The sequence below is a fragment of the Puma concolor genome, chromosome B1 (genome assembly GCF_028749965.1).
Source record: "Puma concolor isolate L17-30 chromosome B1, mPumCon1.1.hap2, whole genome shotgun sequence".
Taxonomy (NCBI): Eukaryota; Metazoa; Chordata; class Mammalia; order Carnivora; family Felidae; genus Puma; species Puma concolor.
This window is the reverse complement of record NC_141670.1, coordinates 193,377,399-193,665,756: the sequence shown is the minus strand read 5'-3', so window position 1 is coordinate 193,665,756 and position 288,358 is coordinate 193,377,399. Positions and strand designations below refer to the sequence as shown.

At 38.5% G+C, this 288,358-nt stretch overlaps 1 pseudogene; it reads right to left on the bottom strand.

The window, feature by feature from the left end:
* Positions 1–124,582: 124,582 nt before the first annotated feature.
* Positions 124,583–240,236, bottom strand: LOC112858654 (large ribosomal subunit protein uL4-like; annotated as a pseudogene).
* Positions 240,237–288,358: the final 48,122 nt, after the last annotated feature.

Here is a 288,358-nt window from a genome sequence, read left to right as displayed (position 1 = left end):
TTAACATGTTAATAATGAACCAACACCTATATTTTCAATATAATATATGGATTTCCATTTCTGATTTTTATAAAATATTTTCATAAAGACTACTGACTTTTTCTTAATTTTAGTTTTTTAAATTTACATCCAAATTAGTTAGCATATAGTGCAGGAATAGATTCCTTAATGCCCCTTGCCCATTTATCTCATCCCCCCTCCCACAACCCCTCCAGTAACCCTCTGTTTGTTCTCCATATTTAAGTCTCTTATGTTTTGTCCCCCTCCCTGTTTTTATATTATTTTTGTTTCCCTTCCCTTATGTTCATCTGTTTTGTCTCTTAAAGTCCTCATATCAGTGAAGTCTGATGGTATTTGTCCTTCTCTGACTAACTTCACTTAGCATAATACCCTCTAGTTCCATCCACGTAGTTGCAAATGGCAAGATTTCATTCTTTTTGATTGTCGAGTAATACTCCATTGTGTGTGTGTGTGTATATATATATACATATATATATATGTGTATATATATATATGTACATACATACATACACATACCACATCTTCTTTATCCATTCATCCATTGATGGACATTTGGGCTCTTTCCGTACTTTGGCTATTGTTGATAGTGCTGCTATAAACATGGGGGTGCATGTGCCCCTTCGAAACAGCACACATGTATCCATTGGATAAATACCTCGTAGTGCAATTGCTGGGTTGTAGGGTAGTTCTATTTTTAATTTTTTGAGGAACCTCCATACTGTTTTCCAGAGTGGCCACACCAGCTTGCATTCCCACCAACAACGCAAAAGAGACCCTCTTTCTTTGCATCCTTGCCAACATCTCTTATTGCCTGAGTTGTTAATGTTACCCATTCTGACACGTGTGAGGTGGTACCTCATTGTGGTTTTGATTTGTATTTCCCTGATGATGAGTGATGTTGAGCATTTTTTCATGTGTCGGTTGGCCATCTGGATGTCTTCTTTGGAGAAGTGTCTATTCATGTCTTTTGCCCATTTCTTCACTGGAGTATTTGTTTTTTGGGTGTTGAGTTTGATAAGTTCTTTATAGATTTTGGATACTAACCCTTTATTGGATATGTTGTTTGCAAATATCTTCTCACATTCTGTCGGTTGCTTTTAGTTTTGCTGATTGTTTCCGTCACTGTGTAGAAGCTTTTTATTTTGATGAGGTCCCAGTAGTTCATTTTTGCTTTTGTTTCCCTTGCCTCTGGAGACATGTTGAGTAAGAAGTTGTCTGGCCAAGGTCAAAGAGGTTTTTGCCTGCTTTCTCCTTGAGGATTTTGATGGTTTCCTGTCTTACATTTAGGTCTTTCATACATTTTGAGTTTATTTGTGTTTATGGTGTAAGAAAGTGGTCCAGGTTCATTCTTCTGCATGTTGCTGTCCAGTTTTCCCAGCACCACTTGCTGAAGAGACTGTCTTTATTCCATTGGGTATTCTTTCCTACTTTGTCAAAGATTAGTTGGCTATATGTTTGTGGGTCCATTTCTGGGTTCTCTATTCTGTTCCATTGATCTGAGTGTCTGTTCTTGTGTCGGTACCAGACTGTCTTGATGATTACAGCTTTGTAGTATAGCTTGAAGTCCAGGATTGTGATGCCTCCTGCTTTGGTTTTCTTTTTCAAGATTGCTTTGGCTATTCGGGGTCTTTTCTAGTTCCATACAAATGTTAGGATTATTTGTTCTAGTTCTGTGAAGAATGCTGGTGTTATTTTGATAGGGATTGCATTGAATATGTAGATTGTTTTGGGTAGTATCGACATTTTACCAATATTTGTTCTTCCTATCCAGGAGCATGGAATCTTTTTCCATGTTTTTGTGTCTTCAAGTTTTTTCATAAGCTTTCTATAGTTTTCAGTGTATAGATTTTTCACCTCTTTGGTTAGATTTATTCCTAGGTATTTTATGATTTTTGGTGCAATTGTAAATGGGATAGATTCCTTGATTTCTCTTTCTGTTGCTTCATTGTGGGTGAATATGAATGCAACCGATTTCTGTGCATTGATTTTATATCCTGTAACTTTGCTGAATTCATGAATCAGTTTTAGCGTTTTTTTGGTGGAATCTTTTGGGTTTTCCATATAGAGTATCATGTCATCTGCGAAGAGTGAAAGCTTGACCTCCTCCTGGCCTGTTTGGATGCCTTTTATTTCTTTGTGTTGTCTGATTGCAGAGGCTACCATTAAATATTTTAATGGATACACAATATTCAAGGTACAGATACATCATTATTTATTTAACTAAGCTACCATTGGGCATTTAGGTTGTTCCAGTTTTTCTAAGTTATAAATAATACTGGAATAAAAAATCTAATGCTCTCTCTCTCTCTCTACACACACACACACACACACACACACACACGCACACGTATATACACATGTATGTATGTATATATATACATAAGTCTTTGTATGTATATACAGAGGTCTTTGATTTGCTTCCCTAAAATAAATTCCTGTAAATAGAATTACTTGGTCAAAGGCCTTTCACATTTTAAGGTTTTTAAGGTTAATTACCAAGTGCCAGTATTTCTGCACTAATTTACCATACCACTAGGAATATACGTAGATTGCTATTGAATTTGTAAAAATGTTTTTGAGGTGTAATTTGCATATAATAAATCCATAGGTTTTAAGTGTTCAGTTCCTTAAGGTTTAACTATTGTGTACACCTAGGTAACTGGCACACACAAAAAATTATAGAATCTTTCCTTTACTCGGAAAGGTATATTTGACCCCTTCCCCTAATCTCTGCCCTACGGGAGCAGGTGTTGTTTTGATTTCTAATTTTGCCTATTGTTGGGTTTCATGTAGATAAAATCATACAGTAGGTATTCTTTTGTTTCTAGCTTCTTTGCTTTCATTTTTGAGATTCAATATCAAATATTGCAAGTATCAGTAGTGGTCAGTTGTATGAAGTTACTTCATTTAAAAAATTATTCTCCTGTTGATAAATATTTGTGTTATTTCCAGTTTGGGGCTCTGAATATGACTTTTTGTGGACATATGTTTTTCATTGACTTTCTCTTGGAAATACCTAAGAGGAGGATTGTTGAGTCATAGGGTAGAAGCTTTTTTTTCTTTTTTTTTTGAGAGAGAGAGAGAGAGAGAGAGAGCGCGCGAGCATGCACAAGCCATGGAGGGGGAAAGGGAGAGAATCTTAATCAGGCTCCGTGCTCAGTGCAGAGCTCAACGCAGGGCTCAGTCCCACAACTGTGAGATCATCACCTGAGCCGAAATCAAGAGTCAGACGCTGAACTGACTGAGCTGGCCAGGCACCCCAGGTAGAAGCATATTTAACTTTTGAAGAAACTGACATGTAACTCTCAAAAATGGCCATACAACCTTATGTTCCAATCAGCATTCATGAGAGTTCTGGATGCTTCTCATCTTGGCAAATATTTCGTATTGTCAGTTTTGTAGATATTAGCCATTCTAGTACTGTGGAAGTGTAAATTTGTATTTTCCTTTTCACTAATAATGTTGAGCTCCTTTGTATATATACATTTTTTAATGTTAATTTTTTATTTTGAGAGAGAGAGAAAGTGTGTGTACTCAGGGGAGGGGCAGAGAGAGGGAGGGAGAGAGACAATTCCAAACAGGCTCTGTACTGTCATCGGCTTGATCTCACAAAGCATGAGATTGTGAACAGAGCCAAAAACAAGAATCGGCTGCTTAACTGGCTGAGCCACCCAGGCACCTCACCTTTTGTAATGTCTAATGGCCATTCATGTATCTTCTGTAAATGATTTGTTCAAGTCTTTTGTCCATTTTTTTTAAAAATTGAGTTTTCTTTTTCTTACTGATTTGTAGGAAATCTTTATATATTTTGTACAAGGTCTTCATCAGATATGTGTGTTGTGGATTTTTTCTTCCACAGTGTGACTTTATAAGCAGAAATTTTCATTAGGATGAAGTACAATATATCAATATTTTCTTTTCTAGTTAGTTCTTTTTGTGTGTTCTAAGAAATTTTTGCCTACCACAAGGTTACAAAGATATTCTTCTATGTTTGCTTTTAGGAGCTTTATGTTTCTAGTTTTTCTAATACAGTTTATGATTCATCTTAAAATAACTCTGTTATTGGAGTGAGGCAGGTTCAAATTCATTTAGTTTCCATTTTTATATAGGTTTTCCAACACAGTGGTTAAAATAACAGTTTTAGTTTTTGCCAATACGATAGGAATAAATAGTATTTTATATTGTTTTATGTCCGGATGAAATCTTGACTGAATTTTTTCCTGAGTTTCCATGTTTCCTACAACTTTGAGTCAGAACTATTCAAATAGCCACCCCCAATGGGCTAACTTCTTGAATTCAGAAAAGAATCTCGTTATCTTTCTTTCTTGTTGAGAGCTGTGAAATTACCTTAGCAGGACTGATCTAGTGACATCCATGTCAATCAAGATTAGAAAATATCCAGGAGAATTATTGGCAACTATCAGTCTGTTTTAAATTAGTAAGGGTTTATATGACTCATGAAACATTAAGATGACCATATTTATATGACATTCCTGAGCTAGAAGAGGTTGAATTGTTCAACATAGGTTAACACATAGGAAAAGACTCATTATACCAAATACTTAGAATAGTATAATAACTGTTAGATCTGTAAAGCGCGAGCTGTGCCTCCCAGGGAAATAATTGATACCTGTTTTAAATATCTGTAATATAGAGAAGAACAGAGGGTACATTTCAAGGAAACAGCTTATGGTGACAAATTAAAACCAAGTTACTTTGGTGATTTTGCCCATAGATTTCTGTGACCTGCAAAAAAATAGGAGCCATCCACCTAATGTCAGAACCTGAGTTTCTCAGAAAAGGGTAAGTCTTATATCCACTGAATTTTTCGGGGATTATACCATACACAGATGGGCTAGAGCTTGAGGAGAGTAAAGTATTCACATTCATTTTGGAAGGTTAATGTCTGAGAAAAGTGACTAGCTAAGCAGCTATAGTAATTTCAATAGAGAGTACATTTACATTTTTCTAGTAATACTATTCATGTAATTATTTATGCCACATAAATCTTTTCCACACACTTTCAGATATGTGGCTTCCGTATGCTCTATAAAAGCTATAAAATGAGATCAGATATTCTTTTCTTCCATATTTTTCTATCAGTTAACTTCTTTCCATGACCTCTAGTACTGACATTGTGTTGTTTGGAGTTAGAACTCTCAATAATGTTTCTACCATTCTACCGCTCTTGTTTTCTGACAAAATGATAAGAATTGTTACTTAATTGTCTAAAAACATTTCTGACATATATTTTATTATAATTTGCATTTTGTAACTCACTACATCTTAATTTCTAATTTTCTGTTTGGTGACTAAAAAATTAGGCAAGGCTTCAATACAAAGGGAAGTAATTGACACAAGAAGAGCACTGTCATAATTTCCCCCAAGGAAATAACTATTTTGTTAACTCTTTAAAATTGCTGAACATGTTTTTTTCCTCAGGGATTTAGCATTTGTTTTTTTCAATACTTTCACGCTGTTCAAAACTATTTTATATATTGAATAGAGTTCTAGTAATATCTGTGACAGCAGTCCTGTCAAAACACTTAAAAAGTATGCTCACTCATTATGGAAAACTTGAAAGCCTTTGTCCCTTCAAAAATATATGTTTTGCTTTGGAAGCTAAGCAAAACAGCTTAAATTTTGGAACACTACTGGGAGCAGTCTTCAGAGAAACCATGTTAGTTTTCTAATTAGAGAATCCAGGCCGGTGTTACAGGAACCCATCTAGACAACATCACTTTATCTATGACAGTTGTAATAACACCTTCTAAAAGGTTTTTTGTCACGGTGAAGTTTTTATTTTTCAGCATTGCCCTAACCTTGCATAGGCAGCTTAAAGAATTGCAGTGGCCTTAAATGCAAGCCATTGAAGATCCAAATGCTCTGAGTTGATCCTTTCTGACAGAGGAGAAAGGCCAATAAGCCAACCCCAAATGGTGTAATCAGGAGCAGTGCATAATTAAAAGCCATCTGCATGTCTTGTGTGCCCCTCTCTGTATATGAAATAGGGCCAGCACTATGTGAGTACTTAAAAGCTCTTTTGAAAAATTTCAAATCCTTATTGAGACATTTATCCTACAGTGTGGACAATAAGACAAACCAAAGTATTCATGACCAACCCCCTCCTACTTATTTTCTCATGTGTGAGTGATTTATAACCAAGTTAACATAATGCCATACCACCACACTAGAAATGTTTATTGTAGGTTTAAAAATATTCTATAGTTCATGAAAAGAAGTTAAGTGGTAAGACTAAGAAAATAACGTTGTTGTGTGTCTGTATCAGGATTATAGCCCAGAATTCTTTCTGAATTCTAACGGAGGTTGTGCTCTACACCCACAAACAAATGCTAGTTACTAAGCCCTCAGATTCAGAAGTTTTATTTTTTTCTTTTTTAGGGTGAACTTGATTTCTAAGCAGATATTTAATATGTTTTCTTTGGTAGGAAGTAACTGGTAAAGGAGTCTATTCATTAGTTCTTATAGTAGGCTTGAGTCATAATGAAGTGATGCTCCATTTAACCCCATAGTGATAGCCTAGTTTAAGAGAACATATGTATTTAGCCAGTAAGTTTAGGACACTGGTTCATCCTACACAGATCATAAGTCCCATCCAAGAATGTATTATCTTGTGTTATTCCTGTGGTTTGGGATGTTATAGAGGGGAATTCTGGTCCTAATGCCCTCAGAAGTCACTTCTAACTCTTAGAGTCTATGATTTTATGAGTTTTAGTTTTAGAATGCAGTATTTCAATGGTCAGTGAAAGTATGTAGTGTTATTATATAAATTGATATAAGAACATTCAAAGATCTGGAATGTTAAAAAAATGTTTACATCTTAATTTAATTTGTTAAATTATTAAATTCATTAATTAATTAAAGTTTAATTTAAATGTTAAATTTAAATGTTTACATTTAAATTTTTAAAAAAGTAATGATTTTGTTTCCTGCATGTCATATCTGTAGAATTTATATCACTGTTCTATACAAGGATTCCCAGAATCCCTTGTTTTGAGATTTCAGGTCTAACTTCTCCATGATTCAATTTAATACTCCTTTCCAAAAGTAACTAGAATGTTCAGGTTGGGATATAATGCTTGATATTTCCAAATGCAACAATTCCTAATTCCTACAAGTCCATATATTAGCTAAGCATCTATCCAATCATTCCTTAGAGCCTCTCTGTTGATATGTCCCATAATCCCAGGGATTAATTGGTGTCTAACTTATCATTTCTGGTTGTTTTTGTTACTTACAAATGCAACCAGAACTCAGTCCTCCCAACTCTTGAGGTCAGAGGACTTGGTGACCCCAGAAGATCATTCCTTGTCTGTGTGGCTCTTGCTGTTGTTGCCGTAAAAACCTAAGACTTAACAGAGCCACCTGGTCTCAGAATGGTTTTATATGGCCAAGAGACTCAGTATTCAAAGTGTTCAGGCCTCTCTGGACCTCAGAATCTTTGTCCAGTTGGGTTTAGCTCTAAATAAAGGAAGAAGTCTTTCTGTCTTCTTATCTTTACACTATCTTTTCTGGCTCAGGATTAATCTTTTTGTGGGTGATTGGGAGGAAAGATGCATCCTTGGCAAGGAATTTCTCATCTCCCACCTTGGGAGTGTGGTCTGGCTTCAACAGACCTGACAAAACAATTAGTAACTAACCTGACATGAATATCAGGAACATGTGGTCATTTTTACTGTCAACTTCTTAAGCATGAGCAGTTAACGAAGGGACTTACTGAGTTGATATTTACTTGGAACTTATGGGGAAGGAAATGCAAATGTATTAAATTCTCTTTTTTCTCTTTATTCAAGATTATATTTCCTAATTTTTTTAGATCCCAATTCCCCTAGTTTTTATAATGCCCAATAGTAACTCCTGATTCTAGAACACTCTCAATTTAACATTGATTATCTTAAATTGTACTCAGTAGAGAACAAACATGGGTTTGGAGCTTATTCATCAATAGTTTTATGGTTCTGTTTACTGAAATGGTATGTGTATATATATATATATATATATATATATATATATATAGTATCACATTTCATTAATCTGATAAATATTTATTCATGTCTACAATGTGTCATCACAGATTTAGATTTACCATGAAGAATATGAGGCAAATCCAAGTAATGTTGTGGGAGAAAAGTGGTCACAAAATTAATCACAATCAAGAATTATAATCATAATTAATAATATGAAACAAATGGCTTATTAAAGACATTATTTTCAAAGAAGTATAATAAAATTCTATGGAAACATGAAAGAAATTCACAATTATTTCAAAGGCTATGAAAATTAGTATGATAAGAATTTGAACACTTATTGTTTACTCAAAAATTGCTTATTTTTAACACAATGCTTTCAAAAGAAGACAAAGTTAATTTCTCAGAGAATTTCTGCTCTTTGCTTTCTTCTTTGCTATGGTAAAATGTTGCTGCCTTGTCTTACTTTTTATTTTCACTGTGCTGTAGTATGAAAATAAACCTTTTATCAGAACTAAAAAATTTAGTTGCAGTCATTGAAATTGAGGAAGCAAAGTCTGTGGATTTATTGTTTAAGTGGTGTTGTGCATACTTGGAAGTTATGGTTTCAAGAATCTTGGTATTGAAATAAAATTTAATTGCTGATTTTGCTTACATCCATGACTACCAGCGTTGAGGAATTAACTTTTATTTCAAAAGTGAATGTTTGTTGCTTTTTAAATCACATTTTAAAATGTGCGTTAGAGATTTTATATGACTTGCCATTACCACCAGAAATGACTGAGAACTAATCTATTATTTTTTAGGTCACATGGTACTTTGTGCTAGACACCTGCCACGCATTCCTTCATCTGATTTTCAAACTCTAGGGGAAACTGCTCTCCATTCTTCTACTCATGCTTTCACATACCCAACAATTGTTTATGAAATGCTTACTATGTTGCTAAACATAATGATGGTAATAATAACACTAAGGTGTGCCTTCTGAGTAGAGAGAGAAGTCTGTGCCCATGATTTAAGTGATTGGAAAGGGAGGCTGGTTCTGGATCTAACATATCACTGGTGCTAAAATCCTTCTTGATCCTGACCCCCAAGGAACTGTTGAAAACAGCAGCAGTAGAGACAGTTATTGGGGATTTGGTTGGCATTTCCCAGGATGCCTGGGTTGAGTGTCTACACCAGATGGATAATCAGCATCAGGGAAGAGGTCCCTTTGCAGGGGCTGATGATATTTTTTGGTAGTGGTAAATGGGATAATTGCTGTGGACAGAGAGAGCCCACTTGTCACCAAGGGAATGCTTGGAATATGGACTGGGATTCACAGAGTGGGATTTGAAATGTACTAATTTGGATATTAAAAGGTTGACATCACTGTGTACCTTGGGGTAATAAGGTTGGACAAATGGTTTATATAAATATTAAGAAAGTGAAACTTTGAAAATTCATATAGGTGATAAGCAAAGACACTGAATTCAAACCCAGGTTTGTACCACCTCCTTGGGAAACTTTTAACCATTTGTACACACTTAACTGAAATGCTCTTCTTGGAATTTGCCTTTACTAGTAAATCAATAGAAAATCTATGTAAAGTGGAACATTTTTTGTAATAGCAAAATGCTTTGGTAAATACTGTGAAAGCCATTCAAAGTTGTACTCTGACTCTCTGTCCTTTGTTCAAATTGTACTATTCACATATTCAGAGACAGAGTGTCTCTATTACTTAATTATGATGAGTATAATAATTGTAAGTAGGTGGTTATATTATGCCAGAAGAGATAATTAAATGGGGAATTGCACTATTAGCTGGGCTTTTAGTACATGCATTATCCTTATGAAAGATGATATTATGATTCCACTATACATTGCTCAGATAAAAAATATTTACAGAGTCAACACTTCATATCAGAGGGCATTAGAAATACATTAGATATAGATGGCATCCCAAAGATATCATTAAAATACTTTGGAAATTGTACAAGCATAAATACAGGGCATTGACTTCCTTTTTGACCAGTTTTATTGTCAGTAGGATTGGCAATTGTTCATGCACCTACAATTTCAGCAGAAATAAATTAATCATTGAAGGGATATGACAGGAACATGGGGGCAGCTTAGTTGTAAATCTTTCCACTTTCCTTGGAAATCATATATAAGGAGAATAGAAAAAAAAGCCCTCAAATTAGATTCTTAACAAAGCTAGAAAACAAAGTATTCACAAGCTCTAAGTTACACGTAACTGTGGCCCAAGCAAAGGAAGTCAGCATTAACTTCATGAGAATGATGGGGCTGAAGATGGGGTAAAGAATGAGGGAACATGAAAAGGGCCCAGCAAACAGGTGGGAAGGCAGGACATATACCCCCTTGTAATCAATGGCAAGTAAAGGAGCCAAGGGAAATTGGAGTTAGGAGTAGAAGCTCTTCTGAACCAGGTCAGGACTAAGAGTCAAAGCAGGTGTGGGTTATATTCTAAACAGTCTGCCACTAGCAGTACCAGAGAGAGCTTTTGAACAAAGAAACCTAGAAAACTACCCACCGGCTCTCTTGCTAATAGCTGGTCTAGGAAAATCCAACTCATTTAAATATGAATGACAAAAGTGGATTGAAGACAGCATCCAGACAAAAATATTGTAAGAAAAATGTGCGTAAGAGCATCAAAATTCCCCTACATAGAGAATTCATAAGAAAATGTTGCATGAAGTAAATGAAAATTATAATCCATCATTTCAATCTGAATAAAAAAGCATTACTATAGCAATTTCAGCTTTGCATTAATACCATGGAAATATAAGACATCAGGAAAGAGCTGAGCAGTCAACAGAAGGTATCAGTAAGACTGCTGGAGGATTTGAAGCAGGAAGTGGTAGATTTCAGGAAAGAGAAGAAAAAGAAAAACAATAATTTAGCAGTGAAAACTAAATTACAAGGAGTACAACAGGGAACAGACATCTGAGGAAGCACAATAAAGGACATAAAGAAATGAGAAAAACAAGCAGATGAAACAAAGAGATGCAACGATGAATGAGGAAGAAGGAGATAGAATTAAGACAAAGGAAATTCAATTTTTGCATAGTTGGAGCTTTCAAAGGGAAAACCCCAAAACAATATAATCTAACAATTATATAAAAATACATTTTATGAATGCTGCCCTGGAAAAAAAAGGAAGAAAATTTGAAAGGCAATCCCAGACTGAGTGGCTTAAACAACAAACATTTATTTCTTACAGTTGTGGAGGCTGGGAAGTCCAAGTTAAGGTTGGTGGCAGATGTGGTGTCTGGGAGGGCTCTCTTCCTGGTTTACAGATGGCTGTCTTCTCATTGTATCCTTACATTGTGGAGAGCAGGGAGACCTCTCTGGGGTCTCTTTTATAAAGGCACTAATCCCATTCATGAGAGTTCTACTCTCTTGACCTAATTACTTCCCAAACACCACTTCCTTAAATTACTGTGCTGAAGCTTAAGAATCCCAACATATGAATTTTGCATGGACACAAACAGTAAATGTATAAAAGGATGTATCATGTTCCATGAAAAAATGACCCAGAGTGGCCAAAGCCAAGATGGCAGAGTGGGCTGTAAATATAAAGGAAAGAATTTAGTGGGCAGGCTGTTTAAAAGATTATGTCACTTAGAAGAAAATCGGGCAGTTATCAGATTTCTCTGAATTTCAGCACTGAATTTCAGATGAGAGTAGAGCAGCACCTACAAGTTACCCAGGGGAAAAAGACCAACTGAGATGGTCTTTCCCATATATAGTTTTGAATATGCAAAAGTTCAGGGTGTATTGTTCATACAGCTCTTCTTAAGATAATTTACTGTAGAACTTCAGTCTGCTAAGAGGTAAAATAAATAATGAACATTGAACACATTTAATTACGTTCTAGGACAAAACCATAGGTAAGGTAAGGGTGTCAGTGTGGCATGTTAATATTGTATGTTCTGACAATGTAAAAATGTAGTTACAGAAATGTTTGAGAAGAGGCCTGAGACTATTGTCTCTTAAAAGGCCCACTTGAAAGGTTGGTTGGTGGCTGGCATCTGGGAACTTGAATTTCACAAGGGTTCCCACCATTCAGAACTGATAAAGAGTAGCTAACTGTGTTTAAATTGTTCATGCAAACATGGTTTATGCTAAACTTCTGCCTTCCTTCTGAGAGGCGAGAATTTTGGTAGGTGCTGAACAGAGGGTGCCTGTATGACCAGCCCCCTGCGAAAATCTCGGGCACTGTCTTTAGTGAGCTTCTCTGCTAGACAGCATTTCACATGTGACATCACAACTTGTGGCTGGAGAAATTATGCACATCCTATGTGAATCCAGTGGGAGAGGATTTTTCTTGCAAGCTTGTGCCTGGTGTTCTCCAGTCATTGCTCCCTGTGCCTTTTCTCTTTGCTGATTTTGTTTGTATTCTTCACTATAATAAATCGTAGCTTCAGAACAACTATGTGCTGTGTCCTGTGAGTTTGCCTAGTGAATAATTGAACCTGGGTGTGGTATTGGGGACTCCCAACACTGACTAAAGGTAGCCTTTGGAACAAAATACAAACCTTCCAAAATATCAGAAGTATAAAAAGAAAATAGAAGAGGGAGCTTCTTCTATCCACCTTTCTACCTATAACATGACAGAACTGAAACCCAAATTGTTGTAAGTTAGTAATTGTAAATGAGCTTCACTTATCTATTAAAAGAAAAAAGATCTTCAGATGGGATCATTAAACAAAACCTAATTTTGTGCTGAGCCCAAAAGATACATTTAAAGTAGTTCAGAAACGTTAAAAATAAAAGTATGAACAAATTTATACAGACAAATGAAAAAAAAGCAAGTGAGGATTGCAGTCTAAAATCTATGACATCAAAATGTTTAGTCCCAGAGTCATTAAATGAGATAAAAATTCAATTAGCAATGAAAATAAAACAGTTCTATAATATTGAAAGATAAAATTCACAATGAAGATGCAGTTGTCATAATTATCTTTGTGGGAAATTACACAACAACTTCATGAAGTAGAAAATAGAAGCAATTAATAAAAAGTAGACAAAAAATAGTAGTAGTAGAAAGCTTTCATTCACCTCTCTAGAGTAAGATCAAGAGGACAAAAATAAGTATGTAGAGAACTTATACAATATAATCAGTAAAGTAGTTCTGGTGTGATATATATCAAACTCTGTACCCTGATAATAGAGAATATATTCTTTTTAAATGCTTTTGAAACTGTCATAAAATTGTGTATTTATTAGACAATAATTCCAAAATGAAGGGAAAAGTGAGACAACATTATTACAATGTAGTAAAACTATAAATTAATGGCAAAAGCACAAATGCAAAAGCTTTTCACCCTGGAAAAAATGTTTTTAAAGCTGTATTAAAAGATTTGAAGAAAAAGGAAAGATGAGCAGAAAATGTAGACTATTTTGACAAAGATTGGTGAAAATACTGCATTTGTGAGTCCTAGGTATAAACCATGCTTGAACAAAAATGTATAGCCTTATTATTTATAGCAGTAAAAAGAAACCATAAAAATATGATGCAAGAGATAGAAAAAGAGCAGCAAAGTAAACCAAAGGAAAGTCCAAGGAAAGAAAGGATTGATGAAGATGAAAGCAGAATGGAAGAAGTTAAAGATAAAATTAAAAAAATAAAATAAAAATTTGGTGATTTGAAAAAAAAGTTGATTAAATAGATAAGAGGAAGAAAGTACATATATGCAAGAGAAATAATAAGGAAAAACAAAGCAAAAGGAAACAAAACATTATAGAAAGTTATTTTGTGCAATATTTTGTACAATATTTTGTGCAAATATGAAAATAAATTTAAACTCTAATGAAATAGTTGGCTGAGAAAATATAATTTAGACACATGGCATATGTCACATATGACAAAACTGACCCAGAAGAGAAAGAAAATCCCAGCAGACCAACTTCCATAGGAAAAAAAGTAGAGAAATAGAGAAGTCCTGGCTTCCCATCCACTGCCTCTGATCCTTCTAAATGTTCTCTGACACTGGGGCTGGGGCTTGGCAAACTGTTCCACTGGTTCCTTGGCCCGCTGCCTTCTGCTGGTGGGAGCATTGAGAAAGTGGGACAGTAATCTAGACTGGGCTTTCTTCTAGTTTGTTGCTATTTCTGTTTGTCATCTAGCAGGGGTGGATAGTTCCATCTTCCTGCTTCTAATTGGATCTCCAGAATGGAATCTGCCAGTGGGATCTTCATTGTGCCCCTGAGGTCTGAGCCCAATGGGCTTTGTCCCTCCTCCCAGCCTCTCGGTTATTGTAACTCCAGAGCCCTCCCCTTTGTTGCTCCATCCGAAGAGTGGGTTATCTCTTCTGCAGTTATCTCCTGCTGTACCTCTGTTTCCTTTTAGCTCCTTCAGCTTTTGAAAACCTGTGCAATCCATTCCTTACATTAAATTCCATCTGTTGATGGACAGTGTGTTTGCTGCCTCCTGACTTAATCTCTCTATGCTTCAGTTTCCTTAGATGTAAAATGGAGTTGACAATGATGTAATAATGATAATAATGATAATACAAACACTTCATTAGGTTGTCGTGAAGGTTGAGTTTAATGTATGTAATAACAGGTCTGGTGAAGAGGAACCCCTATTTAAATCATTGCTGCTATCAAAAAGATTTACTCACCTCCCTCCACAAAAACAAAGCACTTGGCTTAGATGGATTTATTGGAAACTTTTATGAAAACTTTAAAGTGCAGGTACTTCCATTGTAACTTTATTCTAGAGCACAGAAGAAAGCTTCCAAATCAATTCTTGTGATACAAGTATAACACTGATAACAAAGAAAAGTTTAAGAAAAATTTTACAAAAAGGAATAAGATAAAACTATCTCACTACAGTGAAAGATGAAAAATCCTAAATAAGGCATTAGCAAAGAAATTTGGTAGTACATTAAAGAATGATACATAATAGATATTTGTATTTATTACAGAAGTAAGAAACGCTTAATAGGAAATCTAGTAACATAATTCATTGTATTAATAGCTTTAATTGGTGTAGTTTAATGTTGGAGGCCCCAGGGCTTCTCTCCTCTCTACCTGCATTCACTCCTGGGTGATCCCAAGTTCTCTTGATTTATATGCTATCCATCAGCTGTTTTTGTGTGGCTCTCAAGTTAAGAATGGTTTTTCATTTTTTAAAAGATTGTACAAAACCAACCACTCATACAAACAACTCAAAAAGACGAGATAGTGACTCACAAAGCCTAAAATGCTTACTTCTCAGATTTTTTTTCAAGAAAAGATTGTATTGCCCCTCAGATACAATATAATGGCGTTTGTTATGGTATGACTTTTAAAAACATTTTCGTTTAAGTACAATACACATCCAGAAAAGAGCACATGCCCTAAGTGTACTACTCCACGAATTTCATAAACTGATCATACCTGTTTAACCAGCACCCAGATCAAGAAACAGAATATTACTTGGTCCCTGGAAACCATCTTATAACGGAGTGGCTTGGCTTTTGTTCTTAAGAATGCATACCCTCATTTTCACTCCAGTGCAATCTTGAGAGTACAGTTTTTAAATTTGCCTCTCATATTCTTTATTACTTCTTCCACACTTATTAATTTCTAGCCCACCAGGAAGGAAAATATCTTAACTTTATCATTATCTTGTCCTATTTCTTTTTAGCAACTTGAAAATTTTAACAGAAGAGAGAATTGAAAACTCCATCAAGCCAACCAATGTGAAACGAACACAACAGCATCGTGTAGGACGCAGTACATTTTTTCCTCTCTAAATGGGCAGAACATAATGCTGAGAAATAGTACTTCACTTGAAATAGATTAGAGAGAATGATGCTTTGTGTCTTCAAGGTAGCATATACACAGTCTAATGCCAAAGTTGCTATGGAGACTGTTGAATGATAGAAAAAAACAGTTGCATAAAATTTGTATAATTCATTATTTCTGAGAGTTTTCAGCTCTAAGTTTACAATACATATAACTTCTTACCCAATGGCACATTTATCTATTAGGTAAACATCTTTTTTTTTTTTTTTTTGTCTGTGTGTGCTGAAATTATTCTTCTATTGATTGAATTGGTCTGAAAAGCCTGCCAGAAGTGTCAAAACTCTATTGTGAAGGCCTAAAATTATTAACTATATTTGTTTTTTTTTTTTGGATAAAGAAAAGTGTACCCACATACACACTTGCTTAAAGAATCAATAAAGTCTCACGAATAGTTTAATTATATAAAGGGATTGTACAGCCCTTTAGAAATTTAACAGTGATAAATGACCTCTAGGAGAACAAGAAGACTAATAATTTAGAAATCATTATGCTATTATAAATATTAAGGTTGGATTTCAGAGTGGATCTGAACCCAGTGTAGAAGAGATGGTGGGAATTGTAGGGCACAAATGCTTTCACTGTTCTTTATCAAAGAAAGAGAAACATGAATTCAGTAATTAAGCCATCATTCATTAAAGGTCTTCTTTGTTTTCAGCATTCTTTCAGGCACTGGGGATACACCAGAAAACAAGGCTGTGGGAGCAAAATTCCTGTTCTCATGAGGCTTATGTTCTAGCAATTGTAGACAGATGATAAAAACATTAGCTAGTGTGATAAGTGTTACAGTGAGAATCAGATACAGAGGCTATTTATTTTACCAGTGGATGGTCAAGGAACTTCTCATCAGGAGATTACATTTGATCTGAATCCTAAATGGAAAGAAGGAGACAGGTGGGGGAAGAATTGGGAAAACAACACTCAAGCAGAGGAAAAGCTGAGGCGAAGCCTCTCGAATATGGATGAGTTTATTTCTCTCTCCCAAGAAGAACCATAAGCTGCTTTTAGTACCTAGTGGCCACATCCAAGTGAAATTCAGAGATCACTGTGTTGTTTGACATTTGGAATTTGACATTAAAAGGAAAGAGAAGTTTGCCCTTTTTGTTGACTACCTCTTGCAGCCCTGGCCTTAATACTTCAAAGTGATCTTGTCTTGCTGTCAGACAGAAACAGAAGATTCAGTGTTCTAGCTCAGCAGGCTCTCTTTTCCTCACACATCATTTCCTTTTCCTTTCCTTTCCCTTCTCCTTCTTGCCTGCTTGTCTTCCCTTCATTATGTCCTCCCTTTCTCCCAACTCCTCCCTCTGCCTTCCTTCCTTCATTCCACAATCATCTGTGAAATGCCCAGGGTGTGTGTACGTGACAAAGGCACAATAAAAGAAGTTTCATGGGAACAGATTCATCAGTTGGAGTTCACCAAGAACAGGTGGTCCCCATCCAAGAAATTCAAACGCACAGCTTGCTTCAGCCTTGGCTGATTTTCTGAGGCAGAATTTGAAAGTTCCAGATTCCCAAATTTCAAAACACAATAACCTCTTCTGTTTGTTTCACTTATTATAGCAAATGTCTCTCATTTGTGATCAACATTTTTGGCATGTGCATTTTGAGGTGGGAGTGTGGGGGAAAGTGTTATGCCAACAGTCAGGGGGAAAGGAAACTTTGTCCTCTATGCATGAAAATAATGACTAATTCCTTTACATCAGGGTTGGCCTTTGGGATATTGATTTCGAAAATTTAACTCATTTGTGGGGCGGGGGAAAAGCAGACAGACATGCAAACGAAGCCATAAAAAAAGTACAAAGTAGACTATGTGCTTAGGATGAACATTAAGACCTATCATAGCATATAACATGTCTAGAGGGGAATATATTTTAGATCATTTTTATAAGTGGCTTGGGAAGAATTACTTTTTTATTTTACCTAATTTGGACTTCAGAATTTTACAATTGTTAATGGAGTCAAAATCATTTGGATATTATTACTTATTTCTGTATTATTATTATTATTATTATTATTATTTTAGAGAGAGAAAGCATAAGTGGGGGAGAGAGGCAGAGAAAAGAGAGAGAGAATCTTAAGCAGCCTCCATGCCCAGTGTGGAGCCCGGCATGGGGCTTGATCCCACAACCCTGGGAACATGACCTAAGCCAAAATCAGGAGTCAGATGCTCAGCTGACTAAGCAACCCGGGCACCTCTATTGTTTTAATTAAAACTATCTGAAGAGTTTAACTAGAAACTTTATGAAATAATTAGCAGGTTACTAGTGAATTCACACTAGCAAATGAGAACTATGTACAGCTTATTTCATATATATAAAACTTAACCATAATTACATTTTAGTTCATTATAAATGATAACTGGATATGAACTTCCTATCTCTTCTAAGAACTAGCACAACCCTTAGCCCTGCATTGTCAAAGGAAAGTACCTTGTGCTGGGCTATGATTCTTTCTTCCCTCCCTTTAGTCTCTGTTGACCCACATCCCGCACCTGTTGGTCATGGAAACACTACTTCATTGTATGTGGTGGGTAATGTTATGTGTCAGTTTGACTGGGCTAAGTGATGCTTAGATAGCTGGTAAAGCATTATTTCTGAGTGTGTCTCTGAGACTGTTTCCAAAAGAGATTATTAGCATTTGATACAGAAGACAGTAAAGAAGATTCACCCTCACGAAAATGGGTGGGTATTATCCAACCTGTTGGGGGCCTGAGTAGAACAGGAATGTAGAGGAAGGGTGAATTGTCTCTCTCTTCTTGAGCTGGGATGTCCATATTCTGCCCTCAGACAACAGAACTCCTGGTCCTTGGTCCTTGGGACTGCAGGATTTACACCAGGTTCTTTTCAGGCTTGGACTGAATTATACCACTGGCTCTCCCACTTCTCTAGCTTGCAGACAGCAGATTGTGTTAACCACGGGAGCCAGTTCCTGTAATAAATATATACACACACACACACCCTGTTGGTTCTGTTTCTCTGAAGAACCCTAAGACAGTGTATTAAGATCAATTTGGAGACTTCTCAATCTCGGCTTCCTCAATTGTTTGATGTTAAATTCTACTATGGTCTGAATGTGTGTGTCCCCCCCGCCCCCTGCCAAAATTTATATTTTGAAATTCTAATGTCCAAGGTGATTGTATTAGGAGGTAGGGCCTTTGGGAGGTGATTAGGTCTTGAGGGTAGAGCCCTCATGAATGGGATAAATGCCCTTATACAAGTGACCTCAGAGAGCTCTCTCACCTTTCTGCCATGTGAGGATATAATGAGAAGTCTACACACAAGGAAGAGGATAGTCACCAGTACCTGACCATGTTGGCTCCTTAATCTTGGACTGCCAGCCTCCATGACTGTGAGAAATAAATTTCTGTTGTTTGTAAGCCACCCCGTCTATGGCACTTTGTTATAGCAGCCTGAATGGACTAAGATACCTCTTTGTGGTCACTCCTTTCTAAATTTGTTTCCAACCTAACTCCTCCTGACTTGTATATCCAGCTGATATCTCTATTTAGATGTCTAGTAGTCTTGCAAGGTATCAAATCCAAAATGGAATTGTTAATTCTATCCCTTGCTTTCTATGTCTTAGGAGTCTGTTCTTCTACTTATATACAGTGAAAGCACTTGGAGGTCATTCTTGACTCCTCCCTTTTCTCATAACTCACATTCAGTCCCTTAGCACATCCTGGATGCTTGTTGTAGGTCTTAATACACTTTAAAGAAGCCCTTTTCATCTTTTCACTGCACGAGGTTACAGTGGGAAGATGGCCGTCTATGAACATGCCAGCGCCATGTCTTGGACTTCCTGGCTTCTAGAACTGTGAGAAATGAATCTTACTTATAAGGCACTCAGTATCTGGATATTTTGTTATAGCAGTCTGAATGGACTAAGATAATTTCTAATCACAGTTTTGTTGCTTTTCTTCAATGTTCTTTCAAAGCACTGGCTGCTCAGGGCTGCTGTTGTATGGCTATGGGTTCTCAGCAGCATCACTCTTCTCTCCACCAGCTCCCTCCAGACTTGAGCACTGGGGGAAGTTTAATCATTCCTGGCCTGTGTGCCTCTGTGTGTGTGTGTGTGTGTGTGTGTGTGTGTGTGTGTGTGTGTGTGTGAGAGAGAGAGAGAGAGAGAGAGAGAGAGAGAGAATGGATCAGAACCAATTAACAGTTTCTCTTTTGATGACTGTCTCTGGACCCTGTTGTCCTTTCTGATGCTACTACAAACACCTGTCTGACTCTCAGAACCTATAAGCTCTGACCTCTGCCTGCCTGCCTGCCTACCTACCTACCCACCTACCCACCTACCTACCTACCTCTGTTCTCCTGTTCCCCATGCTCTAGATACACTGGACTTTTCTTAGTTCCTACATCAACCACATTCTTTCCTGTCTCAGGACTGTCTTACATGCTGTTCCTTTTTCCTGAAAAACCTTTTTTTTTTTCTGTGATCAGCCCTTTTTCCTGTCAGAGTACCTTCTCCCTGCTTATGCTGGCTGATTCCTACTCATTCCTCAGATCTCTGTTAAAGGCCTCTACCCCAGACATGATGTCTCTTCACCCTGTAGTCCACAGTGGACTTGCTTACAGTATATTCTCTGCATTTGTTAGGATGATGTTAACTAATTTAACTGTCACATTTCAATGGTTTTACTCAAAGTTTCTTACTATATAGTTTCCTAGAGCTCATGTAGCAAAGTACCAAAAGTACTTAAAACAGTAAACATTTATTGTCTTAAATTTCTGGAGGCTAGAAATCTGAAGTCAAGGTGTCAGCTATTGTCTCTGATTGCTGTAAGGAAGAATCCTTCTTTGTGTTTTGCAACCTTCAGTATTTGCCAGTAATCCTTGGTGTTCCTTGACTTGTAGGTGCATCACTCCAGTTACATGGCCATTTTTTCCCCATGTATGTCTTCACATTGTCTTCTCTATGTCTGTCTCTGTGTCCAAATTTCTCATTTAAAAAACAAAACAAAACAATGTTTAGCAAGAGAGAAAGAAACCAGGGGAGAGGCAGAGAGAGAGAGGAGAGAGAATCCCAAGAGCCTCTGCCCTATCAGCTCAGAGCCCAATGCAGGGTTGATGCCATGAACTGCCAGATCATGACCTGAGCTGAAACTGAGAGTTGGACGCTCAACCAGTGAGCCACTCAGGTGCCCCCAAGTTTCTCCTTTTTTAGAAGGACACCAGTCATATTGGATTAGGGCTGAGTCTAAGACTTCATTTTAAGTTGATTACCTTTGTAAAGACTTATTTCCAAATGAGGCCACATTCTGAGGTACTGGGAGTTACCACTTCAGCATAATTCAACCCATAATACTTATATAATACAGGTGTTTTGGGCCAGGAAGCAGCCTTCCTACTCACAGTGATTTAGGAACTGGACCCCTCCCACTGTATGGCTTTGCTGTCCCTCAGACTTTGGTATCATTTGCATGCAGCTGGTGGTGAAAGAAGGAAGGGAGAGTGTGGAGAAGGCACAATACCTCATTCCCATGTTGGCCTAGAGGTGGCACACACCCCTCTTTTCACACACTAATGGGGAAGACTTGTTTGAAGGCCTCACCTAGATGCAAGGGGAGAATGGAAAATATAGTCTGCTGGCTATGGCTTCTTAAGCCATCTATGGTAAAGAGCTATTATTTCTATTTACAATCTATTACAGATCAATAATTTTATAAAATATAATTAAGATGTATTATATTTAAAAATGTATTAAAAACATACAAAACACAAGATATTTTTATTATTAAAATTTAGCAGATACAAAATTACCAAAATTTATAAGTTTCTAAGTTTTTATAATTTATAAGTTATATAAGTTTTAGATAAATGATAAGTTTTTAAATTCTCCATTTCTGTACTCAGTCTCATCGTGGCCACTAACATAGTTTGCAGATGGGCACCAGTTCATGGTCATAGTTTGAGTAGCACTGCCTGACACTGTGGAAGGGAGTTGGTTTAGACAGCTTGGGCTACTGTTACAAAAATGTCACAGACTGGGGGGTTTAAACAACAGACATTTATTTCTCATAGTTCTGGAGGCTAAGAGGTCCAAGATAAAGATGCTGGCAAGTTTGGCTTGGTGAGGGCCTTCTTCCTGGCATGCAGACAGCTACCTTCTCACTGTATCCTCATATGGAAGAGAAAGTGAGTTCTGGTCCTTGCCTCTTCTTATGAGGACGCTAATCCCGTCATGGCGGCTCTACTCTCATGACCTCATCTAAACCTAATTACTGCCCAAAGCCTCCACTTCCTAATACCATCACACTGGGGGTTAGGGCTTCAATATGATTTTTGGGGGGACACAGGAGCATAATATTTGTTGCATAGGTAACTGTCTCTGCCTCACTCTGATAGCCTTACCTTTGCCTTCACACTTTACCATTGTTTGCTTGCATTTGTCTTTCCTGCATGCCCCCTGGAGTCTAAGCTCTGTGAGGGCAGAGACCACATTTGTCTTGTTTATGGCTATGTCAGCACTCAGTTGAGTGCTTGGCATAAAGTTGGAGTTTAATAGTTGTCAAAATTCTATTTCTGGTCTGCACCTGGAATAATCTCTAAGAAAATATGTTTACCTAAAATTTGTGACATTAATTCATTTAGCAGATGCTCTGTTATTTTTTTCTGCCTTTTAAATATTTTCCTTTTGCCTTGTTTATCAAACACTTATGTTCTAAATCTGTATAGTGCAGAAAAGAATGATGTCCTTGGAACAGTGGACACAGTGAAGTGACAAGCAGGTGGTCAGGCTGAGAAGCTGGCTGGGTTAGGGCAAGAAGAGTGGCAATAGTTGTCAGAACTCTGACTGAACATAGGAAGAATAATTTTATAAGCAAGATAAGAATATTTTGCTTAAGAAGTACATGTTGAGAAATAAAGTGAAGGCCCAGCTAGTGGCCATAACCAATGAGAACTCTTGTAGGAAGACAGAGAAAGAAAAATTATAGGTAATAGATGCTGAAAACATGTAGCCATGGAGAACAGAATGTTGCTGAGTTCTGTAAAGGATAAATTTAGTGAGTATTCTAAATGCCAAATTCAGAAGTGGCCCCATTAGTCAAGCAAGAATCTAATAAAAGACTTGAGCAGAATTATTTGCAACATATTTCTCCAGTGGTTGGAAATATTATTGTTCTTTTGAAGGGAACTTGGGAGGACTTTTTCCTGATTTTGTATCTCAGACTCTTTAAGAGTCTGGCTGCCACATACAGAAAGGAATGTATGCTTAATGTGTATACGTTGTGTGAAAATGCTAACACTTATTGAGAGGTTACTTCTGTCAGGTACTGAACTATGTACTTTATATGTATTGTTCATTTTACTCCTACAACAGCTCTACAAGGTAGATTCTATTGTTTTCTCCATTCTATAGGCAAGAGAACTGAATTGGTAAAAAGTTGAGTGCTTTGCCAAAGTCTCAGAGCTTATAAGTGAGGAATATATACCCAGTTGTTAATAACTTGTTATTTTAATTCCAAATTCAGTCATCCAAAAATCCATCTTTTCCCCAAGGATAAATCACCATAAATCCCTTTTAGTTTCAGAAAAAATGACATTTTCTGTGAGCATATTTTTTTCTTACTGAAATTCTGTATTATGCTATGTGATGTTACGTTGTGTTATACCATATTATGGTATTAATTTGGGGTGACAAAGATTTTGTTAACTGATAACTGTATGAATATGGTATCATACCGAATCTTCAAAGCTAATATAATTCAGAGTCCGAGGAACAAGAGAATGTAGGGGGATTTAGATTAACATTACCCAGGATTTTTCAGGCAACCCACTGCTTTCATTTATTTCCCTCATGAGAAACTCTTGAGCTACAGAGAAAAATGTTAAACTCCAGTGACAATAAACTAGCAAAATGATATGTTAAAAGAATGTTTATTGACAGTGCCATTCTGATGGAACAACAGTTATTGCTGCAGGAAAGAAGAGAGATGGCAACTCTCAGTGACTCAGTTTCTTTCCAGCAGTTAAAATATGTTTTAAACCTGCGTGTTTCTGTTGTGTATTTTTTGTTTCCTGTTTAGCAGTCTCAGTGATTTAGTGTAGCATGGCCTTCCTTTCCTCTTCTAAAGTGACAATCAACTGAGGTTGTGTGTTCCATCCCTTCCTTTCCTCTGTATCCTCTGATTTGTGACAAATGCGTGACCCATTCGCTTGGCAGGCATCCTAGGAAGGGAGCCTGGAAGGTACCTTGCATGGCCTATTGTCTGGAATACAGTAAACCATGATACAATGCTGTATACTCTCAAAGTAGTAAGTATCACATGCTCTGGACTCACAGATGAGGTAATTAATTTTATTCACATGGATGAGGAGGGGGAAAAATTTACACTGGGTTTCTGAATGCACCATACTCACAGCTCTATGAAGGCAAAGCTTAAAGGTATTTGTTTACTACTGTATGGCCCAGAGCTTGTGACCATTACTGAAATATAACAAGCACTAAATAATATGTTTGTTGAATGAATGTATACAAGGATGAATGACTGAGAAACCATTGTGGCATAGTGGAAAAATGTAAGGACTGTGGACTTGAAAATTCTAGGTTTGTTTCCTCCCCGAGAGTACTCCTTACCACCTGTGTGGTCTTGATAGAATCATCTCACCTGAGTGTTAGCTTACTTCACTGTGAAAATGGAGAAAGTAAAGCAGATGCTTAAATACTGTTGTGAATGTCTAGTGAAGTAAAATGTGTCCAAATACAAAAAAATTTATGCCATTAGTACATTTTAGGTTTTTTTTATAATGAATTTATAAGGATTTATTTAATAGTATGCCTTTAAACATCCTCCATTTTTACAATGGCTCTTTCAAACTTGTGTTTGGATTAATTTCCAGTTACCATTATAAGAAATCTTGAAAGCAGAAACAAACTTAGTCTCTCTCCATTGTTATATAATAAATAGTGATATAAAAATATTAAAATATTAAAAATATATAATATTTCCTCTCATAAGGACAAGATAGGTTTCCTTTTTGGCTCTACATAGGCAATTTAAATACATCTAAAAATGTGTAGTTATTTTCTAAATACAAATCTTGATATTTTTTCCCTACATAAGTTTACTGTATTTATTTGAAAGCATATGTTCATTGAATATGGTATTATAATTTCTGAAACTAGACTTTCAGAGACCCAAAGAGCTGTCACAAGCTTTTCAGTAGTTTCCATGTTTCCACTAGGTTTTCCATGAACCTAGTGTTCATGAATTCTCTTTTTCTCTTTTATAAACCCTAAGACCAAGCATTGGGTTTTGTAGCACTATTAATAAAACACAATTTGACAAGGAAAGTTAAGGAAAAGGAGTTCCATTCCTTACTGTCATTCCTAAAACATATTAAGACATTTCGAACATTCAGTCCAATAGGCCCCCAAGATTTCCACTCTTTTTTGTGTTATCTCTTCCCCTTGAGTGTGAAGGAGACCTATGAAGGATATCATTCCCCTGATTAGGATACAAAGTTGACTTTGAGTTAATCAAAGAGAAATTTCCTGGATGGGCCTGACCTAACCAGGCGAACTTTTACAAGAAGTAGAAGTGGTGGCCTGGAAGAAAGCAAATTTACTCATGTTGTGAATGGACTATGAGACATGAGGCAAGGAACTGTGGGCAACCTCTAGACACTGAGAGTGATCCCCAACCACTGACAGTCAGCAAGAAAGTGAGGACTTTTTCAGCTCTACAACCAAGTTTGTGGTAGTTATTATGCATTAATAGAAAAACTAATAATACAGGGGTTTTCTTTGTACATTCATTAGAATTCCCTTTCCTTTTCTATGCTCTTCTCTCATCTCCATAGGCTCACTGAACTCATTCTTCAATTCTCTAAAAATTTCTTCCTATTAATCAGGTCCAGCCTGATTAGCTTTATTATGCTTTCTTCCCTTCCAACACCTATTCAGCATTTTATTAGGAAGACCAGCTTAGCTTTCCTTTCAGTGGGAAAAAAAAAAACCCTTTCCTCTCTAGAAGTGAGGAGGAGGGCTTGGCAGGCAATTTCAGGAAACTCTTGCACCTGAAGAGAGAGTGGGGGAGTCTGTGAATGTGCCTCTGTTACAGTTTTTGTGCCTACATGCACACACCTAATCAGACATACCCGTGCATGATGAGGCTTAATCATTTGCTTTAGACTCTTGAGAGAAAACAGAGCCTGTTGAGCCCACCAGGCTTTTCCTCCTACACTTAAGAATGGCTTTAGTAGGTAGAGAGAGAGTGAACATGGGGTTCTGCCTTTATTGGGATCAAGCGTGGAGGGCCTATGGTTTCATGGGTTCACTCCTTATTGGTAAATTTAAAACACAAGAGCAGGAATTAAAGCACAGGAAGGGAAACACAGGGTCACTTAAGTAGTTGGTTATCTAAGGCACCCAGGGCCTTCTAAAAGGGGAACTTCATGGGTGAGGTGGCCTGGTTCTTTATCTAGTTGTGTAGCTGGCAACTTATTTATTAGAGACGGGTGTCTTTGGAAGGGTGACTTGACAGTGAGAACTTAATGTCAGGCATTCACATTGCAGTCACAAAAGCTATTGTTGGGCATTTACACTGCAACTTGTCCTTGCATTGTTGTTTTTGTTGTCTGTTGCATCTACTGGATTATGTTTTCTGGAAGGTGAGGATTTGGCTTAATGTTTCTCTGAATTCCCACTACCTGGAATAGGGCCTAATATACAAAAGGCACCCAGTTGATGTTTGCTGAACAAATGAATGAAGGTAGTGTTTGATGGTTGTGGAAGTTGGAGGGGAATGGTGGGAAGGTAAACTAAACAGAGCTGAGAATTAGGGCTTGGAAAGAAACTTGAGATTATTTCCAAAGCTGTCTTGATTACAAAGTTGGTTAGTGACATTTCCAGAATATGAATATGTTGGCTGACTCAGTCTATGCTTTTACTGTACCAGTGTAGCTATAACTATATTTGAATCAGAAGATATTTAGGAAGGACCTCTCTAAGAGAGGTGGCAAATAGCAGGAGACAAAGCAGAACATAAGTGTGTATGTATGTATGAGCATGTGTGTGTGTACCTATGATGTTGTGATTGATCGATCAATTGATTGTTTTTATAGAGAGTGCATGTGTTTGCCCACACATGCTCACAGGCAAGGGAGGAGTAGAAGGAGAGGGAGAGAGAGAAAACCCTAAGCAGGCTCCACACTCAGCGTAGAGCCCAACATGAGGCTCGATTTCATGACCAACTGTGAGATTGTGACCTGGGCTAAAACCAAGAGTTGGATGCTCAACCGACTGAGCCACCCAGACGCCCCTGATGTTGTGATTTATAATAAAAATATGCATTTGGTTTTCCTCTTGTTTCCTGGCACAGAACTCCTAAAACCCTTGGAATTTCCTAAGTGATAAGAACAAGGGAGGTGTCTTTTTTCTTATTCCTAACAAACCCCTTTCAGATACACATGAGTTTATATTAATGAGGTGATTTTTGGTAAGCCCTTAAACATGGGGGCTTGTTGTGAGGGGAACCGACTGTATGATACTAGAGGGTTGGATCTATCAACCCCATCCCTTGACTTCTGGGAGGGGAATGGGGCTGGAGGTTGAATTAATCACCAATGGCCAATGACTTGATCATGACTACATAAAGAAGCCTCCACAAAAGTCCCTGAAGAATGGGGTTCAGAGAGCTTTTATGTGGGTGCTGGGAGGTTGGTGACCCTGGAGAGGGCATGGAAGCTCTGTGTCATGTCTCCCATATTTTACCCAATGCATCCTTTCCATCTGTCTGTTTCTAAATTGTATCCTTTTATAATAAATTGGTAATCTAGTAAGTAAGCTGTTTTCCTGAGTTCTGTGAGTTGCTCTAGCAAATTATTGAACCCGAGGAGGGGGGTCGTGAGAATCTCTAATTTATAGCCAATGGGTCATAAGCCCAGGTGACAACCTGGATTTACAACCGGTGTCTGAAGTAGGGTGGCATTCTTGTGGAAATGCACTTTTACCCTTGGGGTCTGACACTATTTTCAGGTTGTCATAATTGAAATGAATTGTATGACACCCAGCCGGTATTGGAGAATTGCTTGGGATGACCATCCACCTAAGACTGGTGTCAGGAGTATTGGGAATAGGGTATGGAAAAAAATGAATCATTCTCACTACCCATACAATGGGTTTTGGGCGGATACTTTAATGGCCCTAATTTTCTTCACTTGTCCATATACCCATGCCTATTGCCATGTGACTTCACAATTTATCCCAGTAAAGAAGCAGAGTATATTTCCATAGTCCTTATTTTGGGTTCAGGCACATGCTTTTGCCAGTGAAATAATGGATATGATGTGACCAAAAAACCTGCATGATTGAGCTTCCTCCATATTACCAGGAATGGGATGATAGACAAGTGGAGCAGAGACTAGTTGCTATGGGCGAGCCCAGTCTTGGATCTCCTGACCCCTTGACAACCTTCAGGTATATGAGTGAGGTCAGGTGGGAGCAGTAAAATGGCTCAGCTGAGCCCAGTGTGAATTATTATTGTACACTGCTGATAGAGGATTATTGCTAGAAGTAGGTAATATAGATAATGGGGAGTGATGTCAGTAATATTTTCTTGAAAAGGAGTTGTGGGAGTTTAGGATTGCATTTCAGTGGTAGAGCAAATGCCACATTTGCATGTTAGACTTGAGTAGTATCCTCATGACACACATTTTAGTTTTAGATGGCAATATTTTATTCTAAAAATGATCAAATTATTTTTATTTTAAAAAGACCAAGGAGTCTTAAAATGGCACATTACCTAAACTATGTTATGAAGACTAGGTAGGGGTAAATGGGAGATAAATAAGTTTCCAATTCTTAATTATTGCTGTATAGTTGAAAGCTTAGAGAAAAATGTACTTTCTTAAAAGATGGAGAACTCAGTGTTATTTTTAGTATTTGCCCAATATAGGGCATTTGCTTCCTGCCCACCCCCCAACTTGCGGTCTCTCTCTCTCTTTCAAAATAAATAAACATTAAAAAATTTTTTTTAAAGGAAGAAAGAGAGGCTGGACATTACGGTCAACTAGCAGGCTGTGTCACCAGGAGCTACTCTTAATGTCCTTAGAAGTACACACATGTTTATTGCATAAGTGTTTTTCTGTAATTAGTAAAGTTCCTCAGTGGATCTGAGGAGTAAACCTTATACAACTGCTACTTCCATCCTATGAGGAATGGGAAATGCCGTAGAGATCTTCCAGTGTGGGTTTTAAGATCTGGGGCTGGACCCATGAACTAGGCAGTGAACTGCCCTGCCTCCTTCAACTGAACCTGCCCAACTAACAAAATGAAAAAATGAAGGCATTGTCATACTTATAAAATATATAGGGCAAAATTAGGGAATGTGTATTTCTTCCTTCGAAAATACTGCTTTCATGAAAAAGTTAAAAAAATAAAAGTTTAAGTAAAGGTTTATCAAAGTGTAATAATATATATTCTTATCTCTAATCCCGTGCCATCAAATACTGAAGGATCCTTAAGGTGTTTTCTTCTTAAATAATTACGATGGTAAGGCCCCAAATGATTTTCTAGTTCATGCAGAAAGGCTTTTTTTTTTTTTTGAATTTGAAAGGGATGGAATCTTCCCACTTCATTCCATTTCATCTGTTTCTTTCCTTTTCCACTTAATTTCATGCTACAGTTTCTTCCTCCCTCCTTTTTCCTCCTCCCTCTTCCTTCCTTCTGGCCTTCCTTCCTTCCTTAATTTCTATTATAGCAATCAAAGTTCAGTCAGGAAGCAGAAAACATTCAGTTATTTATTATTAAAATAGATTTATTGAAGTAGAATTGATTTACAGTAAACTGTGCATATTTAATGTGTAAAATGTGATGTTTTGACATATGCAAAACCATCACTATAATCAAGATAATGAACATCTTCCTCACCTCCAACAGTTTCTTTGTGCACCATTATAATCCCTCTCTCTCCCTCCACCCATCCACCCAGTGCCTCATCCTCAGGCAACCGCTGATCTGCTTTTTGTCACTGTAGATCAGCTTGCATTTCCTAAAATTTTATGCAAATGGAATAGTTTAGTGTGAGTTTATTTTTATGTCTTCTTTCATACATCATAATCATTTCAAGAATCATGTATGTTGTAGCATGTATCAACAATTTCTTTCTATTGCTGAATACTATTTCATGTGTAGATATACCACTTGTCCACTTGTTGATGGATATTTGGGTTGTTTCCAGTTTGGGGCTACTGTAAATAAACCTTCTATGAGCCTTCATGTGTAGGTCTTTGGATGTGTGCTTTCATTTCTTTTGAGTAAATACCTAGGCTAGAATGACTGGATCATATGGCAGGCATACATTTAGATTTTTAAGAAACTGCCGTACTGGTTTCCAAAATGATTGTGCCATTTTACATTTCCAGCAGCTGTGTATGAGAGTTCTGGCTCCTTTACCTTCTCACCAGTGCTTGCCACTGTCAGGCTTCTTAAACTTATGCTTTTCTAACAGGTAAAGTATCTGCTTTTTTGGTACATTTTTTGAGTTGGATTTTTGTTTCCTTATTACTGGGCTTTTAGATTTTTTTATAATTCTAGATACACTTCCTTATCAGATACATGATTTGCAAATATTTTCTCTCATTTTTGTTGTTTGATCATTCTCTTAACAGGGTCTTTCAAAAAGCAGAAGTTTTAAGTTCTGATGGGCTCCAGTTCAAGAGTTTTTTTCTTTTATTGACTGTAATTCTGATATTGTATCTGGGAAATCTTTGTCTAATCAAAGGTTCCAAAGATTGTCTCCTGGAAGTTCTATACTTTTAGGTTTACATATAGGTCTGTGATCCATTTTGAATAAATTTTTACATATGGATATTTAATTGTTCTAGCACCATTTACTGAAAAGAATATACTATCTCAACTGAATTGAATTTATATCTGTGTTAAAATGAGTTTTCTATATATGTGTGGGTCTATTTCTTTATTGTTTCCATTGTTCTATCTTCATGTCAACCTCCACCCTCTTGATTACTGTTATAATATGTTATATTAGTTTATTACTAATATCCTATTACTTTATAATATGTTATGAAATCAAACAATGTTGGTTTTCCAACTTTGTGCTTCTTTTGCAAAGTTGTTTTGACTGTTTTGAGTCGTTTTCACTTTTACCTGAATTTTAGAATCAGCTTCTCAAGTTTCTACAAAAAAAAGCCTGTTTGGATTTTGATTGTGATTGCATTAATGTATAGATTAGTTTAGGGAGAATGAATACGTTAACGAAATAGAATCTTCTGTTTCATCTATATTTTTTCCTATTTCATTGATTTCTACTCTGATCTTTGCTGTTTTTTCTTTTCTTCAACTTACTTTGGATTTAATTTGTTCTTATTTTTTCTAATTTCTTAATATGCAAAGTTTGTTTGAAAACTTCCTTTTTTTAAAGATAGGCATTTAGTGCTATAAATATCTCCCTAATTACTGCTTTAGTGGCATCCCCTCTGAAACATTATGTTTTCAAGTTTCATTCAGTTCGGTTCAAACCACTTTCATTTTTTCTTTTTGAGGTCTTCTTTGATCCATGGGTTATTAGAAGTGTGTTATTTACATTTCAAATATTTAGGCATTTTCCAGAAATGTTTTTGTTCTTGAGTTTTAATGAAATTCCACCGTGGTCAGAGAACATATTTTGAAATTTTTTGAAAAAATTTTAATGACCCAAAATATGACATAACCTAGTAAGTGTTCTGTGTACATTTGAAAAAATATAAAGTTTATTCTGATGTCGTGTGGAGTGTTCTACAAATGTCACTTAATGTCAAGTTGGTTAAAAGCACTGCCCAAATCTCCCATGTCCTTGCTGATTTTCTGTTTAGTTGTTCTATCTACTATTGCTATGGACTGAATTTTGTTCCCCACAAATTCATATGTTGAAGCCCTAACCTTCTATGTGATGATATTTGGAGATAGGACCTTTGGAGGTAATTAGGTTTAGATAACATTATGAGAGTGGGCTTCTCATGGGATTGGTGTCCTCATAACAGACAACAGAGAGCTTTCTGTCTCTCTGTCTCTCTACCATGTGAGGACACAGCTAGGAGGTAGCCATCTGTAAACAGGAAGAGAGCTCTCACCAGAATCCAACCATGATGACGCTTGGATCTTGGACTTCCAGCCTCCAGAACTGCGAAAAAATAATTTCTATTGTTTAAGCCATCCAGTCTGTGGTATTTTGTTATGGCAGCCCGAGCTGACAGAGACAAAGAGAGGGATACTGAAATATCTGATCAAAGTTAATTTATTTCTTTCCACTTTCAGTTATATAAATTTTGCTTCCTATGTTTTGAGGTTCTATTACTGGGTGAATATAACTAAATGTAAAAGCTAAAACTTTAAAACATTTAGAACAAAGCATAGAAACAATTCTTTCTGACCTTGTGCAGGCAAAGTAATAATTACCTATGGCACAATAATCGTGGTCAGAGAAGAAAACAAAACTGATGATTTGGAATTTATCAAAATTAAGATCTGTTCTTTGAAAGACACTTATAGAAAAAGAAAGGGGAAGCCATGGACTGGGAAAAAAATATTCTAATACATAAATCTGATAAAGGGGAAACCATGGACTGGGGAAAAGATATTCCAATACACAAATCTGATAAATCTTGCATTCAAGATATATAAAGAATTCTTATAACTCAATAGTAGAGGACAAATTACCCACATAATAATGGGACTAAATATTTGAACAGGTACTTTACAAAAAAGATATATGACCGGCAATTAACATAACAAAAAGGTGCTACAAATCATTAGTCATTAGGAAGTACAAATTAAACCACCATGAAATACCCCTACACACCCAGCAGATAACTACAATTAAAAGACTGATCACACCAAGTGCTGGTGAGGATGTGGAGGAACCAGAATTTGCAAACATTGCTGATAGGCGTATAAAGTGGTACAACCCCTTTCAAAAATCGTTTGACAGTTTTTTTTTATGCTTCTTACTTACACCTCTGGTGAAACTCCTTTTATTTTTTTTATTTTAGAGAGAGAGAGAGAGAGAGAGCAAGCTGGGGAGAGAGGCAGAGGGGGAGAGAGAGAAACTCTTAAGCAGGCTCCATGCGTAGCATGGATCCCAACTTGGTGCTTGATCCCATGACCCTGGGATCACAACCTGAGCCAAAATCAAGAGTCGGATGCTCAACCAAACTCAACCAACTGACCACCCGGGTCCCCTTGACAGTTTTTAATAATGCTAAGCATTACAACTACTTTATGACTCACAAAGTCCACTATGAAGTGTTTACCCAAGAGAAATAAAAACATATGTTCATTCAATTACTTGAATATGAATGTCATAGCCATTTCATTCATAATATCCCCAAACTGGAAGCAACTATATATCCAGTAATAGGTAAATAGATATAAAAAGCATAGTGTATCTATACAAAAAATAGTTATCAACAATAAAAAGAAAAAATTACCGATTCTTGTTATCACATGGATGAATCTTGAAGATATTATGCTGAGCAAACAAAGCCAGACACAAAAAGGTATGCATTGCATGCTTTCAACTTAATGAAATTCTAGTAAAGGCAAAAGTCGAAAACAGATAATTTGTTCTCTGGGACCTTGTGTGTTGAGACGTATTGACTGCAGAGGAACACGAAGGTACTTTTTGGGATGATGAAAATTATTTGTATTTTTTTAAAATTTTTTTAATGTTTATTTATTTTTTGAGACAGAGAGACAGAGCATGAACAGGGGAGGGCCAGAGAGAGAGGGAGACACAGAATCCGAAGCAGGCTCCAGGCTCTGAGCTGTCAGCGCAGAGCCCGAAGCGGGGCTTGAACTCACGGACCGCGAGATCATGACCTGAGCCAAAGTCGGATGCTTAACCGACTGAGCCACCCAGATGCCCCAATTATTTGTATTTTAATTGGGATGATAATTACATTACATTAGTATATGCCAAAACTGTACAGTTAAAGTAGTAACTTTTTAAAATGTAAACCAAAGCTCAATAAAGTTGATAAGAAGAAAGAGCAGACTTTTAAAATTAATTTGAAATTCTGGCCTCAGTGTGGGAGCATCAGTTGCCTGGTACTTGTGTCACGGGGTCAGCAGGATGAGGCTGCTTCTCCCAGTGGGGGGAGGGTGGAAAACCACTGCTATTCTAGGAAGGCCTTGCCAGAGGTGAAGAAACATTGGCTATGGTGCTGTTCCCCCAGGAGTAAGGAATCAACAAGATGTCTGCAAAAGGATGCAAACAAAAATGAACAGTTGCTCTTTTCCTTCTCCAGCTTTGTTCTCTCCCTCTTGTAAACCCCAAAGCAGAAGTTTGGTTGTTCAGTTCCAGCCTCACACAGTAAGTGAGCAGAGTGGGTTTGGGGTTGAGAAACAATGGCTTAATAATTGGCACACTGGTCAGTGAAATAATTGCTGCGATCTTAAAAAATTGACTATATATAGAACCTGCTATATTTAAAACATGAGATTTTTGTTCTTCATTAGCTGCTACTCAATTAATAAATATTTCTGAATAAGTAGCAAAAACTACCTATCAGTATAACACAGGTTTACATCAGTTATAAGTTACTTCATCGAGTATAAATAAGGCCTCTCTTGCATTGAGGTTTATGATTTTCAGTGGATTGCTGAAAGGTATTGTAAAATTGATGTCAGTGAATATCATTATAAGTAGTGTTCTCAAGAGATACAGTTTATGTGTGATGCTCTATGGGAGAGAGAGACATCCATGTTATTTTCCAAGTTCATATCTTCTGTGAATGGCAGGCACATTTATAATACACTATAAGTGTATTAGACTTTGTAGTGTCTAATGTAATAAGTGTATTAGATGTTTAGTCTACAAATGCTGTATCAAGGTTTTACTGCGTCACACTTTCATCATCCAAAGACAATGGATGCTGTCCTAAAATTTGCAACTACCACAGAGATACTGAAATTTGTTCAAAACAAAACAAAACATAATTGTAGAGAACAAACTGATGGTTACCAGAGGGAAGGTGGTTGGAGGGATGGGTGAAATAGGTGATGGGGATTAAGGGGTGCCCTGTCATGATGAGCACTGGGTGATGTATGGAAGTGTTGAATTACTGTGTTTTATATCTGAGACTAATATAACACTGTATGTTAACAAACTGGAATAAAAAAAAAACTTAAAAAACAACCCAAACCTGGCATACCTGCTTACTTGCCAAGCAGTGTTGTAAACTTCCCATGATGGACAAGGGTAGGGAGGATAGCACTTGTCCTCAAAGAGCTTACAGTTTTGTAGGGAGGATAAAGCATGTGCATCAATAGCTGTAACAGAAATTAACATGAGATTTTGCTATACTAGGAGTATGAAAACAAAATGATGAGGGTAGTCAGAGGGAGGATGAATCAATTTCAGATGGAGTTTGGAGGGACTGCTTTTGGGAAGTGGTATTGGTGACCACTTAATCTTCTTTTAAGAGTCCTCTGAAAGGCCTCCTCTTTTTGGGAAGGGTTCCCTTATACCCAAAGCAAGTGGATGTTTCTTCCATTGTGTTTTCATAAAAGTCATACCTAACACTTACTGAACACTTCGTATGGGCCAGACAGGCACTAGCCTAAGCTCCAGTGTAGATATTATTGCTTTTAATCTGCACAGGAATCCTATGAAGTGGATATGATTATCCCCCAATGTACCACGGAGGAAGGGGAGGATAAATAACTTGTTTTTTGGATAGTAAAAGTGTCCCAGATTACAATCAAGGTGATCTGACTCTAGATCGTGTGCACTGACCTAGCGTATTGACCTGCTTTGTCAATAAAGCCTATCTATATCGTCATTAAAGAACTTCACTATGGTTATTATTTGTACATAGACCTGTCTCCTTTGATTTAATTTTGTAAGGTATTATTGAACTTTGTAGCTTTAGTCTCTGCTCAGGGTTTTAGGCTGAGTAGTTAGTTCCTCAGTAAATGCTTTCTGAGTGGATGAATGTGGTTGTTTCCATTGTGCTTAGCACTGTAGAAGGGAATACAAAGTAATTCCACCTAGGACACTCAAAAGATCAGGGGAGTGTATGTAGCACTCACTATTCAACCAGAACAACTGAAATTGTTAAATATTTAGAACAGAAGAAATGTAATTCAGAGAATTGGTTACACAGGTTTTGGAGGGGCTGAGAAATCAAAGAATGATATGGAAACCTTGAGATTAGCAATGTCAGGAAGCCATGACTGCCCCGAGGCAGAAGAGACACATGGAGGAGGTGGAGATTGAAGTCATGCCATACCTGTGCAGAGGAGACTGCACTGCTAGAGATGCAGTTTGAGGCAGAGAGGGAGGGAGGGTGAAGTCTACCCTACTTCTCTTTCTTTCAGTCTTCCAGTCTCTTTCCATTACTTTGCACTGGCATTCATGGGTGCCTGGAAACTCAGCCTACAAAAATCAGTATCCATGTGACACAGAACAGAGCAGGGGGTGGGGGGCGGGGGGTAGGTAGATCTGCGACCAAATTCAGGAGTGGCACAGAGTAGGGGTTTTGGCATCAGCAACATGTGGGTTGAAACTTGTAGCACACTGCAAAAATAGTCTATCAAGAGATGGAGACCCTCTCTACTCTGGACTTGAATCTGGGCTGGTTTGGGCCTGGGTTTGGCCAAGGGGAGAGTAGAAAATACAATGCAAGCAGAGAAACAAAAAGTATATACACATTGGTAATTGAGTGTCTCTCTCTGTGTGGAACCCTGAGGCTACCATGTAAAGGAGCCTGAGCTAACCTTCTGGATAATGGGAAGCCACATGGATAAGAACCCTGGTACCCGAGCCTGTCCCCAGCTGAGCCAGCAGCTGACTGCAGACACGTTAGTGAAGCCTAGCTGAGATCAATTGAGCTGAGCCCAGATCTCTGACCTGCAGATTTATCAGCTAAATAAATGGTGGTTGTTTTATTTTATTTTATTTTATTTTATTTTATTTTATTTTATTTTATTTTATTTTATTTTTTTAACTTGTTTTATTTTTTATTTTTTTAAATTTACATCCAAATTAGTTAGCATATAGTGCAACAATGATTTCAGGAGTAGATTCCTTAGTTCCTCTTACCCATTTAGCCCCTCCCCCCTCCCACAACCCCTCCTGTAACCCTCAGTTTGTTCTCCATGTTTGTGAGTCTCTTCTGCTTTGTTCCCCTCCCTGTTTTTATATTATTTTTGTTTCCCTTCCCTTATGTTCATCTGTTTTGTATCTTAGAGTCCTCATGTGAGTGAAGTCATATGATTTTTGTCTTTCTCTGACTGACTAATTTCACTTAGCATAATACCCTCCAGTTTCATCCACATAGTTGCAAATGGCAAGATTTCATTCTCTTTGATTGCCGAGTAATACTCCATTGTATATATAAACCACATCTTCTTTATCCATTCATCCATCGATGGACATTTGGGCTCTTTCCATACTTTGGCTATTGTTGATAGTGCTGCTGTAAACATTGAGGTGCATGTGTCCCTTTGAAACAGCACAATGGTGGTTGTTTTAAACCATCAAATTTTGGGGTAGTTTGTTATGCAGCAAAGCTGATAGTCCACCTCTGCTCCTTATTAGCTATGTGGCTTTGTACAAATCTTTTAATTTCTAAGATTCATTTTTTTTTCTTTGTGACATGGGGATGATGATAACACATCATACGACAGTTGAGAAGATTTACTGAAATAGTGCAGGTAAACAGAGCCACAGTGCTGGGCACAGGTGAGTGCTCAATAAGTTGTAGCTACTGTGGTGAGATTTTTAGGTCTTTTTTGCCTGTCTGCTTTGTCCAACTGTTGACTCTCACTATGTGGAAAAATGATGAGGAGGTTATTGATTAAAAGGGTGGATTGACACTAATGCTTTATTAAGAAGCTGCCTTAATTTTCCTGCTGGTATGAGGCAAATGAAGAAGGCAGATAATTTGTTAATTAGAATTTAAAAGGTACATAATTTTCTCTTTGGAATAAGTCTATATGTAACTCCGCAAAGCTGAATCTCTGAAATAGAGGGTATTCACAAAGGTGTGGCTCAAATAACAATTGTTACTCATGCAGAATGTACATTTGTATTAGAGACTTTGTGGATAAGATTATGTCAAAAAGTGTGGGATAATAAATTGCTGAAACTCATCAGTTCACATAAAATCGACGTGCACTGCCATATTCCAGATGCTTGATTGCGGTTCTTTAATATAACGAGTTGCCAATTTCTTTCTCTAGAGAAGGATTGACAGATTGTAATGCAATCTGTTGATGTTCTTTGATGGTGATTCTCAGTCAGTGCTACCATTGCTAAGGAGCTGCAAACCTAACCACGGAGACTTTGCCGGGGGAACTGTGTGTCAGTGTTGGGTGTTGTGGCCATTCCCATTGGTATCAGAAAATATAAAGTATCAGCCGAAGAGCAAGATTCGAGGAACTTCAAAAAAGAAGCAGAAACTGGCTAAGAATATTATACAGAGGCGCCAACAATTAAATTACAGTATGTGTTTTACAGAACCCGTGTCTTCACTGGAGACAAAGGAAAGCTGATAAAAATGAATTATAGGGAGATTAAAAGAGCGTAAAACCTCAAGTTTATTTAAGTTTGTATATTCAAATCTTTGGATGCAGATGAGGTTGGGGAGATGAGGTTTGGTGTGGCAGGGAGGTAGAAATGACTTTGAAGGCTTAAGAAAGATCACAAGGGAAGGATAAGCTTACAGGTCATAATGCTGTTGAGTTTTGGCTAGTTATATATAGTTACTTTCAGTTGATATTTAGGTCTCATTTTATTTACTCAAATTATAAAAATAGTACATATTCATGGGCAGTAGTGTGGTGCAGTGGTTAAGATCTGGGGTCTGCCTGCCATGCTCAAATCCTTCAGAGCTGTGGGATCTGAGAAAAGGGATTTCAACTCTCTCTGCCTTGTATGTATAACAGGGATAATGGTAGTACTTCATATGCTTGTTCTGAGGATAAAATGAGATAAAAGCATGGGAAGTGTTTAGAACGGTGCCTGGAAAATAGTAAGCACCCCACAAATATTAGCTATTGGAGAAAATTTGGGAGTGATGACAAAGATGATAAATAAGAGAAAATGTCACCTGTCCTTCAGAAAGCAATTACCATTATTATTTTGATGTATTTCCTTTTGGAATTCATGTCTTTTATTTACTTATTTAAAAATTTTTTTCCAATTAAATTTTTAATTTTAATTCTAGTATAGTTAATATAGAGAGTTACGTTAGTTTCAGGTGTACAATATACAATTCCATATATTATTCAGTGCTCATCATGGTAACTGTGCTTTTTAATCCCCGTCACCTATTTCATCCATCTGGCCCCACTTCCCCTCTGCTAACCATCAGTTTGTTCTCTATAGCTAAGAGTCTTTTTCTTGGTTTGTCTCTCTTTTTTCCCCATTGTTCTTTGTTTTGTTTCTTAAAGTCCACATGAGTGAAATCCTATGGTATTTGTCGTTCTCTGACTGACTTATTTTGCTTAGCATTACACTCTGTAGTTCTATCCATGTTGTTGCAAATGGCAATATTTCATTTTTTTATGGCTGAATAATACTCCATCGTGAATATATACTGCATCTTCTTCATCCATCCATCTATCAGTGGACACTTGAACTACTTCCATAGTTTGGCTATTGTAAATAATGCTGTAATAAACATAGGATGCATGTATCTCTTTGAATTAGTATTTTTGTATCTTTTGGGTAAATACCCAGAAGTGTGATTACTGGATCTTAGGGTAGTTCTATTTTTATGGAGTTTATGTCTTTTAAAAAGGACTCAGAGGAAGGGGATTTAAAAAAAAAACGATAATGGTGAATTCAGACAAACTCAGAGAAGACTGGTATCTCTATTACTTTAGGAAATTTCTTTAGGGAGAAATGGAAAATCAGTTAATAGAATTAAAACTATATGGGGTGCTTAGGTGGTTCAGTCAGGCATCCAACTTCAGTTCAGTTCATGATCTTGTGGTTTGTGGGTTCGAGCCCTGCTTCAAGTTCTGTGCTGACAGCTCGGAGCCTGGAGCCTGTTTCGAATTCTGTGTCTCCCTCTTTCTCTGCCCCTCCCTCACTCTGTCTTTCTCTCTCTCTCTCTCTCTCTCTCTCTCTCAAAGATAAATAAACATTAAATTTTTAAAAAAGAATGAAAACTATATATGGGGGGGACTAGAGGGAGAGGGTGCATGTGTGAGCAGGTAGGGTTTTAAAAGAAGAGTAAAAATTCAGAAGATGCATTCGGATTGAAGAATACTTTTTATAAGCTCATTGAAAAGCTGGTTTTGAACATCTAACATATTGCAAAATTTGGAGAGTTGATAATATCCAGCGTGGGTGAGAGTGTGCGGAAAGGATGTATCTGAACACTTTGAGAGTGCAAATTGGTATAGCCTTTTGGGATGCTGTTTGGCAAAGTCTGTTACATGTTGTAATGTACATATTCTTAGACCCAGTAATATCATGCTTGAAACTTCAAAATAGGGCATGCCTAAGAATGTTCATAGCAGCATTGTTAGCAATAGTAAAAGATTAGCATCAATTTAAATGTCTGTTACAAAGGGGGTGGTAATGATAAATAATGGTATTTCCATATTATGGAATGCTATACAGAAATTAGAAATAATGAGTTATGTCTATGTGTAACGACTTCATAAGAATACCATAACATATTAAGGGACAAATGCCAATTATAGGAAAATACACATATTATAATATTGATGTTAGAAATAAAAACAAAATTGTAAATTTCTGTCAGTAGACAGTGTGAAATTATGTAGAAAAAAATAACTGAAAAGATACACACCAACCTGATACTGCTTTCTTTCAAGTCAGGGAGGGGCAGAGGATGGCTTTTCAGGGAGGGCTTCACTTTGTCTATATTGTTTGAATTATTTATAAGGAGAAGGCAGTTATGTACTTATTGTATCATTATTAATAAATTGAAAAGATTAATAATTTACACAAGCTTTGGTGTCAATTTATAGGATTTAAAAGAGGGAGATGGCACTTTTGACTATTAGGACATGTTTTCAGGCAAGTGTCTAATTGTAAAAAGCATTGTAAAACGTATTTAGTACAATTCGGCAAGTTCATTTATCAATGGACAGAAAAACACTCAAATGCAAACTAGGTTTCTCAGTTCTGATTCAGACATTTTGTTCTCTCTTCATGAAGATTTTTTTTAGGGGTTCCTGGGTGGCTCAGTTAAGCATCTGACTCTTGGTTTTGGCTCAGGTTATAATCTCATGGTTCATTGAGTTCGAGCCCTACATCCGCCTCTGTCCTGGCAGTGAGAAGCCTGCTTAGGATTTCTCTCTCCCTCTCTCTCTGCCCCTTCCTGGCTTGTGTGTGTACTCTCGAAAGAAAGAAAGAAAGAAAGAAAGAAAGAGAGAGAGAGAGAGAGAGAAAGAAAGAAAGAAAGAAAGAAAGAAAGAAAGAAAGAAAGAAAAATGTTTTTTTAAAAAAATGTGTTTTAAAGGATCAGAATTCCTGGCTTTCTTGAATTTTTGCAGGGGGAGTATTTTCAAGACTTTAATAACAGTTATTTAGAGGGTGAGTTCTTCCTTGAGAAGTTAGTACTAGGGATATGAGTCCTTTTTAGTTGGGCTCTTGCCTTTCTCATTTGTTTTGTCAATTTCTTTCAAGAATTTCTAGGAATCCACTAGACCAGTGGTTCTTGTTTTTTCTTTCCCATCTTTATTGAGATATGATTGACATGTGACATTGTGTAAGTTTAAGTTGTATAACATATTGATTTGATACACTTATATATTGCAGGATGATTACTATCATAGTATTAACTAACACCTGTACACATGATTACCAGTTCTTTTTTGTGGTGAGGAATGTAAGATCAATTTTTAGCAAATTTTAGCTGTATAATATGGTATTATTAACTATAATCACTATGCTATACACTAGGTCCCCATCATTTATTCATCTTATATCTTATACCTTTTGACCCACATCTCCCTTTTCCTCTACCAAACAGCCCTTGATAACTGCCATTCTAGTCTCTATTTCTAGGAGTTTGGCTTTTTAAGATTCCACATATAATTGAGATCATACACTATTTGTTTTTCTCTCCCTGACTTACTTCACTTGGCATAATGCCCTCAACATTCTATGCATGTTATGGCAAATGACAGGATATCTTTCTATGGTTCATGGCTGAATAGTATTCCATCACACACACACACACACACACACACACACACACACACACACACACCATATCTTTATTCAGCCATCAATGAACACTTAGGTGGTTTCCATATCTTGGCTATTCAGAATAATGATGCAAAGAACATGGGAGGGCATGAGATCCTGTTTTTATTTCCTTTGGATATGTTCCCAGATATGAGATTACTGGATCATATGGGTAGTTCTGCCTTTAATTTTTTGAGGAAACTTAGACCAGTGGTTCTTCCTTGTTGATTTTTTGATTAGATGACCTGTCCATTGTTGTAAGTGGGGTGTTGAAGTCTCCTACTATTATGGTGTTACTGTCGATGAGTTTCTCTATGTTTGTGATTAATTGATTTATATATTTGGGTGCTTCCACATTTGGCACATAAATGTTTGAAATTGTTAGGTCTTCTTGGTGGATAGACCCCTTGATTATGATATAATGCCCTTCTGATCTCTTGATACAGTCTTTATTTTAAAGTCTAGATTGTCTGATACAAGTTTGGCTACTCTGGCTTTTTGTTGATCATTAGCATGATAGATGGTTCTCCATCCCCTTACTTTCAATCTGAAGGTGTCTTTAGGTCTAAAGTGGGTCTCTTGTAAACAGATGGATCTTGTTTTTTTATCCTTTCTGTTACCCTATGTATTTTGATTGGAGCATTGAGTCCATTGACATTTAGAGTGAGTACTGAAATATATGAATTTTTTGCCATTATGATGCTTGTAGAGTTGGAGTTTCTGGTGGTGTTCTCTGGTCCTTTCTAATCTTTTGTTGCTTTTGGTGTGTGTGTGTGTGTATATATATATATATATATATATATATATATATATATATATATATAGTTTTTTTTTTCATCTTTTCTCCTCTCAGAGAGTCCCCCTTAAAATTTCTTGCAGGGCTGGTTTAGTGGTCATAAACTCCTTTAATTTTTTTTTTGTCTGGGAAACTTTTCATCTCTCCTTCTATTTTGAATGATAGCCTTGCCAGATAAAGAATTCTTGGCTGCATATTTTTCTGATTCAGCACATTGAATATATCCTGCCACTCCTTTCTGGCCTGCCAAGTTTCTGTGGATAGGTCTGCTGCAAACCTGATCTGTCTTCCCTTGTAGGTTAGGGACTTTTTTTCCCTTGTTGTTTTCATGATTCTCTCCTTGCCTCAGTATTTTGTGAATTTGACTATGCTAGGCCTTGTTGATGGTTGGTTTTTGTTGAATCTAATGGGGGTCCTCTGTGCTTCCTGGATTTTGATGTCTGTGTCTTTCCCCAGGTTAGGAAAGTTTTCTGCTATGATTTGCTCACATATCCCTTCTACCCCTATTTCTTTCTCTTCTTCTTCTGGGACCCCTATGATTCTGATGTTGTTTCTTTTTAATGAGTCACTGATTTCTTTAATTCTTAAATCATGCTTTTTTGCCTTAATCTCCTTCTTTTTTTCTGCTTCATTATTCTCTATAAGTTTGTCCTCTGTATCGCTGATTCTCTGTTCTGCCTCATCCATTCTTGCTGCCATGGCATCCATCCATGATTGTAGCTCAGTTATAGCTTTTTTTATTTCATTCTATTTTTTACTTCTTTTATCTCTGCAGAAAGGGATTCTAATCTATTTTCGACTCCAGATATTATTCTTATTATCATGATTCTAAATTCTGTTTCAGACATCTTGCTTGTATCTGTGTTGGTTAAATCCCTGGCTGTCGTTTCTTCGTGCTTTTTCTTTTGGGGTGAATTCCTTCGTTTTGTCATTTTGAAGGGAGAAAATGAATTAATGAGGTAGAAAAATTAAAATTAAAAAATATTAAAATAAAAATACACACACACACACAAATCAAATAAATGATGCTATATCGTGTGTTTTGGTTTGGGTGTTGAAAGTGGTTTGACAGATTAGAGAAAAAAAAGGGGGGGAAAAAGGAAATTGTTTGAGAATTTGAAAAAATGAATACACTGAAGTAGACTAAAATGAGATGATGGGAGTAAAATAGAATTTGAAAAAATTTACATAAAAGCAAAGAATATAGTAGAAAAAAATTAAAGAAAAATATTTTTAATAAAAATTAAAAATAAAAATGAATTTTTTCTTTTTCTGTATTCAAGAAAAAGAAAAGAAATGAAAAAGAGAAAAAAGAGAAAAAAGAAGGAAATTGTTTGAAAATTTGAAAAAAATGAATACACTGTAATAGACTAAAATAAAATGATGGAAGAAAAATAGAATTTGAAAAAATTTACATAAAAGCAAAAAATATAGTAAAAAAATTAAAGAAAAATATTTTTAATAGAAATTGAAAGTAAAATGAAGTTTTTCTCTTTCTGCATTCAAGAAAAAGAAGAAATGAAAAAGAACAAAGAAAAAAAAAGAAATCATTTGAAAATTTGAAAAAGTGAATAAAATGAAGTAGACTAAAATAAAATGATGGGAGTAAAATAGAATTTGAAAAAATTTACACAAAAGTAAAAAATATAGTGAAATAATTAAAGAAAAATATTTTTTTTCAACGTTTATTTATTTTTTTGGGGACAGAGAGACAGAGCATGAACAGGGGAGGGGCAGAGAGAGAGGGAGACACAGAATCGGAAACAGGCTCCAGGCTCTGAGCCATCAGCCCAGAGCCTGATGCGGGGCTCGAACTCACGGACTGCGAGATCGTGACCTGGCTGAAGTCGGACGCTTAACCGACTGCGCCACCCAGGCGCCCCTAAAGAAAAATATATATATATATATATTTTTAATTTTTTTTTCAACGTTTATTTATTTTTGGGACAGAGAGAGACAGAGCATGAACGGGGGAGGGGCAGAGAGAGAGGGAGACACAGAATCGGAAACAGGCTCCAGGCTCTGAGCCATCAGCCCAGAGCCCGACGCGGGGCTCGAACTCACGGACCGCGAGATCGTGACCTGGCTGAAGTCGGACGCTTAACCGACTGCGCCACCCAGGCGCCCCAAGAAAAATATTTTTAATAAAAATTGAAATAAAAATGAATTTTTTTCTCTTTCTGCTGAATTCTGTGGTTCAGGTTGTGCAGATTATTGTGTTAATTCTCCAGTCTCTTTTCTAGGTGTGCAGGATGGTTTAGTGTTGGTCTGGCTCTATTTCATGGACACTTGACACACAAAAAGCTTCCATGCTGTTCCACCATCTTGGCTCCTCCAGACCAGTGGTTCTTAAAGTGTTGTGATCTGCTTCACTTGGACCTGTATGAGAAATGCAAATTCTCAGTCTCCTCCTCAGAGGTGACATAGATTCATGCTGAAATGTGAGAACCACTGTCTTATTTAGTAAACCATTTGAAAGCAGGAGCCATTACATATCTAGGACCTTGCTCAGGCCTTAGTATATGATAGGTGCTACATTTACTTAGTGAATGAGCAAGTTGGGAGTTGTGGATGCAGCGAGAGAGGTATTTGTAAGTTACAGAGGTCAATGTGATGAATAATCAGCCATAGGGTACTGATGAGCATCTACTATAATGGCAGATAAAAATCAAAGGAGTAAGATCTCTGTTTTCATGAAATGTACAATCTACCTGGAAGAGAAAAATTAATATATGTGAAATATTTAGAGGCCAGTAAAAGTGCTGATTTTTCTTGTTTCCGAATGTTAAGTTTAGAAAAATATGATTTCTTGATGAGCTGAATCTAAATCGTTCATTCTTTGGCCTATTTCGTGAATTATAGATTTTTAGAGTATTACATATTACTCTTAGGAAGCCAATAAAGGTTAAATGAAAGCAACACATTTTTAACACTAATTGGACCATGTCATTCTCCTGCTTCAAGCTTTCTGGAGCTATATACCTACTTTCATAGTGATTTTGAGCTTTAGAATGTAAAGATACAAACTGTCCTTCAATTATTCATTTTTTCATTTTTTTTCAAAAGCATATGTTGAGAATTTACCTTGTATGAGACAAATAGTAATTTTCCAAATGTGAATAATAGTCCTCAAAGTGCTGAATTAAAAAAAAATGTAAATGCTATGTAATAAAATTCTTCTTTGCCTCAAGTGGAATTGCTCACTCATATAATCAGCCCCATTATGTAGTGAAGATTTGGTGGGTAATTAATAGATTTAAATCATTAGGTCAAATGGGATAGCTGATGCTGCAGAGTTGGTTTCCTGGATCAAAGGATCTAGTTTTGCTATCCACAGAGATGAAATAAATGGAAAACTGCCAGATATCTCCTTCATTTTGTATTAGGTGGACAGGGCTAGAGATGGGCAAAAAAGCTGAGTTTTAAAAGGCAGGATGATTTTAAAGACTGAAATAACACTGGGGGAATGAATTCAGTGTCATGTGGGAGAGCAGTGATTAATCAGGGCCAGATGGAACTGGTGTGACAGACAAGGAGGACCAGCTCTCTGAGGTTCTGGGGTGGCTGAGGGGCCTGCTGGGAAGTGGCACGGAGGATAGTTGCCGAGTGGTTAGACTTTGGGAAATAGTTCTTCATAAGAAAAAGTGTTTAGTACGCTGCGGAAACATGCAGATCCAGTGTAAAATGGGGTGAGTAGATCAAAACGAATCTTCCTAATCTCAAATTTGGCACTTTTAATTGTCAGTTAGTGTTAGTGGCTGGGAAACCTGGCTTTGGATTTTAGTAGAGATGGCGAATCCCAGATTGTTTTTAGGCAGAGCGATGGGTCAGAAATCCCAGGATTCCAGGCTGTGATCTTTTTTAGTGCAGGGTTTATGTCCAGCTCACCTTTGTATCCTGGGGTCTACCCTGAACCCAGCTCATTGAGGGCCCCTTAGAGCTGTTGGATGCCTGTATCTCTTGGTTCCTCGTTGCTCTACAGATGAAGGACTCTCCTGAGTGAACTCTCCCAAAACTTGGAAAGAGCAGCAAGACAATCTGAGAATAGGCTCTTGTTTCTGCAGAGAGATTTTCATCCTGGAATCACATCTTTAAAATTTAATAACAAATGCCTGACCATTGAGGCAACAGGCTGTAAAGATCTGTGAGTTGTTTGTTTATTTATTTAACAAATATGGCTTCTTGTGAGGTACACACTGATTTATTTAATATCTATTAAAGTCATTAGAAACTATTTGTAAAAAATCTTAAGAAAAATTGGGAAAAAATCCTGACTAGATCGTATAAGTTCCACCCACCTCCCCCCTCTGACAAATACCAAGATGCTAACTTGGAATATGGGTTGGGGGGAAAAATCTGAAATACTGAGCATTATTTTGAATCATACAAGAAGACACTAAGATATCCAAGGAAAATGTCAAACAGAAGTTAGTCTCTCTGTCTCCGTCTCTGTCTCTGTCACACACACATACCATCTTTTAATGATAGGATGGGGGGAATCTGAACTAAGCTGCTCAGATGGGCTTGAGTCAGTTAAGTAGGACGTTTGCCTTTGCCTCTTGCAGCCCTTACTCCTCATTTGTCTCTCTGCCCTTCTATCCAACAGACAGACCACACTAATGAGGCCTGAGGCTGCAGAAAGGGCTTAAACTTCTTGTAACAGACTGTATTTCTTGTGCCATTTCCGTATAGGTCAGCTTAAAGACTGCCTGCTCCTTCTCTTGTCCTACTCTGTGTGTCCTTCTTTAAGACTCAGCTCATATGTCACCTCCTCTGGAAGCCTGCACTCTCCCAGGTAGGGTCCCCCTTCTGGGCACATTGTGTTGTAATGGCGTGTCTTCATGTTTATCTCCATGACATCTCTAGTGACAAGTAAGGATCTGACCTATAGAAAGTGTTCAATAAACAGAATGACTAAATTTCTCATACCTTGAAGTATCCACATTGTGAACCATGACTTTTCAAACTTGACTTTGAAAGGGACATTCCAAGGACATAATGAAAGATCCATGTAATGTTAAGATCTTGCCATTATTCCTGAGACATTTTTTGAGCCTAAAAACTCAGTGGAGGTCAGACTAAGTTTAAAGAGCTCCATGAAAAGTTTGAACAACTGCTCCAAATGAATAAAGTGATTCTACCATACTGTATACAGAGGAAAGTCACTACTGGCTGGTGCCCCATTATCTTGGATTATTTCAGTGGGTAAGCAGTTGAATGACTTAGATTTATACAGTCCTTTATAGTTTATGAGTCCTTTCTCTAGGTGATTTCACTTGATACTCCTAAAATGCTGGGAAGTAGGTATGGATTTTTATTTTCTTTTTAGAGTACAAAGTGAGGATCAGAGATGGTAAATGACTTCCCTAAGTCACATAGCCAGTCCAGTGCTTTCTTCATTCCACTCTGGTTCTGAAGAGATGCCATCTTGTTATTGGTCTGAGCAGAGTCACCAAATAACTCTGTGTTGGATAATAGGAACTAGCATTTGTCAAGTTGCCATTTTTGTGCCAGATGCTGGGTTAAGCACTGTGTGTTGATGCACTTAATGCTCATGAAATGCATTTCATAGGTATGGAAACCAAAGCATAGAAAAGTTAATTAACTCCACAATCACATAGCTGCTAAATAGCAGTTCTTGATTTAAAATTCAGGCAGTCTGACTTCAGAGAACATGCTCTTAACCACTCTAATACATTGCTCTTCAAGAATACAGGTTCTGAAATTAGATTACCAAGGCTGGAATACTGGCTGCTACTCTTGCTAACAGGGTAAACCCAGCCAAGAAATGTAATCTCTGAAAGCCTCAATTTTCTGATTTATAAAATGAGATTAAAAATAAAGCTAGGAATAAAAGAATGAAATATGCCACAGTGCCTGGCACATAGTAAATGTCCCACAAATGTTAGCTGTTATTTTGGCAATAGATAATTCTGTTATCCATCACTACATGACTGGATTGTAGGAAGTGATAGGAAGTCATTCCTGGAACTTTGAGAGTTTGATTAATGAAATCAGAATATAACAGATGAGAACAAAGCCATGTAATTCACTGTAAAGAAACAGTGACTCCCAGTCAACCAAAACCTGATCATAGCTTAATTGATAGGATGTCAATAAGCATGAGGATGGAAGAGCAAAGATCAGCATGGAAAGACAAAGAGAAAAGGTTTAGAGACGCAACATTTATGCATAGGCACCCAAAACTGTCCAGGGGAGAAGGTGACTTGACCTGGGTATGCTCCTAGCTATGTTCATGGGGTATATCAATTCAAGATTGAGGATGACCACATTAAACAGAAGTCTGACTCCCATGGATTAACCTGGGGGGTGACTTATTTTTCTCTTGGACTAAATCTGGTAGTGGATCATCTGGGCTGCTACCAGCAGACACCCTGTCTCCTTTCATGTTTCTGCTCTGCTATCCTTGGCTGTCATCCTCATGCCTGCCTCACAGTAATAAGATGGCTGCTCATCTTCTGTCCTCCTGTCTACATGCAGGTAAGAGATAGGCGGAAGGCATAAGAAAGAAGGAATGGCATCTATATTTGGAAAGGAAAAAATTTTCAAAACTTCAGGCAGACTTTGGCTTATAAGCCACTGACCAAAACTGTGCCATAAGGAGCTGTTAAAAAGGAAGAAAGCATGGGAAATAGATATCGAGTATGCAATTATGCAGCAGTTTTCTCCCATAGATCCACTCTCCAACCTTCCCCATCCCTTCTGCCCTGGAAGCTGACCTGTATGGCCTGCATCATAGAGTTGCTGGGGCTTTGGCTTCCAGTTTGGTGTGGCCAATGGGAGCCCAGGCAGGAGGCTAGAGGGAATGAAAAGGGGAAGTCAGGGTATGTTTCCTCAGCTTTCTTCTTTTTTTTTTTAAAAAAAATTTTTTTTCAACGTTTATTTATTTTTGGGACAGAGAGAGACAGAGCATGAACGGGGGAGGGGCAGAGAGAGAGGGAGACACAGAATCGGAAACAGGCTCCAGGCTCTGAGCCATCAGCCCAGAGCCCGACGCGGGGCTCGAACTCACAGAGCGCGAGATCGTGACCTGGCTGAAGTCGGACGCTTAACCGACTGCACCACCCAGGCGCCCCTCAGCTTTCTTCTTGAAGGATTACCTAGAAGTAGCTGTTCTCTTGATCAGAGATCACAGCTCGTCTAAGATGGTCCTCTATATAAACTTTTTTTATGGGTCCCAGTGGCCATTTCTTCCCCATCTCTTAGGCTTAGGGAGTTTTAACAGCCTCAGGATCATGCTCTTTCCCTACACCATGCTCACACTTTTGTAAATAGTTCTTTCATTAAACCCTCTTTAAATCGTCCCAATTTGCACATGTGCCATCAATTTTGTGATTGTCTGAGAATATTCATCCGTGTCTGCCACCCAAGGTGTATTTTTATGGTAGAAATGAGTGCATTACAGTATTACGGTGAATCCCATCATTTATTTAGCCAATAGTTATTGAGCATTAATCTACCAGAACACAATGCTAGATAAAAACCCAATTCCTTATCCTCTAGTAGCTCATAGTTATTTAAACATTTACATCACCCAACTTACTTTCCTTGCTAAGTTTTCAAGCTTATCAAGTCAATTATAAATTACAGTTTGGCTTTCTGTGCTGCTTTCCCACAGGGATAAAATTCATTTTTCTTGCTATCCCAAGATCCAATTGATTAATATATTAATATATTCTTATTGAAAATGAAGCTATATAGAATGAAGACATATAGAATAGAATGGTGCCCGAGAGCATGGATTTCAGAATCAGATGAGCATTCAAAACTCAGAAGATGTATAACCTTAGGCAAGTTATCTTGTGTAAACTTGGGCAAGGTTTCTGCGGACCTGAGTAGCCTTACCTATGGATGGGGATAACTTGCGTTTACTTTCTCTGCTGTGAAGACTGAAGGAGTTCATGTGTCACAAAGCTCATAGCCTACTGTCTGGTTCAGAAATAAATGGCAGGTATTCGAGTTTAAACATTACTTTCTTCTGGGTATGTTTGGCACAAGTTACCTTAAAATGACTGTCACCTCTTAAGAGACTGACTGTTGAGTTTCTTGACCTATAAAACTTAGGAACAGGCCCTGGTGTATAATGACTTCACCAGAAAATGTTACAGAGGAAGGCTCTCTGTTGGCAGCCTGCAAGTTAGTCTCAGTCCTCTGCTTTGCTTGAGGATGTAATCCACATTAACAAGAAAGTCCCAGTCCTTGGAAGTTGGAATCTAGAAACTAGATTAGGCACTCTAGTTCCAGCAAGTAAGAAGAAGTAGGATATTCAGGGTGATGACAGGTTGGCAGGACCAGGCAGAAGCTCTAGGACCAGGCAGAGGCCATTTGAATTCAGGTGAGTCAGGAAATGAGGGAAGCATCAAATAGTGTAGATGAGCTTTAAGATATAAGAACTCCAAAGCTTAGGAAACATGCTAGCAGGTGAGAGACACCAAAATGGCATCTGGACTACTTGTTCTCTGCAATCCTTTTACTTTTAATTTTAATTAAAAATTTTTTTTAAATGTATTTATTTTTAAATTTACATCCAAGTTAGTATATAGTGCAACAGTGATTTCAGGAGTAGATTCCTTAATGTCCCTTATCCATTTAGGCCATTCCCCCCTCCCACAACCCTTCCATCAACCCTGTTTGTTCTCCATATTTAAGAGTCTCTTATGTTTTGTCCCCTTCCGTTTTTATATTATTTTTGCTTCCCTTCCCTTATGTTCATCTGTTTTGTATCTTAAAGTCCTCATATGGGTGAAGTCATATGATTTTTGTCTTTCTCTGACTGATTAATTTCACTTAGCATAATACCCTCTAGTTCCATCCACATAGTTGCAAATGACAAGATTTCATTCTTTTTGATTGCTGAGTAATACTCATTGTGTGTGTGTGTGTGTGTGTGTGTGTGTGTGTGTGTGTGTATATCACATCTTCTTTATCCATTCATCCATCGATGGACATCTGGGCTCTTTCCATACTTTGGCTATTGTTGATAGTGCTGCTATAAACATTGGGGTGCATGTGCCCCTTCGAAACAGCACACCTGTATCCCGTGGATAAGTCCCTAGTAGTGCAATTGCTGGATCACAGGGTAGTTCTATTTTTAATTTTTTGAGGAACCTCCATACTGTTTTCCAGAGTGGCTGCACCAGCTTGCATTCCCACCAGCAGTGCAAAAGAGATCCTCTTTCTCCGCATCCTTGCCAACATCTGTTGTTGCCTGAGTTGTTAATGTTAGCCATTCTGACAGGTGTAAGGTGGTATCTCATTGTGGTTTTGATTTGTATTTCCCTGATGATGAGTGATGTTGAGCATTTTTTCATGTGTCGGTTGGCCATCTGGATGTCTTCTTTGGAGAAGTGTCTATTCATGTCTTTTGCCCATTTCTTCACTGGAGTATTTGTTTTTTGGGTGTTGAGTTTGATAAGTTCTTTATAGATTTTGGATACTAACCCTTTGTTGGATATGTCGTTTGCAAATATCTTCCCCCATTCTGTCAGTTGCCTTTTAGTTTTTCTGACTGTTTCCTTCACTGTGCAGAAGCTTTTTAGTTTGATGAGGCCCCAGTAGTTCATTTTTGCTTTTGTTTCCCTTGCCTCTAGAGAACTGTTGAGTAAGAAGTTGTCTGGCCAAGGTCAAAGAGGTTAGGGCCTGCTTTCTCCTTGAAGATTTTGATGGTTTCCTGTCTTACATTTAGGTCTTTCATACATTTTGAGTTTATTTTTGTGTATGGTGTAAGAAAGTGATCCAGATTCATTTTTCTGCATGTCGCTGTACGGTTTTCCCAGTACCACTTGCTGAAGAGACTGTCTTTATTCCATTGGATATTCTTTCCTGCTTTGTCAAAGATTAGTTGGCCATACGTTTGTGGGTCTATTTCTGGGTTCTCTATTCTGTTCCATTGATCTGAGTGTCTGTTCTTGTGCTGGTACGAGACCATCTTGATGAGTACAGCTTTGTAGTATAGCTTGAAGTCCGGGATTGTGATGCCTCCTGTTTTGGTTTTCTTTTTCAAGATTACTTTGGCTATTCGGGGTCTTTTCTGGTTTCATAAAAATGTTAGGATTATTTGTTCTAGCTCTGTGAAGAATGCTGGTGTTATTTTGATAGGGATTGCATTGAATATGTAGATTGCTTTGGGTAGTGTTGACATTTTAACGATATTTGTTCTTCCTATCCAGCAGCATGGAATGTTTTTCCATATTTTGGTGTCTTCTTCAATTTCTTGCACAAGTTTTCTATAATTTTCAGTGTATAGATTTTTCACCTCTTTGGTTAGATTTATTCCTAGGTATTTTATGATTTTTGGTGCAATTGTAAATGGGATCAATTCCTTGAATTCTCTTTCTGTTGCTTCAATATTGGTGTATAAGAATGCAACCGATTTCTGTGTGTTGATTTTATATCCTTCGACTTTGCTGAATTCATGGAACAGTTCTAGCCGTTTTTTGGTGGAATCTTTTGGGTTTTCTGTATAGGGTATCATGTCATCTGTGAAGAGTGAGAGTTTGACCTCCTTTTGGCTGATTTAGATGTCTTTTATTTCTTTGTGTTGTCTGATGGCTGAGGCTAAGACTTCCAAAACTATGTTGAATAACAGTGGCAGCTCTTTGCAGTCTTTTATATTTTCTTCTCTGGCATAGGCAGGCATATTTAAAGATGTGTATTTTTGTTAGAGGAACTGAATTGAGAATATATAGTGAAACTCTGGTCAAAGCAGGAAGGGAGCATTTAGGAATTCCAGAATCTCTCCTGCTAAGACCTTGGTTAGTTATGACTGTTTTGAAAGAATCTAGAAAGGGTTTCTGTTTGGCTATTGAATTCATATAATTAAAAAGCTGGAAATAATTAAAAAATCTGATAAAGGGTTAGCATCCCAAGGAGTGCACTTGTGATGAGCACCAGGTGTTGCATGGAAGTGTTGAATCACTCTATTGTATACCTAAAACTAATATTACACCATAAGTTAACTAACTGGAATTTAAATAAAAACAAACAAAAGAAGAATCCCCAGAATAAACATTATACTACTACTCTCTTATGTAGTTTTGATCATACATTATTTTTTTATGTTAATAAGACCTTAGGATTCCAGAGACCATTACAGCTTTCAAAATGTTTTTTTACTTGGATGATCTAATTTAATCCTTATAGTAACACTGTGAGGTACTTATGATTATCTGTTATTATTGCTCTGTTGTAGATTCAGCTCAGCTCAATTCCACTGGACATTTATGGAGCACCTACTGTGTGCCTGGATTTCTGCTAGGTTCTAGGGTTTCTTTCATACATAAATGAAGAGCATCCAAATGAGAATAAGCAAAAGTTGTTGTTTTTTTTTTTTTTTTTTTTTTTTTAAATCTAGATCTTGCTATAGCAGAGGAGTTAGCACCATCACTTGTGTTTGGTACAACTCAGTGGCAGGCAGAGGAGGGGGAGAGTTTTACAGTGAAGAAAGCAGTGGGTTTCAGCTATGCCCGGATTAGAGACTGTTGTCTTAGGGAAGCTGGAGGTGGGCCAGAATATCTAAATGCAGCACAAACTCCGTCTTGGTTGGCAGAGCATAATTGGCCTTTTCTGGTTGGTCCCAACTTGCAAGTGGGGCAAAAATTAGGGAAGCTGTCAATTGTTGATAAAGTCTTAGCTGTTGTGGGCAGATTGTTACAGAGGTTGTGGTTTGATTCTTGGGCAGGTTGTTGTAGAAGTTAAGGGTCACAGTTCTGCTTCTGTTGATGGTCTGGCTGTTGTCTGTTTATATAGTCAGCATCTCAATAGTGTTGGTGACAAATTCAAAACAACTTGGAGCATGGATTTTATGATCAGACAGATGAGTATTCAAATGAACTCACCAGATTTATAGCCTCAGGCAAGTTATGTAATCTCTGTGAACCTGAGTAACCTTACCTGAGGCTACTTATCTGCCTGAGGGGATAAAGAAACTTCTTTAACCAACTTTCCTGCAGTCATGAAGCAAGTGGAGTGAAGAGCTGTAATTTAATCTGGGTTTTCCAGCTCTGTCCAGTGCTCTTCCTGTTCAGTTTTGGGAGTTTATAACTCACTTTGGGGAAGAGGTGAGCACAGATATTTCCTTTAGTAAGATAATAGTGCACTTCTGAGCATGAGTAATTTCCTCTTGCATCTTGTATCTGTGTTGCTGTAGGTGGTGATCACTGAAACACTTTTCTTACGTGCTCTAAGAATTTGACAAGACAAACCTGGACCAATAGCAGAGGTGCTGCAGAGACCAGCATCAGGTGTCCAACTTAATAGCTTCAGGCCTCCTTTTGGAGGCTATATGACTGTTTTCTGTTTTCCCTGGGGTTATCACCATTATTTGCTAACCGCCCCCACCACCCAAAGACTCCTATCCTTTTTGGTTTTTTTTTTTATTAAACTTTTTTTAAAAATGTTTTTATTTATTTTTGAGACAGAGAGAGATAGAGCATGAATAGGGGAGGGGCAGAGAGAGAGGGAGACACAGAATCCGAAGCAGGATCCAGGCTCTGAGCTGTCAGCACAGAGCCCGACGTGGGGCCTGAACTCACAGACTGTGAGATCATGACCTGAGCTGAAGTCAGAGGCTTAACCAACTGAGCCACCCAGGTGCCCCCCTTTCTGGTTTTAGCAGCTGCTTCATGTTTTACTCTACATCTCAGCTCACTCAGCCATCTTTAGAAAGTTTGACAGCTGTGCTGACCACTCTTCCAATATTATGGTTTCACACATTCTCTCTTTGTTTTTTCAGTAAGCAAAATTTACTAGGCAATGACTAGGTATCAGGGACCATTCTAGGTGTGGGGGAGAAAGAGGGGAAAAGAATATAAATGTAAAAGTGTATACAGCTCACCAGGAAACCTTGTGAAAATGTGGATTTGGACTCTAGGTCAAGGTATATCTAGTATATATTTCTAGTGAGTTCCCAGGGGATGCTGCTGGTTTGAAGATCACAGTTTTAGAAGGACGGATCCAGACAGCACATGTAAAGCATCTAGCACATAGAGCCGGTGGTTACAGATGTCATCTTTTAAATACATACCTATTGAGCTGAGTGAAACCTTTCAGATTCACGTTGGTCTATTGAGGTTGGATAATTAAATGATGCTGTCAGTTGGGAGATCAGTTTAATACAAGGCATTATGAGGTTTACTCACCAGTAAAACACACAGCTCCTTTTGGTTTTTAAGATTTGAAATTTTAAATAACCTGAAAAAAGTCCTTTGACAAACTGAGACCAGTCTTTTAGAGAGATTGCATGATATAATGGCAAGAATAATCATTGCTGGAGCCACACAGCTTGGGGCTGGAAACATGCTCCGTTCCTTTGCAACTGTGTGTACCAAGAAAATCCTAGTTCTTTCTTCCATATGTAGTAGGTTTTACTACTCTCCCAGTTTTATGGTCAAATGTGCAAATATGAAACTTACTTTGTTCCTCTAATAACTGAACTAAGCTTATCTTTTAAGCCTCTGTCTCCTTAAGAGCAGAGAATTCAATCATACCAAAACTTGGTAGATTCTGCCCCCACCACCCCCTGCCCTGGATTCTTTTTCTGTTCTCTTCAGAGATGTCTGTCTCAGTTTTGGAGAGCTCACGTGTGGTTCACATGTTGTTGGGAGGCAGCCTTTTCTTTCATCCTTGGTCTTTCTATTTCTGTTTTGGTGTCTTATGCTGTTATACCTTGCACATTTCTTCATTGTTACTCTCTTTCTAGGTCTAATTTGCTGCTAAATTATCTACAACACCAGTGTTTCTGGTCTCTGGATTTTGCAGACCATTTTGCATTCTTGTCTCCCTAGGCCAACTGCCCAATTCTCAGGCACTTCTGAATTTTTCTTGGGGGCATGGAAAACATTTAGAAATTATGTTTCCCAGTGATGCATCTTACCTATATTTTATGTAATTATTCAATTAATATCAGTGTCTCCTATGTAACAAGCATGGCTCTAGACACGGGCACCAATTCTTAACCCTAACATGATACTTAGCTTACAATAGATACTTAATAAAAGTTTACTGAACAAATGGCTATTTCTTAACATGAAAAACTTGCTAAGAAGATATAGAAATATTTGGTTGGACAAATGTTTCCCAAAATAACAACCAATCATTCATGAAAATAAGTAGAAATGATTCAGAATACTCTCTTTAGCACACTCTAATCTCTCCAACAGTAAGTAAATGAAAGTGACCTTTGATGGATTTGGTGGTGTAAAGATGTCAGACTACTGGCAGAATGTTCCATAGTACTCAACTGTGGTATCATTGATTTACTTAATTAGATTTTTGATTTACGTAAACCTTACCTGTGTTATTAATTCTAATACCTGATTATTCAATAGTGTGGCAATCCCTTACTACAGCCCATTTCTTGCCATATCTCCCCTACCTGGGTTACAGCAGTTCTTATATGTGAACTTTGTGATTTAGTAACATTACTGATAGCATGCTAGGGGACATCGGACATATATATAAATATGGAACATGTGTAATTGTGTTTTTCTGACGTCTCTATCCTATGTTATTCTTGAGTCTTAGAGGCTTCTGGGGTGGGGTTGAAGGTACTTCAGTTTTCTTTGCCTGAACATGGTCTTTCGACTCTACTATGGCTTGATGGTAGATGCTTGATATTGGAGTATGTGATGGTTTAGGGAGAGGGCTTCTTCTGGAAGGGACTTACAGATTGCCTTTGCTCAGGAAATACCTAAAGTGCATGGAGTTTTATCAGCTTTCTCTGGCCCTTGGCTGGACGTAGGCAGACGGATCCCTTAGAGCCACTACCTACAATCAAATCTTATTCCTTCTAATTTCTTCCCCTCACTGGCTTTTTAAAATTTGGTGTCTTTTTGTTGAGGGAAAAAAAGGGCTTGCACAATATTTGTTTTCATTTTATACCTGATGTTATAAACTTTCTTCTCTAAGTCTTCTAAGCCATTAGCTTTTTAGAGTTCCAACCCTGTTTTCTTTCTCTAAAGTCTAGCCTAAACAGACAACTTTAGCTTTCAAAATTATTTTCTCGGCTCTCAATCAAAACAAAACAAAGAAAAACCAACAACCCATTCAGAGGCTTATTTGCCTTCCTGGCTCTTCTCTGTATTTGCCTTCCCTGCAAAGTGATGAATTTCCCCATTTAGAAGCTGGTGGATCACAGGGCAATAGAAAGACTGAGGCAAAGAGAAACCTCATTTACTCTCCCAGGATTTTATCACTTCATGTGTGAAAGAGGAAAGAAACATGAGATAGCTGGGCATGGAACAGAGATGACCTCTGTTGGCACCTCTTGTGCCCCCAGAAATGTACCACAAATTATGGAGACAAAAAGGATAAAGGTAGCGGATATAGATATAAGTGGGCCATCACTGGTAACTAATTTAAAACATTATGTTTTTATATTAAAATGAATATTTTGTATGAACATACGTACAGAGAAAACAAAATTTTCTTTGAATTTCAATGTAGCACCCATAATGAAAACATCCAGTTTGTAGAGGACTATTTAAGCCTCTCCCCATAGACCTTGAGGGTACCTGTTGGTGCTTTCTTGTCATTAGGTGTATGTGGTGGATGCCTTCCAGAAGTGCTTGCTTAAGGGAATTATTCTAAACTACTTGGCTGTGTGTTAAGACTTAATTCTCCGCTTCCTCTCGAATGAAATCTTCAGTCTTTATCAAATGGCTAAAGCCCAATCTTTCTAAGAGAGGGAGCTGGCTGTGCTACAAGAATTCATGTTTCCATCCTCCCAAGTCCCATCTGTGCCCCTGATGTCACCTGGAGAGATAGCTTTTATAAGAGCAAAGGAGGGACAGGCCAAGGACAAAACATGGATGAGTCAGTCAGAAGCCATCAGGGGGGGCAAGGCCTCTTCCTTGCCTTCTCACATTGTTCCTGTTAATAGAGGTTGTTTATTTTACTGTTCCTTTCCTGTGCTTTTAAAGGCTGCCTTCTGAGATGGCAAAAGCTTCCAAGACCTTTAGAAATTCTGCATGGTTACCTACCTTTGAGCAGTTTTTAGGTGGAACTGTGAGACATTTGCTTCTCTCCCCAGGATTATAGTTATAATTTTAAGGTTATTTCTAATGGATCATGGCTGAGAAGAAAGAGAAAAAAATAATTTGTCATGGAGTTCCCTTCCCCCTACTCAACATACACACACATGCATACATGCTGCAAAAGGGAAACATGTTCGAAATAGAGGCAGACTAATTATCCAGGTTGGAATAGGGCCAGGATATTGGTCATTGGATTCTCTCTCTTCCCTCCCCAGTTTCTTTTCCTCTCCCTTCTGTCATCTTTCCTCAACCATCAGGTGGGTGGGTGGGTTGCTGGCTGGCTGCTGGTTGGCAAACAGAAATAGTTTAGGAGCAAGTGTTCTTGGGGTATGTTCACTGAAGGATGAACCAGAGCAACAAAGAATGGTTTTTCTCTCGATGTTCAGCCAATTTACATCCAAGGAGAGCAGGTGGGGAGATGTAATTTGTAAATGACTGCAGACACAGAAATTTAAATCTGAGTAGGTGATAGTAAGATCTCCCGAAGTGAAATGATGGAATTGTGGAAATTAAATCGTTTTCAAGAAATATGAGTGGATGGGGGATGTTTTACTCAAAGAGCAATATATAAGGGATGCACATATCCATCACAGCAGACAATAAATCACTTTATTCTGAGAGCTGTAAGAATGAATGTGGATGCTTTTGAAGAGAATGGATTCTGTTGTAATGTAGGCAAGAGGATAATTAAAACCTGCAAAATTAAAGACATTGGAAGTCGAGCAATTCAAACGGACCTGGTGTGTTTAATGAACTAGCCCTTTCCTGGTTGGTGATGTGTCCTTATGTTAGCAACAGCACATTGTTTGCACAAAGAAACTGTGCTACAGATTAATTCAGTCATCAAAGATACGCCCAATGAGTGCTACGAGTTGTAATCTGGATTTCAAAGCTGCAGTCTGTTGATGTTCAGACAGTTTAAGAGGATTTGTTCAATAAGCAGAGATTTGTCTTGCAACAAAACTGTCTGGGCCACCTACAGAAGAAAGCAAGCTAAACTCTGGCAGACTTGCCTCTGAAGCACTGTAGCAACTGGCTGCCCCAGACTTACCATTTCATACACATTGCTGGCTTCTTTTGGGCTTACGTGGTCCCTGTGCTCAAACCGGACTGGTCTCCTCACTACCAGAAGCACCTGTCTGCATGATTTCAGGCAGTGTTTCTTGGTAGATGCTCTTTATTTCATCTAAAAAGGCCTTTTCTTCTCCTTGGCCATTCTGGGTACATAATTATTCTTTAGGATTCTTCCTCTGGATGCACATCTTACAAAACTCTTTCATTCTGTGATGACAACCTGCTGTTGGAGAGTGAGGAATGTTAAAGATTATTTACTGGAATCCATATTCATTGCAGTGTGGTGGGAAGGACACATCCTTTGGAGCATCAGCCCCACCTGGTAACAGTTGCTGTATATTTTAGGCCCTGCATTAAGTAATTACAGTCACTATTCCATTTATTTCTCAAAGCAATCCAATAGGAGAAAAGTGAAGCACAAAAAGATTAAATAACTTGCCAGGGCTATAAAATGAGTAAGTAGTTGATTTGGAATTATATCCCAAATCTCTGTGACTCCTATGCCCAGTGCATACTGTTACTGTTATCGCTCTGGCTTGGACAATTTTTTTGTATTTCTAGTGCCTTCCAGGCTGTACATATCAATTGTGGATAAAGATTAGAGATCATGCACATTCAACACCCAGGACAATGCCTGACGCTGTTGCTTCCTAAATGGTAATTAGGTTGTTATCATAATCATGTGGTTGTTTCATCCCTTGCTAGTCAGTGTTTGGTCTGTGGACCAGAACAACAACTTCACCTGGGAGCTTGATAGAAATGTAGAATCTTAGACTGACCTCAGCCCTCCTGGATCGGAGTCTTCCTCTTAACAAGATTCCCAAAAGACTATGCACTGTAAAGTTTGAGAAACACTGGCCTTACACTATGCTTGCACACCCACTGAGAATGAAACTTGTTACCTTTTTATTTTGATTTTTGTTTATTCTTTATAAATATTTTTACACTTACAGAAACATGACAAGAATAGTACAAAGAACTCTGGTTCCTTTTCATGGAGAATGGTATTTAGAAATTAAGATCCACGTGCCAGGTAGGCTCAAAACCACAGGATTCCTTCCAACTTTCTCCCTTTGCATTTTTGTAACTCACTTCTCTGATGGTGGAAAAACCTGGCTCCTCAATATGTTTATGTATTTGTTCATTCCCTTTGTATGTAATCAGTTCTCTGATCTGCCCATCTTCCCATCTGGCTCTCTTCCTTGTATGGGTCCCAACCCCCACCTGCTCACCACTAGACCTTGGGGCCTATTTTTTATTTCCAGAGACAGCTCTATCTAGCCTAGAACAGCTCTTATTGAGGGAAAATTCTTTCCCATACTGATCTAAAGCCATAGTCTTGTAGCTTCTTCTCTCTCTTTTTACTTGGGGGTATGAAGTCTAAGTGTGCTTAAGGGTAGTATAATGTGGTTGGAAAGAGCATGGCTTGGAGCATGAGACACTGTTGTATACTTGTTCCCTGTGAGAACTCTTCTAGTTATATAATCACCCCTTGCCTCAGTTTTTTCATTTGCAAAATTAGGGACAACATATGTGCTTGCAGATAATTGGGGGCCAAATGAGACAAAAAAATAATGGCCCAGCAGAGTGTCTGGTCCTTATTAAAGGCAAAATAAAATGAGTTCCTCCCATCCTTTCTTCCCTTCCTCCCTCCCTTCCTTTCCTTCTTCCTTTCCTTCCTTCCTTTTTTTATTTAATAAAATATTTCCCAAGTGCCTGATCTGTGTTACATAGCAATAAACAAAATAGACATGGCTCCTTCTCTTACAGAGCTTATAGGATAGAGAATAAATAGGTATATTTTTAAAAATTACCTAAATATGCAGTTAGAAATTGTGATGAGTATTTGCTGTAGGTGCTGGGATATAGGAGTGAGCTAGATAAAGAAGGGCTTCACTCTCATGGAGCTTATATTTTAGGGGATGAGAGACATAATGAACAAGAAACAAATAAATCAATGCATAAGGTAATATTAGATAATGATAAGGGCTGTGAAGAAGCACAAGCAGAATGATGTCATTATGATAGGGCCACAGGATCTTCTTTGTGCCAAGTGGCTGTGGGAGGTCTCTCTGATGAGGTAGCTCTTGGATTGAGCCCCAAGAGGTAAGGAGTCTACTACATGAAGATATGAAGGAGAATGTCCTAGAGAAATGCAGTGGCTGGACAGAGTGAATTCATGTGTTGGAGGAGCAGAAGGAAAGTCCATGTGACTGGACCTTAGTGAGTAAGCGGTGAATGGTATGAGATGGGGCAGGAAAGGGAGGTCCAGCTAGGTCACATAGAGCCTTGCAGGTCACTGTGGGCTAGTCTGTGCCATGTGAGTATAGAGAAGTTCACTCTTCTATGGGCTCAATTTCCATGTGTGTCAAAGGGGAATGCTAATATTCTCCAAGCTGACATCATGAGGTTTGTTGTGAATATAAATTGAGGTGAACTATGAGGGGGCACCTGGATGGCTCAAGTTAATTAAGCCTGACTCATGATTTTCGCTCAGGTCATGATCTCACAGTTCATTGGTTTGAGCCCTGTGTTTGGGATTCTCTCTCTCCATCTCTCTCTGTTCCTCCCCTGCTCGTGCTCTCTCTCCCTCAAAAATAAATAAATTTTAAAAAGACCTAAAAAAGGATGAAATATAAAGCACACATTGTAAAGCACAATGTAATTGTTTTTGTCATGTCTTCTAGATGTTTGCTAAAACTCTCCATGAGTGAAGAGACAAAAGAAAAAGATAACAAAGGTGCAAAAGTTGGCCAACTATGCAGTCTGTGTTTATCATCCCAAAAAGGAAAGAACAAGAGACACATAGAAAAGGGCTACAGATTTGAGGTCACAAGAGACAAAGCTTTCTTAGAACACATTTTCAGGGAAGCAGGTAGATAGCATTTAAATGGCTTGATAAAAACACTTTCTTTAAGTGTACAAGTAAAAAGGTTAACAATTTGAATCTATCTTGACATTTTTGAGTGTCAGCCCCCAGGGCTATTTTCTTCCTTGCTTAGGAGCATCATCTTTCACATATGCTTGAGATTGCTATTTGCTGGGCTGGACCTCCCACCAAGAGTAGAGGCTGAACATGAATGTAAAGTGGGAGTAGTTATTGGGCAACATCTTCACCCCTGATGCTTTTCTCTCCTTTACCTTTTACCTCCTCACCCCATGTTATTGTGATCTGGTCATCTTGTGGATCATCGTGGTCTCAGACTGGAGACCATCTTTAGGCAAAAACACTCGCTAAATTGAATTGATTTCTGTGTTTCATAGACAATTACATTGCTGTCCAAGAAGCTTAGAAAGCAGCATATATCCAGTGATCTTGATGAGTAAGTTGTTTTAGGGAAAACTAGGGAGAAGGCAAGAGATATCTTTTCAGATTTCACCTTTTTATTATCTTTTTTAAACAGTGCAGTCCTAGATATCTTCAGTTTATTCCTCCATGCCTTCTCCATTCTCTCTTTCCCTCTCCTCTGCCCTGGGATGCTGACTTACATGGGCTATATCAACAGGGTTGCTTTGGGCTTCTGATTGGGCTAATGGTTCCCTGGCACAAGCTGGGAAAGAGAGGGGAGGGGTTGGGATATATTTACCTTTCCTGTAAGATCCCTTAAGACTGAGAGTGCCCTGGACTGAAGGTCACTGCCTCTCATGAGGGGGTTAACCCTTGGGACTAATTTTATATGACCTCCTCCTTCTGAATATTCTAGTGATCACACCCTCCCTCCTCTCTTTGGGCTCAGGGGTGCTAGTATCTCAGTTGCCACAGTTAACTCCAGGTTATTGTGCTATCCCTTCTGGTTCTCATACATCCAAACTTTGTAAAAGCCACTTTGTTAAATAAACTCTTCTCAAATCATTCTGTTGTGAATCTCCTATCTTTGTGGGACCCTGACGAATACAAGTGCTATAGTTGCTGGCTGACAAAATATGTAGGCATGATCTGTACTCGGAGGGAACATAATAGATTGGAAAGAGCTTTGAGTTCATCTGGATAGTGTTTGAATTCAGTTTTGTTTCTTTCAAGTTTGTGACTATGGGGACATTTTATAATATCTCTGGTCCTTAATTATAAAAATAGGATAATATCTGTAGAATTTTTTTTTATTAAAGTTTATTTATTTTGGGGCACCTGGGTGGCTCAGTTGGTTAAGCGTCCAACTTCAGCTCAGGTCAAGATCTCATGGCTTGTGAGTTCAAGCCCCATGTCAGCTGAGTCTGTCAACTCAGAGCCTGGAGCCTGCTTTGGGTTCTGTCTCTCTCTCTCTCTCTCTCTCTCTCTCTCTCTGCCCCTTCCCCTGTTCACACTCTGTCTCTCTCAAAAAAAAATGAATGTTAAAAAAGTTTTTAAAAAGTTTGTTTATTTTGAGAGAGAGGGAGAAGGAGAAAGAACATGAGCGGGGGAGAGACAGAGAGAAGGGGGCAGAGAAAATCCTAAGTAGGCTTGGCTCAGTCACCACAGAGCCTGACGTGGGGTTCACACTCACGGTGAGATTGTGACCTGAGCCAGATGCTTAACCAGCTGAGCCACCGAGGCATCACTATGGAATTGTCTTTGTGCTTGTATACAATGTCTGCACATAGTAGAGCCTTCATAAATGCTGGCTTTTCCCTATTCTCACCATGTTCTTTCACATAAGATAAGTGGCCAGTGGGATTAGGAGAGGGACAAGCATGCTGGTGAAAAGGTGAGTTAAGCCAATCTCTGAAAAATCTCTTTATCCAGTGCCAGCCTTTGTTTTCCCAGCTGGCATTTCCAGTTGGTCCCTCTGCTATAAGGGTTACTGGGAGGGTTTATGTTTCTCCTCAGGTCAGTGGCTTGAGAATTTGTTCTCAAACAGCCAAGTAGAGCCGGACTCAGCCCAGCTGATGTCACCTAGCTAGGGAGAGCTCGAGGCTTCTGGTACTCAGCAAATGGCGGCCATGATGACAGGGTGACTGGCTGAGAATAGGGTGGCAGTGGCAGGTCCAAAAATATCTTGTGGGCTTGAAATCATGTTGAACTGTTATCCCTCCTCTCGTCAGTTGCCACTCTCACTGTGTTTTTTTTTTCTTTGTCCAAACCCTCCCTTAACCTGCTGCCATTTTTTTGCCCTGCAGAAGATTACTTCTCCATGGTAGTCAAGAATCTGCTTTTTAAGAGCAGAGCCAAGGGGTAGGAAAGAGCAGCTAGAGGTCCCTTCTATGTTAATCTCTATCTACAAACCCATTTCAAATCACAATTTAAGAAAAAACTGAAGTCTTGTACACATTCAAGGCATATTTTCTGGCGTCACCTAAGTATGCTACCCCTAAGTGCTTCCCACAGGAAAATTCTGGAGTCCCCAACTGTTGCCCTTCACTATTCCTCAGCCCTACCCTGATTCCCCTCATCTGACACCGTTGCCCACCTGGGCTGTTGTCTGTATTCTCCAAGTTAAATGCAACCACTGTCCAAAATAGCTTAGTACTGAGTGCCTGATACAGAGCAGATATTTCATTTCTGTCTTTCCTACAAGCTCCAAGGAAGCCACACACAACCTGATTCATGCTGGAAGCTTTAGGGGCCATCTACCCATCTCCTCTTTTCTGGCTAAGACTACTTCTCCTAAATCAGAACGATTTGCAGACCCTCCAGAAATAGCTGTTTTCAACTTTTCCACCTCCCCAACAAAAACACATTTTTGTCTTGCATGATAATTAGATTCATATGTATCATAAATACACTCCTATGGGCATACATTGATTCATCATTTCCATTTAATACATGAATTTTAAGTACCTACTCTATGTCAGGTTCTGTTTTAGGCATTGGGGGATATAGCAGTCAATAAAGCAGATAAGGGTCTTGCCCTTTTGGAGCTTCTATCCCAGGTGTTATTTCTCCCCTTCACTCCCAGGCAGCAACAAAACAAAGTAAAACAAAAAGCAACACAAAACAAAACAGAGAGAGATGTCAGATTTCAGCCTTTTTATTTTTTTTGATGATAGTGGAGGGAACCCAATAATTGCAAGTGGTGGGTAAAGTATTAAGTTGAAATGCTCAGATCCTGGAGGCCAGGCTGTCTGGGTTCATATCCAGGATCTAACACTAACTAGCTGTGTGACCTTGGGAAAATTACTTAACCCTTCTGTGCTTCTGTTTCATTAGCAGCAAAATGGAGGTATCCATAGCACTAGTAGTGAATTGTGAGGACTGATGGTTCCTGCCATTTGGAAGCTGTCCATAAAACTGTGTTTTAAACTTGTGAACAATGATTACATGGCTGATGGCCAATAGTACCTTCTAAGCACAGTTGTAAACACCTCATATGTATTTAAGCCCTCACAACAACCTTATAGAATAGGGACTATTATTACCATGCTTATTTCAATGATGAAGAAATGAAGACACAGAAAGGTTAGGTAACTTGCTTGAGCTCACTTAACATGTGTGTGTCCAAGTTGGGCTTTGAACCAGGGCCATGTTGGTTCTGAGTCTGTTCTCTTTGTTACTCTGTGCTCTCAAGATGCTGGGGCTTAGCTCAGTTAATACAGGCTTTGTATTATTTGTACCTTTTCCTTTTTGAATCAGGAAACATCAGAAAGCAAATTAGTGAGTATGGCCTTATTAGTTTTTTCAGTTGTGACCTCCCAATGACCTTCCCCTTTCTTGTTAGAGAAGACATTGGGACCCCCACGGAGGGCTTCCAAAGCTTTGGGATCCCCATGCAGTGAAGAAAGGAAATTGGACTGTCTTGAGTGATACAACACATGCATCTTGTTGGTTTTTCTACCTTGTGTTTTCCTCTGGGATGATTTCATGTCTCTATGATGGTATCTTTTCATCATTCGGTGTGAATTTGTGAATTCTGTCCCTCTCACCTCCCTGGATGAAGTGGGCAAAGTAGTTTTCATCTCACATTCTGCGGACATTCTCCTTATTCCTGCCACATGCACAGGCCTTTAGTGATCTTGTTGCCCTTCATTGGACCTTTGCATTTCCTATTACCTCCAAAGGTATTTGTCTTTGGAGGGAAAGTGAGCTGAATGCATTATACATAAAAGTGAGGATGCCCCATTCATTGGCTTATGTTACAGTTTAATGGCATTTTTCATATTATCTATTCACTTCTTAATGTAGTCTAATTTATACACTTTTTGACCGCTGCCTTGCATTTAGTAAGTATATTTATTGGGCTGTCTGTAACAATGCCTAGATCTGTCTCCTGTGAGGTGGCAATTAATTTAGATTTATCAGTGTAGGAGAGCATTCTATAGTCTCCTCTCCAAAGTTACCCGATCAAAATAGTAATGTGAAGGATTAACACATTTAATTAATAGACAAGCTATTCATTTGTTCCTAAGACTGTCTATTCAAAAGGGAGATAAGCATTTTGCAAGATATAATTCTAATTATGGGATGAGAATTTTAGTAGTATTTCTTTATAATGTGTATAAGCATGTTATTGCAATTTGAGATGGTATTATTCCATAAAGCAATTCTGTAATGATACATTATGAATGGATCAGATAGTCTTTCTCTTTGTCTCTCCGTCATACACATGTAATGGATTATATAAGGTCAGACATACCCTAAGTTACCGTACATAAGAGTGCTCATACACCCACACGTGTACTCGTGCAATGGTACTGACCCAAACTTAGGAGGATAAGTGATTTTTTTTTTTACTCCTGCCTATAGATCTTTATTGATTTATCCATACCATTGTTTCTCAGCTGTTGTGATCATTTTTCTTTGCACTGTCCTTCTTTCTCCTTATAGAGATCCTTTCTCTCCTAGAGTCCAGATCAAATTCTCCCTGCTCCACAAAGCCTTCTCTGATGAGGCTAGTCCACTCTGTTCTCTCCCTTGTTTCTATCTATATAGGATTCATGGTCAGTAACATACAATTTGAGATTACAGTTATTATCTAATTGCTTTAGGTGAATTATGTTGCCCAGTTAAGATTAAGGATCCATGAGGAACTTTGATGAGATGTATCTAGCAGTGCCTGGAACAGTGTAGGTTTTCAGAAGTTTTAGTTGCTTCCAGTGTGAAATACCAAAATCTTTTGTGTTCTTCATAAACATCTAATAGAATACTGGTGCTATAGTTGATTTCAATAAATATTTTCTGTTTGATGCATAGATAAGTAAAACAATAACCTGTGGTAAAACAGCAGGCTTAAAAAAATCAGCGTGTTTAGCACGAGATAATTGGTTTTTCCTAGAAAAGGAAGTTTTTCATCTATGTAGTTTTTGTGAAGCAACATGTGCAGGAGTAGCCTTTGGGGGTGTTTAGAAAACATTTGGCTCTGGAGAGCTCTTAGAAAGTTGGCTTCAAGTCGACATTGCTTCTGGGTTATCCTCAGCAGGGAGAAACTGATGAATGTAAAGACCTGGCCAACTCGAGGGCTGGGAAGCTTAGTGTAAAGGGGAGCATGTGGATTTCTGCTGTGGTGTAAAGACCGTCTTCCTCAGTGGCTAGAATAGCACCTGGCCCTCGAAGGGACTCAATAAATATATATTGGATTAATGTAGATATACTTCACAAGTATGGATGTCAAGCAGGTTTTGTGTTTTCTTAGTCTGTTGATCACAAATATTCATGCCAGACAACATTTCTGGAAGGAATTGCATCACCATAATGCAAAGCCCAAGACAGTCCTTGGATAACCAGCTGGCCACATTTTTGGTGTTAAGCACTGACATGCCCTACAGATTAGGTGGCCAAATAATTCACTTTCCCAGTTTCAATACCAGTTAGAAACTTGATTAAAATGTGCCGGAATCAAGACCTGTCTCTCCCTATCAGCTGGTGATTGCTGTTTATTGCTTACATAATTTACCATTTTGCCTAGAGAGAAGACTTAGAATGTGGGGAAGCTTGTAACAGGTGTAGTGTATGTTCTTGTTTTTCCTAGTAGCAGATGGTGCTGAAAGAAGATCATCTCTGTGGGGCCATTACAGGATAATGCACAGGAATAAATAAGCACAATGATAGGTCTCAGCAAAGACAGCCGGGTTTCAGGGTCGGTCCCACATTTGGAAATGATACATATACAACGAACAGATTTATCTGTAAGCTCAGAAAGGCCTATTTAAAACTCTAATTCTTTCTTATTTTCCTTCCTATAAAGATTTTTCCTACAAATCAAACCAACCTTCTTCTCACTTGAATTATAAGTAGTGTATTGAAAAGGATCTAAATAAAGTGAAGTTCTTTGCAATAATGCTTTGTACTAAAAGGGTAAAAAGAGAGGGGTAATTTTCCTGGGAGTCCTTCCCCAGCCCCCAACAATTTATGTTTTTATTTTAATGGTTTTGATGGGACCTGCTCTTTGATCTTGGCCTCTTAAAAACCAAAGGAGCAAAGGAAGGTTAATTCCAACAATTCTACCCTAATGACCTCAGCTATTCTGCATGATGGACAGTGCATGAATATAATGTAACCTGGTTTTGGGCTGAGGATATGATTATATTTTCTCTTGTGCAAAAGTAATTTTCACCTTTCCTGAAAAAAGGTATCAGTTATATATGTGTGTATATTCATATGTATGTTCATATATATATATTTCTTTTTGAGCAGATATACTCTTACATTTCTCACATTTAAATACATATTTAAATTTGACAGTGTCAGAGCAATATTTCAGCAGGACCTAGGCGCATCTTTTTCCCTATCTTTGTTTAAATTTTATTTCTTAATATCCCAGCCTCAGCAGTATTTGAAGAATATTGTTCCCTTGGCCTAATGCAATTTTTTCCACATGATGTATTCTTAGTCTGTCCCTTATCTTCCCTTCACTTGCTGACACCACTGTTTAGTCCATTTGGGGCTAAAATGCACTGAAAGCAAATACGTACTATTTTAACATTCTGCCTGATTTTTGTTCATTAGCAAGAGATTCTGTCTAGCAGGTTGGTTAAATGGCCTTCAACCCTTTTAAGAAAAAAGGGCAAAGAATTCTGTTATGTCTTTGAAAAAAGGAGACGGTGCACAGATACAGGCTTATAAAACATTTCCCGAAGCATCTGAGTGTGTATATGTGTGTGCGTGTGCACGTAGGTTTATGCATATAATTGTGTATCCACAACTAGATTCATTTTTCTTTTGTATCAACACTGTAATTACTAATGCTTTCTTAAATCTCATTATGCATCTAGATCTAAGACCTAAAAAGTGCTTCCTTTACTATATTTAAAAAAATCGTATTTAGTGTAAGTACTTAAAATGTGGCTTTTACATGGCTAAACTCTGCATGAATATAGGCATTTAACTATGGTTAACCTCTGCCGTGCAGTGTCCGTGGGCCCTAGTGGGTTAATTGTTGATCGCCTGCTCTACCTGCATCTTTGGAACGGAAAGAAGCACGTGCATGAGAAAGAAGAAAAACAGACCATCTTTGTGATGTCACGTGCATCTGCCTCTCGATTTCAGCATGTAACATAAATGGCAACAAGAATTGAAAGAGCAAATAGAGGAGATCGCCTGAACTGGAATTATTCTATCTATGTAATTATCTCTTCATTTTTTGCAGTTTCTGAAACACTGGATGCATGATGGGTGGGGCAGGGCAAGAGAGGAGTAAAAAATTGTCTAAATCTGAAGTCTTGTGTCACCTACCTATACCCTCAATGTGGCTAAATATCCATATGGCAATCACAGGGGTAAAAGCAAAGTTAAGACAACTATTATTATTATTTTTTTTTGTCAAGCCCTTGTGTCTAATAGCAGTGAACACTTAGGGGAAATTATTGTATTGCTAATCATATAGATTAAGCTTATTAAGTGAAAACAATACTTCTACAACTGAGAATCACATAAAAGAAAATCTCCGTTTTAGTTGGACAACTCAATATGAATTTCCTTTATTGTTTACCATGTCTAATTAGCGTTAGCTTCACTTCATAGGCAATATTTAATTATTGGTATTTTTAATTTATCTTTTTTTAATATTATCATCTTACCTCGGGTGCAATTATCCATTCCTGTCTAGTAGGAATAAATTTGCTGAGAAGTTACTGCAAGATAAATATTGCTTAGAAACCATAATTTTTCTATTGTATTTGTCTAGTTAATAAAGGGAGGCATTTTATTTTCCCCTGGTGACCACTTGTACTTTGTTCAGTAATTAAGGAAGTAAGCTGGTGCTCCTACGTTTTAGCCTCCCTGTAACCTCTGCAAGCTTGTCAGGGATGCCAGCGCAGTTGTGTTGCACTGCTGGATAGTTACAGAAAAGCCTGCATTGAAGCCAGAGAGGATTCTAGCAGTAGCACCTTAAATCAGCACCAATAATTTGATTATTGTCAAACACATCAAATGTATTCTGCCTGAGAATAATCTGCAGATTTTATTCAGCACGTATGTTTCAGGGTTTACAGAAACAGCTCTTCAGCTACAATGGGATACATTAAAAAATGCATGTTATCTCTGTATATATTTTTATGTATACATTTGCTCATAGGAGAAGCTGTATTTTGCCATCAGATGAGGGTTTGAATTGTCTCCCACTAATTAGCTGCATGATCTTAAGCAAGTTACCTAACCTCCTTAAACCTATGTTTTCTCATCTATAGAATGACAGTGATGATGGTGCACACTTAGGAATGATAGTTATTGGTGTGATAGTTAAATGAGGCACTGCTTATAAGGCGCTTTGTATAGTGCTAAACACATGAAAAAGAGCTCAGTAAATATTTAAATTATTACCTTTGTTATGGGGCGCCTGGTGGCGTTTAGGTTAGGTTAGGTTAGGTTAAACGTTTGATTCTTGATTTTGGGCACAGGTCATGATCTCAAGGTTGTGGGATCTGAGCCCCATCTAGAGCTCTGTACTGACAGCACAGTGCCTCCTTGGGATTCTCTCTCCCTCTCTCTGTCCCTTCCCTGCTGCGCACAAGCACGTGGTCTCTCAAAGTAAATGAATAAACTTAAAAAAGTAAATTATTACCTTTGTTAAAGTATATTTATATATAGACCGTTTGAGACTATAACTTTGTAATACTTATTTTTGGACTAAATTAATGAAATCATCCTTATTTTCTTTCTTTAAAAATTTTTTTTGAAATTTTTTTGAAATTTGAAAAAATTTTTGTTTACTTTTGAGAGAGAGAGAGAGAGAGCGCGTGAGTGAGTGCACGGGCGCGTGTACATGTGGGGAAGGGCAGAGAGAGAGGGAGACATAGTACCGATGCAGGCTCCAGGCTCTGTGCTATTAGCACAGAGCCTGATGAGGAGCTTTGAGGAGGTTGAACTCAAGAACTGCGAGGTCATGACCTGAGCTGAAGTCGGATGCTTAGCTGACTGAGCCACCCAAGCACCCTACTCTACTTATTTTCTTTTCACTTCCTTAATGCAAAGAGCAGTTGCAAGCAATGCTTGTGAAGTACATTTTCTTGCCTTGTTAGATTCATGCTTCAGGTCTCCACCCAGATGTTTCCACTCTCTGGAAGCTTCTCTCTCCACTCTCTTTAGCTGGGGCTTTTCATTCTGTGTGGCACACACACTCTGAACTCATCTCCATGAAGGCTCTATCATTATTTGTGTATTATAATCAATGGTTTCATGTTTTCCTTTCCAGAAGATAAACTTCATGCCTTGTTTATCTTGCCATCCTCACTTCTTTATGCATATGTGGTCATAGCAAGACAACAGTAAGGGTTTCTTAAATAAATAAGTGAAATATAAAATACTATGATTTATGTATGCAAATATTGATCTTCTTTCAGTGGTGTTGTCCTTGTATTGTTTTTATCCTTCTATTATCTTTAACCGTATTTTTGTTTTTTATTTATCTTTAGAACTTGTGACACATCCTTTTAAAATGTTATTATCTTGTGGCGTTTGGGAGAATCACATGTCCTTTCATTTAAACCCAAGATCCCATGAGGTAGATATTTAGCTGGGTGGGGTAACAAACTGTTCTGAAACCATTACATTTTTACTCTTTTAGTGATTATGTTGACATGCATATGGCTTTTTAATGTGAAAAGAAACTAGAGGAAATGACATGGGAGTGAATTGTCATTCAGGGATGGCATTGTTTATGGAATTTGATTTGCTGCTTACCAATAGCAGAGGTGCCAAAACTCCGAAACGGACCTGTGGACAGATTTGCTGCCTCAAGGTAAAATCCAGCTACATCCCTTCCGAGGGCCAAGTTCAGTTAGGTTGCACGTGAACATCTGAGGTTCAGAGGGATCATGTGCTTACTCAGGACTGCACAGACAGCACAGAATGCCTGGTCATTCAAGCCAATGTCTATGTGACTCCGTCAGAACCCAAGCTTTCTCTGCACAGTGGCTTCAAGGTAGAGTCACCACTTCATTTGCTGATGGGGTCGATGTGGCCCCTCCCCCAGCCTGTCTGACTGGCCATTGTCCGGAGAACCCACACAGTGCTGAAGCATCACCAAGCCTGAGTCCTGAGGACACAGCCTTACGTAGAGCCTCCACTGTCTTGGGTAGGAAGGTCAACAGGGGGCATAAATGGGGCTAGGTTTGAAGGCAGCAGGTACAGAGCTGCCAGACATGCTGATCTAAAAAGGGCAAACATGCCTGGAATAAATCAGCAAAATGTAGCATTTTCTCTCTTGCCAAAATGGACCATAAATCTGGTGTGTACATGTGTATGTATCTGTGTATGTGTGTGCATGTGTCTGTGTCTCTCTCTATGTGCGTGTTTATCACAACCTGTCTTCTCAGAAGTGTGGTGTACAGTAGCAGGGACTTAAAGTCTATAGCCTCTGCCAAAATTCCGAAACTAAAGATGCACAGTTAATGCCATTTACCAGGAATTAGTGTTCTGTGTTATTATCTAAATTTCAAACCTTTAAATGTAAGCCTTTAGAAGTTTTCTAATGTTTACCTTTCAAACAAATTTAAAAAAGAAAACTGGAGAGAGAAATAAAGTATCACACAGAAGTGGGGAATGTTTAACCTCTGCCACTTCCCAATTTTTTCCTGGCTATTAGCTGCTTTTGCCTGTGGTAGTAAATAGGTAGTTAAATCTTTTTTACAAAATAATTTTATTATATTATATACATTTCTTTATATATATATAATTGTATTAATAAAAATAAGTTTCTACTTCTTCCACTGTGTGAATATTTAAAGGATATTGGTTGGAAGGGGTGCCAATCATTAGCCAGCTTAAGGAGCCCAGTTGTGTGACTGTTTGATGTACTGTTGGGATCAGGAAGGAACTTTGGCCCCTATTGTCCTGGGCATTTGGACCTCTCAAAAATCTCTTACCTTTTTCATAGCGAGCCTCTCTACCTACACACAGTGGCCCAAGCCTTAAACTTGAACATAATCTCTGTTTGCTTCCCTTTGTAATAGACAATCAGTTAAAAACTCCTTTCAAATCTGTTTCTTGAATATGTCTGAATTCCATTCGTGTTCCTCCTTTTCCTTTATCATTTACTACCTTAGCTCAAGACCTCATCATCCTTCACCTGAATTACTGTATAAACATTCTACCTTGTCTCTTTGAGTCTAATTTTGTTCCCAGTTCATTCTCTGTAATGAGTCAGCATATGATCTACTAATTCTATTCCTAAATACTTAATCAAAAAGAAATAAAAAACATATATGCATGAAAAAAGCTTGTGCAAGAATGTTTCTAGCATCTTTGCCCATAATAGTCCTAAACTTGAAGAAAGCCAAGTGTACACCAACAGGTGAAGAGAGAAACACATTAACATATTAATACAATGGACTTTATAGCAATTATTGATATGTAAACCACATAAATTAATCTCAAAAATATTGTGCTGACTGAATAACATTAACCATAAAAGAACATCTTCTATATGATCCAATTTATACGAAATTCTAGAACAGGCAAAACCTAACTATAGTGTTAGAAGTCAGAGTAGTAGTTTTGGGGTGGGGGGGGTTGTTGGCTAGAAACAGGCAAGAGGGAGATTCTCTACAGTGATGGGTATGCTTTATATTTTGAATAGAGTGGTGATTATATGGACGCATACATTTATCAAAGCTCACTGAAGTGTACACATAAAATCTAAGCTTTTCATTTATTGAAATTATATGTAGACACACTCAAGAGCTGTTCATGAGCCAAGCATACCTTATCTGGGAGACAAAAGCTGTCTCAAACTCTCACCTTTTTATGTTTAATTTAGCTCCAAATAAAAGTGTGATGAGAGAAGATAATATTTCAGTTAATATGTATAATACATTGGTATAATATTTATAAACTATAAATCCCATTAGTACATAGCACTTATGGTTTCTGCCTGTCCTGCCTCCTGACCCTCATTTTTCCTACAGTATCCCATTTTTTCCTTTGGAAAATACCTTTCAGCATTGCAACTTCACCTTATTCACTGTGGTGTTCCCACAGCCAGGAACAGAGCCTGGCGCTTGTTAGTGTCAGAACACATCAGTGTGAGAATGAACCACATATATGAGCATCAGGGTGGGAACAGTGAGGATGAAAAGTAGAAGGTCCATGATGTTGCCATGGGAAATGACTGGCTGCCTGGTACTTTATCCCTATCATTGTTTGCTGTGGATGGTGTTGATCATGGATGAGTTGGCTGGAGTTAAGACTTTGGGACCAGGTTGATAATTTTTCGCTATCAACGCTCTGGGGCATGCCGTTTTTTCTGCTTACCCCATCATTCCCTGCCCTCCACCCCCCGCCCATGCTCTATCATCTACTACACCCTTTCCTGATTTTTAATTTCTTCTAGACAGTTCTACCCTTGTCTGATTTGGAGGGTTCCATGTGAGCACAGTGGTTTCTCACTTCAAAGATATTGAACACCCTGTGTCAGTATAATGTCTCCATTTAAACTTGGACCTCTAGGGGCACCTGAGTGGCTGAGTCAGTTAAGCTTCTGACTTTGGCTCACATCATGGTTCCTGAGTTCAAGCCCCATATCGAGCTCTGTGGTGGTGGTGGTGTGGAACCTGCTTGGAATTCTCCCTCTCCCTCTATGCCCTTCTCCTGCTTGTCCTCTCCCTCTCTCTCAAAATAAATAAACTAAAAAAATAAATAAATAAACTTGGACTTCCTTTGTATTGTGTTTTACTAAATTCTGCACATACCTGTAAACTTAATACTATTATAGATAAATATTTTTCAGGCCTGAATTTTCAAGTTAATTCCTTAGTTAAAAAAATCTTACATGCTGCTTCCATGTTATTAAACATAGAATGTTTTACCTTCACAAAGGGCCTACAGGGTCTTTTTGTTCTAGTATATATGTTAGCATGCTGTGGATACCCAAGTCTCTGGAAAAGCCTAGAGTCTTACTTACAGAATGTGGCCTTTACTAGGTATCTGTGTTCCTACTAATATATGAAACTAAGACAAGAGAATTATTATTTTTTAACCGTAAGTAAGCCTTTAATGAATGTGCACATTAAGATTTGAAAGATTAACCTTTCTGAAAGTTCAAAAGAAAAACTAACGCTAACTGATTAGACATCTCAAATGCAGGGAGAAAAATGTATGCTTAAGGGTAGGTTTTATGTAAGTTTGATTATTTGTACTTTAGATTTCCTTAAATAACTCACCAAGAACAGTTGAAAACACCCTATCTTTCCCAGAGAAAATATATTTCTTAGTTTGTGGAAGGACTTGCTAGGTTTCTAATGTACTGTGGGTGATACTTGTGTGTTGGTAAAAATATGTGAAATGCTTGTAAAAGAATGTTTCTAGCATCTTTACTCATAATACTTGAAGAAAGTACATCATATTTTGAAATTTAGCTGCAGATAAAAATGATGATACCTCAGATGCTATTTTACTTTTATAGAAATAATATCAATGACTATCCTATTAAGGGCTAAAAATGCAATACACTATGCTATCAATGAGGTTAATTTCTTGCTTTTATTTTGCATGCCATAATTTAATATTCATTCACCTCTATCCTGAACTAGGCATATGGAACACAAAGATGATTGGGGCATGACCCACATGCTCAAAGAGCTTATGAATCAAGTACAGGAGTGAAGAAAAATATCCAAATAATTACAACTTGAGGGAGAACATGATAAGCACAGTAGGAGTGCTACTGAGTTGTAGGCAAGTTTAGAGGTCCTGTATGTTTAGGAGGATTGGGGACGCTTCTTGCAGATGGTGGCCTTAGAACTAGGCCACAAAACATGGGTAGGTCTTTTCCAGGGGCAGAAGGGCAGGAAGAGATTGGAGGGCATTTCAGGCAGAGGAAATCATATGAACCACTTGTGAAAAAAAAATACTTTGTGGGGTAATGTTGCAGCATAGAGCGTGTGCATTTGGTTGGAGTAAGAGACACACAGGCGAGGAATGGGAGAAACCTCTGGAATTATAGGTTTGTCCCTGATTGGGAAGGAGCTTGACCACATTGTTAACAATCTAGAATTTGTTCTGACAGTGTCATCACTAGCATTGCCTACACAGAGTAGTGACAGGATCTGCCATGCTTCAGGAAATTTTCTCTGCCAGTATGCACAGCTCTCCCATTGATGTTGGGATAAAGTCCCAAATCCTTAATGATGTAGCCCTTACTGACTCTCCGCTGTCAGACTCACCTTGCTCTTCAGGTCTACTTGGGTTTGCCTGGCCTGGAGGAGTGTCAGACTGTGTGCTGCTTATCCCACACCCCGCCATAGCCAGTTAATACCTACTGCCTCTTTCACAGCTCAGCTAAATGTCACATCCTTAGGGAAGACATCCCTCCCCACCAAACACCGTTTCCTTTCCTTTGTATTTATCACTTTATCCTGATGGTAGAAGTATTTGTGAAAAAAGTGAGGCTCAGAGAGGTTTTCTTTCCTTCACCCCCAATAGAAGATGCAAGAAGGAAGTGAGAAGACTGAGGCTCAGTGAAGTATTTACCCTGGAATAAATAAAGAGAAACATTTCCTGTGTTTGGTTGATTTTATGCAGTGATTTCTTGTTTGTAGTCCTTGGATTAGGAAATATCAGTACATCTCCTCTATGATAACTATCCATTATATGGAGGTTTATAATTTTCCTGTTCACAAGAATGTGATCTTCATAGCTCACTTGACCTGATAACACTTCTGGGAAATGCACAGAGCAGGTGCTACCTGGTTTTACAGATAGTGCAATTGAGGGCAGAGAGGTGACTGATCCAAGGGCGTGGCTACTAAGTGACAAACTGAGATGTTAGTTTATAGCTTCTAACTCTGAATCCTGTTCTTTTCGATTGAGTTGTATTTCCTATATCATGAAGAGAAATTAATACAAGTGCAAAAAATGCTGTGTAATGTGTAGCATAAACATCCAGTATTCAATTAACGTATGGAGAAATGGCAGGAGAACAGAGAGCCTGGCTAAAAGAACAGAATGGAGTCAGATTAGGGCATTGATGCACTTTCAGCTTGTTAGAGAGTGACATTTCTTTAAGTCAATTTGAAAAATTGGCTAGGAAAAAAGTATTTAAAATCCTGCCTAAATGACCTCAATTTCTATTCCAATAAATTACTGGTCTTCTTTGCAATTAGTCATCCAGCTTGTCAACCATATGAGCAGAGGATTTATTTTCTGTTTCAGGCAATTCTGTTGAGCAGATGGGCAGGCTGCCATGTTAGAACCTGGCTATGCTTCCAGGTAATATGTGGAGGGAGGGGGGTTGTGGCTGGAGGGAAGGAAGGCAGAAGCTGAGATTATCATTTTGAGAAATTTTCTTATTGTTCAGTCATCTATGAGTTGATATTCAGGCTCTGTTCTAAACTTTAGTTTTAGATGCATTGCTCAGAAGTCGGGAGGCTTTGTCCTATTGTTATGGCTGGCTCAAGGCCAGCTGGGCAGAGGGCAAGCCAGAGTGTATGCAGTGTTAGTCCTAGAAAGCATTGAGGGAGTGATGCTTAGTTCATTGGCTGCAAGGTGGGATCTTGAGTGGCAGCCAGATCTAATTACTTGGAGGTCACTGGAAGGTGCTGTGATGTGAAGCAGGAGAGGAGTCTGGGGAAACAAGAAAACAGGAGACCACAATATGGGAAAAAGTGGACACTGAGTGATGACTGAACCTGCCAGAGGGTATTGCTCTTGCCCAGGGTTAAGATCACTGGATTGTTGCAGGGCTGTGCCTTCTTGCCCACGGGGTCTTCATGGAACTTGCAGCTCCAGGTAGTTCTGAGTTGCCATGAACTTCTTAGGTCAAGCTCCTCAAGCTCCTCCCAAGGAATTGTTTTGATGGTACCATCAAACCTAGACATCATGTGCAGCTAAGTTTCTGTGGGCAAAGCAAAATGTTAAGTTCCATTAGAACAGAGAGCCTGATGGTTGTGTTTTTCATTGTATACCAAGTATGTAGACCAAAACCTGGGGCATGTTTGATGCTTAATGAATATTTGTTGGTTATATTATTAGGATTATTTTTCCTGGAGTTAAACTATCTGCATTGAAACCCCAACTTCACCATTGACTATCCTTGTGACACAGAAAAGTGTTCGACTTTTCTGTGCCTATTTCTTATCTATGTGTGAGTATTGTAATAGTGAATCTCTCATGTGATTGTTCTGGGAGCGTTGATGATAATAACAAAGATAGCTACCAGTATTGAGCAGTTACTGTATACCAAAGCACTGTTTCAAACATTACTTATATTTAATTATTTAATCCTCATCAAAACCCTGTGAAGTGGACACGATTTTAATTGCCATATTTCAGATAATTCAATTAAGTTTTGGAAAGACAAATAACATGTAGTTATTAAGAGGTGGAAAAGGGATTGAAGCCCAGACAGTTTAGCTCCAGAACCTGTGCTTTTACTTGTGTTCAAGACATAGTAATCACTCAATAAATGTCAGCCATTATTATTAACTATGTAACATTATAAATGAATATACTCTAAATCCTATTATTTTCCCAAAGATGTCAAGTGTGAAACAGACAGCTTCCTATTAGATTCCAGAAAAATCAAGAGAAAATTCACACTTATATTAGAATATACAGTTGACCCTGACCAACACAGCAGTTAAGGGCACTGAACCCCTTGAACCCCCAGCCCAAATTGGCATATAACTTTTGACTCCTCCCAAAATTAGTTACTAATAGCCTACTGTTGACCAGAAGCCTTACTGATAACGAATAGCTGACTAACACATATTTTGTATGTTATCTGTATTACGTATTATTTTCTTACAATAAACTACAGAAAAGAAAATGCTATTAAGAAAATCAAAAGGAGGGGCACCTTGGTGGCTCAGTCGGTTAAGCGGCTGACTTCGGCTCAGGTCATGATCTCGCGGTCCGTGGGTTCGAGCCCCGCGTTGGGCTCTGTGCTGACAGCTCAGAGCCTGGAGCCTGTTTCAGATTCTGTGTCTCCCTCTCTCTGACCCTCCCCCATTCATGCTCTGTCTCTCTCTGTCTCAAAAATAAATAAACGTTAAAAAAAAAAAGAAAGAAAATCAAAAGGAAGAGAAAATACATTTACAGTACTGTATTGTATTTATTGAAAAAAGCATGTATCAGTGAACCCATGCAGTTCAAACCTGTGTTGATCAAGGGTCAACTGTAGTTTGAAAATATAATCCTTTTGTCACATAGGGAGCAATTAAAATATATACAAATAAATATATTTTATTTTATTTGATCATTAAATTTTACTGAAGATATAGCATGTGCTATATTATACTGGCAACTGACATCTGTTAAAACAAGCTTCCAGAATGGCAGTTTGGCTTAGGTAATTCTGTGAAAGAGGTTCAATATCTGTTTTCTGGATGATTCCCCAATAAAAATATCTTGGCAAATTATAACATACAGGCTTTCAATTTGCTTTTGAATAGTTAAAATTGAACTGCAAATTTTCAAATATCAAGAGAATACAGTGTTTTTTGTTCTATACTTTGCAACTTGCATTATGCACATATTTACTAAGCTGCAATATTTTTTGAGAACAGGTAATATATTTTCTTAATTTTTTTCTCACTATACTTATGCCAAAACCTTGCATTTTAGAGGGAGTAAAAAATTTATACCACTCATAGATAACCATGGTTATCTTTTGCATATTTGGGTTTTATATTTCACATTCAGGGAAATTGTTTTTCCTGGAATTAGATCGTGACATTGAGTGCCTAAGTGTACATACATATCAACTATGGTTTGTAGGAGAATATAGCTCCGCTGTTTAAATGGAAGATTTGTGTTTAGGCTTTCTGTAAGAGCAGTGGGTATACCCAGTGAAGGCATTTAGAGAATAACAGGATTGTAGAGCTGGAAAGAATGTTGGGACCCTATAATCCAGTTTCTTTCTTTTATAGTTGAGGAAACTGAAAACCAGGGGGTGTCAGCAACTTGTCTAAAATCACATTGCTGGTTAGAAGCAAGACTAGAGCTAGGATCCATGTCTCCTCATTCTTCTTTTAATACTTTGTCAGAGGAAAGGGATAATATGCTCTAGGAATTTTGCTTTCCTGTCATAGAAAGTAGCACTTAGAAAATCGGGGTGAATGGATAGTTAATCTGCCCTTTGTCTTGAAAAGAAATGCATTTAGCAAAAATTTTCATGAGTCTTTTAACTGAATCTGTTAATATGAATCTGTAGTGAGTAGAGGTACATATCTTTTAGTTTTACTAAAAATAATAAATTTCCCTGGTTAAAATAGTACGCATTCATTATAGACATTAGTAACATACAAAAACCATGAAAATAAAAATTACCCACCACTTTACCATGCTTGGACAACCATTGTTAGCTTATAGATATTTGGCTTCTAATTTTATGTAATATGTATATATATGAGAATATGTATGTGTATAAAATGTATATATAGTATAGATTGTATATAAACATATGTTAAATTTAATATATATCAATACAAACCTATATTATATATTTTATGTACATAGAGTTAACATTGACTTAATTGGGATCATAGGAAAAAAATTTTTTTAACATTTATAAATGTGTAGGAAAATGTTCTTTTTTAATTCCTTATCTGACTTTGTTTAACTTTAGAATTATTTCATCATTTGGTAAAACTCACTTTGGGCATAATGATTTTTGGGGGGTTGATTTTTACCTACTAACTCACTTTCTTAAAACTAGAGATTTATTCAATATTTCTATTTCTTCTTGAGTCACTTTTGATATGTGATGGTTTCCAAATATATTAGCATAAATTTGTTCATAATATTCTATTTTTGAAATGTTTTATCTCTAGTTTTATCCTATTTTCATTCCTAATATCTTTAAATTTTTTGTCTCATTTATCTTATTTACTTTTGGATCACACTTGTCAGATGAAGGTCAGTTTTATTAGATGTCTCAAAGACCCAGTCTGGTGGACATAGATATATGCCACCTAGATCCTTCTTTTAGGTAGTCCTTTTTACGCCAGCTTCCTGGGGTGCTGTCTATCAGTGGACAGCCTCCAGCTGTCTGTGCTTTCAGGAGTGCCTCAGCTACAGAGAACCACTGGGTTCCTTATCCTTGGGCAGCTCACTTACAATGAATGACTGAGGCTGGGATATAAAGGCCATTTTTTTTTTTTTTGTCCAGTGTGGGGCAATTTTAATGGCTCAATTCATATTCAGAGCTCCCTGCAGGTTCAGCTGAGGTTCTTGGACTTGTATTCCACATGAACTTTCACCCTCTGCTTCCTTTCCCTGTCTTCCACAGGTGTTAATCTCAAGAACACTTCCTAATGAACATCCTGAACACTAACCTCTGTCTCATGATCAGCTTTTTGAAGAATCCAAACTTCAGCAGTTGTTATAAGAATAGGCCAAGAAAGCTGGCAATAAGATGGGGGTTTTGGAATTGTATCATTTACTGCTTGGTGGGCAATTAGGATCCCAGAACTTGGTGGCAGGAAGAGCACAGATAGTCTCTGGGAAAAGATGGTGGTCCAGTTGTGAAAACGTTCACTGGTGGTGATTTGGGGTATTTTGGTACAAGGCAGTGTCCTAGCTAGTGTGAAGTATTATGGGTATTTGTAAAATATGGTGGAAAATATAAGTAAAAAGACGACGGGATTGCCTAGTTATTACTGTGCTCTATTGAAGATCTAGAAAAAGATGATAGAAGACTGAAGGTGAATAACAGGTAGTTGAAAGCCAAATGTAAAGGCCTGAGAACTTTTTTAGGAACCAGTAAAGAGGACTGCATCTGTTTTAAAGGGAGGTTAGAGAAAGCGGAGGACCCAGTCCATAACTTAGAGTTTTTGAACTGCAAAAAGTCATTAAACTTCCAACCGAGGTATATGTGCTACACCAAGGTCAGGACCCCTATTAGGAAAGAATGGGACTCTGACTGTTGGAATGGGGATTTTGGGGTTGATACTCCTCCCCTAAAGCTTAATTCCCTGAAACATGTGAGTGTTTAGAAGTAGGACATCCTTCTAATTAGGATCTGCCCCACCTTTTCTCCTGGCTATTAGCTGTATCTAGGGTTATAACTAGGGTTGTAACTAGGCTAAAGTTGCTACATAATCCAACTGGAAATATACTAGACCTGATAAAGAAAGAAAAGACCTAGCCAGATATGTACTAGCAGAAGCCAGGGAAGAATATGTGGGGCTGTGTTTCAGGGTACTTGATCAAGGGAGAAATTAAAATTGGGTAAGGGAGAGTTTATAGATTTTAGAACCCTCTCCTGGGATACAAGATCTAACACCCTGGCAAGGACCCCAGGAGATGGTGTAAAGTTCCTACTAGGATGGCTCCTCAAAATATGGAAAAAAGTGATGGCTTATGCTAAATGAGGTCAAAATACCACTGAATACTGGCCACCTTATAAAAAGGTGTTATTTGGATACAGAAACTGACATGCATAGAGGGAAAATAATGTGAAGACAGAGGCAGAGATTGAAATTGTATTGCCACTAGCCAAGGAGTGTCTGTGACTACCAGAAGCTGGAAGAGGCAAGGAAGGATCCTTACCCTGTGGGTTTCAGAGGGAGCTTGCCCCTGTCAACTCCTTGCTTTTGGGCTTTTCCAGAACTGTGAGACAATATATTTTTGTTGTTCTAAGTCACATGGTTTGTGGAACTTCATTATGGCAGCCCTAGGAAACTAACACAGGCAGTGTCAACAAAAGGTTATATGAACAGATTCTGGAGGAATACATGTATTTGAATCCTGGCCCTATAACTTTTTAGTTGTGTAGTCTTAGTATCTTTACATCTACATCTACATCCACATCTGTACATCCTCTCTCTAGGTCTTGGTTTCCTCATCTGTAGTATCTGCATTATAAGGTAGTATTCAGTAATGAATGAATTAGTACATATAAAGCACTTAAAACAGTGCCTCACAGGGGCACCTGGGTGGCTCAGTCAGTTAGAAGTCGAGCCCCATGTCTGGCTCTGTGCTGACAGCTCAGAGCCTGGAGACTGCTTCGGATTCTGTGTCTCCCTCTTTCTCTGCCCCTTTCCCGCTCATACTCTCTCTCTCTCAAAATAAATAAACATTAAAAAAAAAGTCCCCATACATAGTAAATGCTATGTAAAGATTAGTTTTTAATATTATTTTTTCCATGTTAATTTAAAATTCAATGTAATTTCAATCGAAATCTCCAGGAGATTTTTTTTTCAGTAATAAAATTGACAAGCTTCTTTTAATAAATTTAGAATATAGGACAATCCTGAAGAGAAAGAATAGTTTTGGAAATGCAGAAGGGTGCTTGCCTTACCTAATATCAATAATGATTTCAAAGCTTTGGTATACAAGATAGCATTATGTTGGTATTTAGAGCAAAAGCACAATGAAAGATAAGAACAAATTTTGATAGACTCACACATATGGGGAACTTAATACATGATAGCACATTAGTCTACTTTGGAGGGGTGGGCAAGGATATACTACTCCATAAATGATTCTGGGACAAATGATTCTCATATGGAAAAACAATTGATGACTTCTTTACATCACAGAAAGTTCCAAATGGGTTAAAAACTTAATGTGTAGGAAAATACTTTTAGAACTTGTTAGTAAGAAGCATAGCATATTATCTCTATAGCTTCAGGGTAAGTAAACATATCTTGTTAATATCCAAAACACAAAAAGTTAAGTAAAAGATTGATAAATTCAGCCATAAAAATTAATATAAAATATTATGAAACCATAAAAAGTAGAACAATAAGCCATAAATTAGGAAAGGATATTTTAACACTTAAAATAGGCAGGGTGTTAGAATCTGTATTAACAAATAATAAAAGAACTTCTAAAAAGAGTAAAGACAATAGAAAAAAGAGCAAGAGACTGAAAGTGTAATTTCATGAAACAGGAAACAAGAATGACTTTTAAATCTGTGAAAAGATGTTAAACTTCATCTGTAATCAGAGAAATGAAAGTTAGAACCATATCTAGATGACATATTTTATATCTAACAGTTGGCAATAAAAAAATGTGTGACAATAACAATTATTGATGAGGATGTAAAAGACCAAGCTTTTTAGTTATTGTAGGTAGGAATATAAATTGATACAACCCTTTGGAAAACAATTTGGGATTATGTTGTGTGGTTTAAGACAAATGTAGACAGATTCTATGGTGGCTCTCAATGATCCCTGCCTCCTGGTATATACATTTTTGTGTAATTTCCCTCCCCTTGAGGTGTGGGCAGGACCTGGGACATGTTTCAATAGAATATGGACCAAGTGATAAGATGTCAGTCGTAAATAGATTACAAAAAATTCTGACTTCCATCTTGCTAGCAGATGCTCTCTTTTACTAGCTTTAATGTTGCAAGCTGCCACATTGTGAGTTGCCCTGTGCTGAAGCTCACATAACAAACAGCTGAGGGTGGACCGACAGCAAGGAAGTGAAGCCATTGGTCGGATAGCATACAAGGAATTGAATCTCACCCAAAAGCACACGAACTTGGAAACATCTTCTTCCCCAATTGAACAGTCCAAGGAGACTTCAACCCTGGCTAATATCTTGATTGCAGCTTTGTGAAAGACCCTTGAAGCCAAAGATCCAACTAAGCTGTATTGGGATTCCTGATTCAAGAAACTGTGTGAGATAATAAATGTGTGTCATTTTATGTTGCTAAGTTCATGGTTGGTTATACAGGATAACATTTTTATACAGCAGTGGATAAGTAACATAACAAATTTCCCATGACTCACCAATTCCACTCTTAAATATAAACTCTCAGGAAACTCTTGAACTTCTAGAGTAGACAGGTACATGAATATGTGTAGCAGTGTTATTTGTAAAAGTAAAGCTGTAAACATTTATGTAAGAGTCCATAAATAGGATAATGGATAAATAAAATTTAATGTACTTATGCAGTGGAATAGTGAAAAGGAGCGAAGTAAGTGAATGAACCTGATGAAAAGCATATATGAACCTGATGAAGTTTGCAAACAGCATTTAGCAAGACAGGCAAGATGATGACAAATACAAACAGAATGGTTCCATTTACAGTTGAAACTGTGCAAAGCTGAATAATGTATTGGTTTGTAATGTACGTGTTTTTAAAAGGGAATTATAAACATAAAATTGGGGTAGTTATTTTTGGTAGAGGTATTACAGGAATTAGTATTTCTATAGGAATTAGATTGGGGTGGGGCACATAGTTGGCTAAATAGCTACTAGTAGCATTCTTTTTCTTAAACAGGACTGTAGTTAAACTGATGGTTCATATAATTATACTTTATACATTAATACATATTTTATATGTGCTTTTTTGTCTGTTTGAAATATCGCACAATAAAAATTGACCCAAGACTCTTTCTATCCTAAAAAAAATTTATAGGGAACTACATCATGATGGGCCCTTCATTTGACTTAGCTGAAAAATGTAGCCCTACAATTAAAAAATTGATAAATTCTTGGCTCTCCTATCAAGTATTTCATTGGTAGTAGATACCTTTATCTTTTAGTCTAGAGATTGGGTTTGGGAACATAGTATCTCCAAGACTTTTGTAGGGTTTTTTTTTGGGGGGGGCAGCGATTACTTATAGTTCTTTTTTCCTGAAACCATTATCAAAAAAGACAAAATGAAAGAATATAATATATGCCTAATAGGAATTCAAGGTAGACAGAACTGGAAAGAGGTCATACTGAAGAGATAATGGTTGGGAATTTTCCAGTCTTGGAAGACATGAATCCTCAGATTCAGGAAATACAAAAAATCCCAATAATATTAAATAAGACTCAACTTTTCATGATGAAAGTGTAGAATACCAGAGAAAAAATTTTCCGAAAAGTAACCAGAGAGAAAAATCAGATTACTCACAAGAGAAATATTAGAATGAAAGCTATTTCATGGTAGCAACAATAGAAATTGGAAGGCAGCAGAATATCTTCTCAGAGGAGAGCCTTCAAGATTCCTGGAGGACATTACTATTAATAGTTCAATTATGAACATAAGTCCATGTCTCTACTATAACACAAAACTTCTGGTAGAAAACTCTGGAATGAGTTAAGACTCAGAGAGTACTTGCTTGACATTTATGACCTATAATTTAAGATTATTAGAGCAGTATATTAGTTTCTTATTGCTGTTATAACAAGTTACCACAAATTTAGTGGTTTTACTTATTTATTTATTTACTTACTTACTTACTTACTTACTTACTTACTTACTTACTTACTTACTTGAGAGACAGATACAGAGTGGGAACAGGGGAGGGGCAGAGAGAGAGGGAGACACAGAACACGAAGCAGGCTCCAGGCTCAGAGCTGTCAGCACAGAGCCCGATGCGGGGCTTGAACCCACAAATGAGAGATTATGATCTGAGCCAAAGTTGCATGCTCACCTGACTTATCCATCCAGGCACCCCAATTTAGTGGCTTTAAATAACAAATTTATTACATCACAGTTCTGGGGGACAGAGGTTTGAAATAAGTTTTACTGGATTAAATTCAAAGTGTTGGCAGGACTATATTCCTTCTGGAGACTCTGAGGCAATCTGTTTCCTGCTATTTCCAGCTTCTAGATGCTGCCTGCATTTCTTGGGCCATGGCCTCTTCCTCTGTCTTCAAAGCTAGCAATGGCTGGTTAAGATTTTCTCATGCCATATCACTCTGACATTCCTTTTCTGTAGTCATATCTGTCTCCCTCCCTCTTATAAGAACACTTTGTGTGTGTGTGTGTGTGTGTGTGTGTGTGTGTGTGTGTGTGCATTTTGTTTTGTTTTTACTGGATCTACCTGTATAATCCAGGGTAATATCTCATCTCAAAATCCTTAACTTAATCACACCTGCAAAGACCCATTGACCATTTAAAGTAATGTGTTTATAGGTTCTAGGATTCAGACATTGACATCTTTGGGGGACCCTTATTCAGCCTACTGAATATTCAAGCAATGTTCTTTTTTTAAAAAATTTGTTTTAATGTTTATTTATTTTTGAGACAGAGAAAGACAGAGCATGAATGGGGGAGGGTCAGAGGGAGAGGGAGACACAGAATCTGAAACAGGCTCTGGACTCTGAGCTGTCAGCACAGAGCCCAACGTGGGGCTCAAACTCACGGACCACGAGATCATGACCTGAGCCGAAGTTGGACGCTTAACCAACTGAGCCACCCAGGCGCCCCTCAAGGAATGTTCTTGAGCATTCAAGATCATTCAGTGTAACACTGTTATAATATGTGAAGAATAGTAGTGGACAGGGAATCTGGGGGCATTTGTTTTGCCTTGTCACTAAGAATCAGAGTGACCTAAACAGGTTCCTTTATCTCTCTGAGCCTCCCATTCTTCTTCTTTCCTTCATACATAATTCGAGAAACATTTCTTGACTGTGTTCTATATACCAGGTTCTAATGTAGGTGGTGTAAACTGGCACTTTTCTTGTTCTAAAAGAATAAGTAATATGCTTAAAGGATCTAGTGAGATTCCTGGCATATAGTGAAAATTTAATAGATGAAAACTATTATTTTGAATAATACTATAGGTTGGAATAGAAAACCAAGGTATTTAATTGAAATCATGTATTCATAAGTTGAGTTCCAGAGAGTATTTGGGCAATTCAGTCACTGAGTATTTTTGTAATGCCTACCATGTATATTATGCTACGTGTTGGCAATACAAAGACAAGTAAGCCCTGGTCCCTGTTCCTGAAGATGATGTTTGAACACGAATAACTCTGTACAAGGTAGAGTGCCATCAACTCTGTGGTGGAAGTGCAGAGGAAGGGTCCTAGGAGAGAAGACATCGAACCACAGAAGCAGCATCCTAGGGCTGAACCTGGTCTGACTTCCAAAGGCAGAATTCTCGTCCTTACAAAATGAATAGTCTCAAAAAAGGCCAGTCAAGTGTGGGGCTCTGTATTCTCCTTTTCTTTTATTCTCTTGCTACTCATCTTCTTTGGCTCTCACATTACCCTCCTGTTCCCGTGTGTGGAATTACTCTTCTTTTGTGCTATTCCTCTCCCTGCAGGTCTGTGATCAGGGAGGTCACTCTGCCCTTTGAGATTTGGATCCAAGTGACTGCTGCCCTGTTTTTGTGTTCCCTTGGAAGTCCCATTCTCTCCCATGGGGTCTTTACAGTGCCTTTGGCACTGACCTCTTTCCTTAGCTGAGCTCTATATTGCTTTGTCTTACATTCCATGGTGGTCTTTCTCTTCTTCTTTGTGACCAACTGTGTATAAATTTATTTTTGTTCTTTTCCAATGGATTTTCTCTAAGCTTCAAGACATTTGTGCTTGACATTGATGCCAGTTTGGAGAATTGAAGAGACTTTAGTCTGTAGCAATACACACACACACACACACACACACACACACCCACAAACCAAAATGGGCTATTTTGAGTACTTTGGCAAGCTTAGCTGTAGGGACTTCTTGTCGCTTTGTTCACAAAGTCCAGTTGCTATTTGTGTTGTTTTGCTGTCTTTTCTCAGATTTTCACTACCAGTTAAATTTCTGTCTGTTTCTAAGGCAGAGAAGATTAGCATTCCCTTAGTGTCTCTTTCTAACTCTTTCTCTCAAGGTCTATCTTTTCTTAGGCAAGCCTTATCAGAATACTTTTCCTAATCAAATAGTTCTCTCCCTAAGAGAAACCTGGTATCAGTCACCCATTCATCAACATTAACTCATATGTCACCTCTCCAGGTAAATCTTCTGTTTATCTTCCTAGACAATTTACACCCCCTTCCTTTGTGTGCTCGTAATTTATAGCACTTGTTACATCATAATTATTTGCTTTTGTTTCTGTCTTTCTCACTTAACTCATGAGCAACACTAGGGAGACACCAAATCTTATTTTTTGTAAAGCCTAAGTTCTTTAAGCCTAGTCCAGAGTGAGATTCAACTGATGGTTGTTGAATGAATGCATGCCTACAGGATCAAAGCAGTACCCTAAAACAGTGAGAGGGCCCACGGAATTGTCCTGATCCTTTTCTTAAAACTCAGAGTTCTGCAAATTCAGGGCTGACCCAGGTAGGAAGTCTTGCTTGTTCTTTTTGTCCTTTAGGCCCATTTGTACTTACTTAATAAACTTGTGTGTCAGGAATGTTATATGCATTCCCTCCCACCATCCTTAAAACAACCAAATTTTGGGGATATTAGTATCTCTGTTTAAAGATGTAAGAGCTGAGGTTAAGTTACTCGCTCGAGATCATATAATTATGGGATGGTAGATCAGGATTCAAATCCAGGTGTGTGTCTTAAGTTCAGGTTCATTCCACTGCATCACATTCTTTACCCACCTGAGTTCTATAGCTGCAGTGTGATCACTTGAATTCCTTTGGGGAGTAGTCTGGGGAATGAAGAGGCTCAGTTATGATACCACCAGAGGGTTGGTGCCATGATGTTCAAGAGTTCCTTATGACTGCTGCTGTCAAGATGATTGGTGACCACTTGCCAGGCTGCTGACCACTTCTTCAGTTAGCAGGACATTGCTTTTTCCTAAAATAACACAGTAAGGTTGGTTGTTTGAGTGGTTTTTTTGGTCTGTCTTTACAGCCTTCCTTCTGTCTGCTTTGCTTATGACTTCCTGCTCTCACCTGCCATTCAGTTATATTTTAGACATCCCATAGTGGCTACTGCAATACTGGCTCCAACCTACCTGGAGGGTATTGGCAGCCTTTCTCACTGGCAAGTGCTCCTGCTTTATTGACTGTACTGGAGGGGGTCTTAATTAATCTTTCATGATGTTAATCAAATTGCTTGATTGAATGATTAGAGATGCACTATTAGAAGATTAACTGGGCACCTTTGGAAGGATGATTGGGAGTGAGGAGAGGAAGCAGGTAGACAAACCACTAGAACATGAAAGCTGTGGGAAGAGAAGGAACCAAAGCCTGAGCCAGAGTGGTAGTGGAGGCATAAAGTAAAAGGAAATGCAAGAGGCACTGGGGACATAACTGAGGTGATAGTTGAGGCAGTTCCAAATCCCCTAAGCATATACAAGTCAGGACATTGCTACTTCCTTATAACTCTTTACTTTGATTTTGAATTTGATGGAGCATAAACCTAATTTAATTCAACAGGTATTTGTTGAGTACATGCTATATTCCCGGTGTGCTGTTGGAAGTTACAAGACCTGCCCTCCAACATCTTACAATGTAGTAAGTGGTAATAGGTAAAATGGTGACATATGGTTCACCTGAGTTGTGGGAATTGGGTGAAAGCTTTATGTAATTCTTGTCATTTGAGATGGGTTTGGCAGATGGATGTGGTTTTTAACAGGTGGTGGTACAGGAGTAGAGAGAAGGTATTCCAGACGGAAAGAGATTATATGGGGGCAAAAGAGGTGTCAAATTTGGAGTAAATGTGACTGTAGGAGATAACACTGGGATATAGGCCTCAGCCATATTTGTAGGGTGAGGAATTTTATTAACTTCACATAAGAGAGCCATTTAAGAGTTTCATGCTAAGTGACATAGTATGTGCTGTATTTTAGGAAGATTGGAATCTGACAAACATCAAGCCATGTGCTATTAGTAAAAGAATATTGAACTTGGGAGGTAGTATACTTGAGTGCTAGATATTAACTATTTTATTCACTAGTTGAGCAACCTTAGGTCATTTAATCTTTCTGAATTAAGATTTCATCAACAAGAGCAGATGATAATCTCTGAGTACCTCAAAGGTTGTGAGCACCAAATGAGAAGTGGGTGAAAAGATTTAGTAATCAAGTAAGAATAAATCAGATTATTGTTAAATATGGGAGTGGACTCAGAAATAAACAGGTATGAGTTTTAGAGAATATAATCACTGATGTGATAAATAAGAATGTCAACTGAAATGGCAATGGAGGAAATGGAAGGAAACAGTTTAAAAATAATAATTAATTTCTCCAGACTACCTACTGAAAGGTGTTTTTCCAAGCACTTTGTATACATTAATCCAAAAACCCCATGACGTAGGAACTATTATTATCTTTAAATAAAGGTTAAAAATCTTGCCCAAGTTCATTTCGTTGGCGAGGCTAGGATGTGAACCTAGACAGGTTGACTTGAACCTGGGTAGGTTGACTCTAGAACTTCTATTTTTACTACTATAATACTAACTTTCAATATTGTAGAGGAAGATTTGGTTAGCATGGAGTTTCTGTATTAGTTTTGCTGTTAACACTGTATAGGTAAGGAAGTATTGTGTAATGGTTTGGTGTATGGATCCATGAGCAGACAGTTTGGGTTTACATTCCAGTTCAGCTAGTTTTCTTAGCTCTTTGATCCTTGGTTTTTCCAAAGGGATCCATTTAGTACTTAACTCTTAGAGTTGTTGTGACAGTGATTAGAGATAATTTGGTAAACCCCTTGCTATAAAATTGCCCAGTTGATTTTAGCCATAATAATTTTTTGTATTCTGAACTGTTTTTCAAAGTCCCACTCTGTTCAGAGTTGTGTTTCCTGTTTGATCTTTCTTGTGTTGTCTTTATGAGTGCCAATTCCATAGTATCCTTAGCAGCTGAATTTCATTGAGAGCTATGTTTTTCAACACACTGCTTTTGAAGGCTGTTGTCTTATTTATTGTGTGACTTTCTGTCATGTACTTCACCTTTGTGGGTTTTAGGTAGCTCCTGTAGGAAATGTTGCTTACTCTTCTTCAGAAAACTCAGTTTGTTGGAATAGAGTCAATGTGGCTTAATCCTGGATAAGAACAGTTGTCAGAAGGGTTATTATGAAAGTGGTTAGAGGCTTTGGTTCCAACCAAGATGGAATGACAGATGGACAGGTCTCTCTCATTTAGGGCTTTAGACCTACAGGAGAAATGATATTGGTTATGAGGGAAAAGACGGAATTGAATAGTGAAAAGAGGCTTTGGAATTATGCTAGTTTTACATTTACTTTGTGAGCCTGTGACTTGATTCCTTTGAGCCTCAGTTTCCCTTTTTTAAAATCGTAAGAGTAGTGATAACCTTATGAAGTTACTGTGAGGAATAAATAAGATAAAGTATAATTGGTCCAAAGCAAAGTAGATACTTAAATTCTCTTTTCAAACAACTTTTTAAATGTTTATTTTTGAGAGAGAGATAGAGTGAGATTGAGAGTGTGGGGGAGGGGCAGAGAACGAGGGAGACACAGAATCTGAAGCAGTCTCCAGGCTCTGAGCTGTCAGCACAGAGCTCGACGTGGGGCTCGAACTCATGAACCATGAAATCATGACCTGAGCTGAAGTCAGATGCTTAACGTACTGAGCCACCCAGGTGCCCCAGATACTTAATAAATCCTACACTTCATTTTCTATTTAGATTCTTAAATGAGGAAAGAAAGTACTGGTGACTTTCATGGTCTTTCCTCACAGTTTCTGTATGACTCAAATGCCACAACTTTGTCCACTGAATCAGGAGACAAATGTGAAATACAAGTTGGAGAGCCATTCCTGTTCAAAGGTACCTAGAATCAATGAAGCCATTCATCTTAATTTTGATGAAGAAAAGTTATTTTGCAGAGATAGAGCAATTAGCTCATTAACCAAGTGACCACACTTAGTATCACTAATAGTGGGGCTACCCTGACATCATGGGTCTCCTGATGTGATGCAGTAGGACTTCATAGCATCACCTAGGAAGTGTTCTAACTAAAAAGATTTAAATTGAATGTAATCAAATTTCTATACCTAACTTCCAGTTTACAAGAAATTGATGGATAGAGGATCAAGATAAATGACACTATAAGGAAAACAATCCAGAATGTGGAACATTCTATAAGATAATTGGTCTGGTCTCTTTAAAAAGTTAATGTCATGGGAAAAGGCAAAGTGTTCTAGATTAAGAGAAATCACATAGACATAATGATTAAATGCATGGTATAGATCTAAACAGGGTCCTCAACTGTAAAATAAAAGGAAACAAGTATAAAAATACTTTTGGGACAATTGGTGGGTGAAATTTAAATATCTACAAATTTAAATGTTGGGAAAAAATGCTTGGCATCCTACCTTTTTACTCCTTTACCAACCCTTACCTTCTCCTACCTCCCCCATCTCTACCCCAAGGTTTTGAACCAGTCATTTAGTTGGTCTGAGATGGGGCCAGGGCATCAGTATCTAGTAAAAATTCCCAAGGTGATTTTAACAAGAACCACAGCCCTAAAATAACTGGCACCTGTGCACCAGGAGACACACAAAAGAAAGATCATAGCAGCACGCTTTATAATATCACAAAATGGAAATCAAATACATGCCCACCAACAGTAAAATGGATAAATTGTCCTGTTTATAACAAAGGAAAATGACTGTTTTAATGCCTGTGAATACCTGGTAGTTAACTTTTTGGTCTCCTTAAGTTGAATTCCCAGTTTTTATTCAATTTACGCTCCTCTAACCCCAGCATTAGTTGTATATTATAATAAGGACTTTCCTAGACATTGGCGTAAGAGTTGACCTCTCCCCTTAATTTCTGTAGATTTCACTTGCTGCTTATCACCTTCTCTAGAGTGAATTTTGACATTCTGCTCATGCGTATAGTTCCCAACTTCCAGTTTGTGGTTGCTGGAGAATGGGAACTGGCTTGCTTCTTTAAAAGCCATTTGCAGTAATCTGCCTGGAATTTAAAATTTTATGACTTACTCTATCAGTCCATGTGATATTACCCCATTTGAATTTCTCTAACTGAGCTAATGCATAATTAGCATTTCTTTCCACTCATACCTTTGCTTCCCTAATGAGCCGAGAATTATATTTTCACAGTGTGTACTGGAAAGGAAGACATGTCTGGGATGACTTTCTGAGTTGATACTTCTTTCTGTAAACTCCGACTTTGCTGTTTCTGTTATCATTTAAAAAATTTTCCTGTTGCCGATGAAAATATAAATTTTAATAAACTTACCAGGTTTTCAGTTCCTCATAAACCCAAGTTCCAGCATTCTGACCTTCGCTATCAACTTAATTAACTGGGCCTCTCCTAATGAAAGTAACAGTGTTGTTTTATTTCTTACTGTTGAGATGTGTTAATGACTCATCAGCAGGGTATTAATGTTCATTTTCATCCAACAAGGACTGAAGATACACCTTTCACAGTTTATTAATTTTAAGGTTCCCTGGATCAAAATAATCTCTGAGGGTTAGAAGCCTCTTAAAAATTGTAATGCGCTTACTTGGTTTATGATAATTGGAGCCCATGTTTGTTTTGACAAAGGGAGGTATATTAGTCCACAAAGGGATGATGCTGTGTGATCAAGGTAAACACCTTTGTGAGCTTCCAAGGTAATTCCTGAATCTATCACTAATTAAACATTTAAGATTCAGATGTGTTTACCTCTATTTGAAAGGATAGGTTCTGTGATAAGAACCTTTGGATTTCATTTTTAAAATGGGTTTTAAAATAAAAATTTCATTATTAAAAGTGATAATATTGTGGCCTAAAATAGAAGTGCATATAGAAACCAAGAGGTCTTCATTTTTCAGAACTTTTTCATTTTCCAGGCTTTTCTAAGAGCATAGTACCAACACTTTTCAGTTAGTGGGTATATCGGTTAGCTTTTGCTTTATAATAAACCATCTTAACATTTAGTGGTTTAAAATGGCAACCATTTCTTTAATTCACAATTGTGTCAGTTAGCAATTTGGATTGGGCTCAGCTGGGTGATTCAAATTGGAGTTCATTCACTTGCCATTGGTCAGTTAATAGGTTCTTTGGGTTGGTTTAGGAAACACCTAAGGTAGGATGGGTGGTTTCTGCTCTATGTGCTTTCCACATAGTCCAGGAGTCTAGCGTGGGATTCTTCACATGATGGTGACAGTGGACCCAAGGGAATCCAGAGAGGGCAGGCTCCAGGACACAGGCAGTTTTCAAGTCTCTTCCTAAAGCATGTGTTTGGTGTTGTGCTAATGGCCAAAGCACATCGCATGGTCAAGCTCAGAATGAGTGTGTGTGTGTGTGTGTGTGTGTGTGTGTGTGTGTGTGTGTGTGTGTGTAGGGGGAGCTACCAAGCACAGAGATACGGTGAGGTATGAACAGATCAGGGCTACTATTGTAAATATGCTACCAGAGTGATATAGGAGAAATATTATTTGTCTGACTTATTGTAGACCAACATTTTACCCAGTGGAGTCTAAGGAATAGTGGTTCAGGGAATATGTATACATGGTGTTGAAAGAGGAGTTCTGGGGTTAATACATTGGGGCAGTTTTGGATTAAGCAAAGTGAAAGAAAGAGGTTTCATTATTGCAGGACTTCTCATAGTCATTAATATACTAAGGGTCATTGTGACTCTTCAAGAGTAGATGCAGAATATCCAAAACTTACTTGACTATAGAAGTTTCTATTTCCCCTCATCTGTCATGGATCTTCTTTAGAGATATGTGCTCTTTAAAACACATTAAAAATGCTACTGTAGACAAATAACAAGCTCCTTGTCTTTTGTTTTTCATTTCTTGCTTTTGACAAAGCTCTAAACTGTCTAACCTTAGTGTACTCACTACATTTTCTTTCTCTTTTTTAAAGTTTTCATTTAAATTCCAGTTAGTTAACATGCAATGTAATATTAGTTTCGGATGTACAATATAGTGATACAACACTTGATACAACACCCGGTGCTCCTCACAGCAAATGTACTCCTTAATACCCATCACCTATTTTACCATCCCTCTACCCACCTCCCCTCTGGTAACCATCAGTTTGTGTCTGTAGTTAACAGCCTATTTCTTGGTTTTCCTCTCTCTCTTTTTCCCCTTTGCTCATTTATTTTATTTGTTAAATTTCACATATGAGTGAAATCATATGGTATTTGTCTTTCTCTGACTTATTTTGCTTAGCATGATACCCTCTAGCTCCTTCCATGTCACTACAAATGGCAAGATTTCATTCTTTTTGATGGTTGAGTAATTATATATAGATACAGATAAATATACATATACATACGTCTATCTATATATAAAATCACCTCTTTGTTATCCATTCATCAATTGATGGACACTTAGGGCATTTTCATAATTTGGATATTATAGATAATGCTGCTATAAGCATCATGATATATGTATCCCTTTGAATTCATATTTTTGTGTTCTTTGGATAAATACCTAGTAGTACAATTCCTGGATCATTGAGTTGTTTTATTTTATTATTTTTAATTTTTTTGAGACAGAGAACGTATGTGTGTGTGTGAGTGGGGGAGGAGCAGAAGAAGAGGGGGAGAGAATTGTAAGCAGGTTCCAGGCCCACCACAGAGTCTAATGTGGGGCTCAGTCTCATAAACTGTGAATCATGACCTGAGTCTAAATTAAGAGTTGGATGGGTATTGAGGAGGGCACCTTTTGGGATGAGCACTGGGTGTTGTATGGAAACCAGTTTGACAATAAATTTCATATATTGAAAAAAAAGAACTATTCAGCAGGAAAAACGGTTTTGAAACTAGCAAAAAAAAAAAAAAAAAAAAAAAGAGTTGGATGTTCAACTGACTGAGCTACCCAGGTGCCCCTAATTCCATTTTTAACTTTTTGAGGAACCCCTATGCTGTTTTCCAGAGTGGCTATGCCAGTTTGCATTCTCACCAAAGTGTAAGAGGGTTCCCCTTTCTCCACATCCTTGCCACACTTGTTTCTTGTGTTGTTGACTTTAGCTATTCTGACAGGTGTGAGGTGATATCTCATTGTAATTTTGATTTGTATTTCCCTAATGATGCATGATGTTGAGCATATTTTCATGTGTCTGTTGGCCATCTGTATATCTTCTTTGGAAAAATGTTCATGTCTTGTGTCCATTTTTTCAATTGGATTATTTGGTTTTTGGGTATTGAGTTTGATAAGCTCTTTATATATTTTGGATACTAACACTTTATCAGATGTATCTTTTGCAAGTATCTTCTCTTATTCTATAGGCTGCCTTTTAGCTTTGTTGATTGTTTCCTTCATTGTACATAAAATTTTTTATTTTGATGAAGTCCTAATAGTTTATTTCTGCTTTTGTTTTCCTTGCCTCAGGTGACGTATTTAGAAAGAAGTTGCTATGGCCAATGTCAAAGAGGTTGATGCTGGAGTTCTCCGCTAGGATTTTTATGGTTTCAGGCCTCACATTTAGGTCTTTAATCCATTTTGAATTTATTTTTGTGTATGGTATAAGAAAGTGGTCCAGTTTCATTCTTTTCATGTTGCTGTTGAGTTTTCCCAGCACCATTTGTTGAAAAGACTGTCTTTTTGCCATTGGATATTCTTTCCTGCTTTGTCAAAGATTAATTGACCATATAGTTGTGAGTTCATTTCTGGATTTTCTATTCTATTTCATTGATCTATGTGTCTGTTTTCGTGCCACTACCGTACTGCCTTAATCAACACAGCTTTGTAATACTGCTTAAAGTCTGAAATTATAATGCCTCTAGACTTACTTTTCTTTTTCAAGGTTGCTTTAGCTATTCGGGGTCTTCTGTGGTTCCATACAATATTTGGATTGTTTGTTCTAGCTCTGTGAAAAATGCTGTTGGTATTTTGATAGGAATTGCATTAACTATGTAGATTGCTTTTGGTAGTATAGACATTTTAACAATATTTGCTCTTTCAACCCATGAGCATGGAATGTTTTTCCATTTTTTGGTGTCATCTTCAATTTCTTTCATCAGTGGTTTGCAGTTTTCAGAGTATAGGTCTTTTACTTTTTTTGGTTAGGTTTATTCCTAGGTTTGTTTGTTTGTTTGTTTGTTTATTTATTTATTTATTTATTTATTTATTTATTTATTTAAATTTTGGTGCAGTTGTAAATGAGATTGATCCCTTAATTCCTCTCTCTGCTGCTTCATTATTGATGTATAGAAATCAACATATTTCTGTATGTTGATTTTGATCTAGCAATTTTTTGGTGGAGTCTTTTGGGTTTTCTATATAGAGTATCATATCATTTGCAAATAGTGGAGGTTTGACTTCTTCCTTGCCGATTTGAGTGCCTTTTCTTTCTTTCTGTTGTCTGATTGCTATAGCTAAGACTTCCAGTACTATGTTGAATAATGGTGGTGAGAGTGGACATCCCTGTCTTGTTCCTGACTGTAGAGGAAAAGCTCTCATTTTTCCTCACTGAGAATGATGTAGCTGTGGGTGTTTCATATATAGGCTTTATTATGTTGAGTTATGTTCCCTCTAAACCTATCTTGTTGAGGGTTTTTTTTTTTATCATGAATCGATGTTGTACTTTGTCAAATGCTTTTCCTGCATCTTTTGAAATGATCATATGGTTATTATCCTTTCTTTTATTAATGTGGTATATCATGTTTTTTCAAATACTTTTTTCCTGATTTGAACTAGAAGGAGTCAAGTTTCAGGAGTAAATGATCTCCACACTTAACCTCTGGGAAGAATTAGCAGTATGTTTTCCATCACTTACTTCAGCATAGAGATATTTTATTTCAGCAAATCTAAAGCAGGAAGAAGAATCTGGATTCTGAGATCTCTATTTAAATCTTGAACTAGTCCTTTCTCCATTGTGTGACTCTGGGTAAATCTTTGAATTCCTCTGAAATTCAGTTGACTACAACGGTTCTGGTTCTGAAATGTGAGTGCATTTTTCTGCCATGGTCCTTGGAATATAGTAGATGTTTAATACATGATAAGTTTACTATTGCGGAAGGATTCCTGCTTTTGAGGAAGGGAGGCAAAAGCTTGGGGCCTTAGTAAGGATTTAGGTTTAGCCTTGAGCTCTGATTTTGTACGATTATTGCAGAGATATTTTCTTTCTAACCCTCTGACAGGCCAAAGCTTGCTTTTAACCCCAGGACCTTTGAACTTGGTATACCTTCTGCCTGAGATGATGCTCTTTCCAAGGTTTGTGCATGGCCTCATGCCATTTAGGTCATTTCAAAAGTTCATTCCTCAGCCCATCCCTGACCACACTAACTAGGGAAACCCTTCCCTTCATTTAATTGCTCCCTCCCCAGTTCATCTACTATTCTCCAACTGCTTTATTTTCCTTATAACACTTAGAACTTTCTGATATGACTTAATGCATTTATTTGTTTGTATTTCTTGTCTACCTCTATTCAGGTAGAAATTAACTTCTGTGAGATCAGGGGCCTTCTATGCTCATGGCGTAGAATGTGGTCTGGCTTGTAGCAGCAGCTCAGGAAATATATGAGATTGGACATGGAATTAGCAGAGACCAGGCAGGAAGTTCCATCTTGGGGACTTGGCAGGGAAAGTGTCACAATGGGCAGCCCTGGACTTTAGCTCTCTTCTGTGTGGCTCTGGATTTTATTGCTGGGATCCTGATGACACTCAGCCTCCCTAGCTATTGGAGAGGAGACCTTTGATACATGTCATGTTACTCTGTGTCAGCTCGAGACCTGGAGCAGGCAGACACCTGTAGGTAGAGGTGGACATACCTGTGAAGATCCAGGGGCAGCAGTGATGGGGAGGAAGTGAAGTGGAGGAATTTCCTACATTTCCACAAGCAGGCCCTTCTGTTTCAAGGCTCTGTGATTTTGCTTTGGAAAGTAATTTCCTTTAGTTTTCAAGGTGGAGTGTTCACCCAGTTAGCTTTTAATACTCAGTTCAAGCATAGCAAGTCTTTCCTGATTTCCCCTCCCATAGATAGAATTAGCTCTTCTCCTCGTCCATGTTCTCCCATGTTCTACACATGCTTCCCTAAATTATAACACCTATTGGATGTTGATGCATATGTAGCTGTAGAGGGCATCTGCAGGTTGTATCTAGTAAAATCAATTTCTCTTTTGTTTGGTAAGAAGGCCTTGGGTTTTTGGTTCATGTTCTCAGTTCATGTAGTTTAAGTGGAGCTGACCACCCTCCCTGCTTGGCAAGGAGCAGGGGATAACTGGCCTGTTGGCAGTACTACCTCCTTGCCCATAGTGATTGCTTCAGAAAAAAAGATGAAGCCTGATGAATCAAGTCTAGTATTTTTGCTGGAAATACTGGAAAAGACACTCTCCCTTTCCATTGGTTTTTCGAAATTAGACTTATAAAGCCTGGGATGGCTAGAGACAATTTTGTTGCCCAAAGTGTAGAAACGGAGTAACAGAAACCAACATGGAAGAAGGCAGAATTTTTGATGAAGAGAGACAGTTCTGTTGGATATTTGAATATCTGAGTCCAGAAGTATGTGAAGCAACTGGGTTTTCCAATGACATAAACATTTCTTTTCTTGTTAGGGTCAGTTTGGATAGAAATTAACTCATTTAGTAATCAGCACCCTGGCTAGTGCAGTGCTTTCCCCCCCCCCCCCCCCCCCCCCCGCCCCGCTGGGAGCCCCTGACTCACCTTAAATGATTTAATGAATTAGTGAATGTGATATGAAACGGGTTACATCTTTAATGGCAAACTCAGGATTTGGGATTTTTTGTCTTTCCTGGTTTTCTCACCCAATTCACTGTGTCCTGGCCTCATGCCAGCAACTAGAAGTGTTTCTTGAAAATGTTTCTTTAAAATGTCCATTAACTTGGTTTTACTGTCATTTGATTCCTTCTCTTTGTGCTGAGGTTCAGGGGAAACAAATTCCCTTTAATTGAGGGTTTCTGTTATGAGGATTTGCATTATTGCTTGGTTTTAACAAACAGGATATTACAGAAACTGGTGATTAATGTGATGGGAAGGAGCGAACATGCTACATGAGTCATTACATTAGACCCAACATGTTTAATGGTCTGTTATGCTGAGCAGAGAGCAACAGGGAGCCTGCCAGGGGAAAGAAAGGCAGAAAGCTTAGAGACTAATTGTTTTCCAAACTGTCTAACTTATAAGCAGAGAGCTGTCACCATTCTCCAAACTGCAAATGAAGCAACATCTCTGAGGAATTTCCTTTCTTCCTTCAACCAATGAGTGTGGGATGTAAGTTGACCCATGTTGTGGAGGCATGTTCTAAAGTGATATGGTGATGGTAGTTATGGTCAACTCTTATGACCAGATCAACTCAGTAATGCATTATTATCTGCTTGCGTGGCTAGAAAATAGACAAGTAAGAGGGACCCAGTTTGTAAAGTCATAATGAAAACATATTAGACTTGTTAAAGTGTTTGTTTTTAGGAGGGAAAGATGCTAATCAAAGTACAAAAGCATTGGACTTGGAGTCAGGAGTCTTGGTTCCAGTTTTGGCTCAGCTTCTTTTTGAATGAACCACTTGGGCCAGATAGTTAACATTTTGAGCCTTAGTCTTCTCATCTGCCTAAAAGGCTTAGTACTTTATATATCACAGGGAGCTGCTGACAGTAGTATTATTGATAATAATATTGCGGGTCACATGAGATGCCAAGAATCATGAACGTATGTTCTAAGATGTTTTCCAGGAATGTGATAAAATTTACCTCTCCTCCCATCCTTGGTACCTCCAGTCCATTCTTCACAGCGAAGACAGAGTGACCTTCTGGAAAAATATAAATCTGATGATATCACTCTCAATGCTTGATGGCCTCCAGTGTGTTCCCATTGCTATTAGAACTGGAGTCAGTGTTCTCAGTATGACTAACATGCATCTATATCATCTGGTCCATTTTTACATCTTCCATGTCATCTCATATCTTTTGCTGTCTACCCACATTGCCTTCTTTCAGGAGCTCAGTGCACTGTGCTCCTTCTCATGTCAGAGCCTTTCTACATGCTATTCCTTTAGTGTAGAATGCCCTTCTGCCGCTGCTTCTTAACTCTCACCTTATGTGGTAGGCTGAAAAATGATGACCTCTTTCTCCATCCCTAAAGATGTCCATGTCCTAAACTCCAGAAGCTGTGAATATGTTATCTTACATAGCAAAAGGGACTTTATAGATGTGATTGAAGATCGTGAGATGAAGAGATTATTCTGAATTATCCAGGTGGGTAATCACAGAGGCCCTTATAAGAGTGAAGAAGGCTGTGGAGACAAGAAGTTGGAGTAAATATAAACAGTTTATCATAGCATGAGACAGATCTGTCAGTGGGGCACATGGAGAAGGCATCTGCACCTTTCTTGAGAGTGCAGTCAATGGAAGCTTCTTATAGAAAAAGACTCAATTGGAGCTCTGATGTTTGGCTGAAGAGGTAGGGGCAGAGAATGTTCATAGTAGCAGAGACAGCATGGGCATACATTCCTGAGGTAAAAAACTAGGAAGAACACAGAATCCTGATGTGTACAAATGGTGATTGTTGAGGTTGGGAAGAAATCAAGGACCTTATGTGCAGTTTAGTGATTTAGTTCAGTATTTGACAATGGAAGAATTTGGTCTGAAAAGAGGAGTGGCAATGAGAATGAAGCCCAATTGATAGATCTTAGTGATATTTAGGAGGTGATTGCAAAAGGACTTGGACTAACAGGATGTAGGGAGAGAAGGAGTCAAAGTTTCTTCCTAGATTATTAAGTTGGAAAACCAAAGAGATAGGTGGTGATGCCATTCATTGAGGCAAGGAACAGGTGTGGAATGCACTGAAAAGAAACATCATCTACTCAAAATGTCTGTAGCAACAGGTACTTTGTTAAGAGACTGATTTCAGCTTTAAGATAGATGAGCTAATCTGGATGCTGGCTTGTAGAAGGGATTCTTGCTTGTGAATTTGATCTGGAGGGATTAGATGCAGTGGAATCTAAGGCCACATCTAGGAAGACTACATAGAATCAATATAAATACAAGGTCATGCATTTAAGTTCCCAAATTTATTTATTTATTTATTTATTTATTTATTTATTTATTTATTTATTTATTTATTTTTAAATTTTTTTTTAACGTTTTATTTATTTTTGAGACAGAGAGAGACAGAGCATGAACGGGGGAGGGGCAGAGAGAGAGGGAGACACAGAATCGGAAACAGGCTCCAGGCTCTGAGCCATCAGCCCAGAGCCTGACGCAGGGCTCGAACTCACGGACCGCGAGATCGTGACCTGAGCTGAAGTCGGACGCTTAACCGACTGAGCCACCCAGGCGCCCCTAGTTCCCAAATTTATTTGCACAGTGTAGGATCAAGGAGATATAATTTCCTGGTGTATATAAAACACAAACCCTGTAATGTGACCTTTGGTAGCAGTATTGGAGACATAATGTTTAAAATGAACAAGAAGATGTTTCTACTCTACCCTGAGTTGCTCAGTCTGCTTTTGAAGTAGTAGACTCAGTTTTGGATGCCACAGGTGACCAATAACTTGGATAATCTTGAGAATATTCACAGAAAAGTATCAAGGATGATGAAGCAATTTAAAGCCATTGGTAAAGAGGACTTTTAAAGGAGCTGGGATGTTTGCTGAGAGGAGACACTTTGTGTGTGGTTTTGAGAGTACTGGGGAAATATGTAATATTATATAAAGGCTGTTCTGTGAAAGAGGGATTAGTCTGACTCTCTGTTACCCCAAGGGGTAAAAGTGGAGTTAATGGAAGTAGTTGAAGAGGGCAAAGGATTGAGAAGCTTTGTGTTGAATAGATTTGTGTGAAGTTTTACAGTAAGTATTAAAAAGAATGGCAGAGTTCCACTGCACATAAAGGAAGACCACTGAAATAATTAGTTTTGCCAAAGGTGAAACAGGCTACCTCAACTCAATACCCCTGGAAGTTTATAAGTGTAAGTTTTATGTTTAGTATCCAAAGGCTCAGTGGACTAAATGACTTGATATTTCTTTTATCCCTGAAAGCCACTAGTTATGTTAAGGATGAGGGTCTGGGTATACCAGTCTGCTGAGGTTCTCAGGATGAGGGGCAGGGTGAGGGAATAGCAATGGCTGCCAACCCCAGGAATTCACAATTGTTGTCTGTCTTGTCTTTACTAGAAACCAAGGGGGAGTGGGGATTTGAGTGTCCACAAGTGTTTCTGCTTGCCATCTTAGTTTGGCTGAGTGAGCTATGTGATTATATGCTGAATAGTTGTATGGGAGAAAGGAAGATAGAGCTGTATAGCCTGGAGTAAACTTGCCCCAGAATGATCTTGATTGATCCCTGTCATCATTTAAAAAAGTGCAATATCTTGAATCTCAGTGATTGAAAGGACCTTAGAGGTCAGTTTCCCAGGCAAATTCTGATTCAGACTCTGCTGGGAACAACAGTAGCTTCTCAGAGGCAGAAGTTCCTGAAATGACTTGGTATGATTGAGTAGTCTCAAATTAAAAAAAAACAATATTATGTTTTGGATAAAATTTAAACACATATGGGAATATTTTAAAGTCAGTCAGAAATTGTCCTACTATTCCTGTTTGTGACATATATGACACCATATATAGACACAGTCCCTTTATGCTTAGTAATACAAAACATTTGCATCTCTAAATGTATTTACTTGATTTGTATGAACTTTACTTAGTTTCTGACAACTCTCTCAAATATATTTTACCAGGAGGAACTGGGGAGGGGATGTAGAGATTTTTCTCCTCCCTGGACCCTGGAAACCACACATTGTTCTACAAAAGACAAAATTGAGTTCATTGTCTCTTGCTAAAGGAATCAGCCATTTCTTTCTTAGAGCTGTCATGGTGACATATTTCCCCTCATTTATACTGGAAATTGGGGCATTTGCTTGTAAGACAGGTTGAAAACAATCTCTCTGGCATTTCAAAAAAGGTGGAAAATGAACCAATCTCTCTCCCTTCCCTCGCCCTCCCTTCTTCCTGCTTTTTGACAGTTTGCATGTAGGTAAAGAATATTGCAGCGGTAGGGAGGCTAATTAAAACCAATTATAGCCTGACTGACCTGTCACCACAATCAAATTACCAAAAGAACAGTGTAGCATATTTAGAAAACAGTTTCTTCTAGAGCATACATGCCTGAATTGGTCACATTTTATTTTAGGGATCTCAGTACAATAATCATTTAGCTGTGACACTAGTTGTCCCTCATCTCTTATGTGATTATTTTTCTATGGTAGGATCCTGCTCCTAGAAAATCTAAAAAAGAAGTGAGGAAGATAAATAACAAACAGGAAGGTAAGGGAGGGAAATCAGAGTTGCCTTAGGTAAATTGGGAAAGCATAGATTTCTGTAAAGCTCACCTTTGGTTGTTATTATTTTTATCATGTTGTTTGTAGAATCTTCAAACTCCTTAGCATGGCATGGGGAACCCTTGTTGTCTCATTGGAATGTATTTCTCCAGCTTTGCTTCTCTAATCACACAATTTACTCCAGGCACACCAGTGTTCTCTCTATACTAGTTTTTAAAAATTCTCCAAGAAACGGGAACCCTCTTGCACTGTTGGTGGGAATGCAAACTGGTGCAGCCACTCTGGAAAACAGTGTGGAGGTTCCTCAAAAAATTAAAAATAGACCTACCCTATGACCTAGCAGTAGCACTGCTAGGAATTTACCCAAGGGATACAGGAGTGCTGATGCATAGGGGCACTTGCACCCCAATGTTTATAGCAGCACTTTCAACAACAGCCAAATTATGGAAAGAACCTAAATGTCCATCAACTGATGAATGGATAAAGAAATTGTGGTTTATATACACAATGGAATACTACGTGGCAATGAGAAAGAATGAAATATGGCGTTTTGTAGCAATGTGGATGGAACTGGAGAGTGTGATGCTAAGTGAAATAAGTCATACAGAGAAAGACAGATACATGTTTTCACTCTTATGTGGATCCTGAGAAACTTAACAGAAGACCATGGAGGAGGGAAGGGGAAAAAAAAAAGGTTAGAGAGGGAGGGAACCAAAACATAAAATTTCTTTTTTTAAAAAACATGTATTTTGTCATTTCCTCCATCTTTTTTTCCTGTCTTTATTTTCTTAAAATCTTCTTAGTCTAACATTAAGTCTCCTGAATTGATTTCCTCTGGCTCTAATTTTTACTCTCCTTTTTTTAGAAACTTGAATCTGGGCAAAGCTCTCCTGGACCAAACACATTTGTAGCCATCACCCTGCAATCCCTCATGTAACATAAGCAAGAAATACATGTTTTCTGTAAACCACTGAGGTTTAGAGTTGTTGGTTGCATAGAGAAAGTGACCAAGATAATCTGTATATATCTTTGTCATTTTGCAATATATACTTGTAGATTAATTGTCTTTTAAATTATTCAGTATATATCTTTCCATTTTTCAAGTTGTCCCCTTTTTCACAGTGTTCTGTGTTTTTTTTAAAGATTAATTTCTCTGAGGACGCTAGATTTTTAAATTTAATCTCTTTTTTTGGATTATATATGTCTGTCTTGTGGTCATTGCTGCTGTCTGTTTATAAATATACAAACAGAATTGCAAGTTAGAGGATTAAAAAATGTAGAGCATGACAGCCATAAGCATAAGAAAGCAAGTATGGCCATATCAATAACAGACAAAGTAGATTTCAACCTTAGAATATTGCCAGGGACAAAGGGACATTTCATCATGATAAAAAAGTCCACCTGAAGCTACAATAGAGAAAGAGTCAGAATTTTACCCCCAATTCTTTGGCAGGAGGTGAATATTTTATTTTCCTAATTTGACCTTTCACCAGGGATGGAGCCCCTTTACAGCCATCATAGGTCTTTCTTTGTGAAAGAGTCTTAGGTTTGTTTATGGGCCCAAGGTCCCTTTACCATTATCATTTGCCAGCAGAAGTCCTAGTTTTTGAATTTACTTACCCATTTTACAGTATAGGGCTAAATTTTTTGGTCTTTGGGGAGCATTCTCTTGCTTTCTTTTGAGATCAGAAATGACCTTTTAAAGCATATTTATTGTAATTCTTCCAGCATCTATAGTTTTCAGTGGGAAGGATTTTCCACAATATCTAGTCTAGTGTACTGCCTGAGGGGGAATTTCTAGCTTGCTTTTTAAAGTCTAGTTTCACCATTTACCAGTAACCTTGGACAAATTAATCTCTGTTGTCTTCAACTTCTTCACCTTTAAAAGGAGATAGTATAGTAATACCTACCTTATAATCTTGTGTCAAGTGAGGTATAATAGTATATATTAAAAGTGTTTAGCAAAGTGTCTGACACATAATAAGCACCCTGTAAGTGGTAACTATTTTTTTCTATGGTTTACATTGTGAGTAAAAACGAAAGGTTCAATAAATCTATATTGAATAAAGTGGCATCATAAAACATTCTGCAGCAGAGATTGGCAGGTGACTATTTGCAGGCTGGATACCTGTGTTTTTAAATAAAATTTTATTGGAACATAGCTCTGCCCATTTGTTTGTGTATTTTCTGTCTGTTGTTGCATTACGGTGGCAGGTTGAATAGTTGCAACAGAGACCAATGCAAGCTTAAAATACTATCTGGTCTTTGAAGAAAAAGTTAGCCTGTCCTTGTTGCAGTATGTAGGAACGATGAATTTTCAAGACTGAGCTCAATGCTAAGTCTCTTGATGACTTGGATATATCTATGTTAGATCTTCTATTATACTGTCTGGCATTTGGTTTTTAAAATACTTTTCTTGGAGCACTTGATGGCTCAGTTGGTTGAATGTTTGACTCTTGATTTTGGCACAGGTCGTGATCCCAGTGTTGTGGGATCAAGCCCCGTGTCAGGCTGTGCGCTGAGCATGGAGCCTGCTTAAGGTTCTACCTCTCCCTCTGCCCCTCTCCCCTGCTCACATACTATCTCTCTCTCTAAAAATAAATAAATAAATAAATAAATAAATAAATAAATAAATAAATAAAGTAATTCTCTTAATTACTTTCCCTTCATTCCCTCATTAACCTTTAAGCTTTCCACTGTCCTAAACCATGTGTGTCCAACTAACTCCTCAAATAGAACCCTTTTCAACTGTCCTTTTTATGTCTTCTAAGATTAACCCCTCTTTTTGCTATATCCCTTCTTTTTGATCATTTCATTATTTTTATATCTTTTATTTCTTCCTTATTTCAACTTTTTGCTTCAAACAAAAACAAAGCCCTCAAATAAAAACTACACATATCCAATCAGTTTTCTAATTGTGACAGTTCTTTCTAAGTTAGCTGTCATTCATGAATCTGTTGACCTTCTTTTCATTTTAATTACTACTGTCCTACCTTACACTTTTGTTTCTTCATGTCTGCGTGTGTTTCTTGAAATGGGGTCATCTTTCCATTCCATTCTCTTTTCTCACATAATCTTCATATACCCTAAGCTCTGTATTCTTGAAGCTACTCAAACACCTCCTTGTATTCCACACCTTGCCTTTGTGTGATTGGAGGTGGAGGTCTGTCAACTTCTTTTTTTCTCCACCCATCAGTGTTTACGTGCTCATCATTCAAGACTTAACTCAAACTCTCTGTCTTAGATTTATTTCCTTTCAGCTTTGAATAACTAGTGCTCCTCCAGGACATTTAAGCACTGAACCTGTTCCTCATAAATTGTATTATTATTCTTTCTTCAAATTGATGTCTCTGCTATGAGATTTTAATCCACTTGAGGGTATGTGTAGTGTCTCATTTTAAATAGGTTCTAAATAATTTTAATCAAATTATGAATAATTAATTGCTCAGGCTTACTTTTTTGGGTTTGGTGACAGAAAAACAGCCAGAGCTACCCCCACAAACACTTAGGACTCTTGGATGGAGCTGTTACTGACCTTGGATAACAAATTTTTACATCTATAAATAATCCTGAGCAAGCTGCTCTGTGAAAATTTTTTTCTCTTTTACAGAGTAAGACAAAAATGTTAATTATGAAAATGCATAGAAAGTAATGATCTGTATGATGATGGTTTACAAATCTTGAACTTTGGCTAAAAATATGTTGTTTATTCAGACAGTTCTCTACTCATCTTGAACAGTATAAAAGTCGCATGATCAAAGATTCAGCTGGTCATTATCCCCTCAAGAGTATATGGTATTTGGATACATAATCACATATCATCTTTACAAGGTGTAAGTATCTATAAACACCATTTCATGGATTGGTCAATCTGATGCTTCTCAACATCGAAAAAAAAGTATAGATTTTGTAAGAAGTCTGTAAGAATGAAGGTTACACAAAATTCATTTCCTTTATCAGCTACTCTGGCTATAAAAATAATTTCATGGGCTCTCACTAAGGGGCTGGAGAACAAATTGGTGGAAGCTATGGAAGTGGAGGGAATGAGAAAACAATACTAGAGTATCTGTGCTCTTGGCTACTCCTTAGAGCCCTTCCTTAACTCCATGCCCAGAGGAGGTTGTACCTTTGGGCAAGGTGAGTCTAGTCTAGGGTGAGCTAGTAGAGCCAGCCATGAAGCCTGGGTGTTTTAGAATGTGTGGATGACCTTTTGGCTGGTATTGGGTTTGAGCCCATTCGAATTGGTCTGACCTCAGAGTGGACTGCACCTATAACTACAATAAAGTATGATTAAGTATAAAAGTAGAATTATTTATAAGATGCAGTGAGAATGCTAATCTCATTTTTCAGTTGAGAAAATAAAGACTGAGTATCTTTACAAGGTCATTGAGCTAATAAATGACAGATCCAGGATTTGAACATATTCTATTTTACTTTTACATGTTTTTTTTTAAAGTTTATTTATTTTGAGAGATTGGGGAAGGATATAGAGAGAGGGAGAGAGAATTCCAAACAGGCTCCATGCTGACACAGCACAGAGCTCAACACAGGGCTTGAACCCATGAACCGTGAGATCATGACCTGAGCTGAAATCAAAAATTGGATATTTGACTGAGCCACCCAGGCACCCCTTGTACATGGGTTCTTAATCAGTATGTGATCCCACAATTTTGATATTTATATAATATAAATATATTAATATATTGTATAAATACATTTATATATACATATGTGTATTTGTGTATATATACACACGTGTTTGATACACATATATGTTACTTTCAATATGTGATAAAAATTTAAGTGGCCCAATACACATAGGAAATTCAGGAATCTTTGACCTCTATTTATGGTTAGTGGGTCTGTATATTTGATTATTGCTGTGTAACAAATTACCCCAAAACTTAATGGCTTAATACAGCAACTTTTTATTGTTACATAGTTTCTGTGGGTCAGAAATCTGGGAATGGCTTATTTGGATGTTTCTGGTTCAGTATTTCTCATGAGGTTGCAGTCAAGCTGTTGACTGGGGTTGTGGTCTTATCCAGAGTGTAGACTATAAGGAGGTTCTGCTTCCAGCTCACTTGTGTGGTTGCTGGCAAGTGTCAGTCTTTTGCCACATGGCTCTTTTCACAGGGTTGCTTCACAACTTGACAGTTGATTTTTCACACAGCAAGCAGTCTAAGTGCAAGCAACTGGGAGCCCTAAGACAGAAGCCATAGTATTTTATAACCTAATCTTTGGAAGTGACATACTATTACTTCTGCCATAGCCTGTTCCTTAGTAGTGATTCATTAAGTCCAACCTTCACTTAAGGGGAGGAGAATTACTTAAGGGCATGATACAAGGAATGTGGATCGCTGGGGCATCTTGGGTGCTTACCTACCACAGGTGATGTTTTTTAGTCTTTTTATCATCAGCCTTTTCTAAGACCATGTTTGGTTTCCTGAGCTCAGCAGTACTTGTGTTTAGAGTATTGAGGAATCACTACTGCAGGCATCAGACAGAAATCAACGAAATATGGCATCACATCTTATCCTTCTGGGCAATCCTCACAGCTAGTATTTCCTTCTGATGACAGATATGTAGGTGGTAAAGAATTCCATTAGGATCAGTAAATAGTCATTATTATTACAATTGTGTTTGGCAAGAGCAGAGGCATAATAATATTTACCTATTCATTACACTCAGTGAGGTATTAAATAATATGTATCCATATGTCCAATACACATTGTTGAAGACAAAAGAAGACTGCAGTGGAGGTTAGGAGATTGGGGTCTAGACTGAGACCTTTTCCTTGTGTGGATGTGTTATTTAATCTCTCTGGTTCGCAGTTGCCTCATCTATAAAGTGAGGTAGTCAAACAAGAACACACGGCAACAATTCCAAAGCCTCTAGGAATCAGTCAAGTAATATGAGGGAAGGAAAAGACAAGGTAGAAGACAGAAATGAGGCATGGCACTCTGACAACAGGAGAGTGCAAGAGTGCACAGACCATTTCCCGAAGGGACATTTACTGCCATGGGGAGGTATGGGCACAGTGTTGCCAGACCTTTTGACTTTCAAAAGAAGTTAGGAGTCAAGGGTTTTTGTGACCATTTCCTATTTTTAAAATTCTGGATAGGCCAAACATTATCTATCCTATGGATGGTCAGTTTGAAATCCTTGAATGAACATATTTTCAAGACCTCTCCAGTACAAAAAATCATGTTTCTATTTTTTTTCATTTAGAAATAGGAATACTGTAATGTGGAACATATTTATAGTGTACACGGGAAAACATATTTTATAGTATAAATGTTATAGTACACATGAAAATATTCTTTGTCTCCTTTTAGGTGTTTTGTTTTTCCAACACTTCAATTGCTTTAGAAATATCTACGTTTCTGCTCTAAGGAATCAATAAAGAACAGTTAATGTGAAAGACACTTCTTATTTCATTTATATTTGACCCTTAGTGCCTCTGGGAAAATAGAAAAGGAATCACAAAATGAGGAATTTAAATGAATCTTGATGCTATGTGATAGGGATCTTCACTACCTCAGGTCATGGACTCAGTGATAACATCCATCTAATACTTGTTAAAATTAAGTCATAAATTATATTCATAAAGATTTTTATAAATAACCTCATACAGGTTCAGTGTCAACAGAAGAAATTAAAAAAGCAATTGAAGAGTCCTGATGAATGAGCTCGCAGGCCCTGGAATTGACTGCATGATTGTCAGGACCCAATTTTTACCTAATAAACACGCAAATGCCACCGTTAATATTGACACAGGGAAGTTAAATGGAGATACTCTCCATGATAAAATGTCATTTTGGAAGAATTAATATGAAGATCATGGGTTTAAATACACAGAACAGACATGAAATGGAAAATTCTGGGCCCTGTGAGTTATGGAAGTGATAATTGAGAGGAGGCTATTTCTAGAAGGTTCTATGCAGGTTTTTTGTTTTTGTTTTTGTTTTTTTTAATATTATTGGTTAGGTGAAAGGGACTGCTATTGTACTAATTTCAGGGGAAACTATTGACTTCACTGACTTTAGGCTTCAGAGAAAGTACACTTTATCCAGTGAAATATGTCACCATCTCTCCCTTTACATCAGCAGCAGGCCTATGACTTCTGGCTCTGCAGGGAGGGTAGTACCTAGCATAGACCTACTAACTTGTGTTCCAGGATCAGTTTGCTAGTCATCATTCTGGACTCTGCCTCCTGCCAAACTGATTAGACAACACTGTTAGTTTTGAGGCCAACTAGCAAAGAGATTCTCAGTAGGGATTTTACACTGAGACTGCCTGGGTTTTCCTCCTATGTAGATAACCTACTTGTTAGCTCTGTGACCTTGGGCAAATTGCTTAACATCTGTCTCTGCCTTGCTTCCTCACCTATCAAACGAAGATAATTCTATTAGATGGGATTGAGGATTAGTTGATACATATAAAATGGAGAAGGTACTGATAACACACAGTCAACATTTAATTAACTTCTGGTAATACTGTTACTGTTTTTCCCTAGTGCCTTTGCCAGCCATAGGACCTCACCCGCTGTTTGCCACCCCTGCCGTGTCTATGCCAATTTTTGGTACCAAACCTACTTCAAGTTTCTTATTTGTGATTAGAAAAGATTCTGTCTAGTCACCCTCTTCAAAATCATCAATGGTTTACAATTTCACACTTAATAGATAAAAGGGATCTTGGATATGTGTTTTCAGGGAACTGAGCTAGTGCACAGCTCTGTATGTGGGCCGTCAGATTTGGATACTAGGCTACCACTAATGTGCCTCTTAGTGTTAAAAATTCTGCAGTAAGATTCCATCTCTCTCCTTCCCCCCCTCCTTCTCCTTTCCTCTCCCCCTCTCTTTCCCTCTCTCTTTTCCCCCCTCTCCCTTTCCTTCTCCCTCTCTTTCTCTGTCTCTCGTACAATAAGAGAATGCCACTCTTTTCTTTCTCAATTTAGATTCTGTTTTTGTCTTTGAAAATGTTTCGAGAGCCATTGTCCCCCATCTAGAATCAACTGCTTTCTCTTTGGTGCTGCCACTTTTATTCTAAGAGCCACACTGTTTTAGTGCAGCTTCTACATCCATGTCTGGTGTCTACTAGTGAGTCCCTTGAAGGTATTTCCAGTCCTTAACACGGGCCTGGTATATAATAGATGCTTAAAAAAATGCTTCTTGGGGCACCTGGGTGGCTCAGTTGGTTAAGCATCTGACTTCGGCTCAGGTCGTGATCTCGCATTCGTGGGTTTAAGCCCTGCATCAGGCTTTGTGCTGAAAGCTCAGAGCCTAGATCCTGCTTCGGATTCTGTCTGTCTCTCTCTTTCTCTCTGCCCCTTCCCTGTCCATGCTCTGTCTCTCTCTCTCTCAAAAATAAATAAACATAAAAAAATGCTTCTTGAGTAAGGATGAGAGAAGGGTTGGCTACAAGGAAAATGGCTCTGCTTGGTGAGGACCTTTGATGGAGGTTCATTTATTTGTTCATTCAAACTGGATCAGGCTCTGTCCAGACATCATTTTCTAAGGGAGACGGGTGACTTGAATCATGTGTCTGAACACAAAGAGGGTGGGTCTCAGGAAGGTTACTATACTTCTTAGGAAGGATTTGGTACAGTTACCTTTAACAATATTTGAATAGGGTTATCCAACTTAAGACTTTGTGAAGACAAAGATTTTTCTTTTTGAGAATGGAGCCCAAATCATGGAATGAACTTATGCCACTGTTAATATTCAGTGTAAGCATAAAAACACACACACAGAGACACACACACACACACACACACACACGCACAGAGCAATGCGTATATTTTATGTAGGAGGACAGTGTAGGAGGGCATTAGGTATGGTGTTAAATTACTAAACTCTTTTACTATAGAACTCCTTAATCAGGAAGATAGTAGTAGAGTTTTAGTAGAGTTTTCTCATCTTTGGAGTCCTTGGTTTTGGGTCTCTAACTCATTTGGTTCCCTTCTACATCTCATTTTGGCCCTCTTGCCTAGGATCTTTCTTGTGTTTGAACTAACATTTTCAATATGGACAGGTCTCAGCCTCTTGGCCAAGAATGCTAGCATGTACATTCTTCTAGGTTTTCTGATTTGATTATACTGAGTATAGCAACCACATTTCAATGGTCATTGCTATTTCTATATCCAATTGTTATTACACAATGAAGTTAAGATAGTTAAGGAATGGTAACTCTTCCTAAAGCCTAAAATGACCTAAATGTCCTCAACTTAAACTATATCTTCTGAAGTGGTTGCGATTTCAGTGGGGAATAAAGAATATTTTCCAGGTTGATGACTGTAAGATTGTTTCCATTATCCAGATAGCTTTCACTCTACTCTATTTTCTGTCTATCACCACAGATGCCTCCTGATGACAGTTGATGAGGTCAGAGTCATCTGCTAAGGTGTCTATTACAATGTCCTGGCTGAAGATGACATGGTTGGACCTTTGTGAATTAACAGTTTCATGCCAGCCACATGTGGTAACACAGTTTGGGTCTAGACTTGGCATCTAACCAGGCCACTGTCCAATGAAAGCTTTTGCTATTTGGGTGGAGAAGGGAGATTGAGAGAAGAAAGTAGAAAGGCTGCATGATGCTTTAGAGAGAGTGGGTTTGGAGTCGGGCACACCCATCTTTGAATTCCAGGCCCACCATTTACAAGCCAGGTTATATTGGTCAGGTAATTTAACCTCAATGAGTTTTAGGGTTCTCATTAAAGCTGAGTAGTTAATAAGTCATATGTATCTTATAAGGTTGTTGTGTATATTAAATAAGGTTATATGAAATCTGAGTAAATGTTAATTTGTGAAAGAAAACCCAGTCAACTACTGAGGCCTTTGTTCAAATTATATGATCAAATATTTTCTGCTCTGAGAGCAGACTTGAAGTAGATCTGAAGAAGGAGGAAATGGGAAAAAGGTCTGGAGAGTACATTAAGATTTAATGGCAGAGGGGACTTCAAGACAGAAAATGCCATGAAAGAAAGACAAAATAATAGAACATTGATACCCTATGATAGACCTGTAGCTAGGCCATTTACCTGTATTATCTCATTCCATTTTACAACCTTTTGAGGTATACATTTAGGCCATTGTAAGAATGAGAAAATCGGGCTGTCTCAGAGGGCAAGGGACTTGGGGATTATGTAGCAAGGAAGTGACAAAGTTTGAATGACCTTATAGATTAATATGAAGTTCCTAGACTGGGCCATAGTCCTTCTCTGGGGAAAGAAATGAGGTGAGGGCTGTGGTGGGGATAAGGGGTTGGTCCATATCTGCTTAATTGTCATCATTTCCGAGATAGCAGTCGATATGTAGTGATATGGTAGTATTTGTCCGCAAGGAAAAGAGTCCAGAAAAAAATTCCCACAATCTTTCCAAGTGTTTTACAAAACACATGATTTATTAGATGATTTAAGAGACAATGTTCCATTGATTTTTAGTTTTTTTTTTAATTGGCCAAATGGGAAATATGATGCTAAGATACACTTGGGCATTTGGTCCTTTTAACATAGCTTGATGGCAACCCCACCACTCACCGGAATGCCATTGGAATTGAGTCCCTCCCATGTGTCAAGTACTGTGCTGGGCCCTGGAAATATACAGGTGAACAAGGCAGCATGGTCTTTGCCCCCATAGAACTTTCACTCTAGATAGGAAGATGGGCCCTAAATAATGACACAGATAACTCTGTAATTATAATGAGAAGAACTATAGAAGAGGAGTGAAGGCTATTAATGTAATTTTAACAGGAGAATAACTACATGGAGGTAATGAGGCAATTGTTATCAGAATCTGTCCCAAGGCTGTGATATTTCAGCTCAGCTCTGCAAGATGAGTAGAATCTACCCAGCTGAAAAGGAAGGAGCTCTCCAGGTAGAGCACATACTTATCTGTCACCTGGCATGTCAATTCCTGATTTTTTAAAAAACACCTGCTCATGCTTTGATTTTGGTACCAATCTCAATCCACTCTGGCATATTCCATTTTGGATAGGAGGTAATTGGCTTGGACTTTAACCAGTCACTATCCTTTGCCTCGCTCACTGGCTGTGGAACTTGTTCACAGCTTCTTCAATATTGCATTCTCTATGCCTCTTGGTTTTTGCTTTCTTCTGCCTGCTTTGTGCTTGCACATTAAAATGGAAAAGGAAGAGATTTTAGAAAAATACATTTATTTTCGAAAATGCTAGTTGTATTGAAGAGTGGTTACCTGAGATGCAGAGCAAATTTATATTGCATCTCTCATTTGATATGATTGCTGGTGAACATAAGCAAATAGTGTCCATTTATTAAGGAAGCCATGTGCAAATGCAGGGCATGTTTGCAAAGGCTTATTATAGTACAAGAGGCAATTGCTGCTTTGTTTATTTGGTTTGTGGCTAAGTCATTACAATGCTCCTCTTCTAGAAAAGAAAATGTATGTAGACTGAGATGTTTCTGGCAACATAATTGCTTCCATTTTATTTGTAGATAACCCAAATTTTAAAAACCCTTGTTGCAGTGGACATTGCTTATTTGGGGCTGTCCCACATCCATTTGCCCTCTTCTTGGAAATGTCAGTCCAGTACTTCTTAGTATTATATTAAAGTAATAATGACTGTTGCAATAAATACATGGTACATTTTCAATGCTTAAGCATTATAAAAAGTGTATTTCTTGGCCATATCATCATCTAATGTGGGTGTTCCTGGTAAAGTGGCTTCTACTTATTCAGAGATCTCTGCTTCTTCCATTTTCTTGGCTGTGCCCTCCTTTAAATTTTTAGAGTCCTCTCTTCAGCTGACAGGGGGAAAAGATAGAGAGGATCATATGTAAATGGTTGTCACGGGCAAGGATTTCATGCCATTGGCCACAGCACAGTACCATGACCACATCTAGCTGCAAGAGAAGTAGGAAAATGCATTCTAGTTGCCTGTGTGGGAATAAAAGGAACTGACAGTTTATGCTGCAGATATCTGTCTCTTCCCCATGTTTCAGAGGATGCTGACTTCACTCACCTCTCCTCTACCCCAAAATGAAGCATGTAACTTAGCCCTCACCTATTCTGTTCATAAATGGGCATATGACCTAAGTTAGTTGAGTCAAACTGGAACTCCAGAGTTTTGTTGAGTGTTTGGGTGAATACTCTTTTTTGATGGAAATAAACAAAGGAACATGTGGTTCTATGGCAGCCACCCTGAGATTGGAGGTATGATGGGAGGTGCCTTAGAGATTGAAGCCAACACTTAAAAGTAGACCCAGAAATGGAGACAGAGAAACCACTTTCTGGTGATTGTTTTAGCTGTTGGATCAAGTTTTACCTGAAGGCTTATCTAGTTTTTCAGTCAGAGGACCCAGTCAGTTCCCTTTGTTTAATTGAGTTTGATTTATAGTTTGTTCTTGAAAAATTTCAGTCTTGTAGATGGTATCATAAGTGATACAATTACACAATGATTTGGGGAGTATATAGTATTTATGTGACTTTATTTGGGGAATGATTTAGTTGGAGAAATGGACTGTTTCTTAATTTAAGACATTGTAATTACATCTGATTACACACTCACTAGTTCAACAAAGACTTCGTATCACTTATCTATTGTGCTTTTTAACATCACTAGCTCTTTGACTTCCTCTTTGGCAGTACTGGCCATTTCAATGGTTGCACCATTTAAACTCCTATCTCTAAATACATTGGATTTAAAACAAAAGCCAGGGTAGGGTAGGGATCACACTTCTCCATGTGGCTACACGCATATGGATGCACATTCAGCATTTCTATTTAATACTTCCTGAGAACTAACAGTTAGTGCAGTGATATGTCCAAATCTGTTCATCAGTGGCCTGGTAAAACAAAACTTCAAGATATATAATGTTATGGTAACAATAGGGCTTTTAGAATTTCTTTGAGACAGAAGAGGAAGCAATCAGCCAGATAAGGCATGGACTACTTTATTAGACAGTATATGGATTCAGGATTTATAACAAAATAAAACATTTGAAACAAATTGGAAGTTTATTTCTCTTTCACAGAGAAATATGAGCTGGTATTAAGACTCTGCTCTGAGAATTCTTCAGAGACCCATGTTCCTTCCATTTTGTTGTTCTCATGTCAGTAGGATGTTGTTCACATGGTCCAAGGTTGCTCACTAGCATGTCTGAGTTTCAGCTAGGGAGAAGATGGACAGGGGAAGGGGGAGGGGGATTGGTTGGAATAGCTTAATTGTGCCATGGTAATAAAATATTACCAATAAATAAGCCAATTAAGCCAATAAATATTAGTGGCTTAATATTACCAATAAATAAGCCAATTAAGCCAATAAATATTAGTGGCTTATTTTTTGCTCACGTTATATGCTTAACATGGGTTGCTGGACCTGCATCATCAGGAGCATTGCTAAGGCCTGTGGCAGGACAAGGGCAAGCTGGATAGTCTTGCAACAGCAGTTAAATGATTGTGCCCTTCACCTGTTGGCCATAACTGGTCACATGGCTGCACCTAACATTGAAGAGTCAGGAATTACAATCCTACAGTGGACTGTGAATGGACAATCTTAATGACTACTACAGAGGGCATGCCCTTTCAAAGCATGACCAGAAAGATGCATGTAGCAATTTTTCTCACATTCTATTAGTCAGAATCCAGGCATACAGTTACCCCTAGCCAGAGAGGAAGTTGGTAAATTCAAGTCTTCATTTCTGTTACAGTGGTTATGTTTTAGCGTTTCCTTTTGAATCCTTCTTAGAGTTTCCACCTCTTAGCTTACATGACATCTGTTCTTCCATTTTGTCCCCTTTTTCCATTAGAGCCTTAGGATAGAAATCATAATTATTTTTGCCTGGTCTGATGATTCTAAAATCTCTGTCACATTTGAGTCTGTTACTACTGATGCTTGCTCTGTATCTTAAGATTGTGTTTTTTCTTGCCTTTTAGCATGTGTTGTAGTTTTTGTTGAAGGCCAGAGATGGTATGTTGGGTAATAGAAAAGTAAATAGGCTTTTAGTATGAGGCTTTATGTTTATCTCACTAGGAGTTATGCTGTTTACTATTTGTACTGGCTATAGATGTCTGAGGCTTCAATTTCTTCTAGTTTTTGTCTTCTGGGTTGTCTTTGGGTTCCCCTAGGAACTCCTTAAATAGAGTCATAACCTTGCAGTTCTTTCAGTTATAATCTTCTGTTATTATCCAGGATCTTGTTGTGTTGTGCTAAGATGTGGAAGGAGGAGGGAAAGCATTCTGCACTCTTAACGGGTCACTCTCAGTCTTTTTTTTAAAGTTTATTTATTTATTTGGAGAGAGAGAGAACATGAGTAAGGGAGGAGCAGAGAGACGGAGAGAGAGAGAGAGAGAGAGAGAGAGAGAGAGAGAGATGTTGATATTCAAGCAGGCTCATGCTCAGTATGGAGCCTGAGATGGGTCTCAATCTCATGACTGTGAGATCATGACCTGAGCCTATATCAAGGGTTGGATGCATAACCAACTGAACCACCCAGGTGCCCCTACTGTCAATCTTTTAGTGAGTATGTGTCATGGGCTGTGACCTTCACAAGTGCTTCTCAGCTTTTTATTTACTTATTTTTTATTTAGGTGATACAGGAAGGTTATAGGCAGGACTGGAGTTGGGTATTTCCTTTCTCCCACATGAATTAGGCTCTAATAAAGTAGTTTCCCTTAAGGGTAAATGAAAAAGAGAAAGTTCTGGATGTGTTTAAGCTGGTTACTTTCCCCCTCCCTTTCTGTTGGAAGCACAAAAGGAGTTTCTTCCAGTCTTCACCATCAGAACCTGATGGGCTCCTGGAGGCAACACAACAGGAACACATGAAAGTACGGGGCTCCTCTATTAGGTTGGGCCCTGGGCATTTTAAACTCTCACAGCAGTCCACGTCAGCCTCCAACAGTTCATCCATTACAGCTTAAGTTCTCTACCTATTCTTGGCTCCAGCAACTTCCACTCCTGGTAAGTTGTGATTCTCTGGATTTGCCTGTTTGTGTCTTCAGTTTTCAGGGCATTAGTTTTCCTTGAGATCTCAATTCTCTGATGGATTTAAGTAGAGCTCTTGACTTTCAGTTTGTTGGTTTCTTTTTCTTGTTGTGAGGAAGGGGGTGACAACTTCCAAGTGCTTTATATGTCTGAGCAGAAGCCAGTTGTTGATAGTGGTTTCATCATTACTGTAAACTGGTAAATGTATTTAGGGCTAGAGGCCATGTGTCTAGTTAATAATTAGGATTCTAGGGGTGCCAGCCTGGCTTAGTTAGGAGAGTGTGCAGGTCTTGATCTCAGGGTCATGAGTTCAAGCCCTATATTGGGTGTAGAGATTGCTTAAATGAATGAATGAATGAATGAATGAATGAATGAATAACTAAATAAATAAATAAACTTTAAAAACTAATTTGGATTCCATATTGGGGGAATGGCAGTCTCTGACACACCTGTATTAATGAAACTCTAGGTGTGAACAGTACAGGGCTTAGGAATCTCTGAAGAACCCAAAATAGTACCCATTAGACCACAACTAAGCAGTTGGATTCTGCTAAGCACAGAGAATCCCAATACTAGATTATAACTGTGCTAGTAAAGTTGGAACTTTCTGTCCATCTCTCTTCCTTCTCCAGCTGTAACATTGGAGAGCCACTGGAATCCAATCAATGCACAAGAGGATAAAGGTGAGACAGTACCGAAACTAACCTTGCCCTACTGTCTAGTATAAATGGAGGAGTTTTTAGTTGGATGAGGGTTTGGAGTTTTATTATGATGGACAAAGTCCTTGATTATAGGACTGTGACCAGGGGAACAACTGAATTACTGGAAAAGCAATGGAAGCTGGGGGACTGCCAGTTGCCTATCCATTCTCCCCTCCCTAGTTTGTAACAAAACTGGATTGTCAACTAGGCAAATTGCACCCTACCTAGAAAACCGTGTTTTACAGCCTTCTGTACAATAAACTGCAAATAGAAGTGTTGTGTAAAACTTATAGTGAATCTCCTTAAGCATTCCTTTCCTTTATTTTTCCTTTAGCCTATTCCTTGGAATGGGTATGTGGTAGCCAGATCTCCAGCAGCCATTTTGGATTATGAAGATGCAGAAGGAGTGACACATTTTAGGTTTGGGGGAACAGTGAGCTAGAAAGGACCCAAGTCCCTGAGGAACATGAAGCTGCAATACTACTCCTGGACATTTCACTCCAAGTCTTGTTTTATATGAGATATAAATAAACTTCTATATTATTTAAGCCATTCATTTTCAGGGTTTCTATTTATCCTAATGAAACCTTACTCTAAGAGATATAAAACCTACCCAAGATTATATGCAGGAGGGAGAGAAATGGGCACATGGTGCAGGTTTGCAGATCTGCAGTGATGAGAAAGAATAAACTTGATTTCTTTAGAGTCTAGTTCATTTAACAAATCAGTTACAAAATAAGAAACTTACAGCTGAGCAAGATCTCCTACCCAAACCAAGAAAGAGGAAAGGAGGTGTGTAAACTCATGTTCTTCAAGAAGAAGATATCAACATGAGATACACTATGCCAGGATTTTATAGGAATAACACCTGAATGAGAGAAAATAATAAGGGATCCAGGTAAGCCCAGGAGAGCCATCAGACTTCTGTGCAAGTATGACCTCTTGTGAAGAGAGAAGAGGAGAGTGTTGTATGGAAGCATGATAGTCTGTCATGTCAGTTGAAGGAAGGTTGGGCAAAGCTATCAGGGGTCCTAGAGCCCAAGCTGACCCTTAGAGAAATCCTGTGTCTTTCAGGGATGGTTCTGTCTTAATATCTTGCCCCATTCAGTCCCTGGCTGGAGGCATCCCATGTAAGTCATGGCCTCACACAAACTCTGCTGAGAATTTCAGAGCTCAGCAGCTAGAACCCTTGTGAGCACTGAGCACTCTGTGAAGTGCATTCTCATGGCCACACAGAAGCTAAGAGTAGGCAGCTCCAGAGAGTGGGTACCTAGATGTGCACAGTGTATCACTGTGCAAAGAGAATAGACTCATGGTAGAGTGGCAGGATCACCCTGCATCCATCAGGGTCAGATGCCACAATGTAGGTTTCCTGTGGGAGGTGAGGAAACATCCCCCCCTTGATGCCACCTAGAAGAGAAAGAAAGATCTTGGTGTTGATATAAACATGGACTACCAGGCTCTAGGCCGAGATAAATCACACTCAGTATCAACTGCAGTATAGCAAGGCTCACTACAGGCTCAGTTCCACATAAGACATTCAAAACATCACTGCATTTGCCAAGATTTTAAATGTATAAGGGGAGAATTTTATAATCATAAAGGTGAGATGACTTTAAAAGTTGAGAGATTCTTAAAGCATTACATGTATAACAGTGGTAATATATGATATTATACTAGGAGATATATAGATAAAATTATTTCAATAGTTATAACTTTATTTTTAGGTTTCATGGATAATGATACATTTCCAATTACATGTTGATTCAAAGTTTTAAATTTAAATTTATTAAAGTTTTATTTCACTTACATTCAAAGAAAAAGTGGAAATACAGGCAGATGGCTTATGGATATGGCAAAAAATTATGAAGTGAGGAGGTTATCAACAGGCTTACACAACTATCAAATGACAGGGTCATAGTAAGAACAAGACCTTCCAACTCTTTCTAAGACATTTTGTTGGCTTTCCAGGAACGACTGGCTTCTGTAAAGGGAAATCTGGCTACATCATGATAGAGTTTCCTGTCTTTTAGAGAAACAGGCTTACTGTGCACTAATATTGAAAGTTTAAAGAGTGTCCCAACTGCCAATTCTCTGTGCATAGTCAGGTAAATCAAATGTGAGGAGGGGAAATGAGATCTAAACAATGTCCAGAAGAAAGCGAGACTGAAATTTATGCAGGCCTTGAAAAGAAGTGGAAAGCACTCTCGAAGAAGTTAGAATGCAGTCTGGGGGATTCAGGACTGAGCTGAGGACCTGGAGAAGACGAAGAGGGAAAGAACATTGGATTGGAATCGTGTCATGACTACTTTCTATGGTGCATCTTTAACTTGTCAGTGACTGGGAGAGAAAGCTATTTGAGGACAGGCCACTTCTGATTGGGGCTAATCACATGGATGGAAGGTTTTAAAGGTTTATTTTACTTTAAACTTTGAGGAGGTGTATAGAAAAATTTAAACTATATTTTAAGACCCTACTATTGGATAGGAGTCATGTCTTTTTGCACTTGTTATGCACATAGTACATGTGTAATAACTGTTTAGAGGAGAAATGATTGACTGATGCCATTACTCATCAGCAAGCTGAAATAAACTCTTAGGGAACGTCTATATACTTTCTTTCCTTCTTTTGCATCTTAAGCTCTGCTATGATGGCTCCATGAGCTGGAATGACCTCGTTGTCCTAAGAGATGCCTGGATTGAATGTCGTAGGAAACAGCAGAGAAAGCACAATTCAGAGGGGAATGAGAGAATAGTGACAAGAAAGTAAACAAGTCCAGCACTGTCAGTTTTGCTCATTATTTAGGACTGTCCCATAGTTTAGTACCTTGTCCTGTAAGTAAGTGCCTGCTGCCTGATGGTTCTTGACCTGTAAAGAAATTTAAGGAATGGGATGTTTACGACCTGCATGGTGTCCTTATGTTTGGTTCTGCTGGGACAGGAGGTTTGGTGGTCAGACTTGCTCTCAGGCGGCTTCTCAGGCACGTGGTGTACAGATAACACCAATTCTCAGATCCTCCCACATCTCTTTCAATCAGGATATGCTGTGTTATCTCCGCTGAGAGCTCTGGTAGCTATTGTATAGGAAGCCTATAATTAAAATAATGGAAAAATCTGCCACAAAACACTGATTTGTCTTTATGATATATACTCAAAGGTATTTGGATCATTGGAAATATTTAATATCTATTAATTAAATAACAATGAATAAGTGAATGTTTCTTATCCAGTTGTTTTAAATAGATCTTTGTATGTGTTTTCAATTATAATAGTCACTTAGTGTCCTTGTAGAGTTTATTAATTTCTTTGACGGCAAGGGCTAGGTATAGTTGGTACAATAAATTCAAAGAAGCAATATACTCCAAGGGTTAAAAGATGGTAGATGAAACATCATAAATCCTGATTTCTTCTCTTGGCTCTGTCAAGAGTAGTTATTGTAATTAACATTTACTGCATGCTTATAATACACAAGGCGCTTTGCACATGCTATCTTATTTAAATCTCAAAATAAAGCTATGTGAAAGGTACAGCAGGGGTGTCCAGTGTTCTAGCAGGCTTCAGTGTTGTGTTTTCTCCTTCCTTGGCATACCACAAGACCGTATTTCCCCTGGCCCTCTTGCTTGTGGGAACAGGCGTACAACTAGTTCTTAGCAGTGAAGTGGGAATACAAGTGATGTGAGTCACTTCTGGGTCAAGATGGATAAGAACTTTTGTGTATTTTCCCCACGTGTTGTCTTCTCCATTTACTGCCTGAAACAGAGATGGGATCCTAAAAATGAGCAGAGCCATATGATGACAGTTCCTATGATTACTCCATTTCACAGAAGAGGAAACTGAGGCTAAAGAGATCAAGTATCTTACACAGAGTAGGCAAGTGGCAAAGTAGGGATCTGATAAATAGTTTTAACTCAGTGTGACTTCATTGTCACTTAGTGTAGAGCTAGCCATGTAGACTCAAGTCACTGCAGCTCTATAAGTCTCAATTTCCTCAGCTGTAAATGGAGATATTAAGATTGTCTTAAAAGCATGTTATGGGGATTAATGAGTTAACATATCAAAAGCCTAGTAAGAACATAGCACAAAATAAATTTTTTAAAAAAGGGACTGTGTGTGTGTGTGCACACATACACACACACATATATTTGGAACTTTGTCACATCAAGGCTGCTTTTTAACAAATAGTCCATGGTTGAGGCCTGAGAATCTCTTTATCACTCGAGGATTTTGTTCAGTGGCATTTTTTAGATAGGATTTGACCTGTTGTATGAATTATGCCTTCTATCTAAGGAGACTGTTTGGATACTAATTTGCTCTCTTGCTTCTAAGCAACCAGAAGTAGGGAGAGGGTCAGGCAGCTTCTCAAGCTGTTTCTGGACAGCATCTGTTACTGGGTCCTAAAGGAAGCTGTGTTCATCCCTTCTGACAAGGAGAGGAAGCCAGACTGGCAGCAGGGTGGGCCGTGAGCACCTGGGCAGCAGCGTGTGACTCTCCTGAAGTTTAGGAAAGTGCGGTCACCATCATAATTCAGATGATTGCTTTGATTTTTATTTTGAATAAAAACATTTTGAGGCAACATGTTGTAGAGTACTTAAAGTCAGAATAGTAGGATGTGAGTCTTTTTCTTTGGACTTTGGTGTGTTCAATAGTCTCTTGAAGCCTCAATTTTCTTACCTGTAAATGGGGATAATAACTGACTCTCTCTTCCTAGAATTGCTCTGAGGTTGGAATGCAGCTACACCCAGGAAGGTGGTCTGCAAATGCTAACAAACTGTGCAAAAATGTTAAGTCTTTGTTGTTGCTGTGGCATTTCTGTGGTTCAGCTGCATTTGCAGCTTTCAGCATCTGAGAGAATAAAAAAGCTACACCTCATTTTCACTATGGAAGAAATGATGTGTCTGCTCACCAGACTTGCCTGATTGCTTGATCATCACATGACTGATTCTTCTAACTCTTCATTGTGAATGGTTCTGCACCCAGGATAGGCCCATGGAGGGTGAAGATGTTATCCTGTGAACCTAACTGAAAAGGGCAGGAAAGATGGGAAAGAGCCATTGGTTAATGAATTAGCTTGCTTGTTAAGTTAACATTTATTAAGAGTCTGCTAAGTGTGTTGGGTACTGAGCATACAAAAGTGGAATAAGACAGAATCTTGATCTTGCTGCCAAATTACTCACAGCCTAGTAGGAATAACAGACATTTCAATGGGTATTATATGGTGATACAGTAAGGGCAAAGAGAGAGTTAAGTTTAGGGTAATCTGGAAGAACAGAGGAGGGGTACTTAATATATCCTGTAGGTTGGATGTGAAGGTCTTACAGAGGGTGACTTCTTGACTCTTAAAGCGTGAAGAGAAGATACTCAAGTATATGATCTGGTGAAGCAGGAAAAGAAGGGCATTATGGGTAGAGAGACTTCGTGGTCAAAGTTACAGAGATAAGAAATAACACAGTGTAGTATAAGTAGTTGTTGTTCCTGGAGTGTAACATTGTGAGGGCAGGGGTAGGTGCAAGAATGGGAAGAACATATTAAGAAATTTTATCCTGAATTGAAACATCAGAGGGTTTAAAACAGGTTGTGTTTGAAGGTAGGGTGGGATGGTTGACAGCTATGTAAGGAGAAATATCACTGTAGTAACTTATGTGAGATATGATGAGAAGCTGAACCATGGCTGTGGTAGTTGGGATTGAAATAACAACAACAACAACAACAACAAAAGTCATTAAGAGATATTCTGTCTGGAAAAGCCAGCAGTCCTGGAAGAGGAGAATTCTGGGTTTCTAGCTCGGGTAATGGGTTGATGGTTTTGCTACCAACCAAGATAGAGAAGGCAGGAAACAGTTCAGATTTAGGAGAAGACAGCAAATGTATATTGAGCGTGAAAAGATTGGGGGTCACCCAGGTAGGATGGTAGCTGGCATTTGGAAGCCATGTAGTGCAGTAAGTGGGAGCTTGTTGCTCTGTCCCTGTGCACTGCTGGAACTTTCTGGGCATGTGTGGGGCAGGGTAGACACATTTGGGAGAGGTTAGTGGTAACTAAGTGGGAGACTTTTCATTCTTTGGAGCAGACACTTCTCCTTGCTCAAGGCTACTGTAAGCCAGATGTCTTCTCTTGAGTGCTTTACCCTCAATTCCAGGTAACATCCCTTGGCTCTGCTGACGAAAAAGTGAAACATCAAATATGAGATTCTGCATTCTCATATAGAATATAGAGCTCTGGGCAGGGCATTGAGAGTCTTGAGTTCTAGTCCCTTCTCTGCCTTTAATTATTAAATATGGTCACCTCTTGGGTCTCTTTCTCTTTCTCTTTTAAAGGACAAAATGGGAGTGGTTGACTTTTAGATTTTATTCAAGTCTCGAGGTTCTTTCAACTGTCTACATTGTTTTTTTTTGTTTTATGATGCTGACTTAACTGTGAAATTAGTAAAATATTAAGCAATAGACTATCTTTTTAAAAAGTAAAGGTACAAAATCTTCCAAATTACTTAGTTCCTGGGAACTGGTCATAAATCTGTACACAGCACTTCCTCTGCTACCTGGATTTTCATTAACCCAGAGTTCTATTAACCAGCCCTCCACATGCAGTGTAATCTTAGAGTGGGGCTCTAAGTTTATGCCCTCATATGCTGATGATTGATAGTCATCGTGGTTGCCTTGAGGCAATGTGATAATCCAAAGTCATCAGAGACAGAGGAAATTATGTCCAGCCTAGTTTCAAAGGTGAACTGTATTGCTTTCACATGATCTGAAAGTCATTAATCTATGTGTGGTGTATATCAGGTCTCCCTGACCTTTTTGTGAGGAGAATTTTTTAATTTCCGTGAGACAGATTCTTTGATTAACCAGAATTTCCTTTTTCCCTGAATATGTTAGATAAGATGGTTTCATATTTACTTACGAGATCCTTTGCTATATTCAACTTAATTTTATGCTCATTTGATGTTAAACACAAATAAAGATGAATCTGATCTTTGGGTATAGTGGGAAGATCTCTGGATTAAAAGTTAAAATATTCAGGGGCCTCTGGGTGGCTTAGCTGGTTGAGCACCGAACTCTTGATTTTGGCTCAGGTCATGATCCTAAGGTTGTGAGATCAAGCCCCATGTCAGGCTGTGTGCTAAGCTTGGAGACAACTGGAGATTCTCTCTCTCTCTCTCTCTCTCTCTCTCTCTCTCTCTCTCTTTCTCTATCTCTCTCTCTCTGATTCTCCCTCCCTTTGCCCCTCTCCCCATCTCATACTCTCTCTCTCTTAAAAAAAAAAAAATTAGAAGACCCAAGTCGAAGTTCTAGCTCAGGCACTAATAAGCTGTGTGACCTTGGACAAACCATTTCATTTTCTGGGCTTCAGTTTCACCTTCTGTAAAATGAGGAGGTTGTATTAGGTCATCTTTAAGGTCCTTGCAATTTTGATTTGGCATGTATATCTGTCTTCCAAATGCTTCAGTTAAATGCAACATTAATTGACTGTACTATAGTATTTTGCATACAAGATCTTATCCATGTAATGCTAGCCCTATTTTATAGCTAAGAAAACAGACCTAGAGAGAATAAATACCTTGTTAGTGGCACAGCCAGAGTTTGAATTTCAGTATTTGTTTTCAAGTCCAGTGTTCTTTCCTGTATATGCTCTGTTGTGGCTTTCATGAGAGCAGAGTGGGGTGCTGGCTGTGAGAACAAAATGGGGACTTTGAGGACGAGAGGCTTTGTCTGTCATTGTCTCTGGAGAGGATGATGTATATTTCACTGTCTTTCTCAGTTTAAGAAATGCTCTGCACGGCTTTTTTGTGACTTCTGATTGTTGCTTTCAATCTTTCTTGGATCATGTCTCTTGGCAGTTGCAATACTGTAATATGAGGATCAGATCAGCCTGCCTGTCTCAATAGCTGTCAATTTATCTCTGGGTATTTTTAGGTGCCTCAGATAAAAGTAATATAAATATAATGAAAAAATGAATTCCTTTCTGACACTTGGTGTCATTTGTATAAAAGAGTGAAATCGCCTTTAAAAATATTGTTTTTTTAAAAATATGTGTTCTCTGGATGTAACCCAGTGTTACAAAACCATAAAAACATTTTAGAGGCCATATGAATTTAGGAAACCTTTCTTAATATAGTGGGAGTTTGAGCCTTTAAGACAATTATGCTCATTGTGAATTTAAAGGAGGGAGAAAGCATATGGTTTTTTCTCAACCACAGTTAACTGTAAAACCTCCTCTAACCTGTCTCTCTAGTCCAACACCAGATTGCTACTGGGCTAGTTTTTTTGAAATACAAGTTTCCTTTGCTATTCAAAAATAGAACCTTCCTAGGAAACCATTCATAGGTTAAAATGGCATAAAGCAAAGAGTAATCTCTAGCTTTCTGAAAGTTTGCATTGCAAACTGTAAGAAATCTGAAGAGATTTTTGCTTTTACAAAAAACAACAACAACAACAACAACAACCGTATTTGTACCAATGTAGGTGTTTAGTAAAAGTGAAGTGAAGTGATGGAGAATTTCAGAAAGTGGGCAATACCTGAATTGACCTATAGTGTCCTAACGTGCTGTGTGCCAAAAAGGAGGGTAACTATCATTTCTTTTTTTTTAACTATCATTTATTTTCAATACCTATGTTCTAAGTACTTTCATAAATTTTATTTTATTTACTTTTTTAACTCTATGAGGTCTCTTCATCCATATTTATTTGATAAAAAACTGAGGCTCGGATAGGTTAAGAAATGCAGTTTGTAGGAGCATAGCCAAATTCACACCCACATCTAACTGCCAAGTCCTGGTTGTTCACTGTAGTTCACTGTGTGTGTTAAGGTGATGTAGTGACAGTTCAAACACATGCACTGGGGGAGCGATGTTCTCTACTGCTAGACCACTCTCACCTCAGTGAGACATGTGCAGAGCCAGCTAGAGGCAACATGATGGGTTCTCTCCAGGGATAGCTTTCCCCATCCATTGCTCATTTCCCTCCCTCCCTTGGGATTTCTGCAATGGTTTTCTCAGTCTTCTGGGTAAAGGGTTATTTCACGGTCTGTGAACAAGGGAGACCTTGTGGTATTTCTGTTTTTGGGGAAGCCTGATTCAGAACACTGTATCTCCCAATATTGGGTTCCACCTCTGGAATAGGAAAATTCCCAGCAGAGAGAGGAAAGCCTAACTGTATGACACATTCCATAGGAAGGTGCTATGCATGTCCACATCTTGGATGCATTTTCATGACATCTGATTTATGTGGGGGTGTTTTGTTTATGCTGTTCATTTTGTGACAGAGTCAGTGGGGTCATCTGGAAAGAATGAGGGTATTGGACTCTGGCATTCCTCAGGGTGAGTTCCAGCCCCAGCACCTATTTGTTGTGGAGGCCTTGGACCTATCACTTTATATTCACGGCCCTCATCTACCTTGCCGGGTATTTGGAGGATTAAATTAGGCAATGCATATGTGATTACTGGTGCATGGAAGGCATTCAATGCATCATAACAATTATCAATACTGTTAGTGGTGTCATCTGCATTCCGAACCTTTTCTTTATACCTCAGAGTAGCTTTTCTTTGCTGTCCCTGGTGAAATGGAGATCAAAGGAATCTTTCTCGTGATTATTTATGGTGGGGAGAGTCATCATCTGGTGGTCTGTAATCTTCTCTGGGTCACTTTTCTCCCCAAGGGAGGGCAAGTTCTTAACCAGGTGATACCACCAGGAGGCACACCAGACACTGTTCTTCCATGGACTGAGCAGAACTGAAGTTGGTGGAGGTTAAACGCTTCTTCTACTAATGAGTAACCTACAATAAATTTCTTTTTTTAAAAGTTTTTTGTTTGTTTGTTTATTTATTTATTTATTTATTTATTTATTTATTTAGAGATTGATCTGGGGAGGGGCAGAGAGAGAGAATCCCAGGCAGGCTCCACACCATCAGCATGGAGCCCGACTTGGGGTTTGAACCCACAAACTGTGAGATCATGACCTGGGCCAAAACCAAGAGTGAGGCCTTTAACTGACTGAGACACCCAGGCACCCCTACAATCAATTTCAAGGACTAGGAATTATGGCTCTACTTAGCTAACCTGTTTTCTGTACCTCTCATAGTAGAGGAGAGGAATATAGTGGGGGTGGGGGGTATTAAGAAAAGATCTCATGGTTTGGAATATACCATGGGGAGCATATCTCACCCTTTCAACCTGTCATCTTCCCACCACCCCCTTCTATAACCACAAGATCATCTTTCCCCCACCTCTCGTGTCTCTAACACTGCTTTGATTCCTCCACCTTCTGTATAAACAGATTCTCAGCTCTATCTGTTTTTTTGTGTTTTGAAAATACTGCCTGCATAAGTTTCAGCTGATTATTATTAAAGGTATTTTCCTTTGTTCAGTCATTTATTGCCTCCAAAGTGGCAATAGGATAATTTAGTGCCTCTTGGTGGGAGGCAGGGAAGAATGGAGTATTTCAGTTCCAGCTTCACCACTTTCAACAAAGGTGGCTGTGTCTACATTTGTCTGAGTTACCTCAAGAGACCAATAAAATGAACTTTTCTACAGAGGAACATTCTAGGAACCCAGAAGTCACAAAGGAAAACCTATCAGATCTGCAAACAGAACATGTGCCTTACAATATCTGGATGACATTATGTGTAAAAAAATAATAAAGCACTAGATGAGATTCACATGCAGCACACACACATGCTTTGTCATGGAACACACCATCACCACCACCAAAAACATTCACCACCAAAACAACAATTAAATTCCCATGATTTCCTGTGTAAACAATTCTGTAGAAGAATTGAAGGAGGGATTGTCACTGTTGGTTTCAAATTTGGGAGTGTAAGGATTATTTCAAAGTACAAAACTTTAATTTTTGTAATGTGTATTTCTGAGAGAAAGAGAGAGAGAGAGAGAGAGAGAGAGAGAGAGAGAATGCAAGTGGGGAGGGGGGTGGTTGGCAGAGAGAGAGAGAGAGGGAAACACAGAATCTGTAACAGGCTCCAGGCTCTGAGCTGTCAGCACAGAGACGGGTGTGGGGGCTTGAACTCAGGTATAGCGAGATCATGACCTGAGCCAAAGTCAGATGCTTAACCTACTGAGCCACCCAGGTGCCCCATCAAAGTACAAAATTTGGGAAAAAAAAAAAAGGAAGACAAGAGGGAAACAGTAAAAGACTTAAGGATAGAGATCTTTGAGACTTGGGTAGACATTTCAGAAGAGGAGCAATGAAACCAATAAACACCTGAAAGGGGTCCCTTGGTTCTGGGATGGATTGATGAGAAAATAACCAATACTTTAAGGTGGAGGAAGATGGGGAGATGAGGAACAAGAGTGCAGGATCCATCTCAATTTCTCTTTCTCTCCAAAAATTAGATCAAAGTGGATAAGACCAGATTGGGAATATGTAATACGGGTGCTAAACGAGGGGTTTTAGAAGACGTATACTGATATACTATAAGGAAAAATCAAATAATTAGCTAGAATAAAAATTCATACTCCACTTTAGCAAAACTAGGCTCATCTCATTGGGGTGGAGGAAGGAGAGGGAATAAAATGTCTTGAGGGAGGAAATAGTTGGTATCTTGTTTTCTCACAAAAGTAGAAGATTTTGTGATTATGACAACAGGTAAAAGAAGGTGGTCACCATGAAATTCAGAATTCCAAATCAACAAGGGGGAAAATAGCAATATGATCAAATCCGCAAACAAAGGAAAATTAAGAAATAATAATGTAAAATAATCGAAGTGAAGTATCATGAAAAGAAAGAATCAATTCATACAGAATATGAACAGTCTTAGTCTTCTCCTTTAAAATACATTTTCAATTGGGTTAAAACACAAAACTGAGCTATATGACTAAAAAAAAATCTATATTTATATCTATACCTATATCTATATCCATCCACATCTTTCTCTATGCTTAAAAAACTGATGAAGAGAAAAATGAAGGTAGGTCAAAGGGATATAAAAGCAAAAGGACAAATGCAAACAGAAAACAGGCATGGCAGTGTCGCTGTCTGATGTGGGGAAATTCAAGGTCAACTGCATTGAATAAAATAACAAGGGACATTATGTTAATGCAACAGTTTATGAAGGCAATATATTTATACTCATTTGCCTATCAAATAGTTACAAAAATCAATTATTTACTTGATCATAAATTAAACCTTCAAAATTGAAAAGGCATATTCTTAGATCATAATTCAATAAAAATTAAATAATAAAAAGGTGACAAAAGTCTTATCTTTTTGGAATTTATGAAAAACTCCACTAGGAGCGCCTGGGTGGCTCAGTTGGTTAAGTGTCCGACTTCAGCTCAGGTCATGATCTCACAGTTTGTGGGTTCAAGCCCTGCGTCGGGCTCTGTGCTGACAGCTCAGAGCCTAGACTCTGCTTCAGATTCTGTCTCTATCTCTCTGTCTCTCTCTGTCTCTCTCTCTCTGTCACTCCCCCACTTGTGTTCTCTCTCTCTCTCTCTCAAAAATAAATAAACATTAAAAAAAATTAATTAAAAAACAGCAACAACCACAAAACCCCACTAGATAAACCTGGCACAAAAATAAATTTACTTTTACTTATTTTCATTTATTTTATGTAGGCTCCACGCCCACCATGGGACTTGAATTGACCCTGAGATCAAGAGTCACATGCTCTACCACCTGAGCCAGTCAGGCGCCCCAGCACCAAAAGGAATTAAAAGGGAAATTATAAACTACACGAAAAAAAAAATACTCAGTACCAAAAACCTATGGGAGGTACATAGAGCTATGCAGAGAGAAAATTTTAGCATCTTAAATATACTTCTATTAAAGAAATAAAAAATGAGGGGCACCTGAGTGGCTCAATTGGTTAAGCATCTGACTCTTGATTTCATCTTAGATTATGATCTCTCAGTTCATGAGATTGAGCCCCACATTGGGCTCTGCACTGACAGCCAGTGCCCACTTGGGATTCTCTCTCTGTCTTCTCTCTGCCCCTCTCCTGCTCATGCTCTTTCTCCCTCTCAAAAATAAATAGATAAATGTTAAAAAAAAAAAAGAAAAAAATGCTTATTTTATTTTAGTTTTTTATGAATGCTTTTTAAAAAATTAGTAAAATAACAAATACACACAAAGAAACTAGGAAAAAGGAATTAAGATAAACCATGAAATGAAATAAAAATAACTATAGTAGAAATAATGGATCAGCTAAAGAGCTGATAGCCAAGAAGTCCACTGAAATTAAATAAAGCCACTGAAAATATGATCAAGGAAACAGATCACACATTAAAGAGAAAGTAGACATGGCAAAGATACAAAGAGATGAAAAGAACCATGAGAGAATAATACACACACCTCTGGTGGACACTGTGGTGTGCTGCCCAGGCGCCCCTTTCATGACTGCAAGACTCATTCTCTTATTGTGGGAAGTGTTCATGGCTGATGGCTCACAGTTATATCTCTTTCCAGGCATTGCTTTTGGCCAAGTGGGCTGTCTTGCCCAAGTTACCATCCAGCATATATGGTCCAATATGTACTGGAGACAGCTTACATCTCAAAACTGATTGATGAAGAAATATAAGATCCCCTCCCTCCTGTCTCATTTTGGGGCAGTTCTGAAATGCCCTAGCTCCTTGTGGGATAGCCCCTGACTCTGTTGGCTTCACAGTTCAGGAGCTCCACCTACTGAGTCACACTTCCCAAACTTTCCTACAGGTGCCTTTCCTGATTGCACGTCCCAATAAACCTCATACAAATCTCCATTTCAGAGTTTATTTCAAGGGAACTTGATTTAAGATATAGTCCTGTGAAAAGAAAATGGAAATCTGGAGAACATGGACAATTAACTATGAAAAAATAAATTACCAGAAAGGGGTGCTGATTTCCACCATTCTTATATTTCTAAAAAAAGTTTACTGTGGTACAATTGACATGAAAACATTGTACCCATTTTAATTGCACAGATTGGTGAGTTTTGACAAATATGTAATCTGGGTAACTGTCACCACAATCAAGATACAGAATATTTCCATCATCCCAAAATGTTCCCTTGTATTCCTTTCCAGCCAACTTTCTCCTTCCAACCTCCAGCCTCAAGTATCCACTGATCTGCTCCTTATCGTCATAGATTGGATTTGTAGTGTATATACAGTATATATTCTGTAGTGTCACACTACAGTCACTTAGCACAATGTTTTTGAGATTTGTCTCTATTTGTGGCTCCTCTTCTTTCCCTTCTCTCAAGGACCATAATCCTGCACTGCTGATTGTCTATTTACTGAAAGCAGTTGTCTTCATACATTTTGTTTTGTAGTTCTTTAAAATACGATGTTGAATCTGATGTCTGTACTATTCATGGCTAGAAGTAGAAGCCCTCATCATTCTTATTTAATAGTTTTTTTTTTAATATATGAAATTTATTGTCAAATTGGTTTCCATACAACACCCAGTGCTCATCCCAAAAGGTGCCCTCCTCAATACCCATCACCCACCCTCCCCTTCCTCCCACCCCCCATCAACCCTCAGTTTGTTCTCAGTTTGTAACAGTCTCTTATGCTTTGGCTCTCTCCCACTCTAACCTCTTTTTTTTTTTTTTTCCTTCTCCTCCCCCATGGGTTTCTGTTAAGTTTCTCAGGATCCACATAAGAGTGAAACCATATGGTATCTGTCTTTCTCTGTATGGCTTATTTCACTTAGCATCACACTCTCCAGTTCCATCCACGTTGCTACAAAAGGCCATATTTCATTTTTTCTCATTGCCACGTAGTATTCCATTGTGTATATAAACCACAATTTCTTTATCCATTCATCAGTTGATGGACATTTAGGCTCTTTCCATAATTTGGCTATTGTTGAGAGTGCTGCTATAAACATTGGGGTACAAATGCCCCTATGCATCAGTACTCCTGTATCCCTTGGATAAATTCCTAGCAGTGCTATTGCTGGGTCATAGGGTAGGTCTATTTTTAATTTTCTGAGGAACCTCCACACTGCTTTCCAGAGCGGCTGCACCAATTTGCATTCCCACCAACAGCACAAGAGGGTTCCCGTATCTCCACATCCTCGCCAGCATCTATAGTCTCCTGATTTGTTCATTTTGGCCACTCTGACTGGCGTGAGGTGATATCTGAGTGTGGTTTTGATTTGTATTTCCCTGATAAGGAGCGACGTTGAGCATCTTTTCATGTGCCTGTTGGCCATCCGGATGTCTTCTTTAGAGAAGTGTCTATTCATGTTTTCTGCCCATTTCTTCACTGGGTTATTTGCTTTTCGGGTGTGGAGTTTGGTGAGCTCTTTATAGATTTTGGATATTAGCCCTTTGTCCGATATGTCATTTGCAAATATTTTTTCCCATTCTGTTGGTTGCCTTTAGTTTTGTTGATTGTTTCCTTTGCTATGCAGAAGCTTTTTATCTTCATAAGGTCCCAGTAATTCACTTTTGCTTTTAATTCCCTTGCTTTTGGGGATGTGTTGAGTAAGAGATTGCTACGGCTGAGGTCAGAGAGGTCTTTTCCTGCTTTCTCCTCTAAGGTTTTGATGGTTTCCTGTCTCACATTCAGGTCCTTTATCCATTTTGAGTTTATTTTTGTGAATGGTGTGAGAAAGTGGTCTAGTTTCAACCTTCTGCATGTTGCTGTCCAGTTCTCCCAGCACCATTTGTTAAAGAGACTGTCTTTTTTCCATTGGATGTTCTTTCCTGCTTTGTCAAAGATGAGTTGGCCATACGTTTGTGGGTCTAGTTCTGGGGTTTCTATTCTATTCCATTGGTCTATGTGTCTGTTTTTGTGCCAATACCATGCTGTCTTGATGATGACAGCTTTGTAGTAGAGGCTAAAGTCTGGGATTGTGATGCCTCCCACTTTGGTCTTCTTCATCAAAATTACTTTGGCTATTCGGGGCCTTTTGTGGTTCCATATGAATTTTAGGATTGCTTGTTCTAGTTTCGAGAAGAATGCTGGTGCAATTTTGACTGGGATTGCATTGAATGTGTAGATAGCTTTGGGTAGTATTGACATTTTGACAATATTTATTCTTACAATCCATGAGCATGCAATGTTTTTCCATTTCTTTAAATCTTCTTCAATTTCCTTCATAAGCTTTCTATAGTTTTCAGCATACAGATCTTTTACATTTTTGGTTAGATTTATTCCTAGGTATTTTATGCTTCTTGGTGCAATTGTGAATGGGATCAGTTTCTTTATTCGTCTTTCTGTTGCTTCATTGTTAGTGTATAAGAATGCAACTGATTTCTGTACATTGATTTTGTATCCTGCAACTTTGCTAAATTCATGTATCAGTTCTAGCAGACTTTTGGTGGAGTCTATCGGATTTTCCATGTATAATATCATGTCATCTGCAAAAAGCGAAAGCTTGACTTCATCTTTGCCAATTTTGATGCCTTTGATTTCCTTTTGTTGTCTGATTGCTGATGCTAGAACTTCCAGCACTATGTTAAACAACAGCGGTGAGAGTGGGCATCCCTGTCGTGTTCCTGATCTAAGGGAAAGAGCTCTCAGTTTTCCCCGTTGAGGATGATGTTAGCTGTGGGCTTTTCATAAGTGGCTTTTATGATCTTTAAGTATGTTCCTTCTATCCTGACTTTCTCAAGGGTTTTTATTAAGAAAGGGTGATGAATTTTGTCAAAGGCCTTTTCTGCATCGATTGACAGGATCATATGGTTCTTCTCTTTTTTTTTGTTAATGTGATGTATCACGTTGATTGATTTGCGAATGTTGAACCAGCCCTGCATCCCAGGAATGAATCCCACTTGATCATGGTGAATAATTCTTTTTATATGCCATTGAATTCGATTTGCTAGTATCTTCTTGAGAATTTTTGCATCCATATTCATCAGGGATATTGGCCTGTAGTTCTCTTTTTTTACTGGGTCTCTGTCTGGTTTAGGAATCAAAGTAATACTGGCTTCATAGAATGAGTCTGGAAGTTTTCCTTCCCTTTCTATTTCTTGGAATAGTTGAGAAGGATAGGTATTATCTCTGCTTTAAACGTCTGGTAGAGCTCCCCTGGGAAGCCATCTGGTCCTGGACTCTCATTTGTTGGGAGATTTTTGATAACCGATTCAATTTCTTCGCTGGTTATGGGTCTGTTCAAGGTTTCTATTTCCTCCTGATTGAGTTTTGGAAGAGTGTGGGTGTTTAGGAATTTGTCCATTTCTTCCAGGTTGTCCAATTTGTTGGCATATAATTTTTCATAGTATTCCCTGATAAATGTTTGTATCTCTGAGGGATTGGTTGTAATAATTCCATTTTCATTCATGATTTTATCTATTTGGGTCATCTCCCTTTTCTTTTTGAGAAGCCTGGCTAGAGGTTTGTCAATTTTGTTTATTTTTTCAAAAAACCAACTCTTGGTTTCATTGATCTGCTCTGCCGTTTTTTTAGATTCTATATTGTTTATTTCTGCTCTGATCTTTATTATTTCTCTTCTTCTGCTGGGTTTAGGCTGCTTTTGCTGTTCTGCTTTTATTTCCTTTAGGTGTGCTGTTAGATTTTGTATTTGGGATTTTTCTTGTTTCTTGAGATAGGACTGGATTGCAATGTATTTTCCTCTCAGGACTGCCTTCGCTGCATCCTAAAGCGTTTGGATTGTTGTATTTTCATTTTCGTTTGTTTCCATATATTTTTAAATTTCTTCTCTAATTGCCTGGTTGACCCACTCATTCGTTAGTAGGGTGTTCTTTAACCTCCATGCTTTTGGAGGTTTTCCAGACTTTTTCCTGTGGTTGATTTCAAGCTTCATAGCATTGTGGTCTGAAAGTATGCATGGTATAATTTCAATTCTTGTATACTTATAAAGGGCTGTTTTGTGACCCAGTATATGATCTATCTTGGAGAATGTTCCATGTGCACTCGAGAAGAAAGTATATTGTGTTGCTTTGGGATGCAGAGTTCTAAATATATCTGTCAAGTCCATCTGATCCAATGTCTCATTCAGGGCCCTTGTTTCTTTATTGACCGTGTGTCTAGATGATCTATCCATTTCTGTAAGTGGGGTGTTAAAGTCCCCTGCAATTACCACATTCTTCTCAATAAGGTTGCTTATGTTTATGAGTAATTGTTTTATATATTTGGGGGCTCCAGTATTCGGCGCATAGACATTTATAATTGTTAGCTCTTCCTGATGGATAGACCCTGTAAATATTATATAATGCCCTTCTTCATCTCTTGTTACAGCCTTTAATTTAAAGTCTAGTTTGTCTGATATAAGTATGGCTACTCCAGCTTTCTTTTGGCTTCCAGTAGCATGATAAATAGTTCTCCATCTCCTCACTCTCAATCTAAAGGTGTCCTCAGGTCTAAAACGAGTCTCTTGTAGACAGCAAATAGATGGGTCTTGTTTTTTTATCCATTCTGATACCCTATGTCTTTTGGTTGGCGCATTTAATCCATTTACATTCAGTGTTATTATAGAAAGATACGGGTTTAGAGTCATTGTGATGTCTGTATGTTTTATGCTTGTAGCGATGTCTCTGGTACTTTGTCTCACAGGGTCCCCCTTAGGATCTCTTGTAGGGCTGGTTTAGTGGTGACAAATTCCTTCAGTTTTTGTTTGTTTGGGAAGACCTTTATCTCTCCTTCTATTCTAAATGACAGACTTGCTGGATAAAGGATTCTCGGCTGCATATTTTTTCTGTTTAGCACACTGAAGATATCGTGCCAATTCTTTCAGGCCTGCCAAGTTTCAAAAGAGAGATCAGTCACGAGTCTTATAGGTCTCCCTTTATATGTGAGGGCACGTTTATCCCTTGCTGCTTTCAGAATTTTCTCTTTATCCTTGTATTTTGCCAGTTTCACTATGATATGTCGTGCAGAAGATCGATTCAAGTTACGTCTGAAGGGAGTTCTCTGTGCCTCTTGGATTTCACTGCCTTTTTCCTTCCCCAGTTCAGGGAAGTTCTCCGCTATTATTTCTTCAAGTACCCCATTCAGCACCTTTCCCTCTCTCTTCCTCCTCTGGGATACCAATTATGCGTATATTATTTCTTTTTAGTGTATCACTTAGTTCTCTAATTTTCCCCTCATACTCCTGGATTTTTTTATCTCTCTTTTTCTCAGCTTCCTCTTTTACAATAACTTTATCTTCTAGTTCACCTATTCTATCCTCTGCCTCTTCAATCTGAGCTGCTGTCGTTTCCATTTTGTTTTGCATTTCGTTTAAAGCGTTTTTCAGCTCCTCGTGACTGTTTCTTAGTCCCTTGATCTCTGTAGCAAGAGATTCTCTGCTGTCCTCTATACTGTTTTCAAGCCCAGCGATTAATTTTATGACTATTATTCTAAATTCACTTTCTGTTATGTTATTTAAATCCTTTTTGATCAGTTCATTAGCTGTTGTTATTTCCTGGAGATTCTTCTGAGGGGAATTCTTCCGCTTGGTCATTTTGGATAGTCCCTGGAGTGGTGAGGACCTGCAGGGCACTTCCCCTGTGCTGTGGTGTATAACTGGAGTTGTTGGGCGGGGCCGCAGTCTGACCTGATGTCTGCCCCCAGCCCACTGCTGGGGCCACAGTCAGACTGGTGTGTGCCTTCTCTTCCCCTCTCCTAGGGGCAGGATTCACTGTGGGGTGGCGTGTCCCGTCTGGGCTACTTGCACACTGCCAGGCTTGTGATGCTGGGGATCTGGCGTATTAGCTGGGGTGGGTAGGCAAGGTTCATGGGGACAGGAGGGGCAGGCTTAGCTTGCTTCTCCTTAGGTGATCCACTTCAGGAGGGGCCCTGTGGCAGCGGGAGGGAGTCAGATCTGCTGCCGGAAGTTTGGCTCCGCAGACGCACAGAGTTGGGTGTTTGCACGGAGTGAGCAAGTTCCCTGGCAGGAACTGGTTCCCTTTGGGATTTTGGCTGGGGGACGGCCGGGGGAGATGGCACTGGGAGCGCCTTTGTTCCCCACCAAACTGAGCTCTGTTGTCCGGGGGCTCAGCAGCTCTCCTTCCCTTTGTCCTCCAGCCTTCCCGCTTTCCCAGCAGAGCTGTTAACTTATGACCTCCCAGAGGCTAAGTCGCGCTTGCTGTTGGAACACAGTCCGTCAGGCCCCTCTGCTTTTGCCAGCCAGACTCGGGGGCTCTGCTTGGCCGGCCAGCCGCCCCTCCGCCCTGGCTCCCTCCCGCCAGTCTGTGGAGCGCGCACCGCCTCACCGCCCTTCCTACCCTGTTCCGTGGGCCTCTCGTCTGCGCTTGGCTCTGGAGACTCCGTTCTGCTAGTCCTCTGGCGGTTTTCTGGGTTATTTAGGCAGGTGTAGGTGGAATCTAAGTGATCAGCAGGACGCGCGGTGAGCCCAGCGTCCTCCTACGCCGCCATCTTCCCTCTCTCCTCCAATAGTTTCTTAAATGATGAGAATGCACTATGAAAATGAAAAAGGAACTAAGTGGTTTAAAATAGGTAAAAAAGAGATAAAACTGTTTCCAGTTGCTGATTTTTAGTTTGGTTATCTAAAAAAATTCTAGGGACCTACTAACAATATTTTATACAGTAAGAGAATTTGGTGATTTTCCTGAATATAAGATAAAAACATAACATTAATTGGTTTTCATTGTCCTGATAATAAGCAACTAGACAGAGAAATGGGGGAAAATATACTATTTGTTAGTAGTAACAAAATTTTTAAGAATAAATTTTATAAGCAAGGCCAGGACTTATATGGTAAAAAACCCAAAATTCTTATTGTTAGATTTTTCAAAAATAGCTAAGCACTCACTTTATTATTATCACTGTTCTAAGTACTTTACATGTATTAGCTCATTTAACCTTTCCAGAAACTCTGGAAGGTTATTCTTCTTCTCATTTCATGGATGAGATAACTGAGATATAGCGAAATTAAGTAACTTGCCCAAGTTATCCAGCCTACAAGTGATGGAGATAATATTTGAAATCAAGGCTGAAAAACATGGAGAGACATACCCTGTTCTTCCATGAAGTTACTTAACATAAAAATAGCTTTCTTAAATTTTTTTTTTTAACGTTTATTTTTTTTATTTTTGGGACAGAGAGAGACAGAGCATGAACGGGGGAGGGGCAGAGAGAGAGGGAGACACAGAATCAGAAACAGGCTCCAGGCTCTGAGCCATCAGCCCAGAGCCTGACGCGGGGCTCGAACTCACGGACCACGAGATCGTGACCTGGCTGAAGTCGGACGCTTAACCGACTGTGCCACCCAGGCGCCCCAAAAATAGCTTTCTAAAATGTAAATACCATCATGCCACTTTCTTACTTCAAGCTCTTTATTCATTGCTGCTCTTGGGATGTTCCCCTAAACATGTCTAAACCTCCAGAATATTTCACCAGTACATCCCTTCTATCCATTTGCATCCAGTATTTGAAATGGGATCTCCTTTTATTCCTTGATATGATATTCAGTAATTACTGAATAGAATTCAGTAATTACTGTTAATGTCTAGTTCAGATCCTTATCCATTTATCCATCTATCCATCTACCCATTCATTCAACAAACCAGATGATCTTGGTGGTGTTGTAGAGGGTAGATTTGAGGGGGCCTGGGGAGTCAGGAATGAGCTCATTTGTGAGACTGTCATAGATCAAGTAGAAAATGAGCAGAGGTCTAGGAGTAGATAGGAGGAAGCATATATGAAACATGTTTAAAAAGAAAAAACTAGCAGTACTTAAATGTACCCATTTTGAGTGCACAGATTGATGAGTTTTGACAAATATGTACATCCATGTAATCATCTGCACAATCAAGATACAGAATATTTCTATCACACCAAAAGGTTCTCTTGTGTTTCTTTCCAGCCAACTCCAACCTTTCCACATCCAGCCTTAAATAATCACAGATCTGCTCCCTATCATCAAAAATTGGGTTTCTAGATTATGTACAGTATACCTTCTTTGGTGTCACACTAAGTGGGTGTGAATGTTGAGGGTGTTATTCTACTCCACTATGACTCCCAGGATTCTAAATTAGATGATTGGTAAAATATTTTCAAAGGCCTCAACCATGTTGGGGAGGGTAATTTCAATGATTGAGCTCTACTCTAGAGTCCTTTAGCCAAACTGGTATTAATCTCTTAGTGAATATTCTTTGGTTTAACTTCAAAACTAGCTTTTACTTCGTCAAAAGGTACAGTGCTCCTTTATCAGCTTCAGAGCTTATACTTTTAAAGTCTAGGCAGTAGAAGAACATAACAGTTGAGAAATTTACAGGTGTGAGGAACTGGTTTGATGTAATAATTAGAATCTGGAATAGAATTGCCTGGGCCTCAGTCAAATCTCAGTTTACCACCTTTTAGTTCTACTTAACCTCTCTGAAACTCAGCTTCCTTATCAGCAAGGTGAGGATAAAGCAAATAGTATGGCATGGGGTTTTTGTAGAGATTTGATGAGATAATGTATATAAAGCTCTTAACAAAATACCTGGCCCCATAGTTTAAAATTCCACAAAGTTAGCTATTATTATTTACCATATATAAAAGTCTCTCTCTCTCTCTCTTTTTTTAACATTTACTAAAGATAAAGCAGTAAATCCAGACCACCGTATAAAGTGTGATTTTTGCATATGTTAAGTTGATAAACATGGATATGGTGCTGTTGATTCCTGTGTTATTTCTTATTTGCCAGAGAACTTTTATAGGGGTGAAATGTGCATGACATGAAATTTACCATTTCAATCACTTTTAAATGTACAGTTCAGTGGCATTGAGTACATTCACAATATTATGCGTCCATCACCACACTCTGTCTCCAGAACTTTTTCATTATGTCCAGATGTCAGAGAATTTTAACCAATACTCTTCTCTAGATTTTCAAGGAGATGCTTGTAAATACATTTTGGCTTTTGGAGACTGCAAATATTAAGAGATAACACATTTTAAGTTTGGTGTACCTTCCCAATGTTTGATGCCTTTCTTAGTTTACAATTCAAAAGTATTGACTTTGACTTCTCAGTTTCCTTCTTGGTCCTAGAGACATGGAGTAACCTGGTGGTTTGATACGTTTTGAATAGCTCATTTGATTTACACATTGTAGCTGAGGAAGTATTTCTCACACATCTTTTCCAGTACCTAGGGTCATCTAGTCCTTAGCTCTGCCTGTGAACACATTTTCCCAAAGTAAATGCAGTGAGCCGCTCTTCTACTTTACCAGAAGAGGAGGGCAGCTCCCAATCCCAGGGTTGTTTTTCCTTAGCTCTTTTGGAAAGAGGTATTTAAAATTTTCTTTGCTCTCATGTCATTTGCTTTAGTCTACCCTTTGCATTCCCAACCTCGGTTCCTCTTTATGTAATTACCCCAACATGATATTATGTCCAGAATAGGACTCATATTCTTCCAACAAATCTTCTTCTCCTCCAGTGTTCTTTATCCCCATAAATGGAAAAATCATTTATCTACCCTACAGCTCATGCCAGATACCATAATTTGGTCAAAGGATAATTCCATCTCTCTTGGCAGTGATTGGTCCAGTAATTGGCATATGACCTAATTTGGATAACATGAAGTAAAGAGAGGTCTACTAAGGGGCTTCTAGGAAAGTTGTTTTTATTTCTGGGAATCCTTTTGGAAGTAATCTCTCTCCTTTACCCCTGAGTGTTGTTGTATGTATGAGTCCAGAACTTCTGTTGCATCTGACCTCCTGCATGAGGATGAGGGTGACATATGGTTTTAGGTTCCTCTTAAGCAACTTTCAGCTGAGCCAATGCAGTTTTTGAATGTTTAAGATAGTCTGAATTGGGTTCTCTTTTATTTGTTATACAAGTCACCCTAACTGATAAACCACTATAGGGGCTAAATTTTAAAAAGTTATGTTTTCTACCATTCACTAGGTTGCCTTTTGGTTTTGTTGATGGTTCATTCCCTGTGTAAAAGCATTTTATTTTTATGTAGTCCCACTAGTTTATTTTTGCTTTTGTTTCCCTTGCTTTAAGAGTCATGTTTAGAAAGATGTTGCTATGGACCATGTTGAAGAAATTATTTTCTCTTCTAGGAGTTTGATGGTTTTAGGTCTCATATTTAGGTCTTTAATCCATCTTGAGTTTATTTTTGTGTGTGGTATAGGAAAGTGGTCCAGTTTCATCTGATGAGGGGCTAATATAAAAAATATATGAAAAACTTACACAGCTCAAAACCCAAAAGCCATAATCTGATTAAAAATGGGAAGAAAACCTGAGTAGACATTTTTCCAAAGAAGACATACAGATGACCAACAGACACATGAAAAGATGCTCAATGTCACTAATCATCAGAGAAATGCAAGTCAAAACCACAATAAGATACCACCTTAGACCTCTCAAAATGGCTAGTATCCAAAAGACAAGAAATAACAAGTGTTGGCAAGGATGTGGAGAAAAGGAAACCCTTGTACACTGTTGGAGGGAATGTAAATTGGTGCAGCCACTGTGGAAAACAGTATGAAGGTTTCTCAAAAAATTAAAAATAGAAATGCCATATGATTTAGCAATTCCACCCCTGGGTATATAACCAAAGAAAAGAAAAACACTAATTTGAAAAGATAAATGCACCCCTATGTTTATTGCAGCATTATTTATAATAACTGATATATGGAAGCAATCCAAGTGTCCATCGATAGATGGATGAAGAAGATGTGTATACACACGTGCACACGCGCATGCACGCACACACGCACACATGCATACACACACTGGAATATTACTCAGCCATAAAAAAGAATGAGATCTTGCCATTGGGACAACATGGATGGACCTAGAGGGTATTATGCTAAGTGAAATGTCAGAAAGAAAGACAAATAGTGTGTAATTTCACTTCTATGTGGAATCTAAAACAAAACAATTGAATATACCAACCAAAAACCAAAAATCAGACCTGTAAATGATGGTTTCCAGAGGGGAGTGGGTGATGGGAAAAATGGGGGAAGGAGAATGGGATATATAGGCTTCCAGTTATGGAATGAATAACTCATGGGAATAAAAGGTATAGCATAGAGAATATAGTCAGTGGCATTGTAATAGCATCGTATGGTGATGATGGTAGCTACACTTACAGTGAGCATAGCATAACATATAGAGAAGTTGCATCACTATGTTGCACACCTGAAACATACATTTTGTATGAACTGTACTCAGATAATAAATAAAAAGTTATGTCACTGAATGGGGTGAAATTTTGGTATGTGAAAAATTCACTTCTGCCAATCTTACATGCTATTATTTTCTGGGATTTTTTTTCCCCTTAGGACTTTTGAATTACCCTAAATCAAGATTGATAATATAGTGACAGTCTTGTTTACCTTAATTTGAGGAAACCATCTCTTTCTCTCCATAAAATTCTTAGACTAAGAGTAAGAGAATGAGTTATTTAACCTCATATCTAGACCATTCTTACATAAGTTGTGGCTTGTCTTCCTCACTTAGCACTGGAGGCTAGATTTTTCTGAGGTTTTGATGCCTTCTTGTCAGAGGAATTTAATTGTGCTGCATATGGCTCCTCATGGCTTAGCTTTGTGAGCCTTATGCCCATTTTTTTTCTGATAGTGGTATATGTGCCCCTCCCACCTCACAACTGCCCATCATCCTTAGGGGAAATGAGCAATAGGGGCTATGTTATATAATTTAGATTGTTACTTAGAAAATTTTTTTAAATTTATTTTGAGATAGAGAGTGCTAGTGGGGGAGGGGCAGAGGGAGAAGGAGAGAGAGAGAATCCCAAGCAGGCCACTGCCACCACAGAACCCAACATGGGGCTTGACCCCAGGAACAGTGAGATCATGACCTGAACTGAAGTTGGAGGCTTAACTGACTGAGCCACCCAGGCACCCCTAGATTATTCCTTAATAGAGAAAGTGGAATTGAACCTTAGGAACCAATTTGGAAAAATTCTTAGCCATTACTTTTTTCAAGACTTTTTTCCTGTACCATTCTCTGTGTTCTTTCTCTCTAGAACTCCAATTAGGTGTTTTTAGATTTTGTCACTCTCTTCTCAAGATCTGTTTTCTTCATATTTTCTATCTCCTTTCCTGTCCTTCATCCTGGTAACTCCTTCTGAAATTTCAGTTCACTCTTTCTGTCTTCTGTTGTATCAAAACTGTTTACCATGTCCACTGAATTTCTATTTTAATGACCATAGTTTTCATTTCTAGCCATTCTATTTTTCTTTTTCAGATCAGCTTGATATCTTTAAATAATCTTTTGATGCTTTTTCATACTTTTGATACTCTATTTTATTGCTTTAAATATTTATTTTATATTCTGGCTTTAGAATTCCAATATCTTTGCTTTTGCAGGTCTGATTCTGCCATCTGTTGCTTCTGCTGGTTATTCACACTCACAATGGCTCATTTCCTCATGATTTGCCACTTCAAATGTGAATTAGTATTCCTTGGAAGTTTTTCAGTAGGAATTATTTGAATCTTGGGTTTAGAATATTTTTGTCAAAGGAGATTTGGGTCTGTTTCTGCCTGACTCCTGGTAAGGCAAAAAAACAGGTAGTATTTTTTGGTTTGGGTTTTATAAATATATATTTTATATATGTATATATTTATATATATCCTATTGGTTCTGTTTCCTGGAGAATCCTGACTAACAGAGTATTTAGAAATAGAAGATCTAATTTATGCTGTAAGTGTTGGCATTTTTATTACTCCTCTCTTTAGGATTCCAAAATCTTTTCTCTTGCCTTTTTGTCTACCACGCCAGTTACCCTTTTCCATTCACCTGTGCCAGTGTTATTTTCTCTGCCTTCCCTGTTGATGTTTGGTCTTTTTTCAGGACACTGTCCTGGTTGGTCTCCTAGTCTCTGTCTACTGTCTGTCCCAGGAGATCTCATTTAACCCACGGCTACATGTTGAGGATGGTCCAGGCTGTATCTCAAACTAATCTTTTCTCTAAATTCCAGATACACATATCCAGTTCCTTACTCGACAACTCCACCTGGACATCTCACAGATTTCTCACACTTAATTTTTCCAAAGCAGAATTTTTTCCCTTCCTAGATCAATTAAGTGGTACTTTATTAACAATCATTGGGCAAATTATAGTCTTTCTCATTTTATGGACCAAGACCTCAAGTCCATAAAATGAAGATAATGATAGGATGAGTATTAAAATAATTACTATATGTAAAAAATAGTTAACAAAGTGATTGTCTTGTGTCATATACTAGCTGTTGCTCCTTTTTGCTTTACTTTATCTTTTCTTCAGTATTTTGCAACAAGGCTGTAAATTCCATGAGGTTAGTGATATTCTCTGCAGATTGAGGAGCAAGGCCTTTCACATGATAGATCCTCATTAAGTATCTGACAAATTGAATGTATGAGGAATTATAGTTACTGAATCCTAGAATTCTTTTTATATTACTTGATTTTTTTCCTTTTTGTAATTTAAATTTTAGTTAACATACAGTACAATATTGATTTCAGGGGTAGAATTCATTGATTCATCACTTACATGCAACACGCAGTGCGCATCAACAAGTGCCCTCCTTAGTACCCATCACGCATCTAGCCCACCCCCACTCACCTCCCTCTGCCAACCCATAGTTTGTTCTCTGTCATAAAGAGTCTCTTGTGGCTTGTTTCCCTCTCTTCTACCCCCCACCTTCCCTTTTTGTTCATCTGTTTTGTGAAACCCAGAATTTATGTTTGACTTTGCTCTTTCACTGCCCTGCCAAGTCACTCCATCAGTGGGAACTAGTAATTCAACTTTCAAAACACATCTGAAGTCTGTTTCACTAGTACTCTCTAGTCTAGAAAATCATCACCTCTTTGTTGGACTACTATAACAGTCTAGCTTTGCTGTTCTTTGTTGTTTCCTGTTTATTAAACATGCTATAGTTTGGGATATATTAGGGAAGGGAGGTAGTACAGGAGGAAGGTGACAAATGAAGGGCCCTTCTGTTCTAGAAGAACATGATGCCCAGAGGACTGGACTTTTCTCACTCTTGGCTGTAGCTGGTTCCCTGCTGGCTGGAATCAAGGTGTGGCCAGAACCTCCATGTCACCTTTAGAGCTGAGGCCATAGCAGGCAGCACTTCTGGAAGATGGTCTTCCTAGGGAGCTGCCCAGCTGCTCCAAGCGCTGCATCATGGTCGCCTCTTGTCCCTATCATGTCCTGGTTCCCTAAATACTGCCCAGGTGAGCTCTGGTTGTCAGCTCTGTGGAATCTGATTCCACAGAGCTGAAAGCCACACCTCTTGTTTTAATGATTGGGGCTATGGTGACATGCTCCCAATGCAAAGTAGTCTAAACTAGTCTAAAGTGACAGCCACCAGAGCATGTCCTGGAGGAACCAAGAGCTGGGCTCCTGGGGTGGGATTCTGTGTTTTGTATCTTCTCTGGACCTTTCTGTTTCATCTTCAGAGTCAAAAGTACCTCTCAAACAGATGATGCTGCAAGCCCCAAAGAGTATGTTCCTATAGTTTGTCTACTTGATTGCAGCTTCTAGGTGGGGAAAAGGAGGAAGGTAAGGAAGACAAGAGGATCTCTTGAATATTCCGTTTTCCTCCTTCTGGAATTTTTATCCCCTAATCCTGGAATACCTGGTAGGGGAACAAACAAAAAGAAGAAATCTTCCATTTAGTGTTAAATCATTTCTTGTACTGAATTAGAATGAAGATAGTGTTGTCTTGTCCTACCTTTTTGGGATATCATGACTTTAAACATTCTGCCTCTATGTCTGATATGTGAAATTGCTTAAGCAGCTTGCAAACTCTTTACCCAAGAGGGTGTGTGGGCAATAGTGAGTCTCAAGGGAGATGGCTTGGATCTAACAATTGGGTGTGCTTGCCTCTGTAGAAGGTCACTGAATCAGTCATAGTTGAATCTAATAAAATTAGTATTTGCTTTAAACTTATTACATGCTCACCATGGTAACAAATATCAAAAGGATTAAGGATGCATTTTCTGCTGTTGCTGGAGAAACAAGGGATAGAGACTAGGAAAAATCTGGATGATGCAAAATAATATGGTTGTGTAATTTATTAAGGTATGAAATTGTGTCTTTCTTTACTATACCCTACATTCACCAAACATATATTTTTTGGTATTTAAAGGCTTTATCCTTCCAGGAGTCACTTACTGAGGAGCAAATCTTGAAATAACTCTGCAATTAGGTGGCAATATCAGATGACCAAGTGTTAAAGAATTCCAGGGTATGTTTGATGAGCCAGCTTTTCCTTTTTGACAGCTAGATTAATTCTGCCATTGGGTGGGAAAGAGAATATGATAGAAGGGACCCTAAGGGCTTGAAAGCTATGAGAGACAAACTGAAGTATATCAGAGCCAGTTCCCATCCTTTGTCAGTGCCAGGAGCTGAATGGAAGCCAACCCAGGGAAAAGTTGTTCTCTGGCTTCTGCCTGCCTGATTAGGACCAGCTACCAGCCATAGAGGCTCAGCCTACTTGAGATTCTGCCTTAGCTTATCTGACCCATCATGTAAGAATGCCCTCACTTCCATCCAGGACCTTGGAAACCTTTTCTAGATTAGCAAGTAGGGCATTTGGACACTTTATAAGGTGTTAGCAATCTGAGATCTTTGCTCTTGGCCCAAGGGGAGACTATTCATAACACATTTGAAATCTCTCCCCTGAGCTGAAAAAGCAGTTCTCACTGGGTGAATATATTAGGTGGGTTAGAAACATATTGGTCATATTTGGGCTTCTAATGGTGATGTTGACCATGCCTTGTGTGGATGTGGCCTGACTCTCCATAGGTTGAGCAAAACAGATCTGAACAACCATCCAAGTGTCAGAAAAGAGAGGTTTGAACGTCAGATATGACGGTACAAGGCATGAGACCTTTGACAAGTCATTTAACTTTCTGGGATTAATTTTCTTCTCTATTAAACATGGACACTCATTTTTAAAATTAAATTATATTTATGAAGTCACTTTGAGAACTGGAAAGCACCCTTTGAATATGAATTTTTACTAATCCTTTCTTCTATAAAATGAGAAAAACAATACCTATGGTTAAGGACTGTTGTAAAGGTTAAATAAGTAATTCAACAAAAAATATGTTTGAAAACTCTTTGTATCTAGAAGAGCTTTTATTTTTTATTTTTTAAAGTTTATTTATTTATTTTGAGAGAGAGAGAGTGAGCAGAGGCAGGGCATAGAAAGAAGGAGAGAGAGAATCACAAGGAGGTTCTGCACTGTCAGTACAGAGCTTGATGTGGGGCTGATCCTGCAAAACATGAGATCATGACCAATTGAGCTGAAATCAGGAGTCAGACACTTAACCGACTGATCCACCCAGGTACTCCAAGCTTTTATTATTTTTTTAGTGCATTTGTGGATTTAATTACTTTGTTGCTTTAAACTGCAAGGTAGTTTTTGACTTACCTTCCTCTTTCCTACCTTTTACTTTCTACTACTCCATTCTTCCAGTAGTGGTATTTAATTATGTTTCCCTTCTCCATACAGATAATAATAGAGACTCTGTTTTACTCATGTAACTATAGTTACAAGAGATAAATCCTTTCTCCTGGTGACACAGTCTTACCTAAGTACAAGTTAACATATCTTAACGGATCTTTCCCCTGATGACATTATTACATTCATCAACAAAAACTATCATCATCACCATACCTCCCCTATTTCACTGAAATGTGCAGCAAACATTCCTAATGCAACTCTTTACTCAGATTGTGGTGAAATTGTATCAAGTACTTCTTTACGCTAAAATAATCCCACTACTTCATTTATAGTTTAAGTGGCAGAGGCTCCTGGAATTCACCTTTATCCTTCTTTTTTTTTAATTTTTATTTTTTAATGTTTATTTATTTTTGACACAGAGAGAGAGGGAGAGCATGAGTGGGGAGGGCCAGAGAGAAAGGGAGACACAGAATCTGAATCAGGCTCCAGGCTCTGAGCTGTCAGCACAGAGCCTGATGCGGGACTTGAACTCACAGACCGCGAGATCATGACCTGAGCTGAAGTCGGACGCTCAACCGACTGAGCCACCCACGTGCCCCTCACCTTCATCCTTCTAAGGCAGGTGCTCCCTGGAGAAAATAATCACACCCCCACTATACCATGATGAGTAAATAGTGATCACATCATTGAGGGACTTAATCATTTACCATATTGATACTATTTAGTAGCTTATAAGCATTTTGATAAAAAACTGCATCTGCATACAATAAGTATTACATTGTATTTAAAAATGATAGATAGTGGGAGTTTTTGGAAGGTGGCGGCATAGGAGGATGCTGGGCTCACCGCGTGTCCTGGTGATCACTTAGATTCCACCTACACCTGCCTAAATAACCCAGAAAACCGCCAGAGGATTAGCAGAATGGAGTCTCCGGAGCCAAGTGTAGATGAGAGGCCCATGGAAGAGGGTAGGAAGGGCGGTGAGGCGGTGCGCGCTCCACGGACTGGCGGGAGGGAGCCGGGGCTGAGGGGCAGCCCGCCGGCCAAGCAGAGCCCCGAGTCTGGCTTGCAAAAGCGGAGGGGTGGGACGGAGTGTGTACTGACAGCAAGCGGGACTTAGCATCTGGGAGGTCATAAGTTAACAGCTCTGCTCTGAAAGCGGGAAGGCTGGAGTACAACTGGAGGGAGAGTTGCTGAGCCCCGGGACGACAGAGCTCAGTTTGGCGGGGAACAAAGGCGCTCGCCAGTGCCATCTCCCTCGCCCATCCCCCAGCCAAAATCCCAAAGGGAACCAGTTCCTGCCAGGGAACTTGCTCGCTCTGCGCAAACACCCAACACTGTGCTTCTGCGGAGCCACCCCTCCGGCAGCGGGTTTGACTCCCTCCCGCTGCCACAGGGCCCCTCCTGAAGTGGATCACCTAAGGAGAAGCGAGCTAAGCCTGCCCCTCCTGCCCCCATGCACCTTGCCTACCCACCCCCGCTAATATGCCAGATCCCCAGCATCACAAGCCTGGCAGTGTGCAAGTAGTTCAGACGGGCCACGCCACCCCACAGTGAATCCCGCCCCTAGGAGAGGGGAAGAGAAGGCACACACCAGTCTGACTGTGGCCCCAGTGCTGGGCTGGGGGCAGACATCAGGTCTGACTGTGGCCCCGCCCACCAACTCCAGTTATACACCACAACACAGGAGAAGTGCCCTGCAGGCCCTCACCACTCCAGGGACTATCCAAAATGACCAAACGGAAGAATTCCCCTCAAAAGAATCTCCAGGAAATAACAACAGCTAATGAACTGATCAAAAAGGATTTAAATAATATAACAGAAAGTGAATTTAGAATAATAGTCATAAAATTAATCGCTGGGCTTGAAAACAGTATAGAGGACAGCAGAGAATCTCTTGCTACAGAGATCAAGGGACTAAGGAACAGTCAGGAGGAGCTGAAAAACGCTTTAAACAACATGCAAAATAAAATGGAAACGACCATGGCTCGGATTGAAGAGGCAGAGGAGAGAATAGGTGAACTAGAAGATAAAGTTATGGAAAAATAGGAAGGTGAGAAAAAGATAAAAAAAATCCAGGAGTATGAGGGGAAAATTAGAAAACTAAGTGATACACTAAAAAGAAATAATATATGCATAATTGGTATCCCAGAGGAGGAAGAGAGAGGGAAAGGTGCTGAAGGGGTACTTGAAGAAATAATAGCGGAGAACTTCCCTGAACTGGGGAAGGAAAAAGGCATTGAAATCCAAGAGGCACAGAGAACTCCCTTCAGATGTAACTTGAATCGATCTTCTGCACGACATATCATAGTGAAACTGGCAAAATACAAGGATAAAGAGAAAATTCTGAAAGCAGCTAGGGATAAACGTGCTCTAACATATAAAGGGAGACCTATAAGACTCGTGACTGATCTCTCTTTTGAAACGTGGCAGGCCAGAAAGGATTGGCACGAGATCTTCAATGTGTTGAACAGAAAAAATATGCAGCCGAGAATCCTTTATCCAGCAAGTCTGTCATTTAGAATAGAAGGAGAGATAAAGGTCTTCCCAAACAAACAAAAACTGAAGGAATTTGTCACCACTAAACCAGCCCTACAAGAGATCCTAAGGGGAATCCTGTGAGACAAAGTACCAGAGACATCGCTACAAGCATAAAACATACAGACATCACAATGACTCTAAACCCGTATCTTTCTATAATAACACTGAATGTAAATGGATTAAATGCGCCAACCAAAAGACATAGGGTATCAGAATGGATAAAAAAACAAGACCCATCTATTTGCTGTCTACAAGAGACTCATTTTAGACCTGAGGACACCTTCAGATTGAGAGTGAGGAGATGGAGAACTATTTATCATGCTACTGGAAGCCAAAAGAAAGCTGGAGTAGCCATACTTATATCAGACAAACTAGACTTTAAATTAAAGGCTGTAACAAGAGATGAAGAAGGGCATTATATAATAATTACAGGGTCTATCCATCAGGAAGAGCTAACAATTATAAATGTCTATGCGCTGAATACTGGAGCCCCCAAATATATAAAACAATTACTCATAAACATAAGCAACCTTATTGATACGAATGTGGTAATTGCAGGGGACTTTAACACTCCAGTTACAGAAATGGATAGATCATCTAGACACACGGTCAATAAAGAAACAAGGGCCCTGAATGAGACATTGGATCAGATGGACTTGACAGATATATTTAGAACTCTGCATCCCAAAGCAACACAATATACTTTCTTCTCGAGTGCACATGGAACATTCTCCAAGATAGATCATATACTAGGTCACAAAACAGCCCTTCATAAGTATACAAGAATTGAAATTATACCGTGCATACTTTCAGACCACAATGCTATGAAGCTTGAAATCAACCACAGGAAAAAGTCTGGAAAACCTCCAAAAGCATGGAGGTTAAAGAACACCCTACTAACGAATGAGTGGGTCAACCAGGCAATTAGAGAAGAAATTAAAAAATATATGGAAACAAACGAAATGAAAATACAACAATCCAAATGCTTTAGGACGCAGCGAAGGCAGTCCTGAGAGGAAAATACATTGCAATCCAGTCCTATCTCAAGAAACAAGAAAAATCCCAAATACAAAATCTAACAGCACACCTAAAGGAAATAGAAGCAGAACAGCAAAGGCAGCCTAAACCCAGCAGAAGAAGAGAAATAATAAAGATCAGAGCAGAAATAAACAATATAGAATCTAAAAAAACTGTAGAGCAGATCAACGAAACCAAGAGTTGGTTTTTTTGAAAAAATAAACAAAATTGACAAACCGCTAGCCAGGCTTCTCAAAAAGAAAAGGGAGATGACCCAAATAGATAAAATCATGAATGAAAATGGAATTATTACAACCAATCCCTCAGAGATACAAACAATTATCAGGGAATACTATGAAAAATTATATGCCAACAAATTGGACAACCTGGAAGAAATGGACAAATTCCTAAACACCCACACTCTTCCAAAACTCAATCAGGAGGAAATAGAAACCTTGAACAGACCCATCACCAGCGAAGAAATTGAATCGGTTATCAAAAATTTCCCAACAAATGAGAGTCCAGGACCAGATGGCTTCCCAGGGGAGTTCTACCAGATGTTTAAAGCAGAGATAATACCTATCCTTCTCAAGCTATTCCAAGAAATAGAAAGGGAAGGAAAACTTCCAGACTCATTCTATGAAGCCAGTATTACTTTGATTCCTAAACCAGACAGAGACCCAGTAAAAAAAGAGAACTACAGGCCAATATCCCTGATGAATATGGATGCAAAAATTCTCAAGAAGATACTAGCAAATCGAATTCAATGGCATATAAAAAGAATTATTCACCATGATCAAGTGGGATTCATTCCTGGGATGCAGGGCTGGTTCAACATTCGCAAATCAATCAACGTGATACATCACATTAATAAAAGAAAAGAGAAGAACCATATGATCCTGTCAATCGATGCAGAAAAGGCCTTTGACAAAATTCATCACCCTTTCTTAATAAAAACCCTTGAGAAAGTCAGGATAGAAGGAACATACTTAAAGATCATAAAAGCCATTTATGAAAAGCCCACAGCTAACATCATCCTCAATGGGGAAAAACTGAGAGCTTTTTCCCTGAGATCAGGAACACGGACAGGGATGCCCACTCTCACTGCTGTTGTTTAACATAGTGTTGGAAGTTCTAGCATCAGCAATCAGACAACAAAAGGAAATCAAAGGCATCAAAATTGGCAAAGATGAAGTCAAGCTTTCGCTTTTTGCAGATGACATGATACTATACATGGAAAATCTGATAGACTCCACCAAAAGTCTGCTAGAACTGATACATGAATTTAGCAAAGTTGCAGGATACAAAATCAATGTACAGAAATCAGTTGCATTCTTATACACTAACAATGAAGCAACAGAAAGACGAATAAAGAAACTGATCCCATTCACAATTGCACCAAGAAGCATAAAATACCTAGGAATCAATCTAACCAAAGATGTAAAGGATCTGTATGCTGAAAACTATAGAAAACTTATGAAGGTAATTGAAGAAGATATAAAGAAATGTAAAGACATTCCCTGCTCATGGAGTGGAAGAATAAATATTGTCAAAATGTCAATACTACCCAAAGCTATCTACACATTCAATGCAATCCCAATCAAAATTGCACCAGCATTCTTCTCGAAACTAGAACAAGCAATCCTAAAATTCATATGGAACCACAAAAGGCTCCGAATAGCCAAAGTAATTTTGAAGAAGAAGACCAAAGTGGGAGGCATCACAATCCCAGACTTTAGCCTCTACTACAAAGCTGTCATCATCAAGACAGCATGGTATTGGCACAAAAACAGACACATAGACCAATGGAATAGAATAGAAACCCCAGAATTAGACCCACAAATGTATGGCCAACTAATCTTTGACAAAGCAGGAAAGAATATCCAATGGAAAAAAGACAGTCTCTTTAACAAATGGTGCTGGGAGAACTGGACAGCAACATGCAGAAGGTTGAAACTAGACCACTTTCTCACACCATTCACAAAAACAAACTCAAAATGGATAAAGGACCTGAATGTGAGACAGGAAACCATCAAAACCTTAGAGGAGAAAGCAGGAAAAGACCTCTCTGACCTCAGCCGTAGCAATCTCTTACTCAACACATTCCCGAAGGCAAGGGAATTAAAAGCAAAAATGAATTACTGGGACCTTATGAAGATAAAAAGCTTCTGCACAGCAAAGGAAACAACCAACAAAACTAAAAGGTAACCAACGGAATGGGAAAAGATATTTGCAAATGACATATCGGACAAAGGGCTAGTATCCAAAATCTATAAAGAGCTCGCCAAACTCCACACCCGAAAAGCAAATAACCCAGTGAAGAAATGGGCAGAAAACATGAATAGACACTTCTCTAAAGAAGACATCCGGATGGCCAACAGGCACATGAAAAGATGCTCAACGTCGCTCCTTATCAGGGAAATACAAATCAAAACCACACTCAGATATCACCTCACGCCAGTCAGAGTGGCCAAAATGAGCAAATCAGGAGACAATAGATGCTGGAGAGGATGTGGAGAAACGGGAACCCTCTTTCACTGTTGGTGGGAATGCAAATTGGTGCAGCCACTCTGGAAAGCAGTGTGGAGTTTCCTCAGAAAATTAAAAATAGACCTACCCTATGACCCAGGAATAGCACTGCTAGGAATTTACCCAAGGGATACAGGAGTACTGATGCATAGGGGCACTTGTACCCCAATGTTTGTAGCAGCACTCTCAACAATAGCCAAATTATGGAAAGAGCCTAAATGGCCATCAACTGATGAATGGATAAAGAAATTGTGGTTTATGTACACAATGGAGTACTACATGGCAATGAGAAAGAACGAAATATGGCCCTTTGTAGCAACGTGGATGGAGCTGGAGAGTGTGATGCTAAGTGAAATAAGCCATACAGAGAAAGACAGATACCATATGTTTTCACTCTTATATGGATCCTGAGAAACTTAACAGAAACCCATGGGGGAGGGGAAGGAAAAAAAAAAAAAGAGGTTAGAGTTGGAGAGTGAGAAAGCATAAGAGACTCTTAAAAACTGAGAACAAACTGAGGGTTGATGGGGGGTGGGAGGAAGGGGAGGGTGGGTGATGGGTATTGAGGAGGGCACCTGTTGGGATGAGCACTGGGTGTTGTATGGAAACCAATTTGACAATAAATTTCATATATTGAAAAATAAAGTTATAATGAAAACACAAAAAAATAAAAAAATAAAAATGATAGATAGTTAAAATCTTAATTTTAGACTTTAATAACTTTGTAGACCTCATATTCACCTTAGATCCATATCAATGCATTTTATTTTTTACATAGTTAATGTTAATATATAGTCTCAAAGGCTCTTTTTCACTCCTACGTTTTCATGAAGCAAGGTCTACATACCTTTTCTTTTTGTTATTTGATACTGTTTTTTTTTTTTTTTTCATAGTTTGCTTTCTAATTCTATTTTGGGTCAGTTGCATTAAGACAATTCATCTGGATGTAAAAGTTAGCTTTTCTTTATTCATTGCTAATCTCTCCATTTTCAAATTGTTTAAGTAAATGTCTCTCCCAATTTGATGACACCTAAATCACCTTATGAAAATTTTAAAATAAAGAGGTTATTTTGTTCTACAACAGGTTTACTGTATAGAATCTGTAGGGATGCTAGCTTGTGATTTTACAAAAGCTCTTCAGCTGAATTTGATGGAGGAAAAAGTGTATACTGTGTGGATACAGCTAAAATCAGCTCCAGAACAACCATTATCTTCTCTAGCTAATATGCATGCATGTGCATGCGCACACACATGCACACACACACACACACACACACACACACACACACACACACACACAATTTAATTTTCATGTAATTCTTCCTGCAATGGACATGGTCAGCTCTAGCATGATGTCGCATACTGTTTTAGTGATTCTTTGCCAGCATCATGGCTTTATGTACCTCAAATCTCCTCAACTAGAGGATAAAGAATACAATTGAAAACAAGGTTTCTGTGTCCTCTATATCCCCAGAGTACTCAGCACAGGGCTGGACGTGCATTGGGGTCTATGGTAATATGGTCGTCTCCTTTCCTGGCCCTGTAAATCAGGCCAACTCACCCACTCATATTGTGAAGCAAGTTGTGGAAAACAGCTCCACTCTCACGTGTTCACCCAGGCACACCTGACTTATCCATTCAACACTTTCTTTAGTCAACTGAGCTCAGTTCCCTTGTTTTCAGGAATTCTAGAGATTCATTCATTTATTGATTCATTCCAACATTTATTGAGTCCCCATGCATCTGTGCCAGATAGTTAGGACATAAAGGCTAACATCCTATCCTGTCTGCCAGCACGGTTCTTGTCATCTGTTGGTAGGTCTGGGTAACAGTTCCTTCCCCAGTGGAAGAAGTCAGGTAGCCAGTTCTGGCTCTGTGTCAGGGTGGGAGGATATATTGTCCTAGCTACCAATCTCTAGCTCACATTGTAGTTCTAAAATACTTGAAAGTTTTGAAATATAGCTATGTTTGTGTGTGTGTGTGTGACATTCATTGATTTATGCATTGATCTGGCTCCCATCTAGCCTGTAAGCTCCTTGAGGAGGAAAAAGTGTTATTTGCATTCTTTGAAACAAATTTGAGAAACATATAATGTGTTGATTTATTGATTTCTATAGTTAAGAGATGGATTGGCTTTTGTGACTTGGCTCATATTTCTAAATTATTTGACTTGTCTTTCATTACTGTGTACATCTCATTTCCCTCTCCATTTAGCCTCCATTCCAGGACCCATCTATTTGACCACTCTCTTTCAGCACCTTCTGCTTTTTTGGCTCCTTGACTTACAAGGCTTACAGCCAGTCTTGGACACAATCAGCCACCAGCTTTTTCTGCTCTTACACCCTCATGGCTGAACACTTTGGAGAAAAATTCCAGAATAGTATAGATGAGGACCCTAACAAACTGCTGATCTCTATCTTTAGTTGTACCCTAACTCTGCTTGGCACATATTTCTCTTACATATCTTTTATCAGTGCTTCTTCCTGTTCCTGGGAAGCTCTTTCAACTCTACAGTTCTTTCCTGATGGCCTCTTCCTCACCACCTCTTCCATCTCTCTCTGGTGATAAACAGCCAGAGAGAATAGAGTCCTTAGAACATATTCCTCACCTCCTTGCCTCCTTTGTCTTTAACAACTCTCATCCTCAGTCTCTCTTCTTTGAATGGAAGGGACTCCTTGCCTCTTCCCTTTCTTCCTGTTTAAGGCCAATTCCTCCATCTTGATCCTCTCCCTTCCTTCCTTTTCAGGCCTTTCCTCCATTAATTAATCAGTTTCTTTCCTGACTCATTAACTTCTTCCTCTCTATTGGCTATTTCCCTTCATCACAAAATAAGATGAAAATATCTTCTACCCTGAAAAACCAATTCTGGTTTTCTCTCTTGCCACAGGATGATTGAGACAACCTGAGAGATGTGAAATCCTAGAGTGAGCTTTGAGACAGATCTCAATTTGATTAGGTTATTGGCTTTCAACCAAGGTATGAAAATGGTACCATCCAAAATGGGGAGAGCTTCCATAGAGCTCATAGGAATGCAAGAGCCAAGCCAAACTGAGAAAACAGTGTGGAGAGGACCTGACTCCAACCCTCAGACTGGAGCCTGGATTCCACAAGTTCAGTTTGGCCTAGCCAGTTTGTAGATGGACTGAGACCTGTAAGAAGAAATAAAGCTTAGTAATTTTGGAGTGGTTGTCATACAGCATTATTCTAGTAATAGCTGACTAGTACAGTTGGCACTTAAAAAGTGACAAAAAAGAGATACAAGAGACAGGGGTGGAAAGGAGGTAGGCTTCTCTTCCTTCCATACCTAGAATGCCATATTCTGCCACCCTTCTGGTTGCCAAGGGAAGAAGTTAATCTACCACAATAATGATTATTTTAATGCACTGAAGTTCTTTCTTTCTAGTTCGCTTTCTTTGCCTTTATCTTTCTTCCTTCTTTCATTCTTATCCTCTTTTACTATTGAGCCCTTACATTTTGTTGGGTACTAGGAATACAAAACAAAATCCATCTTTTGGTTTGAATGGGGAAATGAACTGTAAACAAATAATTAATCCCCATGCGATATATCCAGTAGTAAAGATGTATATAGAAGGAAGAAAAAATGGGATAGGTTAGCTCTGCGTGTTGCTGCTGATGGTCACTGAACACTTGTGAGAATCCCTGTGCTAAGAGCAGAGTTGAACAAGGACATAGTCCCTGCCCTTGTCCCTTCTTTCAATTTTTTTTGATGTTTGTTTATTTTTGAGAGAGAGAGACACACACACACAGTGTGGTTGGGGGTGGGGGGCAGAGAGGGAGACACAGAATCTGAAACAGGCTGCAGGCTCCAGGCTCTGAGTTGACAGCACAGAGCTCAATATGGGGCTCTAACTCACAAACCATGAGATCATGACCTGAGCTGAATTTGGACGCTTAACCAACTGAGCCACCCAGGAGCCCCAGAAGTTTAGCAGTTTACATCTGTGATTATACCACAGTCTCTACCATAGGTTCTTCACATACATTATTTCCTCTGTTGAAAATTTTCTCTTTCTCTTTATCAAGCCACTCAACTTTGGTTTTTTCCCAAGCAGGCCTTCTGTACATCCAGGAGTAGGCTGTATTCCCTTTCTAGATATATTTATAGCACTTGATATGTCTCTTACTGTAATATGTGTTATACTTGAATTAGTAGTTAAATGTCTGCTTTCTTTGTTAGCCAAGTAATCCAAATCAAATCTGTCTGGTTTACTGCCTTATCTCCAGTAACTAGCTTATTTTAGGAGAGACTCACTAAATATTAAGTGAATGGTATAGAATTGAATCACTAAAGATCTGTTATGTGTATGAGACAGTAGGCATGGAGGCAGGAAGAGGGTTTGCAGAAAGTACATCAGTTTACTTCCTAGGCCCTTGAACAAAATACCCAAATTGCTACCCCAACTTGATCCCTGAATTTGGAAAAAAGAAAACAAGAGAAATCCAATTTGAGTCTCCAAGGAACTCAGCAGTACTTTGCATTTTTGAGAGCTCTCTGATAACTAGAAAATTCCACTCATGAGCAGCTGGCCTTGCTCATGGCTCATGATGCAGGCAGTGTGTGGTGATAACACTTCCTGGCATTGATACATATCTGCTGTGTGTACAGTTCAGGGACCTTGTCTTATGCACAGGAATACAAACCCCAGCAGTGCAGCATGGCTTGTGAAGACCAATAATCCTGGTGGGAGAGGTGGTGGGAGGCTGGCTGTACAGAAGGCTGTGTGCTCCACTGGTGTGCCTTGCCTGGGGCCCTGCCTATTCTGCCACTGTCCTTTGTCTGATTGTTAAGAGTTGGCTACTGTGCTCTGTTCTTGGTAGGTGAAATCATTCAGTTCCTTCTCTTTGTTTTCTGCAAAAAATAAAAATATGAAAATTTCAACTTCCTTGAACCAGATGTACTGCAACAACATCTATCTAACAATTTGAAAAGATTGCACAGAATAAAAAGCAATCTTTTGTACATACAGATTCATCTCCATGTCCTCAATGAGTTTTCAGTCATCATGGCCATGGGGCCGTGTGGACTGATGTATAAGGAGTCACATGATGGCAAATTGGTTTTAAGAAAACCCTACCATCATGTGATGGAAATCAGTAGCTTTACTCATACCACAGGGTGGGAAAATACTGCCTGCTTTTGCACAGCCCTCCGGTTAACAGTAGTTTTTATATTTTCAAATGGTTACAAAAGTCAAAGAAGGGGCACCTGGGTGGCTCAGTCAGTTAAGTCTGACTCTTGATCTCGGCTCAAGTCTTGATTTCAGGGTTGTGAGTTCAAACTCTGCATTGGGCTCCACGCTGGGCATAGAGTCTACTTGAAAAAAAAAGTCAAAGAAGAATGGTATTTTTAGAAAGGGAAAATTAGATGAAATTGAAATTATAGTATCCATTACTAAGGTTTTATTGAAACACAACCATGCTTATTTGTTGAGGGCTTGTTTAGGGCCACTTTCCTGTTGCAAGAGCAGAGTTGAATAGAAGCAACAGGGACTAGGCATGGTTGGCAAAGCCTAAAATACTTACTGTCTTGCCTTTTACAGAAAAAGTTAGCTGACCTTTGTATGGGATATGGATTTTTAAATGGACTCATTGTGAATGTACCAGAGACTTGCTGAAGGGCCCATTTTGTGTTTCCAGTAGACTGAACTTGCATTCACCCTCTGGGAAAGATGTACTGCCACAGATGGCTCTGTTTGCTACCCTTTTCTACCCACCTTCATGTTACAGGGATGGGTATGATAATCACAACTCAGAGAACAGAACTGAGTGAGCAGGAACTACGTAAAAATTCAGTAGAGAAGCTAGAACTAATGTGTAGATCTGCTGCCTACATGTCTAGTGAGGCCTTCTAGGGTAATGGGTATTCAAGAAAACCCAGGATGTTCTCTTTTTTTCATCTTTAAAGGGATTCACACCTGTGGGGAAAGTTACTAAGCAAAGACACTTGTCCAGATTATCTCAGTGCCCCTCAGTAGGTCTTGTTGCCCACCACTGATCTCCTGTGTCCTGTTCTTACTCTGCAGTAGCAGACCCATGGCCAGAATTATGATTGTTTGTCTTTGTATCTTCTAGACTGTGAGTTCCTTGAGGGCAGGGTTTTAAAGATATCTCTGTGTCATGAGCATCTGGAAAGGGCTAGGCACCTGGTGGATGCACACAAAATGTTCAAGGAATCAACAAAGTCTGTCATGCTTCTCACACAGTGTTATAAGTCTGGAGGGTCCATGGTGGTGTGACAGGAAGTACCTGAATCCACAAAATAGCACAGCCCAACTTTCTGGGTATTGATAGTACTTGAAGATCTGTGGTAGGAATCATGAGTTTTATATTTAAACAAGAATGGCTAGATTACAGAGACTTCAAAGAACTTGACCTGCTTGTGGTGGTCATTGGGGGTCTGCCTCAGGTCTCTAAAGTGGGGAGAGGGGTGTCAGGGGTAAATTCATTGTCTCCTGCAGTTAGAAATCTTGGCACGAAATTGTCAGAGAAGGACTAAGGTACTATGTTTCTGCAAGTCCTGAACGTGGCATTATTATTTTTTCCCAAGATTTTATTTTTAAGTAATCTCTGCACCCAATGTGGGGCTCTAACCCACAATCCTGAGATCAAGAGTCACATACTCCACTGACTGAGCCAGCCAGGCACCCCCGAACATGGCATTATTAACAATGGGAGGCAGGAAGGTAGAAGATAGAGGCCCTTGAAAGGACATGGCCAATTCTGCTAGTACTTCAGATGCATCATATCCTTTGTCAGAAATCTTCAGACAGCAGTGTGGACCTTTGGTCCAATAGGTCCCTTGAAAATCTGCTAAAGTCTGTAGACTCTATGAAATTACACTGTCTACCAACTTGGGTGTAGTAGATTACAACTTTAACATAAAGTTTATTGTATCCTCATTGCTGTTAGGTGAGGTGATTTTAATCAATCCAAGATTATTCCCTGGCAATGTGACTCAGGTCTTGGTAATATGGGGAAGGGTGAAAAGTGAGTTACTGTTTAATGGGGAATATCGTCTAAATTGGTATCCTAGATGACATTTTCCTCAATTCCTTCTGGTCTTCAGTGGTTTTTCTAGCAGGTCACTTACAACCTATCTCTCACAAGCAGTATCTCACTCAGTCTTTTCTTCTCTATGTCTATGCCAATGCTTTTATTCCTTTTAGGTTCTTTTTGCTCCTCCCTGGATGCACTGGGCCACCAGAATCTGGATGGAGCCAGCTACAGTCCGTCCCCCCTTCCCTGTTAGTCTGGCTTGGGGGTGGGTATTGGGAACCATGCAACATACACCAAGTTTTTATATACAATTACACTGTGCCCATGGATCTCATATGAATAACCCCTGCCCAAGTCTAGTCCAAAACAGGAGGTCTGCTATTTTCAGGGCCAATGGAGACAAGAAAGAGGTGATGAGATGAACCAGGAGGTTTTTCCTGTTGTCTGAATTACTGGTGAAGGGAAAGAGCGGGGAGAGAGGTGAGTGGGCACCAGTGTGTAGAACATCACTGGCAGCAGGTGGCAGCTAGCATCCAATCATAGCCACATGCCTACTGTACTGTGTAATTCTATAGCTCTTTTGGCAGCACTTACAGGCATGCTCTCTTTGAGTGCTATTGATTTCTTGGGGAAAGGAGATAAAAAACAAGTGTTATACTTGGTGTCGTGTGTTTTCTGGGGGAAGTAAATAGATTAGCCAAATTGGACAGACAAGATCAGGGCAAAGAAAGAAGAGGCTCCATGGAACTGCCTTCCCTGAAATGGGATCTCTTAAAATGATCCACAGGGGAAATAAAATGATTAAGCAAGGCAGGGATTTATTCTGTACTCGGATCGAATGTCACATTTTGTTTCCGTCTCAGCTTCATGTCCTGGGACTCAAACCACGCTGCTTTCCATTGGATTACTGTTTGATACCAGCAACTTTGCTTGCCTGATGACCATCCCCATCCCCCAGGATGCCAGGGCTAATTGTCACTGTGTTTCTGGATATTGCTCTAGAACAGCACTGTCTGATAAAACTTTTTATGATTGTGTAAGTGTTTACACAGTTCTCTGCTGTGAAATACAGTAGCCCACTGGCCTCATGTGCTTTTGAGCACATGACATGTGGCTGGGTTGGCTATGAAACTGAATATTTAATTTTAGTTAATTTAAATTGAAGTAGTCATTTGGTATTTGCTATCATCTTAGGCAGTTCGGTTTTAGATTCTTGCAATAATGTAATATGAACCAGCATCATCCACATCATCTGGGAATGGGAAATTGTTAGAAATACAGTATCTTGGGCTTCAGATCTTCTGAACAGGAATCTACACTTTAACAATATCTCCAGGTATTAGAGTGCACATTAAAGTTTGAGAAGCAGTGCTAGACATGAGTAAGTCTCAGGAAAAGATATGGTATCAGTTAGAGTAAGCTGAATTATGTTGCAGTAACAAGCAAGCCCCAAGTCCTAGTGACTTAAAATAAACAAATTTTACTTCTCACCAATGCTTCTAGTCCATGGTGGGCCAGAGGGGGTTCTGTTCTACATCATTCTTACTCCAGGTTCCAGGCTAATGGGCCAGTGCCCTCTGGATCATTTGTCATTGCTGTGATATAAGGGAAGACAGACAGTGTGGTGAAGCCGGTAATTTCAACTCACATTCCATTGGCCAAAGCATGTCACATGACTGCATCTGACTCTAAGGGGACAAAGAAGCACAATATTATCAAATGCCCAGAAGCGGGAGGAACAGAATATTTGGTGAAAGTATATGGTGGACAGCACTAATGGCTGCCGCACACAAGCATAATTATACCCCCTTTTTTTTTTAACAGCCAGTTCTGAAGATCATCATTTCAAGCCTGGACTTGCCATAGCTTTCTAATTGGTCTCTCTGTTGTGCTTTATTTTTTTACATCACTACCACATTAATCCTCTTAAGGCATTGCTCTGAGTATGTCATTTCTTTGCTCAAAACCCTTCAATGACACCTCATTGTCTACCAAGTTAAGTAAACTCCCTTTAGCATGATGTAGTGGAAAGAATGCTACTAATATATGTGTGACCTTGGACAGCGTTACTTAAATTCTCTGAATCACAGTTTTCTCATTATTTAATTTGAAGATAAAAATACCTACCTTCAAGGGCTGCTATGAGTCTTAAGTAAAATAATGCGTATAAAGTGCATAGTGTATTAGACATTTAGTAAATGAGAGTGTAATCCCTGTCATGAACTCCTACAGCCCACCATGCATACATATACATCATAATATTTATCCAAAACATATTGAGATGACCTATTACATGTCTGTTTCTCCTAGTAAACTTGAATTCCTTAAGGGTGGAGACTATGTCTTTAACTTTACAATTACTGAATCTAGCATAAGGCTCTTCATGCATAAGATTCTTATGAAATGTTTTAACTGCACATCATTTATGAAGCATTTTGGGCTCTTTGTAGCAAGATTGTCCTATGTGTGTACCAGTTGTTATAACCAAGCTGTACCATTTGCTGTTGCTTAAACAAACAGCATGTTTCTCACTTCTGGACCTTTGCTTATGATGTTTCTGTTTCTCATATGTACTTTTTGTTCCCTGTGCCTTAGCCTTTCAAAAGTTTGCTTAAGCCACACCTAAAATGGCACCGCTACAACTATTATTTTTCTAATTCCTGAACCTGAAAGCAGCATCTTCATTTTTAGAACATTCATAGTATTCAGAGAAGACTTCACACAGGTGGCTGTGATTTGAGATTCCTCTGGGAAAGTAATGACTTGTACTGGTAAGGCAAAGTGGACAAAAGGAGATAGAGAGGGCATTCCAGATTGATCAGGATGGGCCTAGACACCTGCATGTGGCTGAAGTGCAAAGATGATGGAGAAAGAAGGCAGAGACAAGGCTGGAGAGATAGGCAAGTGCAAGAGGTTACTGGCTTTATAGGCCATGGTTAAGAAGTTTGAATTTTATCCTAAGCCAATGGAGATGACTTTGAGCAGGGAAGGGACATGATCATTTTTGTGACCTAGAAAAACCAGTCTATTGAGGATGAGAGTATGATATTTAATAATTAATATTTAATAGAGATATTAGATATTTATTTATTTTTAAAAATTTTTTAATGTTTATTTATTTTTGAGACAGGGAGAGACAGCATGAACTGAGGAGGGTCAGAGAGAGAGGGAGACACAGAATCTGAAACAGGCTCCAGGCTCTGAGCTGTCAGCACAGAGCCTGACACGGGGCTCGAACTCACGGACTGTGAGATCATGACCTGAGCCGAAGTCGGATGCTTAACCGACTGAGTCACCCAGGCGCCCCAGAGATATTAGATATTTAGTAATTGATCTTCAACATTCTGTGTTAAGCCAGTTAGCATTGTCTGTTTTCTGATCACGATGGTCTTCCCAGTACCCCTCCTTTTCTTATGTCATTTATTTATTCCAGCTACCTACCTATCCCCTGAAGATGTTTGCATTTTGGGGCCTGTCTTGCACTCCAAGCAAGTATCATCTGAAAACTTCAATCATCTATCAAATAGGAATTGCATTTGGCTGTTAATAACAAGGACACTTCTCTCAGTAGTGGCTTCAATAAGATAGAGGGTTATTTCTCTCATGTAAAAGAAGCCTGCAGGTGACTTGTACAGTTTTATCAGGGACTAAGACTTGTACTTGTTTCCTGTGCCAGCCCTGACCCTGTTGCTTCCATTCTCAGAATCATCTGGTGCACAATAGCTGTTGGAGCTCCTACCGTGACATCGCCATTTCAGGCAGTAGGAAGGAAGAAGTGGGAAAGAATGCATTATTTCTCAGAGTTCTATGTAATGCATCTGCTTATTATCATTGACGTTTAGTCATAGGGCTACGAAGGGGTTGAGAATGGAGACTTTTATTCTAAGGAGCTTTGTGCCTGACTAAAAAAACAATTTTTTTTTTAATTAGAAGAGATTTGTGAGGGGTGCCTGGGTGGCTCAGTGGGTTAAGCATCTGACTTTGGCTCAGGTCATGATCTCACAGTTTGTGGTTTCGAGCCCTGCATCAGGCTCTGTGCTGATGGCTCAGAGCCTAGAGCCTGCCTCAGATTCTGTGTCTCCCTCTCTCTCTGCCCCTCCCCTGCTCATGCTCTCTCTCTCCTTCAAAAATGAACATTAAAAAAAAAAAAAAGAGACTTGTGAGAGTAGGAAAATAGCATCCTTTGCTATGATATGTGACTCCAACCTTCATTCTGATACATCTGTTTTTTGAAGACTTTGTGCTTCCTTTAGTACATACTTGCCAAAATTCCCTCCTTCTTAACCTCCACCGACAGTCCTTCATCTCAAGAAGGGAGAGAACCAGAAGGCACTGCACAGACTGAGGGCAGAGGCCTCAGATGTGTTTGAACAGACACCCTTCAGTCGATACCCATCTAGATGAGGAATATATTTTTTTCTTTGCCCAAATTTATTTGTTCTTAGAGTGCCCCTGTTTGAATTATTTGTCATCAACTTTGCATGCCTGCAGCCCCTCTCTAAGGTTTTCTCTGCATTTGCAGAAGAGAAGTCAGGAGCTATCCATCCCTATATTGTTCCCACCCCTATATTGTTCCCATCCCTATATTATTCCCATCCCTATATTGCTGCAGGCTCAAATTCACTAATAAGAGGAATTTGCATAGGACTTGCAAGGCAGAAGACTGGGAGAAGCCAGTGTTCTCTGGATGCAAACCCAGAGTTGCTTTCTAGGGAGGTTTTTACCCTAAACACTTGGTGGTTTCAGGCTGAGTTCAAGCTGCTGTCCAAGCTGCTCCTGGGCAGCACTTCCCTGATTTCACAGGCATCTCCTCTTACTTCTGTTCCCTCAGATCTTCCAATGGCTGTATAATCTCCTAAACTCTATAGTGAGTGCTTCATACCAAAGTAGTAGAGTGGATTCTCTTTTTCTGAATGAGCCCTGACTGATATATCCTCTCTCACCTGAGTTATTTGATTACAAAAATTTTGGAAGCTCTTTTCATAGGACAGTATTTATATAGCTATGCAGGTATATTATTTTACATTGTAAACATCCTTTGAAATTATATGTATAAATATTAAAATATATAGTACAATGAAATCTTATATAATTATATATTACAAGTTACATTATGTTCTATAGTATATTATAAATGTATTTCTCTCACCCCTCTGAAGACTTCTCAGAGTACTAGAGAATACCTTATACCTCTCGCTTCAATTACATTATTCAAGGAGGTATTTCACTGTGCTCTGTAAAAGTGCCTTAGGATCCAGTGTGGGGTGGGGTGAGAGTAGGGATGGTGATGGAGTCAAAAAGTGAAGTAGACAACTCCCAAGCTTGGTGGGACTCCAATCTGAATTGCCAACCCTGCACTCTTTCTTCATCTGCAGAGCTCAGCTTCCATTAATTGACACATGAGTGATCCATTCAAGGTTTCCTCTGACAGGAAGCATTTCACTGCTTAAAACTAAGGTTGGATTTATTTTTGTGTATGGTGTAAGAAAGTGGTCCAGTTTCATTCTTCTGCATTCGCTGTCCAGTTTTCCCAGCACCATTTGCTAAAGAGACTGTCTTTTTTCCATTGGCTACTCTTTCCTGCTTTGTTGTTCAAAATCACAATGAGATACCATCTCACACCTGTCAGAATGAATAAAATTAACAACTCAGGAAATAACAGATGTTGGTGAGGATGCAGAGAAAAGGGAACTCTTTTGCATTTGTGGTGGGAATGCAGACTGGTGCAGCCACTCTGGAAAACAGTATGCTTTTGTCAAAAAATTAAAAATGAACTATGTTATGACCCAGCAGTTGCAGTACTAGGCATTTATCTAAATGATACAAAAATGTTGATTTGAAGGGGCACATGCACCCTAATGTTAATAGCAGCACTATCAACAATAGCCAAATTATGGAAAGAGCCCAGATGTCCATCAACTGGTGAATGGATAAAGAAGATTATCACACACACACACACACACACACACACACACACACACACACACACTAAAATACTACTTAGCTATGAAAAAGAATGGAATCTTGCCATTTGCAACAATGTGGATGGAACTAGAGGGTATTATGCTAAGTGAAATAAGTCAGAGAAAGACCAATGTATGCTTTCACTCTTATGTCGAACTTGAGAAAAACAACATATGAACATAAGGGAAGGGAAGTAAAAATAAGATAAAAAGAGAAAGGGAGGCAAACCATAAGACACTCTTAAATACAGAGAACAAACTGAAGGTTGCTGGAGGGGAGGGGGGATGGGCTAAATGGGTGATGGGCATTAAGGAGGGCACTTGGGATGAGCACTGGGTGTCATGTAAGAGATGCATCATTGGGTTCTACTCTGAAGCTAAGTCTACACTGTCTATTAACTGACTTGAATTTAAATAAAAAAAATAGTAAGGTTGAAAGATGCTCCTTTAAAATCCTAAATTTGAGATGTGCATTATAAGTCTCAGCTCCTCCACTTATTAGCCTTGTGACCTTGGGCATATCATGAAAACTCTGAGTTCAGCTTCCTTGGGGATACGATAATGCCAATGGCAAAGTATTGCCAAGAAGCTGGAAAGAAATAATGCCCATAATTTGGAAGGGCTGCACTAGTCAAGTCATACTCTCAAGCACCTGCAGGACCAGGTGTGAGTGACATAAATGAATGAAATAGGCCATTGTGAATGGGAAGGGGCATGTCCCAATGAAAAGGGGCATCCTCAACTTAACTATATTTGTTAACATTTGGGGTATGTGATCAGATCTTTTGGTTTTTGAAGAAAACCTGGAAATAAAGATTTTGGAGAGGAATCTCAGGATTTAAAAAAGGTTGATATTGATTTCACTTAAAATTTTTTTTTAAATTTATTTTTGAGAGAGAGTGCACAAGCATGGGAGGGATAGAGAGAGAGGGTCTGGACAGAAGATCTGAAGTAGGCTCTGTGCTGACAGCAGAGAGCCTGAGGCAGGGCTCGAACTCACGAACCATGAGATCATGACCTGAGCTGAAATCAGACTCTTAACCGACTGAGCCACCCAGGTGCCCTGATACTAATTTCACTTTTAAAAGCTTATGAAAACACATTTGTTTATTTGTGGGCCTCCTTGTATGACCTTTAAGTTACACAGATACCAATTATTATTATTTTTAATGGGCTTTAGAAGCCACTGTTCTTCAGCCTTTCCTGTGAGCCTTCCTATCTCTTTACACTCTGTAACTTACCTTCCCCCTTGACTCAGGTCTGACTGATCATAGTTTTCCATCTAAGGGGTTGGTATTTGAACTGGGTAGGCCTAATTAGGTTCTTTCTAGGGATCAGTGTTTGGATCCTAGGGAAGTTAGTCTATCCTTCCTTACTTGTCTTGCCCAACTGCTCTGCATAGGCATAGAGATGCCAATGACCATATTTCTTAGTCACTTGATAGAAATCCAGTTGTGGGACAGAATGAGGCCAAAACACAGAGGCAAGTGGGGATAAAAGTGGCCAAGAGAGTCCTGGCAGCACTGAGTCAGTGAGACCTTCATTTTTATAGCTCTTTCTTTAACATTGTGAGTTACTAAAAGATATTCCTCTTAGCCATGGAAGCCAGTAAATTCCCTTTTGGTTTGCTTATGAGAACTTGAACTGAGTTTGTTTCAATAACATCTAATGAAAATGAATACTCCTATTAGCAGTAATAGTAGTATTAATAGAGATAAAACTCATTAGCCGTCAATTACTTTAGAAACAAGGCAAAAAATAGAGTGCTTGGGTGGCTCAGTCAGTTAGGAATCTGACTTTTGATTTCAGCTCAGGTCATGATCTCATGGTTCGTGAGATCAAGCCTCATGTTGGGCTCTGTGCTTACAGCGGGGAACCTGTTGGGATTCTATCTTTGTCTCTTTGTCCCTCCACCCCACACACGGATGCACGTACCCTCTCTCTCTCAAAATAAATGAATAAACACTAAAAAAAAAACACCCAAAAGAAAATATTTGGATTTTTAAGAACTGTCCTTGAACTAAAATTATTTTTGAATTTAAGTTTTTTGAGTTTAGGAATTATTATTGAGTTATTATTATTATTACTATTTTTGAGTTTAAGAATTACAGTACAAGACTTGGTATTTGGAATAGTGTAAGAGATAAGCACAAAAGGAGGCTTTTTATTCTTATAGGTTGTGATGTGCAATGGCTCTTCATAGATTCTGTGCCATCCATCATCTGTTCATAGACTTTTCTTAGAGAAGTTTCCTGGTAGCATTATGTGATTTTATTTTCCCAGAGTGCACACCAAGAGCACAGGTCTAGAAGAAAAGATTCAGTAGGCACTGACACGATCTGTCTGGGATAACTACCGAATTGATGAGAAAATGAAAAATAATGCCTCAGAGCACTTTCTTAGATGTTATGTGTGATGTGAGTAACTAAGTAGATATGTTTGTCTTTTGCTAAATCTAACTTAATGGCACTTAAAACCAGTCTATGGGGGAGAAATAGAAGATGTAGAATGTTATGTAGGATTCATATATAGATAATACAAAGGCAAAACATAATCAAGAATTGAGATGCCTCTCATTTTAGTGTAATAGGAATTTATTTAGGCCTGGGAGGTTGAAGAGCTGATACTGGTGGTAAGAGAAATTGTATATTACCTTTATGACACCCCATAAAGATATAGTGATTTCTGAATGTGTGCATTTAGTTTTACTTTAGATGCCATCAGAGTGATCAGAGATTTTACAGAGAAAACATCTTCCCCAGGGATAGGTAAGCATCCCACCAGGAACACAGTTACAAATGTTCCTCAGAGTTGGCAGAAAGCTTGGCAATGTGCTCCTTAAGCATCCTTTCAAGTGCCTCAAGCTCCTTCATTCAAGCCCATAGTTTTTTTTTTGAAATCTTGAGCTTTTGCTGGAGAGGAAACCTTAGAAATCAAAACAGTCAAAACAGTAAATTCTGTGGGTGCTTGGGTTAAAAAAAAAACCTCTCAAGATACAGCTCCCTAATTGGGATTGTTTTTGTGAATTTAGTCACATTAATCCATGTCTCAGTTAATTATGCAATAACATTTACATGCCTGGAGGCAAATTTACAATTTTTGCTCAGATTTTTTTCTGAATATGTGTAGTTAGGCTCTGAAAACAGTGCCAAGATATTAACTGTAAATTGAGTTGGGGGCTTAGAATTACTGATCTGGCTCTATGACATGTTAGAATATGAGGGAGTGTTATTCATCATTCTACCCTTCTATGATACTAGACCAAATTTTCTACTAAAGTTTAAAATTTTATATGCTGACTTCACCTCTGAAAAACTTTCCTTTACTGAGGCCTGTAAGATAAAAATGTAAACATTTCAGCCTAGCATCAAATATTCTAGTCTCACCACTAAAGAATATGCCTCATATTGGGCCTGAGTGCCCCTCTCAGTGCTGACATACAAAGAGTTTGATAAATGCTTGTCAGAGTGCGAAGTCTGAGCTACTGATGCCAAGTGAGATCCTCACTTCACTGAGCTGCATACAGTGTGGCTGGATGCAGAGATAAGTTGAGGTGTTTCAGTTTCAAGTCTTTCTTGAAGAGTCTTGAGATTATGGAAGGCTACTGGTCACACAGGATTAGATATAAACTGTGCCTAAATATTCCCAAAATATTGCTGGTTATACTATTCATTTTGTCTACTATTAATTACATTCAATGTAATTAATACATTTAATTTGTAAATACAAATTTCTATGGTAATATATTTTGTCTTGTCATAGGTTTGAGAAGCAGAGGATTATTGAATCTGGGAGGAGAAGAATTTTTAACTCATTCAGTCTCCAATTCAAGGCATGTATCTCTTCTGCCATGTCTTTAATGCATTAACTCAGCTGGGAAATATTTGTTAAATGCCTACACTGAGTCAGTGATTGTCTCAGGTTTTGTGAAAGACTCCAAGATTAGTAAAATATGCTCTGTCCTCAGGGGATTATAATCTCACAGCAATTATGCAGCATGTTTATATGTATACTAGATGATGGACAGGGATAGGTGGCTTAATAGAAGTAGAGGTAGAATGCTAGAGGAGTTTCAGGGTAGGGGTGACTAATTTTGGCTGATGGAATAAAAAGTATTGGAGGAAGTAACTTTTCATCTAAGGTATGAAAAAGAGTAAAGGTTTGAACTGACAGGTATGGGAGAGAAAGAAATTCCAGTTAGAAGGATAATGTGAGAAAATGAAGGAATTTTATAAAGGGGACATGGAGAAGTTTTAGGTGTGGCTGTATCATAGGTCATGCTTAGCAGGATAACTGGTTGGAAGCATAGTTAGAAGGATACATAAAGGAGAAATTTCCGCCAAATCACTGAATCTTTTGAAAGGCAGCCAAAATGTGTCGTGTGCTACTCTGTAGGACCTGTGGAGGCACTGGCAGTTTTCAAGCAAGGAAGTGACATGATCATACTGTGCCATTGGAAGATGACTGTCAAGGCTGAATGTGAGGTGCACTGGGGAAGAAAGAGACTAGAGTCAATGAAATAAGGTGGGGACTAGTACATGGTTCAGGTAAGAGGTAATTAGAGCTCTAACTAGAGAAGTGTCTAGAATAACCATGAGAAGGGATATGGGTTTAACCTGTGGGATTTCATGACTGGCTAATTGTGGAGAACAAGAGGGAGAAAGATGTAGAAGTTACCTCAGCAGTTTTTATCCAAGTACCTGGGAATGTGGTGACACTGAGGAGGAAGAGCAGATCTGGTGGAGGTAACAATGGGAGTTGGGATGAGTATGCATAAGAAGCCAGCAGTTGATCAAACTGGAGATGTCCAAAAAACAATGGAAAATGTGGGGTGGAACTAGGAAGAAGTGCCAGCAGTATAAGCAGAGACTTGGGAGTAAAAGTGATAGAAGTACAGGTCACCCAAGGAAAGAGTGTAGAGAAGAGGGAGAGAAAGACAAAGCCAGAGGTTTATATGGGTTAATTCACACATTAAGGGAGTGAGAGTTCAGAGAGAGGATGAACTAGAGAAGGAACAGTTACAGAGGAAGATGATGAGGAAGATACAAGGTAATGGACAACAAAGGAGGTGAGAGCTTTTTAGCCCAAGGATATGATCAATATGAAATGTGTCAAGAAGATGGACAAGGGTAAGGTTTGAGGGAAATCCACTACCTCTTAGCTGAAGCAGCTAGATGATCAGTTAAGAGAACCCTTTTTGGAGAGCATTGTTTCCATAAGTTAGCTGGTAAGGGCTTAAGAAAAGAGTTGAGACATGTGCTCAAGATGGGGCAGTGTATTTGTTCTGTGTAAATATCTTTTTTGTTCCAAACACATAATAATAGATTTTAACAAGTAAAAAGGATAATAAAAGACTTAGTGGAAGGTTCTAAATTCAAGGCAAATAAAAACACAGTGTTGGTGACAGCTGCAGTACAGACCTTCTGGGCTTTCTGTTTTGAAGCAGGGAGTGGATCTGGGAGCTTGGTTTCTGCAAATGTGCTCCTCATGAGGTGGGGAGCATAGCCACGTCATTGATTAAGGCTGCACAGTTTCTACCACTTGTGAAAAGAGACTGTAGTGAAAAAAAAAATGCCTCATGATATACAATTGTTGATTGGCTTTAAAAAGCTGTAGGCTGTGGAGTGAAGAGGAGTTTAGGAGTGGAGGTGGGAACAGAGATTCAGAAGGGACAGAAGCACAGCCCCATGACTAGGAACTGGGTTTCAGCGCCCCCTGGCTTTGTGCCTGGATCTGTGACGGTCCTACTGTGAGAGTGCAGGCCTGGATTTGGATTTGGACACCAGGCTAATGGGTAGAGATAATTACAAAACTTTTACACAAGGAAGGTGTGAGTGTGAAACACTAAAACAAGTCACATACAACAGTAGCGTTAAAACACATTTTTAGAAAGTATCTACTTCATACAAACTTGTAGACAGAATTTAAAACACATGAAAAAATTAATGCTGAAAAGGATAATGCACAAAATAATAAAAAAAATCAGAACATGAATTCACTCCAGATGAAATTACTTTAGGACCCAGTCTGACAAAGACTTTTGTGTGTGTTTAAGGCAACAAAGCAAAAAAACCAGAGATACTTTCTATTAAAAATGGAAATATCACATACTCCTGAAACCAATATTACACTATATGTTAACTAACTTGGATTTAAAAAAAATAAAAAAATTAAAGTATTGCAGACAAGTATTAAGTCAAACAATACAACATACACACAAAACTATACCATATGATTTCCATTTCAAAAGTTTAAAAGCTGGCAAAACTCATTTTTTTTTTTTAATGTTTATTTTTGAGAAAGAGAGAGAGACAGAGCATGAGCAGGGAGGGGCAGAGAGACAGAGAGAGAGAGAGAGAGAGAGACAGAGACAGAGACAGAATCTGAAGTAGGCTCCAGGCTCTGTGCTGTCAGCACAGAACCGGATGCGGGGCTTGAACGCATGAACTATGAGATCATGACGTGAGCTGAAGTTGGATGCCCAACCTACTGAGCTTCCACGGCGTACGGCCTTTATAATGGATTTGCTCAATCCAACCTAATGTCTCAGGTGGAAGGAGTGTGTAAGAGGTGGAGCAAGAATAAGGAAAGACACTTGCTAGGGACATCCCTTTATATACATACGTGGGGAGTGAGGGAGAAGTCTTACCTTCTAACAAAGTCAACTCTAGACTGACTGGACACAGAGTGAGAATTTGTGCATTAAAGATAGTAGTGAAGGGGGCGCCTGGGTGGCTCAGTCGGTTGAGCAACCGACTTTGGCTCAGGTAATGATCTCACTGTTTGTGAGTTTGAGCCCCGCATCGAAGGAGCCTGCTTCGATTCTGTGTCTCCCTCTCTCTCTGCCCCTCCCCCACTCATGCTCTGCCTCTCTCTGTCTCAGAAATAAATAAACATAAAAAAAATTAAAAAAAAGATAGTAGTGAAGAATTCACTCTGTGTTCAACACTGTTTTCTCATTGTAGGGAAGGTGCAAAATATCAGAGAGAAAGGGAGACTTTAAAGCCATTACAGAGGAAAGGCAGACTACTCGCAAAGAAACAGTAGTTAGATTTATTAATTGACTTTTGAATCAGCAAAAACAGAGGCCGATAGATTCTTAAGTACCATTGTAAAATGTCAACCAAGAATAATAACGTAGGTGAATTATTATTCAAGATTGAAGATAAATAAATATATTTTTAGATATATAAAAGTACAAAAGTTTACTACACAAATATTATCAATGTAAGAATCATTGAAGATAGAAAAGTGAGTACAGAGGTAAACCCTGGGTTACAAGATATAATAGAAGGCACTGAAATTTTATACATTGTGTTGGAAAATTTCATTAGGAGTTGACATAAAAGAAACAAATAACCTCAATGTCATGTTTTCCTTAAAGATAAAACTAAGGAGGGGACATTTGATAGATAAAGAGTGCAAAAATCCTTGTGTCTAAGAGGGAGATAAAATACTGTAATCTTTAGATTATTAGGATAATGTGTAGCTAATTTTGTGCTAAAACATTAACTAAAACCATGGTAAAATCTACAGGTGGATAAGAAAAAGGCATGTACAAACCATTACCTAATGCAGAGAAGAAAAGGAAAAAAGATAAGAAAAGAAAATGTCGGTAAACTCCAAACACAACATAAGATGTAGAAATAATTCAAAATATGTCAGGTATTAACAATATGTATAAGTAGATTAAGTCTTTACAAGATAAGAGAATTTTTAGGATATAAAAACAAAACTCAGCCATATGCTGCTGCTGAAGCTCGCCACAAAAACAAAATTACATGGAGAGGTTAAAAACAAAGAGATGGGAAAATAAACTAATTACTATAGCAATATTAATATCATACAAAGTAGAATTAAAGTATTAATAAAAAAGAGGACAATTATGTAAAGAATAATCCTCTGAGAAGATTTAACAGTCAAAATCCATTTGCAACTAAGGGCATATCCTTGGAAAAGATGAAGTAAAAATGGAACAAAATATAAGGAAAGATGGTGAAGTCAACAGTTTTAGTGGGAGATTTAACCCTTGTCTAATACTTACAGAACAAGCTTAAGGGATATTAGTAATAATAGAGAATATTTAAGCAACACAATTAAGAAGCTAACTCTAACAGATAACAGAGAACTCTGAGTTGAACAAATAGGGAATATTATATGTCTTTAAAGTACATATGAAATATTTACTTCACATTCAGACACAGAAATCTCAATAAATTTCAAAGAACCAGTAAATTCCATATTCTCTAACCAAAAGGCAATTAAATTACAAATCAATAAGAAAATATTTTAAAAGCCCCAATATGTTTCAAAAATGAAATTATACTAAAAATAATTAATGAATTGAAGAGTAAAATACAATGAAAATTACAAAATATTGGAAGAATGCATCAATAATACCTCAAGTGCATTTCTTAACACATAAATGGTTAAACATAAATTAAGTATTTGGTTCAAGAAGCAAAAACACACACACAAAACAAAACAAAACAAAACAAAAAACACAAAAAACAAACACTGAGGAAGGATTGTAGGAAAAAGAGAATAATAAAAAGCCAAAAAAAGTTTTTTAACAGAAAATAAAGGAACTATACAAAGAACCAAGATAATCTAAATATTATTTTTGATTAGAAACTGATAAGAACAAAAAGGTACAAAAGAGTAAAAAAGAGTATGTAACTTGTATCTAGTAGGGATGTAAAAACATCCAAAAAAATACTGTAAACATATTTATGCTACAAAAAATTGGTTTCAACACAGAGATAAATAATTTTCTAGAAAACTACATTTAAGATACCAATTTGAGTCAGGAAGATGTAGAGAACATAAATAAAAGAATAATCATCAAAGAAGTTGTGATAATAATGAAAATTCTCCTTCTTTCTACCTATTAACCTCAGCCCACCTAAACATTAAAGTCATCTGTCTTCTCTGCACAGATAATTTTAACAAGTAAGTTTTACCAGTCCTTTGAGGAACATAGCTTCATCTTATAAAACTGTTTCAAAGAATTAAAATAGAAGGAAAGCTACTCAGTTTATTTTGTGACAATATTATAATCTTGATATTTAAACTAAATCAAAAAAGGATAATAAAATTATAGATCAGTTTCACTTAGGGATAGAGATGCAGAAACTCTAAATAAAATATAAAGAAATTGAAGTCAGCTTATGTGTGGTCTACATACATCCTCTCAGGTATATAAATGTCACATAGGAGTTATTTCAACAATGTAAGGATGGCTCTATATGAGAAGACCTAATCATGTAATTCATCATATTAACAGATTAAAAAGGCCTATTATATGACCATATGGTCAACTCAACAGATAGAGGAAAAAAACTGATAAAATTCAATAGTCAGCCACAGTTTATATGAAATATTATATGTTATTTAAATATATAAATATTATATATTTTAAAAACTTTCAGCAAAATGGAAATGAAGGGAAACTTTCTTAAATTGGATATTTTTTATTAAAACTTCATAGTGAACATAATACTTAATGTATTACTTTATAAGCATTCTTACTAATGCCAGGAAGAACTAAAGATGGCAAATTGAGTCATTTATATTATCATTATATTAGAAACTGTATCTAGTGCAATAAATCAAAGATAGAGCTAGATTAGAGTTTGAAAAGAGTAGGACAAATATTTTTAACCATGTGATTGTTTCCATAGAAAAATTTAATAGACTCTATAAACTACCAGAAATAATAGAGTTCAGTAAACTTAATAGATGTGAGATCAGTGTGAAAACATTAATAGCCATCTTAAACACCAGAACTAACAGAGTGGAATATATAATAACATAGCACATCATAAGGTACCAAGGGATATATTTAACACAATTATGGAGAAAATTACTATATATATACATATGTGTGTATATATATATGTATATATATATATGAAAATTACTATATATATAGTAATATATATAGTAATTTATGTATTTATGTATTTATATATTTATGTACTTATATATATAATGTTTATTTATTTTTTGGGAGAGAGAGAGCACAAGTAGTGGATGGGGAGAGAGAGAGTGAGACACAGAATCTGAAGCAGTCTCGATGCTTCACGGGACTCGAACTTACAAATCACGAGATCATGACCTGAGCTGAAGTCAGATGCTTAACTGACTTAAGCCCCACCCAGGTGCCCACAAAATATTTTTGAAGGCCACAAAATGGATGTGAAGAAGTTGAGAGATATACTATGTTCATGGATAAAAAGATATAATGACTATATTAATCTAATAAGGTTAAAGATTCTATGAAATTTTAATTAAAATCCTGATTTTTCATGGAATTTGACAAATTCATCTTAAAAATAATATGGAAGGAGAAAGGGACAGAGTAGTTACAATTTTAGAAAAAAAAAGGTATGGCTGCCTGGGTGGGGCTTAGTCCATTAAGCATCAGACTCTTGATATGGGCTCAGGTTGTGACTTTATGGTCATGGAATCAGCCTTGCATTGGGCTCTGTGCTGAGTGTGGAGTCTGTTTGGGATTCTCTCTCCCTCTCAGCGCCTCCACCACTTGTGTGCATATGTGTGCATACATGCACACTCTCTCAAAATAAACATTTTTTTTTAAAAAAGAAAAAGATGGTAAATTGCCTTACAGATAGTAAGAAATTCTTAATTTTAAAAACCATACTAATTAAGACATGTGGCATTTGTTAAGGGATAGATAAATGGACCAATACCACAGAAAAGGTCCATGCATATATGGAAACTTGGTATATAACACAAGTGGCATTAAAAATTAGTGCAAAAAATTATTTGGCAAAAAAGTATTTGGAAAAAATAATTAAAATCACATCCCTGCCACACACCGTACACAATTTGGCTAGAGACAGGATGTGATAAGCAAATGTTCAAATATTTAGAAGAAAAAACACGGGAAAATCTGTTTGACCCTGGGTTAGGAAAAGATTTTATAAAAAAGAAACAAAAAACACGACTATAAAGGAAAAGTAAATAAATTTGAGTGTATTAAAATGAAAATGTTTCAATTTGCAGAAGAGGAAATGTGAATGGCTAACAGGCTTAAGAAAATGAGGTTAACCTCGCTAATAATTAGAGAAATATAAAATAGAACAGTGAGACACCTTTTCACAGTTATAAAATTGAAAAAATAAAATTAAATTAAAGTTAGCTAACTTCAAAGTTTAAGGGTGATAATGGAGATATTAGCAATCCACATACCGCTTCCAGTTCAACTCACCAGTCACTCAACTCACCAGTCACTCAACTGGTGAGAGTATCCACCAGTTCAACCAATTTAGAGAGGAATTTGGCAATATTTGGTCAATTCAAAATGTGCTTTAATTTTGGAATGGGGGTAGTGAATGCTTGATGGTTCGGGGTTAGTTTCAGGTGGTTGGTGTTAGATTTCACTTTTAGAACCAGAGTGGGGAAGGAGCTCAATAAATGGGGGAAAAGATTTGGGTTGAACATTAACAGTGCAATCCATGTCTGCCCCAAAGTCCAGCAAATCCACTTTCTCCTTGCTCATCATGCACCAGGAGACATATACAGGAACATTCATAGTAGTGTGTTGATAATAGGAAAACACCAGAAGTAACTAGAATGAATAGGATAATAATTAAATAAATTGTGATTTGTAAGTACTAGAGATAATTTATAGCATTCAGATGAATGAGAGCATATGCTTCTTTGCGGATAGAGCTCAGAAACACAAAGTAGAGTAGTTTAAAAAAGCAACCTGCAAAATGAAAAATACAAAATGACAGACATCATTTATATGAAGTTTAAAAACCTACAAAATTCTATTTTTAATGGATGCATGCACATATAATAATAGTATAAGACATGCAAAGGAAAGATAAATGCAAAGTCAGGATAGCGAATACTATCCTGAGGCAGGAGGTAATGTGTTTGGATAAATGTATAAAGGGACCATTAACGTCATCTGTAATGTTTTGTTCTCTAAAAAAATATGAAGCAAGTATGACATAATTCGATTAAGCTCAGGTGGTGAGTAGTACATGGTGATTAATTTTTTTAAGTTTATTTATTTTGAGAGAGAGAGAGAGAGTGAGAGAACAAGCAGGGGAGGGGCAGAGAGAGGAAGAGACAGAATCCCAAGCAGGCTCCGTGTGCTGTACGTGGGGCTCAATACCACCAACCATGAAATCATGACCTGAGCCAAAATCAAGAGTCAGATGCCACCCAGGCGCCCCAGTACATGGTGATTATTAAGCGATATAGGTGATGAGGAGATACATTGCTTTTCAGAAGGTTGAAGCAATGGTAGGTCAAGAAAGTGACTGAATAAAGTTTATTATTATTACTTAGAATAGGGAAACAATCTCTTGAACAATGAGACAGTAAAGATGTACTAGAGAGGGGATAATTGATGAGTTTGTTTTAAATACTTCCCACATCCTTTATGTCTTTACTTTGATACTTCCTAGTCATTCTTTAAGATTTGGGTCAGCTGCCAACTTCTCCAGAAAGACCCCAGAATGAGGTGTTCCCTCTTATGTGCTCCTATGAGAACCTGTACGTACTACTTCCCTGCTGCCTTATTTTATAATTCTATGCTACATTCACGAATTTTACTTGAGGACATTGGCTATGTTTTATTTACTTTTGCATTTTCCGTACCAAGCATGGTGCTGGCATATATAGGCATTGAATAAACATTCAATTTAATAACTTAGTCTTGTTTTAGTATCTGCCATCTGTGACGTTGTAACTCAGTCAATATTGGTTGAATTTTAGGTAAGTAGATATAGAAGAAATAAGACATCTAAATGGAAATCTTTATCAGGCTTTTGGAGATGTTCAGTTTGGGACATGTAAGAGGGTGAAGGAAAGGAAGACTTGGAGGGCAAGAAGGCAAGAACTAGAATTTCAATGTGAAGAGAAATACTTAATAATAAATAGTAATATTTAAATGATTTGTTCATGGTCCTACAACTAGGAAATGAGGTGACCTAAATGTAAATTCACAGCTTTTCACACCCACATCTGTGCTACCAACTGCAATACTGTTTTTTTGAGTAAATGACCATGAATTTTTTTTTTAAGCTCCATTCTTTAATAAAGGTTCGTTATTCAGTTTAGAATATAAGGTTAAAGAGTCAATGCTAGGTCCTGTGTGAACTATATTGTGTGGTTTTGTGAGGAACAAAGTGTGAGTAGTTACTCTATTATCTTTTGGCTCCACACCCCCCTGTCTGTGCTCTGTTGGGACTCTGCAATTTACGGTTCTCCTTTGCCAGCTGGATCCTTGTAAGTTCTGAACATTGGAAGACTGAGAGGGACACAGGAAGGATGGAGGGGAAAGGGACACATTTCATGCTGTTTGCCTGTTCTTACTGTCAGCGTTGCCCCCAAAAGGCACTTTGGCTCCAGTGGTTTTTTTCAGCAATCCCAGAAGCAGCCTCAGTCATACCTCTCAGAGGTCCTGGTGCCAGTGGACACGACTCCTTCCTCAGAGACTAAGCTCCAACCCCTCTGTGTCCCTCCTCTGTGTTCCTGGCAGGCAGTGCCCCCTTAGAGGTCTAAGTCTCAGGCTGGCAAGCTCCTCATCCGAAGTAGCTGTTCCGAACATCAAAACTTCTTTCCTTTTATCCCCAGCCCTGTGGTTATTACCATGTGCTCTCCCTGTGTTTCCTTTTTGTGTCTTTAATCCCCCAAACTGTTTAACCAATTCCCTGTATTAAAGTCTCTTTGTTGAAGTATCGAGGGTCGTATTTATTTTCCTTCTGGACCCTTGCCAATATAAATCACTTGTTGGGTTTTCTCTCTCATTTTACATTTGGAGAAACTGAGGCTCAGGGAAATTAAGCAAGCTGCCCAAAGTAGAATTGTAGAGAAACTTTTAAAACTCTGATATATATCATTCCAGATTCCGTCTTCTGCTTACTGTCTCATACTATCTTTCTTAAGTATATGCTGCTCTTCCTTTCCAATCTTGTTTTTCTCTTCACTGTGAAACTCTCATACTCTAGATATTAATTAACTTGCTTCCAAATACCTTTCTTAAACTCCAAGAATTTTCAAGAAAGTTTGTGTGAATTTTCAGTCTTTCTGCAGAACTGGAAGAAACGTTTTATAATAATGAAGTTCTGGAAGGAAGCCAAAGTAAAACAAACCCAGGTCTTGAAATTACATTTGTCACTTTTGGTGAGGAGAGAGTGGAGCCATGCCTTCATCTTAAACACCAGCTGCCGTTATTGAAGATCTATGAAGCGCCAGGCATGGGAACACCTGCTTTACGTACATGATCTCGTTTACTAACATGGTGCAAGGTAAGTGTGGCAGAATTGCAGCATACAATCCTACATGCATTTAACTTAGGTGCATTTAAACTTGCATGGGAGAAGGAGAGGAAGACCAAGTGGCAGAGGAGGAAGAGAAGGAGGAGGGAAAGGAAGGAGTTTGCATAGTGTATATGTCAATAGTGGATTCAATTTTGGTTAGCTTTCTACTAATCAGTATTTGGCTTAGAGTAACCCAAAATGGACACGTGAAACCGTTACTCTCTGAAATGTCCTCTGTTTCAAACGCTTCTCATTTGAGGAGCGTCAGCTATGCTGAGTGCAATTCTGATGTTTAAACAGTTCCCATTCAACACACCCCTCAACTGCAAGCCAACGGCTTCATCTGGACTTTGAATGAAGAAGCAGACACCTCTTTCAACCCTGGGAAAGAAACTGGCTCTGCTCTGCTGGCCTAAATGAAGTATATAGTGGCACATGGACTCCAAAGTAGCAGCCGGAATTCCTAGAGATTTAAAAAAAAAAATCTATCCGACTTTTGCCTGACAGTCTGACTAGAGTCAAACTGCTGAAGGTGCCCCATAAGTATTGTTTTCTGTAATCCTGAACTGCTGGAACTGATGCCCAGAAAGGGAACAGATCCACTTCCCCGAAGTCACACAGGGAGTAGCGGCTGATTTGGGCTGAGAGCGGGATTCGAGCCGGTTTCCCTCCCTCCAAAGCTCTGTTCTTCTCTGTATCTGCTGCCTCATGCAGACTATAGAACAAAGGTTGACAGGTGTACTTTGGCTGCCAGAGAGGGGAGAAACCATGCCCAGGTTTCCCCAGGGTCTGCTAGCACCAAGGTGCTGAAATGACCTAACAAAGCTGGATTCAAACCAACATCACTCATGTAAAACTCTTGAATTTTAATCTTTGCAAAACCAATCAATTTCCTTAGATAACGCTATTCCCTTGATGGAATATCTTCTAAGGACATGTTTCTCTTCCCTTAGGGAGGATAGTGAATCCCCTAGAAGTAAAATCGGCATATTTGTCACTCGAAATGACCTGGTGACTTAGAATAACAGTGCTTATTTTTGCAATTTGTCTTTCCCTTGCCTTCACCATGGTCATCTGGGTTTAATATCCTGGGTGGTGGGAAATGAAAGGCAGTGTGTATTTTTCCTTGATATTTTTGAATTTGAATTTCCTGCTGTGAGTGCTCTTACTGCTCAGTTGAAATTAGAGCAGGATGAACTTCTTGAACTGTCACCAACTTGGCCACAGGCTGACTCCAGGACCTCCTGCAGGGAAAGTTCCCTGAAGGGACAGCATGAAATGTCTCTGCAGGAGAGATTAAATGGTTTAATAATGTCCTATTAAACCCACAGCTTTTGAATAAAACTGAGCCTTTCAATACCACTAGTCACTCTAAAGCTCCTATTTAAGTGATTTTAATCTCAGATAAAGTTTTTACTATTAGAAAAGAAGACACTGGCAGTATTATCATTTTTTTAGGCTTTTTGGAGTATGGGATGGTGAACTTTTGTCAAATTCTTACAAAGCATGTTACAGTGGTTGCCTATGTGTATAGGAGGAGAAAGGAGTTGGTGTTGGTGAACAAACAGGTATAAATCATAATAAGGGGTGAATCCAGCACCAATGATAACAATATGCCATGAACTGAGAAGTTGGATTGCTTTGCCTCTGTTCATAAATTAAAGGAAGACACAGAACAAAATGAAAGAAAACAACAAAGCAGATACCACCAGAATAGAGCACATCTGCATTGTTTCCATTCCCAGTGAACAAATGAAGTTTCAAAATGAAGTGTGTAATTCTATCAGGGAATCAGCAGAGAGATTCCAAGTAGATTTTTGATGTTCCTTATTCCCACTGTCTTAGAGTGACTGGGTATCACAGTCTTCTTTAAACTACCATTTTTGTTCTTACTTTAGCCAGATTATTTCTTAAAAATAAAAACTTTTAATTTATTTTTTTAATAAACTTTTAGTTTTAGAGTAGTTTTAGATTACAGAAGAATTTCAAACATAGTAAAGAGTGTTCCCATATGCTGTACCCTGGTTCTCCTACTATCAACAGTTTAGATTGTTTGTCCATACTTCATTCCTATTTCCATACATTTTACCTCATGTCTTCTTCTGTTCCAGTATCTCATCCAGGATCCCACATTACATTTTGTTGTCATGTCTCCTTAGGCTCGTCTTAGCTGTGACAATTTCTCAACCTTTTTTTAAAATTTTCCTTTTGATGACCTTGACAGTTTTGAGGGATACCTGTTGGGTATTTTGTATAATGTCCCTCGACTGGAATTTGTCTGATGTTTTTCTCATGATTAGATTGGGATTATGTGAATTTCAAAGTAAGATCACAGAAGTAAAGGGCCATTTTTACCACCTCTTTATCTCTCTATATTGATCTCTGTCTCTATATATGTGCATATATATGTGTGTGTGGAGGCATACCTTGTTTTATTGCACTTTGCTTCATTGTGCTTTGTAGATATTGTGTTTTTTATTGTTGTTGTTGTTGTTTTATGTTTTTACAAATTAGGACTGTGGCAACTCTGTGTTGAACAAGTCTTTTGGCACCATTTTCCCAATAGCATTTGCTTACTTTGTGCTTCTGTGTCACATTTTGGTAATTCTTGTAGTATTTCAAACTTTTTCATTATTATTACATCTGTTACAGTGATCTATGACCAATGATTATTATTCACTAAAAGCTGAAATGATGGTTAGCATTTTTTAGCAATAAGGTATACTTTAATTAAGGTATATACATTTTTTAGACACAATGCTATTGCACATTTAATAGACTATAGTATAGTGTAAACACAACTTTTATATGCATTGGGAAACCAAAAAAAATTTGACTCACCTTATTGAGATTATTGAAATACTTTATTGATACAGTCTGAAACCAAACCTGTGATATCTCTGAGGCATGCTTTTATATATATATGTATGTATATATATGATTATGTCTATATCTATCTGTCTATATAGTTACAAATAGATACCTTTGCTCACTCTATCTATCTACCCACCTACCTACCTAGGGAAGAGACAGATTTTAAGGCATTAGCTTTTACTATTGTGGAGATAAAAGTCCAAAATCTGCAGGGTAGGCCAGCAGGCTGGAGACCGAGGGTTGAGCTGTAGTCTGAGTTAAAAGGCATTCTGCCGACAGAATTCCTTTCTGCTCAGGGGAAGTCAGTCTTTTTTATATTAAGGCATTCAATTGATTGGATGAGGCCCACCACAGTTTCCAGCATAAGCTGCTTTACTCAAGAGTCCACTGGTTTAAATGTTAATCTCATTGAAAATAACCTTCACAGAAATATCCAGAATAATATTGACTAAATACCTGGGCACTGTGGCCCAGCCAATTTGAAGCATAAAATTAACTATCAGAAGCAGACTTATGAAAAGATGATAATAATTTCCTCTTGTAGCCCTTCTCCAACCACAGACTTGTATTATAAGGGCCCAAGGGAGAATTCATAGGGCTTTGTTTCCATTAAGAAATAGAGTTTCATTTTTTGATGAGGAGCAGGGGGGTGGTCTAAAGATAGAGAGTTGAAAGTTACCTGAGTTTAGAAGTAGAGCACTGTGTTCCCCAAGACTGAGGATTTGAACACCTTACAGTTTCTCAGTGTGGCAAGAGTCTATGCCTCACTCCCATGAAGCTCCTGGAGGTGGTCAGATGGAGTGAGAAGGTTGTGTGGGCTGGAAATAAGATATCTGTTAAACACTGAAAGAATAGACTGTCACCCTTCTGGTGGAGCACAAGAACATGGACACTGAGTACCTCAACTGCAGTCAGGATGGATTGAAAGCCAGAGGCTTGTTTTCATTTTCTAGATGCCATTCAAATATCTTATAATTATTGTTGAACCTTGGGGAGCCTGGGTGGCTCAGTCAGGTAAGTGTCCGACTTCAGCTCAGGTCATGATCTCGCATTTGTGGTTTTGAGCCCTGCATCAGGCTCTGTGCTGACAGCTCAGAGCCTGGAGCTTGTTTCATTTTCTGTGTCTCCCTCTCTTTCTGCCCCTCCCCCGCTCACGCTGTGTCTGTCTATGTCTCTCAAAACAAAACAAAACAAACCCCACAATTCTTGTTGAACCTCAGGAGGGAAGAAGGTAGTGAAATAGGAAAAATGATTGCAATTGCCTTTCTTGGTACCCTGATGAATGAACCTCAGGTTAAGCAGGATAGCTATAATTCAGAATAAGTAATGGGCTGTGCTTTGTATCTCAATGTATGGAGCAAACCATTCCATTATAATAACTTTAATCTTTATAATTTTTCTCAGTGGTTTTTAATGACTAATTTCTATTGAAATAATATTGAATTTTTAAAACATAAGGAATTTGAGAAATTCTCATATGCAAAAGACCTTTATTCAGTGATGAGAAACATGACTTGATCAGTCACAGAGTAAAGAGCAAAGGCAAGACTACCACTCAGGTGTTCTAGTCCTCTGTTGATGCTTTCCCTCTATTTCGCTGTCAGAAATCTGGTACTTTATACTATATAGCTCAATTATTTCATTATTTAATATAAACTAGTTTTTCACTTTTAGAAACTGTTATGGACTGAATAGTGCTTCTTCAGAATTCATAAATTGAAGCCCTAACCCCCAAAGTGACTATATTTGGAGACAGGGCTTTTAAAGAGTTAATTAAGGTCAAATGCAGTCATAATGGTGCAGCCCTAATTCAATAACACTTATGTTCTTATAAAATAAAAAGGAAACATTAGGGACATGCACACCCAGAAAAAGCCAAGTAAGGACACAGCAAGAAGGAAAGAAGCTTGCAAGCCACGAGGAGACACCTCAGGAGAAACCAAACTTGCCAACACTGTGATCTTGGACTTCCAGCCTCCAAAACTATGAGAAATAAATTTCTGTTGATTAAACTACTAATCCTGTGAGGATTTTTATGGAAGTCCTAGCAAACTAATACAGAAAACATTTTCTGTATCACATTTATTTTAAAGAAAATTTGATTAAAGAGAAAAAAATCACCCATAAACCCATCACCACAGAACAGTGTTTCCTCTTTGCACGTTCCCTTCTAGTGATGTGAAAAGTTGGGGTCCAGGAGCAAACAGTCAAGAAAGAATTCTTGAGATGTCTTCAGTGAAAAAAAAGGTGGTTTTATTAAAGTACAGGGACAGGACATGTGGCCAGAAAGACTGCACTGAGATTGTGAAGAGTGACTGATTATATACTTTCAAGTTGGGGGAGGAGGTTAGGGATAGCATGAGTCTCTAAGAAATTTGGAAGCAAGGTTTCCAGGACCTGAGGGGTCATTTACTACTGTTCAGTAAAACCTTAGTCTTGAGACCCTTCAGATGTGTATCAGTAAGCTATATGTTTAGAGGATGATTGATAACATGTATCTTGGGGGCGTAGAGATTAAGGAAGTTTCCAAAGGGATTTTCATAAGTGAAAGGAGACTATCAGGATCCTGGAGGTCTGGCTATTGGCTTTCTGCCTCTAGCAAAGTATTAACATTGAGGCAGCTAAGTTCCTGGAGGATGGTCACCCTTTCTGTCTTAAGTACTTGTCAATGGGCTGTAATGGAAATTTAAATTTTTTCTATATTTCTTTTGCCTTTGTTCTCCATATCATTAGTAGTCTCTGGGAATACCTATTTTATAGATAATTTACTTCTAAAACTATTTATTTGTACTAGACAATGATCTCCTCAAGGGCCTCCTTAAAATATTTTTGTTCTTCCAGCTGCATTGTTTTGTTAGTTTCTGCTCATGTTCCATGTTCTGTTCAATCTTCTCTGGATTTTTGGGGAGTGTCATTTGCCCCCCAACTTGCTATTTGGGGCTAAGGTCCAGCATACTAAGGTGTATAAGTAGCAGTAGTCCCACTGTTCTGGGCAGTCTAGGCACTGTTCTGGGCAGTCCAGGACCCCTGTCAATAATCAGAAGGAAGTTTCTCTCTTTCCTGGTTCTTCATGTGCATGAGCTAAAATCGCAGGCACCCAGCCTTATAGCCAGAGAGAACCCAGTGTTCCAATGGTTTAGCTCCTCTGTGGCTACTGCAGGTCAAAATATGTATTTTTTTATATTCTTCAACCTAGGTGATGGTGTGAAGCTTTCCAGGACAGGACAGGAATGTGGCTACTGTGATTTATAGTAAGAAAGATATATTTGCTCTTTGTTCCATTTCTGGCACAGAGTTCCTAAAACCCTTGGAATATCCGAATGAGAGCAAGGCAGTGATAAAGGTATCTTTTGTTATGTTAATGAGGTGACTTTCAGACCCAGAAGGGGACTGGTTGCCAGGAGAACCAATCTTGCCATTGGAGGGTATAGGTTCATAAACTTGGGGGCTTATCTGGGTGAAATCTGAAACTGGCATCTGTTTGTGGAGGACAGGGAGAGACTGAAGAAAGAGGCAGGCCACTCCAGCGTGGTAGGTGGCAGGGAACTTACATAGGAGGCAGTAAGATGTATTGTCATGAGTGGCAGTAAGATGAGTAGATCTCTGCACCTATCCACCAGAATCTTAAAAGCTTATAAAGAGACCTTAAATGGATTCAGCCATGTATATCACATGTAGGTGTTCCCCACCCCACATCACTATCTCAGTGCTGTGTCCTTGAAAACAGTGAGGGAATGGGGGACTGCACATCCATTTCAAGGACAAGGGAGGGCTGAGGAACCTCTGATTGCTCTCTTCAGCTCTCAGGCCAGTTGGCAGGTTACATCCTCTCAATGACTTCTGGCAGAGGAGGTTGGGCACTCTCATTCCCAACCCCCCCCCCCCCCAATTTCCAGGGGGGGAAGAGGGGCTAGAGGTTGAATCAGTTGCCAGTGGCCAATGATTTAATCATTCACAGCTATGTAATGAAGCTTCCATAAAAACCTAAAAGGACCTGGTTCAGAGCTTCTGGGTTGGTGAATACATAGAGGTACTTACTGGGAGAGTGGTGCACTCAGAGAGGGCATGAAAGCTGTATGTCCCTTCCCACATACCTTGCTATACACACCTCTTCCATTTGGCTGTTCCTGAGTTATATCCTTTTACAGAAAACCTGGTGCTCTAGTAAGTAAAATGTTTTTCTGAGTTCTGTGAGCCACTCTAGCAAATTAATCAAACCCAAGGAGGGCCTCTGGGAATGTCTGATTTATAGCCAGTCAGTGACAAGTACAAGTAACAGCCTGGGCTTGTGACTGGTGTCTGTATTCAAGGAGGGGGCTGTTGGAACTTCCACGCTATAGCTGGTTTGTCAGAAGCATAGGTAATAATCTGGGCTTGGTACTGATATCTGAGGTTGGTGGGGGTGGATCTGGGGGAGTCTTGTAGGACTGAGCCCTTAACCTGTGGTTCTGATGCCACCTCTGGATAGACAGTGTCAGAATTGAGTTGAACTGTAGGACACCCAGCTGGTGTCCAGAGTATTGCTTGTTGGTATGGGAGAACCCTCTTCCCCCATTGGGCCCAGGAACCTATAAAGAGAGTGGGAAGGACATTTCAGGCTGGGGAAAATATACGAGCAAAGGTAGGAAAAAATCAAAAATATCCTCGGAATATAGAATAAATTAATCTGGCTATAACCAAGGCCCACATACTCATAAAATCACAACCCATCTGTTCTACAAAATATATCATAAGGAACAGCTACTTTGAAAAATCCTTGCATATTACCTAATTATAACTATATAAGTACACATAAATTATACACACATACATAAATACACATAAGTTTATATTATATATTAAAGTGTCCATAAAATTCTTGTGAAGTTTGAATTTGTAATAAATTTGTTTCTACATAGGATGTGAGCAATCTGCAAAATGAGACAGAGGGTTTATTCAGATTTAAAATATCGAATGTTAATATATAACAAGTCTACCACCATATTGGATACAATTGGAAAGAGCCATTATTATACATAGGGCTTATTACCTAGAAAATGGAATAAAGATATTAAAACAAGTTAAGAGTTTATTTAAATCTTGAATAATTATCCTCTGTTCTATTTTGCAAATTGCTTTATGTTATATAATTGCTTTATATTTATTTATGTAAATAAGTCACAGACATGATTTATTTACTATTCAGACTGAGCTAGGACTTTATGTACACCTTGTACTTATAGGGCGTGTGCGTGCGCGCACGCACACACACACACACACACACACACACACACACACACACCATTAGTTCTCAAACTTGAGTGTGCACCAGAATTATGTAGCTGGCTTGTTAGGGACACAGATTGCTGAGTCCCATCTAAGAGATTCTGATTTAGTTGACCTTGGGTATGATCTAAGAATTTATCTTTCTAACAAGTTTCCAGGGATGCATATGCTGCTAGTAGATAACCACACTGAGAGAACCACTGGTTTAAAAAATCCATTGAACAAAATACACTGGGGGTGATAGGAAAGGATCCTAAAAAGGATCCTTTTTAAAAATTTTTTAATGTTTATTTATTTTTAATGGAGAGAGAGAGATGGGTGTGAGCAGGGGAGAAGTAGAGAGAGAGGGAGACACAGAAGCTGAAGTGGGCTCCAGGCTCTGAGCTGTCAGCACTGAGGTCCACTCGAACTCACAAACTGTGAGATCATGACCTGAGCTGAAGTCAGACACATAAGCTACTGAGCCACTCAGGTGCCCTGAGAGTTCTTCTTCCCTGCCTCTTCTCTTTCATTCCTTCCCTCCCTCCCACCTTCTCTCCCTTTCTTCCCTCACTCCTTAACCTGCTTTTGCACTCTCTTTCTCCTATGTATGTATGTATGTATGTATGTATGTATTTCAACCCTCCTCAGGTAGGATTGATTTGGTACGATGATTGTTGCCAATTTTTGGTGACCCTAGATAATGGGAATGACATGATCACTTATTACCCTTTGTCCTATAGGTTGCCATGGTCTCTTTTCCTTGCCTCCCATGTCTGTTTGTGTGATTCTTTCCCTACACAGTTGCCAGTTGCAACTGTCTGAAAAACAAGTCACTCCTCAAAATATCCAGTGACTTCCATTGATACTCACCATGGAGCTGGGATTCAGACTCAGCTCTACCTAACTTTGAAGCAAGTAGCCCTTTTACCTACTATAGCTTGTGTTCCTCACATGTGTGAATGGAATGGATAATTGAAACATAGGTCTTCCTATTTCAGGAAATAATTTTGACCTTATTTCTGATTAAGCTCTTAAATTCTAATATCCAAAGATATAGTTTGTTTGAAGCCCACAAACAATTAATAAGCCCTTATGATGGACTCAGCATTGTGTGGATAGAGATATCTTTCCTCTTCTCTGAACATGCCTTTGGGTTTGAATAATGTTATGACCAAACAAACAAAAAATCCAAAGTAGGGGAAAAAAACCAAACCTCTTTATAAAGCACAAAAGTCAGCACATGAAAGGGAGATGGGGTAATCATTCCCTGAGATTGCAAAGGATAAGTGCTTTAAAAAAATTCATGAATTCTATCTCTTGTAAACTGAGGCACACCTATCCAAAAAGAAACTCCAGAAAACTAGAAATTATTTTATTATAGAAATGCCCTGTATCTAGCACTGGCTCTTCTTAAAACAGTCTGTGTGTCTTTGATTAATTCACCTTATTTCTCTGTTCCTTCATCTGTAAAATGAAGGGCTGGACCCAGGTGATCTTGGGAGTTCTTTGCAGTGCCAATATTCTAGGATTGCAACGTTCAGTAGACAAACACACAAAGCAGTCTTTAATTATAAGTTTGCAAAGGCATCTAGGGGGCCAGCTCCATCTGCTCCTGAAGTCTTAAACCTTTATTAATTGCTTGTTTCTCAAGGCCACCTCTGTTGGTGGGAGGGGCAGAGAAGCAGAGAAACCCCTTGGACCACAGGCCTCCCACTCTGGTTTCTCACTGCAAAATATTCCCCAGGATTTGGGGGCCAGATGGCAACATTTTTGAAGATGCACTAAGGATTTGAATTCTGGTTCATATTAAATATCACATGTAAATTATTAATCTGTAGCAGATGTAAATGTATATTATTATCCTGCATTAAACATTAATGTTGCAGCGACAAGCCTGTGGACCACGTGCAACTACTGGGGGATCACCATTGGTCCTCTGACTAAAATCCAGATTTAGAATCCAAGTAAATTAGGCACAAGTTTTTAGAAGAAAACCAAAGAATATGAGCATTGTTCCAAAATAAATCATAATAGCTAGCATTTATTGAGGTCCTATTATATGCCGAGTAGTCTTCTAAATGTTTAACATATACTGATAAATTTAATCTTACTAACAAATCTATAAGGTAAGCATTATTACTTACTATTGTTAGGGAACAACCTTTATTAGACACCAACTATGTCCCAGGAACTGTTCTAGATGGTGGGGATACAGAGGTGTGATAAGACATTTTATGGAGCTTACTTTCTGGTGGGATTAGACAGACAGTATAACCCCAAACTAATAAATGAATAAAAATAATTTCAGAGAAGGTTAAGTGTCATAAATTAAATGCAATGGTTATGTGATTGTAGTAGAGTAGGAGGGGGTTATTACAGATTACCTAGTCTGAGGAGGAGACATTTAGGCTAATAGTTCTAGGTTAATTGGCTTAACAGCAGTTTCCTAAGAACAATTGGACAGATATCAGTTCTTTAAATGACCGTTGTGTTGAAATACCAGTTTGCCAAAAATGTGTTTTAATCAACTATTTATCAATTTGATATACTTTCTTGTTTCTCCAAGGTCACTTAAGGTACAGTGTGTTTTTAGAATGACAATATCCTGAGTATTGTGTACTTTAGCTTTTGGTTGTGCCACTGATATGAAGAATGTTATAAACAGTAGTGTGGGTTTCTGTTTTCCAAAGCATTTTCTATACAGGATGCAGCGTTTTCCTTCTCTCAGTTTCACCTCTGCTTAGGTTATTCCATTTTCCTGTTAGGCCTAAGCTTGTCTATGAATGGCTTGAAATAGTTTGTGGAGAGACAAGCTGGGCAGCTCCAGTGTAAAAATGAATATAAATTAACTGGAATAGATATATTTAGAAATGGCTGCTGTCACTTTAGCCTCTCTTCAAGTCAGCCTCCCCTCCTCTCCCAGGCTACCACCACTAGGAGAATGACCTTGTTATTATTTCTTGAGTATTTACCATCTTTGGGGCCCTCTGACCCCTTTCCATGCCTTCGAAGCTAGTCAAGCCCCTACCCCAGCTCTCCTCAGTTTTTATCTCTGTTTACTTGGTAACTACTAAAGATCAAAAGCTCTTAGTTTGTTCCCTCAAAACTCATTCCAACCAACTTGGATATTGGTTTCTTGTATTATAGAGCCTGAAGAGCCAAAACCAACATTGCTATAAACTTCTTTGTGGCTGGGGTGTAGGCACATGACCTAGGATCTGCCAGTCAAAAGATCTCCTCATTTGGAGGTGAAACTAAGTGAAGGGAAGGGGCAATATGCCATGAAGAGGCCAAAATTTCTAAAAGTTGTGCAGAAGTATCTAGGGCAGCTTGTGTGGTATTTCTAGTATCCAATTCCGAGTATTATACATGCATTTGGAACAGTGATGGTTTCTGTAGGATAGTTCCATGGTGGGCTAGAATGGGTTTTCTAGATGCATTTTACCTAGTTGCATCTATGCTGGGTTAAGTAGCATAAGTGTGGTAATTTGGATCTCACAGAGATTCTATGAACCACATAGTATCTTTTACCAAATTACTTTATGCTTAAACTAGCTGGAATGGATTCTCTTGTCTTTGAGTAAGAATTCTGATCAGCATATCTGATGTATTTACATTTTATTGAATCCTTGATGATGGTATGGTGCCTTAGTCCATTTAGTTATCTGCTATAACAAAATACCATGGACTGGGTGGCTTATAAACAGCAGTTTGTTCCTCACAGTTCTGGAGGTTGTCCAGGATCATGACACTGGCACATTCCATGTCTGGTAAAGGCCTTCCTTCTAGACTGCTATCTTCTTGCTGTGTCCTCACATGGTGGGTGCGGCCAGGGAGTTTTCTTGGTCTTTTTTTATGAGGGCATTAATCTCATTCATGAGAGCTCTGTCCTTATAACCTAATTACCTCCCTAAAGCCCCACTTCCTAATATCATAACCTTGGGAATTAGAATTCAGCGTAAGAGTTTTGGGGGATACAAACATTCAGACCACAGCAGATGGAGAAGCATGGGAAGAAGGATGCTATAATGGTGGAATGACTTGCACTGAAGTCACTTGGGGGATCTAATTCATAGATCATGTTCAGGGGGGGAGGGGTCACTCACTCTTTCTCCTCATAAGTTTAGTTGCTTTTTCCTCCTTTCTTACATTTCCATTCTTAAACATATGCTAGTTTCCTCATTTATAAATTGAGAATCATAACTGTAACTATTTCACAGGTGTGTCATTTTGAGTTAAATAAAATATTCTATGGACCTAGAATAGTACTTAGTCCATAGATGTGTTTAGGAGTAAACATTGGCTAACATTTTTGTTGGTATTAGGAGGGACTGATTAGTTCTGCCTAGGATAGCACCAGAGTCGATGTCTTCAAACAAGGAATAGCAGGTCTGGGAGAAAGGGACAGGGAGAGGGAGCAACATCCTCTGAATCAGATGCACAAAAGAACATAGCATGTTCTGGGAGCCAGAGGGTCTTCTGTATGACTAAATCCCCTAGAGCAGTGTAGGGACTGTTGGAGGTATATTGCTAGTCCCTGTGGTGGGACTGGGAGAGTCAGGTGAGGGCTGGACTGTGCAAAAACTATAGACCCTTTTCATAATGAGCCAGCCCTGACCTCAGCCCCTTCATCCCAGTTCTGGTGAAAGGACTTCCTCCTTCCACAACATGAACTCATTTAATCACCTCCAATTTCAGGCCATGTGCATAACCCCTAGTTAGCTACCTAGGGGGCAGGACCCTAATCTATTGACTGAATTTGCTTCCCTGAAACATTGATGAGATGGGGCTAAATGTGTGCTAAGGCTATAGCAGGGATAGGAAAAATTATTTTTAAAACTCTTGGATAAATATATGATTGAAAAACTTTGGTAACTGAGAGAGGTTGGATCACTCTGGTAAATTCCCTCATGCATTTATGCCTTAGTAAAACACACACACACACACAGACACACATACAGACACACACACACACACACACACACACACACACACACACACACACACACAGATATACCCCCCCAAACCCAACAACAACAAAAAACAAAACAAAATACACTTTGGGAAAAACTGTGAATTCCACAACAAAACAATCTTTCTGATGCCAGAGTCCAGAGAGTCACTTTTGGACTGATTAATTCATTGATTTGGTGTAATAGTTCTAGAATTTCTTTTCTTTCTTACTTTCCTCTTCCTTCCCCTGCTCCTCCTCCTCCTCCTCCTCCTCCTCCTCCTCCTTCTCTTTCTTAGTTAAACCCAAATTCTCTCATGAGATTTAGAATTGACATCTTGGTGCTTAATCTGGAGTTAACTTTTGTCAGTTTCTGGAAATAATCTTTATTCCAGATGATTTGTAAGGAACTATTTACTTTATCTGAAGCTTGCCTTGCCTTGTAAAATCAGCCCATTTTCTGCAACTGCTCAAGTACAATTAGCATGAAGAATAATTATTTCATATAAAATAATAAGAAAAACTAGTAGTCATCAGTGACAGGAAAAATGGTCACTTTTATGGGGCAGGACAAATCCAGCCATGATTTTTGTTTTATTTATTTTGTTTTTGTTTTTGTTTTTTTAATGTGTTAAAACTGAAAACATATTTTGCCAGCCACCTCCTCCCTTGCCTGTTTGAAAGTCCATATGTTATTCAAGAGAAAATTGAATTCAGCTTTATTTGAGTCTTTGCAAAATTTTAAAGAGCCATTTGATGTACAAGATTTCTAGGTCTTTAGAAATCAGATCTAAAGTCAATTGCTTGGAAAAAATTCAAACTGTGTTTTTTCCAACACTCTGAAAAAAATATTTGGGTCAGATTCAAAAGCTCAATCTTCTGCTACTTGGAAGTAGATGCACACACTGCGGGGCACATTTACACATTGTCTATTTTCCAGTAGACTTTAGGAGGTCATAAATTTTGTCCACATTCGGTATTAAGTTATCCACATTCACATTCAATAAACATATTTTTCTTTGAATTAGCATCTGGGTGTAGTAGCTTTAGGCTTCCCCTCTTTTATGGGTAGAGTGGGTTCTTTTCCATAGTAGAAGAATGCATTGCTCTATGTGAGTCAAGCAACTTTGAGAGCAAATAACCAGTTGAGGATTGTCAAAAGGATAGGAGTCTCTTCAAATCTATTTACACTTGCTTTGAATTGAGCAGGAGCATGATTATCACAGTGTTTGAGTCCAGAGAAGGATACCATTCAACAGGGTGAGGCTAGTGAGTTGAATTGGCGGTTAGGAGGAAGTTGGGTTCTAATCCTTGGCTTTCTCACTGCCTGGCTCTGTAACCCCATGAAGGAATTTTTTTCCCCCTTGGGACTGAATTTCCTTATTCTAAAACAGCAGAGGATAGACCACAGCAGTATTTTCAAATTGGGCTCTTCAAACCCTGTGGTTCCAGAAAGCTGTCTCCAGAGCTCCCTGGCTTTTATAGGCTTTATATATGAAGATTTTTTTCAGAAATTGCTTTATATTAAAAGGATTCTGCTGCTATAAAACAAGGAGATAATTCTTAACTCTAGTGTTTTAAATTATTAGGTTTATTTGTTTTATTTTCGGTTATTTAACTTAGTGAGCAATTATTATTTGTTGTTATGGCTTTTAAATGAACTAGAGGAAATTATACCTGGATCTTGGCTGAGGAAATGGAAATTTGGTTTTACTCATTGACACTGATCTCTTACATCCCAGGGAACACGAACCTAGAGTTGCTTCTCTGGCGTTCAAAACAGACTACTGGGTTTAAAAAGTGACCTATGTTACAAGCACCTTGGAAAATCTGGGTGATAGTATCTCTTATGGCTAAATATATATATATAAGCTATGACCAGAAATATTATTCCTAGATAAATACCCTTAGAAATGTATGTGTTATGTTCCCCAACAGACATACATGCACAAGAATGTACATAGCAGCACTGTTAGTAATAACTCTAAATTAGAGACTCAAATGTTCATCAGCAATGGAAAGGAATATAAATTTGTGTGGCACTGTCATAATGGAAATTTACTCAGCAATGAGAATGATGTATCTACAACTATATAGCATAGATGAATCTCACAAGCACAAAAGAATACATAATTATGAGTTCATGTATAAGACACAAAAACAGGCAAAACTAATCTCTGTTGTTAGAAGTAAGGATTATGGATATCATCGTAGGGGGAGAAAATGGGAAGGGATTATGAGTGGGGAATTCTGGAATCCTGATAATGGACTTTCTTAAACTGGGTGCTGGTAATATGTATGTGTTCAGTTTGTGAAAATATACTAAGCTGTATCCTTATGATATATACTTTTTTATATGTACATTATAGTTATTAAATGTTTTTTATAGTTACTAAAAATTTTTAAAACTTCCTCTAGATTATCTTCTCCAATCTGTTTCCTAAGATTAGTTAGTGCAAAAGAAAATAACAATATCAGTTCTGGTAGTGCTTTATATCATGGGCAAAAGGACATGTTTTCCACTTCAAAGTATTAAGTTGAAATAGTACTTGGCTAAAGGGATTTATCTAATCATGCAAATGATTACATGCTACCTTTGTACCTGTGGATGTTGGTCATAGTGCTTCTGCCAGTTGTATGCTTGGAAGGTGCTGGTTTGAACTCTTTTATGTCATACAGAAAGACTGTGTTTTTCTTATTGACTGTTTAAAACCCAATTCCTAGAGTCCTCTGTTTCCTCTTCTGAAAGATTACCTGCAAAAGGATTTTCTCTCCTGCCATAAACAACTATAATTGGGAAAATTATATGAACTAATGATTTCCAGACATTGGGCAACAGGCAGTGCAGGTCTGTGATGCCTTAGAGAGGGGAAATAGACATGGGAAGCCAAATGACTGTCCCAATTTACTATCTGAAAGAGGAACAGAAACAGGATTGGTGGCCTCACTGAGTTGAAGAGACAGAGATTGTAGTTCAGGGTAGTTGGGGCAGCTAAAATCTGAGGAACAGAGATGAAGGAGTAAGCAAGTGGGGGGGGGGGAAGAAAGAAAGAAAATGAGAGAGTGAGATCTACAGAGGAGTCCCTCTAATTTTTTACTAAGTACTAATACGTACATGTATGAAAGGAAAATACTTGAGGCAGGGAAAGAACCACTAGAAAGCAATAGGCTGAAAAATTTCTGATGCTCGCACAGGACTAAGAATAGTTCATATTTCCACAAACCATAGCTTGTCATTCTAGGGCATTTGGTAGAGTTCTTAGAAGGATTGTACCTTAGTAGTGGGGTTAAATTGGACCAAGGTTACTCTGGACCTGCCATAATAAAATTTAAAGGCAAGGATTGTAAGGATTAAATTTGCTCTTTAAGTAATTAAAAGGGCACTGTGGTAGGCTAAATAATGGTTCCCAAAGATATATAGGCCTTGATCCTTGGAAACTGTCTAAATATTACCTTATATTAAAAAAGGAACTCTGAGGACATATTAAGGGTCTTGAGATGGGAACATTATCCTGGATTATCTAGATGATGTCTAAGAGGGAGATTTAACTTTAGACGAGGAGAAGGCAAGGTACTGATGGAAACAGAAATTGGAGTGATACAGCCACAAACTAAGAGAATTCTGGCAGCTACCAGAAACTGAAAGAGGCAACAAATGGATTCTCTAGGAGGAGCTAGACTTGCCAACACCTTGACTTTAGCCTTGTAAGACTCATTTTGGAATCTGTCTTTCAGAACTGTAAGATAATAAGGTTTTGTTGTTTTAGCCACTAAGTTTGTGAGGATTTGTTATAGCATCAGGAGGAAACTAATACAGGGGCTAAAACAAAATTCAACAGTATTTAAGGAACACAACATAATTAAGCACCCAACAATGTAAAATTTTCAGTCTGCCATCTAAAAAAAATTACTAGTCATGTGAAGGCCCATAGATATATGACCCATAACCAGGAAAAAAAAGTCAATCAATAGAAACACATTTCTAAAATGAGAGAGTTAGTGGAATTAGACAAAAACCTTAAAATAGCTATTATAAATATTCTAAATATGCTCAAGGATATAAACATTTTAAAAGCCTGAATATGCTGAACATAGAAATGAAAGGACTAGAAGAGACACAAATGCAACGTTTAGAGATGAAAATACAATATATAAAATAAAATATCACTAGGTAGGATGAAGAAATTAGGTTAAGACTAACCTAATTAGGTTAAGCCCACCAATGGGCTTCAAATATGAAACTTGTCAGGACTCCTGTTGGGAACAGTAGATGGCTGTGGTGACTTTATTTGGTTCCTGTGCTTCAGCTCAGTGCCAGGTGAATTGAGAATACCCTTCAATTCTAGAAAATGCAAACTAACTTATGATGATAGAAAGGAAATGAATGGTTACCTGGGGATGGTGGTGGGTGGCAGGGCAATATCAGAGGGAAGGATTTCAAAAGGGGATGAGGAAACTTTTGGGGGAGATGTATACGTTCATTATTTTGATTGTGGTGATGGTTTCAGAGATGTATACATTTATCAAAACCTATCAAATTGTACACTGTTAGCACATATAGTTTACAGTATATTAATCATACCTCAGTGAACCTATTTGCTTTCTTATCCTAGTTGCTTAACCAATAACCAATTGACATTGCAGATGTGGCTGATGATGCTTTCGTTTCATCTTAACTTTTCTGGAGTTAAACTTGGAAAGTTGCAGGCAGTGAGATGGTTTAAGTGACAGAAGAGGCAAATTAGTAATTCAATTTAGGAATGCCTCAAGTTCCAAAAGGTAGGGGGAATTTTTTTTTTTTTTTGAGAGGGTGCCAGTGAGTGAGGGATGGAAAGAGAGGGAATCCCATAAGGGGCAGAGAGGGATGGGGAGAAGGAGAGAGAGAAGTGGGGCTCACCCGAAGCAGGGCTCGGGCTCAAAGCAAGGCTTGAGCTCACCAAATGTGGGACTTGAACTCACGAACCGTGAGATCATGATCTGAGCTGTGACCTGAGCCAAAGTCAGAAGCTTACCGACTGAGCCATTCAGGCACCCTGAAGTTTGAGTTTAGATCCTCACATGGGGAGGGGCAGCTTCTGTTGTCCAATTTTCTGTTCACGTCTCTATCTAGGACTCTGGGCGCTCACACTCATGTTTCTGACATCTAGCTGGCTGGGTCGCCCCTCCCGGTCTCTACCCTTTGTTGACCTAGAATGAACACATGCAAATCACATACAAATGAAGAATATTCACACATTTAATTATTTTCCAGTGAAATATGGAGTTGTTTACTTTTTGATAAGACTATTTATTATAGTAATAAAAATTCTCAGGCTTGAATTTGAAATTTATTATTTGCCAGAATACTATCCTATTATTGAAACATTCATTGAAACAAGGATGGAAAACTTTTTAAAATTAATATCCCTTGGTCCCTTTGGAATGTGAAACATTGGAAAAGGCAGGGACTTTTAAATCAGATGGAAGTTCAAATCTTTCACAGATGAAATTTATAACAGTGGGTAAATTGTTTAAATTTTGTATACTGCAGCTTCCTTCAGTGCAAAACAGAGATAATAATAGCTTTCTTATAGGTTTTTGTGTGTGTTTGTGAGGAGTACATAATGTTTGTAAAGTGCCTAGTGTAATGCCTGAATGAACACTCAGTAAACAATAAGTAATAGTAGACTACTAGTTTGTAAACACAACCAGATTTCATTAGTGTTTTGAAGGTACTTTTTAATGATAAAATTAAGGCCAGGTATTTTGACTGTTTTTCACCCTCCACACTCACATCTATATGCATACCTGTTACAATTTCCTCAGGCCTTTTTCACTTTCCAAGTGGAACATCAATTTTAGCTTTCCTAAAGTTTCTGGTAAATTCCCCTTGTCCTCCTCCCCAACCCAGGTCTCCCTTTCCTTTGTTTCCAAGCCAAGACAAAAATGTTGGCTATGGGAAATATTTATTGGGTGCCATTTAGACAAATATAAGAATCTGATTGAATACTCTCCACAACTGTCGGTTGAAACTAAACATGGAGTTGCCATGGATACTGGTTGCTTGGCCTCTGCTCTAACACATTAGAGCCTTTTTAGTTCAACAATGTGCAAACCACAGATGTTGCCATGCATTGTATTCATAATCAGCTTGGATCTCTTCGCAGAGGAATATCTTGGGTTTGCTTTAGCAGAGAAGGATCTAAATACTCAGAAGGAAAACAGAATGCCCTGTGCCCTTCATTGTGCTTTCAGGATAGGTACTAACCTCTGCACACACCATTTTTACCTTTCTCTGCTTCATTAAATCTAAATAGACTACTCCTCTCTTGATATTTATGTGGAAATAAGAATCTCTACTGCATATATTGTGAAACACCACAGAGCATCTGCTAGGAAAATTTTACAGAGCTTTGGGTATAGGACTAAAAACAAGAAATAATCAAAAGAGAGAGAATATAAGAAACTCCCAGGTTGTATTTCAGAGCTGGAGTGGAGTCACATAGGAGAGGTCCCAGGTTGATTCAACAAGTTCTGACTTTGCCCCTCACTAGCTATGTGTCCTTGGGCAAATTAAACAATGTAAACCTTAGTTTCTTCATTTCATGTCTCTTCCACTTGTAAGGACTTTTGTGATTACACCGGTCCTTCTGGATAATCCAGGATAATTTCAGATTTTAAGGACAGTTGATTATCAACCTTAATTCCATCTCTACCCTTAATTTCTCTTTGCTGTGTAACATATTCACATGCTCTGGCAGATCCAAAGATGTGTAGACATCTTGGAGAGGGGGACATTATTCAGTAATCCTGTGGTACAAAAATGTCTATATTTTGTTCCTGAATTCCTTTTCCACTGTTAGCAAAAGGAAGCAATTCTAACTATCTGTTTTAGGTTTTCCCAGCCTCTTTTTTTTTTTAATTTTTAACGTTTTTTATTTATTTTTGAGAGAGACAGAGACAGAGTGTGAGTGGGGGAGGGGCAGAGAGACAGGGAGTCACAGAATCTGAAGCAGGCTCCAGTCTCCAAGCTGTCAGCACAGAGCCTGATGCAGGGCTTGAGCCCACAAACCGTGAGATCATGACCTGAGCCGAAGTTGGATGCTTAGCCGACAGAGACACCCAGGCACCCCCCCCCCCCCCGCCCCCAGCCTCTTTTTGATAAATATTCAGTTTAATTCCTATCCAGGGATGTTTGTCTCCCTTCAAAGATTCATTCATTTCCCGTCTCCCTCTCAAGTTGGTCTCTGGGCATTTAAAAGCTTAGGTGACTTCATGATGATGGTGTGGGCATTTGAGCGACAGCACTGAAGCAAGCTGGGGCGCACTCTCTCTCACCCTATCTGTGTATAGCCAACATTACTATCTTTACTCTGCTGAGACTGCCTGGCCTTATTACAACTGAGAAGCATTTTCTCTTCTAATGCATATGGTGTGTAAAAACTACTTTATATTGTTGAGCATCAACTTCTAAAAAATGCTTCCAAAAATAATATGCTCTTAGCAACAAGACATTAGACCCAGAAATATTTTGTGCAAGAAATATTTCCCTTGCCCACTCCCATCCAGATGGAGTTTGATGTCTACAGTCCAAAATTATGGTCTTGTCCTAAGCCTGCTCTAAATCACTAGATATGTCATGACTAAAAACAATGATAAGATTTTCCACCTTGTTGCTGCAGTAGACAATTAGGCAAATAGAATTCCAAACTGAACAGTATTTACAGGAAAAACTGATTGCTCTCCTAAAGAAATATTTGTGGTTATTATAAAGAGAAGGGACAGCCAATTCCCTTCACTGAAGTCAAGTGGTCACAGGCATACTGGAAACAACATGATCCAAACATCTTCTCTTTCCACAAATTTCTGGTTGTCAAGAATAATTACAAGTGAAAGAGTTGCCTCAATAGCACTGTGAGCCACTTTCATTTGATTTTTTCTTCCCCATCAAGCTGCCTCACAGTGAATAGTGCATCATTTATTGTTAGCCATAGGCAGAGCTCATTGTTGAGGAGAGGTAAACAGAAATCAAATTTGTAAGTAGCCCTGGGTAAAATATGTGGTGAGCCAAGTTTTGTGATTAGTGACTCAGGCTCTCCTACTCTGGGCCCCCACAATGATGAGACAATGGTATAATTTGAGGAAAATGTAATTGTTGATTTCAGCCCTAGGACAGTGTGGCAGTGATGATGTTGAAGATAGAGGGGAAAGGAAAATGGGAGCTAACTTTGAACCCTGAGAGGGTGATGTGCTAGATTCTTTCACAGAAAAGCTTTATCTTCCCCTACAACTCTGTGGGCTGATAGTACCATTAGAGACACAGAGATAGTAACCGACTCTCTTTTTCATACTCCCCACGCTCATCCATTGCACATTTTTTGAAATTTATTTATTTATTTTGAGAGAGTGCATGAGAGAGAGTGGGGGAGGAGCAGAGAGAGAGAGTGAGAGAGAATCCCAAGCAGGTTCTGTGCTATCAGCGCAGAGCCTGATGAGAGGCTTGATCTCACAAAGTGTGAGATCACGACCTGAGCCGAAATCAAGAGCAATACGCTCAACCGCCCGAGCCACCCAGGTGCCCCTTGTCCATTGCAAGTTTAAATGATTTCTGTCCATTTCTACTTTCAGTGTGCTGGTCCAAGCCAACATTAACTCTTTTCTGGATATCTGTAACTACTCTTCCAACAGTTCTCTCTCCCTCTGCTGCTCTTCTTTGCTCTTTGAAAACATTTACACATTTTTAAAACCATATGTTGGGGTGCCTGGGTGGCTCAGTCAGTTGAGTGACTCCTTATTTCGGCTCAGGTTATGATCTCACAGTTTGTGAAGTCAAGCCCCATGTCAGACTCTGTGCTGAGCGTGGATCCTGCTTGGGATTCTGTCTCCCTCCCTCTCTCTCTGCTGTTTCCCTGCTCGGACGTGAGCTCACTCTCTCTCTCTCTCTCTCTCTCTCTCTCTCTCTCTCAAAATAAATAAACACTAAAAAACACACATTACATCAGGTCATGCCCCAGATTAAATCCCCACGATGTCTTTTCAAATACCTTAGAATAAAATATTTCATCATTCAATATGGGTTAATCTCTTGTGTGGTAACAAAAATAGTGTTTATTTTTCATTCATGTTGCATATCCACTGTGAGTCTGTACTGTGGACTGAACTGTGTCCCTCAAAATTCAGATGTTGAAGCCCTAAAGATGGGGCCTTTGAGAGGTAATTAGGTTTAGATGAAGGTCATGAAAATGAGACTCTATGATAAAATTAATAGCACTATAGGAGGAGACACCAGAGGGCTTGCTTCCTTTTTCTCTCCCCACCCACACCATTTGAGACACAGTGAGAAAGTGGCCATCTACAGGCCAGGAAGAGAGAGGGCTGTCAGTGGAAAACTTGATCTTAGACTTTGCAGCCTTCAGAATGCTGAGAAATAAATATCTGGTGTTTAAGTCACTCAGTGTATTCACTAGTCTGGTATTTTGTTATGGCAGACCAAGCAGATTAATACAGTCTGCTTAGGGGCTCTGGATATCAGAGGCCAATTGAGGCTCTATTTTATCCTAGGCTTCCATAATCACTGAGGCAAGGCAAACAGATGCATTGAATCCTATGCTGGTTCTTCAAATTTCCGTGGGGAAGTGACCCATATCTTTGGCCTCTCAGCTTTTATGGGTCAGAGCAAGTAATGGCCTTTCTTGCATTCAACTGGGTAGAGAACAGCTGTTGTATCACATGTCACTGAATGAGAGAACCAAACATTTCAAGCAGTCCCAATGACCACCACAGATAGAAACCTTTATTGGTATTGATAGGGTTTCATTTGATTTGATGCTCTTCACTTCTTGGATAGCATCTCCATTTATCATCTATCTTCTTGCTATGTGTTGAGGCATTTGCACAGCTCTTTCCTCTGCTTGGGTGCCCTTCTCCTTGGTCGTTTGCTTGACTGTCTCTTACTACTCCTTAAAATATCAGTCAAAATGTTCATCTTTAGATCAATCTTAACAGAGGTTTCTTTCCTTTGTCTAAATTTTTCCACTGTGTTAGTATATTTGTTTTCTTTCTATATCTTTCCTTTTAGTTAACTCATGAATTAACTTATTTATGTATTTATGTATGTATTAGTTATTTTAGCAGCATGGCCTTTTGGAATTCCTCAAGTCTTATGTCCTTTTGTTAGTTTGTTCACTCATCTGTTTATTTCAGTTTCTGGGGATTCAAAGACAAAACGACACTGTATTTACTCTTGAGGAACTCATAATATAGGGGAGAGACAGACATAAACACAAATCAATTTACAACCTGGAAAAGTAAGAAGTAAGCATGAATGCATCCAAAATGGTCCACATCATTAGCCATTAGGAAAATGTCAATCAGAGTCACAGCGAGATACCACTGCATACCCACTAGCATGGCTGCAATAAAAACAATGGACAATACTATGGTCGTGGGAATATGGCGAAATTAGAGCTCTCGTTACTGCTGGCGGAGATGGTGCAGCCAACTTAGCAAACAGTTTGACAGTTTCTCAAAAGGGTAAACAAAGAGTTACCATATGATCCAGGAATTCCACTCTTAGGTATATATCCAAGAGAAATAAAAACATACATTCACGCACAAACTTGTACATGAGCGTTCACAGCAGCATTATTCATTGTAGCCCCAAAATGGAAACAAGCCACATGTCTACCAGCTGATAAATAGAAGAACAAAATGTGGCAGATCTGTACAATGGAATGTTATTAAGCCATAAGAAGAGATAAAGTGCTGACATAATCTACAGTATGGGGTGAACCTTGAAAACTGTATGCTAAGTGAAAGAAGTCAGACACAAAAAGTCACATACTGTGTGGTCCCTTTGGTATGAAATATCCAGAAAAGGCAAATCCATAGAAACAGAAACTAGATTAGTGATTGCCAGGAGGTGGGGTAAGGTAGGAATAGGGAGGGATTGCTAACAGGTATAAGGTTCTTTCTGGGCTGATGAAAGGTTTTGGAATTAGATAGTGGTGGTAGTTGCTGTTCGAGGAGGACATTGAGAGGACGTGACCACCGGTTGACCCTGGAGCTGGACCCAGGCAAATCAGAAGCTTTTGACCCCCACCTTGTGCTTAGAATATATGTTCTGTGCACCATTCCCACAGTGGGGTCCTTTTCAAGGATGCAGCCTTAAGAAAGTAAGGTGTTGTTGAGACCATCTGGATGATATACCTGACTAAGCCTCATTAAGGTCTCTATCAAATTTAAAGAGTCTAGCCATTGCGGCTGTCCAAAGCAAGCCGAGTAAGTTCCCATGCCTATTAAAACTGCTACCTACCAATCTGGAGTAGCCTCTTTGTTTGGTCTCTCCTTGCTTTTCAAGTACAGGGACCAGTTTGCAAACAGTTGCAGAATTTGTGAAATACTAAAAACCACTAAATTTTACGCTTTAAAAATGTGAATTTTTACATGTGAATTATGCCTCAGGAAGAACGGAAAGAAAGGAGGGAAGGAAGGAAGGAAGGAAGGAAGGAAGGAAGGAAGGAAGGAAGGAAGAAAAGAGTTAAGAGCAGAGTCGCTTATACACTGCAGACTGTAGTGTGAAGCATCTTGCACTTTGGGAAACCATTGGTGTTTACTTGTCCACACTGCATTTTCCTCTCCTGACAGTCCATCTGATAGCCATGCTTTGTAATGTGGATAAATAGTACTCTGCAAATGTTAGCTTCCTTTTAACTTAAAGCTGTATTTGCATAAGAGCAGTAGGAGGATTATATTTATATATTTTTTCATTTTTCTCAGTATTTTTTCAGGAGATTATAAAACTTTTATAATAAAAATATACACAATTAAAAAGAAATCTCCAAAGCTCAGAATGGAGTAACTGTGCCTTGGAGTATGAGGGCAGAGGTGATGCTGGTCACAATCTTAGATGATAGGACTTGCCCAACAGGACAAAGAGAAGTAGGAAGTAGAGTGAGTGCTTCATATAGAGCGAACAGCATGTACAAAGAAAGGCCCAGAGGTGAGAAGGACCACCATATATCTAAGAGCTGGTGTCATCTTTGTGATGGAGACAGAGTGTGGGAGAGAAGTGCCAGCCAGGTGAATTGGAAAATTAAGTGACCTGGTCATTGGTTGGCTCACTCAGCTAGTAAGTGGTGGAGTAAGTAAGGGGAAGGAGAGTATGTCCGGGAGATTATTATAAAAAACATGAACAAATTCTGCTTAAGATCCTCCAGTGACTTCTCATTACCGTTGGAATAAAATCCAAGGACTTGAATAAATAGTGATGCATCAGCATTTATTTTAAATTTATTTTAAATACATTAATAATATCAAAAAGTCCTCCGTGAATTTGTAAATTAAATCCCAGTGATTGGAGGAGTTAGCTGACATATGGTGGTAATCATATTGCACTGTATAAGAGTATCAAGTCAACATGTTGTACACCTTACAGTTATAAGATGTTACATGCCAACTTTATCTCAATAAAGTTGGGGGTGGGGCAGCAGGCAGAGGCTTACTTTAAGTTTTTAATAGTCCCCACATAACATAACTAATAGCTCAAGCCAAAACTGATTTACAGTGCTGAAAGTGAAATTTTTTTTCTGACCTGAATATAAAAATATAATAATCATATTATACTGATATGCAGGCTAAATCCCTTATAAGGTGTTTGACGTAAATATCTTTTAATCTGTAATTCTTGGCAATGTTTGCATGAGGGTAGTGGGTTCTTTATGACCATATGTTTTACTTTTTACATGACAGCATGTTGTCGTGGGACTAGGTCCTGTCTGTCTCCAACCTCAGCTCCCACCACGCTCCCCTTCCCATGCTGTGTTCCAGCTGCCCTGGCCTTGCTTCTGTTCTTCAGACCTCCCAGCAGGTCTCCTGGGCATGGCTTTTCAGAAGACTTCGCCTCCAGCCCTCTCTTGTCAGGTGACTTTCTTGTTCAGGACCTGGTTTCAATGTCACCTCTCCAGTGTGGGTTTTCAAGAACTGTGCATGGGAATTGTCAGCTGCCTTTATCTCTTACTCCTTGGCTCATCATCCTGTTCCTTATAGCACTTATCACCATCTGCAGTGATCTTGTTCATTAGTTCATGTATTGATTTTCCATCTGCTCCCAAAAGAATGTGTTTGAGGAGGGCAGAGATTTCGCCTTTCTTGCTTAGTCCTCTATCACCAGAATCTTGAACTCCACACAGCACTTCAGAGGTCTCAATAAATACTTGTGGATGAAATTACTGAATAAATACAGTCAGGAGTATGTAGTTTTGAAAACTTTCAGAGAGATAATGGGCTTAAGTTCTCTATTTTACCACTTACTTGAAGTGAGATTCTTACCCTTAGCCACTACCTTAATCTCTCTGCGACTCAGTTTCCTTTGTTTAATGCAATTGTGCATTTAAGAAGGACCAGTGTACTGTAAAGGGCTTAGTACTATACTTGGCAAATAACAAACCTTTAGTGAGTGTTACCTATATGGCAAGTAATGTTAGGCTATTTCATCTCCCTATAACTTTTAGCCTGACCAATGGGACATCTTGTTCAACTTGTAAACAGTTCATGTATAACATATAATTTTGCCAAATGTCCTTCTGGGAGCCTAGAAACATGATTAGAAAATTACATTAAATTGTAGTATTTTGATTTTACCTTTTTATTACTTAAACCATAAAAAAATTAGTTTGAGTACAGGAATTTAATTTGATTTCTATTTTGATTAAATCAAAGCATATTAAAGATACTAGATACATGTGTTTACTAATTGGTTTCATCAAAGTTTTTTTTTAACACCTAAAATTTTTCAGCTTGAAATAAATCTCTGAGATCAGACCCATGCCAAGATAATGATAAGTACCTTTTAACATATGGTTGTCTAATTGTACATATTTTTTTTTTAATACTAGAAACATTCCTTGGAAGGAATTGTGAGATGGGGGATATTTTGAAGGGAAGTAGAAATTTATATTAGCACTTGTATTAATCATTTCCCTCTAGATAAATTATGGAGGGGATGTAATATATGTACAAAGAAGAATCAAGTTGTGAATGAATTAAAGAAAATGGAAGAGAAAACACATGGGACCTGAGTACCTAGGAGATTTGTCCAGGTGGAAATGTGTTCAAGTATAAAGTCAGAAAGACCTAGAGGAGGCTGAAAGGAGAATAGACAGGATATCAAAGGACGAGAATCTAGCTCAGCTTTGTCACCAGCTGGCTTGTGCCCTCGGGCGACTCTAAATAACCTCTCTGCCTAGTTTTCCCATGTTAAATAGGCGTAATTTTATCTATCTACTTCACAGGATTGTGATGATAAAGTAAAATAATAATAATGAAAGGGTTTGGGAAAAGGTAATGCACGTCATAGATGCAAAATACATCCACTTTAAGTTCTAATATTTGGAATAAAAGTAACATTTATTGATTCAGAGTTGGTTTATACTAATTTAATCTCTACACAATCCTGGGAGATAAGTGTAACTCTCTCCCTTTTACCCATGGCAAAACTGAGGCTCATGCAGACAAAGCAACCCCTGGCAGCTACTAAACGGCTGAGTCAGAATTTAAGTGTAAGTCCGTCTGACCTCAAGGTCCCTGCACTTTGCAAGACACAATTCAGCCTCATAATATGAAACAGCAGCTGGGGGGAGTGGTCACCTGTGCATCAGAGAACCGGCCCTGCATGGGTGGGCTGGCATCCCTGAGACATTCTGCAGGAGATGTACATTCCCCTCAGTGAACATGTATTTCCCACATTTTTATATATATATATATATATATATATATATATATATATATATATATACACAATACATATATATTTATATTTATATGTGTGTATATATATATATTAGAATTAATGATCTAATAATTTTTGACAATTTATAATCAAGTCACCTTCTAGTTTTCTCAGGGCTTACACCAGGTGTGGCTGGATTCTGGTGCAGTGTAAAAAGGGAGTATATTTTATTCTACTTTATTTCAAACCCCTAATTCTGCCTGCATTTTGCCCATCTTGTGGGCTCATTCAGTAGTTGGATTGTTTTCCCACATGAAGACATAAGCGTCCTCGATTTCTTAGGTGTGGCATTTGTGTCTCTTGGCTGAGCTTCTTTTCCTGTTACTTTCATGAATCTATGGGTCATGGTTATGTTTTGTACTTAGATGAAGAATCTCATGTTGGGTGACAGTAGCCCTTAGGCAAAGAAGTCCTTCCTCACCCAGCGAGGAGTAAACGTGAAGAATTCATGAACAAGGTCACACAGAGATAGAAATTTGAGAAGTTCTTAAATACAGACATTGGAAACACATCCCTAACAGAACACTAAGGAAGAGGACGATGCTAGAGATGTGCCCAGCTAAGGGTGGCTCTCATTGGAGGATAAGACCTATGACCTGTGTTCCCACTGCAAACCGGTTGGGCCCAGAGCAGAATCTCTTACCTTCTTTACTGATTATAGTAGATTCAAGAATAAATATGAAACAGCAAGAGTGTGTGTGTGTAAAAGCCAGCAGGAAGTTGGGCAGAAAATACAAGGTGCAATGGAAAGTGATTCGTATTTGGAATCAAAAGACGATTTAAGTCTTTGTTGCTGCCTATGATCTTGGCAGTTACTTTATTTCTTCAGGTTGTCCTTTGTAAAATGAAGATAATAATAATTATTCTTTATTTAACGTTTACTACATGGCAGGTACTGTGCTGAGTTCCCATAATAGCCTATGAAGTAGACACCATTATTATCCCCATTTTACAGATGGAGAAGATGAGGCTTAGAGAGGTTAAGTAACTTTCTCCAAGATATTCTGTTAATAGGTTGCTGGGCAAAGATTCTAGCCTGGCTTTTTTTTTTTTCTTTTCTATTTTTAACGTTTATGAGAGAGAGAGAAAGACAGAGCATGAGCAGGGGAGGGGCAGAGAGAGAGAGAGAGAGAGAGAAAGAGAGAGAGAGAGAGGGAGAGACAGAATCTGAAGCAGGCTTCAGGCTCTGAGCTATCAGCACAGAGCCCGATGTGGGCCTTGAACCCATGAACTGCAAGATCATGACCTGAGGCAAAGTTGGATGCTGACTGAGCCACCCAGGTGCCCCATAGCCTGGCTTTTATTTTTAATCTTTATACTTTATTATTCTACCCTGCGTGGAGGGTTGGAAAGAAAAAATATTTATAATTTTGTATGAAAGGTTTTTAGACGTGAAATTCAAATTATTATTATTATTTACTCCATTGTCCAGCTCCATATGGATAAAAATCATTGAAATACTAAGAAATAAAACACACAATGAGTAATTTCTGTTATTGTCTTGAATGTCATTGGCTCGCAGGTATGAAAAATCTGTAAGGAGGGCACAAAGCCTTTTCTGGTCAGCATCCTCCTCCGGTCAAGCTGGTCTCCATTGGTGCTTGGCAGATAGGAATCATAAACATTCATGGCACAGGGAGCTTCAGCATCTTGGGGCAGTGAGGTTCACACAGCACAGAGACAATAATGCACAGCCTCCTCCTTCAAGGGTGGGGTACAGCTTCTGCAGCAGTGGGCAGTGTGCATGCATGCCCATGTGAGACAATGCTGTTTCCCACTTTTCCTCTGTGTGAGGCACAGGAGGAGACTCCTTGCATTGTTTTCACAGAAGAAAAAGGAGACCCTGATTTTATTTCTCATCAGTGTCTTCCTCTTAACGTTGGTTTACAAGTTGTTTCGGTTTTTTTTTTTTGTTTTTTTTTGTGTTTTTTTTTTCAACGTTTATTTATTTTTGGGACAGGGAGAGACAGAGCATGAACGGGGGAGGGTCAGAGAGAGAGGGAGACAGAGAATCGGAAACAGGCTCCAGGCTCTGAGCCATCAGCCCAGAGCCTGACGCGGGGCTCGAACTCACGGACCACAAGATCGTGACCTGGCTGAAGTCGGACGCTTAACCGACTGCGCCACCCAGGCGCCCCTGTTTTTTTTTTTTTTTTTTAGAGAGATAGCACAAGTTGGGGAGGGGAGCAGAGGGAGAGAGAATCTTAAGCAGGCACCACACTCATGGCTCCAGCATGGAGCCCAACTCGGAGCTTGATCTCATGACCCTGGGATCATGACCTGAGCCGAAATTAAGAGTCAGACGCTCAAGGACTGAGCCACCCAGGAGCCCTTACAAGTTCTTTTCTTATTTGCTATTTCATTCAGCCCTGGGCTCAGTGGTTAAATCAGTTTATATGGGAGCCAGCTGAATGGTGTGGAAAGATCAAGCCAGACAGACCTGGGTCATAGTACTTAGATGTATAATCTTTGAAAAAGGCACTGAATTTATTTGAGTCTCAGTTTCCTGATCTGTAACACTGGGCATAACAACTCTTCACCTTCTTCTCTGGCATATGGGCCACACCCAGTGGCTAGCAGCAACAGAATTAACATTTCTGGCTGCTCAGCATCTAATCCTTTCTATTTTGAAAACACCTTACCTGCTTCATCTCTGTCCACAGAATCTAGAGAGAAAGTGGTCTCTCTTTCCGTCACCTGGTGAAGCCAGGGCTTGGGCAGGGAACCTAGTCTGAGCCAATACATACATACATACCTGACTTCCATACAGGACTTTGCATACAGGACTTTGCAAGTGCTCCTAAGGCCAGGAGAAGTTGGGAGGTGTCATGGTGATACTCACAGTGGGAGAGAAAACAATTCCTGTTCACAGGTGTTCGTATTCTTGATCCCATGCTGCCTCCTTCTTTCATGTATTAAAGTTATTGTCTGACACTTGTTAAAAGGTTAAGGAAGGCTCTATTCAAGATTATTGCAATAGAGGTCATGGTTGTTGAAATAGAAGGGAGAGATGGGGCTGGACTCTGAATACAACAAAGACAGCTGGGGATTTGTAGCCAAGGAGCAGGATCAGATGGGGTCAGTGGATGGAAAATTACAAAGATGAGACATTAAGGATCAGGAGTTTTTCTTGCTAAACTGACCTACCAGGATTCCTGGTATAGGCAGGCCAAAGACAGGACAGGGACCAAGGTTGAGGACTACTTGACAACAGGACCGAGAGGAGCCTTATTAAAGTTTGGTCCAGGAGAGTCTGTTACCTGTCATATCTAAAGTCTGATTTTGACAATTTTAAATTTTGTGTTTCCTTGATAAACTTCTAGTACATCTTTTTGTTTTAAGAATAGCCAGTTTCTTTCTGCCAAAAACACAGATAGGTACGCTGTACTCTCTAATAGTATTATCTGGAGTGAACTGGGGATATTTAGTGAATTAAAATGTATTTTATCTAGTCTGTAGTCTGGCTTATTTTGAAGACAGGATTAATTTATGATACAAAAATCCCATTTCCTGATTTTACATAATCGTTGTTATTATTTTTTAATGGGCTACTATCAGGGTAATCTTGGTTTGAGCATCCATTCAGTAAAGTATCAGTTTGCTTCATGCCTTCCAGTGTGTTTGAAATACACTGCTTAGGCTGATGCCTGTTCTACTCCTGTGAGGTAGGTCCTCTCATTATCTCTATGTTTGGAGATAAGGTTCCATTGCTTGGGTGACTGGCCCAGAGTCATTCAGTTTGGGATTCAAACTCAGGTTTCCTGATAGCAAGCCCCATCTCATCTAGGAATATATTTAATGGCAAATCTAGGACTCCGCCAAATTGAAATCATAAGCCTAAAATTTTATTTAATCAGGACTGTCTCTTCCCCTCAGGGAGCTGGTTTGTGGTGGGCCTTGTGTATGGGTTTGTTTTTTTTTTAATGCCATCTACTGAGAGGTGCATCTAATACATTATAGAGATCAGGCCCAGGCCTAGATGGGGACCATCTAAGATTGCAGTTTGGAAGTGGCTCTTGTCCTACACTGTGTGACTGTCAGCTTAAACAAAATGAATCTGACTGGTGAAATGCTTGCTAAAGCTAATAGTTGACTGATGGCTTTCCACCCTCCTCCCCCAACCATTAACCCTGCCTAGGGGAGTTTGCTCATGGAGCTACAAGTAAGTGACTGGCAGGCTGGGGAATAGAATGGAGACATCCACAGAACCAGGCACCATGGGGTAATTTTTCTCATCACGACATGACTCTGACAGGTGCAGGGTGGATGTGTTTTTATCTCAATAATTTCCCAGTGACATTCTGCTCTGCAGAGAGAAAATGCCAGACGTACACACTCCTCCCATGGAATGCACACAGCGTTGCAAACCCAGGTTAACTGTTTCCTAAGATTTCTGTGTCAGGGTAACTCTGTTGTTTGAATTGATCTGGGAAGAAATCCCTAGTGGTGCTCTTGTTAATTCCAGCTAATCACCCTCTCCAGCAGGAGAACCGAAGGCCGGCTTGTTCCCTTGGTGTGTCTTAGATCTTTAAATGCTTGTGACTTCAAGTACTAACGAGCTAAAGGAAATCTTCCCCACACAGTTTAACCTACTGCTTCTTAAATGACAATCCTCGGGGTCTTTCCTTCACATTCAATCTCTGATAAGCTATTTTATAATTTCCTGATGACAGTTAAATTGAGTCTCGTTAGCGTAGTTACCCAATTTGCTTTCAATAATTCTGCCTTCAGAAACTTCTGATGAGGAGGTTGCAGAAGTGCCACCTCCAACAATCTCTGTGGGGAGGGTGGGGGTGGGGACGGGGGCGTGCAGATGAAATAGTTGGTTTTTAAAACAAAACGGAAAGAAGTAGAGGAAATCATTAAAAAAAAAAAAGAAGCATATCTGTAAATGCAGAGACCGTTTCCCAGGATTTTATATGGTTAATGAAAAGTCAGACAGCAGATGACATTTACCCTGCTAAATGTTGATGATTAAGAAGGAAAAGGTTATAGCCTGCTTTTTTCCTTCTGGAGCGTCTGTACGAGGGGGTCAACACAAATGTCTGCACAAAAGGAATTGCCTGTTTGTGAACAACCCGAACCCAACTCCAGTATTGTTGCAATTGTTCTTGATGATGGTAATTACTTTGTGTCCCTCCCTGGGTATTCCCTTTTCTGAATCTGGCCAGTTGAAAGCCTTGCTCCAGCCTCCCAGCCTCTGATAGCCAGCTCCCTCCTGGACACATGCCAGCAGCTGATAATTAAAGTGTTTTCTGGAGGGAGCGTCTCCTTGTACTACCCATTGTGAATGATGTCCTTGGAGTCTGGCTATAGTAATTGAAAAGAAATGAGACCTTTCCAATTTGTCCCTCTTTCTACAGCTCCTGCCCCACCCCTTTCCCAGGACAAAAACATTGTGAAATGCCACACAAGAAAGGAAGGATCCATTTCTGTGAATTTGAAAGCTGAAGCATAATACATCCCCTTCCCCCACCCACAGGACTGGATGTTTCAAGTGTAACCTTCCCATTACAATTATTCTTGCATGATTAAATAGAAACTGTCCTCCTATTATGCTCTTTGTTGATAGATTAAATGTTCCAATGAGACATTAGACTGTATTATAATGAAACATTTCAGGAGCATCAAATTAAAAATTAGGTATGTCTTTGAAGATTACCTTCAATGATTATGTGATTGTTAATTCTAAATAATAAACATTATCAGCATTTTCATATATATATATATATATATATATATATATATATATATATATAGTCTCACTTGATACTGATAATTTTATGAGGTATTCTGCACTGGTATTATAAATCCATTTTTACCAGTCAGAAAACCTCAACTCAGAGGAATTAAATAGCTTCCCCTAGGTCCCCCAGCTAGTAAGTGGAACCTGAGACATGAATCCAGGCTTTTGATTTCCAAAGTGATGTTCTTTTCACCATACCATAAGATTATTTATAAAGTCAATGTTCAGAAAGTATATTTTGATTTTCTCAAAATTCTACAAATGTGTCTCCAAATTTTAAGTAAATAAGATTGAAAAATTATAATGATTTTCAGAAGATAGAATTTTGATTGAGTTGTATTCTCTCCTACCAAGTGGCCCAAACACACAGAGGGAGAGCAATTATATTACCAACCTTGTTCTCAGCAATGCAACTCATATACAGAACTTGGAAAGGAATTAAAGAGGCTTGTTGGCTTCTGTTCCACAATAAACATGGGAAAAGAGATCAGTGTTTGCTTAATGGAAACCTTAATTCAAATTTCTAATTGAGTATAATGAACAAAGGAGAATGTCCCCAATGCTTGAGAACTGTAAACAGTACAGTGTTCTTTTAATGATCACACACTGATTATCTTAGTGAATCTAAATTACATGGGTCCAAATACTGCTGTGGGAGGCAGAGCTCCTCCTTTTTGTTTCCAATAAGCTCTGGGCTGTCATGGCAAGGGAATGTGGGGATGGGCAGGGTTCTTGCTTAGCTGTCATCATGATAGAGTTGCAGACAAGAGGACAATCACTTTTCAAAGAATTATAATAGAGGAAAACCTGAGCTATGACCTTGATTTCAGGATATTGGCTTTTGAAACTCATATATTGGAAATAAGTGTAGATCATGTTTAAATGAATAGGCTCCAGAGACTAGGCCACCTATACCAAAGATGCTCAGGAGTATTTTTGGAACCTATGGTGTGGTTTGTCTACTTAGAGTTTATATTGACTTCCTTTAACTTCTTCAGGAGTTGCAAATCTTTGTTCACAAGAGACAATTTGATTTTGGAAAAAAAGTAATACTTTTTGGAATCAGAGCAGGTCTGGATAATTAAATGAAGGGATGAGTGGGGGCAAAGCCATGTGGGGTCAAAATGAAGTGTGACAAAGTATGGAGAATCATTTTCTTGTCTGCCTCTTTCACTATTTCTGAGTTCAGTTCCAGAGGAGACATTCTTAAGTATTTTTGGTGGTAGAAGCATCATTGAAATAAGTCCATTCCTTAGATTTTTTAAAAATAAAATTTTTCTCATTATGAAAAATATATATACATATATATGCACATAGATATACATATATATGTATGTACATGCATATATATATATACATTCATATATAGACATACGTAAAATACTTATATCTATATTTTTTGGTAGAAAATTTAGAAAGTAGCTCTGTAGAAAGGAGAAAACAATCATTGGGATTACCAAGTAGCCATGACGGACCTACTGGTATCCACTCTCTGTTCTAATGCTCTTCACAGACATATGGTAGAACATAGTGATTAGAAGTTTAGGTGGAAGAATCAGACACTTAGGTCCAAATACCAGCTTTATAATTTCCTAGCTCTGTGATTATTGCTAAGTTATCCAAACCCACTCAACTTCTTGTTTTTTCATCTATAAAATAGAGTTGAATTGTGCCAAACTTATTGGGTTATTATCCATTTCCTTTTCATGTATTCATTCATTAAACAAATGTTTACTGAGTACCTTTTATGTACTTGACTCTGTTTTAAGTCCTGGGAACAATAGAGGAGTGGGCACAGTAAGAATCCTGGAACTCAAGAAATATACTGAGAAGGAGATGTAGACAAAAGCCTTATAAATAAATTAAAATATGTCATATATAAAGTGCTTATATCAGTCCCAGAGCCTTAATTCTCACAGGGCAATGGCAGGAGGGCCAGATAATGCCTGCACAAAAAGTGGTTGGCATTAAAAGAGAAGAATCATGAGCTTAAGAAATCATGATCATTTATAATGGACAGTAAGTTTTCCTGAACTTTGCCCTGGAGAACAACATTGTTATCTTTATTAAACAGGATATAAATAAACCTGCCTTTTACTGTCTATCTCCTAAGGCTGTTCACTATACAAAATCCTTGGAAGGTAGTCCAGAAAAAAGGAAGCCAGTGACTCTGCTTGCAAGATGTGAGGAAACGCTAGACTTGTGGAGAATTATCTCATAACACTTTCTAGAAATACAAATTCTTGGGTGAATGTAGACCTACTGAATCTGAAACTCTCAGGGTGGAGCTGAACAATTTGTGTTTTAACAGGCATCTAGGTGATTTTGATGCAACTGGAGTTGGAGATCACTGCCTGGGGAATGGACTGAGAACTGACCAGAGAATTTGGGTAGAATGGATGGGAGTAGGACCTGAAGAGGCAATATCAATTAATGTGAATTGATCTAGAAATCAGGATACTGGGTTTCCACCATTACCTTTGCCATGGAAACCTGAGAAAATAATCTAGTTTTAATGACTTTTTTACATCTGAAAAAGATTTTGAAGATCACCTAGACCTAGGATTCCAAATAGGGATTTTCTTATGTGACAAGTCTAATCTCCTGATCCGCAGGCTTTAGAGGGATTTATAGGTGTCTGCCAGGTTGACAGCTGGGATGTGGGGATACTTTTACAGCTGATATCACTGATCTATCCAAATTTCTTATTTTTCTTCAGGAAAAAAGAAGGCAATTATCTATCCTTTAGTAATTGCTAGTTCTCTGTTCTCTCTTTTCTTCAGGGATCATGCCAATGCTGGCTGTCTTTTACAAGCTTACTTTCTGTTACAATTTTGCATTGCTTTGGTGAATCATCATTGAGGTGGCTGGAGAAGTGTGGGGCACTTGGGTTCTTAGGCTGTGACTTTGTACTCAAATTCAGCCCAGATTGAGGATTTCTGGGGCAAAAGTCTTTGTCAGTTTACTTTTCTTTGAAATATTGCTTGTTCGCAAACCAAATGGATTTTTTTTTAGTGCTCCTGCTATCAGTAGCAACTAGAGAAAGAGAGAGAAAAATGCATTTGAAGTAGTTTCTTGGAAATCATTCAAAGGTTTCAACAAGTTGGATATATTATTTACCACCATGTGAGTTCTCAAAAATAGCTTTTGAACTCTTAGAATCTTATCTATTTTGACATTTAAAATTTTTTTTATTATTATTTTTAATGTTTATTTTTGAGAGAGAGACAGAGAGACAGAGTGTGAGCAGGGGAGGGGCAGAGAGAGAGGGAGACACAGAATCCGAAGCAGGCTCCAGGCTCTGAGCTGTCGGCACAGAGCCCGATGCAAGGCTCAGACTCATGGACCGTGAGATCATGACCTGAGCTGAAGCTGGACGCTTAATCAACTGAGCCACTCAGGCGCCCCTATTTTGACATTTTTTTTTTATTAAATTTTTTTTTCAACCTTTATTTATTTTGGGGACAGAGAGAGACAGAGCATGAACGGGGGAGGGGCAGAGAGAGAGGGAGACACAGAATTGGAAACAGGCTCCAGGCTCTGAGCCATCAGCCCAGAGCCCGACGCGGGGCTCGAACTCACGGACCGCGAGATCGTGACCTGGCTGAAGTCGGACGCTCAACCGACTGCGCCACCCAGGCGCCCCTATTTTGACATTTTTTAATGAAATATTTTTAGTCAGCTAAGCACACTGGAAAAAATAAAATTTTCATTTGAATTATAGCCATTTCTTTAAGGTGAATCTTTAATTTTAAGTGTGACTAATACTTCACAATGAATTTAAACAACATTGTGGATAATGGTTTTGATCTGTTTCCAAGAAAAATGAATACTTCATAGCTGCAGATTTGTTACAGTACTAATTAGTTCCTGCACCAGGAAGGACAGTATTCAGAATGAGGAAAAAATGTGGAACAGCAATAGCAGTAGCCAGGGGAGACAGAACAAGAGAGGACATGAGAGAGGAGACAGGAGAGAGGAGAGGAGTAAGGAGAGAAAAAGGAGTGAGAGAAAGAGCAAGAAGGAAAGGAGACCAAGTAAGAGTGTATGAAAGGCAGTGGTCAGGCTCTCTCTACTCCACCCTTGTTAAAATTGTGTCATTTCCAAGGGATGAGAAGCTGCTCTTCAGTTTCAAGCTAATGCTTTCCCAGAAAATGTTTCCTTTGTTCCCTAAATTATTGATTGGGCGATTAGGGATCTAAAATGATATTGTAATTCATTGTAAGATTCTTCCCAGAGTGTGACCTCCTGGAACACACTGATTGAGTTGCTACACTGCCATCTGAGTAATTGAAGAGAGGGTAGAAGTGCCCGAGAGCAGGAAATAGATGTCCATGGAAAATAGATAATTTCTGCAGTGTCCCCTGTGCAAGCCTGGCTCCATGGGGGTTGAAGAGTCCAATGGAAGGTTGGAAATTGTTCTAGACTGTCCTTTCTGAGAAAGAGTATAGGGTCTTCCTGCCAGTTCCTGTTCGCAGGGAGGAAATTGTCACTGGACTCTCTGTTTAGGAGTCAAGAGCACTCGCCCCTACCCATCTGTCACACCTGAACACAGAAATTGTTGACCCAGAAGCATGGGTTATCTAGTCATGAATCTGTCAAGGCACGGACGAGTTCTTAGAGTCTGGGAGGTGCAGTGGTATAGCTGTGGAAAGGGTGATATTTGGCATCATAAAGCCCTGAATTTAAATCCTTTCACCCCGCTTAATGGAAATCGTCTTGGAAAAGGTAATGTAATTGGTGTCTCTGTTTCTTAGTGTTCCCATCTGTAAAATGGAGATGATGAGAAAACAGTGGGGCCAATACATGGATAAAAGGATAGAATATAAATAAAAGGCTTATTAGTATCATGCCCAGTAAGTATCTCCATAAATTTTAACTGTTAATTCATTTTGCAGTTATATTTATGTTGTCATCCTTTCTATTGTTGTCAGAGGCAGGATGATAAGGGGCAGATTGGGGTATTGGTTCACCAGATAAGGAGCAAATCAAAGGATCTGGGAACCAGTGATGTGTACTAGGACAGAAAGCAACCAGGTCTTGAGAAAAAGATAGAGTATGGAGACCAGAAACTTAAGCTAACACTTAACTTAGTATATTACCAATACTGGTATCCATCATTTACTGATTATCTGCCAAGTGCTACTCTTCTATTGTACTATTATATACAATACTATAGTATTGTATAATCCTCATATCTACTCTCTGAAAAAGAGAGCATTATTTTCTTATTTGGACTACTGAGAATAAAGGGCTCAGAACATTTACATAGCAATTGAGAACCCAAGTTCTCATTTCAAGGTCTGTAGTTTTTCCATTGCACCCACACTTCAGGTGAATGCTCTTCAGGCCATTGTAAATATCTGTGGGTTCTGATCTCTTTTCTACATTTTTCTTTTCTATATCTTAATGGCTAGGATTTTTGGCCCCTGAGAAAGCTTCAGAAGTCTGCTCCTCCCCCCTATCTTTCTCCTCTCATCTCTTTAATTTCCTGGCTCCTGTTTTATTTTGTGTAATTGGTGGGTCTTATTGTACCTCTGATTTTATTATGAGCAAAATACTTTGAAGGGGGCACTATTTCAGTCAGGCATTGTCTTTTCCCCCCCATTACCTTCGATCAGGTGTTTATTCAAAATTAGAAGTCCAAAATGATTGGACTTTTATGGAATACACAAATTTAAGTTTTTATGCAGCAGGCTTCTTTAGTTCCGTGGTGGGCTTCTATTCTTTTCTTTTCTTTTTCATGGCTAAATCTGTTTCTTTTCCAGGCAACTTTGACCATGTCACAACTCATCTGAGCCTTAATGTCTCCACCTACAAATGAAATAATAGATAATAAAGTATCACTGATTGAGACATGTAAAGTTAGAGCATTTTTCTTGACTGATATTGGAAGCTTTTTTTTTTTTAAATTTACATCCAAGTTAGTTAGCATATAGTGCAACAGTGATTTCAGGAGTAGATTCATTAATACTCCTTACCCATTTAGCACCCCCCCCCCAGAAACCCACCAGCAACCCTCTGTTTGTTCTCCGTATTTAAGAGTTTCTTATGTTTTTCCCCCTCCCTGTTTTTATATTATTTGTGTTTCCCTTCCCTTATCTTCATCTGTTTTGTATCTTAAAGTCCTCATATGAGTGAAGTCATATGGTAATTTGTCTTTCTCTAATTTTGCTTAGCATAATACCCTCTAGTTCTATCCACATAGTTGCAAATGGCAAGATTTCATACTTTTTGATTGCCGAGTAATACTCCATTGTGTGTGTGTGTGTGTGTGTGTGTGTGTGTATACACATACACACTACATCTTCCTTATCCAATCATCCATCGATGGACATTTGGGCTCTTTCCATACTTTGGCTGTTGTCGATAGTGGTGCTATAAACATGGGGGTGCATATGCCCCTTTGAAACAGCATACCTGTGTCCCTTGGATAAATACCTAGTAGTGCAATTGCTGGGTCTTAGGGTAGTTCTATTTTTAATTTTTTGAGGAACCTCCATATTGTTTTCCAGAGTGGCTGCACCAGTTTGCATTCCCAGCAACAAGGCAAAAGAGATCCTCTTTCTCTGCATCCTTGCCATCACCTGTTGTTGCCTGAGTTGTTAATGTTAGCCATTCTGACAGGTGTGAGGTGGTATCTCATTGTGGTTTTGATTTGTATTTCCCTGATGATGAGTGATGTTGAGCATTTTTTCGTGTGTCGGTTGAAGAAGTGTCTATTCATGTCTTTTGCCCATTTCTTCACTGGATTATTTGTTTTTTGGGTGTTGAGCTTGATAAGTTCTTTATAGATTTTGGATATTAACCCTTTATTGGATATGTCATTTGTGAATATCTTTTCGCATTCTGTTGGTTGCCTTTTAGTTTTGCTGATTGTTTCCTTCGCTGCGCAGAAGCTTTTTATACTGATGAGGTCCCAGTAGTTCCTTCACTGTGCAGAAGCTTTTTATACTGATGAGGTCCCAGTAGTTCGTTTTTGCTTTTGTTTCCCTTGCCTCTGGAGACGTGTTGAATAAGAAGTTGCTGTGGCAGAGGTCAAAGAGGTTTTTGCCTGCTTTCTCCTTGAGGATTTTGATGGTTTCCTGTCTTACATTTAGGTCTTTCATCCGTTTTGACTTTTTGTGTATGGTGTAAGAAAGTGGTCTGGGTTCATTCTTCTGCATGTCGCTGTCTGGTTTTCCCAGAACCACTTGCTGAAGAGATAGTCTTTATTCCATTGGATATTCTTTCCTGCTTTGTCAAAGATTAGTTGACCATATATTTGTGGGTCCATTTCTGGGTTCTCTATTCTATTCCATTGATCTGAGTGTCTGTTTTTGTGCCAGTACCACACTGTCTTGATGATTATAGCTTTGTAGTACAGCTTGAAGTCTGGGATTGTGATATCTCCAGCTTTGTTTTGTTTTTGTTTTTGTTTTTCTCAATACTGCTGTGGATATTCGAGGTCTTTACTGGTTCCATACAAATTTTAGGATTATTTGTTCTAGCTCTGTGAAGAATGCTGGTGTTATTTTGATAGATATTGTATTGAATATGTAGATTGCTTTGGGTAGTATTGACATTTTAACAATATTTCTTCTTCCTATCCAGGAGCATGGAATATTTTTCCATTTTTTGTGTGTGTGTGTCTTCGTCAATTTCTTTCATGAGATTTCTATAGTTTTCAGTGTATAGATTTTTTTCCTCTTTGGTTAGATTTATTCCTAGCTATTTTATGGTTTTGGGGACAATTGTAAATGGGACTGATTCCTTGATTTCTCTTTCTGTTGCTTCATTATTGGTGTATAGGAATGCAACCATATTCTGTGCATTGACTTTATATCCTGTGACTTTGCTGAATTAATGGATCAGTTCTAGCAGTTTTTTGGTGTTCCATATAGAGTATCATGTCATCTGTGAACAGTGAAAGTTTGACCTCTTCCTGGATGATTTGGATGACATTTATTTCTTTGTTTTGTCTGATTGCTGAGACTGACTTCCAGTACTATGTTGAATAACAGTGGCAAGAGTGGACATCCTTGTCTTGTTCCTGACCTTAGAGGGAAACCTCTCAGTATTTCCCCATTGAGGATGCTATTAGCATTGGGCTTTTCATACATGGCTTTCGTGATCTTGAGGTATGCTCCTTCTACCCCTACTTTCTTGAGGGTTTTTATCAAGAAAGGATGTTGTATTTTGTTAAATGCTTTCTCTGCATCTATTAAGAGGATCATATGGTTCTTGTCCTTTCTTTTATTGATGTGATGAATCACAGATATTGAACCAGCCCTGCATTCCAAGTGTAAATCCCACTTGGTCATGGCGAATAACTTTTTTAATGTATTGTTGGAGCTGGTTGGCTAATACCTTGTTAAGGATTTTTGCATCCATGTTCATCAGGGAAATTGGTCTATAGTTCTCCTTTTTTGTGGGGTCTCTGTCTGTTTTTGGAATCAAGGTAATGCTGGCTTCATAGAAAGAGTTTGGAAGTTTTCCTTCCATTTCTATTTTTTGGAACACCTTCAAGAGAATAGGTGCTTACTCTTCCTTAAACATTTGGTAGAATTCCCCTGGAAAGCCATCTGGCCCTGGACTCTTGTTTTTTGGCAGATTTTTGATTGCTAATTTGATTTCCTTCCTGGTTATGGGTCTGTTCAAATTTTCTCTTTCTTCCTGTTTCAGTTTTGGTAGTGTATATGTTTCTAGGAATTTGTCCATTTCTTCCAGATTGCCCGTTTTATTGGCATATAATTGCTCATAATATTCTCTTATTATTATTTTCATTTCTGCTGTGTTGGTTGTGATCTCTCCTCTTTCATTCTTGATTTTATTTATTTGGGTCCTTTCCTTTTTCTTTTTTATCAAACTGGCTAGTGGTTTATCAATTTTGTTAATTCTTTCAAAGAACCAGCTTCTGGTTTCATTGATCTATTCTACTTTTTTTTTTTTTTTTTTTTTTTGGTTTCAATAGCATTAATTTCTGCTCTAATCTTTGTTATTTCCTGTCTTCTGCTGGTTTTGGGTTTTATTTGCTGTTCTTTTTCCAGCTCCATAAGGCATAAGGTTAGGTTGTGTATCTGAGATCTTTCTTCCTTCTTTAGGAAGGCCTGGATTGCTATATACTTTCCTCTTATGACTGCCTTTGCTGTGCCCCAGAGGTTTTGGGCTATGGTATTATCATTTTCATTGACTTCCATATACTTTTTAATTTCCTCTTTAACTTCTTGGTTAGCCCATTCATTCTTTAGTAGGATGTTCTTCAGTCTCCAAGTATTTGTTACCTTTCCAAATTTTTTCTTGTGGTTGATTTCGAGTTTCATAGCGTTGTGGTCTGAAATTATGCACAGTATGATCTCAATCTTTTTGTACTTACTTAGGGCTAGTTTATGTCCCAGTATATCGTCTATACTGAAGAACGTTCCATGTGTATTGGAGAAGTACTGCTTTCGGATGAAATGTTCTGAATATATCTGTTAAGTCTATCTGGTCCAGTGTGTCATTCAAACCCATTGTTTCCTTGTTGATTTTCTGTTTAGATAATCTGTCTATTGCTCTAAGTGGGGTGTTGAAGTCCCTTACTATTATGGTATTATTATCAATGAGTTTCTTTATGTTTGTGATGAACTGATTCATACATTTGGGTTCTTTCACATTTGGTGCATAAATGTTTACAATTGTTAGGTCTTGGTGGATAGCCCCTTAATTATGATATAATACCCTTCTTCATCTCTTATTACAGCCTTTATTTTAAAGTCTAGATTGTCTGATTTAAGTATGGCTACTCCAGCTTTCTTTTGTCGACCATTGACATGATAGATGGTTCCCCATCCCTTTACTTTCAGTCTGAAGGTGTCGTTTAGGTCTAAAGTGGATCTCTTGTAAACAGCATATAGATGGATCTTATTTTCTTATCCATTCTGTTATCCTATGTCTTTTGATTGGAGCCCTTAGTTCATTGACGTTTAGAATGAGTACTGAAAGATACAAATTTATTGTCATTATGCTGCCTGTAGAGTTGGAGTTTCTGGTGGTGTTCTCTGGTCTTTTCTAGTCTTTGTTGCTTTTGGTCTGCCTCTCTCTCTCTCTCTCTCTCTCTCTCTCTCTCATTCTTTGCCTTTTCTTCCCCCAGAGAGCCCCCTTACAATTTCTTGCAGGGCTGGTTTAGTAGTCATGAATTCCTTTAATTTTTGTTTGACTGGGAAACTTTTTCTCTCTCCAGCTTTGCTAGATAAGGAATTCTTAGGTACATATTTTTCTGATTCAGCAAATTGAATATATCCTGCCACTCCATTTTGGCTTGCCAAATTTCTGTGGATAGGTCTGCTGCAAACCTGATCTGTCTTCCCTTGTATGTTAAGGACGTTATCTTCCCTTTCTGCTTTCATGATTCTTTTCTTGCCTGAGTATTTTGTGAATTTGACTATGATAGGCCTTGCTGATGGTTGGTTTTTGTTGAATATAATAGGAGTCCTCTGTGCTTCCTGGGTTTTGATGTCTATGTCTTTCCCCAGGTTAGGAAAGTTTTCTGCTATGATTTGTTCTCATAAACCTTCTACCCCTTTTTCTCTCTCTTCATCTTCTGGGATCCCTATGATTCTGGTATTGTTCCTTTTTAATGAGTCACTTAGTTCTCCAATTCTTAAATTGGGCTCTTTTGTCTTAGTCCCCCTTTTTTTCTGCTTCATTATTCTCCATAAGTTTGTCCTCTATAGCGCTGCTTTGCTGCTCTGCCTCATCCATCCTTCCTGCCATGGCAACATTCAAGATTGCAGGTCTGTTATAGCATTTTTTAAATTTCATCCTGACTAACTTTTACTTCTTTTATCTCCACAGAAAGGGATTCTAATCTGTTTTCAAGACTAGTTAGTATTCTTATTATTGTGATTCTAAATTCTGGTTCAGACATCTTGCTTGTATCTGTGTTGATTAAGTCCCTGGCTGTCATTTCTTCCTGCTCTTTCTTTTGGGGTGAATTCCTTCCTTTCATCATTTTGAAGGAAGAAAGAAATTAATAAGGTAAAAAAAATTAAAATTAAAAATTTTAAAACAACACACACACAAAAATCAAATGATGCTAGATCCTGGGTGTGTTTTGGTCTGTTTGTTGAAATGGGCTTACTAGATTAGAGAAAAAATAGAAAGATAAGAAAAGACAAAAAAAAAAAAAAAAAAAGAAAAAGAAAAAAAAGAAGAAAAGGAAAAAAAAGGAAAACATTTGAAAATTTGAAAAATGTATGCAATGAAATAGAATAAAATTAAATGATGGAAGCAAAATATAATTTGAAAAATTTACAAAGAAGTAAAAAATATATTAGAAAAAATTAAAGAAAAATATTTTTAATAATAATTGAAAATAAAAATAATTTTTTCTCTTTCTGTATTCAAGAAAAAGAAAAGAAACAAAAAAGAAAAAAATTGAATAAATGGACCAGTGAACAGACTGAGATACAACTGAAATTACCTTGTTTTCCCCTAGCAGTCAAAGTATGAAGCACTTTATAGTCTGTAAACTAAGCAGGCAGAGAGACTTGTGGTGTTCCTGAAGAGCGAGGTTGTTCCAGTTGGGTGGGGCTTAGTGTAATGGCTCCATTATCCACTAGATGACGCTGCTTAATTTACTGGGGTGGATTGTTGTGGTACTTGTAAGTGCGTATACGCATGTGTGGGAGGGGTGAAAATGGCACCACCCAGCTACCCAGTCTCTAGTATGGGAACTCTGTTCTCCCCGATCAGCAATCATGCACCCGTCCTTTGTCTCTGGCTTCCATCCACTCCCTACTTGTACCCTGTCCATGACCAAGCCATCAGATTGCCAGGTAGCACCTCCCTCCTGAATTTTATCTTGGATGCGGATGTGTTTCCCAACCCCTCACTTCTGAGTAACTGCGACTTTGACCCACTCAGACCTTCGGGGGAGGGTCTCACCAAGCAATGGCTAGGTGCCAGCCTCACCCAGGAAGATTTGCAGGACTGTGCTGCTGCTAATTCCCAGAGACTGTGGCTGGGTGCCAGCTTGCCCCAGAAAAAGGTGATGCGATCATGTAGCAGCAGCCTTTCAGGGATTATGGAAAACCACAACATACATCTGGTGCCAGGCTTCACCCTTAATGTCTTTGTTCCAGAACCAGCAAATGTGGTTGTTCTCTGGGGTCTGCTGTGACCTTTGCCTGTGGGATGGCCGCACAGCCTCTACCAAATGTCCTTCCTGCAGGGGAACCACCTCTGCCTGTGTGGCCCAAGGACCCCAAGGACTTCACTCTCTGCTCCTGGGGATTCACTCTTCCCACCAGAGCTCCACCAGGTCAAGCTGTGGAGTTTTAGACTCTGCACTCCCCTGTTTATAGAGTCTTAATGGAATTTAAACCCTCTCCTTTCTCCTTTCTCCCTGTTTTGTTCAGTCCTTGTGGCTGTTTCCACTTTTTCCACTTTCTCTCCAGCTGCTTTTGGGTGCTTTTCCCACACTCTCCCCTCATCTCTGTTCTCTCTCCACAAGCAAAAGCAGCTCCCTGCCCTCCCTCCACAGCTTCTCTCTCCCCCAGTTTACCTCTCCATGCCATGTACCTGCTGAGTTCTGTGGTCAGTTTGTGCAGATTATTGTGTTAATTCTCAAACAGTTTTCTAGGTGTGCAGGATGGTTTAGTGTTGATCTGGCTGTATTTCATGGATGAGAGATACAAAACAAACCTCCATGCTGTTCTGCCATCTTGGCCCCTCTCCCATGGTGGGTTTCTTTTCTGCAGGCTTCCTCTATGCTTCTGGTTTCTTGGTAGCTGCAGGCTTTTTTCCTGCCAAAGGTTTCTTTTTCCTTTTTTTTAAAAATTTTTTCCAAAAATTTATTCAAGTTATAACCTACAGTGTAGTATTGGTTTTAAGAGTAGAATTTAGTGATTAATCACATATAACACCCAGTGCTTATCCCACAAGTGCCCTTTTTAATGCCTATCACCAATTTAGCCCATTCCTTACCCACCTCCCTACAGCCATCCTTAGTTTTCTCTAGTTAAGAGTTTCTTATCATTTGTCTCCCTCTCTGTTTTTATTTTTCCTTCCCTTCCCCTATATTCATCTGTTTTGTTTCTTAAATTCCACATATGAGTGAAATCACATGATATTTGTCTTTCTCCGATTGAGTTATTTCACTTAGCATAATACACTTTAGTTCCATCCACATTGTTGCAAATGACAAGATTTCATTCTTTTTGATCACCAAGTAATATTCCATTCTGTGTGTGTGTGTGTGTGTGTGTGTGTGTGTGTGTGTGTGTGTGTGCATGCCATATCTTCTTTATCCATTAACCAGTCAAAGAACATTTGGGTTCTTTCCATAACTTGGCTATTGTTGATAGTGCTGCTATTAACATTGGGGTGCGTGTGTCCATTCAAATCAGTATTTTTGTATCCTTTTGATTAATACTTAGTAGTGCAATTCCTATATCATATGGTAGTTCTATTTTTAACTTTTATAGAGCCTCCATATTGTTTTCCAGAATGGCTGCACCAGTTTGCATTCCTACCAACAGTATGAGAGGGTTCCTTTTTCTCTGCATCCTTGGTAACATCTCTTATTTCCTGAGTTGTTAATTTTAGCCCTTCTGACAGGTATGACATGGTATCTCATTGTGGTTTTGTTTTGTTTTGTTTGTTTGTTTGTTTTATTTTTTAGAGAGAGAGAGATCAAGAGCAAGTGAGCAAGCAGAGGGGAAAGGCAGGGTAGAGGGGAGAGAGAATCCCGTGGCCATGGGATCATGCCCTGAGCCAAAATCAATAGTTGGACATTCAAGTGATTGAGCTACTCAGGTGACCCCTTACTGTGATTTTGATTTGTGTTTCCCTGATCATGAGTGCCATTGAGAATTTTTTTCATGTGTCTGTTAGCCTTTTGTATGTCGTCTTTGGAGAAATGTCTGTTCATGTCTTGTGCCCATTTCTTAACTGGATTATTTATTTTTTGGGTGTTGAGTTTGAGAAGTTATTTATAGATTTTGGGTAGTAGCCCTTTATCTGGTATATCATTTGCAAATATTTTATTCCATTCTGTAGGCTGCCTTCTAGTTTTGTTGATTGTTTCCTTCACTGTGCAGAAGGTTTTTGTCTTGATGAAGTCCCAATCGTTCATTTTTGCTTTTGTTTCCCTTGCCTCCAGCGACATGTCTGATAAGAAGATGCTGCAGCCAAGGTCAGAGAGGTTGCTGCCTGTGTTCTCCCTTGGGGATTTTAATGGTTTCCTGTCTCACATTTAGGTCTTTCATCTATTTTGAATTTATTGTTGTGTATAGGTAAGAAAGTTGTCCAGTTTCATTGTTTTGCATGCCACCGTCCAGTTTCCCCAGCACCATTTGTTGAAGATACTGTCTTTTTTCCATTGGATATTCTTTCCTGCTTTGTCGAATATTAATTGACCATATAGTTGTGGGTCCATTTCTGGGGTCTCTATTTTGTTCCATTGATCTAAGTGTCTATTTTTGTGTCAGTACCATACTGTCCTGTGATTAAAGCTTTGCCATACAGTTTAAAGTCTGGAATTGTGGTGCCTCCCTCTTTGTTTATCTTTTTCAAAATCACTTTTAAGGTCTTTTCTAATTTCATACAAATTTTGGGATTGTTTGTTCTGGCTCCGTGAAGAATGCTGGTGTTATTTTGATAGAGATTGCATTGAATGTGTAGATTGCTTTGGGTAGTATAGACATTTTAACAATATTTGCTCTTCTAATCCATGAGCATGGAATATTTTTCCATTTCTTTGTGTCTTCTTTAATTTCTTTCATAAGTGTTCTGCAGTTTTCAGAGCACGGATCTTTTACCTCTTTTGTTACGTTTATTCCTAGGTATCTTATGGTTTTTGGTGCAATTGTAAATGGGATCAATTCCCTGATTTCTTTTCTGCTGTTTCGTTATTGGTGTATTGAAATGCAACAGGCTTCCTACATTGATTTCATATCCTGAACTTTGATAAATTCGTATGTTAGTTCTAGCAATTTTTTGGTGTAGTCTTTTGGGTTTTCCACATAGATTATCATGTTATCTACAAAGAGTGAAAGTTTGATTTACTTCTTGCCAATTTGGATGCTTTTTATTTCTTTTTATTGTCTGATTGCTGACTCTACGACTTCCATTAATATGTTAAATAGTAATGGTGAGAGTGGACACCATTGTCATATTCCTGATCTTAGGGAGAAAGGTTCTCAGTGTTTCCTTATTGAGGATGATATTAGCTGTGGGTCTTTTATTTATCGCCTTTATGATACTGAGGTATGGTTCCATCTATTCCTACTTTGTTGAAGGTTTTTATCAAGAATGGATGCTGTATCTTGTCAAATGCCTTTTCTGTATCAATTGAAAGAATCATATGATTCTTATCCTTTCTTTTATTAAGGTGGTGTATTATGGTGATTGATTTGTGAAAATTGAACCAACCCTGTAGCCCAGGAATAAATTCCAGTTGATCATGGTTAATAATTGTTTTAAGTACTGTTAGATTTGATTTGCTAGTATCTTGTGCAGATTTTTTTGCATCCAGATTCATCAGGGATATTCATCTATAACTCTCCTTCTTAGTGGAGTCTTTGGTTTTGGAATCAAGGTAATGCTGGCCTCACAGGATGAATTTGGCAGCTTTCCTTCCATTTCTATTTGTTGGAACAATTTCAGAAGAATGGGTATTAATTCTGCTTTAAATGTCTGGTAGAATTCCCCTGGGAAGCCATCTGGCCCTAGAGTCTTATTTATTGGGAGATTTTTGATTACTGATTCAATTTCTTTACTGGTTATGGGTCTGTTCAAATTTTCTATTTCTTCCTCTTTCAGTTTTGGTAGTTTCTAATCTTTCTTGGAATTAATCCACTTCTAGATTGCCCAATTTATTGGTATATAATTGCTGATAATATTCTATTATAATTGTATTTCCATGGTGTTTGTTATAATCTCTTCTCTTTCATTCATGATCTTACTTATTTGACTCCTTTCTCTTTCTTTTTAATAACTCTGACTAGGGGCTTATCAATTTTGTCAATTCTTATAAAGAACAAGCTCCTAGTTTTGTTGATCTACTATTTTTTAAAATTTCTATATCATTTGTATCTGTTCTCATTTTTATTTCCCATTTTCTTCTGGTTTTAGGTTTATTTACTGTTCTTTTTCCAGCTCCTTTAGGTTTAAGGTTAGGGTGTGTATTTGAGACCTTTCTTCCTTCTTGATATAGGCCTTATTGCTGTATACTTCCTTCTTTTGCCCTCCTTTGCTCCATCCCAAAGGTTTTGGATTGTCATGTTTTCATTTTCATTTGCTTACATTTATTATTTTAATTTCTTATTTAATTTACTGGTTAGCCCATCACAGTTAGTAGGATGTTCTTTAATCTCCATGTATTTGTGGTCTGTCCAGGTTTGTTTGTTTGTTTTTGTGTTTGACTTCAAGTTTCATAGCATTGTAGTCTGAAAATATGCATGATATTATCTCAATCTTTTTGTCCTGGTTAAGGCCTGATTTGTGACCCAGTGTATGATCTATTCTGGAGAAGGTTCCATGTGTACTTTAAAAGAATGTGTAGTCTGCTGCTTTAGGATTAAATGCTCTGAATATATGTTAAGTCCATCTGGTCCAGTGTATCACTCAAAGCCATTGTTTCCTTGTTTATCTTCTGCTTAGATGATCTGTCCATTGTTGTAAGTGGGTGTTAAAGTCCCCTAGTATTATTATATTACTATCAATGAGTTTCTTTGTTAATTTATTTGTATATTTGGGTGCTTCCAAGTTTGGCACATAAATATTTACAATTATTATATCTTCTTGCTGGATAGACCCCTTTATTATGATATAATGCCCTTCATCTCTTATTACAGTCTTTGGTTTAAAATTTAGTTTGTCTGATATAAGTATGGTTACTCAGTTTTTTTTGTGGTTTTTTTGATGTCCATTGACATGATAAATTGTTCTCCATCTCCTCACATTCAATCTGGAAGTGTCTTTGGGTCTCATGTGAATATTTTATAAGCAGCATATCAATGGATCTTGTTTTTTTATGCATTATGATACCTTATGTCTTTTGATTGGAGTATTTGGTCCATTTACATTCAGAGTAAATATTGATCAGTATGAATTTGGTGCCATTGTATTACCTGTAAAGTTGCTGTGCTTGTAGATTGTCTCCATTCCTTTCTAGTCTTTGTTGGTTTTGGTCTCTCTTTCCTGATCAAAGTGTCCACTTTAATATTTATTGCAGAGCTCGTCTAGTGTTTACAAACTCCTTTAGTTTTTGATTGTCTTGGAAACTCTATCTCTCCTTCTATTCTGAATGATAGCCTTGCTGGATAAACTATTCTTGGCTGTGGGGCACCTGGGTGGTTCAACTGGTTAAGTGTCAGACTTTGGCTCAGGTCATGATCTCACAGTTCTTCAGTTGGAGCTCCACATCAGGCTCTGTGCTGACAGCTCAGAGCCTGGAGCCTGTGTAGGATTCTGTGTCTCCCTCTCTCTCTGCCCCTCCTCTGCTCACACTTTCTCTTTCTCTCTCTTAAAAATAAAGAAAAACATTAAAAAAATTAAAAGTATTCTTAGCTGAGTATTTTCTCCATTTATCTCATTGAATGTATCATGCCACTCACTTCTGACATGCCAACTCCCTGGACAGGTCTGCTGCTAACCTAATATGTCTATCCTTACAAGGTTAAGGACCTTTTGTTCCTAGCTGCTTTCAAAATTCTCTTTTTCTTTGATTTTTTGCAAGTTTTACTATATGTCTTGGTGTTGACCTGTTTTGGTTGATTTTGAGAGGGGGGTGTCTCTGTGCCTCTTGGATTTGAATGCCTGCTTCCTTTCTCAGATTATAGAAGTTCTCAGCTATGATTTTTCAAAGAAACCCTCTGCACCTTCCCTACTCTTCTTCTGGGACTCCTATGATACAGATAGTATTGTGCTTCATGGAATCACTTAATTCCCTGGGTCTATAGTCTTGATCCAATAGTTTTCTTTCCCTCTTCTTTCCAGCTTCAATATTTTCCATAACTTTATCTTTTATATCACTTATTCATTCCTCAGCTTCTTCCATCCTCATTGTGATTACAATCAGTCAGTTTTGTATCTCAGGTATAGCATTTTTTTTTTTTAACTTCAACCTATTTTTTAGGTCTTTTATCTCTGCAGCAAGGGTTTCTCTGGTGTCTCCTATGCTTCTTTCAAGCCCAGCTAGTATTCTTATAACTGTTGCTCTAAATTCTTGTTCAGATATATTGCTTATATATTTTTTTAAAATTTTTTTAACGTTTTATTTATTTTTGAGACAGAGAGAGACAGAGCATGAACGGGGGAGGGGCAGAGAGAGAGGGAGACACAGAATCGGAAGCAGGCTCCAGGCTCTGAGCCATCAGCCCAGAGCCCGACGCGGGGCTCGAACTCACAGACCATGAGATCGTGACCTGAGCTGAAGTCGGCCGCTTAACCGACTGAGCCACCCAGGCACCCGCTTATATATTTTTTGAGTAAATCCCTGGCTATGATTTCTTCTTGATCTTTCTTTTGGGGAGAATTATTTCATCTTGTCATTTTGTCCAGGTTTCTGTGTTTTGTGTGTTATGAAGTCTTGTTATGTTTCCTGATCCTGAGAGTAATGCTATATTGAGAAAGGGTTATACACTTTACAAAGCCTGGTGCTTCAGGAAATGGTTAAGGTGTATGCTGTGTACACTCTACTGTTATGATTTGGCTGCTCTTTGCCCCAGTTAAGTCGTGTGCAGAGTACCTCCTTGCTTGTAGTGGAGAGTGTTTGGACCTTTAACTAGGTGTGCTTTAATTTGTTTGTTTAAATAAGCCTGATTAAATATAAAAAAGTGCTGATCCAAAGAGAGAGAAAAGGAAAAGGAAAAAAAATCCCCAGATAAGCAAATAAACAAAAAAGTATAAGCCTCATTCCAAAGAAAAAGGAAGAAAGAAAACAACAACAACAACAACAACAACAACAACAACAACAACAACAAACAAAGAAATCCTAGTCCTATTTCCACCAGAACTAAAGCTGACACTTTGGAGCACTCTATGATCAGTAGACTTGGTGCATACAGGGGGCCTGTGCTGGTTCTCTGGGGGAGAGACCTGCCATGCTGGCTTACAGTCAGATCTGCTTTAGAAAAGATGTCCCTATAGGGCCCAGCATGGCGAGGTTTGGTGTAAGCGGCTCCACCCTCCACTGAGGGCGCTATGTTGTTCATTGAATGTAGGTGTTCCAAACATGCTGGCTGTCAGGGGAAAATGGTGTCACCCCACTCTCTTATCCCTGTTTAGGGGAGCTCATGCCCACTGCTGTTCAGGAAACCCTCACAGAAAAGCGAACAACCTCCCTTTTTGTGTCCTAGGCTTCCATCAGATCCCTGCCCTCAACCTGTCTGTGCCTGGGGCCAATGAATACCCAGTGCCACAGTACTCCTGTGTTTTATCTCTGGCCTGTGGCTGGGATTCAACACTCTAAATCGTAAAGGATCAGCAAGGCACAGACCAGATTCCCTTCTCCAGAGAAGGAGGTCTGTGCTGTGTCTGGTGCTAGCTTTTTCCCAGTGAAACAGTTGCACAGCTGCATAGGCACTTGGAGTTTATGGTGAAGCACAGCAAAAAGCTGTGATCAGGTTATCTGTCCTCCGTGTGCATTTCTGTCCCTTGCAGATGAATGGCTGCTCACTGGTGCCCACTCAGTCCTTTGTCCTTGGAGAGGCAGTATACCCTCTTCCAAATGTACTCCAGGAAAGGGAACATTCTCTCCTAGTGCGACCCAGGGGATCTCTACACCACACTGTCCTCTGTCCACTCTGTCCAGTGTTTGCCTTTCTCCCTAGGAGCACTGCTGCCCACCTGGCTTGACTCCAGCAAATGGTGCTGACTTCTAAAACCTCAGAATTTGAGTTCCATTGTTTGTAAAAACTTGCAATAGTCAGTTCCTGTTGATTCCCCAGTCAGTGGTTTGGGGGGAGTGTATTTCTTGCATGAACCCCACGCACTGCTCTCTCCCCCTCTCTTTTTCTCTGTCTTCTCTCTGTGAAAAGGGCTCCCTCTCCACTGCAACACCACAGCTTTTCTCTCCCCCATTTTACATCTCTGCACCTGCCACCTTCTCTTCTCTAATTGTGAGGATCATTCTCTTCATCCTCAGATCGATTTGTTAGGTGTTCCAAATGATTTGATGTTGATCTAGCTATGTTTGAGGGATGGGGCAAGCCCGGGGTCCCCCTACTACACTGCCATTATAACTCCTCCTCCTCTTCTGCTTCTTAACACTGACAGCCTTCTTTCCTTTCTTCCCTACCACAAGCTTCTGGCCTGGAACCCTTTTATCTGATTTGGCTTCTAATACTGCTCCTGCCTTATCCATCTGGAATTTGTGATTCTTGGCCCAGTGAAGAATGGTGTTCTGGTGCATGGTCTTTTCACATGGGTGTAGCTTCAATATGATTCTCAGGTTTTTCAGTGAATACTTCTTCAGAACTCTGCACTGAATCTTCTTATGTGGTACTTGGAGGGCTCTTGGGATCTCTGGGCTCTTCAAGATTCTGCTAAGGTCTGTATTAAGCATCTTGTGCATGGGAAGATTGTAGTCACTCCTGAGGGAGGCATGCTTACCCCTAGTGCCATACAGAGTGTCTAGCTTGCAGAAAGCAAGCATTTCAATCCAAATGCAGAAAGGCCCCACATGCCCACCAGGAGTAAGTTTCAGAATGTTCTATGCACTTATATTAAGTAAAGTAATTCCACGGATGTTTCTGAAGGCCTTAATGTTTCTTCATTATAGATGATGCAGGGGCCCCTGTGCTGGATACAATTACAGTTGCTCATTTTGCCCTTGCCAGCTCTCATTCTCTGAGAGGCATAGACCTTTTTGATATCATTCTTCCTTGGTCTTTTTATAGCCTTCAACCACCAAAGAAAGTTCAGGAACTTCCTCAATACGAAGACTTTTAGACATGACCAGCACTAGTAAGGCTGAGGCAGCCAGGGCAGAGTGATGGCATATTGCTTCTGTGTTGTGTTCATTCTGTGGTGCCAAAGGCACCAGGTTTTGGTTGGTGCAAACATGTGGCCCCTATGACACATATTTCTAAAAGCACCCTGGACAGAATGGTGAGTTCCACCACTTCGAACTCTGGAAATTTGAGTCATGGCTCTGCCAGTCTCTCTAAGACTCAGCACTGCTTTGATGACCTGCTAATTCACTGACACCAGATGGCTGTTTGCTGTTTTCATGCAAGTTGGTGTGAACAAAGTTCATGGTATTGGGTCGAATGGGAGCCTTGAACACTGCAGACAAAGTAACATTAATTTCCAGATGACTCCTCCTTCTTGGAGTATACGGATATCAATGGAGGAGCACAGTCCATCATAGGGAGAGGAGAGGGCCATACTCCTGTATCAGTTAGATATTGTGTGTAGCAATTCATCCCCAAACACCTATTTATTATTTCTCAAAGTCTGTGAGTTGACTGAGGGTTGACTGATCTTGGCTGGGCTTGGCTTGCAGGTGGCTGTGCTCCATCCTCCTGCTAGGATCGTCAAGCCAGCCCAGTTTGTTCTTGACAGTGGCAATGGCAGAGGTTCAAAAGAGCAAGTGGAAGCATACAAGACTTTTCAAAGCCATCTTATTCTGTGGGCCAAAGAAAATCACATGTTTGAGCCCCAAATTAGGAAGTAGGGGTACCCTCATCTACAGTGGATGACACTACAAAAATATATGGCAAAGGATATAGAATTAGGGAGAGGCAGGGAATTAGGACTATTGATGCAATTTATCACAGAGATGTGTCAACCAAGCAGTCATTTTACAATCTACTGTTACTTGTTGGTTTCTCTTACTCTGACTTAAGGAAGGGTTAGCTCCCTTCTGAATCCTGACAACCATGGGAATCTGTTATCTTCTTGGAGGTGGTTGACTCTGAGTGTTGCTTTTTCCAGTTTCTTACTCTGCTTCCTCTCCCCTGTGAAATTGTAAGCTCTGGAGTATCTTCAAACTTGAATCATTAAGTAGGGCACATTTGTGAAGTAACAGGTTTTTTTCCTTAAAAATTCTTTATTTCCTTCAGTAAGTAGGGACAATATGAGTGTGTACATTCACATTATAATCTGGTATTCTTGTATTTTAACTGGTATTGTATCCCTGTAACGCTTTTCCTGGTATTATGGTATTTTACTGAACCTTGTAAGACATAATACCTTTTGTTTGCTAATGGCAGAATTTTAAGCAAGAAATAATACTGACTGAGTAATGGAGGGGCTGTGAAATTGAAATCAACTCCTGTATTTGGACATGAATCCTGATTATTGCCCAGAATGGGTGTTCACACATGACCCTGATGGGCTGTATGAATAAAACTCTTATTTTTATTCTGCAAAATTCACCCATCCAAGGTAGGAATCTGAAACTTTTTGACCTTGTTCTTGGAAGGAGTTATAACATGCCATTTAAATCAATATTAACCTGACCTCCAAAACCATGTGGAATCTGGGCTTTTCATTCTTTGCATTTTGCATTCTTTTTCCTTCTTTCCAACAACATTCTTACCAAACATGCCTCTTCTTCCTTTCTTAAATACCAAAGCTACTCCATGCCTCAGTTCTTTGTACCACCCATTCCATCTGCTGGAATGTTCTTTCCCCAACCAGCTGTCTTTCACCTACCTAATTTCCTGTGTGTGCATTGGGACTAAGTTAAATCCTAATTTATTTGAGAAGCTGTCCTGACCTCACAGTTGTGATTACCCAATCTGTCACCCTGTGCTAGAACTCTCCATCTTCCTTCCTAGAACTTTTCACATTTCTAGTGACTGAATGAATCATTGCATGGTTTTATTTTGGTGTTTTTTGTGTGTGTTTTCCTTTCTGGCCTCTTAGTTCCTTGAGAGTTAGTACATCTTGTTTCCCTAGCCCCTGGCCTATGGTGTTTGGCACAGAGAAGGTTGTGAGTTCCCATTTGTTGAATGAATGAATGAATGAATGAATGTACGAGGCAAGTTTGCAGAGACATAGATACTCCGAACTGTAATAGACTGTAAAAGTTCCCGTCTTATGGCTTCTACAGCAACTCTCCTGGTCTCCAGGTACTGATTGCTTCTGCTTGAATGCTTCCCCCAAATGGGAACTCATTCTTCTTGATGCTGTCAATTTCATCTTTTTAACAGTTATAAAATTTTCATGTTTCCATTTCCATTAAACTAGAATGTGTCATCTCATAACTCTTATCTATTGATTTTATGTCAAGCCCCTTGGGATTTTACAAAACAACCTTAATTTATCCATTATTTGTCAGTGTTTTGTGTATTTGAAAATAATGATTGTAATTCCTATGCATTTTTAATTGAAATACTCAATCTTTTATATGCACACTTTATCAACATTATCTAATTTAATTGTCAACATGATCCTCAATGAGTTGTATTATTATCCCCATTTTACAGATGAGAATCCTGAGGCTGAAAGAGTTTAAAGAATTACCCAAAAGCATGGAATCAGTAAGTGGCAGAACCTGGATTTGAAACCAGGAACCATAATTTTTGTAACCCAGATTCTTGTTATGCTGAGGGGACTAATATAGATATTATATTTAACAAATGTGAAGGACTTTGTAGAAATTAACACACTGGGTTGCTGTTCCCTTACTTTTTGACCTTCATACTCTTGTGAATAGTGCTATAAGATGCTTTTGTTCATATTTCATTCACGTTGGCAATCTTTCATCCCTTTCTGCATTCACCTGATGGCCACCATATAGGGCTGCATGTTTAAGTAGATATCCATTCCTGTATGATGAATCTAGTACCCTGAACCTTGATAATGGCAATGACAAGCATTTTTAGCCCTATGACATTTTTACTCCATTTTGCCATCTCTTCCGGTGTTTCTCAGTACTTGATCTCTGGCTTCATCCAAGCGTCTTTAGCCCTATACTTACTTTCTCCCTTCTATAATATCTAACACTGATCTTGTACTGACATTGATTCTCCCTTACTCTTTTTCATTCATGCCTGCAACATCTACCTTTTGTACCACTGGGGAACATCCTAAAATAATCTCTGTGTCAATTTAGTTACATTATGCTGCTGTAACAAACAACACCAAAATATTAGTGGCTTTCATAGAAAAGGCTTATTTTTAATTCATGCTTAATGTCCTTAGTAAGTTAATATTCAGACTGTTGACCACAGTTCCTCAGAGACTCAAGCTAATAGAGCAGCTACTATCTTGAACATGACCTGTTGTTGTGACATTTAAAAAAAAAAAAAAAAAAGATGAGTCCTATTGTCTCTTATCAACAATTGAGTGCTTAGCCTGGAAGTGACACTAGTCATATGACCCACCCAATCATAAGGGGGCCAGAGAGGACATTTCTGACATATGAGCATACATTGGGGAACTAAGAAACATTTGGTTTATATTTGATAACTTAGTTTGTAAGACTAAGATTTGTCTTAGGGATAATTAGGTTATATTAAATAGAAACCTACTCAGTGTAGCTCATTGGGAATTTAAAATAGAAATTTATTATAAGGAATCAAAGGATTTTAATGGAATCCAAGAGTTGAAGTACAGTAACTGTACTTCATAAAGTATGAAGTACATAAATATGGATCTTCATAGCTATCATAAGCTATAGATTTTGAGAACTGGAAGGCTTCCAAAAACTAGGCAGCAATTCCATTGCTCTCTTTGTCTTTAGAAACAAATGACCTCTCATCTCTCTTTCCTTGCACATTGGATCCATTCTCTCTCTCTTTTTTCCTGCAAACTAGCCTTCCCTGTTTATTTTTTAGCACATGCGACCCTAAAATTGACCATCTCAGAATGGGAGGCTTAATTCTTAAGTCGATTTGACCTTATAATTTCAGGGCCTACAGCTTACTAACCCAGATTCTCTCTTCTCCTTGGGTTGGTATCCTTCCATGGTTCAATTAATAACTATTATTGGCAGGGCAAAGATGATGTTAGATAGTAGTAAGTAGTCCTGTCTCTAGGGAGAATGGAAGAGGAATTGATTGGAATCTTTATCACTTTAGCCTTTTCTATTACTAGTTTAAATGACCAATAATACAGTTCCTCAGAAAAGGGATTAGACATCATCTTTCCAAATAGTGTGGAACATCATGAAAACCCCAGTGTTCTTTTGTGTTGTCTTTTCTGAATGTCTTCTCTTTTCTGATGACTTCTGAAATCCTACATTATAATTTTACCTCTTAAATATTAAGATTTATTTTTTTTTTCAACATTTATTTATTTTGGGGACAGAGAGAGACAGAGCATGAACAGGGGAGGGGCAGAGAGAGAGGGAGACACAGAATGTGAAACAGGCTCCAGGCTCTGAGCCATTAGCCCAGAGCCTGATGCGGGGCTCGAACTCACGGGCCGCGAGATCGTGACCTGGCTGAAGTCGGACGCTTAACCGACTGCGCCACCCAGGCGCCCCAAATATTAAGATTTAAATCTCAGTTACATTTAACATTAGGGAGACCCTAACCATTCCATATATTCCGTCAACTAGTTAACTAATTAGTTAAACAAATGATTATTAAGTGCCTATTAGGTAGAATGTGTGCTTTGTGTTGGGTGTAACCAAAAGGAACTGCCCTCAAATTGCATGCAATCAAGTATTGACAGGTTCATGTGAATTAGGATTTTAAGGTCAGGTTTCCAAGGCTAACAGACCACAGGCACTTGTGGATGGAAAGATGTGAGCTGACTTCTATAGAATATCCACTGTGTACCATGCACCATGCGCTGGGCCCTCTGTGAATAATTTCTTGTAAATCCTTACATTACACCACAGAGATCAATGTCATCATTCCAATTTAAAGAGAAGCAAGATTGAAACTTAGGTCTTTTAGATTCCAAAGGCTGTTTTCCTTTTCTAGGTCAAGCTGCTTTCAGGAATGAGGTGGTGATATCATCCAGAGTTGACTAAATTGGGCTGGTCTTTGACTCTGTTCATTCTCTTTCTGTCTTATAGCACTACCTTAACAATTTCTCTTTTAAATCACTTCATGAGGAAATTTGCTTCTCATAGTAAATAACTGGGCGGTTTTGATTTAGGTTCTTTGTTCAAATCCAAGTAAAGCTTTATGATAAGAGGAAGAGCCTGAACCAGTGTGAGTTGATCATTAAAGCTGGAAGTAATGATTTCTGACACAGGTGGGAAATAAATTCTTATTAGCAACTAAGTTAACAATTGACCAGGTTGTCCCAGTATGAATGCCTCTCTTGTGAGGAAGCTAACCCTCTGGGAGGATGTAAGGTCTGTTCACTTTGATTTCATCTCAGAATTGATAATTGTCTTTTTTCATTTCAAAGGTTCATCCAGTAGTTTATTAAATGGTGCCCTCATGGCCTCCAAGAGCTCTGTCTTCTTCTATGAGTTCCTATCTCATTGTAGGGAAATTGCATAAGTTCTGGTAGAATACTACAAACTGTAAAAGCTTCTCAACTTCCTCTACTCTACAAGGTATTCACTAACAAGCAATAAACTAAGAAGAGGCACAGTGGAATGGTGGAAAAAGCATGGAGCAAGGCAAAACTGTGTTTGAATCTTGGCTCCTTTGCTTAGTAACGGTGTAGACATGGATAAGTTATTTAACCTCACTGTTAGTCAGCTTCCAGATCTGGATAGAAGAAGGTAACAAAATCTACCTCAGAGGTTTGTTGCTGGAATTAAATGACATAGAACCTGTAATGCATAGAAAATACTCAGTGCAACAATGCAATTATGATATATTTATACAGGCCTGCCATGAATGACTATGTAGACCGGGTACTGCATGACTCCAGGGAGTACCATTCAAATGTGGTCAGTACTGTGTGGCTAACAACCTTTATGACCATAGTCACCCTACTGAAGGACTTAGCATACTTCCCAGTGCAAAGAGAATATTTTTAAAAAGGCAATTATCATTCTTATTACTCCTCCTGTGGAATTTTCAAATCTGGTGTTCACTCTTGACTTCTTCTTTTTGGACTATTGGTTTGGTTGAGCAACCTACCTGACTTCAGCTTCTTTTCACTCCAGCTGGACATTTCTTCTTCAATAACCCACTTCCATTTTGTAAACAGCAGACTGTAGGCAAATGATAACCTGGAATCTTGGGATTCTTTTCCCCATCCTGGATCTAGAGCTTAGCTTTTCTGTTTGCCTGGGAAGTGGAATCAGACCATGGACAGAAAAGTAGGAACTGGGTTTATGATACAGAGAATATGCTTTTGTGGGTGAGGGTAGTGGCTTCAGACTGTTAGAACTTGAATTTGAAAATTGTGGTGATCTTTATAAACATATGTTTCACTGTCATAGAAGCATAAAAAGGTCTCTGAAAGTGGTGACAAAGAGAGTTAAAGGATTAGGACAACTATGTGACTAGAAAAATTTGCACTTTTGTAGAGAATTTCTGTGGCACAATTTAGAATTGGATTGTCAAGCATTAATGTAAATTTGTGAATACTGAGCCATAGCTGTAACGAGATTCTGTTGTTACCTGAAGGGAAAGCATTTTGTGGACCTTAAACTGTATTGGTTTTGAATAACTTGGTGCCACACCTACATTTTTAACATGCTGATTTGCTTTCACCTTATAGAGCAATGTCTTACCCAAACTTGTAGATGTGCAGATTGCTCCATTCCTTTGAAAGTGCATCAGGAGAAAGGAAGGGGGGGGGAAATGAGAAATTACACATATATGAGGATCATAAGAAGGCTTGGTTTTATCCTTTACATGCCAGTGCATTTATTTGAAATAAGTATTTTGTAGATTGAAATTGTACTGCTCAAGAGAAAGTGAATGAGTTGTGTGTAGTGGGCAAGGGAGGAAGAATGGAAACATTAATATCTGTGAGGTATACTCTGTTCTGAATTCTTTGCACATTCATTTAATCCTCATAATATATCCATGAGGCTGTGGTTATTATTTCCAGTTAAGAATGAGAAAAGTCGGGTTCAGAGAAGGTGATTTGTTCCTACTGGTAGAGTTTGGGTTCTAACCCATATCTGCTGACTCCAAGGCAATTCCCCTTTCATTAGACCAAGATCAGCATGCATTTTTGGAAAACAACTTTGGTAAATAGGTTTTGTGGGCTATAAGGTCTCTGTTGCTGCTACTCACTGTGCTCAGATGGTACAAAGTCAGCCATGGAGAGTATGTAAACATAAATGAGCACTGCTGTGTTACAATAAAGCTTAATTTGCAAAAAGAGAGAGGGTGAGATTTGATCTGCAAGTCTCGTTTGCCAAACCTTGAAAGCCTTAGAATGAAAACCAAGGCAACAAATCTTTAAATGAAAAGAAGAGAAAACAGTTAAATGAAGGTAGAATTTGGACAATGACACCGTTTTGTAAGGGACATCATAAAATTTACATACAGTTTTCCTCATATAGTAAGAGCAAAGGCCATTTCATATACACTTTACAACTGTATCAGCTACATGACTATGTCAGTCCTGGAAGGCAACGAAATTCTTCTTTAAAGAGATATGTGACTAGTGTTTTATGTATAACATCTCAGTTAACCACAAAAGACTGGGTCAGAGCAATACCCATGAACTGTTACAGTCCCTCTACCTCAGTTTGGTTACTGGTTCCTTCTCTTGTCATTGACTAAATTTTAATGTAATTCTTAGATTTCTATAAACAAACAGATCATCATGTTGTTGGAACAATTCTAATATCATAAAGCTGGACAGGTAAAATTTAAGGTAAAACTATAATGTTATTTTCTCTACTGAAGATAGAATGAATAGCACATTTCTTTAAAAAATCTTTATCATTTGCTTATTAATTTTTGCATGTTAAATATAGACTGGGAGGCCCCAAAACAGGATACTAAGTAAAAAATGATAAAAAGATATTTCTCTTCAAACAGCAACATAAATATTTGAAAAAGGTGAAAAGAACAGCTTCTCAACTCTCCCTGAATTCCATAGAAAATCACCAACTTGTTCTGTTAAGAGTTGTGGGACACCTGGGGCGCCTGGGTGGCTCAGTCGGTTAAGCGGCCGACTTCGGCTCAGGTCATGATCTCGCAGTCCATGAGTTCGAGCCCCGCGTCGGGCTCTGTGCTGACAGCTCAGAGCCTGGAGCCTGTTTCAGATTCTGTGTCTCCCTCTCTCTGACCCTCCCCCGTTCATGCTCTGTCTCTCTCTGTCTCAAAAATAAATAAATGTTAAAAAAAAATAAAAAAAAAAAAAGAGTTGTGGGACACCTAATACTTGGAAATTACCAAAAACAGTAAGTAAACCAAATAATATTAACTGAAGAATACTAAAGACTCAAAAACATTTTGACATGAAGCCCAGTCTGGTGGCTCAATACTCTGGTTCAGAAGTCCTCTTGTAGTGGTTCAGGCTGGGAAGGATGGAAGTCCAAGTTGAGACAGTAACTCCAACCGTGGCAAGGAAGGGATGAATATGAGAATGTTTGTACCTAGAAATGACAAAATGTGTTGTACTATTTAGAGCTCATTATAGTTGTTGTTTTTGTTGTTGTTGATGATGATGATGATGATTATAATGATGATGATGATGATTTTTGATGGCAGATAATGGAAACTGGCTGGTGGACTTGAGCTGAAATGGTGATTTATTGGCAGGATTCTGGGGTAATTTACATAATTGAAGAAAGCTAGCACATATAATTGATCAAATCTTGGGAAGGCATAAGTCAGGGAATCTCTGGGGACATCAGCATTGAGCCTCCATATATCTTCTTTCTGGGGTGTTACCATAGTGTTATTGACTTCCAACCTGTGGTTAGTGGCATTAATAGTCCTAATTAAATACCTTGTTGCATCCATACCATTTGCTCTGTAACTGTATGGGCCTCTCTCATTCGGGTTCTGAAAATTAGCCCTGAAAGAGTAGCAAATGCGATGTAATCAGAAACCTGAATAGGCAGATTTCCACTTCTTTGTTTGTCTTTGCCATGAGAATGTGCCTGGGCTAGCCTTCTGGATAGTATGGCACATGGAGAAGAGCTGAGTGATCCCAGCCATCTAAGCTGAGCCCCCAGCTATGGGAAAAGCTCATTTGAGAACTGCCTATCCTACTTGCAGCTGAGATGCATAAATAAATCTAGCATAGATCAGCAGAACTGTCTACCTGACCCATAGACTAATGAGAAATGATAGGTTGTTGTTCATCATTTAAAATTTTGTGGGTATTTATTACACAGCAGTAGCTAATTAATACACAACAATGTGTCTTGGCTCAAGTTTTAATTTCTTTTTTTTTTTTCAAGTTTTAATTTCTTGAATAAGAGGACCTATTTGATTCAGCTTGGTTCTTGGAGTCACTTAGCTGTGACCACAGGGCAGGTGGTATGGCTGAAAGGAGAAACATGGTGAGCTGTAAAAACACCACAATTGGTAATATAAATTATGTATGGATAGCATGGGGGAGGGATTGGGATAAAAATGGAGAGTCAAAAACTCTTGGAATATTTGTAAACATTCTGAGTTTCATCAAACTCCTGAAAGGAAGGGCTTTTGGACTCCCACTGATAGTAGCTGTGAGTCAGCATTAGGGAAATTGCTTGTTCATAACAAGTCAAAAAGTGATCAAACCCATGGAGAACTTGATTGGGCAACATAAAATGGACTTGGTTTTTGTCTCTGTATCCTCAGTGCCTAACAAATGATGGTGCCCAGGAAAACCAACATTTTTTTAGAGAGAGATTGGGTATCAAAAGAATTTTCCAGAGTAAAATATCAGCTGTTGATATTAAAAAGACAGTGGCGGTAACTGATCTTTGACAAAGCAGGAAGGAACATCCAATGGAAAAAAGACAGTCTCTTTAACAAATGGTGCTGGGAGAACTGGACAGCAACATGCAGAAGGTTGAAACTAGACCACTTTCTCACACCATTCACAAAAATAAACTCAAAATGGATAAAGGACCTGAATGTGAGACAGGAAACCATCAAAACCCTAGAGGAGAAAGCAGGAAAAGACCTCTCTGACCTCAGCCGTAGCAATCTCTTACTCGACACATCCCCAAAGGCAAGGGAATTAAAAGCAAAAATGAACTACTGGGACCTTATGAAGATAAAACGCTTCTGCACAGCAAAGGAAACAACCAACAAAACTAAAAGGCAACCAACGGAATGGGAAAAGATATTTGCAAATGACATATCGGACAAAGGGCTAGTATCCAAAATCTATAAAGAGCTCACCAAACTCCACACCCGAAAAACAAATAACCCAGTGAAGAAATGGGCAGAAAACATGAAAAGACACTTCTCTAAAGAAGACATCCGGATGGCCAACAGGCACATGAAAAGACGCTCAACGTCGCTCCTTATCAGGGAAATACACCTCACGCCAGTCAGAGTGGCTAAAATGAACAAATCAGGAGACTATAGATGCTGGAGAGGATGTGGAGAAACGGGAACCCTCTTTCACTGTTGGTGGGAATGCAAATTGGTGCAGCTACTCTGGAAAGCAGTGTGGAGGTTCCTCAGAAAATTAAAAATAGACCTACCCTATGACCCAGCAATAGCACTGCTAGGAATTTATCCAAGGGACACAGGAGTACTGATGCATAGGGGCACTTGTACCCCAATGTTTATAGCAGCACTCTCAACAATAGCCAAATTATGGAAAGAGCCTAAATGTCCATCAACTGATGAATGGATAAAGAAATTGTGGTTTATATGCACAATGGAGTACTACATGGCAATGAGAAAGAACGAAATATGGCCCTTTGTAGCAATGTGGATGGAACTGGAGAGTGTGATGCTAAGTGAAATAAGCCATACAGAGAAAGACAGATACCATATGGTTTCACTCTTATGTGGATCTAAGAAACTTAACAGAAACCCATGGAGGAGGGGAAGGAAAAAAAAAAAAAAAGAGGTTAGAGTGGGAGAGAGCCAAAGCATAAGAGACTGTTAAAAACTGAGAACAAACTGAGTGTTGATGGGGGGTGGGAGGGAGGGGAAGGTGGGTGATGGGCATTGAGGAGGGCACCTTTTGGGATGAGCACTAGGTGTTGTATGGAAACCAATTTGACAATAAATTTCATATATTGAAAAAAAAAATAACCCCCCCCAAAAAAATAAAAAATAAAAATAAATAATAAAAAGACAGTGGCGGGGCGCCTGGGTGGCTTGGTCGGTTAAGTGTCCGACTTCAGCTCATGTCATGATCTCACGGTCCGTGAGTTCGAGCCCCGCATCGGGCTTTGTGCTGACGGCTCAGAGCTTGGAGCCTGTTTCAGATTCTGTGTCTCCCTCTCTCTCTGCCCCTCTCCTGTTCATGCTCTGTCTCTCTCTGTCTCAAAAATAAATAAATGTTAAAAAGACAGTGACCAAATTCTGCTGACTTTAGATGTGTCAGTACCTGATAATGTGGTGCCTATATAATATTAATTATTAAAAAAGTAGTAATTTGTGCCAGAAACAAAAACATTAATGTTATCATGTAATAAAAGTGTTTTTCAGGCAACCAGCTCACTAACTGCCTGCTTGTGGTGTTTATGGCTGTGCTTTTCTTCCTTGCCATAATTGTAGAATTGTAGAACTGTAGGGAAACTGAGACCCTCTGGTCCAGAAGGCCTATGGCATGGTGTGGGTACTTCTTGATTTACTGCCTTGGCACAGCCCCACATATTCTTCTTTTGTAGAAGGTTCTCAAGTGGCTTGTCTGAACCCCCATTCACTAAGTCACTCACTCATCCTCTGCTCAGTCAGCACATAGTTACTGAGCTCTAGCCATACTCCTGTGCACACAGAAGGTGCAAGCAAGCAGGGGCCAGGTGCTTCCAGCTCTGGTCAGTCTGTGATTAACATGATCCTAATCACAAGGAACACATTAATTTCCATATTTTTATTTCTCATACTTTATAACCTTCGGCATGCACATCTAGGCTGTCTGTATATCCTAGCAGCTGAGCTGCGAGGAATGTATTGGGAAGAATGGCATGTGGGAGCACTTTTCCTCATGTGAGTTCTAGAAATTAGTTGCATTTTAACTGTCATTCCCCTTCCTTCCTTCCTTCCTTCCTTTCTCCTTCCTTCCTTCCTTCCTTCCTTCCTTCCTTCCTTCCTTCCTTCCTTCCTTCCTTCCTTCCTCCCTCCCTCCCTCCCTCCTTCTCCTCCTTCCTTCCTTATTCTTTTCCTTCTTTTCTGTTTTTGCCCTTGAATAAATACTGATTAAGTCCTGGTGTTCAAAAAGTGGCACATAGAACTAAAGACACTTTGCTAACCTCAAGTTGCCCACAATCTAAATATTTTGTGAAAAAAAAAGTAGAGGTTTTACTTAGTTGTTGGCATGAAAGATCTCACTTAATCTATACAGCTGTTCTATAAACTAGGTATTCTTATTCCTATTTTTAGATAAAATAAAGCTCAGACTGTCAGGTAATTTTCTCAAAGTCCTACAGCTAAGGCACAACAGAAGTGGTATTTGAATCCTAGTTCTTCGAGTTGTGACTTCAAAACCTGTGCTCATATCTGCACATTGTGACAGTCCCATCACCCTTCAGCTACAGTCCCTCTCCCCAAATCAGACATAGTCCCTGTACTATTCAGCTGTTGTCAGAATATTGCTGCATAACAAACAACCTCAAGACCTCAAAACTCATTGGCTTATAGCAGCAAGTATTTAGTTTTTTCACTCATGGATCTGCAAGTTGCCTGGACTTTGATCTCAACTGGATTTGGATGGATTCATCTGTATTTGGCTTCCGCATGCAGGTTGGATGCAGGTCTACCCTAAATGTCTTCTCAAACTCCTGACCCCTGGGCATCTTCACATGGTAAATGATCGCAAGAGAGTCATTCAAGCCATGCAAACATTTTAAAGCTATTGCTTACATTATCTTCATTAACTTTCATTGGCCAAAGTAAGTTACATGGTCAGCCAGACATCAAGGAGGCAGGGAATTATACCCTCTCATAGTGGGAGGAACTATATAAAGTTATATGGCAGAGTGTTCAAATGTATAATTCTATAATGGAGGGCAGGTGAAAAATTTGGAACAACAATTCAGTCTACCACATCCCCAAATCAGCAAGATGGCCAAGCAGGTGTGTATAAGTGGTCTATCCTTTAGTGGTGGTTAGAGGTTGAAGTCCTGGCTTTGTCACTCCCTGACCATGAAGCATTTGGCCTGTCACTCAACTCTTTGAGCCCTCACCTGTGCTGGAATTGTCATTATATTCTCAGTCCCATATTCCTTTTAGACTTATATAGATCTGAGAGAGCAAATGTGAACTTCTTTATAAACTTTACTGCAGTATTCAAAGTTAATTGTTAATATTGTTATTTATTATTTTTATCAATATTATTACCACCTTAATTAGAATATTTTAAGTCTTTTGGGGGACCACCTGACATTCCACATTTGGAGAACCAGGTGGTCTGTGGGCTGTGGCATCAGTGCTTATTTATTTTATTATTGTATCCATGGCTTGGTTTCTGGTATTATTAAGTCATTTGTTTATGATATTTAATAAAAGCAGGCACTGTCTGGTCTGCAGCTCATCAGAGGCAGTACAGCCTTTCACTTCCTGGGGAGTGGTTTTCATTTGGGGCAGCCCCAAGTGGGACTGAGGATGGTTGGTGGTTTGTGGGCATCCTCTGTTTCACCAAAGTGGTCTGCAGTCTGCGGAGCTTGAGAGCCCTACTTCCCATAAGTGCACTGTTTCTTGTGCTGAAAGCATTCACACAATTTCTATTGCTTCATAATGGGCTGAATTTTCTCTCCATCAGACAAACACAAATAGTGCTTGAAGCAAGAAAGGGCAGGAGGTAACCTCTGCCAGAATCAACTAGCTGTAAGTATGGATGCAAAATAAGATTTCCCTGAAGAAGGAAACCATAGCAATGAAGGGAGGAGGGGGAGGCAGAAGTTGCTATTATAAACCAAATATAAAATTCCTAAGATAAATCTAAACATATTTTTATAAGGTTTGCATGTTTGCTCAGTTCAGCTCAAATCTAGGAAATTCGATTCTCTGCAACTCAATTCAATCAATATTTCTGGACACTGTAGTACCAACAATCCAGAGATAAGCTCTAACTCAGAGATGAATAAAATATAGACTTTGCCCTTAAAAAATTCCAGCTAGTGGTGAACACACACACACACACACGAACAAAACATTAGCAGGTAACAGCTAGGGTTTGGGAGTTAGGCAAAGCTGGGTAGAGTCCTGAAAAAGGTTTTGATCTTGCTGAGTCTTCGTTTCCTTATCTGTAAAATGGGGACAATAATAAATATTTTGTAGAGTTCAATCTATATCCATTGATTTATTTAAAAAATATTAGTTAAGTAGGGGCACCTGGGTGGCTCAGTCAGTTAAGCATCTGACCTCAGTTCAGGTCATGATCTCACAGTTCGTGAGTTCAAGCCCTGCATCGGCTGTGGGTGCACAGCTCAGAGCCTGGGGCCTGCTTTGGATTCTGTGTATCTCTCTCTCTCTTCCCTTCCACCACTTGTTCTCTCTGTCTCTCTGTCTCTCTCTCTCTCAAAAATAAACAAAACATAAAAAAATTTAACGACATTTAAAAAATATTAATTAAGCCTTCTTTTGGAGTTGGAATGTGATGGTTTTCAAGGAGCCAACAGACATAGAGGGGAGGCAGATATTAAACTGTGCAATAGCTTTGAAAAGTTTTACCAAAATCAAATTCAGGATATGTGAGATATGGGGTAATGGAGGAGTAGGGTATAGAGTGTGGGGTATGTAGGGGACTTAACTCAGGCTAGACATCGTGGACTGCTTTCCTTTTTTATTTTATTAAAAAAATTTTTTTTTAATTTTAATGTTTTTATTTATTTTTTGAGAGAGAGAGAGAGAGCGAGAGAGACAGAGTGTGAGCAGGTGAGGGGCAGAGAGACGGAGACATAGAACCCAAAGCAGGCTCCAGGCTCTAAGCTGTCAGCACAGAGCCTGACATGGGGCTTAAACTCACGAACCATGAGATCATGACCTGAGCCGAAGTCAGACGCTTAACCAACTGAGCCAACCAGGTCCCCTGTTTCCCTTTTAAGCAGAATGAGGAAGAATGCTTGTGACATAGCAAGGCACAGGCATGTGTACATGCATGCACACACACAGCTCAAGTGGTGGGTTTCAGGAAGCAGAATGTTTCAGAGAGAGGCGATTACATATGAAAAGACTTTTTGGTAGGAGGGAGAGTAGCACTCCAGGGAGAAGGTCAGCATGGTGGGAGTGGAGTTGGGGGCAGTTGAAGAGAGACACAGGCCATGTGTGTAGAGATCATATTAAGGGTTTGGACTTTGTTCCGAGAACAATGTGAGGGTATTATAGGGATTTATTTATTTATTTTTTTAATTTTTTTTTCAACGTTTATTTATTTTTGGGACAGAGAGAGACAGAGCATGAACGGGGGAGGGGCAGAGAGAGAGGGAGACACAGAATCGGAAACAGGCTCCAGGCTCCGAGCCATCCGCCCAGAGCCTGACGCGGGGCTCGAACTCACGGACCGCGAGATCGTGACCTGGCTGAAGTCGGACGCTTAACCGACTGTGCCACCCAGGCGCCCCATATAGGGATTTAAATGGGGTGGTGATGTTGGTGGCAAGGATAAGACATGTTTCACTGTGGGAAGTGGGTGTGAGGAGGCCAGTTGTAAGTATACTGCAATCTCCCAGGGTAGAAGTGGGGTTAGCCTCCCAGCGGTGGGAGTAGAGATGAAGAAAAAGACAGTCTAGAAACAACCTTAGGAGGTCACCGTGTCAAGGTCACTAATGATTTCCATGTTGCCAAATTCAGTGGGCTATTTTCTGTCCTCATTTTGCTCTACATTTGACACAACTTGATCATACTGATCATGCCCTTCTTAAATCACCTCTTCTCTTTGTTTCTGGGATGCCATTCTCTCTTGGATCCCCGTCATATACTGGTCACTTCTTAATCTGTTTTGTTACATCTTTCTAATCTTCAAGGCTTGTAAATTATGTTCTCTTCTGCAGTGGACTTAATGTTTATGTCCCACCCTCCAAGTTCATGTATTAAAGTCCTAACTCCCAATGGGATGGTATTAGGAGGTGGAGCCTTTGGGAGGTGATTAGGTCATGAGGGTGGAGCCCACATGAATGGGATTAATGATCTAATAAAAGGGATCCTGGAGCACTCTCTCATCTTCTTTCCACCATTTGAGGATATAATGAGAAGTCTACAAGCCAGGAAAAGGGCTCTTACCAGAACCTAACCATTTTGACACCTTGGTCTCAGACTTCCGGTCTCCAGGACTGTGAGAGATAAATTTCTGTTCATAGGCCACCCAATCTATGGTACATTGTTATAGCAGCCTGAGGTGACTAAGACATCTCCTTTTAGTCGCATACTTTCAAATTACTATTTCCAATCTAACTCCCCCCACTGATTTGTACATCCAATTGCTAGCTTTAGTTTAATATCTAATAGGCTTGCAAGGTATCAAATCCAACATGGAATTGTTAATTTTACCTCTTGTCCTCTACATTTTATGATGCTGTTCTTAAAGTTACTTAGGGGAAAAGCACTTGCAGTCATTCTTGACTCTTTTCTCATATTTTACATTCAGTGCCTTAGCACATTCTGGAAGCTTGTTATCAGTTGACTGCCTTACTGAACTCAGTTAATGATGATCCTGTATCCACATCCTTTATAATATAGACTTGCAGCTTCTCCCATGAAAATATAATCTATTTCCCCATCCTTGACTATGAGCTAATTTTGTGACTTGTTTTATCAACAGAAATGAGCGATCAAATACACAAATGGACAATGGCCAGATTACGTATAAAAACAGAACTCTGACCCACAACTGGCAGCAACCAACCCAAGAAGCCAACCTACTATAAATAGTAATCAGAAATTCAAACTTCTTTTTGGAACAAAGAGTCCTGGAAGCCCAAACAATAACCTCTACAACAATTGGCCCCAAATGACAAGACTTAATAACTGACAGATTTTCTAATTTTTGCTCCCATTTCCAAATTAGGACCAACCAGAGAAATCTAAATAGGTACCCCTAACGAATCACATGGGATGTCCCCCTTCTAGTTATCCCACCTATATCTTTCCTATGCCAACAGACTCCAATCAGAACATACTTGAAATCTTCTATTTTTTTCTCACTATAATGCTTTCTTCCTCTTCTGCCTGTCTTTCAATCTGTACCAAATGCAAGTGATAGTGACTGCCTTGCTATATCAATCTCTGAAAAAACCTTTCTTGCTGTCATTTGGGGTCTTCATTCATTTCTACAACAATATGGTAGAAGTTACAATGTGGCCATTCTATGTCTATGCCTACATCTCAAGAGGCCTTCCACAATTCTGTTCTCTCTTGCCTTTCTGCTATTATCATGAGAACAAGCCTGGGTTAACCTCCTGAGAATTTAAGGGCCTGGTACAATTTGAAAGACTTTGTGGAGCAGAGCTCAGGTGTTCTTTTGAAATCATGTATACTTTGCAATGGAGCTGCTTGGAAGTAAGAAGCCCAAATAAGGAAGCAGAGAAACTTAGTGATTTGGGGGTTATTTGGATGATGGGGAAAGGCAAAGGATTTAGCTTTCCAGTTAATTAACAAACAAGCTGGCTGGGAACAGTGCTAACTTGGGTTGTTCTTTGGTGAGTACAGGAACTTAAGTAGAGGAGGCAGGCTCATTCCAGGAGGCTGAGCTTTGACATTGCTCCCAGTAATCAGTTAGCCGGGCAGGAACTGATCTTGAAGCTCTGAGTCCATCAGCTTCTACTTCGTGCTGCCCTTGTGAGGGTGGAACCCTTTCAAGAGTAGAATAAGCAAAGCTACCATATTTCCTGGGTCACTTAAAAACATGGTTTAAATAAGAAATGTTTCTTACAGATCTGTGAGTGAGGACTTTGTGTGTTTATTAATGCTTAACAAGTATTATGAAAAAGAAAAGCAGATACACATTTATTCTGGGAAATATGCTAGGTGTGATGAGCTTAACAACCTCCCTAGGTTGGGGTTTCTGTTGTGGGCAGGTAATGCAAATGAACCCTAATGAGCACTCTCAAAGGTTTACAACTATGGCCACAATTTGCATTAACTAAACCACAGCTTACACCTTACCCTGAGAACAAAGGCACCAAAGAAATACTAATGAAATGGAATTTGAACCACATGGCCTAGGTTTTCAGCTGCCCATGTTTTCCTTTTTATTCTTCTCTTTGTACAAAGAATACTTTGATTTCTAACCTGACATTTCTTTTTCTTTGAATTTGCGTTAAACACAGATGCCATGTACATGTTCTCTGTTTAGAGTCCTAGGGTTTCTATCTCCTTACAAGTCAGACCATGAGGACAGCATAGCCCCCAGTGAGTGCTGGAGTTGCTTGTTTCTAAGCTCACTAAGAAGTACCCAAGGGCCTTTGTGCAGTTCATTATTATCCAGTAGTGTCTGGTGACCTTTTGCCTCTGGCTTGTGGGTCCAACTCCAGTATTATTTCTAGGGGAGTTCTCAACAACTTAGGGATCCTCAGAATTTTGGTTTTAGTTCTCTCTAGCAACTTAACACACAAGAGATAATGTTTATGTCATGTGAAAGACTTTGTGCTGGCTTTTGTTTTATTATTAAACAATGATGCCTAAGATTCTGTGGGCTAATATACAAAATAACTAAGGGATAACCAAAAATATATCAGGAATTGAAGGTTCAATTCCTAGCTGGGTGACTCAAGGCAAGTAATTCACTGGGCTACAGTTCCTTTAGCTTAATGAGACACAGCCTCCAAAGTCTTTCTACCACTACCATTGGAAAACTTCAACTATATGCAACTTCTAAATTCTGAATTCTGAATAAATCCTAAATCCCATTTATTGTGTACTTACTACACTGTCAAGTGATTTCAAGATATTCATTTAAAAAGCACTAATCATCCCTTCCTATGTACCAGGCATCCTTCCAGGTGCTGGGATGGGGCAATAAGCAAGACAGAAACAGTTTCTGCAGTCTTTGAACAGATGTCCTAGTGGTGAAACTAGCCTCACTGTGATGAAATAATGAAGTCAGTGTCGAACCTAGGTCTATGTGACTCCAGTATGCTTGGTTTTATTCCCTAGGCTTTCTTGTCTCCGGATGATAGAAAGACCTAGACTTTGGGATCCTGGCTTTGTCTTGTAGGGCACACAAGTGTTGCCACCATAAAATTTTGTATGTATCTACCTCAAATGAGATGTAATCTGTTAATACCATTTTGGTGTTCAGTAAAAATTAGTTCCTTTCTTCCTCTGGAAATGAATAAATGTCTACACATGTTATTATCACCAGCACCCAGAGGCGTAGCGGTAGGAGGGTTGAGCTGAGGGGAGCCTGTAGCCTTAGGGAATAGCTAGGTAAACTTAAAAGTAGTTTAACTTCAGGGTGATGATCTTTTATCCATTTCTTCACATCTTTATGCTATACCCATTTTATAGACGGGGAACACTAAGGAACAGAGGAACTTGATTTATCCAGCATTGTCCTGGAACGGGAATTATTATTAAGAATTATTGGGGCACCTGGGTGGCTCGGTCGGTTAAGCATCCGACTTCGGCTCAGGTCATGATCTCACGGTCCGTTGGTTCGAGCCCCTCATCGGGCTCTGTGCTGACAGCTCAGAGCCTGGAGCCTGTTTCAGATTCTGTGTCTCCCTCTCTCTGTGACCCTCCCCCGTTCATGCTTTGTCTCTCTCTGTCTCAAAAATAAATAAACGTTAAAAAAAATTAAAAAAAAAGAATTATTAAGCCCTGGGGGCACCTTGGTGACTCAGCCAGTTAAGCATCCAGCCTTGGCTCAGTGAGAACTTAACGGTTGGTGAGTTTGAGTGCCACGTCGGGTTCTGTGCTGACAGCTCAGGGCCTGGAGCCTGCTTCAGATTCTGTGTCTTCCTCTCTCTCTGTCTCTCCCCTGCTTGCACTCTGGCTCTCTCTCAAAAATAAATAAATATTAAAACAATTATTAAGTTCTAAAGTAATGAATAGGATGAAAGGTTTGTGGTCATCACTAATGATTTCTTTATTGTAGACAGCTACACTCAAAGGGGAAAATGTGTTCATCATAAGCTTTCCATCCCTTTCTGTGATGTCACTGGGGAGGATATCTAAAAGATTATGGACAGTTCTTCAGAATCAAGTACTAACAGAGAAAAGCCGACTTTGTCTTTTCTTGGTCAGAGGTCACAGACGAGGTGTGCTCTTGTGATCAAGACACCAAGGAATAGACCAAGGTAAATGTACTAAGCAGAGGCCAGGAGACCTTTGATTCCCCTTCATACTATTGACAAGTATGGTTTATTTATTCTTATTTTTTTTGTAAACAGCTTTACTGAGGTATTGATATGCAAAATATTACATAAAGTATGTACTTTGAACATATGCAGGCAACCATGAAACCATCACCACAATTAAGACAATAAACACAGAGGAATGGTTTCAATTGTGAAAAAAGGACATTTGCTGAAATCGACACCAGCCTTCAGCAGATGTCATTTATGTTTATCCATTCCTCCATTCATTCAAGCATGTGAACAAAGTTTGATCACTAGCTTTGGTCCAGGCACTATGTTAGACACCAAGTGTGACACAGAAATGAATTGGACATGTGCCTCATTCTCACAGAGCTGAGAGTTTAGCCAAGAAGTAAGCCATATGCTCACATAGCTCTCAAGGAAAGTAAGATGTGATAAGTGGAGAGTCATGGATATACTTTCCCAGCATTGCCGAAGAAGGATGGTCATCATGAGTTGTGGGAATTGTGAACTAAAAGGACAGTGTAGGCCTGAGAAATGCCAAACTTTTCAACTTAGCTGGAGCATAAGATGCTTTGATAATATTACTAACTACCAATTATTGAACATTTAATACGTCCTGGACAACATGCCGCACTTTATATACTCTATTCCATTTAGTCAGAACAACTACATAGTAGATATTAATAATGTCTTCTGTAAATGAGCAAACTCTAATGACAAGAAGTCAAATAATAGTTCTTCTGATCTAGAAGCCTGTGCTGTCAATTGCTGCTTTATGGTGGCTCTCCCATGCCGGGGGTGTGAAGGGAGCCAGGTTGTTAAGGATCTCTTATGCCCTCTATTAGGCAATAGAGAGCCACAGAAGGTAGAGAGGGATTGTGAGCCTTCTGGTCAGCATTAAGCTTTGAGAAAGGATGGAGTTTATGAGGGATTTGAAGGGGGCAAGATTTTAAGAGGGAAGCATGAATTTTACCAAATAAAGGTGAATTAAGAGGAGATCGATGCTTAAAAATAAGAGATTAGTTGTAATTCCTTATTAACAAAGTATTTCTGTAGCTGACAGACTGTGGCCACAGTGGCTGTCTTAGCTAAGGTCATACTGTACCTTGTGATAAGCATATTTTGTGAAAGACACATTTCCAAAAGCCACAGGAAAATTAATCTCCTTACCTAAGAGTCACAACGTATGTCTTAGCTCCAGCTGCTGTAACAAAATACAATAGACTGGATGGCTTAAACAACAGAAATTTAGATCCCCACAGTTCTGGGGGCTGGGAAGTCCAAGGTTAAGGTACAGGCAGAGTCAGTTCTTGGTGGTGTCCTGCTTTCTTGCTTGCAGATGACCACCTTCTCCCTGTGTCCTCACAAAGTGGACAAAGGACACTCTGGTGTCTTTTCCTTTCTTATAAGGGCAGTATCCCCATCATGGGGTCCCTACTGTCTTGTCCTAATTACCTCCCAAGGCTTCACCTTCAAATAGTATCACATGGGTATTAGGGTTTCACCATATGAATTTTGAGGAGACACAAACATTTAGTTCACAACACGGGTGTATTCAGTGTTTTTGATTTGTTGGAACACCCTGCAGATGTATCTGGTTTATGCTTTGTCAGAAGTTGGTTTATTATTAATTTGGATTTGAAGAGCATCAGGAAGGTTGTTAGGTTGTGGTGATTGATTTGAGTTGCAACTCAGGCCAGATGGCAGTAATTTATATACTTCTTTATGCTTAGTAAACACCCCCTTTTTTGTGGGATATTTAAGATCCACTTTACAGAAGAGAAAGCTGAGGCTCTGAGAAGTTATGTAAATTTCCCAAGGTCACATGCCTACTAAGAAGCTGGAAAGGAAATTGAATTCAGATCTTATGACAGAATCCTACATTCTTTCTAAGTTGTCAGAAACTTCTCTAGTGACCCCAAACTCCAAGTGGACTAACCAATATCCTTGGAGCATAAAATATTTGATACAAGGGAATGTAAGACCATCTAGTCTCAACTCCGTTTTGAGGTCCAGAGAAATAAAGCGATAGATCTCAAATTTAGGACACAGTAAAGATGAGAACTTTTATCTTTTGATTACTGATCCAAGATCTCCTTGACCTCAAAACTTGGTCAACAATTTTCACTCTATCAAGTACCTTCTCTTAAGTTACTACCTTTATTCTTCAAAATAGTCTTATAAAATAAAATAAGGCAGGTGTCAGCTCATTTTTCTGATGAGAAAACAGATGCTTTCTCAAATTGTCCAGTTGCTAAGAGGTAAGCTAGGTATTATGAACTTTATAATTATGAGTTAACTGATTTCAGATGAGTTATGCGATGTCTCCACAAAGTCAAACACAAACCCAGACCTTATGATTGCAAATCCAGTGCAATCACATCCTTCTTGCTCTGCACCCCTTTCTCATTAAGGCAGAGAGAGGGTGTCCCCTCCCATTTTTCCTGTCATTGTCTGAGTCTGCTTCCCCAGAGTTGCCATGACAGCTATGGTTGTAAACCTGCTTCCCTCAACCTCAGACACCCTTTTAACCCTCTGACTTTCCCCACACATTTGCTCCATGGATCCTACTGTTCAGACAATCCATTTATAGAGGAGAGCATCTCCTTATTGTTTGTATCATGAACTGCCAGCTATGTCCCATCTTCCCTCACTTCTCATCTGTCATGCAGGCTTGTGTCAGAAGCAGGGTCAATTAACTTCCTACAGAGATGTTAACTTGGCAGACACAACTTGATTGATTTGTTTTAATCTGACCCATTTTTGCAATGAACATCCCAGGTAGGAGGGATAGCCAAGCCCTGGAAGTGGAATGAATTTGAAGATTGATTGCTCTTTTATTTTAGAAGAAACACAAAGTAAATAGAAGATGTGTGCAGATGGCAGATTTGTCTGATAGATTGGTGTCCTCAAAAGCCTGAATGGATTGTTCCTCCTTGTAGTATTCTTGCTTTACAACATCAGCCTCCACTTCTGCATGTCATCATTGTTCTCTTGAAGACAGCACCTGCTCTATCTTGGTTATGTCCTCACTATTAATCTATGGCTCAATCCAGAAGCTAGAAATTATCTTTATCAACCTCCTTACCCTCCCTACTTTAGCAAGTCATTAAATCACATTGGTTCTACCTCTGAAATATTCTCAATCCTGTCCCCTTTGCTACCTCCTAATCCACTTAAGTATTTCAGGCTATCATCTTATCATTGCCATTACCTCCTAACAGGTCCTCCGATCCTAACTTCTCTAATTCATCCTCCAATCCAGTTTTGATTCGAGACCAAATTTAATCATGTTGCATTTCTACTTAAAAGCCTGAGTGGCCCCCAATGCCTACTGAATGAAGTCACTTTATACATTTCATATAAAACTCTCCACTGTGTGACTCCTGCACACCTCTCCAGTGTTATGTTCACCCATTGCCTTCTTTGAAGCAATGCTTAATTCCTGCTTTTCCATAAATATGCAATCATGTTTCATATAGTTAATACCTTTGTACATGCTCCCTTTGCCTGAAAGAAACTTTCCTTTTTTTTGTCACTTTTTCTTATTCATCTTCAAGACCCAGTTCTAATATAATACTTTTAAACCAGTGTTCCCTAATCTCTAGGTAGAATTGAATGGTGTCACCTGTACCTTATACTAGACCCTGATTATAGCAGACGTTCTGCTGATGGACAGCTATTTATTCATATGTTTGTTTCTCCTACCAGCTTTGAACTCTTCAGGAAGAGAAATCCTGTCTTATAGATCATTGTAACGCAATTACTTTGCAAGGTAGTGGTGCCTAAGAAGTTCTCAGTAAATTGTTTTGGAATTAAATACATTGATTGGCCCTCAAATTCTATTGCAAACAAAGACTTAATAAGAGCTCTCTAGATGCAGAGCTCAGTTATTCTTTTCTGATATTTTATATCTCTGATCTTTTGAGCATGCTTCCTCTGCTCTAAGTGACCCTCCATGCTGTCACTTAAGAAGAAAAAAAGAAACAGAAAAACAAACAAACAAAAAGTATGTACTCCTTAAATCTCAGCTCAAATATCACGCCTCATTGAAGCTTTTCCTTACTTCCTCAGGCAAAATCAGTCACCTTTTCCTTAGAGTTATCTCAGTTGGACTCATACATTTATTTCATTCTTTCTTTTATTGTAGTTAGCTGAATGTTTTCTTAAAAATTCTTTGAAAAATTATTGAAAAGCAACAGATGCCCATTCCCTCCACTCTACTAGAATTAGTTGTGGCTTGTTTTGTGTTTGCATAACATTTGTTTCTAATTCTGGTCCAGCATTTGTCTTAGCATATAATAGTCATTTGTTTACATATCTGGAAGATTTTAAGCTCCTTGAAGGAGGGATTGTGCTTTATTTATCTTGCTTGTAGATTTACTCATGACCTTTTCTTGCTGTTTGCCCATGATCCAACTGTATAATTTCTGGTCATTGATTCCAGGTTTTAAATAATTTGTAAATATTCGATTTCTATACAACTTTATCATTTACCAAAAATTTAAAAATCTCTGTTCAGCTGTTAAGGCTGGGATCCATATTTAGTTTGATAGGCTTTTCCCTGTTTTTAGTTTTGTCTTGGGTTTTTTAGTTCATGAGTTTTATTTCTGTGTGTTGGTAAGACATATAAGAGTGGAATGTTAATCAATTTCAGTTTAGTTCTATAATGTCGAGGATTTAAAAATTATAAAATAGATTTGTTGAAAACCTGGTAAATAGATGCTAAATAATTATATGTCAAATTGAATTGAAATGAACCAAAATGTAAGTTTTTTGAGGATAGTGATTTTTATCTTACTCTGTTTTTTTATTTTGTCAAAGTTGTCACTGAGAGGAAATAAAACAAAACACTTTGGTTGTACCCACATAACAACTCAAAACATTTCTGAAAGAAAAAAGAAAAAGCCTGTATTACTGTTTGTCTCTAGAATGTCCCCAAAATTTTAATAAATATATTTCCTTGTTATATGGTTCCTATAGCTAGAGCTACATATTCCTTGTGATGGGAACTTATAGATAGACCTTGCTTATACATTTCTTGTAAAGTGAGTGGATCACTATGAAAACACAGTGTTCAAATATGCAAGCTGCTTTCTCAGGCTGTAGAATACTCAAGAGGTGATCCTAGTGTATCACATCAAAATTAACCTGCATCTTTTTTTACCTTAGGATAGTCCAAACACTTCAGTAGCCCATCAAGAATCAAAATGATTTAAGATCAAACATAATTCGTAAGATATAATCAGAGTAGATTATTGCCACAAAGAGATAGCACAACATAGTGGTTAAGAACATGGACCCTGGAAGTGGAGGCTCTGTGTTCAAATCTCAGTGCTACTGGTTTCTAACAGAGTAAGCTTTCAGGTCATTTAACCACTTTTCTTCATCTGCAAAAATGGTCAACTTTAGTCAGTTGGCATAAAGCTTAAGTGAGTTAACCTTTGATAAGTCTGTCAAATAGTGCCTTGATCATACTAAGTGCTATGTAAATATATATTAAATTATTTCCTCCTTGTGAGGTTTTGTTTGTTTGTTTGTTTTGGCCTAGTTATTCTGCCGGAAATGCTCTTCTTCATCCTTTTCTCTAGTTAAGGGATTATTTATAGTTCATTTCTATTTTAACCTTGAAGACTTTGATGACCAAGGCTGCCCTCAGTCATATCTCCCACATGTGGACTGTACTCTAAATGATGGTAATTCCACGAGACTCTTCATCACATAACTCTCTACTGAGTGCCAAACAATGAGTCAAGGTATACCATTGGGTATTGTACCATGTATCAAGTCAAACACATGGCATTTTGTAACTTAAAAATCTTGTATGTAGAGATGTTCTATAGGTCGTTGGTTCAAACAAAGACAGAACTTCAAAAATACCTCAAGAAAGGTTAAACACATGTAGGTGTGTTCTTAATCCTCCCCCATCCACAAAGTGTCTGGAAGGCTATGGGAGCTCATTAATAATGTAGGCTAACCCAGTAAGATTACTTTGGATTAAAAAAAAGGAGCTTTGTTTAGTAGTCTCATGTGGACTTTGTCTAAGGCAGTGAAGAACGAAAAGAAGCGTGAATCTCAGAGGATTGCAGAAGGACCCAATTGCCTAGTATGGAGAGTGGAGCCATTGTCTGAATGTAGTGGAGGCACTCGGTTGACATTGAGGGTGTGTATTGACTATTTGGACTGTCTAAGTTGACTTCCACAAAGCAGAATGGATGATATACCTTTTAGTTTCTGTTTACAGTCCATGTTCCTTTAACCTGCACTGTACAATACAGTAGCCACTAGTCATGGTGGCCAGTGAGCACTCGAAATGTGGCCATTTTGAATTAGAGTATCTCATAAGTGTAAAGGATAGACTGGATTTTAAAGACTTAGTCTGAAAAATAAGTCAGAATATCTCATTAACATTTTAAACGTTTTTAATAACATGTTAAAATGATTATATTGCAAGTACATTGAGTTAAATAAAACATTAAAATTAAATTTACTTGTGGGGCACCTGGATGGCTTGGTTGGTTAGGCATCCAACTTTTGATCTCGGCTAAGGTCATGATCTCATGGTTTGTGAGTTCAAGCCCTGCATCAGACCCTGCACTAAACGCCCAGAGCCTGCTTAGGATTCTCTGTCTCCCTCTCTTTCTGCCTCTCTCTCTCTCTTGAAAACAAATAAATAAACATTAAAAGAAATAAATTTACTTGTTTCTTTTTTGAGAGAGAGAGAGAGAGAGAATGAACAAATGAACTGGGGAATGGAGAAGGACAGAGAGAGAGGGGGGAAAGAGAATCCTAAGCAGGCTCCATGCTTTCAGTGTGGAGCCTGACACTGGGCTGGATCCCACAAACAGTGAGATCATGACCTGATCTGATACTGAGAGTTGAATGCTTAACTGAGCCACCCAGGTGCCCTGACTGTTTCTTTTTATCTTTTTTTAGATAGCTACTAGAAAATTAAAAGTTGCCCATGTGGCTCACACTATATTTCTGTTGAACATTTCTCCCTTAGAGTGTAGTTTTGAAAGGTCACAAACACACTTACTGAGCACATGCAATCTACTGGGCAAATTGCTGTGATAGAAAAGAAATAAATGAGATGAAGATTATAGTCCAGAGCAAGAAACAGCTGTATAAACACCCGTCCTTCATGCAGAGTTTGAGTCTTGCATTTGGGTGGCATATTGTATGGATAAAAGATAATAGGTTTGGGTCGTATTGGGCTGAATTTGAATTCTAATTCTTCTACCTGCTGGTTGAATAAGTTCATTTACAACTTTGATTCTAAGTCTCCTTATCTGTATAATGGTGCTAATTATATTTATGTAATTTATCTGTGGTTAGTATTTGCATAACTCATATTAGGTGTTTAATAAAACCAGGGTTCATGTCATTTGATTATATGATCCAAGTTTTGTGGTGCTATGGGAGAAGAGAAAATGAAGGGTCTATGATACCTAACAGTGATAGAGGAAGAGAGCTGACCCTTAAGAAAATGCCATTTGACTAGAGTCACTAATGAAGGGATGGCAAGAGTCAGTAAAAACAATAGAAACAAATGCTTCATACTGTATACCAGGCAGTGTTCTAAGCACTGTGTGTATAATAGCTTTTAAGAAATGCTATGTGCTAGGCACTTTAATTATATTGCCATTTTACAGATGAGAGGACTGGGCACAAAGCAATAATTTCTCTCAGGTTACACAACTAAGAAGAGGTACAGCTGAGGTTGGATTCATGCACTTAGGCTCCAGTGTCCAAAGAGAATCTATCAAAAGTAGGGCTGTGGGAGAACCTGGTAGACCATCTACCATGGCTGGAATGTAGCATATGGGAGGGTAGAAGCTAGAAGAGTGAGGATGGTGATTGCCTAGAGGTGAAATGGAAGGTTAGTGATGGTTTATTATTGAGGGGCTTTGATTGCTATGCTAAAGAATCTGGACTTTATTCTGTCAACAGTGGGGAACCATAGAGGATTTCTACATTGGGAAGTGATGTGATCAGAGTTATATTTTGGAAAGAAAATTCTGGTGGCAGAGTGGAGAGTGCACAGGAGCAGATAAAGGTTGGAAGCAAGGAGACTACTTAGGAGAATACAAGAGTACTGCACCAGTCTAAGCAAAACATGTTTCTGGCTTGAGCTAGGACAGTGGCAGTAGGGATGGATCCAAGACATAGTGTCCATGGACTTGGGTGGTAGGAATCACATTGTGTAGGTCATTACAATTTTTATTGTTTCCTTCTCCCCAATTGACCATGCTTTCATAAAGCTGGCATATGCTTCTTAGTTGGTCCCGGTTGAGTTTTTTTTTTTTTTTTTTTTTTCATTTTTCTTCCTCTCTCAAATGGTCTATACACTGTTATTTATATTCTGGAGATTGTAGCACATGATAATTATTATGCTTCAGGTTACAGCTCCATGTAAAATACAGTGTGATTATTGTTCCTCTGTGTTTTTTCCCTTAATGCTTAATAGTATATTTTTACCGGGCACCAATAATCATCTAATTGCTATGTAGTTATTGAAATCAGATACAATGCTCTGTTAAAGATTACCCTAATTATGAGGCAAGGTTATTAGATCCTCTCTTCGCCTAGTTTTAAGCCTGTAGGATTTTCAAAAAGCAAAAGATTGAATAGGCATTGAAATCTCAATACTCTCCTATTCAGTCCCCCTCTCATTTGACTCTTAGGGCAACCTTTGTACACAAACTGGCCGACCCTGGTCACACTCACAGCTTTGATGAGACCAGGCAGCACGAGAACCTGTAATAATGCCCTGAGGCATGCTGGGAAAACCATTGTTGCCTAAAATGAGCACTGTCTGATAGGACATAAGACACTTGTGCTTTTGTTTCTAGTTAGATTTTTAGCCATAAAAATATTTCTTGTTCAAATGTACATCCATGGATTTCTTTTTTTAAGAATTTATTTAAGTAGATTTTTGCTAATTTTTCTGGCACTAGAAATGATAGTAGCAGTTTAACCATCCATTTATTAAGCAGAAATTTGAATGTAGCTTATTCAGTGCAAAATGTAACGGTCCAAAAGAATGAATTTGAAAATAGGCAAAGAATTACAATTATATTTCCACGTATGAGATAAGGTGTATTCCAAATCAGTATAAAATGTACCCTTTACCCATTCCTGTTCACTCATAAAGCCATGATCACATAGAAGGCATGCATTGTCAAGTCACAGATCACTCACAGCTGTAGGGAAAAGAAAACACGTGGGCCATCAGATTAAGGATCCCAAAAGATCTTGATTGCCTGAGGCAGTGAGTTCAAACTAAGATAGCATTTTAAGATGCCTTTACTTGGTTCCAAAAAACCATTCACACTAGTACACATTTGGAGAGAAGAGTCTTACAGGCTGTATGCAAAAGAAGGATACAAATCCAATCCATAGAGTTATAGTAGAGATGGCAACTTTAGTATTTTAAGGAATTGGTCAGTAAGGGAAGAGTAAAAGAGGGACTGGTAGCTGAAGAGAAGGATATTCTTCTGCCTTTCCCACCTTTCCTGGAAGCATAGAGCTATAGCTACAGGCTAAGGGGAGAGAGCTGTTAGTGTGAGATCTAAGATGCTGGAAAAAGAAGAGAATCTGATTACCCTATTCTACTGGGTGGGATGTGAGGCCAGTTGGGGATAAAAGAAGGTGAGATTAAGACTGTAGTTGAAGCATTAGCCTGGAAAGGCATGAAGGATATACCTTGTACTAAGACAGGGGAGGAGGAAGAAAGCCCTAGTAAACACAAAGCCATGTTAAAGTTAAGAGGATTGTGTGGTGATAGGAGCAGAGGATACGAAGATATAATGAAGCTGGGAAACCTTAGCTTTCTTAGAGACAGTAGATGAAGTCATCTGCAAAGTGTAAAAAGGGAGCATTTGGAGCTGGAGAACTATGAAAAAAAGGAATTGAAGATCTGGTAAATATCAGTGCAGGGTGAGGGGCAACTTCAAGTTTAAAGACATGAGATCTTGTTGTGACTTTGTTAAATAAAAATCGGATCTTGTCCCTCTCCTGACTTAAATGGTACAGTGGAATCCCATTGCTCTGTGTGATGAAGGTCAAAATTCTTAACATGGTGCACAGTTCCTTCATGATCCTGCCTTCCTCTGCAGCCTGACCTTGTTCTGGTCTGCACCGTGTTAAATGACCTTTGTTTACTCCCACTAGGCCACCAGGTGCTTCACGCTCAGGGCTCTGCCTGGGATGTGCTTCTCCCAGTTGGTAGGCCTCCTTAGTATCCACTCATCCTTCAGAACTCAGAGGGAATTTGACCTTCTTGTTTTTTTTTTTTTTTTTTTTAATGTTTTATTTATTTTTGAGACAGCGCAAATTGGGGAAGGGCAGAGGGAGATGGGGGGAGAGGATCCGAAGCAGGCTCAGTGCTGACAGCAGGGAGCCCAATGCAGGGCTTGAACTCATGAACTGTGAGATCAGACCCAAGCCAAAGTCAGACACTCAACAGACTGAGCCACCCAGGTGCCTCAGGAATCTTATCTTCTTAAGATAGCTTCCCTAACTCCTCTGACTACACATTGCCACAGCTGTTCTCTTTTTCCTTATAAAATGCTACCAATTGTAATAAATAAACCATTTTTCAAATAAATCAAGAGAAGGCTGGTTTGAAATTAGAATGAATTTATGTGACCTCAGCACTGGCAGTATAATTTGTGGGGCCCAGTGCAAAATGAAAATGCAGGCACCTTGTTCAAAAAATTATTAAGAATTTCAAGACAGTGACAGCAGAGCATTAAACCAAACATGGGGCCCTGCAAGCATGGGCCCCTATGCAACTGCACATGTCATCCACCCATGAAGCCTCCCTGTGTGTTTCTCCTGCAGGGACACAGGGACTATGAAATCTGGATTTATTAATCCAGTTGAATTTTGAGGGATGACACTCTACAGTGCTAGTAAGGGCAGTGTTAAAATGATGAACCATTGTGTTTAGAACGCAATGGTCTCCAAAAAGAAGTCAGAATAAGGTTGATGGTCTGGTTGAGTATAAAGCAGAAAAATGTCAGTGCAGTGGAATTTTGGAGTGATAGATGATATAATAGAATGTCTGTTCATTATTTATTAATGCATGAAGTCAGCATTTAATTTTTTAGCTCCTACTTTCTGTTGATGGGAAGAATGATTGAATTTTTCAGTCTCCCCAAAAGTAAGACCTTGAGAAATTTTAGAGAGTGGAAGATATGGAGTCTGAGTGATTTAAAGAGCAGGTTCTAGAGCCAGATGGCTTGTGTTTCAAGCTCAAGTTTACCAGTTATAAGCTCTGTGACCTTGACAGTTACTAACTTCTCTGTGCTTTAGTTTTTTGGGGGAGAGTATAAAATGGGATAATGTTAATATCTCCTGTGGTTGTTTAAGGGACAAATGAGTGAATGAATAGTGCTTGATTCATAGTAAGTTCTTATTATAATTTCACAGTAGTGCACTCTTTGTTTCCTTGTCAGTGCTATTTTCTTTCAGTAAGATAGTTAAACTCAGTCACAATGCTGCCATATATCATAAACAGCTAAACCTCACTATTGGACTTAGGTGGATGCAAAGAATGTATTAGCATGCTTTGTGAAACTTGTGATAGGATGCATTTAAGCAAAAAGAATATAATATATAAGCTAATTCATCTCCCTTATAGTGTGGGTAGGTGCCAAACACCTATCTGGAACACAGTCACAACTTAGTGTGTAATATATTTCAGTGAATCCCAGCATTTTATATTTGTTTCTCTAGGGTCAGAGAACCTTCCTTTGGGCACCTTCAGGTGATGACCCAGTGTTAGAAATTGTGGACAATGAGCAGGGTTTAATGAACTATGGTTTTGTTTTCTGTTTTTGTAATTCATATGAAATTAAGTCAGTGTCTGTTGTTTATTGAACATATACTATTTTTCTTAACTGTTAGGATGCCATTTATTTTAGGTTGCTCTGCTCTGGAGAATGTTCTGATTAATTCCCAAATCATTATCCCAGGTATCTTCATTTTATGTAGGGCCATCAACAAGGTCATCTTTGGGTGAACCCTATAACAACCAGCAGCTTCCCCATCTTCATCTCCAGCCTATCTCTCTTTTGTGAGTTCCAGGTCTGAATCCACAATTATCCACTTATGTTTGTTTTTGTTTTTGTTTTTGTTTGTTTTTTTTTTTTTTTTTTTTTTTACCTAGATATCTCCCAACACCTCAAACTCAATTTGTCCCAGGCCAAAATTATTATCTTTTCTGCAAACCCAGATTCTTCTCTTAAACAACTGCTTTTCTGGCTGACTCCTACAAAAAAGTCCCCTGGTGTTATAGAACCCACATTATTTATAATTCCTGAATCCATACTTCTCTTTTTACTTCTTTTGCCTTTGACTTAGCTCAGATCCTCATCATGTCTGTCTTTGACCACTGTGGCTTCCTGTCAACCGTGCCTTCCATTCCAGTTTTCCTTTCCTTGAATATGCTCTGCTCACAGATTAATCAGAGCAGTTTCTCTAAATCACAGATCTGGTCATGTTTTTAGTTATTTCCCTGTTCATTAGATAAACTCCAATTTAGCGTGAGATATAAACACTTGCACAGTCTATGCCTAACACTTCTTTGCACCAACATCCTGCCTGATGGTGAAGGTGGATGGAGAGAGAGATGTAGTGGGGAAATGCTGGTGGAATAATGTTCAGTTTTTGAAGCTGTCTCTGACTGCTGCATTCACAACAGGAGTGGAAGGTGAGCATGGTAACAGGGAGGTCAGTTAGGAGGTTCTTGTAATTGCCTATGCTGGAGTTGATAGTGGACTGGACTATTTAGTCATTAATAAAACATTCAGCACCTACTTTGTTCAGGCCTTTTCCTTGAGATTGAAATATGCTAAGGTACTACCACTGTACATAAAAAGCAAATCCTTTATAGAGGAGAAAAATTCAAAATCATCTCTTATAGGACTTACACATGCTGTATAAACAGCATGAAAAATGAGCTGAAGCAGCTAAGAGAAAGGAATGATCATCCTGCGGTAGGTACAATCAGTAGGCTTCACAGAGATGACAGCAATACCTAGGTCATGGTCTACAAAAGTTGATAAGATTTCACAGAGGGGTAAGAAGACCATCCTTTGCTGTTGTCCTCTGTGGTAGGTGGCTACAGTAGAGAGTAAGTTCTCAGATCTTGGTTCTGGACAGAAGAACTGAAAGCAGGGAGCAAAAGTAGACAAATGCAGCTAGTTGTACATCTTTCACAGTCTAGTTGTCATCAGCTTCAAGAGCAACACTTTTTGCCTGCCTTCTGATTTTTTGTTTTCCTTACTTGACATAGGCATTGGCAAGGAGACTATTGCTAATGAAGTCGAGCTGACTTCATAACCCCTGATGATTTGGCATGCTATTTTATGGCAGAGGTTTCCACGTTGATTGGATAAGACCCAAAACAAAGAGTTGACTGCTTCTGGTGATTAAAAGCTCCCTTGACAATTTTTTAAAGGGATTGTTCAAAGCTTTTAGTGCCGCTGGGTAGAGAATTACACTTTGCTTCTCTAAATCTCCTCCCACAGTTGCACATGGACACAGCAGACTTCTTTCCTGCTGAACAACACTACTGAGAATTTTCTCTTCAGAGTAGCAGCCTTTTAGAATGAGGTTTAAGTGATCCCTGTATATATAATTTATAAGACACTTGGAGCTTTTTGTATGAAAGCACAATGGAAAAGTAAAATCATTATTACTTATATTGTTATTAGCTTTTTTATTCCTGTTCTCATATGAGACATTAGTTTCTGAGCTAAATATTTAGAGTAGAACTGTTGATCATAAAAATAAAAGGAATAGATTAGACAACCATGAAAATTAGGGGTGAGCAGTAAAACCAGATTATGATGAGCATTGTATGATGTTTGTTTTCCCTTGAATGGTATTCTTTGACAAATGTTGTGTAACCATTTTTTCTTAGGTTTCTATATGGAAAGGATAGTGAGAATGGTGTGAATTTATTGGCATATGCACACAAGCACACCCCGCTCCACAATACCTAAATCTACAAATTGTTCGAAACATCTGTTTTACTTCTGCCTCCATACATTTGTCAAATAAATAGTCAAACTGCATAACTGGAATTGTGATGAATTTGAATAATATATAGAAAATAGAATAATGAACTTTTGCCTCTCTGCCTCCCATCAAAGAGCTTGTCCTAGTTATCGGTACCTTGTCGGACTTTAGACATTGAATATACCCAGGAGGTAGGAATGGGAATGGAAGCATAATATAAAGTTTGATTAATGTTTCAATCACTTTAGGATAAAAAAATCACAGGTTAAATCAATCTTTTCCCCATTATTAAGTCACATTAATTACAATATTCTAGATGTATACTTTGTATATTTATATTAGGATTAGACTTTGCTGCATACAACAGAAAGACACTAAATAGCAGGGGCTTAGGTAAGAAAGAAGTTTCTTTCTCAAAGTATAATTAAATGTCAGTGGGGCTACATCCCTACCTGGTTGTTAGTGCTCCCTGGTTAGTAGGGAACCAAGGCTCCTTCTGTCTTGTTGCTCTGCTATTCACAACAGATTGTGTCTTGGTCCAAAATGGCCATCAGGGTTTCAGCCAATATATCAGCATTCCTGGCAACAGGAAAGAGGAAAGGAAGATGAGAGGTATATATCCTCCCTTTTAAGGAGACTTACTAGAAGTTTTACTAAGCCTTCCTCTTGATAGTTAATTTGCCAGAGATAAGTCACATAAATATAGTTTTTGTGATAATGTACCCAGCTGTTAGCTTACTTTTTGGTTACTAATAAGATAGGAAAAATGGGTATCAGAAGGTAGTTTGTAATTTCTGCCACAGTACTTTCTTCAGCTTGATTTAAGTAATTCTTTTCCTGAAGGCGGGGAATTTGACTTAGTTTAGGTTTGGTTGATTTTACTGGGTGTAAGAGTTGTGGTGTGCTGCAGTGGAATGGGTACTTGAGTCCTGGCCTCTAATTCCAGCTTCATACGACATTTGGCTTCCGTATCTCACTCAAGGAGTTTGTATTATAGGCACTCTTGGAAGTCTTCCAATTCTTATTCCCTTATCTGATTACCAAAGTTTTACCACAAAGGTAGGTATGTATGTTTATATACACACATATATAATTACATGGTATATATCCTTTATAGAAATAAAGATGTACATATATGACTACATTAGCAGAGAGTGTCTTGATCAATATTTTTTAATTTTCATGTTTCTTCCTCTTAATAGAATTGAACCTTGTGTGGGAGTTAAAATGGTTGGAGATTGAAGGGAACCATAATTGTTCTCTTTCAAATTGGAAGTTAACTTTTCATCCCAAAGAATAGGTCCTTCTTTGTGTGTGTGTGTGTGTGTGTGTGTGTGTGTGTGTGTGTGTGTGTTAACATGAAATTTATTGTCAAATTGGTTTCCATACAACACCCAGTGCTCATCCCAACAGGTCTTTTTTGTGTGTTTTGTTTGTTTCCATTACCATTATGATTTGCCCATCACCTTTTGTAGAAGCCCATGACCTAACAGAAGTGGAATTTGTGTCCCTAAATATATGATGTGACCAACTCCATGGCATGTTGAGATGCCTGGGCATATTAATGCTGATCTTCCTGGGGAATAATAATGTGGATAGTTACATTCTCTCTGTCTTCTGTCTCCTACTAAGTTTCATTTGACTGTGGTTCTTTGGGGGCAGCTGTCATGCAGCACCAGGTAAAACTCCTCCAAGGGGAATTGCTTTGTGCTGGTTGGTGACTCCACAAGCCACACGAGGTGTCTCCCTTGAGGACACTGGGCAGCTATCCCTTTCTAAAGTGTCTTAATATGTTTGTTAGCAGATGGAATAATTCTGAAGATAATCATGATTCTAAAGAGAACTAATATGAAAAATGCAAACCAAAACAACAATAGCAAAAGAATATTACTTGCATTTTCTTCCTAATTCTTGTAATTTTTAATCCTAAGAGGGGAAGAAAATTATTAAATGCCATTTCCCCTCTCAAGTCCTAAATGGAATAAAATAAAGGTACAAACAAATAAACAAAATGAATAAAACTACCTTTCTATGTTGTTGAAGCAAATAGGTTATTGACCAGGCAGATGGTTTAGGTTGAACCCAAGAAACTATTTTTGTAGGTCAGAGGGGTTGAATACTGGCAATGCCTAGTGATTCAACCTAATAGTAGTTTCTATTTTGGCTACACAATAGAAATCATTGACCTTATAACTAACACCAGCTTAGCTACATGTTTCCATTGTAAAAGCATTTGGCTATTAGGTGGTTTTTAAATTCAAGGAAATATATATTTATTATTGGTACTAAAGCAATTTAATTGAAAAAAAAATCCTTCCATAATCCCACTATTCTTACATGATTATTTTATTCTCTATTTTTATCCTTCCCAAATCTATTCGTATATTATAACTGTTATTTTCCAGGATGAAAATCAAAAAGTTTAAATCTTTCAAAAAGATTGCATAGATTAAAAAAAAACAGTCCTAATGAAAGGAAGCTTTTCTGGTCCTTGAATTTCTGAATACATAAATGAACACACAATACCATGGAGCAGAAACAAAGCCTTTGTATAATGAAACCTGTGATGAACTTTCATGTGGAAAATGACACCCTCTGATAGCCTCCAGTACTCTCCAAAGGCAAAAATATACTTTTACAAATTATGTTAATGAGCTGAGGGACATACATCTCCATCAGGAATGATTTAACACCCACGTAGTTAAGCCTGAGCAATTCAGGAGGAAACAAGATTCCTTCTCCCCTCTCTGCTTAGAGATGACCCCCCCCCCCCCCCCCCCCCCCCGCCCCGCAGTGCCCTTGTCCATGGTCTAGAAGTCCCAGAGCAATTCTTTACCAGGGCCAACTCCATTCAGGCTCAAGAAGGATAAGGGGTGCAGCACAAAAAGTGACAGGCAGGGCCAGGATAGGGTAATTGTGGGGCTCATTGTGACTTATTATTTCTTGACACCCCAGGGAACATGGTTGTGTCTGCTTTGGATGGCCCTGATTTCTTTTCACTGTAGAAGTACTAAAACCACCAGCTAGCTACTTGCTGGCTATAAAGGGCTGAAACCTGATAAGGAAAATGTTGTGTGCCCTAGGTCGCCAACACCTGACTTGCCTGGTTACTAAGTAACCATTTGCCTAGCTGGTTACTAAGACAGGGAGGAGGAAAGAGAGGAAGAAAACCCAGCACAGGATATAGGCCCCTCCCCCTTCGCTCTGGTTTCATTATGCTTTCAAATTTTAGACACTGACCTGAGGAAAAGAAGCAGTTCCCTAAAATCTAGGAATCCTCCGGATGTAAATAAAAGGTCCTGAATGGCATTTTAGTTTTTTTCCTGAATTGATATGCAAATTCCTAATTTACTTAAAACACACTGTTATGCATTATAATAAAGTCTAATACATGCTGCCATGTAATTATGTGTAATAACCAGTGATCAGGGGGAGGAGGGAAGGAGAGAAGGGAATTGTGTTTCCAGCTGGCCCTCCACACCTGCAAATAACAGACAACTCCTTTCAGTGTAGAGGAAACAAGATAATGACAGTATGATATTAAATACAAACATTAATTCTTAGGAACAAAACATAAGGAAGAGGTCTATCAATTAGGATGTGTGAAAGTGAGCAACTTAAATTACATTTCTCACCATCTTTTTTAAAATTTTATTTATTTATTTTTTTTTAATGTTTATTTATTTTTGAGACAGAGAGAGAGCATGAACTGGGGAGGGTCAGAGAAAGAGGGAGACACAGAATCTGAAGCAGGCTCCAGGCTCTGAGCTGTCAGCACAGAGCCCGACACGGGGCTTGAACCCACGGACCGTGAGATCATGACCTGAGCCGAAGTCGGACGCTCAACCGACTGAGCCAACCAGGTGCCCCACATTTCTCACCATCTTAAAGAAAAATAAAGACCAAGCAGAATGAAAACCTTAATTTGCTATTTACTGCAATACTCCTGATACCATTAGTTTTATCTTCTCTTTTAGAGAAAGATTTCTCTGGGCCACCAGAATCCTATATTGGAACCCACTCTTCATGTTCATTTGGTTTAAGAATCAAGTTGTAATAACATTCTCTCTCTGTGTGTTTCTCTCTACCCGAAAGGACAAGTCAGATCGTAGAAAATTTCAGGAGCTCAGTGGGTCCTCAAGTTATGAGGACACAAAACAATACATGTAAATGCTTTGTGAACAGGAAAGTGTAATCCTAATGTAAGAGACTGTTATTGTCCTGGTTGCTGTCAATGCGAGTTTTGTTATATGAAAGTTTCCTGTAAAGTCATCTGAAGAAAGATTTTCTTGACATTTGAACATACATTTTCGTGTATGAGGGGGTGTTTAACATAGTGATTAGGATCTTTGCAGTCTTTCTGATCTGTTTTTGCTTCCTAGATCTATTAATTATTGGCTGTGTGATCTTTGGCATGTTGTTTAATTTTCTCTAAGCCTCAGTTTCCTCAGATGTAAAATAGGAATAAAAACAACTGTAACCAGGGTGCCTGGATGGCTCAGTCAGTTGGGCGTTCGACTTCAGCTCAGGTCATGATCTAGCGGTCCGTGAGTTCGAGCCCCGCGTCGGGCTCTGTGCTCGCAGCTCGGAGCCTGGAGCCTGCTTTGGATTCTGTGTCTCCCTCTCTCTCTGCCCCTCCTCCATTCCTGTTCTCTCTCTCTCTCTCTCTCTCTCTCTCTCTCTCTCACTCTCTCTCTCTGTCAAAATAAACATTAAAAAAAAACTGTAACCACTTGATAGCATTTTTATGAGAATCAAGTGAAGTGACATACCTATTGTATGTCAGGCTTAATTCCTGAGTCTGTAGATGGTGAAGAATCTATTTTATAAGAACAACCATTTATATGAGAATATAAGTCCTCCAAATTATATGCATCAAAAAAAATGGTGGACTGTAAAACAACAGAATCTGTCAACTTCAAAAGTTTGTGGTGAATATTTTTACATGAGTTGTGGTGTGGAGTAATCAAGAATGGATGCCCACATAGGACAGGAGAGGAGTCAGGTAGGCAGAGGTTCAATCCCAGCTTTTCTGTGTACCAATTGTATGAAATAGGGCAAGTTGGTTAACTTTTCTGGGTTACTCAGAGAAGATTGTCCCTTTGGAATATGTATCTGATATATTTTAGATGTACCATATCTACAAACTACCCTTTACTTCTGTTTTGACTTATGTGGAAGTGAAAACACTTTTACCTTCTAGTTCTTAGGACAATAAATGGGCATTTCCCCAGGTTCCATCCCATTTTAGCCCTGTAGAGAGCAGCAGGACCTTTTGTGTCTCTATCTGGGAGGCCATCAAACTCCATTTGGAAAGAAATGTGAGCCTTTTGGTATTACAGAGCCTGTACAAGAGGAGGTAAAAGCATGAAAAGACAACAGGAAGGTAGGGAAGTAATGGAGATTTAGAAACTTGAACTTGATACAGCCAAGTCCCCTAAAATTCTTAAGCTAGTGAACCAGGGATAGGGTATATTCGGGAGTGTGTTGCAGGAAGTTCCAGAAGCAGCTGGATTTTTTTAATGTGTTCCAAAACCACAACTTGTGGAACAGGTGACTTCAGGTCATCTCAGGAATAAGATCCTTGCTTTGGTTTAAGGACCTTACTATTAATGCCTTGTCCTCTGTGTAAATTTAATATGTTCTGTGGTTGTGTTTCAAGTTCTATCCCACAAGCCTTTTTATGACTAAAGGAGGAAACATCTCAGCACCCAAGAATACTGGACAGCTCCGGGACATTTGGATACTGAAAGTGATGGGGTAGATTAGCTGTGGCGAAATGAGCCCTATATTAAAGACTTCTCTAGTGTTGCTAAATACAGTTTAAAACACGGCTTGAAAGGATCAAATAATTTCAGTGTAACTTGACTTTGTCTCAAAAGAACCCTTAAGAATTAAAAAAAAAAAAAAGATAACAGAATGTCCATCACCCAACAATGCAAAATTAACAGAGTCTGGCATCTAATAAAAAAATTATGTGGCATGTAAAGGAGTAAGAAATACAAACCATAATGAATAAAATAATTAATAAACCAAAACCAACCTCCAAATTATATGTGTGATGAGATTAGTGAACAAGGATATTAAAACAGTTATAACTATGTCCTTATGTTCAAGAACGTAGAAAAAAATTCTGGGCATGCTAAAGAGCAACATAGAAGCTATTAAAAAGACAAATAAAATTTCTAGACATGGCAAGTGATTTCTCAGGTGAAAAATATGCTGGATGGAATTAACAAAAGACTAGAAACTACAGAATAAATGTTTAGTGAGCTTAAAGCCATAGTAACAGAAACTGTTTAAAATAGAACAGTGAGACGGGTGCCTGGGTAGCTCATTTGGTTGGGTGTCCAGCTCCTGATTTTGGCTCAGGTCATGATCCCGGGGTCATGAGATCGAGTCCTGCATTGGGCTCTGTGCTGAGTGTGGAGACTGCTGGAGATTCTCGCTGTCTCTCCCTCTGCCCCTCTCCCCTCCAGCTCTCTCTCAAATAAAAAAATAAAATGAAACACTGAGAGAAGAAAGATTAAAGAAATTAACATAGCATTTGATGAGCTGAGGGAAAATTTTAAGCAGCCTAATGTATATAAATTTGAGTCCCCAACGGAGAGGAAAGAGAAAAGAAGGAGAAGCAGAGAGAATATTTTAAAAGCCCTAAATATTTCTAAATATGAAAAGTATAAATTCATGGATCTAAGAATCTTAATGGACATCAAGTGATACCACACCAAGGCACTTTTCAATCAGATTACTTAAAATCAATGATAAAGAGAAAATCTTAAAGCATCCATGGCGGGGTGGTGGGGGACAGTATATGCAGGAGAACAACTGTAAGAAAGTGGCAGATTTTGCATTGGAAACAATATAGGTATTAAGGCAGTGGAAAAAAATCTTTAAGTGCTGAAAGAAAAAACTATTAACCTAGAATTCGTATCCAGTGAAAGTACCTCTTAAAAAAGAAGGGAAGGGGCGCCTGGGTGGCGCAGTCAGTTAAGCGTCCGACTTCAGCCAGGTCATGATCTCGCGGTCCGTGAGTTCGAGCCCCGCGTCAGGCTCTGGGCTGATGGCTCAGAGCCTGGAGCCTGTTTCCGATTCTGTGTCTCCCTCTCTCTCTGCCCCTCCCCCGTTCATGCTCTGTCTCTCTCTGTCCCAGAAATAAATAAATAAACGTTGAAAAAAAAAATTAAAAAAAAAAAAAAAAGAAGGGAAAATAAAGGCTTTTTCAGAAATACAAAAAATAAAAGAATTCATCACCAACTGTCCTTTATTATAAGACATAGTTAAGAAAATATTTTTGGCAGAAGGGAAGTAATAACAGTGCATATATGGATCTATAAAATGTAATGAGGAGCAACAGGAATGGCAAATTGTGGACAAATATAAAATATTTTCTGCTAATATTTTAAATCACTCTGAAAGTTAATTGACCATTTGAAGGAAAGTCATTACAATTGTGGGATTTATAACAAATGTCAAAGTAAAATGTATGGTATGTTTATAAAATGAGAAAAACTGTAGGATAAATGGAAGTATAGTTTGTAAGGTTCTAATACTATTTGTGGAGTAACATAATATTATTGGTGGCATATTGTGGTATGTTAAATTTCTGTAATAAAAACAGTAAAATACTACTAAAAACTGTAGCTTAGATGCCAAAAAGAAGAAACATGGAATAATAAAAAACATGCAATCAATTGGATTCAGAAAAAGAGAAAAAAAACCCAAAGAATATATGGGACAAAGAAAAAACAAATATCAAGATTGTAGTATTAAATACAATCATGTCAATAATAACATCACACTCAATTTAAGTGAACTAGACACCCCAAATAAAAGAGAAAGTTTTAAGGTTGGATAAAATGTGAGAAGTAACCATATACTGCCTATGACAAATACACCATAAATGTAGACACAAATAGGTTAAATGAATAAAGATAGAAACATGTATACCATGCTAAGCTAATCAAAAGAAAGCTGGAATGATTATATTAATGTTCAACTAAGTAGATTTTAAAGCAAATAGAACAAACATAAAAATTTTAGTTTAATAAACATAAAAAGATTAATTCATCAGGAGGATATAACTATGCCAAACATATTGAAGACGTAATTATGCTGAACATGCTGCACCTATTGATAGATCTTCAAAATACATGAAGCAACAGCTGATAGAACTATAAGAAGAAGTAATCAAATTCACAAATATAGTGGAGATTTCAATACCCTTCTCTCAATAATTGATAGATTTCCTCAAATCAGTAAGCATATAGAAGACTTTAATCAACACTACCAACAGCTTGATCACATTGGCATTTATAAACTGTTAACACCCAGCAAAAACAATATGCATTGTTTTCACATATACATGGAACATTTACCAAAATAGAATGATATTATGGGCGGTAAACCAAATCTGAATACATTTTAAAGTGTCCAAAGTCATATAAGGTATGTTCTGTGATCACATGGAATTTAAAAATCAATAGCACAAAAAAATCTGTAAAACTGTCAAATATTTTAAAACCAAATAATGCAATTTTAAATAACTCACAAGAAAAATTAAAAGTATTTTAGGGGCACCTGGATGGCTCAGTCGGTTAAGCATCCAACTCTTGAATTTGTCTCTGGTCATGAACTAATGCTTGTAAGGTCAAGTCTCTCATCACCTGCTTGGGATTCTCTCTCTCCCTCTCTCTCTTTCCCCTCCCCCCCACCCCCGCGCACACACTCTCTATCTCAAAATAAACAAACATTAGAAAAGTATTTTATACTGAATAGAAATAAGCACCAACATTTCAGCATTTAGATGAAATGCAGATAAAGCAACACTTATATAAATACCTATATGAGAAAAGAAAGTCTCAAATCAGTGACCCAAACTTCTACACTATGATACAACAATATAAAGAGCAAATTAAACCCAAAATAAGTAGAAAAAAGAAACAACAAAGGTGAGAGCAGAAATAAATTAATTAGAAATGAAAAAAATAGAGAAAAAAATAATGAAACTGAAAATATCTTTCTTTGAAAAGATTAGTACAATTGATATACTCTAGCTAAAGTGCTCAACAAAAAGAGACGTTATAAATCACCAATATCAGAAATGAGAGTGGGGACATTACTACAGATATTATGAACATTAAAGGGATAATTAGGGATTATTATTAACTTTAACTCAATTAATCTGATAAAGGAAATGAACAAATTCCTTGAAAGACACAAACTCTCAAAGCTCATTCAAGAAGAATTTGATAACCCAGATATCCCTATATCTAGTAAACAGTTTGTGTTTGTTGTTAGAACTTTCTCAGGAAGAAAATTCAAGCTCAAATGGCTTCATGAGAGAATTTAACTAAATGTTTAATTAACAAGTAATAGAAAGTCTATTTAAAGTATTCTTAAGGGGCGCCTGGGTGGCGCAGTCAGTTAAGCGTCCGACTTCAGCCAGGTCACGATCTCGCGGTCCGTGAGTTCGAGCCCCGCGTCAGGCTCTGGGCTGATGGCTCGGAGCCTGGAGCCTGTTTCCGACTCTGTGCCTCCCTCTCTCTCTGCCCCTCCCCCGTTCATGCTCTGTCTGTCTCTGTCCCAAAAATAAATAAAAAACGTTGAAAATAAAACTCTTTAAAAAATAAAGTATTCTTAAAAAATTAAGAGTAGGAATACTTCCTACACCATTTTACAAGGCCATCATTACCCTGATACCAAAACCAGGCAATAAATATTACAAGGAAAGAAAACTAATATCTCCTATGAACACAGACACATGCAAAAATTCTTAACAGAACTTCATAAGATTAATTCTATGATGAATAGAAAGGATAGCACATAATTACTGAGTTTGGTTTACTTTAAGAATATAGTACTGGTTCAGTATTCAAAAAATTGATTCAAAAATCAATCAATATAATTTATACCAAAAGATAAAGAACAACAACAGCCAAAAAAAGCCATAGTATCATTAAAGAAATGCAAAAAAAAAAATTTAACACATGATTCAACATCCATTCATGAAAGATGTTTTCGGCAAACTAGGAAAAGAAAGGAGCTTCCTTAACCTGATTTAGGACATCTGAAAAAATTACTGCAGATAATAATGTATGTAATGTTGAAAGACTGAATGATTTTCCTTTATGATCAAGAATAAGGATATGTACTCTCACTGCTCCTATCCTACCCCGTACTGGAAATTTAGAGATTGGATAGGAAGATTGAGACAGTCTCCTTTTTGACCTGATCATCTACATAGAAAACCCCAAAGATTTTATATGAAAGCTTTCTAGAGATCTAATAAATGAGTTTAGCAAGGTCGCAAGATATAAAGTCAATATAAAAGGTCAGTTGTATTATTGTATACCAGTGATGGAGGGTTGGAAAAAGAAATTTAAAATTTAGTTCCACTTAACAATAGCACCCCAAACCATGAAATATTTAGGTACACATCTCACAAATTATATGCCAGATCTGATGTTTAAAATCAGAAAACACTAGAAATTGATCAGTTGATTCTAAAATTTATATAGAAATCCAAAGAAACTAGAATAGCGAAACTAATATTGAAAATGAACAAAGTTGGGAGACTCACACTACCTGATTTAATGACAGTATAAAGCTACAATAGTCTATAAGGAATAGATTTTAGTAAAAGGATGGTCAGTTGATTTTCATCACAGGTGACACGACAATTCAATAATAAAGAATATTCTTTTGAATGAATGATCTGGACCCTCTGAATATGTACATGTAAAAGCAATGAACTTGCTGTCTACTTCTCACCATATCAAAATTTAACTCAAAATGGATCTCAGACAAAAATGTAAAAAATATAAAATGTAAAATTATTTAACTTGTAGAAGAAATATAGGAGAAAAAATTTGAGCCTTGGGTTGAGCAAAAATTGCTTAGATAAGACACCAAAAGCGTGACCTATATAAGAAAATATTTGTATATCAGCTTTCATTAAAATTAAGAACTTCTGCTTTCATAAAAACAATTTTAAGATAATGATTTAATCTACAGACAAGGAAAAATATTTACAAATATCATATTTTTTGATAAAGGTACTTCTTTTCAGTATAATATAATAATAAATATAAATACAATAACAATATATTGAATAATATATATCAATAGTAAGAAAATAATCCAATGAAGAAATGATAAAAGATTTGAACAGATACTTCACCATAAAAGATATAAAATAAACATCTGAAAAGCTTAACACCATTAGTCAGTAGGGAAATGTAGCTTAAAACCATAATAAGATACCACTATTCACCTATCAGGATGGATAAAATTTTTAAAGAGAAAGCTGAAAATGGCAAGTCTGATAAGGATTCATTATTGATGGGATTGCAAAATAATACAGCCACTTTGGAAAATAGCTCAGCAGTTTCTTACAAAGTTAAACCTACATGTATTATACAGTCCAGAGATCTCACCCTTAGGGGTTCATCTGAGTGATGTGAAAAACTACATTTGCACAAAAACCTGTACACAAAAGTTTATAGCCTCTTTATTTGTAATTGTCTCAAACTAGAAATAATCCAAATATCTCTCAGCTGGAGAATAGTTGAACAAATTGTGGTATATCCATCAAATGAAACTATACCAAGCAATAAATAGGAATGAATTACAGTCACATGCAATATGAATGTATCCCAAACGTGTTAAGCTCAGTGACAGAAGCCTGACTCAAAAGGCTATATATTTTATGTGCAGAGGTTGATAGCACAAGGTCATGGGGAAATGTTTTGGTGGGACAGAACCATTTTATATCTTGTTTGTGGTGGTGTTTACATGACTATATGTTTGTCAAAATGTGTAGAACTATACTATACAAAGGGTGAATTTTACTGTATAATTATACTGTATAATTAATTCTGAAATGGGGACTGTATAAATGATTAGACAGTTCCCTCTTTATTAAGAGGGGCAAACAAATACCAAAATTGAAGTAGTTGTATTTGACAAATAGGGGCATGATGAGGCACAGGAATATGGGTCCTACCCTTCCTGAGAAAAGTAAGAGTGGGTATCCTGAAGGGCTCTCTGGAGAGAAGATGATAACTAGCACAACTTACATTTATTAGAAATCCTTCCAGATCCTTCAGTTCTTTAAAATGCCATGGCTTACTCTTCAGCATTAGCCTGAAAGGAAACAGACCTGATACTGACTGCTGTTTTCACGAACAAAGAAAATGGGCTTCCTTTTTGTCTTTTCATGAAGGTTTCTGTTTCTGTTCCATTCAGTCTGTTTCAATATTTTCATAAGGGAAGCTGCCAGATAACGGTGGCGGAAGGTTCCTGAAACAGTGTGTTGACATTGGTAAAGACTGATTTTGACATATTCTTCTGACAACTTTTGATTAATTTTCTGCTTCATTAAAAACATTTAATTAAATTAACATGGTGTGTAGCAATATCCTTGACAGATTTTGTATATTAGCAAACAAGGCCTCAGATTTCAAAGACAGTGGCAATAGGGGTCCTAAAGTGAGGTCAGTAGTTTCTGGGAGTATGTGGTCATGAAGGGGACTGAACTTGGAGCTTGTTCGTAAACCCAGTTGGATTTGGACAGTGAAGCTGATGAGAACATGGAAGAAGTCTTGTGTGGTCTGGTTTTATGATGCTCAGACCCCAGCCGTCCACTACCCCCCTTCCACCTACCCCTCCCAAGCCTAAATATATTCTACTTCAGTCTGGCAATTGTCTACAAGACCTTACAATTGAAAATAGTTAGACTCCTGATCAGATGATTCACCCCACTGTGTTTAATCCTTCATGTGTCCCCTTAACACGTACAGATACAGCTTTGTAGGCGTGCTTTTTATATAAGGGTTGAGAAATGAGGTGCTAGGACTTGTATCTTCAAAAATTCTAAAAATGATAAATTGATCATTTTTAAAGTTCCTCTTTCACCTCTCCCCATATGTTGGATTTAGCAGCACATATGCTACCATTGGCATGATATCTGTCCCTGCATTGTGTAGAACTTCAAACATGAGGGTGGGGGAAGGTAATAAAAATTATTAACACTTATAAATCCCCAAATTTATTGCTAGAAACCTAATTAAATATTTTTAACATTTATTTATTTTTGATAGAGAAAGAGAGAGCACGAGCAGGGGAGAAGCAGAGAGAGAGAGGGAGACATGGAATCCCAAGCAGGCTCCAGGCTCTGAGCTGTCAGCACAGAGCCTGATACGGGGCTCGAACCCATAAACTGTGAGATCATGGCCTGAGCTAAAGTCAGAGACTTAACCGCCTGAGCCACCCAGGTGCCCTTCACATCTAATTTTTTAATGAAATTTATTGACATTCAAATTTCATAGAAAAATTCTAATTTTCCACCTGTTTTTTTTTTTCCTGATATAACGGTCTGACAGAGACAGGTTGTGAGTCACTTATAGTCTCTTATATTGGTGTGTGAATGGGGCTAACATCCTTTCTACCATTGCAATCATTGACATGTGCCAGATGCAAGCTTACAAATGTTTTGATAAACAAGAAAAGTTTATCAGTTTTCTTTGCTTAGTAGCATAAAAATACAACGCTATGCTTCCTACCTTTTGGAGGAGCATGGTGGGGGTTTCTTTATGAATTTTCTTGTGAGCTTACCTGTTTCAAATGAGTTTCATTCATTGTGCATTTATTCAGCATAGGAGAACTTAGTGCCTACTATGTGCCAGACATAGCCTAGAAATACAGAAATGAAAAACACAGTTTCTGTCCTCAAATATGTCGCAAGTTAATGCACCAAGTATAATGGCTGAGGTTAGCACATGGGGATAAATTCATAAAGAAACCCCCATCATGCTCCTCCAAAAGGTAGGAGGCATAGCATTGTATTTTTATGCTACTAAGCAAAGAAAACTGTTAAACTTTTCTTGTTTATCAAAACATTTGTAAGTATGTTTAGGAAACCAAATTCAACAGGGTTGGGAAGGTAGTCAACAAAGTAATCCTAGGGTCCCCAGTGCTGATGCTGGGTCTTAATGGATAAGAAGATACTTGAGTTTAAGAGCCCTGGTGAAGTGTTGGGGAGTGTCAGGAAGAACTACATGCAAAGATGTAGCTGTATGTGCAAAACATAGAGATGTGAAGCAGCACGTGAGGGCAAGGGGTGAAGGACACATAATGCAGTATGGCCAACACCTTGGAGATAAGGAGAATGGCATAAGATGAGGCTAGAGTGGAAAGCCAAGCATAGTTCATGAAGGATTTTGTGTGGCAGAC